Consider the following 262,759-nt stretch of genomic DNA (forward strand, 5'->3'; position numbering starts at 1 on the left):
TGCTGTTATGCATCACAATATAAATATCTGATATGCAGGATATCTGACATTCAACCCCCAAGAAAAGGTTGTTAGAGCCCCCGCCCCACAAGGGGTTGTGACCCACATGTTGAGAACCACTAACAACGGCTTTTAGATTATGAGCAAAGATGGGGGGAAAAGCAGAATTTTAAAGAACTACACTTGATAGGCCACTAAACTGAAGGCAATGGTGAACAATGGAGTCAAAACAAACGACATTCAGGAGTTTGGTGTGTGTGTGTTCTGAAATGATCTGCCTGTGTCTGCCTTTGTTACTGGGACCAGATTGTTCTGACAGACTTTAGTCGGCCTCATTTTTGCCACCCCAAAGTTCTTTGTGGAGAATACTGAGAATGGACAACCCCCAAAATTGTGTGGAATGAGAAATAAAGCTTTCTAAAATGAGGGCGTGTTATGCTCTTGAAGAAAAAAAAAAGCAAGGACATTTAGGGTGAGTATATGAAAAAAAAGGCACCTGCTATTTCTTAGGGTTGTAGGCAGCGAGCAGGACAGAATACAGTAAGGATCTTAGCATAGACCTTGATGTATAGCAATCCTCACTGAATCAAAGTCGTTACTATTAAGATGGTCTAACCTCCATCTAGGCAGTAAGACACAAACTCCTGCCCTGAAGTTAAAAAGAGGAGTCCCAACTTGTGGGGGTTTTAAAAAATAAAAAAGCAAAAGGAAAGAAAAGAACCTCTGAACACTCGAGGAGACAGGCTTAAGTCACTGTCGATACCCAGATGAGTTATAATTGAAGTTAGCAGAGCATAGAAATTTTTGTTTGAGGGTGCCATCACTTGGACATCCTTTCCGAGGAAGGTGTTGATCTGGCTCTGAACATCATTGATGGCTGGAGATCACTTCCATTCCATTCTGTTCAACTCCACAAGTATTTATTGAGCTCCCATTATGTGCAATGAACTGTATTAAGTGCTTTGATAGATTAAAAAATGAATAGATAAGATGGAGCTCCTGACCTTAGGGTATTTTATTATCTCAAAAGAGAGACAAATGTTACAAGGACCAGATACAACCGCAGAGCAGTATATGACAAGTGCCAAAATAGATACAGAACAGGATAACGATTTATATTTTATGTGGTTAACTAGGATTTCCCTGGCAGAAGTAGGATGTGAGTCTTGTCTAATCACAGGTGCACCTAGGACCATGAACATTTCATTTATTTCTGTATTCCCTGTGCTTGGCACAGTCCTTGGTTCGTAATCTCCACAATTAAAAATTAGTTTATAATTGTTTAAACTGTGATAAAACTCTACAAAGTTTTTCCATTTTAACTATTTTAAAGCATAGTCTAGTGACAGAAAGTGCATTCACATTGCTCTTTACTACTGATGTATTGAAAGTTTTTTTTCTTGCAAAGCTGAAAATCTTACCCATTAACGAATATCTCCATATACTCCCTCATTATAGCTCTTGACAATGGCTTTCTGTTTCCTGTCTCCAGGAATTTTCCAGTTCTAGTATTTCATTTTATTGGAATCAAACTTTATTTGTCCTTTCCTTTTTGGTTTATTTCACTTAGTGTAATGTTGATGGGAGAAGTCCTTCTCTCTATATTTTTGTCTTATTGGTTGATAAATAAAGCACTGTTGGCCAATAAGGAAACAAGATAGGTGGGACTAGGAGAGGTGGAGGATTCTGGGAAACAGAAGCACAGTCAGTCACTATGTAGGATTTTTTAAAAGTATTTTATCAGCCGGGCGTTGGTGGCGCACGCCTTTAATCCCAGCACTCGGGAGACAGAGACAGGCGGATCACTCTGAGTTCGAGACCAGCCTGGTCTACTGAGTGAGTTCCAGGACAGGCTCCAAAAACAATACAGAGAAACCCTGTCTCAAAAAACAAAAACAAAACAAAACAAAACAAAAAGTATTTTATCATCTATCCTATCTGTGTGAGTCTAAAGTCTTATATGTAGCTTATCTTTTATCATAACTAAGGAAAACTATATTTTTAAATATCTGTCTTCAACTCCATCAAAGACCACAGAAGGATAATTTATAAACACTAGAATTGACAGAGACATCTCGTTACCTGGACAGTCAACAGAAGTTCCTCTGCAACGCTGGGGCATCCATCTTCAGCTCCTAGGCCACAGTGTGTCTGGCAGACTTCTCAGCAAAGCAGGAAATTTTAAACTGTCCATCTGCACTGGCAGTTTGTCAGTCATTTTTCTATGTCCTGAAGAATGTTTGGCAGACTCTTCCATGAAGCATGAACCCTGTAGGACTGTCCATCTTGTTTTGTAAGTTCAGCAGTCACTTTCCTGTGGGTCCTGCATGTCCAGTTTATACAGCAGTAGTCAAACAGTCCAGGCAAGAGCAGTTTCTTTCTTTTTTTTTGTTTTTTTTTTACGAGACAGGGTTTCTCTGTATTGTTTTGGAGGCTATCAGTCCAGCCCGGCCTCGAACTCACAGAGATCCGCCTGCCTCTGCTTCCTGAGTGCTGGGATTAAAGGCGTGTGCCACCACCACCTGGCAGCAAGAGCAGTTTCTTGTGCAAATGGATAATCTTGCCATGTTGAAAGGAAACTCCATGACAGAGTTTCTTCAATGCCCATCTTCCTCTCAGATGTAATTGGTGTGTCAGGAGTAGTTGTGTCTCACTATCATGAAAAGCCCTAAACCATTTAAAAGCCATATATTCTGTAGGTCTTGGAAAGGTTTGAAGAATAGTATCCATCTAAAATACATCTCTATATATCTAGAAAACCAGACTATAAGTTCTGACTATTATAGATAACTATCTACAATCTGTATTTAATTATACATTTCATTATAAAAGAGCTGTATAAACACAATATCTAAACAAGAGGAGAAATATACATATCACAACATTGATCTTAAATTTGTATCAATAAATGAAAATCCATACCAATACAAAGTATTCATTTCTATACCATTATCTCCCCTTTACCTTTAAAAAGAGATTGACTGTGATCATTAACCATTCATAACCAACCCCATTTAAATGAAAACAAAAATTTATAAACAATATTTGGGAATTTGGGTGTTGTTCATTCCAAACTGCTTCTTGCTGGTTGGGGGCATTGTCCATACCATGGGGATCATGACAAAACACAGAAACCTGGCTAAGTCCTTGTTTTTTGTAGTCTGCAAGGCTACATCATCTCATCTGTTTTAGATGCTGGGTCACCTGGGCCACTGCTTCAGGTTGTCTTGCTTCATCAAACCATAGTAGTCTGGAAGGAATCCACAGCCTTTCATTTTCTGTGGAAACACAAGCAAAAACTCTTTTCCCAAGTAACCTGTCCTTATATTTAAATTTAGAAGTCAAAGCAGTTTTAAAATATATAAATTGGATTAATTCATCAGCATTGATAATCAAGTGTATTTAACAATTATTGTTCCTTCCTTAGTGATTGAACAACTGAGGAACAACACAATAGCATACAGTATCCAGAGTCTCTGTGTATTTTCCATCTTTACATTTTTTTTTTTTGGTTTTTCAAGACAGGGTTTCTCTGTATTGCTTTGAGCCTGTCTTGGAACTTGCTCTGTAGACCAGGCTGGCTTTGAACTCACAGAGATCCGCCTGCCTCTGCCTCCTGAGTACTGGGAATAAAGGTGTGCACCACCAACGCTCGGGTTTTACGTGGCATTTTTATTACTCTATTTATTATTATTACTCTATTTCTTTTCCTTTTTCCTTTTTTTGAGACAGAGCTTCTCTGTGTACTTTGGCTGCCCTTGAACTCCCTCTGTACACCAGGCTGCTCTTGAAATCACTCTGCCTCCCGAGTGCTGGGATTAAAGGCATATGCCACCACACCCATCTAATCTCTTTCTTTGTTTCTTTTTTGTTTTTTGTTTTGTTTGTTTTTTTTTTACCACCATTCTGTTTCTTTTTCTCTCTCAAGTCTATGCATAGTTTAAACAAACTATAAATCTTTTAGAGGTTTTCACTTCATCTGAATCTGACTTTCTTGTAAAAAAAAATTTTTTTGGTGTTTTCAAGGCAGTCCTGGAACTAGCTCTTGTAGACCAGGATGGTCTCGAACTCACAGAGATCTGCCTACCTCTGCCTCCCGAGTGCTGGTATTAAAGGTGCACACCACCTATAAATCTTTATACTTTTCTAGCCACGTGTCTTTTATCTGCTAAACAATATTGTTAAAATGAAAGTGGCAGCTGTGTTAGCCACTGACTTTCCAACTTTGCAGTGTAAGTTTACCGCCAGTACTGGGAGCTGTGCTCACCCTCTTAGTCTATGCCAACATCAAGCAGCATGCTGGCAGCTTGGAGATGTAGTCACTGCCACTGTTAGCTGCTCATACACGCCATTCTTGTTTGATAGTGGGGCCTCTTAGAGAGTCCTGCGGTTTTTGCCACTTATTCTGAGTCAGAAAAGACTCCTCCCTTAAAGGAGTCACGCAAGTCTATGCTTGTCTCTAGCAAAACAGAGCCCACCCGAGAAAAATGCTGCTACCAAGAAGCCCAGCTTGTCTCTGTTCTTTTGTTTCTAAAATCTCCTTTAAGCTTTTGTTAGATTTACGTGGAAATTCTTGCCTCAAGTTGAGAGTGACATAAGTAACATGCATTCTTCCCATCATCCTGTCCCAGAGGTGCATCAGTACCAAATGAACACGCAGGACACTATATTAATTATGAAGCTGTTTGCTATAGTTTCTTATTAGCTAGCTCTGACTTAATTATTAACCCATAACTGCTAATCTGAGTATTTCCACATGGTCTTCTCTTATCAGAGAAAGGGTCCGAACCTCTTACTCCTCTTGCATCCTACATGGTGACTGACTGTGCCACTGTTTCCTAGAATCCTCCATCTCCTAGTCCCACCTGTCTTGTTTCCCTATTGGCCAACAGTGCTTTATTTATCAACCAGTAAGACAAACATATACACAGAAGGACTTCCCGCATCATAATGTCTTAAAGGATTGTCCACATTGTAGCATTTGTCCAAATCTCCTTCCTCTTTAAGGATAGGCTACATTACCTATTTATATACATGCACATGTATATACACACACATTTACACACACATTCTCATTCTGTGTATGTGTGTCTTTCACACACACATACAGAGGGTCTCTCTTACACACACACACACACACACACACTACCTTCTGTTAATAGGTATTTGGGTATATTTCTCTCATCTTTTGGCTACTAGAGATAAGCACATTGCTATTAACTGCTAGAGATATGAAATAGGGTTGATGTGCAAACATCTAATTGGATGAGGTAAGCCCTTTTGTTTGTGGCAGTACTGGAGACCAAACCCAGGGCTTTCTGTAAAATGGTCAAATGCTTTACTGTTGTGCTATACTCCCAGTCTATGACCTAGACATGTTGATAGGTCGAGACGGGGCAGAGAGCAGGCATTTGAAGCTTAGGAAGTAAAGGCAAGGCAGGAATGGATCGCGACGATGCACTGGGTTACTTGCATGAACAAGGTTTGGCAGTATTCTGGCTTAAGATGGAAAGGTCTGAAGCCCTGAGTACCAATGGGAAGACAGATTCCTTCTAAGGTTAGGAGGACTCATTTAAAGTCTGAGATAGATGAATGAGTAACATTACTAACATATATAAATGTAACAAAAACGCAGATATATATATGGTCATAATTCTGGCAGGAGACAAAGTAGGGCAGGGACAGAGGAAATAGTAAAAGGGGGAGGAAGGGTGGGGAGCCATTATAGAGGAACAATCAATGGGATTTGTTGACCAACTGGATGTGGGTGACAGGAAGAGGAAGTCATTGTTAAATCCATGCCTAAGAGCTCAGTGGCATTGTATCCTGGGATGAAGAATGCAGAGCAAAAAGGCAATAAAAACTACAGTCACCATGTGTTGAGTTCATACATGTTACCTCATGTAAGCTGAGAGTATCCCATTATTGAAAATGGGAGAAAACTCGGCTTATAAAGATTGCTATGACCTAATATCTCGTTAGGAGCTAAAATGGAAACTACAGTCTAGGTCTAACTCCAAAGTTCAAACATTGTTTTTAGTCAAACACACTATCTCTTTGTCTTCAAATACATAGGTGATCCATGGAAATTTATTTTAGAAACAGGGAACATAATACTCAAAGCTCAGTAGCAGTCATGATAGTATAGTCCAATCAACAAAGATAAACTCAGATGCCCTTGCAAGACCCAAGGGCTCACTTAGAACAATGTCTGTAGTGGTTTGAATGAAAACGACCCCCATAGGTTCATAGGAGTGGCACTATTAGGAGGTGTGGCCTTGTTGGAGGAAGTGTGTCTCTGGGGGTGGGCTTTGGGGTTTCAGAAACCCAAGTGAAGCTCACTCTTTCTTCTTGCTGCCTGCAAATCAGGATGTAAAACTCTTAGCCACTGCCAGCACCAATTTTGCCTGCATGCTGCCATGCTTCATGCCATGTTGATAATGAACTAAACCTCTGAACTATAAGCCATCCCAAATTAAATGTTTTCCTTTATAAGAGTTTTTGTGGTCATGGTGTCTCTTTACAGCAATAAAAACCCTAACTCAGACAATGTCTTAGTTACTTTTCTTATTGTGACAAAAGTACCTCAATAAAGCAACATAAAGAACATAAAGAAGAAATGAGGTGGCAAGATAGCTCAGTGAATAAAAGTCCTTGTCAGCCTAAACCTGATTGATGGTCAGACTTTGACCCCTAGAACATGAATGAAAGTACAAAAGGAAAACTGATTCCTCTGACCCCTCTTCCCCCTTATACACACCACAGTGCATGCCCTCATCGTATATATCCACAGTAGTAAACAAATAAATACATTCTTAAAATATTTTTTAAAAGGAAGCTGGGTTTACTTTGGCTCACAGTTTGAGAGAATGCAGTCCATCATGGCAGAAATGCATGGTGACAGGAATATGAGGCAGCCGGTCACACTGATTCTACAACCAGGAAGCAGAGAACAGAGAATGCTGGGATCTAACTCGGTTTCTCCTTTTGGTACAGTCTGGGGCACCAGCTCAAGCAACAGTACTGCCCACATTTAAAGTGGCTCTTCCTGCCTTACTTAACCAGGTCTATAAACTTCCTCACGGAAATACCCAGAGATTTATTTCCAAGGTGAATCTAGACTCTGTCAGGATGTCAATCAACAGAAATTACTACAGGGCAATTACAAAAGGTCAGAACTTGGTTCCAGAAGCACATTGTATAAATCAGAGTTCTTCAGAGAGACAGCACCAATAGGAAGGGGGATAGGTGATATGTAGAGGATGCATGGATGGGCAGATGGGTAGACAAGGGAGGGTTATTAAAAAATGAGCACACATGGCTATGAAGAAATTTCATAATAGGCCAATGCTGTGTGGCTCAGTGTGAGAAAAAAACCTCAACACCAGGGCGGTCAGTGGTGTATCAGGGCCTGAGGTGATGGTGTAAGTTTTGGACTGTACAGATCAAAAATCCTGTAATTCTCTTGTCTAAGAGCCAGAGAAGAGTCATGCATCTCATCTCTAGGAGAGAGCTAGAGAGGAATCTTTCTGTCAGTCTGGGTTCCCAGATGCTTGATGGTACTTTACAGCAGAGTTGCCTAGTGTAGATAACTTTGGGTCTTCCAACTCATGATGCCTCTTCTCTGAAAACACCCTCCCAGACACACTCAGAAATAATTCTTTAAAACTCCTTGGGAAAACCCTCAATCCAGTCAGAAAGCTGATTTACACAGCAAACACAGATTCATCAGATGAGAAGGGAAAGAGGGGTTGGGCCTGAGGGACAAGAGAACAGTGGAGCAGCAAATTGGCAGAGATGCTGCGTGAGAAGACAGGTACAAAACAGATTAGTCAGCCTTGCCAAATGATTCCAAGATCTTAAGAAGGAAGTAGACTGTGGCCAGGAGATTTAACATGCAGGATGTTGCTGGGGACTTCCCACAGAAGGAAGCACAAATGTCCATGGCTCGAAAAATGACTAAGAAGTAGGGAAATGAAGAACGCAAGTATGAAGAGTGCTTAAGAATGCGGAGAGTGTGACAGGGAGATGACTCCGTAGGTAAAGGTGCCTGCCATGTAAGCTTGAAGACCGGGGTTCAAACCCCTGAAGCCACTTAAAGGTGGACTAGGAAAGGCAATTCCACAAACTATCATCTGATCTTCATGGACACACTAGTAACAAACAAATGAATACATAAATAACTATTGGGAGGCAGGAGCTTTTCAGAGCACTTGTTGCTCCCGCAAAGAATAAGCACTCTCGTGGCATGGCTTATAAACACCCCAGCTGCAGGGGATCGCATGTCCTCTTCTGATCTCTGGCAGCACTGGGCATGCATGTGGCGCATGTAAGTACATGCAGGGAAAACAGTAGAATAATTAAATCTAAAAAAAAATGTTGTAAGCAAAGAAAAAGGGAGAGCTTATGGTTCAGAGTGTGAAGGGACACAGAAATGAGAAAAGGTTTTCCTGTCTGGCGAAGATTTGGAAAAAGAAAAATGGCTTTCGGCTATGAAGAAAGTTCTAGAGGATGAGAGTCCGGAAATTTTGAGAGGATGAGGACAATTCACAGGTTCCAGAGAGGGTGTCTTAGGGAGAGTTTTTTCCTGATGATACAAACATTGTGACCCAATGCCACTCGGTGAGAAAAGGGCTTATTTCGGCTTTCAACCCTGAGGTCAGAATGTCTTACTGAAAGAAGTTAGGGCAAGAATCCACGGCGGGGACGTGGAGGCAGGCCTGCTGTAGAGGCCATGGGGGAGTGCTGCTTACTGGCTTGCTCAACCAGATTTCTTATAGAATATCAGGCCACCAGTCCAGGGGTGGTTCCATCACAGTGAGCTGGGCCCTTCTACGTTTATCAATCAAGAAAATGCACCACAGTCTTGCCCACGGGCCAAGCTGTTGGTGGCATTTTCTTAATTGAGATTCCCTCCTCTGAAATGACACTTGTGTCAAGTTGACATAAAACTAGTCAGCACAGAGGGCATTTTTAAAGGCAAAGCATGGGTAAGAAATAAGGATATTGTGTCTGTGGAGATAAGGGTTTAGAAGTTATAGAGAAATGTTGGAGGAATTTGATGAGATAGATAGATAGATAGATAGATAGAGAGAGGGGGGGAGCTATCTAGTGAGTGAGGACACCCTCAGATGAAGATTGATTTAGAGCCATAGAGTCTGATAATAAGGGAGTCAACTAGGATCAAAGGGGTAAGTCTTCCAGCTTCACTGACACTTCCTCTGCATTAGTAACTTGTCTGTCTGTAAGGACAGTGATCAGAAGCCAGTATCTCTTTCAGAGCAGTGTGTGTCCACTTCCTGAAACTCTAGAGTTGTCTATAATTGGGCTTTGGTATTTCCCAAATTCCCTGAGTATATTTATGTATGTATTTATTTATTTATTTATTTATTTAAAATTATTATATATAGTGTTCTGCCTGCATTGCCTACGTGCCAGAAGAGGGCACCAGATCCTGTTATAGATGGTTGTGAGCCACTATTGCCTGCTGGGAATTGAACTCAGGACCTCTGGAAGAGCAGCCAGTGCTCTTAACTAACTGCTGAGCCATCTCCCCTGAGTGTTTTTATAGACAATTACACTCCACTAATCTTTGCTGATTTCATCAGTGGAATGCTGAGTTTTATCCATTTTAATTTTTACTGTTAACAAGTTCTAGGGGCTTTACATAGTTAACTCCCTCATCCCTACATATGAACACTAGAAAGAGCTACCTCCTGTGTGTGTGGAGAGGGGGTATGCACATATGATCGTCTGTGTGGGAGTAGATGTGTGTGAAGGTCAGAGGGCAGCCTCAGCCTCCTTTGTTCCCTGGGTGCCATTACCTTGCCCTTTCTTGCTGTTGTGACAGGGTGTCTCTCATCTGACACTTGACAACCAGTCTAGGATGACTGACTAGCAAGTCTCTGAGACCTGCTTGTCTCTGCCTCCCCAGTGCTGGGCTTGCAAGCATGCACCACCACCCCTAGCTTTTTACATGGGTTTTGGGTATTAAATTCTCAAGCTTTATGTGCTCAGACATCCCCCAAGCCCCAAGAACTACTTTCCTGAACAACTTGTCATAGGAAAATATTGAGAAATTCTTAGACTATGGTGAAGTAGTCTAGAATTCCATTCTTTGAGGATGTTAAGCCCATTGAAGACCCTCAGCTTAAAACCTTCCTATTGTTTCCTACTTCTGAAATAGAACCACAGTTAGCAGAATGTAAAGTGGCAGACTGCTTCTGCTTCTTCTCTTACAGTGACACCCCATTCAGTCTTCTACACAATATAGTGATACACACACACACACACACACACACACACAGTGAGGGGGAGAGAGAGAGGTACTGTAGTTACATGATAAAGTCAGCATTTTGTAACTCCAAATACAAGTATTAGCAGCTAGAACCATGGCTCTATTATCTCTCTTAAGAAAGATAATGTGGGAATGTTCTAAACAAATATTTAGTTAAAATTTTGAACAGGCCCAGAGAGTGTAAAGTGTAATACAAGTGCTGAATAAAGATAATATATTCTAAACAACAAGCTCCTTTGAAATGGGACCTATGGATTCCATCATCACTCTGTTTATGCGCTTTTAGCAACTTTCAGGAGTTGTTACCCAGGAATGCTCCCATGGCATGATACTGATAGCCTGGTGAGCAGTGAGAAAGTAACAAGTGAGAGAGTGGAATAATACTAGGTATGATAGTACTTTCAATGGCTTAATCAGTATTTACTGCGCACTCACTAGGGGTTGTGAAGACTTTGTCTTGGCTCACAGTGCCTGGGCTTTCCCTTCTCGACGATAGGCACACCACAGGAACAAACAGACAGAAGCCAGACAAAGACTTCAACAAGTACTTCTCAAGGAAAGACATACACTCAACAGATACGAAAACAAATATTCAATACCACTAGTCATTCGGGAAGTGAAAATAGCTGTTACCGCATGTGTGTTAGGAAGACCATTATCAAAAAGTGAAAGAGAACTTGGAACATATCTTTGCACACCAGGGGAACGTCGCCCTGTAACGTCATTACAGAAAACAGGATGGAGGTGCTAAAAACTACTGAAACTATAACTATTCATGTTCTACCCATGCTACATCTCGGTATATACCAAAGAACTTGAAGACAGTATGCAAAGATTATTACAGTCACTCCTGTGTTTGTTGTAGCACTACTGATAATAGTTGTAGAATCAACTTGTATCCATCCACCGATGAACATGCAAAGAAAACATGACACGTATGCCTTGAAAACTGGGGACTTGTCTCATTTGAGACAATGCCATGACCCAGAAATTAAATTCATTGGGCACAGAGAGATAAATATCAAAGGTTCTTTTAACAGAATCCTGACACAGAAACAGGGTAGAATAGTGATTATCAGAGCCTGAAGTACCTGAGAATGTGGAGATGTGGGCCAAAGGATACAGTGTTTCAGTTAGACACAGGAAGATGTGGATAAAGTATCTGATGGATATGTTAATTAGCTTGTCTCAATCATCCCACATTGATAAACATATTAGAATAACTGTAACTCATTGTGTTCCTTTTTAATTTGTAACAAAAAGCACCAGAGAAAACAACTTAGACTAGGAAGAGTTTGTTTTGGATCACAGTTTCTGAGGGCTCAGCTTTCCTCCTTCATGGGTGTGTGTGACGTCATTGCTCTGGGCCTGAGATTAAAGTAGAAATCAGTGGTAACAAAAGAGGTAGGTCACAGAGACAGAGGGAGGAAGAGCCAGGTATAAGATATGTCCTTCAAAAGCATCTCCTAGTAGCGGACTTATGTCAGTCATTCTACAGCTTCTTCCAGTTCCCCATAGTTCATTCAACTACAATTCCATTGAGGGAATAAATCATTGATCAGGTCAAAGAGAAGCCTCCTGATCTAGTCACTTCCCCAAATCCCTTCCTGTGCACATTGCACAGGACACCAAGCCTTCACCACACATGCTTTCCAGAGATATTTCATTTTAAAGCATAAGGCCTAGTATATATATATTTATGACTTCCTCATAGCTGAGGAACTCTCTACCATTTATTCATTGCAATTAAATACCAAGGACTCCTTGCATTCTTGGATAAAATCCTTACAACACCCTCTAGGGCTTGTATTGTCAACCATTTCATTATACAAATACAGAACAGGGAGCAAAAGAGATGCAGTAGATGGTCCAAACTGCTTGTTTGAGACATGATTCAGCCATGTTGCCTCTGCTATGGCCTCAGACTTGTGATTTTCTTGCCTGCACTTCCTCAGTGCCTTGGGATTACAGACATGTGCCATGGTGACTAGTATCTCCTTTGTCTTCCTCTGACTATGAATGATCTACCATCTGTAATGCTTATCAGCTACATTCATCTCTGGCAGCTCTTGTTTATATGGCTAAATGTGGACTGGCCGTCACCAAGCTCAAGAACTGTCTGTAGTGGCTCCTAGATTGCCTTTCCATTGAGTTCTCAGATGCACTGTTAACTCCTGATCCAATCACTGTGGCCAGGAAGCCAGGGTAAAAGCAAAGTGCATTCTAGAATGAATTGCTAAGGGAATAATTGGGGACTAGTGCCATTGATACATTCTGACATCTGGCTTGTTCTCATTAATATTGCTTATTTCTAAGGCTTTGAAATTTAAGTTTTCTTTTCAAATTTTCTTTTCTATTTTAGTTATTGTTTTTATTTTAGCAGTGTCAGGGATTGGTTGGGTCTTTTGTGTGTCAGGTCAGATAGCTCTACCACTAAGACACTTGAATTTGGCTTTGTTAGTTTTCAGACAGTCTCATATGCAGTCCAGATGGGTCTCATGATCCTCATGTCTCGGTGTGACCCAAGTGCTGGGACATCTAGCATGTTCTCAGAATTTCAGTTACATTTCACTAACACAAGCTTTGTGCTAATAACATATGCAGATGTGTCTGCCACAAGAGCGAGACTCAGGATTGGAGTTAAAGTGCTTGGAAGAGACTTTCAGTGTTGTGTAGAACTCATCTGGAACTCTGGATCGCAATTCCACTCTGAGTTACATAACCGAATGAGGAGGCCATATGCACAAAACAATTGGTAACAGCACACGGTTCTTGATCAAGCAACAGCCTGAGATTAATTCAAAATCAAACATGCAGGGCATGCGCTGAAGCTGTACCTGGAAGCGCTCACGTATGTTGTATCGTAACTTCACTGCAGCCTTCACTCTGAACATACAGTATGTGTACATTGCAATGAGTACGAACCTACACCATGGAATGTCAGAAGAGGCCACCTGGGATATCAAGGCTTAGATTTGAGACTGTTGTTTGAGATGACCTACAGTGTTTTGAAAATACATATGAAACCTTTTGCTCTTAAATAAGCATAATGGTATAACTATAGAAAACAGACTTTTAACATTTCACTATCATCCCTCAGCACATAATGTGGTGACGTTTTGTTTATTTTTCTAACAAATAAAGCTTGCCTGAAGATCAGAGTGCAGAGCTAACCACCCTAGTTAGCCACAAAGGCCAGGCAGTGGTGGTACACACCTTTAATCCCAAGACTCAGGAGACAGAGCCAGACACAGATCTCTGTGAGTTCGAGGCCACCCTGGGCTACACAAAATTCAATCTGTCTAAAAGAGAAACAGCTCACACAAATGTGATCCCAGCATCTGGGATCACACACCTTTAATCCCAGAGCTAGGAAGGTGGAGACAGGAGTGATATGGCTGGGTGGAGACAAGAGAGAGGCAGTCAGAGGATTCATAGAGGATTCTTCTGAGGAGCAGTGCAGTCTGAGGCAGTCAATCTGAGGAGGCAGTCTGAGGAAAGGATTGACAGTTAGGTCTCAGATAGAGGTAAGAGCTAGTGGCTGACTGCTTTGATTCTCTGATCTTTCAGCACTCCCTACTCTCCATTAGCTGACTCTGAGTTTTTATTATTAAGAACAATTAGAATTGGTGCTAAATATTAAGTATCAAATTAGTATAGTTTTGGATTATATTTTGCTAAAATGTTTGATTTTATTTGTTTATTTATTTATTTATTGGTATTTTGAGACAGGGTTTCTCTGTATTGTTTTGGAGGCTGTCCTGGAACTCCCTTTGTATACCAGGATGGCCTCGAACTCAGAGATCTGCCTGCCTCTGCCTCCCGAGTGCTGGGATTAAAGGCGTGCTCCACCAATGCCTGGCAAAATGTTCAATTTTAAAAGTTACTACTTGCATTGCTGACTTGAGTTTTATAAAAAAAATTGTCAAGTAAATTTTGACTTAGAATTAGGACAAATTTTTTAAAAAATCTGTGAAATGGCCCTAAAAGTGTTTCTGCCATTTTTTTTAGTATGTATTTATATGAATGGCATTCTTAGCATTAATGATTTTAAAATTTAAATGTCAATAAACTCTGGAAAATCATGAAGATGTTCTGCAGCCTGAAATATTAAATATTCAGATGGGATTTAATTCTTTATGTACTGATAAACAAACACATCCATTACATTACTATACAAATTTGCTTTCATCCTTATAAAATGTCATAGTTATAATATCAAAGAATTGTTTTAAAGCAAGATTATTTAAATCTGTGATAAATAAATGCTTGGTTTATATACCTGTTTAGTGTATTCAAGGTCCAATAAAAAAATTTGGAGCAAAAACGGGCTGCAAGTGAGAAGTTTTAACAAGTCCTAATTTGAGGCCGGGCATTGGTGGCGCACACCTTTATCCCAGCACTAGGGAGGCAGAGGCTGGGATCTCTGTGAGTTTGTAGCCAGCCTGGTCTACAGAAAGAGTTCCAGGACAGGCTCCAAAGCTACAGAGAGAAACCCTGTCTCAAAAAACAAAAAAACAACAAAACAAAACAAAACAAAACAAAAAGTCCTAATTTGGAGGAAGGTCAGATGGAGCTCTTATAAATACCAACAGTAAGAATCTGGGCCAGAGCCAGGCATTGGTGGTGCACGCCTTTAATCCCAGCACTCAGGAGGCAGAGGCAGGTGGGTCTCTGTGAGTTCGAGCCCAGTCTGGTCCATAGAGCTAGATCCAGGACAGTCTCCAAAATAATATGGAGAAACCCTATCTGGAAAAAAACAACAACAAAAAAGAATCTGGGCCGGGCATTGGTGGCACACGCCTTTAATCCCAGCACTCCAGAGGCAGAGGTAGGCGGATCTCTGTGAGTGGTCTACAAAGAGCTAGCTAGTTCCAGGACAGCCTCCAAAGCCATAGAGAAACCCTATCTCAACTCCCCCCCTCCTAAAAAAAAACCAAAACCAACCAAACAAAAGAATCTGGGTGAAACCAAAGTTGGAGTAATTGTGTACAAAAAGTAATAATCACTCGATCACTCAGTGCATATGTAATAGTAAGACAATACAGTAAAACCCACAATTTTTAGTGTTGTTCACTTAAACAATTTTTCTAGAAATAGTCACCTTTACCATAAGACTGATGACCGATCACACACATTGCAAAATGTGATCCTGAGTTAGGAAAAGCAGTTTGTAACTTCAAAGCAGATCAAATCTAACTAGCCTTAGGGAAACGGAATAAATGACCTTTATCTCATTAGCACAGGCTTAAGCCCAGGGAATGAGCTCCGTGGACACCACTCTGGTACCTGGAAGGTGGATGACTCCTCACACCTGACTTAAATTACTTTCTGGGTACTGTATCATTTGTACTAAAATGTGGCATGTGCCTGTTACAGAGGGAGGGGCAGAGGGACATGCGTTTTAAAGTGGCTCAGAAATCAGTAGGTTTTCATTGTCAAACTAAGGAGTGAATGGAAGCCCCAAAATGTGAGTGGGCCTGCACAGTGGTCCCCAGTGGTGGTGGTGCAGATAGGACAAAAATACAAACCTACAGGACTTCATTCTTGGGCATCTTTACCTGGGGGCTAGGGGCACTGACTCTTGGAGGAGGCCATCCACCACAGGCCTGTGTCCTAAAAGGCAGGACATACTTAATGTTGGGGACAAGCAGTGAAAGTTTCTGACTTGAAGTTCATGCAATGGCAGTTACTGGATGTAAAGTCAGAGGTGTTGAGTGACTGTCACTTGGGAACTCTTGAGAAGCTTCAAAATACCTTTGAAGAGTGAGTGTCATAATTTGTTTAAAATATTTTCCACGTAAAATGACTTTGGCTTCAGCATGTCTAGGAATGGACATGGGGGAGGTATGGATGGACGTTTGCTATTAACAACACTTAGATAAATTACTACTGAAGTAATCCCCTTGTTTGGGACATCTGGGGTAGCCGTAGGCCTACATCTGAAAAATGAGTTTGGTGTTCACATGTTCTGGGATGAGGCAGGGTGGGATGAGCAAGCGGCAGCAGGAGGAGATCAAGTGATGCTGGCCAGAAACATAAAGCCTTCACCAGTTCTCCAACAAATGATCAGTGGAAGGCTGAGGCAGGGCAAAGAGGCTGCTGTTAGTATGTTACCTTTCTGGGGAACTAGTGGGCCAATGTACAGATGACTGTACCACTTATATGAAGAATAAAATTCACATCTAGATTCTAATGGCATTTCTGCCTGTCTGTGGTAATGTCATTCCAGGCTTTTTTGGGGTTGGGGGAGGGGTGTGGGTCTAGCAGTTTTTAAAGTCTTTATTCTTACAGGTCTTTCTATCTCCACTATGTTGGGCCACAACAAATTTATATGAAGTTTCCACGGTGACTTCTGGAGCAGAGATACAATGTATTGTATCAAACTTCAAGCCATCTCCGTTTCTGTTAGCCAACCCTCACCAGGGCAGGTTTCCATATGCAAGGCGTGCCTTCTAAATTCTTGCCTTTAATGGGCCTTCTCTGATTGGTTGTCCTTCATAGATTCATGATAGGCCTTCATTCAGCCTGCATGTCCATCTTTCCTAATTGCTAAGGGCACTGGTCAATTATTCTTGCTACCACGGTATATACTATTTAACATAGTTGCACATAATGTTACTTTTCATCTTAGGACCTTGCAGGAAGGGTGGGTGGGCATAGCAGGAAGCACCTACTATCCCAGTCCTTAGGAAGCTTGATGTAAAGGACTGTTGTGTACCTAAGGCCAGCCTGGATTGCAATATAAGACTTTAAACCCAACCCAAACCAAACCCAAAAACCTAATAAAAAAAAGGACTATTGAATTAATGTCTATTAAAACGTGCACACACACACAATAGAAATATCACCTAAAATTATCTAGAGAACAACAAAAATGGATGGAGTTTTAGAAAGTGGAGTTTGACACTAATTTTGCTTTTCTTGTGGACAAGGTCTTAGGTTAACACAAAATTCTAGGCCTTTCTTTTTCTTGCAGTCTGCCTTTGGCCTTTTCACTTTTGGTTATTCAAGAGTTGGGAAGAAAAGGAAATTCTGGTCTGCTAATGAAGCTGTCCTGCACAGCCTTGAAGCAGATTGAATGCAAAGAGTAAAATCAGTTCTCAGGTCGTGGTCTGAGATTATCAATAGCCCCCACTAATCAGACCTTCCCTCAGGTGGCTGCATGTGCAACCCAGGAGCTTGTTTCACGAACACATTTAAACTCTGCAGGGTTAGTTAGCACCTTTGTCCCAAAGCACATGTCAAGCCATGTACCTCGATTTGGGAGTTGGAGAGCTGGTCTCTACAGTAACAGAAGAAATAGGTGGTGGTCTGTTTCTCCAGGGTAATTTCGCGGGCCTGATGAAAGAATTTAAGAGTTTATTTTCTGAAACTACTTCAAGGAACATTCCTTAAGTGAAAAAAATTCAATCAAGAATAATCTTACTTACATTTTAGGGGCAGCCTTTTTAATATGGAATTTCCTTCTGTGATATATTTAAATTCTAGGCCTTAGGCAACAATAGCAGAGAAAGGCCCCTGTACCCTTCATTAGATGCAAAGCAAACAGAACACGCTGGGGGCGGAGCGTTCCTTTACTTCCCTGCTGCTTTCCCTCTTCCCCCAGAGAAGTGTTAGGCTCGCCTCGCCATCTCAGAAATCACACGTTACTTCTTTTCCCCCTCTTTCCCTTCGCAGCCAACTCTCCTGTTGGCATCAACACATTTATCGCAACTTTAAAGACTTGGAATTATTTTGTCTGCCCCCGAACCTTGTAGGAAAGGGGGAACTGTAAAGTTCCCCAAAGCCTGTATGCAGTCGGTAGGCAGAAAACTGTCAATATCGAAATACAACACCAGCTTGATCCAGATTTGACGCGCTGACAAAGGCAGGGTTTGCTATTTAGGAGAGCTCAGCCATCTTGCCTGAGTACATTAAGCGGGCGATCCCGTCTTATTACCTAGGCACTTTACCAGGGATTTCTAAGTTGAGGTAGAACTCCCAGCGTCCCTTAGAACAGAGGCCTAACCCGCTGGAGCTGTCAATACAGATCCCATTTAGGATGCGGAACGAACGCGCAAGTTTCAGACTTTTATTATGCATTCTTCCAGTCTCGAAAAGGGCAAATTAAACTCCGTGCACGCTTAGAACTTTATTTCTTATTTTTCTTGACCTGTGGCATGTATCCAGCCCCTGGGCAGCAACGGTGTGAGACCAGGGCCCACTCTTTAATGGCTGAATGAACACATTTAACCAGCACATGGTGGATTCGCTGCTCTGAGAATTGCCTTAGAAAAAAAGTAAAGTGCACAAGCAGACAAAGAAATCTATAACCTTCTCAGTCTTTCCCCATTTGTTCGGGCCGTTCTTTGACCCAGCTCGGAAGCAACCGCGACAGGGATCGCGAAGAGATGCACCTGAACCAGTGTCTGCGGGCGGCCGCCTCGGCCGAGCCGCTCAGTCGCTGCTTTCCAGCGGCGAAGGCGCAGCAGCAGTAACAGGGAAGCCAGCGCGAGCCTCCCCGGCGGCGGCGGCGGCGGCACCGGCACCAGCGCAGTTTCCCCTCTCCCCAGCCCTGACTCTACGCGCACATGCGCACTGCGCCCGCAGCCCTGGACCATTTGTCAGGACTACTCGTGAGACGGAGAAAAAAAAAAAGAGAAAATTTGGGGGTAAGAAGCGGTTGATCGGATCTAATCTCTAATTAATCCGCAGCTCGGCCCGTGCCAGAGCCATTCATTGATTTTTTTTCTGGGTGAGGATGAAAGTTGAGAGAGCTAGAGAGGGAAGGAAGCGCACCCTCGTCTTGGGAAAGAGATCAGGGGAGGGGAAGGAGAGAAGGGGTTTCTCCCCCACTTCTCTGCGCCTCTGGGAAAGAGGAGAAAACTTAATCCCGGGGAAAAAAAGTGGGCAAGTGACTCGGAAGCGGCTGGAGGGGGAGTCTGTGGGCATCTCACTCTGAAGTAGTGAGTGCGAGTGCGAAAGAGGAACAAAAGAGAGAGAAAAGAGAAAGGAAAAAATGGGGGGAGGAGAGACTTGTATTTTTTCCTCCTTTTGCGCGCACACGGGGAAGGGTGTGGGGGGCCGTGCGGAAGGGAGCGGGCCGAGGCGGCCGCGTCGGGCCGTCGCCGGCGCGCAGGCGGCGGGATGCGTGTGGGCCCCCTTCCCCGCGCCGCCCCCCCCCCGAGCTTGTCACTTTGGTCGCTTTTTTGACACCGGGCGCGGGGTGGCGGCGGTGGGGGGAGCGCGGCGCCGCGGGGCTGCGTGTCCGGGGCGGCGCTGGGGGGGGGGGGGTTGGAGGGGCGAACGTGGAGGAGCCGCAGCCTCCCCCGGGGAGGGGGAGGCTCCGAACGCGGTCGGGCCCCGAGGCAGGGGGTCTCCGGCTTCGGGAGGGGACCGTGGGCACGATCGCGGTCGCGGCTCGGTGCGGCGGCGGCGGGAGGACGCGAGCCCCGGCGCGCCGCCCCTGCGGCCCCCTCCGCCCGTGTGGCCTTTGTGCCGGGCGCGCACCGGGAGAGCGAGCGAGCGAGCGAGCGAGCAGAGCGCGAGAAGTCCAAGTACGGGAGACCGAGGCAGTGGGAAAAGAGGCCGGGCCACTTTGCTTTCCCGGCTCGGCTGCGGAGAGAGAACGGACTGGTTGAATGTGGCATAGGCGCGTCTCGCCGGCGCGGCCGTGTGTGTGTGTGTGTGTCTGTGTGTACGTGTGTGTGTGTGTGTCGGGGTGTGTGTCTGTGTGTCGGCGTGTGTGTGTGTGTGTGAGAGAGGAGTGTGAGCGCGCGCCGAGAGGCCTCCGCGACTCGCACCGCGCACACGCACCCGCACACGCACGCACACCCGAGCCGCGGCAGGGCCGGCGGCCGAGAGTTTGCGTGTGCTCTCCCGCTCGCCACCTCCCCCGCTCGCCACCGCCGCCGACTGTGGGAGAATTTCCTAGAGATCGCCTCCAATTTCCGCCATTTTGGGAAAGTTGCACGGAAAAAAAAAAAAAAAGAAATAAAGCCTCCGCTTGATTTTTTTTTTCTCCCCCTGCCCGAGGCTGGAAAGTGCTTTTTTTAAGGGAGCGCGGCCGGCGGCGCGGGCCCGACATTGGCGTCCCCGCGGGGAGGAGGGCGCGGGGCCGGGCCGGGCACCCGCGCCGTCGCGGCGGCGTTCTTCTCTGTGCAGCGCCGCCGGTGCGGGCGTGCGAGGCGAGGCGGCGGCTGCGGCGGGGGCCGCGGTGCCTGCAACTTGTTTACGGTCGCCCGCGGCGGCCGAGGCCGGCGAGTCGGGTCCGCCCCGCGCCGCGTGCGTGCGCCCGCCGTTCTGCGCTCATGGGCTGCCGGCTGGTCCCCGCTCGCGTCCTGGGCCCGGCGGGGCCGGCCTCGCGCGGCGGCGGCGGCGGCAGCGGCGGCGGCGGGGCGGGGGGAAGTAGAGGCCGGCGGGGGTGGGGATCGGGAAGCGCAGGAGCGGAGGCATCCGCCGCGCGCCCCGCCAGCCGCCGACCGGAGGAGGAGGCAAAGTTGAGAGAGAGCGCCGGGCCGAGGGGCGCGCTGGCGGAGGGAAAACTTTAATCGCCTCCTGAGGGTGGAAAAAAAAAAAGACAAAAAGGGGGGTGTCTGGGATCCGAACCCCGCAATCGCGGCCCACCGCGCGACCGTGAGAGAAAGTTGACCGGTGGGGCGGCTTGTTCCGCGCCCGGCCCGCGAGAGGCAGAGGTGTCTGTCTGTCCGTCCGTGCTCCGTGATAGCCGGGGTGGGAGATCCAGCCGCACTGCCCGGTCGCGTGGGTCAGGGCTCTTGCCCCACCCTTCCACGGGGACACGAAGGTAAAAGTCGCTTTGGTTTCCCTTCTCTGTCCTCCTGCAGCCACCGCCCAGCTTCCTTTTCCTCCTCTTTCCCCGCTGATTTTTTTTCTTTTTTGGGGGGGGACCCGAAAAACGGAGTCTCTTTCCTTATGCAACTTCCTCGGGCGCCGCCGGTTGCACGGCCCTTCCCCCCGCCTTCTGCATCCTTCGGCCCGCTCCTTTGCCACCTCGGGGCCACCGCCAGAAACATGCATTTGAGATCACCCAGAGTGCCCAGGAGCAAAAATACATTTTTAAAAAAATGTTCTAAGTTAAGGGAAACTGATACGAGATTAAAAACCCGTGTGTGTGTTTGTGTGTGTGTGTGTTGAATTTTTATTTCGATTTTCGTAGATGGTTGGTTGTGATGTCTTTATTGGTGTAGGGAGCCAGGGAGGCTCTGTACTGACCACCTCGGTCGCGTGGATTTTTGCGCAAGTTTTTAGAAAAACACTGACTCGAGTAGAGAGCATTTCTCCGGAAAGTTTCAAGTGCAGCAAAATAGCGAGCCTGCAAAACTGGCCAAGGGGGGCCTCTAGTGGTTAAACGCACCTTTAAGTTGGCGAGGCAGAGAGCAAAGTTTGTCCTTTACTTGTAGCTGCGTAGTCCGTTTGGACGTGGAAGTAATTAGAGGACCTGAGTTAGCAGCCAGATGTGGGGAAGGATGCTGATCAGAAATAGAAAGCTTTGCAAATCAGAGAACGATGAAGTCGGAGTTTTCGGGCCTGTGATTTCCATCCTTCTTTGCTTGCATTAAAAAACAGATCCTTTTATTCTGAGATTTCAGATTGGCATACCCTAAATAAGGAAATTTGTTTTATAATTACTGTCGTCTGTAACTTTCACCGTTTTTTCCCTCTAAGAAGTCGTAGCAGGTAGCTTACTTTGGAATAAGACGTGTGCTTAAAACTTTGCAAAAAGTGAAAAGAAAAAAAAAAACCCTGAAATTTGCTTTTTATATGAGCCGATCGTTTTGTTCTCTGATACATGTGTAATTTCAAGCTAACAAGTTGTTCACTAACCTACATATATACTCGTAAAATAAATAGTACCTTCTCTTGCAAGAATGTAATTTTGATTTATGGAGTAAAAAGTTATTTCGGGGATACTTTGTATAACTTGTGATTTAAAACATTTATGTGGGCAAAAATATATGAGTTATATAACTATTTCCCAGTGTGTTTACTGTAAAGGACCTTGGATTTTAAAGGTAAAAGCCAGAGAAATGTAGTTTGTGTCAAAGCATCCTTGTAACTGCCCCCTGACTATCATACACACAAGAGAGACAAGGTCCACCTGAGTAGCCCAGGCTGGTTGGTGTTGAACTTACATCTTCCTGCCTCAGTGTCCTTAATACTTGGGTAACAGTACCCTTATTTGCTATGAGGAATTTTATTGTGTGCACTTAGACTATGGGGGTGGTGTGAATGATAAAAATTAATTGTGCCTCATGTGGAATTAGTTAATTTTATTTTAACATGCAGCGATGTTGTGTTTGAATTGTAGATTATAGATGTAAAGGCTTTATGAGAGTGTTTTGATTGTTTTTTTCTTTCTTCTTTTCCTCTTTTAAAATCAGTGCTAGATCCGTAAGTGAAGTCTTGGGGGTACACAGCAAGTTGTGAAGGCCACCAGACAGTTCTGCCTTTCACCACCACCTCAAGGTAAGAGCCACTTGTTGCAACAAACCGTTTTTATGTGCTAGCAATGCTGGACACGGCATTTGGAAATCAAGGAGAGTTGTGGGAACTGTTTTGAACATGTGAACAAGTGTGCTTGAAAAGTTAGGAAAAATGAAATTGTTCTAGTGTGTGTTTATGTTTTTGGTGTGGGTACGTGGGGAAGCCAGAGATCAATTTGAGTTATTCCGTGCCTTCCTGTATTGCTCCCCCACCCCCTTGTTTAAACCAGGTTGCTCTCTCTGATCCTGGCGTGCTGATTGGCTGGATTGGCCGGCCAATGAGCTACAGGGCTCCCTAGATTGCTATCCTCCCCTAAGTGCTCAAGTTACAGCTGAGGGTGCTTTTATGGGAGGGCACAGGATCTGAACTCATAGCTGCTTCTTCATGCTTTTGAGACTGTCACTTTATTGGCTGAGGCTTCTCCCCAGCCCCGTGTTTCTCGATATTTTTGAGGGGATGGGGTGGCTGGGCTGTTTTGAGGCAGAGTTCCTTTTTGTAGGCCTGAATATCTTGGAACCCTCTCTGTAGACCCGGCCAGCCTCCCACAAGAGATCTGCCCGCCTCTGTCTTCCAAGGGCTGGGATAAAAGGCCTGTGCCACCAGGGCCAGGCTGTTATTGGATTCTTAATTAGCATTTCAGCACCCCTTTTTCTACTGATTTGATAAAGTGAGAAACCAGAACAAAGCAGCTGTGAATGAACACATACTGTCCATAAACATACAATGGTAGGGAAGAGCTGGGAACTTTATAAATGTCTTTGCAGTTAATTAATTAACATGTAATTAACATTTAAATGTCTCCTATGGATTAAATCCAGGAGGGCCTTACTTCTGCCAGATACCATGTCTTAGGGATAGTGCATAGACTCATGAGTTTTTGAAGACATTCTATGGGGATATGGAGCTGTTGTCCAAGATCTTTTTGCTTTTCTTGGAGGGTGCTGGCTTAACCCTCCAAGTACTCCAACCCTAGTAAATAATCCAGGACCTATCTTTAGGACCAAAGTCTTTTGATGCAGGGGGAACCACAGCTGGGTTAGAATACCTAAGTAGTGCTTTCTGTTATTTATTCCGTTTCTACACCTTAATCTTCCTCTCTCCTTTTCCACTGGCTTTCCTGCCTCCTCTGTCTTAAGTACTAAAGAGTTTGCTAAATCCTCTTTGGCAGAAGCAAAAGGAAATGAAAGTTAACTTTCCTTTTAAATTTTATTTAAATTTTATTATTATTAACCCCCCACCTGTGTGTGTGTGTGTGTGTGTGTGTGTGTGTGTGTGTTGTGCGCACGAGCTTGAGTTCTTGCATGTGCATGTGTGAGTATGCATAATATTACATGTATGGGAGTCAGAGGACAGCCTTGGAGTTATTTCTTCTTTTCCATCTTTATATGGGTTCTGGGGACTGAACTCAGGTTGTCAGGCCTGAGTGACAGTCACCTTTAGCCGCTAAGACATCTCCCTGGCCCAAGCCTTCTTTTTACAAGCAGAGCTAATTATCTTCTGCAGGTCAGGTGTGGATTACAAGTGAAACGGAATAATGACCAGAATACAAGTGATTGTAAACAGTAGTTTATTGTCATTTTCTGTTTGCGGATTGACTTAAGTAGTGCAGTTAGTAGACTTCGTAGATTGGGTTCTTGTACACGTGTGGGTGATCCTGCACAGACAGTGGACAAGAACAGCTATGAGACCACTCAAACAAGAGCACAATTCCAGGGAGAGGAGTACCCCAATTTCCTGGGGTAGTCAGTGTAGTGTGCTGAATTGAAGACAGTGCTTTCTAGCCTTCATCTGAGGAGCCACTGTGGCTGTTGGTAGCAAGCTAGAATGGGGACCAGAAAACTGGACTCTGCCATCTAATATATGGTCTTGTAGGAGTTACTGGGCCTCCTTTAGCCTAGATTTTCCCCTCTGGAAAAGGGAATGTCAACATTGGTCCTTTTTTTGTAAATGAAGTTTCAAATAAAATGCAAGTGTGTGGCGGTCATTTTATCCTGTCACTGTCACCAGTTTGTGAAGAACAAGAGTCAGATTGTATAGGGTACAGTCTGGTGATTCAGTCCCTGGCTTTATTGCGTATACACTTGTCAAAAGTTTCTAGCTGTGTCTTTCTTTTACTCTTTCTTTCTTTCTCTCTCTCTCTCTCTCTCTCTCTCTCTCTCTCTCTCTCTCTCTCTCTCTCTCTCTTTCTTTCTCTTTCCTTTCCTTTCCTTTCCTTTCCTTTCCTTTCCTTTCCTTTCCTTTCCTTTCTGTTTTGCTTTTTGTATTTTGAGGCCGTATCTGTAGCCCTGACACTCTCTATGCAGACCAGACTGACCTGGAACTCACAGAGATCCTCCCACATTTGACTTAGGAGTGTTAGGATTTAAGTCCTGTGGCATCATGCCAGGCCTTGTCTGTATTTTCTTTTTATTTAAATTCCGCTTTATATTTATTTATGTCGTGAACGCCTTACATCCCACCGATCAGAAGGCCAAAGAAGCAGGTAGATATCTGTGAGTTTGAGGACAGTCTGCTATACAGAGCTAGTTCCAGGACAGTCAGGGATACACAGAGAAGCCCCGTGTCAAAAAACCCAGACAAACCAAAAAAGATTTATTCATTCATTACTTTATAAGTGTGTGTGCTTGCCTGCATGTATGTCTGTGTACCACGTTTGTGCTTGGTGACCTCCAAAGTCAGAAGAAGGTGATGGATCCCCTAGGACCGAAGTGGGTGCTGGGAATCCAACTCAGGTCCTCTGCAAGAGCAACAGGTGCTCCTAACCACTGAGCCAACTCTCCAGCTCAGTTGTCTTTAGTTTCTTAGGGGAAAAAAAATATTGGTTCTGAATGGAGGAACAATGCTCCATCATGTTGCTGGTTACAAAGTCCCAAATGAATAAGGGCTGAATGAAGGAAATGCTTCAAATAATGCCTGCTGATGGAAATGGTAGGGTGAAGGAACTATGGGTTGTATGAGGGGAATTTGTTTACTGTAATTAACATTTTGGTGGTGTAGCCTGGAAAAGAGGTTGAGAAAATGGCTAACTGGGGAGGTAGGAATGGGAGTCACTTGGGATGACAGAAATTGATTCCTAAGAATAACTGGTTTTAAGGAAAAGTTCAAATAAGACTCTCCCCAGCTGTTTTTCAGACATCCTTATTGTTGTATTGCTCATTACAGCTAACTCTCTAAAATCTAGATAAAAAAGAGAGGGAGAAATACTATGTTGTTATTTTCATCCTAATTATACTGAACCTGACAAAGCAAATCCTGACATGTTCTGGTTTTATTAGTTTTATTCCATCTCCTTTTTTATAGATTATCCAATCAATATCCTGAGGGTCTAAACACTCAGTAGTGAAGGAGAGGAGATGTACTTGTCCATTTAATTAATCCTGGAGTAATGGTAGTTATTGAGTAAACTCTGTGCTTTTTGTTCTTTTCTAATTTTATGCCTATTGGCATTTTGCCTGCATGCATGTCTGTGTACCACTTGTGCCTAGGGAGATCAGCATACATCTTAGAATCCCCTGGAACTGGAGTTACAGATGCTTGTGAGCCACCATGTGAGTGCTGGGAATAGAACCTGGGTCCTCTGGAAGAGCAGCCAGGGCTTTTAACCACTGAACCATCTCTCCAGTCCATGGTATTTTATTTTTAGGAATCAAAAGATGTCATAGGTAAGATAACCATGATTTATGGTAGATAGATCAGGATAGGGACAGTATAAGAGAAATAACCTTGTATGGTGTGTGACAGTGGAACCCATGGGTTCCCATGCACAGATAGATTATGGAGTCTTCCCCCAAGCAGTGTTTTTGGTTTCTTAACTAGTTGTTACTGTGTTTTAACAGTGTTGAAATCTGAAAGGCTAGGTATTGTTCCGGAGCTCCCAGGATGAGCTCCCAGGATCTTTAGCCCAGGAGGAGAGATAACAGAGAGCTCTGCCAATTGTAACAACTGTTGAAGTCTGTTCTAGTGTATATATAGTAATAGTGTAACAAGTGCACATTGTGCCATAGAAGAGAACACATGCTCTAGGTGTTGGAGAAGCCAGTGAGTCAGGAAACATGACCTTGGGTGCTGACTGATGATGTTGAATGTTATACATACATGCATACATACGTATATATCCCGTTTTTATCAGTCTCCAGAAATGAGTAAGCCACTTTCTAACTAGGGCTGAAGAACATCTTAGCTGTGCTTCTAGTAAAAATGATGGATTTTCTTTGACCCGTGTGTTCACAAGGGGTACTGATGAAGATTTGCTCTACCACTGTTCCTGTTTACTACTGTTGGATGGACTCATATCTCCTCAGGATTTGGGGATTATTAAAATATAGATAAAGATACTGTATTTAAAATCATTGTGTGTTCACATGTGTACAGATTTATATATGATGTCTTGACATTGAAGGGACCTATAGAAGTGGTATTTTTTGTATAGTCTTTAATGTCTGTCTGTCTGTCTGCCTGTCTGTCTGTCTGTCTATCTCTATATTTTGTAAAGTCTTCAATTTCTAGTGGAGTGATTCTCAGGGGTTGTCTTTTTACAGTTTTGAAGATCTCAGTATTATGTGTGGATATGAGTCAGTGATTGTGGCCGTCACGCAGCAGGTAGCCGAAAGGCAGTACCAGGAGTAGATAGCCCTGATGTAGAGTTGAATTTGACATGGGGTTGAGGAAACCCCATTTAGAGAACAGGTAGTTTGGAAGAAGGAAAAGAATGTGTCAAAGAAACTTGGCTGGAGTTGAGTGGTCTTGGAGAGAGAAGTAGATTTGGGGGCCATGGAGATGAATCCATGGGTAAAGGCACCTGTTGCTGAATGAGGTGGCCCCTGAATTTGATCCAATCAAGGAAGAGAACTGACGAAGGCTAACCTCTGATCTCCATAGGAGTGCCATGGCATGTGTGCTTCTAGGTGAGTGAAAAGACATGTGCATGCATTCATGCACACATGCACACACACTGTGAGAGAGAAATACCTGCAATTAAATGAAAAAAGTGGTTTGGAGGTACGAGCTTTGGTGGAAGTTAGAAGAACTGTGTTTACATTGTATGTAATATGGTAAATGCCTTCTCCATATCCATCTTTCCCACATGTACCATAAATGTTTTGTGTTTACTCAGCTCATTTGTGGAGCATCTGTTTTATATAGATCGATACTGGGGAGTAATCACATGATCAGCATTTAGCGTTGAATCAGTGAATGTTATGTCTACAGAGCTGTAGAATGTCAGTCTCATTAGCCTCAGTGTGTTTGTAATCTAGAGAGATAAGCTATACACATATGCCAGTGTACAAAATATGATTGTCAGTGAATGGGGGAGATTAAGTCACAGGTATGCGGTGTACCTCAGGATGTGCTGATACCCATGCTGACCTAGAGATAGATGGAGAGCATGCCCTGTTCAGATTTATTGTGATTCTACCAGTACCTTTCCAACTACTTAACTAGTCCGGAACATTCTGTATTATTACTTCTGCTTGGAGACAGTGTTTCACTGTGTAGCTGAGGTTGGCCTTGAACCCAGAGTACTCCTGTTTCAGCCTCCTACTGTATGAATTCAGTCCTCAGAGACACCTAGTAACTTCTTCAGATTCATTTCCTACTGTATGAAAGGAGGAAGGCCAGAGAAAATGACACTATAGGCTTAGGACTGTTTTGTTACCTTTAAATTTCTGATTTTCAAATAGCAATTCTTTGAATTAGAATAAAATCATATTTCCAGATTAACATTTTTCTCTAGTGTACTGGCTCATACTAAATGAACAATGAGGAAGGATTGGTGGGAAGAAAGTACGTATGCTTTTATCCCAGTCTCTTTCAAGCTGAGAATTGATATTGGGTTGTGCCAAAAGTCCTCTGCCTTGAAATGACACAAAGTATTAGTGAACCAGCGAAAAAGAGCAGAGTGTGGCTCAGTGGCAGATCGTTTGTCTAGCATGTGTGGGACCCCGTCTTCAGTCCTCTTTAGCACAGAAGAAAGTGGAGCCTAAGTTCACTGACAGACTGAAAAGGTGATGAAATTTACTCAACAGTCAGCATTGTAAAAGAATGTCCCTTACATTTCAAGGGACACAGACGCCCCCCCCCCCTCACACGATGCAGGATATCAGGTGGGTGGGATGATGGTGGTGGCAGTGTAGTATCCTAGAATAAAAATGAAAATGCAACCTGGGTTAGAAACCTTTCAGCAACAGTGCTTTAATTACTGGTGCCTTGTATATGTATGGTGAGGGAAGAGAAGAGTCCTTTGCTATCTTCGGGGATTCTGTGTTGCAGTGGCTACACATATCTGCTATGTGAGTTGTTCACATCAAACACGTCTTTAGTGTGGCTTAGAGAGCTGCCATCACATGTGTTGATTACAGGGTAATGGATTGTTCAAGTTTGATGGTGTCCCCTCCCACCACCCCCACCCCCCGATAAGTAGGAACATACCATTATATTGTATATATTTTTCTGGAATCAAACTAGTTCAGTTTCTAGAGTGTTTCCAATAAGGTTCTTTAGCCTGAAAAATCAACTGAGTGTTTTCCCCATCGGTTTCACTATTGACTCCCGGATAATGAATTGGTTGGTTTGCATGCCTAATTGCATGTGAGTGTTAAATAATCTAAATTATTCACCCTGTTGGTATGGTCTTACTTGGTAGATGCAGTTGAGCTGCTCAAACTGGGGATAGGAAGGCTGGCCACAAATGGTTATTGAGATAAGCTTAGAGGCATGACTTCTGTGAGAGAAAGAAAATCTGGTCAAATCTAATTTATTATGTGCAAAGGAGAGATAGAGTGTAAATGCTTCAATTTTAGTTCTGTGTTCTATAAAAACATGAAGCAGACCAAGAAGACGCTGCTTTTAGCATTGAAAAGAATTGTGGAATGAAATAAAAAGAACAAGACACTACTTTTAGCTTCTTTTCTTTTAAATTTAAGTTCATGCATATGTAGCAAAAGCATGGACGTGTCTGTGTCAGGTTCTTGTGCTTTTTCTGGCCCTTGGATCTCTCTAATGGGTGCAGAGTTTCTATTGTTGCCGTTCTAGTGTAGTATGTTGATGAGATGGAGGTGCTCTTAACATTTCTTCTGTGCTCTGAGATGTCTCCCATTCTGTACTCAAAAGCATTTGATGGGAGTTTATTAAATAGGCCGTTGGCTCGTTAATGTCAGTTAATGTGATTTCACTTTCTGTGTACATTTTCTTTTCTTTCTTGAAAGACATTTTCTGTTCCTCCTTTAGAGGAAGTAAATAGGTTAGGCCACAGAATCTCAAACACTTCACCTTCTTACAGGAACAACTAAGGGGCCGGAAGTTGAGATTTTGTAAAGGTTGCCCTTGGTGACTACTGCTTTGCATACAGTCTTCGTGACAGCACAGGCAGCAAGTCACAGAAACACCGTTATGCTACAGATAAGGTTGTTCTCACTACGATATGGCCAGCAGGGCAAGTGGAGAGCAGCAAGGCCTGACCATCCTAATTACAGCATTTATATGTAAAGGCTACGCAGATCTTACCTGACTCTTGTGTTTTCGGTTGCTCAGGACCAGTTGAGGAAAGGAGCCCTATAGCCTCAAGGATTGGTTCTTGATTGTACTAACGTTTCAGTTCTCCCATAATAATAATCTAGAGTTCTGTCAGCTGGCAATATGTGAACCTGGGCCCTCAGGGTAGAACTTATCATCTCTCCACTACAGATCCCAATTCCAATATGTGTGCAACTCAGAGTTCTTATCAGGCCGGGCGAGTAGAATATCAAAGCTGGTGTCTGTCACGCTTGATTTGAAAGGGAAATTTTTCTTTGTAGCAATATGTGTTTGTTGAGAGATGCTTCAAGTGTGAGTTTAGATCTCTCTTATCCTTATTGAATAAGCCCATTTAAGAGGTTTGAATTTAACTTCTTTTGATGTGTTCTCCTACCGCTTAAGCGAGGGGAGGTTCTTGGAGCAGCAGTGCTATGCTTCTGCCAAGCAGTGAACTATGTACTTAGCAGCCGAGTTGTCAGCTGGGCCTTTTCAATGGAGAACATGACATGGATGGATAAGTGAATTTCTTTTCGGTCTCCTCAGTGCTCTCTTCCACTAGTCTGTTGTCTCTCTACTCTCCACCCCCCTTTTTCAGTATTGAGGCTTAAATGTAGGACTTTACATGTACGATGCAAGCAGTATACCTCGGTGCTGCATCCGTAGCTCTCCTTTTTGATCTCTCTGGTGTGTGTGTGTGTGTGTGTGTGTGTGTGTGTGTGTGTGTGTGTGTGTGTGTGTGTCTGTGCGTCTGTGCATAGGTGCACGTGCATATGTTTACTAGAGCGCCGTACCCTTTTATTTGAGACGGGGCCTCATTTGCCTGGAACTTCCAGCAAGTACAGTAGGCATTTAACTAGCCAACAAACCCAAGAGACTCATCTTTCTCTGCCTCTGTCTCATCTTGCTGTGTTTCAACATGTACCACTGTGCTTTTTGATACGAGTTCTGGGGATCTGAACCAAGGTTCCCGCGGTCACAGGGCAGCCCTGCACCAACCGATCCATCTCCCCATCCCCGGTTCACCCAGTTGATGAACGTTATACCTACCACGAGTCTTTCTGAGAGAGTTTAAGAATTAGCAAATCAAGTTCTCCTGCAAAGCCTTCCTGCCTGCAGATGGTCAGGCCGCAGCGTGGGTGTTATAACCAGGGGGCAGATGTCGTCTGCCAGCTCTTCTCTTGGCGTTGTCCCGTGCACTGTGCACATCCCGAGGCTCAGGCAGAGCCTCTCCCCGTAGTCACTGCAGCGCTCTCTGGGAGGGACCCCTCCTTTATCTCTCTTCTCCCTCTATTCTCACCACAGTGCATACAGTGCTGGTGCTTTCTGGTGCCTTTGTACTTGCTCTCTGGAAAGCGGGTCTTATAAGCACTCTTGTTGACACAGAAGAACTTTTAATGTTCCCTTAGCATAAATATTAAAGAAAGGTCAGTGGTGGCTTCATTTGTGGTAAATGTTCAGAAGTTAGGTCTTAATTATGTTCATTTACTTTCAAGATATATATATTTACTATATATATGTGTGTATATATATAGTAAAAGATTTCAGCAAAACTAAGTTACTGATATTTGGGAGACTTTACTAACTTCCACATTCTCTTTGAAATGAAATCTCAAGAATCCTTGAGCTTCTTGTCCAGCCTCTGAACGACTGAATAATTACAGAGGGATTCATAATGCAGTGATATCAGTCTTGGCACAGTTATCCCCTGTCCTGCACTGCTTACAACACTTAGGCTCCCCGGGCTGGGAGCAGCATGGACAGTACAGAATAGATTGTTTTCCTTTCTTCTGGATGACCTTCCACTGTGCAAAGCATCTCAACTTGAATACTGTACTAAAAAGAAGTCCTATGTCCCTGGCAAGTAGATATTCCTATCTGTGATGAGGCGGGGGCTGATGTCCTGCCTAAAGTGGTGCCTGGAGTAAGCTGGAGAAAGATGTTTAATCCCAAGGGTTGTGGCTCCTGAGCCTTTGCTTATCACATTTATTTGATGCATAACTTTCCATTGTGTAAAATAAAAACAGATATTGAGTACTGTCTTGGAAAAAAGAGTGTTTCTTATCACAGTGACCTGGATTTTCTTACTTTTAAAATGGAGGTAATAGTCCTTTCTAGTTTTAAAAGAAAGTTATAGAGATCAAGCTAGCTTGTATTGGTGACATCCTTTAACACGAGTCTCTTTTGCCTCAATGTGTCTGTGTCCCTCTAACATTGTCTGTTAAGTACTTTGCCTGTGTATGAGGGCCCTGTGTCCGTGGTGCTTTGGGGAATGGGACATGTAGAACATCACTGAGACCTAGGAAGGTCTTATAATGCAGGGACCCAATCTTCCTCAGGATCACTTTCTCAAGACAGGACTTACAGGACTGTGGGGCTGGGGCCATTCCCAGGTTTAGACACTACAGATCTCAGCACATGTATGGGACCTGGGAACTAGATCTGAAGATAGCATCCTAGTAGTGCAGTGTAATCTGAAGATAAATAAGCTGTGTCCTATAAACCTACGCTCCATAGTGAGCCATCTGTGGAACTCCATGTACTGTGATTTGGAGCCCAAGGCTGAGTGTCTATGGAGAGAACATTGAGAGAGCACCTTCCACGTGGCTGTGAGACTCCCAGTGTAAGCCTTGCTTCTTCCAAAGGCTGCTAGGGATTTCAGTTAAATGACAAAATCTTTTAACATGCGTAAATGGCTTCCAAAACACAGTTTGGAGGGAGCAGACTGGGCGGGACATATTACCTGGCCTTTAGTCTCTAGTCTTGTTTAAGTACAATCGGACCAGTGCAGTGGCAGTTTGGGTAGTAGTAGGACTGGATGCCAGATTTTCCATCTCCCCTTGACACATTCTTCTTTATCATGGTGGAAGAATTGCTTTGGGAAGCGACCAGTAGTCTTTCCAGAGTGAGAACATGAGGAACTATGAACAATAGAAGTGCCACTTTAAAACACTTTTTATGTGAGAATTTCATATATGGATACTTTATTTACATTATTTCCCTTCTCCTAATTCCTCTCAGATTCCCCACTCCCTCTCAAATTCATGACCTTTTTAAAAATTATTGTTGTTACATACACATAATAGACGCATACACACACATATATGTATAAATATGAATACACATATATACATACAATTTGCTGAGTCCATTCAGTGTTGTTTTTATGTGTATGTTTTTAGCGCTGACTTCTTGGTATTGGTATTGGATAACCAATTAGGAAGCTCGTCCCTGGGGAAGACTGATTCCCCCTCTCTGAGTGTCATTAATTGTCTGTACTTCTACTCTAGGGGTGGGGCCATGTGAGATCTCACCTAACATGTTTCTTTTGCTGTTTTGTGAGTGGATCTTACTATGCAGCCCTATCTATTCTAGAACCTTCGTCAACCAGACTGGCCTTGAACTCACAAAGACCCAGCTGCCTCTGCCTTCCCAGTAAGTGTTAGGATTAAATGCATACACTATCACATCCAGCAAGAATATTGATTTCCATAAGGAAACAAAAGGACTCCTTCACCTAATGATCTTCAGAAAGCACTGGATTCCTGCCTCTGATTGTGGCTTCCTTTCATTGTCCTGTTACTCTTTTACACAATTGTCATTTCGTTTGGTTCCTGGTAATGATTTTTGTGCTCCTGGTTCTCTATATAAGGCATTAAGATATGTTGTCTTCTTACCCAAAGCCTAGAAAGATAAGTCTATCGGCATTAGGCAGTAATATCTCAGGCCTCTCATGTGAGTCACACACCTTGAATCATGTTCTCTGAATTTTAATGTGTTTCTGCTTTGATGTGACGCTTGTCCCATTGTATAACCACTCTGGGCTTGCAACCTTAGCATCCCTGGACCTTAATTTTGAAATTGCATCTGCTAAATGAAAAGCTGTGAAATGCAGCTTCAAAGAAAGCAAGTATAAAATGACTGTGCTCTTTAACCGGTCTCTTGTTTGTTTCTTTGTTTTGTGTTCCTAGGAACTGAATCCAGGGCATCTCTTATTCTAGGCAACCGCTATACTGCTGGACTACATCCCTGCCCTTATCTGTGTTTTTGTTTGCTTGATTATAAAATCTCTTTGTTTGTAGTATGTGTGTGTTCACATCTGTGGTCTCACATGTGTGCAGGTGCATGTGTGTGTGTGTGTGTGTGTGTGTGTGTGTGTGTGTGTGTAGGCTTGCAGTTGACATCAGATGTCTTTCTTAGTCAATCTCAACCTTGTATCTTGTATCTTTTTTTTTATTTTTGGTTTTTCAAGACAGGGTTTCTTTGTGGCTTTGGAGACTGACCTGGAACTAGCTCTTGTAGACTAGGCTGGCCTCGAACCCATAGAGATCTGCCTGCCTCTGCCTCCCGAGTGCTGGGATTAAAGGCGTGAGCCACCACCGCCCGGCTCAACCTTTTTTATCTTAAGATAGGGTCTCTGACTTGAACCCCAGCTTGCTCTGCTATTCTGACTAGCCAGCTTTTTCTGGGGTCACCCTCTTTCCACTTGCTGAGTGTTAGGGTCAGAAGAGGAGTATCATGCCTGCCTGGCATTTACGAGGATGTTGTGAATCTGAACCCTGGGCCTCTCTCTTGGGTGACAAGGCTTTTCCCACTGAGCTGCGTCCCCAGCCCCTGTCTCTGCTCTTTATGAATGCTGACTGGCTTACCATGTTTACCAATATAAGTTTTTAGAAAAACCACTTGGAGCATCAATGGCCAAGCTCCACACCATGCCATCATACCCACGCCACCCTTGTTTGCCCCTTGCATCTGCTGACGCAGACTTCCGGTGGGAGTTGGGCTGCCCTTTTGCTTTGCTCTGAGCCAGCTAGGTTGTGTTCTTTGTCTTCAGAGGACTGTTATCTTCTCTCCATCTCGTTTCTTCCCTTCAGACTCTGCTCCAGGCCCTATAGGAGGAGCTTCTGCTGCTCTCAAGACGCCTCCCTTTTATCTGCTCATGACAGAAAGAGCAAACAAGTGGCTTCAAAGGAGATCACGAAGAGCCCTGCTTGTGTTTAGTCGAAGTGAGATGAGTAGATTCATGACATTTGTGAGGGGTGGATCCCAAGCCAACTTCAATTCTCAAATTGTAAAAAAAAGAAAAAAATTAAAATTGTAGCACCTAAGTTCTGTAAGATCACTAAAGTAGGACCGAACTGATCTCTCCAGACCCTAAGTATTCATCTCACTTGTTGAGTGATCTTTATGGTGTTGAGCACTATCTGAAATAAATTTGCACATCTTTCCTCCTGATTTCCTTTTGGAACGCTTAGTCGCTGTGTTCACACATTGTGTCTGAGTCATTGCGTCTGACATTTCAGTCTTCAATTTATCCGAAAAGTCTATCTTGTGGCCAGGGCCTATGACTTTCATAAACATTTCTATATTCTCTTTATTCTGTCTTTGACACTGGACTCAACTAGCGATTAAGTGTGCTTGTTTGGTTTGTTAAAGTTTTTTGTTTGTTTGTTTGTTTTTTAAAATCATTTTCTTTGCGGTGTTCGCAGCAGTAAGAATATAAGAATAAGCTCTGTGACTAAGAGCTCACCTGGCCCTTGGCCAGGCTTGGCGATGTGCTCCTGCCCTTAAGCTTTATTGCAGAAAAGATTCAGAACTGCATCTCTGAGGAAGGATAGACTAGGAAATGTCACCAGAACTGCAGGTGTTGCTCAGGAATGCTGGGAGCTGTGAGTGCTGGGTCCGGGGATGCATATGGTCCTCATGAAGGAGCAAACCCTATGTGCCTCCTCTCTCCGTCTGTTTTGCACCAATACTTCTCAGTAAGTTACTGTGAGCTTCAGAGGACTTATTCCCCCTCAGTGACTTCTAGATCGTGCTTTCTCTTGTTGATAACAGCAGCAAATATTTTCATGGGAACACATGCCTTCTATAATATATTTTCAAATAAGCATGAAGCAGAAGTTAACATTTATATATTGTATTTACATAATACTTTTTAATGCATTGTTTTAACTTTGATAGATACACAGAGAACAGTCAACATGGCTGTTGTTGGACACAGTTGGATTTTCCAGTTTCTGGACAGATCCTTCTAAAAATAGTTTACGAGCATACACAATGCATGCTTCTTATTTCCTACACAAAGGGTAGCACACCTTTTTTTTGCACTTAGCTTAAAATTAGTCATATTAACCATGCCTTGAATTATTTCTATATTAGAGTAGAGAATTTCCTTGTGCCATTTTATACTGTGGCATAGAATTGTAACACTCTACCCATTGTGAACCCGTGGGCTGTTAAACATTTTATACATAGAGAAGTATCTCATAGGATGATTTTCTAGAAGTAGACTTACAGAGGTGGCTGATAAAGTCTGGGTTATTCGTCCATAGCAGTTTTAACTTACAATGACTGTAAGAGGTCCAGCCCCCTCCAGCCTCATAACATAAAACATTTGTTTTTTACTAATTTGTTTGTTTTGTCCTGGGGGTTTTCTACCACTGAGTTATATCCTTAGCCCCTTAGCATGGGGTTTTTGAATATAAGATACTAACTGGTGACAACATTTGCCTACCCAGAGGTTTGTATGAGGCCTCAGTTTCAATCTCAGTACACATATTCCTCTCAAAACAAACAAATGAGAAAAGAAAAAAATCTGGTTTTATTAGCATCTAAATGGAGTAGTTTTATTTACACGTCGTGGGAAAGGTTAATTAGCCTAGGGATGCCAGATACTTGCTCACATGAGAATCTGAGGTGGTCCATTCAATAGGTAGATGATCTCAAGCGAGGGTCAAGTTGTACAGCTTTGGTTTGGAGACCAGGAAGTGGTAGAGGAAAGAGAAAGACAGGAGGTAATTCTGAGGATAGTGCCACTTGTCATTTAGTTTGCTGTATCACCCTAACGTGGAAGCTTTGTCAGAAAGATTGTACATGAGTGGGAAGAGTTGAAGTGGGTTGAACACACAGGGGGACTTTGGGACTGTAATGTATGGCATCAGTGCCAGCAGTAATAACCCTTTACTTCAGCAAGTGCCATCCATTTCTTAATGAGGCATCCATCCATAGTAATCACTGGACAGGAGTGCTGGGCAACAGTGCCCTTGATTATAGTCATGGCCAGTAGGCCATATAGGCTTTTGGGAATCAAAAACTTCACTGGTATATTTGGTGGCCATCTGAACCCCCATACTGCCCCATCTAACATCATTAGTAGCTGGAAAGCTTGAGAAAGGCATCTTAGCAAGAAAATGCTAGATCTTTCCTGGTTGCACATATCATGGTGCCCCTCTATGGTGCTTCCTTAGGAAACCTCAGCACTGTTTCCCAAGAGATTGGGATGGGCATTCTTATACAGTGAGATGCTGTTTGCGGCTTTATCTTCTCTCTCTCTCTCTCTTTCTCTCTTTCTCTCTCTCTTCTCTCTCTCTCTCTCTCTCTCTCTCTCTCTCTCTGTATGTGTGTGTGTGTGTGTGTGTGTGTGTGTGAGAGAGAGAGAGAGAGAGAGAGAGAGAGAGAGAGAGAGAGAGAGAGCACATATATCTCCCTTGAAGATATAGTTTACCTTATACATAGAATTAGGGAATACTATCAAGTAGTAATTAAAGAAATAAGCAAATCTACAACCTTTCTGGATGCTGAAAAGTGGCATGCACCTCAGGCACAGGAAGGAAAGTCCTTTGTGTATTTGTGTGTCCATGTGCACAGGGAAGAGGAAAACAAAACAGTCTTAGGTGTCAAATCAACAACTTTTGCTAGCAGTGTTGGTTGCCCGCTGTTCTTCATGATTGGTAGGTGGTGGGAAAACACTTAATCTGTTGTAGCTAGTCAGACTTGTAACAAAGTAGCCAGTAGCTTCAAAATTAGGTGATGGGAAAGACAGTGTAGTAAGTGTCTTTGACTACAATAGCTTAGAGAATATATCCCCTGACTTTAGAGTGGAAGGGGTGAATGGAGACAGTATTCACCAGTGCTGATGGGTGGTGAGGGCAGTGTTTACTATGTAATATTGATGTTGTATGAAACAGAAGCACATGCAGGCATTTCATAAGGTGTACAGTGAATATTTACCATGGCTTTCATAGAGTACCAACTTCCAGATTTCTTCTAGCTGCAGACAAGTTGAGTTCTACTGTTGTGGTGTTTGTACTTGCATGGCTTTTAGGTAAGGGAAAACCAAACACCCTGCTTGCTTGCTATTTACCTAGCAAGGGAAAGTGATTAGAAAAACACCATTCTTACATGACTTCAAAGGGAGCCAGTACCATTGCAATCTTAGAACCTTAGTCCATTTCATGAAATCCTGAATTTCAATCTTAGTTCATTTTGTGTTTCATTCATAGTTTAAGTGCAAGTCTGTTCTGGTTAGTTTTTTGTTTGTTTGTTTTGTTTTTGTTTTTAGAGACAGAGTTTCTCTGTATTGCTTTGGATGTTGTCCTGGATCTCCCTCTGTAGACCAGGCTGGCCTCAAACTGACAGAGATCTGCCTTTCTCTGCCTCCCAAGTGCTGGAATTAAAGGCATGTACCACCAACTCCCAGCATGTTCTGGCTAGTTTTATGTCAACCTGACACAAGTTAGGTATCTGAGAAGAGGAACTTCAATTAAGAAATCATATCCAGCTGGGTGGTGGTGGTGCACACCTTTGATCCTAGCACTCAGGATGCAGAGGCAGGTGGCTCTCTATGATTTCAAGTCCTTCTTGGTCTACAGAGTGAGTTTCAGGATAACCAGGGCTACGTAGAGAAAGCTGTCTAGAAAAAAAATTAAAAAAAATTAAAAACAGCAAAAAAAGAAGTCGCTTACATCAGATTGCTGTTAGGACAGTCTGTAGGTCTGTAGGGCATTTTCTTGATTAATGATTGATGTTGGAGGGTCCAGCCCACTGGGAGCAGTATCACCCCTGGGCCTGTGGTCTTAAGTGACATAAGAAAGCAGGCCCTGTAGCCAGAAGCAGGGCTCTTCCATGGCCTCTGCTTCAAGTCCTGCCTACCTTTAGTTCCCTCAGTGATGGAGAGTGACTTGAGAGTTGTAAGATAAAATAAACCCTCTCCCTGAGTTGGTTTTGGTCCCAGTGTTTAATTACTGCAGTAGAAACCCCGAACAGTCTTAATTCATTTAATATTTTCAAACTTTCTCATAATTCTCCCCTGACAGTCATATCCTAGTTCCTTTTCTGAGAATTAAGCCTTAATAGTGGGATCTCGTTCTTGTGATTCACTCTACATACAGCTCCAGATGTCTTCTAGTTGATATTTTATTTAAAGCAAAGGGGAAGAAAGATTATTGGCACATCTGGAAATTCTCAGTGGAAGAAAGTCTCATTCAGAGAAGTACAGTTTTTACATACCATTTAGAAATGCATGTGACATATGTTGAAAGACCACACTTAAAAAGTCTTGAGCCTAGAGTGGTGAAGCAAGCATGGAATCCCAGAATTTGGGAGGCTGAAGCAGAGGGATAAGATCAAGGCCAGTCTGGGCTTCATTGCAAGTTGTGGATAGTGTATTTCATAACAAGATTCTGTCTAAAGAAAAAGCAAAACACCTTGAATTATTTCTTCCAAGCATATGTAAAATCGAGGATGTAGAATGAGTCACCAAAGACTCTGCCCACAGCTGGATGGTTCGTAGCACAGCACCAGTTTTCTTTGGCCATGTACCTCCATTGATTAGTTTAAGACAGATTTCTCCCATGTCTTTTCACCTATCTATTTTAGTTTGCATCACTAAAGTATAAAGAACTCCCCACTAAAAAGAACATACTCCCTGGTGTGGTGGAGTGTACCTGTAATACTAGCACATACGAAGTAGAGACAGGAAGATCATGACTTTGCAGCCTGCATAGTAGCAAGACCCTATCTCAAGAAAAACAAAACAAAACAAACAAACAAAATAAAAGATGGGTCAGAGCTGGCTCAGTGCCACCAAATCTAATGACCTGGGGTCAGCCCTCAGAACCTACATGATGGAAAAAGGGAACTGACTCCCTGCACGTTATTGTCAGACCTCCACACATGCAGTGTGGCATGTGTGCGCCCTGAAAGTATATACACACAATGAGTGAATGAATGAACGAATGAATGAATGTTAAAAAAGAAAAGAAAACAAAAATTCCACCTTTAAAAAAAGGAATACAAGTATTCCTCTGATACTATCAGGTGGTCAGTTGCTCTACATATTTCCTCTTCTGTTCAGTAATGTTTTTAATGATTTAGATTGGACCAGATTTGTGAATTGGTGTCTTGTGGTTGGGTACCTTGCTTTGGTCTAAGTCCCATGTTCAGCCTGTTGGTTATCATTTGGTCTCAAATTTCCTTTATGATTGAAGATTCAAGTAGGTGTTTTTTCTAATATCCTATGCTTATTGATACTGTGTTAAAATAGATTGTTTGATTACTTATTTAAAAATAATGATAGTAAGCTCACTGTATGATAATATATATAAACAAAATTTTTATGAAAGAGCAATAAATATGTAATAATAGTAGTAATAAATATGAGAGAAGTTGGCACAATTTTAGCCTCTGCAAATCTGTCTATTGTCTGGTTTTACAGGAGATAGCTGAACTCTTATAGCAGTTTCAGCCTTTAGTCTATTCCAGTTTGTTGTTTTAGTTGAAGTATATAAAGAAAGTCTGGGTTCGTGTAGATACAAGATTGGAAAAGAGGAATATTTTTGTAGTCTTCCAGTAATAGTGGGAATCCTTGATATCACAGCAAAACTCCAGGAAGGGTAGTTTACCTTAAAGGTGGGTTGTTGTGCAGTTGAAACCTGATCACTGAGATTTCACCCTGTATTAAAATTTATTGGTCTGAGTGTTGGAACCAATCCATCCTGTGGGCTCGGTGTTGTAACATTATACGTTAGTCATTTGGAGACGATTTCTCCAATGAACTATGTAAATCTTCCAAATCTCGTCTTAGCTCATTAAGTATTTTCATCTTCATTCTCATTTCTATTACTCCCTTTCCTTGCCCTTGACAAAGTCTTGGCTCCTTGGATGCTGTCAGGGTCATAGCAGATGCTTCAACTATGTCAAACAAATGTGATCTCTTTCTGAAAAAAAGATCACATCCACGATTATTGTGTTAGTAGGTCAGATATGTAACTGGTAGATTAATATAGATGACAGTGATTAGTAGACTCAACTTCCCTTTTATTATACTACCAAAATAGTATCTTTTAAATACATATTTTATTTAGTAGTTCCCTTATCTTTGGTTCTATGTTCTGAGATTATACTAACTGAGAGCTCAGTTACCTGAGGACAACAGCTGCCCAAAAATATTAAATGGAACGGTCCAGAAACAAACAGTCCATCAGTTTTAAATGTTGTTCTGCGTTATATGAGATCTTAGGCCATGCTACTTCACTCTGCTTAGGAAGGAGTCACCTTTTGGTCCAGCAAATCCATACTATGTATATATACACTACACCTCTCCCCAACTTATGTACCTGGTGATGACTGTCTCAGTTACCAGATTGACTGTCCAGCCTTACAGTGCTTGTATTCAAGTAAACCTCATTTTGCTTAGCATTGATGCCCAACTGCAAGAGCATTGATACTGGTGACTTGAATGTGCCAAGAAGTCATTCATTGTTTAAATAAAAGGTGGAAACTCTCACCTTAATAAAGGAAGAAAATCATGTCACTGACAGTTGTTCTCAACCTTTTACAGTGTCTAATTTATAAGTTAAACTTTACTGTAGGAATGTATGCTTGGGGAAAAACATTGTATGAAACTCAGTAGTGGATTGAGTGCTTCTCCTAGCTCTGGTTGCAGTTTCTAGCACCACAAAGTAAAACAGAAACATAGTATATCAGGGTTTGGAGGGCCTCACGCATGCTAGGCAAGTCCTGTACCAGTGCTCAGCCCCATTAGGGAGACTTTTGAAGCAGTTGTTTTTAGATGGATGAATCAAGAAAATAATGTAATTAAAAGAAATAAGTAATAATGGTCACTAAATCGAATTGACATGCATGTGAAATATTTATTCTCCCTTTTTCCTGCTCCAGATTGAAAAAGTAAATCATGACTGAATCTGCATCTAGCGCAAGTGGTCAAGAGTTTGATGTGTTCAGTGTTATGGACTGGAAGGATGGAGTTGGTACCTTGCCAGGAAGTGACTTAAAGGTAGGTTTTCTTTATCATGTACAAATTGTAAGTTGTGTGTATCTGCATGTGAGCTCATTTACAGTGACTTCCTACATGAAGTAAGAATTCAAACCATTAAATATAGTTATGACTTTATGTGGTCTTCTTCGGTAATTTTGTAAAATAACTTGAAATACTGGTAGTTTGTCTTGTTTTGTCACTTGTGTTAGGGGACAGAAGAATGTTTTTAGAATGTCCTTAGTTTATAAAAATCAATCAGTTAGCTCTGAGGAGGATCATCTATCTGCATGGGCTCTATTATGATATGGTCATATATATGGAAATGACAGTCCTAGAAGGTCTAGCTGTTTTGATATTTTAGGAATGGCTTTGTAGCATTGAGTGGATAACCACATCCCCGGGGTCCTAGTGTTCTTATATGGAAACTGGGTAAAATAATATGAAAATTTGAATCAATAGGAGTATTCACTGCCTTAAAATTATTTATACTATGAATATGAGTTTTTTCAGCCTGTGATCTTATATAGAGGGCACTCTCCATGGGGTACAGTCTACTCACTATAAATGCGCTAGTCCACTGTGTGTACCCACTCTTCGTGAGGCTCGGTCTGTTCGCTGTGTATGTGTAGCCTATCATGTGTCTGCACTCCCCATGGGGTTCAGTGTGTTCACTGTGTATGTAATGTGTAGGCCACCATGTGTCTCCCTTCTTCCTGGAGTTGAGTCTCCTCACTGTACATGTGCTGTCTGCCACTGTCTCTATTCTTCATGGGGTTCTGTCTGCCTTCTATGGATGTGCTGCCTGTCACGTGTCTCCTGCCCCACGGAATCTCCATCAGGACCACGTCTGCTGCTTCACAAAACACAGTTGTGCAAGCTCAAACTGCCCCACTTCTCATTTCTGATTTGGTTTAGCTGTACTCTTATCTCAGGGACCTTGAACCGGTCTGTGACCTTTTAGACTTTGTGTTTGTACTCAGTCATTTAGGTGTTTAAACTTCCTGTCTCTCTAACAGGCTGTCTCTTGGTCTGTCTCTATAATACTTGATGTTCTGTGCTTTCTCAAATAGGAAAATTTTGCTCCTAACTTAGGCTTCTTGAAATCTAATCCTTTTGATGGCTGCTTGACAAATATCTTAGCCAAGTCCCTGCCTTCACTTATCCTCAGGGGCACAATTTAAACATCTGCCTGGCGCTGGAAAAATGTTTGAGATTTTAGTTGGCTTAGGTTTAATTAAGTACAAAGTGGCACTGTATGAGTTTAAGGAAACAAAACCATTGCAGTGAGGTTTTGTTTCTTAAATGGGTACCAACATATAGTCAGAGGTTTTAAATTCTGGTGTTCTTTTATACCATAGGGCAACTATAGTCTAAACTAATGCATGGTATACTCTAAAATAACTAAAAAAAGAAGATTACAAAGGTTCTTAACATCTAGAAATGGAGATTTTGAGGAAGTAGGAGAGCTAATTTCCTCATCTGAACATTACATGTTATATGTCTCTGTGGAAATGGTACATGGTTCTCATAAATATGCACACATACTGTGAGTTCACTTAAAACTTATGAGTTCACTTAAGAAGAAGAAATTTTGTTTTAGTTTTGTGTGATGACAGTTATGGAATAAGTTAATCTTTCTGGGCCAAGATTGTTCTGCAGTAAAATAAATACAAGAACAAATAGGATTTGGATTGCTTTAATAATCTCCAAGTGTCTATCTTCATGAGACATGATGGGCATGGAAGGCTAAATTTTTTTTTAACTGAAAAACAAATAAACAAATTTTCAAGCTCTGATAATGTCGACCATATATTAGCCATGTCAAGTTGTGTAAACTCATGGACTGGAGAGTTAGCTCAGCACTTGAGAGTTACTTTTGCAGGGAACTCTAGTGTGGTTGGGAAGATCACAATGGCCTGGAAGGCCAGTTCCAGGGCATCCAACAGTCTCAACTCCAAGGCTATTTGCACTCACAGCCTTCCAATCCCAGCCACATATACATAATTAATAAGAAATAAGCTTGGGACTGATTATTTAAAAACCTTACATTTTGTAAGCTTTATCTGAAAAAAAAAATGGGAGCTGTTAAGACCCAAAAGATCCACAACTGTGAAAAGGAGTTGTGGATTGAGAAAGATTGTAGACAAGTATTTAGGGTGCACATTTTCTGACTTTGCAATCTATTATGGAAACTGTTCTTTTCTGTTTTTCTTGTGCATTTTCACTATATAATGAATCTTGCATGTCAGAGTACATGATGAAATTTATAACTTTCTTTTAGTTAGCTTTTGGTAACAAAGGGGAGTTTCCATCCCTAAGAAATCTGGATTGCTTTAAAGTTTTCTAAGCAGTGGATTTTAGAAATTAACCTATTATTTTTATTAAGATAATAAGATAATTAAGTCATTTGGAGTATTATAATCAGGGTTATTTGATATGATTTTTATACTCACATAATTACTGGGGTAATTGCCATGTGTCCAATATACTTCATGAGTGGTAGACAGTTTGGTACCTCATTTTAACAAATAATTTGAGGAGCTGGGGCTACGACTTAGTGGAAAAACACAGAATTCAGAGAATGGCCTTTTCTCAAGGAGATGGGTGATAAAGAGGAGAGTGACAAGGCAGGACATAGACATTCTAGCCTCTGTATGGCATGGATGGTTTGTGCACCAGCGTGTGCGTGCATACAACATTCCCATATACCTCTCGCGTCTGTCTGTGTCTCTCACACACAAGCTATATTATTTATAACCCTTTAATATGACATTCATAGCCCATCTGCTGTGTAACAGTTTCCTCTGAGATTTAAATATACCATCCTGCAGGAAATACCCTAAGCAGGAAGGCAAATAACTCAAATAGCTTCAGGAAGTCCCTGAAACTGAACAGATTCGCTAGGGCTCTCCCTGCCAGAATAAGTAGTAAAAACTGAGAGTCCCTTTCCAAGGAGAAGTGTCAGGCTGTAGAGGAAACTCTCAGACAAGCTGAGCTGCAAAAGAACCAGAGAAGGCCACCTGCCTGGAAGAAGCAGAAACCAACAGAGCTCCCTGGAGGAGGTTTGAATCAACAAAGGCACCTAGGAAGGACACCCTCCAAACTGATGAGCTGCCTGCAGGCTGTTTAGTGGACTCCAGGTTCCCAGCTTTGTGACCTGTCACCCGTGCTGGGGTAGGCTTTGGTGACGCAGCTGTCTGAAGTAATTTTTTTGCTTCTGAGAGTAACCCCAATAAAAATTTTTGTTCACCAAGTTGAACTTTGATAGTGTCTGTACTTTGGTCTCTTGTGGGCTCCCTATCTGGAATGAGTAGATGTGTGTATTGTGACTCCCTGGGAAAAGTTTTGTCACACAGCACCATCTCAATTGGCTATATTCTGTAGCATTTCTTACATCAAAATCTTGGTTGTTTAAGAGGTTGAGAAAATAATTTTCTGCTAAACTAAAATGCTAACACTTTGAATAATTAATAAAATTTGCTTCTTCGTGTCATGCTGGGGACTTTACATTACACAGGCTGCTGCTTTTTAATGGTTAGTGTATTTAGAAGTATGTTGAATTTCCTAACAGTTGGTACCTAAGTCTTCCAACTGAAGTTTAGCCAACCGATACAGCCTGGCCTGTCAGGTAGAGGTCAGCTTCCCGTTGTGTGAACAGGTTTAATGTTCTGTGGATTTTGCCACCTTGAAAGAACCTTCCTTTGTGACAGCCTGGTGGTTGCTGGCTAATTACATTGCCATTTTTCTGGTTAAACTTCGAGAGCAATTACCATTGTCCAAGTTTGAGTTCCTGAAGGCTTTTGCTTTTCTGACCCCTACTTTTCTCTGGCCTCATTGCCTTTGACCTCAGTGCCTCTTTGTTTTCTCCTTCTTTCCTATCTTGGGGACATTTTCCTGTCTTGTCACTGGTCTGTTCTGCCCTCTCCACACTGGGCCATAATTCTTTGAAATAAAGTGCAAACATCCTTTTGGGTGCAGAGGTGGGAGAAACAGGAACTTAACCCTCTGAGGGAGCACCTTGCCTGCATTGTATCCCATTCTTTTTTTAAGGCCCTCTGCCTGTCTTTTGTCACTTATTGCTGCTCTGGGGCAGAGGAGACTGCAGTGGTTGAAACTGACTCTCTTAACATTCGTGCACTGCTGTCTAAAGCCAGAGCATGCTCAGATCATCAGACACAAGGAAAACTGCACTCATTTAGAGTAGTGGAGACTTCCTTCAGCAGGAAGGACCAGGGAGCCTTCAAAAGTCAGGTGTCATTTGAGTTGGAAATGCCCTTTGTGAAGACATCTTGGAAGGTGCCTGGGAAGACAGCAGAGCAAAGTTTCCAGAGTCAGGAACACTGCAGCCGCAAAGTGTTCAAAGGACAAGTGCCTGCTGCCAGTCCAGAAAGATTGTGGTCCTTATCCCCGCACTTCTGCCTAAACAAGCTTCAGAACTTTTACAGTTACCTAATTTGTTCTCTTAAAATGCAGATAAATAAGCATGGGAGGATGGGAGGGGGAGGGAGCTGGGATTGGTATGTAAAATAGGATTATTTTTAATTTAAATAAAATTAATTTAAAAAACAAAATGCAAATAAGCTTTAGTAGCACAAAGTCTCCAGGTTAGCTGCAGGAGAGGCGGCTCACCAAGTAGCAGTATAAAGGTACCTGACGGGGCTCCCACACGTCTTTCTCTACCTGAATTTCTAATGGCGGCCGAAACATTTCTTCAGGGAGATTTAGTCCTCTGAGGCAGAAGGAGTTAGTCTCTTAGAGTACCTCAGTAAAACGCAGATGCTCCCCTGAGAGTGATAGCATCTTATCTAGGAAGAATAATTGCTCCTCATCAGAGAGCAAGATCTGCAAACAGCCAGACAGAAGCCAGTTCTAAATGCAGCCCCTCTCTGTAGGGCATGGCTTCGCCTTGTCTCGATTAATGTTTGAAACAATTTAGTGACCAAGCATCTTTGCCCTTAAAATTCATTGGCAATTAGGATTTGGGTTTCAACATCGAGAAGTAATAGAATGGAAATCATCATCTCAATAGTGTCTTTTGGTGGTCTATTATTAAAGAGACTCCAAAAGAGGAAAAGGGGCTTTTGCCCCCAGAAGCAAAAATAAAGAAAAGAGTATACAATTAAAGTGCCTCAGGCCAAGCCAAATAAGCAAAACCTTGCCACCCTGCAGATATCTGAGGCATAATTCTTTTTTTTTTTCTTTTCACTGACCTGGGTAGATTCATAAGTAGAAAAAGCTGCCATGCTAACTTTATGTTTGTCCTGCTTAATGCTTAATGAGTTACTTTTGTGAAGCTTTTAATTTGATATTCTCAGTTGGAGAATAGAACACTTGAGAAGTTTTATATCATGTCAGAGCCATTCATAAAAGCATCGAGGGCCCAGGTGTTCAGCTGGGGAAACACAGGAAGTGCATCGATCTTTTTGGAATTGTGTATGTTGACCTCCAGTTATGTCGGCATACCCATTCTTCCTAGCATGTCTTTTCACTGGGAATGTCATGGAAAATACAAAATCCAAGTTGAGAAGCCACAGGAAAGTGCAATTCCTCCAGCTTTCTTCCGTAGAGTAGGGTTCTCAAAAAGTTCTCTGAGGGTTTTGATTTCTGAGCTGAGTGACTGTAAGAAGGAACAGGTGTGTTCCAAGTTCTGGAGCTTTAGGGTGCCTCTCAAGGTACAGTGAAGTCTCTGAACCCTAGTTCCACAAGTGTGCACAGAACTTTATTTTACCCCTGTTTTGCATGGCAGTGCTTGGTCTCTGGCTTCGGGCTGGTCTTGGTGTCCCAAGGTGACATTGCATGCCTACTTTGTATTTAGACTGTCACTTATGGTAGTTAATGTTAGCAGAGGAAGATGGCCAAGATTAAACGTTTCATTCGGAGAGATGGAACCTTTTCACTTTAAAGGTATTTGAGCCAAACCCTTGCAAGTGTTGGGCCTCCACTCTTCACCCAGAGGTCTGTCCTGATGTCCTCTCTCAGGCATTTATAATGCAGGGTGGTTTCCAGTATAGCAGCCATTACAGTCTTTTCTGTCTACTGTAAATGTCTGGTGCTATTTCTCACGTCTTACATTTGTCAAATAAGCATACATCAGCATGGATAGCAGCAAGTCATGGAGCAGAATTACTCATCGTCAGTGAATCATCATTTGCGCCTATTAAAAAGAAAATCTGAACCGAGAATTGATTTTTGTATCACATTCTTTAATATCATTAAATAATGATCTTAGTAGCTTGTTTTATCTGCTCTTGCCCAGTAGATGGTACTGTCAGCCTTATTTTGAAGAATTGTTAGTTAAGCTCTTTTTTTTTTTTGCCTCTAAGTTTTCTGTTTCTTTTCTTTTTTTTTTTCCAGTTGTTATTTTTAGTGTTGTCCACAAAATAGACTTTTGCCATTTTCTAAACTGACATGGACACTAGGCATGCTACACACATGGCTTATGAATTTGTATTCAGGATATAGGGAGAAAACATGCTCACGTTGCTGAACTATTTCAATTCATTCATTCTGGAAAGTATTTAATAATTTTATATAGCGAGTGTGGAAAATACAACAGAGTGAAAGATCTGAAACATTTATATTGTCTTTCCTGTTTGAGCTTTCTGCCCTTCTTTCTCTGTTAACACCTGTGGATCCTGAGTGCTTTTCTGATTTATGGAAACTAGAAGGAGTGAAGAAAACACTTAGATCTGTGAATTCTTGAATCTGCGAAAGAACAGCATCCCTGGCATAGTACAACAGTGGCGATTAAGTGGGGGGGATATTTTGTTTGTGACCTAACAAATAAAGCTTGCCCGAAGATCAGAGTGCAAAGCTGAACTATTAGTTAGCTATAGAGGTTAGACAGTGGTGGCACACACTTTTAATCCCGGCATATGGGAGACAGAAGCGGATGGATCTCTGTGAGTTCAAGGCCACCCTGGGATACCTGAGATTGAATCTGTCCAAAAGAGAAACAGAGCTCCCTCGAAGGTGATCCCAGCACTTGGTATTGTGGTGGAGACAGGAGTGATATGGCTGAGTGGAGAGAGGAATACAAGGCATGAGGAGACAGGATCTCAGAGGCAGTCTGAGGCAGGTAGTCTGGGGACAGGATCACCCCTTTGGTCTGAGCATTGGTGGAAGTATGAACTCTTTAGTGGTTGGCTGCTTTCTGACCTTTCAGCATTTACCCAGATATCTGACTCCGAGTTTTTATTATTAAGACCTATTAGAACTCGTGCTACAATTAAGTCTTCCACATAAATATGAGCAGGTTGATGCAGAAACCCGCTTTATCTGCAGTTGCCATGAAATGAGAGGAAGCTTGTAGGACCAGGAACGAGAACTCCCTTTCTCTTTAGTGATGAAATAGCATGGTGAATACTTATTCAGTTCTTGCAGCTCTTTCTCCATTACTTCCCAGTTCTTTGGGAAACTGGGACTGAGATTCATGGAGCATTTTTGAGGTTTGTGAAAGAAAAGGGAAGTGGGGCCCTGGGGAGGGGATATCTCATGGTTTATGCATTTTCATCTTGGACTATAAGGAGGAAGGTGACAGGCCATTATGTCCTTCTCGTTGAATTAGGTCAGCTTTAGTGAGATGAATCCATTCCATGGGGGAGAATTCCCCTTTAGTGGCTTTGCTAAATAAACACTAGTATTAGATGAAGAAAAGCCTTAGTAAAAGATGTCTGAGATGGCAAATAAAAGTACGCAGCTGTAATGACACCCACTGCTTTGGCCTATTCTTCCTCAGTCCAAAATTCATAAAATGAAAGGGCTTATGGTTACTAAAAAGCTTACCCAGGATGTGACTACTTAACTCTTTCTTCTTTTTTCTTTTTTCGTTTTTTTGTTTTTTTGAGACTGTGGCTTTGGAGGCTGTCCTGGAACTAGCTCTTGTAGACCAGGCTGGCCTCGAACTCACAGAGATCCGCCTGCCTCTGCTTCCCGAGTGCTGGGATTAAAGAGTGCTGGGATTAAAGGCGTGTGTCACCACCGCCCGGTGACTGTTTAACTCTTTGCGCATAGTTAATTTGCTTAAAGACCCTGTGTCAGTCATGAAATGAATAATGCCCTGAGGAATTTTGTAAATGTCACTTTTTTTTCTCCCATGTTGTTTGCCAGTTTAGGGTGAATGAGTTCGGAGCTTTGGAAGTTATCACAGATGACACTGAGATGGACAGTGTCAAGAAAGCAACTGCCACCACCACTTGGATGGTCCCAACTGCTCAGGAGGGTAAGGCCAGCCCACCCGCGGCTGACTTCTTCTTAATGACTGGTTTAAAATTGGTCTGTCTAAGCTTTTATAGGCGGGCCATACTTTGAAAGCCCTGGATTACTTTTGTCTCATGTCCCTATATAAATTTTTGTAATGGACCAAACAGGAACGAATTTTTACATTTTAAAATAGTTATACACTGTCTTATTTCTAATGCCAGATCTGTAATAGCATGAGGTCAGTTGCCAATTATCAAGTAAATCCAAGTTGCTAATGGCCTACCTAGGTGACTTAGCCAAAATGCCTGGCACTTTTGGTTTTTTGTTTGTTTTTTTTTCTCATCTACTCCGATGGTTGTAACTAACACCTATATGCTGATGACTCCAAAATCTATTATCTCCAGCCCCGACCTCCCCCCCGAGCTCCAGGCCCGTATTTCCACCTGCCTACTGGACATCTCCACCTGGATGTCCCACAGGTACCTCAAACTCCACATGTCTGAAATGCAAGTCACTTTCTTTTTCTTTCTCCCTTCCCCTAAGCCTACTCTTCCCTCCATAACCCATATGTCAGCTGACCGTAGCGCCATTTACCTGGTGCTTAATCCAGAAGTCTAGGGGTCATCCTGCATTTGTTTCTCCCACTCCCTGTTCCCTAATGCTCTTGGTTTTTATTCCCTAAATAAGCCTCAGATCTGGCCTTTCCTGTTGTCACCGCCGCTGCCTTAATCCAGGCCTCTAACTCTCCCTGAAACTATTGCAGAAACCTGTTAAATAATCGATGCTTCTAACTCACCCCTTTCCAATTTATCCTGCACCCTGACGTCAGTGGAACTTGTGTAGACTGCTCACCTGTTACTTGACTAATTTCTCTTTGCCACCCCAGCCAAGCCTTCAAACGTCTGGTGGCCTGCACCCATATCTGCTTGCCTTGTTTACCCACGTTATCCCTTACTCTGTGTGTTGTGCTCTGGTCCCTCGACTAGTACAGACCTACCTGTCATTTTCCCAAATCATCCTATGGCTTCTGCTTCCTTGCCTTTGTTCATGCTGGGTTTTGCATTTGTTTTCATTTTTTTTGTTTGTTTTTGGTTTTTGTCGATCAAATGCCATTTCTTTCTTGGTCTATTTTTCTTCAGCCTTTAAAGCCCTGTTGAGGTGCTGTGTCAGAAAATCCCTGCTGACCTTACCCCTGGTTGAATGAGTCCCTCTTCTTCTGTGGTCCTAGAACTTGCTTGTACTTCTATGACTGCATGCATCCCACATGATTCCAAGTCCTAGGTTTCTTGTATGGCTTCTCTTCTAGACTGTGAGCTGTCTTGGGCGAGGTCTGTACTGACATAATCAGTGTCCAGCATAAATTGGTGCCTAATAAATGTTTGCTGAATGATTCAGGCAGAAGGAAATGGGAGTTCCTAAATGATTTGGGTAATTATGATCCAGGAGATCAATTACATTTAAAAATTACATGTGTTGATTTAGTCAATTAAATAAAAATCACTCATCAAAATGTTATAAACAAGAAGTAACTTAGACAACCTTTTTAGCTTTATCCAAGAGTCACCTATACATTAGATCTGGAATTCAGTAACTAATGAAATTTTTTCATTCTATTTTGAACTCTGAGAAAAGCCAAGGTCTCGAGTGAGTTTTTTGCTTATTCTTTTTGGTGATTTTTGTTGTTGTTGTTGAGATAGACTCTCAATTGGCTAAGCAGGCCTCAAACTCAAAGAAATCCACCTCTATCTTCTTCCTCCCAAAGGGTGGGATTGAAGTTGAAAGCCACCACACTGGCCCTTGGTCTAGATTTTTTTTTTAAACAGAAGTGATTTGACTGATTTCCTGCCAAGCCTAGCCCCATTCCCAACTTTATAGTTCAATCACTGATTCATTCAACAAACATCATTCTTTATCATGTTGCTAACAAAATTAGTAGAAGAGAAAGTCCACATATAGTTTGAAGTACCAGCTGTCAGGGTTTTAATTTCTTCTTCTTTTTCATCTTCTAGTCTTTTCAGAGAAGACTGGGGCATCATTCAGGTTGAAGGATCAATCAAAAGTAGATGGGCTTCAATTTTGTGAGAACTGCTGTCAGTACGGCAATGGAGATGAGTGTCTTTCTGGAGGAAACTATTGCAGCCAGAATTGTGCTCGGCGTGTCAAAGACAAGTATGTTTCTTTCTCTTCCATCTGAGAAATGGTCAGATCTGCAGATCATAGTGTCCTGAGGAAATGGAGGATTAAGTGTGCTGTGGGACATCCATTTCCCTTTTGGACCTGTTTGGTAGGCTTTCCTCTGGTAACACATGACTCTTGACCCCCTTCATTGAATCTAGTGCCTTCTCTAAAATTTCTATCCTAGTAGTGATGTTCTGTCTCTGTAATCAACCACTGTTACCATTAATTTGATTGTTTCCAGTGAAGAGTGCTTAGGTGTTTCTGACCTATGTGCACATTTGAATAGTACTGATATTTATGACAACACACTTGTTTACTTCCACAAGGGAACCAAGGTCCCCTGTGGAAATGTCCATAGTAGATAATGTAATAAGTCCCTGAAGGATGACCTTAGTGGACATATAGTAAATGTTGTGCCACCTCCACATCTGGGGACTATCTAACAAAGTACAGCTTAGGAGCAAAAAGGTGTGTTTCTTGCATATAACATAGGCCAAAATAAATGACTTGACATTTATATCTTTAATTTTTTAAAAATCTTTTATGTCTATTGGTGTTTTGTCTAGTGTGTCTATGCACTACATGCATGCCTCAGAGGCCAAAAGATGACATGAGTTCTTCCTAAAGTTGTAGTTACAGGCACTTGTGAGCTACCATGTGGATTCTGGGAATTGAACCTGTGTCCTCTAGAAGAGCAGCCATTGCTTTTAACCACTAAACCATCTTTCCAGCCCCTTGACTTTTGTGTTTAATATAGAAACTGCTAATTGTTTTGTATTGGCAAAGGGATTCTTTACAAATTTGTAATTGTATTTTTTTTCTACTGGATTTCCAGTCTTAAAATTGCTAGTCCCTTGGTTTCAAATTGCCCTGGAAATATATACCTCTACATAATGGATTCTTTTATTAGGAGAGACAAGTAATTATAAACCCATTAGAACCCATTTTACATACATTGATAGTTCCCTTTTGAAGTTAATAGATAAAATAATTTCTAGTTTTTACCCAGAAAGATCTATGCAACATGATTTTAATCACATTTTAATATGATAATATCTGTGGATTTCTCTTAGTAATTAAATGTTTCCTTTGGGGAGTGATTCTTTTCATCAATAATCAACATGTAGATATTTGATAGGTATTGTTTTCTGTCACTGTTTTGGGCTTATAAACACAACAGAGATCAGAAGGAAGAAAGAGATGGAGGTGAAGACAATGAGGACGAGGATCCTAAGTGTAGCCGGAAGAAAAAACCAAAATTATCTCTGAAAGCTGACTCCAAGGAGGATGCAGAAGACAGAGATGAAGAAATGGTTAGTAGCCTTATGTGTCCATTCAGAGACATGGGCAATCTTCCTGGGGTGTCTCTGGTTACCAGGTCTGTTTTGTAGTCAGTTGCTTGACTTAGTTAATGCTAGTTCAGGGACCATTTATGTCAGAAGGTTCCACACCACTTTATGCCTCTCAATCTTCTCTAAAAATGAGAAGAGTTAAGTAACAGTGTCCCTCCTTCAGTATTCAGAAGTTGGATGTTCTGGAATTTATTACTGGGATGAGAGACAACAATCAAACCTTAAGTTTTATGGATGAATTTCAAATTCTCTTACTAGCAAAATGCCAGTACAATTTTGGTAAATTGCAGATAGATTTCATAAACTATGTGAGTGAATAGAAAATGACATGTAACTACCAAGTGTTTCTAGGGGAAAAATCATTCAAAATGTGTTAATTGAAATGTAACTACTTTAACCCTAAAGTAGGGATTAATAGTTTTACAGGAACAGAATTTTGAGGTCTTGAAGCATTTTACCCAAGGTCAGTTAATGAGCAGTTGTTATCTGCTTGACACTATCCAATGGACTAGGAATATGGACATGAATAAGACATGTTTCTTCATTAAGGTCTTTCTTCATGAAGACATTGTGTTGTGGCTAAGGAGGCATAGTAAACAAGCAAAAAGAATCAAAGAGATACCAGTTTATCCTGAGTGCTACGCTGGCATTTGAAGTAGAGCATTAGGATTGGTTGACTGGTTTAAATTGGGTTTTTGACGGAAGGGCTCCTGAAAAGACAGGAACACTGAGATGTGAACATTAAGGAGCAGTCAGCTGTGTGCATTAAACCCTCTGCACTATACAACTTCTGAGGGAGAAGACCTGAAGGGAGAACAGCGTAGCGCATTTTGTTGGAGGGCACACACACACACAAAAGTCACAGAGGTGTATGGAAGATTAGGGAAGAGGTGGGAGGGGAAGCTGGGGTTGATGTGATTTGGGTCAGGTCAGTGCAATGGTTTCCTGAGTGTAGTGGGAAGACCCTGGGATGCTGTGGTTCGACTTGTTCTTTGCTTGGCCACTTTGCTGTGACCCAAGTAAGTAGGAGTAGAGTCAGGGAAACCACTTAGATATTCCTCAACTCACTAGGATAGAAGATAGAAGTTAGGTGATTCTGTTAGACTTAGGGTTGTGAGGATATGTAAGAAAAGGGGAGAGTAGGGATTCTATGAATGGTAGATTCCTGGATTGAATAGCTACCTGGAATGTGAAGGCAAGCATGGGGAAGAGTAAAGACTCAGGAGGCTTTGGGGTGTGCAGTTTCTTGTGTTTGTTGCTTACACATCTCAAAGTTGTTAGGTAGTCAAACACAGACACATAGAGTCAGAGAAAGGAAGCTAGTGATGGAGGGAAAAATTATTTATCGTGAAAATGACCTTGAGGGATGGAGAGATGGTTGTGAGTAAAGTACTTGCCCTGTGAACATAAGGACCCGAGCTTAGATCTCCAGAACCTTACAAGCAGCTAGGTGCAGTAACACCACTTCTAACCCTAGTGCTGAGGATGTGGGGACGAGTTGATCCCTGAAGCTCACTGGCTTGAAGCCTGGCTTACTTGATGAAGTGTTCCAGTCACTAGGGGAGCCTGTCTCACAGGAAGGTGGAAAGAGCTTGAGGGATGACACCCAGGCTTGTCCTCTGATCTCAGTACCACTTCATGCCACTCACAGCCCTCCTCACCACTCAAAGAAATAACCTTGAAACCTATGGGCTAGAGAGGAGTGGAGGTTGAATGGGTGTAGACATCAGTAGAGAGCCTGCGAAAAGGGCCAATGAGATCTGAGGAACAGCAGGTTGCTGTGCGTGGGGCTAAGATTAGGACATGTTTTAAGGAGGATGGAGCAGGGCATGAACTCTTCCAGAGAGCAGTTGAAAATACTCTTTCCCTGTGACTCAGTTAAAAAGCAACATGATCTCAAGTGGGCCGTATCGCTGCTGTACACGTTAGGAAACAAAGACCAACAGCGGTAGGCTTTTTGACAGACCTCTAAGTTTTCCTTGAGACCAATTTCAAATTGTTCGTTTCTTGCTGTAGGAGAACAAGCAAGATGGAAGGATCCTCAGGGGTTCCCAGAGAGCCAGAAGGAAACGACGCGGGGACTCAACTGTCTTAAAGCAGGGTGAGCTGATGATGTAAAAGCCATGCCGACTGGTGGTCCTGAAAATCCAGTTCAGGAGAACCAGTTTCAGTCTTTATGCTTCTCCGTACCATCACAGAATACTCCACTGAGTTTCTCTCTGGTGCCGTTTCCTCCATAAAAGCAAAGACTTGAGGGAGCAGCTTAGGAAGGAAAGGCTAGTTTTCAGGTTGTTACTGCGCATGTATGGAACACCTTCTTTCATTTACTGGTTTATCCATCAAGATGGTTTTTCCTGCGTCTGCCCTTTGCCCAAACCCCTCTTCTTACTCTTTTCCCAAGAGGTTAGGTTTATTGTGATCTCGCAAAACACAGCCTTCCTGTGTGACCCCCTTTTTTCCTTCCCTTGAGGCCACATCTTACTCTCTTGGGAAAATGTAGTTCTCAGGTCTTCCTCTTTGCTGTTTCGCTGGATAAAGTCTTCCATGGTGTGGACTTCGGGTCATTTCCATATAAACTCCTCTCAGCCTTACTCCACATTGCCCACTGCATCTGCCCTGTCAGGCCTTTGATCAAGGTTAGCTGAGGTCACTCTGACCCGGTACAGCCCAGCTACCAACCTGCCCACTTCGCGCACACTCCTCCCTAAAACACAGGGCTGTGAACCCAGCAACCCAGCATTCCCTATCTGTGCTTGGAGACACTGCTTGCCGCTTCTTCCATTAATCCCGCAGACGGAGTTGTAAATATTTCATTCCACCTATGTCTAGCTCAGAGCAGAACTTCCACATGCCTTCTGATAGCATTTTTGTTTGTTTCTGTGATTAAGGGAAGCGAATTAACTCCCTTAGCTACCCTGCATGAAATGGCCTCGTTCTTGAGCCTTTTTCTTCTTCCCCCCCACGAATGCCGGCACTGATGAAATTCCAGACCCTTGGCTCTCGTAGACCTTGTCCTTCCAGTCATTTGTTCCCCTTGGTGTTCCAGGTTCCTTCCCTTATGACCTGCGCGAGCGCTTTGTGCACCACAGTGGACTCCCGAGAGAGCGCCCAGTGTTGCTGCTTGCCATGCAGTCTCACGCCTATCCTTGTTGCAGCAAGCACGTTACCACATTTAATCCAGACCTTCTGATTTTTATCACGCGCATTTCCACCACGTCAGTGTTTTTCTTCATTTCCAAGATTAGCTGATATCCCCTAAGCACTTAGTACACCGTCCTTTTCTCCTGCTTCAACGTCTAGATGCCCTGGGACCAAGCTATCAGCACACTTAAACATCTTGCTCCTGGAAGATTTTACTCCCTGTAGCTTCTCTGGGCTTCCTGCTGGACTTTTCATGTATTCCAAGTTCTTCCACTTTCTTCTGCCTTCATCAACTGGGTATTTATACCACAGTTCACTTCTCAGTTCTTGTTTTTATGGAAGAGGAACCAGAAAAAGCGAGAAGTGTCAGCCGTGGAACAGGAAGAGCCAGAAAGCAGAATATTTGCGCAAAAGCCATGTCCCGGAATATTTCATTGATTTCTTAGCTTCGGCAAATCCATCATTTGGTTTCCTGTCTTTCAGGTTTGCCTCCTAAAGGCAAGAAAACCTGGTGCTGGGCATCCTACCTAGAGGAGGAGAAAGCTGTGGCAGTGCCTGCGAAGCTGTTCAAAGAGGTATGAGTGCTTCTAGAAGCACTGTGTGTAAAGGCCAAGGAGCAGGAAACTCATTGGAATCCATATCGTCGTTTCCAGTATCGGCCTAGAAAGTGTGGCGGGGACAGTTTCTCAAGTATATTGTTTTTCATGAGAATGTTATATGGAAGGTCCCTCAAAAGGCAGCCATTATTAATTGGCATGTGCACACAGCACACTGCAACACTGTACAGACTTACAGATGTGTATAGCTTCTCTCATCGTTTTCATTCATTTTGCATTATAAGAATACTATTATCGAAACACCAGTAGGTACATTTTATGTCTAATTATGAGAAACTGAAAGTGAGTTACTGAGATTTATATCCTGCTAACAAACATTTAAAATGTTTTACCAAATATATTACTGATAAGACTATTCCTTCATAAGTAATTTAAAATCAGTCTAAAGTGTAGGTAGTGGGTATAGCTCTGCCTGGGGTCTCTTGCCTCTAGACTCAGATAGGATTTGGCAAAGTTTCTCTGTGAAGGGTCATGTTCTGGGTATCTGGAGTCTGCTCCTACAATAGAGCTTGTTATATAATATGCACGAAAGTGGCCATAGATAACATGTGAGTTGTGTTCCAATAAAGCATTATTTACAAAGCTGTGGTGGACAAGGTTTGACACAGACTGTAGTTTGCTGAGCCTTCATTTAAATCACCTAATGTATTGCAAACCTTCCATGGGTATCTTTCTACTTATGAATGAACAAAGGGAAAACAGAGTGAACATTAGAGTGAGTACATCAGCACTGAAAATATTAATGCAAACGTAAGAGTAATTACAACTTATTCTGAGTAATTATTTTCTATAAGTTTGGTCCTGTGTAGAACAGACTTTCACAGTTTTCAAAAGGATTTGTTTTTAATAATGCGTGCGGGTATGTAAGTGGTCGCCTGTAGAAGCCAGAAGAGAACATAAGATCCTCTGGGCTGAAGGTACCGAAGGTTGTGAGCTATCTGATGTGGGTGTTGGGAACCAGACTTGTGTCTGTAAGAAAAGCAAGTGCTCTTAATTACTCTGCTGTTTCTCCATCCCCACCTTCACGTTTTTATAGATTATTTAATAGTAATACATTCATGTCATTTAAAGTTTCAGTAAAAGGCAATAAAGTATGACTCTTGAGTCTTTGCCACCCAGACACCAGATTTATCTCTGCTGAAGGGGCAGTATTGCTAGTGCTTATGTTCCTTCCTTCCTAGAATGTCATCACACAAACAAATACCTCTGGCCCTGTCTAAAAAATACACAGTGGCAATGGCGGTCCATACTTTGTTAGACTTGCTTTTGCATTGTAGAGTTTGGAGATTTTTTTCGTTTTAGGTAAATAATCCCTCCACCTTTCTTTTTATGATAAGCCAGAGTAGTTTAAGCCACATTTATTCCACAAAAGTTTACACTGCTCTCTATTGGTTGACAGGCAGATATAAGTTTTAATTTTGTTTTTCTGGATGGTTCAGTGAATGGTGTTACTCACCTGACATCTTGCATATATACAAATATTTCCATTTGGTAATTAAGTGGAGTCAGATTTTCTGAGAGAAGGCAATTCTGTAGATAGAATGAAATTGCTGCTTTTCATTCCCAGTGGTCCATGCCCCAGTCTGCCTTCAAGGGGCCTTCCAGCACAGAACCATCAAGCTCTTTGGTCTTCATCAGTTTAACAGGAAATATATCTTGTGTGGTTCTGATGGTCAAAGCTGATTGTCTCTTTAAATCTGTCAAAGACATGGGCAATAAGTCATTAGATTTCTTTTTTATGACTTGTTCATAGCCTTTGTGAGTTTTTCATCTTTCATTCATCCATTTCTTTTGGGACTTTTAAGCAGCTGTTAATTAATCTATATGTTTGTGATCATTAATCTGTATGTTTGATGAGAGCCATCTTTGGGATGGTAAGGATGGAACCCAGGGCCCTACTCGTGTTCGGGAAGCACTTAGCCACCGAGGCATATCCCCAGCCCTAAGGACTCTGTAAGAATAGTAACTGTTCACATTTTGAATCAGTCTTAGTGGTTATGTAATGCTGCCATTTTGCTTTGCAGCACCAGTCCTTTCCATACAACAAAAATGGATTCAAAGTCGGAATGAAGCTTGAAGGTGTGGACCCAGAGCATCAGTCTGTGTACTGTGTCCTCACTGTGGCTGAGGTGAGCCTTGCCTTGTATTTGCTTAGAAAATAAAATGATGACTATGGGCCTTAATGATGAGAAAAGAAATGTCCTCAGCTGCATATTTACTTCAGGGAAGGCAGGATGTTTAGTGTTTCGATCATCATGAGATATGTCTTGTTCAACTCATGATTTTTGATTTTTGTCATCCCTGTTTCACAGATGAGGGACATGAGGCCAAAGAGGTCAAGTGATCAGTATAAGGCCACACAGTCTCAAGGTGTTGGACCTAGGGTTTGAAATGATTCCATAGACTTTGCCATACTGTATGTTCCTTGACAAAAGGAACCAAGCAACAAATACACACAGACACACACAGTCTGTCCCTTGTATTGCTGAGAGTACTTTTTACATTTTTTTTCCTCCTGTGGTAGCCTCCTTATTTTTTCCATTGAACTATGGTTATGGATCTTTCAAAACCTTCTCCTTAGAGGAGGAAGGTGTAGGCAGTAGTTTTAGTTATTGTAGTGTCCTTTCAGTGACTGGTTTGTAAGAAGCTAGCTTCCTGCAGAACACAGAGTACAATGACTGTGGGTGGTGACCTCAGTCATTGTAGTATCCTGGAACACACTATGTGCCCAGTGCTGGCTGATTGTCTTGTTGATGGAGTCTTGGGAGGGAGCAGCAGCAGTGCCAGATGTTGTTGAAGATGAGGATCTGGAGACTGGATTGAGTTTGAAGATTCAGTAAATCTAGATTGCTTTTAAAGAGTTTTATCTGTAAAAGAAAGAGCCCCGGGGTTAGGTTGGGGGTCAGAGGTAGTGTGTGTGTGTGTGTGTGTGTGTGTGTGTGTGTGTGTGTGTGTGTGTATTTTAGGGTGTGTATGTGGGGATTTTGGGGGTGGTGTGTGTGTGTGTGTGTGTGTGTGTGTGTTAACTCCTGTGTTTACTTCTTCTTTGTGGTATTGAAGACAAAAGGCAGAGCTTCATATTGCTAAGCAACCATTCTATCACCTAGCCACTGACTCTTGTTTTTTGAAGGTTTATTTTACTTACTGTAGTGTTTTGATTATGGAAGCTGTTTGCTCTTTGTAAAATCATCAGAGTCTAAGAGTTCTAATCTCTGTTCCATCCACCTCATGCCACAACCCACAGAGCATCACCCTTACCAGTGACTGCTGGCTTCTAGTAGACGCCTTCTCTGCACATCAAATTGTATATATCTTTTTTTTCCCCTTTACATGTATTGTTACATTTTGCATAATTTGCATCTTGTTTCTGTCTCACACACACACACACACACACACACACACACACACACACACACACTTTTTTACCATTAGGTCTTATTGAAAGGGTTTTGATGAAAGAGTATCTTGGCAATCTGGGGGCCAAGGAATGCCACAAAAATCACACCACGCAGTGGACCTCATACAAGAGATGTATTAGGGGGTGGAGGACCAAACTGGCTGCCTCTGAGAAGGGATGGAAAACAGACTGCAGCAAACCAGGCTGTGATGGAGGATTGGGGGGTCAGGGTATGCAGCATGCACATAGGGAAAATACACAATACACAGATGGAGACTGGTGGTTGGCGGATAGTGACGACTACTGGGATTTGATGCTGATTGAAGCTGAGGAGAAATCTGGATCTGGAATGTGGGCACTTCTTAGTTGACTAACACTTGTCCCACAGGATTACTTTTGTTCATTTCAACTGCATTCATATTAGTATCAACTGAATGGGTACCTATTTCTCTTATGGAAGGAAGATGGTGAATTTGAAGCCAGCCTGCATAGTGGGATCCTGCCCCCACCCCCCAACATGACCACCTGTGTTTTAGAATGAGCAGCCTTCCATCCTTTCATCTCTGCTTCTTCCTGCTTATGCATGCTCGTGAGAACCAATCCTGGAACTGCTACTCGTGTGTCAGTACAAAGGCTGCCGTCTCCTGTTCTTGTTGAAGCCATTTTGGGTTTATCTAGCTTTCCTTGAGTTTATCAGTTCTTAAATCTCTCAAAAAACGTGTGAGAATTTGTTTACCTAAAACTGAGTAAGAGTTTTGTTTTATTTTCATCTACCCCCTGCCCTGGAGAAGGTACTAGAGCAGGTGGAGCCCTGATGCCTGAGGGCTTTGGGGCTTTACTCCAAGGGACAGTCTCTCCCTGCTTGCACAGGAAGAAGGGGTAAAGACTCAAGTCCGGATCTCAGAGGGCTTGCCTGTTTGAAGCAGCTTGGTAGCTTCTTTGATGCAGGTGTTGAACCATTGTCAAAGAAATGGAGATAAGTGGATTACTGTGAGGAGGGTGAGGCAGGAAAGATTAGCATGAATAATGAGAAAGGAAGCTAGCATTCCATCATAGCTGATTTCTTTAACATTCTTACTGTGTGGAATCTAGCCTCACAGATCCTCCTGCCTCAGTTTCCTGAGGCTTGGGATTGCCACCGGGTAGCTGATTCTCGTGACTGGATCCTTCTTCGTCGAGGTTATTGTGTCCCTCAGATTAACTCAGGGGAAACCATTGCTCCTACAGGAAATGTAGATTTAGGTTCCTGCCAGCCTTTGGTCCGTACATACTTGTCTTTGTTGGATGATTCCTTCTTTATTATATTATTGTATGTTCAAACGGAATTCCCATTCATCATCAAGCACTGCAGTGCACACGTGAATAAAGCCCCCATAACACACACATTTCCTGTGTTAGCGGTGTCATAGCACTCTGGGCGAATGAGCGAGGTCAACAGAAAGGCTGAAGAAATGAAGACATGGTGCTAAACCGTCTATAGGATGCTTACTCATAGGAGGGGAGTCCCACGAAGGCCCTGCCAGTCCCTGCTGGGAACCTGGATCTCGGGTGACCCATATATTGTCGCCATTCTGTATTCCCATCTCGACCTGCACCAAGTATGTTATTTTTGGGTTAGAAATAAGTTTTAACAAGCAAGTGAATTCATAGGTACGAAACTTATGAATAATGAAAATTGACTTCTTTTTTCTTCCCAGAAGTATACACTAGGCTAGGTGTAAGGTACACTCTTGGAATCTTGGGAAGAGGTGGGCTAGAAATTGGAAAGACGAAGGCTTTCTTCCTCGGGTTAGACCTTTAATGTAGGAGTTAAAAGGCATGGCAGTTTCTGGTGGGAACCAGTTCCATAGGAACGCTTGCCTGACACAGGAAAGAAAAGGTGTAAGGCCTCAGAATGGACAGGAGGTATCAGCTGGGGCCCAGGGTCATAGGGAGCGGGGACATGCTACATGTATAGCAACAGAGTGATGCCCAGGGTGAGAGACAGTGTAACCCTGCATGTGGTCAAGGTCCTGGAGGAACAGAGTACAGGAGCCAGCTGTGGAGAATGAAAAGCCTCAAGGCAAGGCAGAGCTTGAGAGCAGTCTCTAGCAGGAAGACAGAAGATGTAGGAGTGCTGTGACCACAAGGGACTAGAGGCGGGAGGTAACCACCGGCTTCACTTGTAGGAGGTGGGCAGAGACAGCTGCTTGCCAGGCAGGGTAGACAAAAAACCTCTGAAATGGTGGAGGTGGGAGTAGTCCTCAGCCAGATCAAATGCCCTAGGGACCCCAGTGTCACCTAGGACTCTAGATTCTGTGAGGAGTGTGCTTAGTTGTAGATTTGTGTATGCTAGTACTGATGTATTTTTTAACCAAAATATAACATAAAAAAATAAATGGGACTTCTTTTTTTGGTGCCTTCCTTTTGTTTTTGTTATTGTTTGTTTTTCGAGACAGAGTTTCTCTGTGTAGCCTTGGCTGTCCTGGAACTCTCTCAATAGACCAGGCTAGCCTCGAACTCAACAGAGATCTGCTTGCTTGAGTGCTGGAATTAAAGGATCACACCCATCTTCTTCCTTTTTATTTCCACTTCCTGGAAGAAATAATTGTCAATATTTTATCATGTTCTTTAAGACTTTAACTATTTATATATATATATATATATATATATATATACATACACATATATATGTGAATTTATGTGTATATCTATGTATGTACGTGTAAATATGTGTATACATGTCCATATATTTTTAGGAGATACACAACATATATATAAGTGCGCACATGTTTTTTTTCACAGACTGTCTCACCTTGTATAATTAGATCTGCTACTTGAGTTTTAACAGGACGTTTTAGAGGCCTTTCCATGACAGTAACTACGGTTTCCTCACTTTCGAGGGGTCACAGTGCTGGCTCTGACTCAGCCTCCAGCTTCTTGTGGAATCCTCACATTTGTCTGGGAAGCACCTTTCTAACATTCCATCTCTTTAACCCCACTAAGAATATGTCATACATGATACTTAGTTATTTTGTGTGTGTGCACACGTGTGTGTGTGTGTGTGTGTGTGTGTGTACGTGTGTACGTGAGTACACGCCTTCATATTTTAACTTATCCAACCTGCTTACTTATTTCAGGTTTGTGGCTATCGGATAAAGCTTCACTTTGATGGATATTCTGATTGCTATGACTTCTGGGTAAATGCAGATGCTCTGGACATCCACCCAGTTGGGTGGTGTGAGAAAACAGGCCATAAACTCCAGCCTCCAAAAGGTATTGCTACTTTTTGTTTCATGCTTTAAATTCAGTAAGATCTTACTTTCTTAGATGCTAAATTCCTAGAAGTTATTCTTTCTGGTAATTAAGTCAAGCTTATTGTTCATAATGTTAAACATTCTTTAAAGCCAAAGAAATGAAAAATCTAATTTAAGAGAATAAATTATCTCCGTGTGCTTGTTTTCATAGATTTAAATCTGAATAATAATCAATAGCTTTTACGTACAGATCTGTCTTATCTGTGTATATGTGTGAATACATACACACATACACGTAGCCTTGAATAAAATTGCTTGAGACACTCATTAGTTTTACTGCTATGCCATGGTATAAAAAAGCTTGAGAAGCCAGCTATGATGACAAATACCTGCAGTCCTAGTGCTAGAGAGGCTGTGGCAGAAGATCATGGGTTAGAAACCAGTCTGGGCTTTACAGTGAGTTCCAGGTCAAAATGGATTACATTAGGTAGACCTTACCTGAGAGACACACACACACACACACACACACACACACACACACACACACACACACACAGAGAGAGAGAGAGAGAGAGAGAGAGAGAGAGAGAGAGAGAGAGAGAGAGAGAGAGAGAGAACCAGTGTGAGTATCTTGAGAAATTATGCCTTGAACCTACAGGTTTTGATATTTTAGATTGCAGAAGAAAATATAGTACTGAAAACTACCATGCATAAATGTTGGACTAATACTAATTACTTTCAGTGCTGGGGATCAAGCTTGGGGTCTCATTCATGTTAAACAAGTGTTTTACACTGGTTTATATCCCTAGCCAAATGGAGTGCTTCACTGTCTGTTTGTTGTGGGGGCACCAGACCTTGAGCAGAGACCCACTTCCCCATCAGCCTGGGAGTAGGCAGTTGTAAGACAATGTTTACTAAAAACAATACAATTCCCCGGGGCAATAAGTTCCTGAAAAGGACTGGCCCACAGGAACTGCCCTGACCTCGACCTTTTCCAAAGACTAACCGCCTCTTCTGACACACCCAAGTCAGTTTCTTGTGTCAGAGCAGAACCAGCCAGGTCAGAGGAGAGAGCAGAAGCTTTTCTGGAGGGAGGCCTTTCTTGGGGAAGTTTTCTTGAGCCTTTTGGGGCCTGCTTAAAGTTTTCTTTACATCGTTGGACGAGTCTCTGTGTTGTCAATCCCCGACACCCTCCGCACATTCTCGGTATTTGTTTGTTTATTGATACTTGAAGCCTTGTCTCAAAATGAACTTAATGTCCTGTCTCCTAAGTGCTGAGATATGCACATACAGCCATGCCTGGTGGAATCCTTTATATTCTAGTCTGCCAGGGTATTTTTTTTAACCTCTTTTATAATTATTAAAAAAAAATCCCCAGAAAGAAAAGATACTATAATTTTTAGGCCATCCCCTATGTATTTACTAATATTTCCTTCTTTTTAACTTTTTTGGCATGTCAAAAATTCAAGCTATCAAATTTTGATACTTTTGTCCCCTCTCCCATCAGTGTTGGGGGTTGGAACTCAGGGCCCTTGCATATGCCAGGTGAGAGCTCCACCACTGAGCTACACCCCAGCCCCCCAGCCCCCAAAATGTTATTTTATAGCAGGCTACAATTTCTGTGCTCTAACTAAAAGTTAAAGACAATATGATGTTTTGAGATAGATAAAAGCCCATTTAGGAACTCACCTCTCAGAAGGCAATGCTGACTGATGAATTGGAAATGTTAGGCAAGGACTCGTCTCTTAATGTAATTTTCCAAAACCCTTTGTGAACCTGGGATCCCCCCCTTTGTTTTTCCTTTGAAGAACTAAAATGATTTATTTTTTTCCCCAACTTCTATTTGTTCATATTAGTCTCTCAAAGTAAATGAGGTGAGGGAAAATGGGGAATGAGGAATGTGATTACTCCAGTTTACTAGTTCTGCTTCTGAGGAGTTGTAGCTGCATGTTGATGGAAGTAGCTTGACAATACAAAACCTACCGGGTTCAAAATACATTTGCTTCCTTATGCCTTGTACATCGGTTATCACATCTACTTAGAATTTAAAATGATAACAAAGTTGGTTGATGCTAAACACAACCTGCATCTCAAATCTATAGCTGTACGTTGTAGGTTAAACTGTATTTATTGAAAAAGACCATTTGGCTGCTTGATGTGAACACGTTTCAGCTGCAGGCAGAGTAGGATGGGGAATGACTTGGTAATGCTCTGTGTGTTTCCTAAGGCTGGCCACATGTGCTTTCCCTCCAGGGTATAAAGAAGAAGAATTTAATTGGCAATCCTACCTTAAGACGTGCAAAGCCCAGGCTGCTCCCAAGTCGTTATTTGAAAATCAGAACATAGTAAGTGTATCCAAAGTGCTTTTCCTTTCCGAAGGAGTGAGTCTATTTTTAGTGTCTCACAGGATAAATCACAAGTGATAACAAGGAACTGTAATAAATTTTATTGCCTTGCTAAGAATTCTCGAATCTTAATTAAACTTTAAAATTAACTTAAATTTTCATGAGTAAATATCTATTTTATAGCCACATTATGGTTGTCTTATTGAATGGTATGACATTGTAATATGAAATCCAGGTGTGGCTTACAATTAAGATGCATAAAAATTAAATCGGCTGGAATATTATACTGTTGCCATCATTTAAGTAGGAGCGCTGTTCAGATGGGAGTCACATAGTGTGGTGGATACAGCCCTGCTTGAGTTTGCAGGCAGGAGTCACCAGGGACTCCACCATGCCTTTATTGCTGCTTATAGCTTTGTTTACCATAGTTTTTGTAGCAAAAGCGAAGGCAGATGTGTACGCATTTTCAGCTTCTTTGCTGTCTCTGATTTTATTCTGTGTTCCTCCAACATACCCGAGAGGGACTTACACATTTACACCTTTCCTTCCCCAAGATGTGGTCTAATTAGAGCAGGGGCAAACAAAATGTCATCCTTATAGCTGACAAGGACTGGATGGGAGGACATATATATATATATATATGACCTTTCACTGCTGACAAATGAGCCTCCTAATTCTGAGCCCTGGTCCCTCAGCAGACAGAGTAGAGCACATGCCTGCAGCTTGGCTCTCTTAATAGTGCAAGCGTCCTCCTCTCCTGGATTCATCCTTTAGGTAGCAGGGATAAGAGGATAGAGGTAGAAGCGTCACCATCAGGATTCCCTTGGAATGGAACAAGTATCAGCACTGGGGGAGCCTTTCCATCCGGGCAGTGGTACCAGACAGCTGGCTTGAGGGTACCAATCTAGTGGAGGAACTATTCTCTGATTTGATTAAACATAACCAAGGTTGAAATAAGAATGAAAGTAGAGAGATAAAATATAGTCAGCCTACTTTACAATCTCTTAATTGGGCAGACAGCTGAATCGCCAGGATGGAAATACTGCCTTGTCAGTATATGTTCTCTGACAAAACATTTCCTCAGAGAAAGGTCAGCTGGCTGGAAACTCAGCAGCCTGCTGTCTCCGCCCCATGACTGTTTCTCTGACTATGACTTACATCATGGTGTCATTAACTACCTTGAACCATCACTCCATTCTGGGCATGGTGAGCACACAACCTAATCTTCAGCCTCTGTTGGTATTTGCGAGGTAATTAAGTTTTCTATTTCTAGATTCTCCACATCAGAATAGTCAGATATTTATGGTCATAAATGCTATATAATCTCAGGGTTCAAATATGTGGTACATTTTCTGCATGTTATGTGTGCTGTCTAATTCACCCAGGACTTGCAGTATTTTCATATATACTTGTGTACATTTTTGTAATCATAACTATATAGTTTTACTTTTCCTTCAGTCTTTTATGGTAAAATGAAAGGTAGCATTTGTTTGTGTAAGGCATTAGACTGGTGCCCATATGCTTGTTTGAAATGAAGGGCTTTTACTGGATGGTAGAAATGACTTCCATTGTTTTGTAGTCAACAGGGTGGATATTCAAGTATCCTACCCTGAGATTAGAATAGTTTTCCGTGGGAGATTGTAAGGGTTGTTTACACATCACTGTCCCTCAAGCACTAACTCAGTGAGCTCCTGTTCTCATTGTGGATCCCAGATGACTGATCATCTGTGGATTTCCTTAAAATACCTAATATTCCTAATGACAATGTGTATCAACAGCCAGCTGCTGTGCTGCAGCTGGGAATAAAAACTGTCTGGAGTAGTAAGCTGAAGCTGTAATAGCTTGAAGCTTTTCATAAGCGATGGTGACCTACTTTCTGTACAGTACTTGAGAGATCTTCTCAGAGGTGGAAGTGAATTTGTGCTGACTCCACATTTTAACTCAATTAAGTGTATCTTTTGTGTAAATAATTTTCATTGTCCAATCTGTAATCAAGGGGAAAAAAAAAGGCCAGGCAATCAGCCATGTGGTGTATAAAACTTGCCTGCCTAGTATACATCCCCTAACTAAGGCATTAAAACACTCACTGAAATTAATTATTTTAAACTCTGTCAGGTTGCCGATGTTTTAGTTCTGAGGCTGGGATAGCTAATTGAATGTAACTGTAGAGCTTCGATTTTTATTGTTGCCCATGAAAAGCAACCCCACTGTGAGGCTGGCATCGCCTTCTTTTATTAGGTGAATATAGCTGTGGAGGCCTGTCCTTGAATTGAAGCAGGGGTACAGACTATGTAGATCACGCTGCAGTGAAGTGTGCTTATCTCTAATTAAATCTGCATGTTTCCATAGACAGTGATCCCATCAGGCTTTCGAGTTGGAATGAAGCTTGAGGCTGTAGACAAAAAGAACCCTTCCTTCATCTGCGTTGCTACGGTAACAGATATGGTGGACAACCGTTTTCTGGTACATTTTGACAACTGGGATGAGAGCTATGACTATTGGTGAGTCAGTTTCCATTAATGTGTGCTTTTGAAAATTTAATGCTTATCTAGGGACAGTGAATACGCAGTTCAAAATAAGGAACGATGTGAAGTTTATAACGAAACAAAAAAAAAAAAACCGACGTCATCTTAGCTCTTGGGAGGTGAGGCAGGAGGATCAGAAGTTCAAGGTCATCCTCTGCTACCTGGGGAGTTTTGAAACGAGCCAGGATTATAAGAGACCCTGTCTTGAAAAAAATAAAAATGATGGGGCTGAAGAGATGGCTCAGTGGTTAGAAGCACACATTGCTCTTCCAAATGAGCTGGGCTGATTTACAGCACCCACATGGCAGGTCATGACCCCCTTTCACTCCAGTTCTAGGGGATTCAATTCCCTCTTGTGGCATTGGTGAGCACTACATATAGTACACAGACATGCACACAGGTAAAATACCCATACACAGGAAAAGAAAAGAAAAATCAAAGTTAAATCAAAGTTCTGCTCCACTTTCTCCTATTTCAGATTTTTAAGCTTTTGCTTATTCCATATTGCATTTATTTCTAATTGACATCCTTCCTGATGACTCAAGATTTGTGTTTGACTTGACTTTATAACGTGAAATTGAAATTTGTGTCCCCGTATCTGCAACGTAGAGCTACATGTGCCAACATAGATTTACCTGTACATCCATGCCCAGGCTCACTTTCCTCCTCCTCCTGTGTGTCTGGTGTAACTTTTTAGGAATTTATTTTAATCAACTTTCCATATTTTTGTACTCAGCTAATTAAACCATTCAGATAGCTGAATATAAATGATACCAATTAAGGAATATTATTTTTAAGCTTTACCACTTTTAGATGTGCTACATGCAATCATAAGAACACCATTCTATGAAATTATGTCATTATAAAATCATTATAATAGAGCGTCTGACTTTTATATGCATGCATGCGATGCTAGGGATGAAACCCAGGTTCTTTTGTATGTTAGGCCAGTGCCCTACATCTGGACCGCAGCCCCGGGCTCAACCATTGCATTTGATTTTATGCCTGATCACTAAAACTGGTTTTCCTGGTGAAGAACATCTCTGAAGTGTGTCTGTCTTAAAAACATGCAAAATAAGAATATTATAAACATGTCAGGTGTTATCAAGTGAATATTAACTTAAACAAATGTTTCATTTTTTCTTCAAAAATGTATCGCATGTATTTGTATTTATTGAGGAGAGTGTGTATGGAGATCACGGGACAACATTTGGGAACTGGTTCTCTCCTTCCACAATGAGAGTCCTAGGAGTTGAGCTCAGGTTGTCAGGATTAGTGACAAGTGCCTTTGCCCATTAAATGTCACCTTTTAATACATATATTCAGTAGACCCATCAATAATTCTCGTGTCTTACTTCAATTGTTTAAGGAGAATCATTGACTTTATGCTTTTTCTTGTGTGGGTATATGTGGAGGCTAGACGTTAAACTCAGCATCTTGCTCTATCACTTTGTTTTGTTTTCTGAAGTAGAGTCTTCCATTGAACTTTAGAGTTTGCTGATTCAGCCAGTCTAGCTAGCCATCCTGCCTGGGGGAATCCCCATCTTGTCTCCTGCGTGCTGGGATTGCTGGCTGGCTGTCACACCCACAGTTCCAAACTCTGGTCTTACTGTCTGAGCAGCAAACATGAGCTATCTCTCTAGCCCGTACCAAAGACGGCCATGCTTGCCCTTTAGTTCAGTTTAGACGAAATGAATCAGTGCTTATTTGTATGACCACATGAGTATCACAGTGATTTTGTTGTTGTTGTCATCATTTTAAATTTTTTGTTTGTTTGCTTTTTGAAACAAGGTCACTTTGTATAGTCCTGGCTATCCTGAAACCTGCTATGTAGATCAGGCTGGCCTCAAACTCACGGAAGCCAACCTGCCTTTGCCTCCCAGTTCTGGGATTAAAGGTTGAGCCACCACGCTCAGCACATCAGAGTGTTTTAAAGCCATAATTACTCCTTTGATATGACATTGCCTCTGTACATGGATTTCTATATACGTAATGACCTTGGGAATCTTTGGAACAAGCATTTTCTCTGATGTCAGGTACTTTGGTGAGCAAACAAAAAGGATGCTGGTTCCTTCTGAGAAAGAGCAAAGTAAAAATCCAGTCTCTTATAACTGATTTTGAACTTTTAAAAGCATAATCTAATGTCCTTATTTTTAGATTAGAATTTCCATTGAGGATTATTTATATTTCTATTGACATGAAATCATATTTCGTTAATTGTCAGAAAAAGAAAGTGTGTTCCCTTTCTTGGTGTGTAGCTAAGGCACATTAAAAATTGCTTAGCTGCCCTGGAATTTCTCCAGTTCTATAGTCTTTGAATTTTGATTTTTTTTCTGCATAAATTACTTTGGTGTGTAGTTGAGATTCCCTTTCCTTTTTCTATCCAAAGTAGTTTTGAGATGAGAGTCTTTACCCAACTTGAATAGGATAGGGACACTCTGTTCCATTTTACACAGAGGGAATGGAAAGCATAAATGTATCTGTCTCCATTGACATACTACATGTTTCGTATTTTCTTCTTTCTAAAGATGAACATGATGAAAATGTGTGCAGGACTGAAGAAAGGAAAACAGTATATGCTAGAAAGAAAATAACTATCTCTGGGTTGTTAGACTTAGAAATAACTTTAAATATCAGAGAATACTGAATGTAGAAACTATTTTAAAGATATAGGAAGGAATGTGAGGACTGTTACAGGGATCCCACCAGAGATAACCCACTTAGAGACATCTTATGGCCAATTGAAAGTCTTTAGTCCAGTCTGCTGGGAGTACACTCAGGGACCCAAGTGTAGCATTGAGTGTTTAGGGCAAGGAGTTTTTGAAGGCAAAAACTGCTTTCTGGTATCTTGCTCCAGAGCTGCAGGGGAGGTTTTGTACAAGCAAGCAGTTAAACAGAAGCTAAGATAAGTGCTTGGCTGAAGGAGGAGGTTTGCACAAGCAGTCAGTTTAACAGAAACCAAGATAAGTTAGCTCAGGCATCTTGACTTCAGGTTCCTAGAATAGAGTTGGGTAATTTTCCATCCAAGAGATCAAATTCTAGTTAAAATTGAAATGGAAACTTTGCATTGTTTTGGTCTGTTACTAGGACCTTGGGAGTCCTGTACAACACCCCCCCCGCCGCCATTCCCCCCACCTCCCCAACCCGCCTGCATTGCATACACAGCCTCTTTTCCTCTTAACTTACTGCTGTCTGATACTGGGCTCCAGGGGCAGAACCTATAATGAGAATAATTACCTCTTCTTTCCCCCTACGTGCTGGGAAATATTTTTCCTTGTAAGCAATGGTATTTTCATGTGACCTTGTCTTTGGGAATTCTGGACAGCATGACAGCAAGACTTAGCATGTTCAGCACAAAGCCCTGAGTGAATAGAACTGCAGTTTTAGCCACTTTGATTTCATTTTGGTGTGGCATGTCAGTGAGTAAGGGCAGAAATCAGCAAGGACTCGATCTGTGGAGAGGAAAGCATCAAATTAGTGAGTCACAAGAAACCTCCTAGTCTTTTCCCGGTTGTTCCTAAGTAAACTGCAGACTTTCTTTAAAAAAAGAAGGTAATTCTCTTTTCAATTTATGATTTGAGAACAATAACAATTTTGCTTCTCCCTAATGTGATATTGATGTATTTGTAACGTGGGTCTTAGAGTGATATCAAAGGTTTTTATTACTGAGTTTAGTTAGAGGTACACTGGGTGTCAGGAGGACATGGAGTGAATGAGACTTAGTCTTGAACTTCAGCTCTGGGGCCTGTGTTCTAGGGTAGGAGAGAAACATGCCCCCAGCCATTGTTAGTTAGTGTTTAATTCTTAAAACCAACTGTTGCTGTCCTCTATGGCATATGGAGTGACGAATTGACTCAACCTCCCTGGAGGGTTCACAGGGAAACACTTCTCAGATGACAAGAGGCTAGAGTTACCCCATAAAATAATGCAATAGGCACATGGTAGGATAGGGAATCCCTGGCGAAGGGGAGAATGTCTGTTTGGCCAGAGGGTAGGGTATGTAGAAGTTAGCGGCTGCTTGTTTAGTAGATTACTTACCTCACACTTTAGTTGCCCCTTGCAAAGGGGTCCAGAATGCCTACTTTATCACTTGCTGCAAGAATTCAAATAAGAGTATTAGGGGTAGACACCAGTTTGCAAATGTTTGAGGAGGTGGCTGCCAGGGACCTTCAGTAGAAAAACTGCTAAAAGCAAAGGAGTTTTGCCCAGGGAGTGTTAAGGGCACCTTCTCAGGTGGGGTTCCTACCTCTATTGAGTATGGTTCCTTGGCTGGAGGAAGGTCTCAGACCACAGTGAAGGGGGGAAATGGAAAAATCTGAGACTAAATAATTGGTCACACTAAACACTTCTCTCTCAGCCTGGAGAAAAGAAACAAAAGTTTGATCCCAGGGTGACTAAATAGCATCACTTTGATCTTTGCCAACTTACTGTGTTATCTAGAGATTCTCAGCAAAAAGCCCATTAATTAACATGTATTAGGGATGGGAGAAAGAGCTAGGTACCTCAGCTATGAAATCTGTGGTTGATTAGTAAAGCAGAGAGTTAACAGATGATGGGCGGCTAGGGCAGTCAGGTCCTGGTTAGTAAAATGCATTGGGATGAGGCAGTGAAGGAGGTTGGTGTCATATCTCACAAAACTGCAGCCATTGTTGCTTAAGAGAGACTTTGATGTTTGCCTTACATAAGCTCCTGGAAATGCTCTTGCTTGGCTCTTTGCCTAGCCTTGCCTACTATGTACATGGTCTTATGTAGTTTGTGACTGTGACATGATAGTACTTACTTGTAATCGCATGGGAGGTGGCGGCAGGAGGATTAGGAGATGAGAGCCATCCTCAACTTCAAAGCAAGTTCAAGGCTGGTCCCAAAACAAATAATCACTGCCAACAAAACAGATTTCTTTCTTTTCAATCCTAGCGGTGAGATACTCACTTAGCCTGTGTGTATTTCTATAACATGACCTTTATGTCTTGCTCACTTTCTAGTTAAATCATAACTAATGAGCTTTTTTTCCCCATGAATTATTTTCTTTGTTTGAGTCTTTCAAAATGTATTAGTCTTGATCCCAATGGATCATAGCAGACTTTGTGATCAAATTTTCACCGAACGTTTTTGAAATGTACTTCCAACATGACATAAATAAAAACATAAGTGGTAGAAATGGTAGAAATAGAGAGGTACAGTGAAAAGTTATTTGCTGTCAGTTCTTTATTATTCCTTTTTGCTGCATTTCTGTCTTTGAACACTAGATAGGTCTAAGATGTGGCAAAAGAAATGAGTTTGGAGCCTTCCAACTTTTGAGTAAAGTGTTGTTTGCTACTAACACAGTAGAAATAAAATAGGTCAGAGTATTTTCTCAATTGAGATGATAACTTTATCTTAAATGGTGAGTTTAATCAATAAATAGTCATGAGTAAGGTCTTATGTAATATTTAGGTAATACATAATATGCTGTAGATTTCCTTAATTGTAATTTATAAGGAAATCTCATAAAACCAAAAGCTAGTGATTTTAATTGCTCTTGCTTTGAAATAATTGCCATGGGTCTGGCAGGTACTTTATAATTGTATATGACTGACAGGGGAATATTTATTTTTTAATGAAGCTATTTATAAATACTTCCTTTTTTCTCCTACAAAGTACTTTTATTATAAAGAGAAAATATAAATTACTAAAACATCATGGTAATCTACTTAGTATACCATAGCAATATTTTAGAGAATAATTATTTCATGTATTGTAATATTACATACTGCCTTATAAATATGTACAATATTTTTGCTTTGCCAATTAGTTATATAATATAATGTAAACTCAAAAGAAAATTGCTTCAGTCCCAATTTAAAAATCAAATTGGTTCAGAGAGGAAAATATGTTGTATCAGAAGTAAGGTGTAAGTTCCTGTTGTATGATATGATTTCTCTGAGCTTCTGTTTAGAAACCTGGGATGAATCAATACTTCCCAACTTAGTTTCTGCTGTAAAGCTTTTGCATTTAATGCAGCACAAGAGTACTAATCTGAGAAAAGCAGGCTTCTGAGGTTTTTAAAATGCAGAGGTCAGTGGAGGGGAATATAGCACAGTCGTTATTCTAAAGAGACCAATAGCCTTTTTTTGTGTCACAAGAGAAGCAGACTAACCAGTCCATAAGGGCTGCTGAAATAGAAACAACTTTCTTAAAGGTACCACACCATCAGTGAAAATCTATATCCAAAATGATTAAGAAAGACTGAGGGTATCCAAATAGCCCTATTAATATAATTATAACAGTACATCATAAGGAGTTGTATATTGGAGAATCTTAAGAAAATAGATGAACTTGATGGTCACCTAGCTTTTATGTGAAGGAGTGTTTCGTCTGCATGTGTCTGTGTATCATGTGCTTGCAAGCTCACTGATGGCAGATGAGAGCATCAGATCCCCCTGGAACTGGTATTCTAGATGTTTGTGAGCTGCCATGTGGGTCCTGGGAATCAAACCCAAGTCCTCTAGAACTTCCTGGCATTCTGCATTCTAGTTTTCCATGGAGAAGGCCCAGTTGGTATTCCAGAATCTCTTGGACACAACAGATCTGGGTATAGAGCGAGACTGGACTCTGGCTCCTGGTGACCTTTAGACCACTATTTCCCAAGCTGAGTTTTCCACAACAGTCAAATTCTCGAAAGTGGAGTATGTTGACATGTTACGTATATCTGGACTCCAGGTCTGGTGTGATGTCTGTTTGTCTGTCTCTCCCATCTCTGTCTCTCTGTCTCTGTCCTTGCCTCTCTCTGTCTCTCTCGCTCTGTCTCTCTGTCTCTGCGTCTCTCTCTCTCTCTCTCTCTCTCTCTCTCTCTCTCTCTCTCTCTCTCTCTCTCTCTCTCTCTCTCTCTCTCTCTCTTTCTCATGTGTATTTGTGTGTGTACGTTTCAGAATACTTGTTTTCCTAACCAGTTTTTAAGAACGATGCTGTGGTGTGCCTGTAAGCCTCTTGTTACTCTCTATTATTTGCTGTAACTACCTTTTAAAGCAGTCTTTGTCTTCTTACTGTATACTTGCCTGGCATCCAGTGCAGGTTGAACCCACTTCCTGCCTACTGTGTCTGTGTCTGACCCTTGGAAATAGCTGGGGACACCACATGCTGACCAATGTGATCTTCCATTTGTGGCTGTCAACATCAGCTGGACCCCCAATCCCTGCCTCCCTCTCCTTGTGTACTCCTCCGGATCCCATTTCCTTCTGGTTGTCTCCTCTCTCAGACTTCTTACTCTCTCTCACTCTGGCCCCTCTCCAAACAGATGTTTCTGGGATGCTAACTGAGATGCAAACAGATGTTAACCGAGGAAGGAAAGCACAGTGAGAAGAGACTCCTTCCCCCTGCACCTCACTGGGCTCCCCTTCCTGATCTCCACCTGGGTGACTAGTGTTATTTGCCGTGCTCCAGAACAGACCACGAAATGTACAACAAAGCCCATTAGTAGAGAGTGGGAAAGGGAGAGGGGGTGGAGACACAGAGAGAGAGAGAGAGAGAGAGAGAGAGAGAGAGAGAGAGAGAGAGAGAGAGAGAGAGAGAGAGAGAGAGAGAGAGAGAGAGAGAGAGGGAGGAGCAGAGCAGAGCGGGTGTGTCTACTTTTAAAGATTTGCTCAGTGCATGCCTATGGGGGCTTAGGTAACCATACCACACATGTGCATAAATTACATGGCCCTGGACAGACTAGGCATTTTACCTGAATGCTGGGCAGACTAGGCATTTTACCTGAATGCTGATGGCCACACGTGCAAGCATCTCCGGAAATGCTAACACCTGGGGTGACTTAAATATTTTACCTGAATGCTGATAGCCACACGTGCAGCCGTGGGTCCCCGGAAATGTTGGAAATGATAACAAGTAGCTCAGCTGCTTGGCGGGGGCCGGGGGCACCCTCTGACTGCCTGTCCTCTCCTGGGCACCAGCACGTCACCCTTTCTGAGTCCTTCTTACCCATGCACACGTGAGGGGTGAGGGAAGAGAAGTGTTTTTGAAAGCCTGACATATCCTCAGCACATGGGATGCCCCCGTCACGGGCTTTGTTCAGCAACTATTTCTTTTTTAACTGACGTTTTTATTTCTTTTTTTTTAATCCAACTTTTATTTTTCAAGTAATTTTAAATTAGAAATTTCCCATATGCACCCTGTTAGATTTCAAACCTGGGACAAATGACTGAGGTGCCTGTTTAGCATATCAAACACTAGCCTCCATGTTCTCCCTGAACTCCTCAGTCCCTGCCCATTACAGGGCACTCAAGGCTGGCATCCCCCACAACCTACCTTAAACTTCTCCAGCCCAGGGGCTGGACTGCCCATCCTGCAGCTTCTTCTCCCTGTATAATTCAACCACTTTTGGTTGCCTTTCCTCTTTTGGGCCTCTTGGATGCTGCACCCCTCTTTCTCCTCCCCCTCCCTCTCCCCCCCTCTCCTCACATGACTCAGGGTCGTGTCCACTCTGGACTCTCCCAGTGTCCCTGCCTCTGACTGTGCTCTCCTGCAGACCTGTAATAAACCTTCTCCACCATACCTACGAGTACTCATTCCTTTCCTTTTTTTAATTTCTTTTTTCCATTCGCCTGGTCCCAAAACCCAGGACCAGTCATGTCCTCTCCTTTCTTATTTCTTTTTCTCGTTCATACCCCACCCCATGTCTATCATTTTTCCAACTTAAGCCAGAAAACAAATCTTTACTTCTGCTCTCTGATGCCTCCCTTCTCTGCATCCATTTGTAACTGAGCTCCTTAGCTGTGCTTTCTGTCTTCGTCGTCTCCTTCCGTTCAGTCTCCGTTTAGTTCTCGCTTTGGTGTGGTACTCTTGTCACTGATACGAGAGACCTTTCTGTTGACAGGCCCCACGCCTAGCCTCGCCTCTCCTTTGATCTGTGGCACCACTGCGTGCAGCTGGTTGCTCCTGTTACTTCACTTACTAGACATCTAACATGGACTTCGCCCCCTTTCTCTCTCTCTGGATTGTCTCGGGTCTGCTCGTGGATTAAGTATCATCTCAAAGGCTGATAACTTCCAAATGGATAGCTTGGGCCCTGATCTTTGTGAGTGAACTCTAGATATGGTTTATTTGACATTCTTTCTTGTTTGTCTAGCACGTGCTTGCTCGGCATGCCAATAGCAGGAGCTTTCTTTCATTCACCACTTGACATGACAGAGCCGTTGCTAGCAGTATTTTCCAGCCAGAAAATGGCAGCTACGTTCTTGTTGCCTATACCTAGAACCTTGGGGTGCCCTGACATCATTTCACTCACCTCCTGTATTAAATGTACTGACACATATTCGTAGTTCTGTTTAGAATGTTCATCTAAACCTGGTCACTCACTGTGGAGATCCAGGCCACTGTGATCGTTTGTGTCACCATCTAACTGGCGATTGCTTCCAGCGTGGATTACTGGCTTACTGTTTGCGTGCTAGTTAAAAATCATCACTTTGAAACATAAATCAGACTAAGCTGCTTTTCTGCCTAACACCCTCCGCAACGTTTTACTTCACTCTTGGTTAAAATCCCTCACTTTGTTATATGTGCTACGTGGCCTTCCATGCTGACATCATCTTGTGTTGTCTGCTCCCTTCAGTCCGTTCTTTCCTCTCCGTGGAACAGAACTGGGGTGCTCCAGAACTTACGGACTTGTTCTCTCCAGCCAGAAGAGTTTCCTTTCTATGTTTGCGGGGCTCACTTCTCTCTTGCGTCACATCCTTCAAGAATTTGCTCAAATACTGCCTCACGAGAGACTAGACTGGCTGCATACAGGAGCATCTTTGGTTCTCAGCCTCTTCCTTTCCTTCATCTGTCTGCTTTCCTTTGTGCCAAGCACAGCTCATCAATTTAATTAGGCCTGTCACAGCTGCAACAGTACCAAACACGGACAAGCCTAAAGTATTTTATTCGCCCGTAACAATTCTGTGATACTTACATCGTACTACCTATTTTAAGTAATCCTGGGGTGATGTAAAGTATACAGAAGGATGCACACACAGAGGATGTAAACATCACACCATTTTATATAAGGTTCCTGAGTACCTCTGAATTGTTATTTTCAGGGGTCCTGGGTTCCAATCCCCTGCAGATACAGAGGACAGCTATCCTTTATTATAAAGGGTAACAGAAATAGCGTGTTGTTACTATTTATATATTTGCTTATTTGCACCGGAGCTTTTGCTAGTCAATGATATCTCGAAGAAGCATCCTACATTCCTGTTATAGGATAAGTCCATTTATACTGTGGGGGGGGCACGTGCGTACGTACACGTGCTTATATTTTATTTATTTTAATTTTTAGGAAGCCCCTGCCACAGGAGGTTCCCACATGCTATTTTAAAGTTCTTTAGTGCTAGTTAGCTTTCCTGTTCTATCACCCGCCTCCCCCTGCCCTGCCCCTGCCCCTCACCCCATTTAATTCTCCTTGTTCCGTTACCCACCTCCCTCTTCACATTACATGTGTTCTGTCTCCCTTGAACACTTCCCTTCCCACAGCCCCTTAAGTTTCCTGGTTTTTGTAAGTACTAGAGCATGCTGGGTGTTTTGATAGTGATCTTGCCCATGAGCCTTAGAGATGCTAAGGTAATTTTAGCTTTCCTTTTACATAGTTTATTTTCTCCAGTGATGCTTGTCAGTGATGCTCTCTTTGTACTTTTTCTGCCTTTGAAGTTGTAGGCTTTAACAATGTTTTTGTTTTTTTTTTCTCATGGGGAAATCAAACTGTAGTGTCAAATCCATATGATGTTTATCTAGCAAAAATACACTGTATGTGTGAAAACTTCATACATATATTTATGTGGAGAATAAAAGCTCCTTTAGCATTTTATCAAATTGGATAGATTGTAATAAACAGAACTCTTGAATGTGTTCATAATTGCTAATTAATTTTGCTCTTAAAATTTTCCAGCAGTATTTGTCTGGCTCTCTAGTAACTCTAGCTTTTTAATTTATGTCATTTGCAGGTGTGAATCATCCAGTCCACACATTCATCCCGTTGGTTGGTGTAAAGAACACAGAAGAACCCTTATTACTCCACCAGGTTTGGATTTATAATGTGTCTATGTTTTTCATATACTTGAAGAGTTGACCACATTGTTCTGTAAAGAGTCAGATCATAGATACTTTAAATTTGGTGTGCCCTGGAGTCCCTGTCATAATTGTTCAGCTCGGTTGAAGCACAAAAGCAGCTGTGGGAAATAAGCAAGCACATAAATGTGAGTGTTGCAGATACACTTTACAAAGCCTTCAGCCAGCTGCAGGCGGAAGCTCGCTGACCCCCAATAGAGCCTCAACTGTATCACATATTGGCTTAGTTTATATCACAACTTAAGATTATCATCTTCTTTGACAACGTTTGTATAAAATATCTCTCTGTCTTCTTTCAACTTGGGATTTATTTTGGGACTTATATTAGTGCACAGCTGCTCAGCTTGGACAGGTAAGAAAAGTAGGCGTGTTCCTGAAGGTGGGACACAGACTCCGTTGTTGTGATCATTTCTAGCAGGTGTGATGTCCATGTTGAAGTGAGAGTTTGTGGCTTTAGACCTTTCTGCTAAGTTTAGAGCTGATGCATTTGCTTTTGTTTCTGTTGCTGTGGCTTCAAGCTCCAACATAGATTTTTGTAGCTTGTGCTAGCTAGTATCTCTGTTCCCTGAAGCTTTGGGGATGGCCGTGGGGATGGGGGTTTAGCTTTCTGCCACTCTCTGTGGAACCTTCTTATTTTGCTCACTTTCTCTTCGACAAGAAACAGTGTAACTGCCAATGAATAGTGTCTTTGTGGTTTTATGTGCTAAAGAATAGGTTTATCAGTGTCATCATAACAAGGACTGTTTCTGAACGTGTCACTGTTGAAAGTGTCATGGTCCCTACAGGTAGGAAAAGGCAGGGTCATCAGCTGCCATGAAGCCCTACTGCTCAGGAGCTGGTGGCTGAGTGGATGCTAGAGTAAAGCAGACCACCGTATCACACAGAGAAAAATGAGACCTGGGTTTCCTGGCAGCGAGTCTGTGGATGGAGCGTGCTGCATATAAGATCAGCCCCGGTTTGCAGCTTCTTGAGATCGCTTCATTCCATTCAAACAGCTGTCTGTGTTTAAGATTCACCCCTGGTCCCTCAACCCAGTGCCAGCCTCAGAATGCCTGATTACTTCTTACAAGGGAATCCCACTCTTGTCACCTGCACACCTGGTCCTTTTTCACTTTCAAACTTTTCTTGTAGGTGGAAGGGAAAAAAGTAGAACCTACTTCCTGACTAATTTCCATAGCTAGTTTGAAGATGAAAGAGACATAAGTAGCAGAGAGTTAAAGCAAAATATTAATAGTCTATGACTCAAACCTGGTGTGGTCTGGAAGGTGTCTTATGCTGGTGGTCACAGAGTTGGCCCTGGCAGCACCACCATCTGCTATGAGGATTCTTGTTGTCACTCAGCTTAATATCAGTTCTGTCACACGCCCTAGCTTGTCATCATCAGAGTCTGGTAAATAAACAGTGAGCCAGTAAATAACAGGTTCCTGATGCTGTCCCTGAGAAGGGGTGTGTGAGGCCCAAACCAAGTCCTCCATCACCTTTCATAGACTTTTGTAATGAAATGGAAGAAAATACCAATGTTGTTTTGTTGTGGTTTTTGACGAGCCTTTAAAAGTACAGAACTGCGTGTGAAAATGTCAGCTATCATTTTGTGTTTTAATGACACAGAACTGTAAACCGAAGATGATACATCGAGTGTCACATAAATTTTTACCACAATTTAAAAAAATTGTAAAAACAGGAATAACAACGAAGAATCCCAGTCAAATTATGAGCCTGATTTACCATGCATGTGTTGGTCTTGTTCCTTACAAAAATGTACTTTTCCCCTGGTTCCTTTCCCTTGGAGGGCTTAGTCTTACCTTTTGTCTGAAAAGAAGGGTCTAAGCGCTCAGTTTCCTTGGACAACTTTTCTGTCACCTTTACTATATATGCTGTCTATCTCCTGACCAGTCTTCCTGGCTACACTGTGTTAATGTATTCTGTAAATATGCCTGTCTTTATCATTCCTTCTTTGAAATTAAAATTCTTGCCTTTTAAAATAATTGAGTATTGAGTGCGTATATATATATATATACATATATATATATACGCACACACACATCAATGAATTTATAAATTGAAATCGAGGTACTGCATATGAAAGAAAATATGAGATACTTGTTTTTCTGAGCCCGGCTTATTTTAATCACATATTCCTAAAATCATCATAATTTTATTCCTCCTTAGCTGAAATTCCACTGTGTATACATGCCACATTTGCTTTATTCATCTGATAATGGGCCTTTAGATTTTTTCTATATTTTGGCTAATATGGGTAGGTTAGCTCTAAACACAATGCATGTAGCTCTGTGGCATCCAGACTTGGACTTCTAGTTTTTAATAATACAGAATTGCACATGCAGTAGGAGTGGCTTCATCTCATGGTAGTTCTACATAATGCTGTGTCGGTGTGTGTTCCCACCAGCAGCGTATAAGGGTACATCTTATTCTCACCAGAGCTTTTTGATATTTGGAGTTAAGGTTTTTACAGGTGTATCTGAGTCTATTCATTTTTATGTGTGTTGAGAGATAACGACCTAGTTTCATTCTTTTATGTTTTGAGAACTTTTATGTCTTTGTTCACCAGGAAAACTGGTTTGTGGTGTGTGTGTGTGTGTGTGTGTGTGTGTGTGTGTGTGTGTGTGCTTATGTGCGTGTCTTTACCAGGTTTAAGTATGAGAGTATGTTGACTTCATGGAGTGAGTTTGGTACTGATGATACAGTTTGAGGAGTGTTAGTGTGCATTCTTCCTTAAAGATTTAGAAGAAATTAGCAATTCGTTCGTTCAGTCTGGGCTTCCTTTGTTGGGAGACTTTGTATTGCCATTTTAGTTGTGTAGTTTGTTGTGTGTTTGTTTGATTACTCACAGCCTCTTCCTTTCATTTAGGTAACTTGTACATATCTTGGATTTTTTTTTCCTAGAGTTCCCCCGCCTTTTTTTGTTTGTTTGTTTGTTTGTTTTGAATATGCACTCAAAGGTTTCCCTAATATTTCTCAGAATTTATTTGTAGTTTGTTTTCATCTCTAATTTTATTATTGTGGCTTTTCATTTTCTCTGGATAGTTCTGCTAAAAAAAAAAATTGTCAATCCGGTTTATTTTTTCAAAGAACCAACTCTTTGCTCGAGTGATTAAATATATTGTTTCTCAGTTTTCTGCTAGGATCTCTATTATATCTTGTTACTTACCACCCTGGAGTTTGGTTTGCTTTTCTCTTTCTAAGAGCTTATGCTCTATCAGGTAATTTATTTGAAATGTTTCTGAATTTTTAAAAAAAGATTTATTTATTTATGTGTGTTGTGTATGAGTGTTCTATCTGCATGTACACCTGCAGGCCAGAAGAGGGCACCAGATCCCATTATAGGTGGTTGTGAGCCACCATGTAGTTGCTGGAAATTGAATTTAGGACCTCTAGAAGGGCAGCCAGTGCTCTTAACCTTTGAACTGTCTCTCCACCCCTCTGGGTTTCTTGATTTTCTTTTTTGTTTATTTGTTTGTTTGTTTGTTTTAGTGTAAACTTCTCGCAGTTGTGAACTTTCCTCTTAGAGCTGCCGTATCTGTATCCTAACAGTTTAAGTAAGCCGTGCTTGTTTTTATTTTAGGAAGTCTTAAATTTTCTTTCCTCCTCTCTTCGGTGACCCCACTGTTCACTCAAGAATATGTTGTACAATTTTCAAGTGTCATTTCTGTGATTTCTCTTGCTGTTGATTTTTAATTTCATTCAATTATGATTTGATAAGATACTAAAATAATTTATATATATGTGTGTGTTGATTGCATACAACTACTTTTATTTTTAGTTTTCTGAATTATATCTTAATACATGTTTGATTTTAAAATGAAATGGAGACAGCCACAGTTTTCACTCTTCACTGTTTTAAAGGTTTATTAGCTCTTTCTGTTTATTGTGTCGTTTTAGAGAATGTTCAGATTGAAGTTAAAATGTACAAAGTTAGGTCATCAAATATGCTGTAAAATGCATGTGTGTATGTGTAGGCTTGCATACTTCCTTTTTAATTACTTTGAAACATCCTCTGGTGGAGAGAGGTGTCAAGACTACTTCCAAACTCATTTGTACTTCACTTAAGCCAGAAGAGACTCATTCAGGTTTGACAACTGTCTCCATATATGCATAAGCATCTTGCACTGAGTCTTCTAGTCCCTAGTTCGATTCTCCTTGACAATTATAGCCTTGGTATGTGTGTGACTTGCAGACTCATCATTTTGTACAGAGTGATGTTATTTAGGTGTGATTGACTTTTCCTTGTGAGTGGACCCAAGTTGTACATTTGTTTGTTTTTCTTTTGTTTTGTTTTTTGAGATGATCTTACCAGGTAGCCATGCTGGACTGGAACTCACTCCATAGACCAGGTTGGTCTCGGGAGTCACAGAGATCCACTTACCTCTGCCTTTTGAATGGTGGGACTTAAGGAAAGTACCTTTATGCCCATTTCCAAGTTGTGCTTGTTTTTCCTTTTTGAGTACTATCACAGTGTTCTCATTGTAATCCACTCAAGGGCAAGGCAAGGCATTTCAGTCTGTCTTTTTACCATGTATTAATCAAGGAGATATTTGCTAGTCTTTTCTACCAATACTTTTTTTCTAGATATTTTTGAGATTTTGTAGTTACCTCTTATCTCATCTGTCTTTGAGTAGTTATGCCATCTGCTAATATTCTGTCTATAACTAATAACTATTGTAAGTTGACAAATTATAATGGCTAATGGTAATTTTTCTTATTCCATCTATTTTTGCACATAATTAATTGAGACTCTTCTGCAAACATTCACCTTTCATTTCCCTGTTATTCATCTAGTTAACTTCTTCAGTAGAACTGTATATTACTAACTTTACCCAAGAGCCTGCTGTTGACTTTCATGGAGATGTTTTGAAGATGTACCCAGAAAGAGCTCCTTTAAGCAGGTCGCTACCTCCTTTTCACACTCTTGTCTCAGTTTCTACAAACAGTATCATATACTCACTTGTCGTGACCCAGCCTGATAGCCATTCTTTCCAGGGATTTGTATAGTGCTATTTAGAAACCTTGATCTGGTTGCTGTTTGCTCACTGCTAGTGAGGTGATGCTGTATCAGGCATCTCAGTGGCTGTAGGAATCTGTAAGCACATACAGAACTTTGTATTCTTTTCTACTTGGGCACCAGCGTGCGCTAGAAACCCTCTCATTGATACCATTGGCCCTGATTCAAACCGCAAACTATTGGCTTCATTTTAGTTTTCTTCTCTTCGTGTTTGTACCTGTTTCTCAGTTGCGTAGAAACCTGAGTCCCTTTGATAACTAATATATTTGCAAATTTTGTAAGTTCTCTTCATGTGGCAAATTTTGCACAGTAATAGGCCACTGTTGTGCTAGTCTAATGGATCTAGGCCTCTAGAGGGAACAGAAGGCAGTGGGGAGGAGGCAGAGGGGTTGTTTTTACACATTTTAAAAAATATTCTCTGATGTAAACTTCTTTATTCGGCCTAATAAAAGGAGCTATCCGAAATATTTCATAAATAATATGTGTAAATCCTATGTATTATTTCACAATTTTAATTAAGCTATTTTGTATAAGCTCATCTGAAAAACCAAGAGTCAGGGTAAATGACCAGAATGGAGCCAGTCATATTGAATAACAGCTCTGGAGGAGAATGTCCGAACCTGCTCATTCTTTCCTGGGCTAGCCTGCTGATGTGTCATGACTTTTATAGGACAGTTTGTTAGTCTCACTCTCATTTTAATGACACCCTCATAGGATTCATGTTTTTCCTTATTTCCTAGGCTATTCACACGTGAAACACTTTTCTTGGGATAAATATTTAGAAGAAACCAATTCCTTACCTGCTCCTGCAAGAGCTTTCAAAGTGGTGAGAGAATTTGCTTTGTACTCTTTCATTTGTGTGTGCTGATGACTCCCGGACCTTTAAGAACTCGGTCATCTGGCTTAGCAATGAGAAGAAGCAAGAAGCCAAAGAACTTTCCAAGCTTTTCTATTTCTAAATGCAAAATTGTTCCTGGTGTATGTGGGTGCACACGTGTTGGGGAGGCAGGCCTGGGAGGGGGGATGCGGAAAAACCTTGAATGGTATCCTCAGATGCTGCCCATCTTGACTTTTGAGACGGGGCGTCTCACTGCCTTGAAACTTAGCAAGTAGGATAGGTTGGCTGGTGTGAGCCACAGAGATCTGCTTGCCTCTACCCCCCCTTCCCCGGGATCACAGGGGTACCACCATGCCCACTTTCCAAATGTGGATTTTCTGGGAGCAAACTTGCAAGGCAAGCGCTTTACCAACTGAACTATCTCCCCAGCTGCTTAAATATGTTACTTTATGGGGAAAATAAATATTAAATAATTTTGTAAGAGTTGGGCACTGGACACATTTATCATCCTGACATTTGAGAGGTGACTAAAGAATCCACAATTCAAGGCCAGGTCAGGCTATGTACAGAGATCCTGTTTCAAATCAAATACTATTCTTCTAAATATGACTCTGTCTTCTGTAGACAATTTTCTTCTTCGATGATACTTTTGTGCAAAAATTGCTAGAGTTTTTAACTGTGGACTTAGTAAGTAAGTACATTTTAAGATACAGATAGAAAGAGCATCATGACTTTTAAAGAGAAAAAAACACAGTGGAAAATTCTACGAACGAAATTCTATGGTTCCACCTGAAGATTGTCCAGGCTTAAGAGTAAGACTGAGGGGTGCCGTATTTGCTCTCTTCTGTACCCTTCCTACATGCAGGCTTTTAAGCTGGATACAGGAGCGGCAACATCAGGCCACATGTCTGCTGTCCTATTTCTCCAGCTTGACCATCAAGAATCCCTGCAGCAATTGTTCTGGCCTTCATGTTATTTCATATAATTTACCAAAGCCATACTGATTATTCACTGTTGTCCTCTGCCCGTGCTTTCTCAGAGACATAATGGTTTCCTCTGAGTGTTAAGCTTTCTTTCCTAGAAGAGCTGTCCCATCTTGTTCAGCTGAATTGCTGGTTTGTTTTAAATTGGCCTCCACCCCTTACCACTTCTAGATTTTTCATCTCAGATACTTTGTTTTTCTCTCTTTTGAAAAACAAATTTCACATTCTGTGCCAACATCGCTCCTGAAAACAGGGTGAACATTCCTAAGGCCTGACAGACATTCTGCAAGAAGTTTGACAAGCCCCAACCCCATAAAGTGACCCAGGACAAGAAGGGCAAGGGTTATTTGTATGCCCAGGGAAAGTGGCGCTATGACAGGCAACAGTGGCTAGGGTGGGCAGACTAAGCCTATTCTCTACAAAAAGGCAAAACTACGAAGAAGGCCTTGCTGAGACTTGAATGTGTTAAACCCAACTACAGACCTAAGAGGATGCTGGCTAGTAAGAGATGCAAGTGTTTTAAACTCGGAGGCGATTGAAGAGAAAGGGCCAAGTGATCCAGTTCTAAGCCAATTTTGTTATGAAGGCAATAAGATGACAAGCTTTTTACTCACCTCAAAAACAAAACAACAACAGAAACATGCCGATTGACTTTACCATTACACCTCAACCCGTAAGGAAAATGTCTAGTCTTCCCTATGGCTGATCAAATAGCTATGGTTCCTTGGCCTCTGCCTGTCCATCTTCTCCTCAGCTAGACAATCAGGATGTCCCTTTCCATGTGTGCTGAGCTGTGTGTTTTGACTAAAAAGTGTCACTCTGTGCTAGTCTAAGAATGGGTAACCTAAACAGTTCAACTGTTGCTTGCTTACTGTTGTCTATCAACCTGCTCTTTCTTAACACATGACATCTTTCTGTTATGATAGAAACCTCCACATGGATTCCAGAAAAAAATGAAGCTTGAAGCTGTGGACAAAAGAAATCCCTTGTTTATCAGAGTAGCAACTGTAGCGGATACAGATGATCACCGGATCAAGGTAAGTGTTCTTGGTCCGGGTGTTTGGTTTTGGCCTTTGTTACTCTGTATCTTAAATGGAAACTTTACTAGACAGTGAACTTAAGCCCAGCAATTAAATTACTAAAACCACAGGAATATACAAAGTGGCTTTGCCACTGCGTCCATTCAAGTGTTTCCTTTAATTTCCCCAAGATATTTCCTCTTTAATTATGAATGACAGCTTCATATTTTTGAATTTGTGTTTGGAGAAAGTAGACATAGCATATTGAGGTAATAGTCTCTTCAGGAGAAAAAAAAATGAGTCTAGCATGCTCCAATAGTACCTGCTTTTTTTTTCCCTCATGACATGAGTAATTTAATTAGGGGCATGAAATATAAACAAGCTTAAGATGGATACAAAGGAAGGAGGACACGAGTAGTGTGACAAAACATCTCATCTCTGGTCCCCAGTAACTAACCATTCATTAATATGGCTTTCTCTGAGGGCTTAGGGATGATCAAAGGAGACCTTTGACTTCTAGAATGGAAGTACCTGCTTTTTAAGAGATTAATTTTTCGTTGACTCCATTAGATATAGTTTATAAAGTGTAAGTAGAGATAAATAACTTTAAAAATAAAATCAGAGTTTTACTGCAATTGGATTAATGGACACCATATACCTCTCTCAAAGTAAGCCAGTGTCTAGAAGATATTGCTGGTTGTGTCCACATATGGTACAGGTATAGTGGTTCGGATGCAATGACCATAGGCCTCATAGGCTTCTGGTTTTACCACTCATTTCTCTCTTTAGCCAGAATCACACCTATCCTACTTTTTCCCTCGGGGCAGCTATTCTGTTAGGAATAACAATGTCTCTAGAAACAAGTCAACATCAGCAGTGAGGTTCTCAGTCTACTGAAGAGACATTTGCAGTCTCTTCAGTGTGGGCAGGTGAGCCGTTATCCCTGTACTGATGAGGCCAAGATCAGGCAGATTTGACAAAGCAGCTTATTCCGTCCCGGAGAGGAATGAACTCTCAGTTCCATGGAGCAGGAATCTTAACTTCAAGCTCATCTTTCAAAATAATAATAAATCATTGTCTGTTTATAATGAGATAATTTATAAGGCAATAATGTTTAAAATAAAACAAAACTGTTATATAAATTGTTGTTTCCGTACAATAGAAACTGTAATGTTAGCAGTTCCTGCTGGCTGCGGTTGAAAGCAAGGGCCAGAATGAATGCACTCGTCTTCTGCTTTGGGGACAGGACATGAAGTAGTGTTGCATCCCTCTTCAGTCACATTGTCTACTGAAGCTATGTGTGACAGTTTGTCTCCAGTTTGTGAAATACCTTTCTATGCACTGGTATTTCTCATTTCAGTTTTCATTGTTGGTTTTTAGACAGGTGGCTTTCCTGGAACTCACTATGTAGACCAGGATGGCCTGGAACTCACAGAAATCCTCCTGCCTCTGCCTTCCGAGTGCTGGGATTAAAGGCGAGCACCAGTACACCAGCTTCTCAGTTCAATTTTAAGTTGCTTTTTTTCTTCCTGTTACTGGACCTCAGGATTTAGATCTTGCCATGTTTTCTTTTCTTTTTTCCCCCTGCTTGCCTGAGTTATTATGAATATACTAGTCTTGTTCATTTCTAAGTCAAGTCTTTTAAAATTACTTTTTTGGTTTTCCTGTAGTCAGTGATCTTTTGTAGTTTTCTTTTTAACAATTCCTAGCTTCTTAGTAGGTTTTTTTTTCAGATGCTATAGTAGTTTCAAAGTATTTTTGACATCAGCTGATAGCCATCTCTTTCTCTTGAACTGTTTTTCCCACAATTCTTCATCTGCCAGGCCCACAGTCTGCATCCCGAGACTCATTTTTACTGACACACTAGGTTGTATTTCATTTTCCTGAAAATTACAAAGTATAGTGGCACATCTTGTTTTACTTGGTGTACTTTTGTCCCACTGAAACATGTCTTTTTGTGTTTTCCTAAAAAAGGGTTTTTCACTCCATGCATTTGAGAAAAATGTCCATCTTCTTGCCTTATATTTGACTGTTAGTGCACTAGGTGAGGGGTTCTAGGGAGGGAGCTTTGATCCTCAGTTCTGCATGTTCTGCTGCATCTCACCCCTGGAGCTTTCAGATACCCAAGGCAGTCTGATTGCATCTCTTGGGCCGTGGGCTTGTTTCTGGAGAACTTGGGGATGGCTGTCCCTGATGGTCTCCAGCTCTGTGATAGCATCTTTCCGTTTGTCAAACTGGTCCTCAAGCCTTCCCACTGTGGAGCTTTCTGCCTTGCAGGCTCTGAGATATCCATCCTATTTTTGCTTTGCTGGCTTCCTAGTCTCTGCTCTCTTGCTGGACGTTGCTGCTCTGACGTTGACCCTCTTGTTTTCTTATGTGTTGCTGATGTCGTAAGATTCTGTTTGCTTAGAACTACCTTCATCTCTTTTTCAAAGTTTGTATTGAATTCTTAATTACAATTGTGCTTTTTTTGTGTGCTTTTCAAGAAACTTTTAAAAATAATATTGAATTTCTGCCTCTTTTAAAAAAAGTATTATTTTATTTCCTGAAGCAATCAATGTTGCTTTCTGTCTGAGGATAACACTGGTAGTTTTCTTCTCTTCCTTGATTATTTTCTTAAATTCTTCTTAAAATATTATTATTTATTTATTTGTATGTGTGCGCGTGCATGTCTGTGTGTGTGTGAGTGTGTGTGCGCGCGCATGCTCACGCACATCTGCACAACTGCCTTTGGAGGCCAGAAGAGGGCATTAGGCCCTTGGAACTGGAGTTAATGGGTAATTGTGAGCCACCGGATACAGATGCTAGGAACTAAAGTCAGGCCCTTTGTGAGAACAGCAGATTCTCTTAACCCTTGAGCCATTGCTCCAGCCGCCACCCAAATGTCTTTATTCACTAGCATGGCCTCTGTTTCCATATTGGTTCTCACATGTCAGGTAGTCCTGGGTGTCTTCACATTAAGACAAAGGTAGCATACTTGAGGTGTTTTTGTGAATATGTTTATATTCTTGTATATATGAATAGGCTTATATTCTCTTGTCTATAGGGGATATCTTCCAAGATCTCTAGTGTATGCCTGCAGCCACACATAAAATTCCATATATATTGTAGCTTTATCTGTACATATGTACATACATACTGTAATAAAGTATAATGTATGCACTAGATATAGAAAAAGTAACAACAACAACTATAGGACAATTATGGCAATATACTACAAAATGTTGTATGAAACAGGTTTCTCTTTTTATCACAACATGGAATTCTCCCTTTGACATTTTTTATACCATAGTTTACCTCAGGAAACTGAGAACACAGGGCAAAATCTTGGGTAAATTATGACTATCATTCTCATTGTTGTTTTGACATTATTTTTGATCAAATGAAAGGAAAGCATTCAAAGCTAACTAACCTTAAATAATGCTTTCTATTTTTTGTATGTGAATAGTAGGTTACTTTATTTCTGATTCATAGTCTGATTCCTGCTAATTGTCTGCTTATTAGCAATCTAATTTGTCTCTGTGAGCTCTATCCCTTCTTTAGTATGGTATCCATGACTTCTTCCAGGAGAAGTAGTCTTTAGAGCTTTAATTCTAGAAAAACTTTATTTGTAGGCTTGAGAGATTACATTATTTCCAGCTCACATACACGTGTATTTATTTTTAAAAATTGCATGCTACTTTTCCTATAAATGATGAGTTACTTTTTAATATCATTTTTGATGAGTCAGACTTTTTTTTTGTTGTTGTTGTTTTTTCAAGACAGGGTTTCTCTGTATTGTTTTGGAGGCTGTCCTGGAACTCACTTTGTAGACCAGGCTGGCCTCAAACTCATAGAGATCCTCCTGCTCTGCCTCCGTAGTGCTGGGATTAAAGGCTTGCACCACCAACGCCCAGCTGATAAGTCAAAGACAATATATTTTAATGTTGATTGCTTTTGCCAAATAACTCTCCGGACTTTATGGTCTATAGGAATTCCCTTTATGTTTCTGCTTCCAGCAGTAGGGCTCAACAAAATGTGCATGTTTTGAGCAGGCTGATGAGAGAATAGTATCTTGTACTTTTAATTTATAAGCTTTACATTGCAAATAAATTGTCTCTTCATATATTTACCATCACTTTATATTTATTTTCTCAATAATGAGCCATTTGTATCTTTACCATCTTTCTGTTGCAGTTTTCATTTTTTCTTTTTGATAGATTGGGGCTTAGTAAGGAGAAAGGGCTTTGTGAACTTGTATAGTGTGTTTGGGGGTCTTTCATCTTGCTTATGGTGAACTTTACCACCTGAAGCTTTAAATTTTTATGTAATTAAATCGATCAGTTTTTTTATGGACTTAGTTTGGTCTCTTGCCATGATTGTATTATTTACTCATGCATTCTCCTAGAATATTTATTGTCTTGTAAAGATTGAAAGAGTTATACACTTCAGAAGACTCTAATTGTCAAACAACCTAAAAGTAAAATATATGAAGTACTAATTATATCCTTTCTGTAAAAGGTGATATATATGTAATATACATGTACATACATATATTACTACGTGTGTATATACAATGCATATATAGTGTATATACACTTAAAATAGGTAGCTGTAACTAGTGACATCACTGCTTTTTACTTTAGTGACCAGTAACAATGTCAACTGTGACCACTTGATGATGTATCTTGAGAGATACTATGTATATTTACAAGAAAGACTATTTGGGAGCTGGAGAGATGGCTCAGTGGTTAAGAGCCCTAGCTGCTCTTCAAGAAGACACAGATTTAATCCCCAACTCCCCAACCCTCTTCATTGAGGTTTACAACTGTTTGCAACTACAGTTCTGGGGGTGGGGGGGGCAACAACCCCTCGATGTCCTCTTCTGGATTTTGTGGTCACCAGACATACACCTGAGGCACAGACACCCATGCAGGCAAAATACCCATACATATAAAATAAAAATAAATAAATCTTTATAAAAGAGGAAGACTATTTTAAAACGGTATAATTCAGGGATGTTTTATACTTTTAAAAAAAAAGAACCTTACTTTATATTTATCTCAAAGGTCTTCCTTTCTGCTCTTCCCGTTTCCCCCTCCCCTGATTTTTAAATCATCTCAGCAGTGTTTGTGTTTCATTTGCTCGATTGAAGATGTTATCCATGGTTCCTAGTTTTCATTTGCTCACAGTGTTTAAGGATATGCATAAGGATATGCATAATAACTGTAGAGCTGCTGCCTCAGATGCATCTTTGGGAAGGCAGTTATTGATATTTAGATAATTTGTTGGTAATTTCAAAATCGTCTTTATTTTAGATTGTGAGTGAAGTATTTTAAATAATTGAAATGGTTTATTGGACATTAAATACACTGTGTAAGTCAAAAGGATTCATGTACCGGATGGGAGTTTTGCTGTAGGAATTCTTATGACTCTGTGTTTCTTCTGTTACCAGGTTCATTTTGATGGCTGGAGTAGTTGCTATGACTACTGGATAGATGCAGACTCTCCAGATATTCACCCTGTAGGCTGGTGTTCCAAAACTGGACACCCACTTCAGGCTCCACTAAGTAAGATACACTTAGATAATCATCATCAACAGTTTCATTTCCTTTAATTATGCGCTTATGTTTTTGTCTCCTCTTTCTCCATCTCTTTCTATTTCTTCTCTTTTGATTGCCACCAACACACACACACACATGCACACACACACGCACACATGCACCCGTGCATACACACACTCACGCTCAGACACAATTATAAAAGAAAAATCCTGTTGTCTAAGTAAGGTATGCTGTTTTGAGTTTTATTTAGAAATAAACATGACATTTTATATTTATATTTAATTTTTAGAAGACAATTTGTCAGACTGTTAAAATTTCAGTATCCTAATAGTGATCTGATACTGTAGCCTTGCAAATGTTATCATTGCCAGAAACTGGGCAAAGTATAAAAGAGGCCAGCCTCTGCTTTGTGATTTACTCTATGTGCAAATTTATAGTTCACTCAATGAAGATTTAAAATCTGTTCTGTAAAAAAAGCATATAACACACACACACACACACAGAGGAGAGAGAGAGAGAGAAAGAGATACCATTATCTGTTTTAAGGAATATGTACCTTGTATGAGAAAACATGGGAAATACATTATACTACAGTCAGTTTTTTAAAATAATTTTTCCCTATACTAAGTGAGTAGATTCATGTGTGCTGTATGCAGACCGAGGGTGCATAGTCATAGGAGTGTATATTTCTAATCAAAGAATGTCTAAAGTAACAAAGTGCAAGTATTAGTTAAATAAACTACGGCGTGTAGTTTGTGTAGGTAACATACTCGTGAAGAATATTAATGTTGTAAAATGTGAAAGACAGGTAGAAAGCCAGGTGAGGCTGTTTCAGATACACCTTTGTGTTGTACCTTTTATGAAGCAGAATGGCAATCCTGAACTTGATATAGCTGTGCATGGAAATGCTGGAGCCGTAGCTAGGAGGGCACTCATCCGCACTGGTGGGTGGTGATGGAGAGTATGAGATGAAGAGCTGCTGATGTTGGTAACTGCTCCTGTGCATTCTAGCCTGGCTGCTTAGTTGGCTCCGGTGGTTCCAACACAGCGTTTATATTTCAGATTATATGATCTTGTGTTTGACATTTTCACGTCGAATATTCTTATGCATTTTTTTTATTTGATAACAGTTCTTTCAGATATCCCTGTCAAGTCAGATTTAAATATCTCTGTTGTCTGACATCTTAAAATAAGGTTGGATCACAATTTGTCATCTCAGTATTAAAGAAATATAAATGTGGTGATAGAATGAACCATGAAGAATTATATATAAAAATAGAGATGTGAAAAAATTTAAAATTTTTACAAGAACTACTTGTTTTTCTATATATAGAGAAAATTGTTCCAGAAATGGAGTATTTTTCCTTTGCCCTATTCTCATCATAGACATTTAAATCTTTAGCTTTCTGCTCTCCTTCTTGTTATATTTATCTTTTTTTACCTGTTCTTTTTATTATTATTATTATTATTATTATTATTATTATTATTATTATTATTATTTTGTAGGTCCTGCAGAATTAATGGAGCCATCAGAAACCGGGGGATGTCCAACTCTCGGCTGCAAGGGGATTGGTCATTTTAAAAAATCGAGGTACCTGGGCACTCAGAGGTATGTGTTTGCCACTACTTACGTGGGGACTTTGGTGCATGGTTATGTGGAGGGTGGCTTTCCACAAAGGTGGGAGATGATTTCCTTCTATAAGAAACAGATGTGGACTGATTTTATATTCAGTTACCATGGAGACTGTAAAAACGAAGGCTACGTCTAAAGCTATCTTCCTGAGAGAACACTCATTCGATGTTTAAAATAGATTTACTTTAGTTATTTGGCATGTTTTGTTTGTTTGGTTGGCTGGTTTTACAGATCCCTGGCTTCTAAAATAGTTACTTATGGTTTACCATTAATGAGATGAGAGAAGGCCTTGTTGAAATTATCTAGCGGAATATGAAATGGCTGGGCAACTTTACAGTTTGACTAAGAAGCTGAGATATTATAGATTGATAGTGGACATCACAAAACAATACAACCAAATACGGATTTAATGCCCAGAAAAGTGATTTTTCCCCCAATATTTTTCTTAATTGTAAGTAACTTTAAAAACAAAAACAAAAATACAATTGAAACTTGATGTTCAGGTGACTTGGGAATCTTCATAGACCTTTAAAAATTACTGAAATAAATTCTCATGATTTAGTGGGATTCCTAAGGGACAAGGCATCACCCATTTGAATATGTATTGAAATGGTAATAATTATCAGTGTGAGTTATAGAAGCATGCTAATTGGATTGATAAAATTATATCTTATGTATCTAGTTTGCATAGGGTTTGAGTCTGGTTCTTTGAAACTATAGGTCAGTGAGATGACTCACTGGGTAAGTGGCAACCTGAGTTCCATCTGGAATCCATATGGTGGAAGGAGAGACAGCTCCTGAAAGTTGTTCCCTAACCTGCACACATGCTATGACCCCCGTGGGCCCTCTCTGTAACGTTAAAAAACATTCAGAAATGTTGTCACCTATTCCTCTTAAGAGAGACTCGAAAATTGGTGTATTGTTTTCCCCTTGGTGCAGTGAAGGCTCCCCATATCTCTGCACCCACAAGTGTTGCTTATCTCCTCCCTCCCGCTTTTTTACATTCGTTATGTTCCAGAAAAAAAGTACACAGACAGGATGGTATTCTGTTTGCAGATACCCGTTTTTAAATCCTTGTACCACTCGTATGTCTGCAAACCAAAGATAGAACATTAAGGCAGCTGGATCACTTTTCAGCTAATAGATCGGTCCAAGTGTAAGATGCAGCTCTTGGGTGTGCAAAACTCGAGCCTTAAATTGAGAAAGTCTTTTGTTCGGTGGTTTCTTTGTGGAGAACAGTTTTTTTCAGTCAGAACATATAACATTTACCAAGCATTCACCTGCATTGTGATAGCGATTGTTCTGTTGCTTAATGGAAGTTAGCTGGCTTTCAGAACGATACTCTAGTAAGGAACTATTCTTTTCCCACAAGCTGTGATGAGCCCAGTGTAGTGTTCCATAGAGGCAATAACTTGTCTTCTCTAGCCACTGATGAGGGGAGTTGAAGGGTCTCGTCTTGACCTTTGTGGTCTCAGCGTCCCTCCGAACACTGCTCCATGACTCGGTCCCACACTGAGGATCTCCCCTCACACTTCATCGTTTTAGGTATAAGATACAAAATTATAATGAAGGTCTCTGGCTCGTCCACATTACTGCTGTAGAGTCCCATGATGTTCATTAGACTAAAGGCAGTTTCCTCAAATTGAAAGAAAAGAACTAAGACATTTTTAAATTGGGTAAATGCTGACATTGTTAGGATACAGTTGGCTTTTTAAAATTTGTACTTAGCTCTGGAATGACATGCACCGTACAGCACTGTGCATACTGAATATCTCTAGATATGAGAATACCACACCATGTGCATGGGTCCAAGTAGGAAAGTTTGTGGCAGCCAAGTCTCTAGTGACAACCACGTCACATCACCCAGCCACTTTTTACCCTTAGTCTCCTCCAACCCAGCTGCTCCCACAGTTTAGTGGTTGTCTTTGGGGAGTTTCTTGATGAATTGGATAGGATAGGTAGTATTGTGCTTGTTACTAGAAGAGGTAAATTATGGGACGATTCAAAGACTAACATGCAGAAAAGTGGAAAGGAAACTTAGAGTAATTGGAACCATGCTAAAGAACTGCTCGTTTTCTTGAAGGAGCGGCAGAGTATAGATTCTGACTGAAAAGACAAGGCTTGACCAAAAACTAGTGATTTTCTTGTGCATGCAGGGCACGGCTACTGGGATCTTTGTTGTGTGGGGTTGGTGGGCAGGGTCTCTGGACAGAAGAATAAGACTGTGGTCCCAGCTGTGCGGTTCACCCTTCCCAGCCTGTGCACAGGTTTTCCGTACTCCTTGTGCAGTCTGTATAATTTACAGTTCTCCGCGCTGTCTTCTTGGCAGGACATTAATCCTTGGCGGGCCCAGCCTGTTTTCCATCTCATCAGTACACTTGTGGATTAGCTTGCTGCGGCGTACATAGTCTCTGAAAGGTTCATTTTACTGGCAATTATTCCTGTCCTTGCTGAGAATGCTGTGCTTAGGAAAACATAATGAGGAAATTATCTTTGGATTAATTTACTGAGAAACTGGATAAATCAAAACATACATTCTTTACATAGATAACAAAGAAAGTTGCTCCTTCAGTAAGGATAGTTTTATGAGCACATAAGCAAAAGATTGTAGTTTGGCTACCATTTGCTTGTGACTCTCCCCGAAGATTACAAATTATGTTTGGTCTAAGAAACATTAGAAGCAGAATATGCATTTGATAACACAGCTTGAGGACGCAGTCTTTCTTTATTATGAAATGCGATTAGAGTTGCATGTGTGGTGTGGTATTCTCATCTCTAGAGATATTCTGTAGCCAGCTTGCTTAACTCTGACTCTCCAGAAGAAAGTGTAAGTACAAGTTACACATTGGCATTCTTTTGTTGTTTCACTCTTGGCTTACTCAGAGGTCTGAGAATGGGGAGAAAAAAAAACCACACCCACTTGAGGTTAAGAGAGCTGAAGTTACATAAAAGTAGATATTCTACATATGTGTTGCCTCCAGAAGTACATCTTTGATACTTACAGTTTGCTCTTTTAGAAATTAAGCAAGAAAATGTTTATTTTTCCCAGTCTCTAGAGAATATTTTTGAAATCCGTGGAGTGTTTTGCAAATTAATAACCACGGATGCACATCTGAAAACTAGTTCTCATTCAGCATCCATCCGCCTAGCTCTCATGTACTGCTGAGTGTCTGCTTTGGGTCAACCGGCTTTGGTGGCTGTACAGAAGAGGGGTCCCACATCTAAGGGGGTAGGTGTGGTGGTACTCAGTAAAGCATTAGCTATTTCCAAATGTAGTAGAGTTCACTCAAATATGTTTTGCATACCACTGTTTATCTTTGCCGACTTTTTTTTCTTTACACAATGGAGGTAAATACCTCGTTGGTAATGGGCTTGACCTGCTCTATCACAGCCACTGTTCTCGGGCTGTGTGTATGGCCACGTGTAATCCTTTCAGCAAGTCTATGAGTTGAGTACCACTTAGAGATGATGAGGAAACGTTGGAATGGTTGAGTGAATGCCCTGGATGGGACACTGATAGAAACAGAACCCACTCCAGCCCAGGATGACCTTTGTGTCTACTGCTCCCATCAGGCCCCTTTGCAGAACAGTCACCTGATACAGCCTGTCCTGTATGCTTGTCAGTATTGTGTGTGAGAACAGCACACACTTAAACTGGATGCTTAAACTGGTTGTGTTGCCTAGTTGTTTGAATATGGATAGTTACAACTAAGAGGGTTTTTTGTATGGCGGTGGGTAGCAGAGGACAAGGTAGCCCTTTTATTTACAAACAACCTCCTGAGAGGCTCTGGAAGCAAATATTTGTCAAATGGTTGGTGTGCAATAATTTGCTAATATTTGTGCCATAATAAAGTCTTTTTAGGGAAGGCTCTCATAGGGTTTGTGCTGTTCTTTCCTGAAAGGATTGTATTTGGATGAATGACTGGAGGGGAAAAAGAGTAAAGGAAGGCAGGGGGTAGGGAAGGAAGGAGGGAGGGAAAGAGGGAAATGAGCATGAGAGAAAACGAACACTCATGATGGAACGCAAACATACTGTAATGAATCAAACCTTAATAAAATTTAGTTGCTAAAAACAATACATGAGAAACTAGACATTTTCAATTGAGGCCAATGGGAATCTGCTCTTTCCTTAGACGTTAACAAAGCCTGATGTGTTTTCAAAGTTTATGTAGAGTTTTAAAAGTTACTAAGTTGAAAATGCAGCCACATTGGGTGACTCACAACTGCCTATAACTGCAGCTCTGAGGGAGCTCGTGCCTCTAGTCTCTGTATGCACCTGTACTCACAAGTACACACACACACACACACACACACACACGCGCGCATTAAGAATAAATCTTTAAGAACTTATCTTTACATTAATACAACAGAAGAAACATTGAACTCAGTGGTTGTGATAGTGATACAAACCTTGCGTCTTTTGTTCCTTTAAACAACAGGCATGGAAGTGATCTCAAGTCCTTGAAAGCATGCTTAATTATGAGTTTCACTGTAATTCCTACCCCAAGGGCTAGATAATAGGAGACAAGATAAGGAAAAACTTAAATCTGTAGCTTGGCTTGCCTTGAAAGGCAGCAGGTAAGCCTTAGGATCTTGAAACAGTATTTCACTTTTCCTCTGCCAGTGTCTTCACTTATAAAATGTAGGTGATGATGGCATCCATAGGAGTGGTGTGATGGAAGAATCAATTTATGTAAAGGACTTGGAGCCCTGCACAGAGAAAGTTGCAGCACGTATTGCTGTGTGCTTTGTAAGAGGTGGGCAGCCACAGCTCTTAGATGCTTTCAGATCTATGTCGTTACCATGGATTAGGAAAAGGAAATTCTTCCATGATACAAGTTAATATTTACTCATATTGGGTAGCAATTAAACAAGAACCAGGTTTTATGATGGAACTCCACCAAGAACGTGTGGCAGTCTATAAGTCCTCTTTGAAGCCTCATTTTTGGTGTCTGTCAAATGAGCACTCTGGGAGCTGCCTCCATGTTAGTGCGGATGAATGCTAGACAAGGACATTGCTCGCCTGGGTAAGGCATGTTCACTTTTGTTGGCATCATCATTTTGAAATGAAAACTTGGCCTCAGAAACTGTGATGCTCATCACTGTGCATGGATGAGGTGACAGAGCTCTTTGCCGGGCCCGTTGGTTCTCCTGAAACATTTCTTACTCTGCCATTGCTGTGGTGCTCCGTTACATTCTGTCCTATCCCCTTTAGTCTTCACCTCCAACTGCAGGAGCTAGCTGGCATTCCACTCCACCCTGTGCAGGTGTAAGAGTGAAGGTTTCTCAGGGTTCGAAGGAAGAGAGAGACTTCATGAACATCTGTGGTTGACCATCACATGGATCCCTTGGTAGGGCAGACTGCCTCACTCATTAGGGAATTTCTTCAGAAGGACGGGATTTTTTTTCTCATTCAACTGAGAGGTTGAAAGAGCTAGGGCAATCTGTTTTGAAAAGAAATAACCAAAGAAACAAAAAACAGGCATGTAGACAGCAGGCTCCCGACCAGCATCTTGCCTTTCTCTGAACTATCCCCAAGTTTTCCAGTTAGTCAACAATAAAAGCAAAGAGCTGTTTCCATAGAGCTTGAATACAGTCGTTTGCTTTGTAACTGCTATTTCACTGGGGACCTTCACCATCCAAAATTCCTGCATGGCTTCCCATTGTTTAAAGCTGGTGGTGTGTTCTTCAATCCCGATCCCATCCAAAGTAAATACACACACTGTAGTTCACTGCTTGTTAAGCCAGGGGCTTAAGGGTTGAGTGAAGTTCAACTATACGTTGCTGCTGGATTAGCACAATACTGTTTGTCAAAAGAAACCAAAACACTATCTTTGGATTTTTCCTTTATCGCCCCCAAATTGAAGTGCATAAATCCAATAAAAAATATGCACTAGAAAGGATGGCATCAGAGATGACTGAGATCTGAGGCTGGACCAACGTGATTCCTTGGTCAGATCAGAGACTGGAGAGCTTGGGAGGAGCTGGTTATATATAATTTTTGATGTCTGTAGGAAGATGGTATGTTGTGAGGTGATCCTCAGACATCTGAATAGGACTTCAGTGGACATTCGTACCCTGGTTGAGCCGCAGCTTGCCGTTAAGGAAAGTGTTGTACCTTAAGATAGCCAGGTGGCAACTCAGTGCATTTGGGTAGCTGAAGACCCAAACACTCCCACAATGCTGCCGTCTGGGCTTTCTGTCTTGGGGAATGGATCACAGGTTGGTGAGGCTTTGTGTCTGTAGTTTCCATGAAACTGAGGAATGTGTCAGAACCCCAAGGTAGTGGACAGGCTAAGAGGGGCACGCGTGTGCTGTCCCCTACAACCTCATCCCATGCAGATAGTTTCTAAGGGGATATGTTGTTCTAGGTCCTGCATGCTGCCCACACCTAGCTGTCTGCCTTCCAGCTTAGCTGCTAGTTGCCTCATTCAAAGTCTCTGTTCACGTTAGGCAGAACCAGTTTTGGAAATTTGTTCCCATGAACACTTGATAAGTTCGGGTATCCCAAGCAGGACCCCATGCAGAGTGTTTGAATGGGTGATGTGGTTAGATTTCCCTTCATAGAGTGACTGACTGAAGTAGTACTCCTGTTATGAGTACTCCTGTTATGAGTACTCCTGTTATGAGACTCATTTTGCTGAGCTGTTTCATTGCTGTGTGACCTCAGGCAAGCAGCACTTTTATTTAGATGCCTAATAATAATCTTTCCATAATTATTGTCTTTGCTCCAAATTCACTTCCCACTAATCACTTAGGGGGGAGGGCAGGAGGAAGGGTGTCTCTTTTGCCTCATGTTCTTTAAACTGCAAACCAACAAGCCATTCTGGATCCCTATAGATCAAAACTGTCTCTTGATCTGCGGGGCATCGTGGGACACTAAGAGATTTTGACAGTCCCCTAACCTTCCCTGCATTTCCATCCCACACATCCAAATCAATTCCTATCACATCCCATGTTTAGAGTTTTCCCAGAGGCCTCACACTGAACCCCAAATAAAACTGGAACTGCTGACTGTGGCCTAGTTGTCATGCATGGTACCTCTCCTGCATCTCCTGCTTCCTGTCATCTCAACGTCTCACCATCCTAGCCTCATTGTCCCTCACATGTGTTGTGTTGCTTTCTCCTAAGTGTGGGGAAGTAGACATGAGCAACTTTGTCCTGACCTTTAGGGAAGCCCTTCCTCACCGCCCGTCAGAGCATCTTCATGTCCTCCCTGGTGCTACATTCTTTTACTTTCTGTATAGAAGCCATTCCAGTGTAAAGTTATGTAACTTCTTTGTGTGATTAGGCATTGCCCATTTTCTCCTGATTAGCGGTTCTCAGTCTTTGGCCTCGGCCCTTTGGGGGTGTCAAATGACCCTTTTACAGGAGTCCCCAAACCATCAGAAAACAGATATTTACATTAAGATTCATAACAGTAGCAAAGTTTCAGTTATGAAGTAGCAATGAAAATAAGAAACTGAGAAACTGTATTAAAGGGTCACAGTGTTAGGAAGGTTGAGACCACTGCCCTAGACTGTCACTCACTGAGGCCAGAATTTTCACCTCCGCACTTTTTTATTCACAATACCTAGAAAGGTGGTTAACACAATACATACTTATTGATAAATACTTGCTGACATTGAGAAAATTAAAGACTGAAGTTGCTTAATCATTTTAAAACCTATTGCATCATATGAAATGCCTTTTTATAGGGGGTTGGAAATATTAAAGCAGTGTGTATAGGCACAGCACATTGCTTAATATACCATATGAGCTCCATAAAGGATGCTGTCAATTGTGTTTTGGGTATATTTTAGTTGTTGTTGGACAGATGTTATATAAATGTATGACAGTGTCTTACTACTTTTGCTTAAAGTACAGGTGTAGAGCAGCATGTGCCTACTAAAGTTTGCATTTTTGCTTACACAATATCTGAGATGAACTTTATGTCACTCCTAGAGTTACCAGGGAGCATTTCAGGTGGCTCTCTTCTTTCCCCAGGAGAGTGTCTCTGCTTCTCTTGGTACAAAATACATATGCACTGTTTAAAAAAGTTCCCTTGGGTGATTGTTAATATTCTTACTATCATAGAAAATAAGGAAAAGAACACACAAGGCACTAATATAAGGTATCTAGTGTCCAAATGGTTTCCAGACTTAAGAAGGCCTCTCAAAGCAGAGGGGTAAGATGTGCAGCCAACTGGAGAACTTGGTGTATAGTGGAACCCAGATGTTTTAGAGATTGGAATGCTAAGGCCCAGGCCAGGCATCTGCTAGCTAATGCCAAGTTAATACCCAGTGACCTCAGAGAACACCCTCTAAGGGCAGATAGGAAAGGTTGGCCTGTGGCCCCTTTTCATACCAGGGTTAGAATTGGCCCCAAAGCATTTCTGTGTTCTCTAGGAAACCAGCTGTAACTATATTCCAAGAGATACTAGTGTTCCTTCGGGACATTGAAAGTTACTAAATGTTATAGGAGAAATTAAATGGTTATGAATGTCTCAAGTGTGGGTATTTTTTGTGGCTGATTATTCCCAGACATATGCATAGGCCTTACCTATAAAAAGTACCAAAGGAATACTCTGACTGTTGCTCAGTCTAGAGGCTGCAGCAGAATGCTCCTGGTTCAGGTATGTTCACTGGTGGAATGAACTTAAATTATCTGTAAAGAGATATTTTATGGCTATATGTCTAGTCACACATTTACACACACGCATATATAACATATTTGGTCCAATTTTGGAATCTTATTATTCACTAGCCTACAATTTTAATTGTGGAATTATGATCTAATGGGAGTGTACTTTTCTCTTCTTTTGATCTGTTAGTGGTGCCAACTGCCCCTACTCAGAAATCAACTTGAATAAAGACCGCATTTTTCCAGACCGGCTAAGTGGTGAGATGCCTCCATCTAGTCCATCATTTCCAAGAAGTAAAAGGACAGACACAAGTGAAAGCTCATCGTCTCCTGAAACCAGGTACTTAAAGTGATGATGCTTACATTGTCCAGAAGCACTCTCATTGAACAGGTTGTCGTCTTGCATGCTTTACGTTTTGTGGCAATGTTTTCCTGTGGATTGTTAGAAATGCACGCGATTTTGCCAGGTTGGTGTGAACTCCCAGAATCCTAACCCTGGGGAGGTAGAGACAGGAGAAGCACTACATAGTTTAAGGCCAACCTAACCTACACCAGACCTTGCCTCAAAAACAGAACAAAGAAGGACTTCATTTACTGTAAAACAATAATGGGTATCCGTTCTTGGAAAGGCCCTATTATCTATCCTAACGTATGTGACCAAGAGGTCAAAGAGTCTTCCATCTCCCTAACACCCTTAAGTCTTTAACTGAGCATGGCTGTGATGACATGCACCAAGCCACTGCAAGGCTAATGCAGGAGAATTGCTTAGTTCAAGATCAGTCTGAGCAACACAGTGTGATTTCTTGACAAATAAATACATATGTAAACCAATTCAGTGCTGAGGAGAGTGTGACTCAAGGCTGGAAGCTGTGTCTAGAGGAAGCTCTACATTTTCCCTGGTGTGTTTCCCTCTTGTAAGAAAACTGTGAAGCTGTTAAAAAAGCAAAAAACAACAACAAAAACCCCTCGGCATTACGTTTTAAATCCTGTGTGTGCGTTATACTAATTTCAGTGTGTCTTCTTGATATTGAGGGAAATGATCTACTTCAGGCTGGGGTTATTCAGGGATTAATGGTAGGAGAATGTGCTCCTTGAGGTAGAGACAGGACTTGATCCTTCTTGGAAACCCTGAAGCCTTGTCTGGAGAGTTCAGAGTTTTTCTTAATTTGGCATGTCTGTTGCTGTGATGAAACATCATAGACCCAAATCAACTTGGGGGCAAAGAGGTAAATTTATTTCAGTTTTCATTTCCACCACATACTTTGTCACTGAGGGAAATCAAGGCAGGAACTCTAAACAGGGCAAGACCTGGCAGTCAGGGGCTGGTGCAGAGACCATCAGAGAATGAGGAATGATGCTTATTGGCTTGCTCCCAGGACCATCAGCCCATGGGGTGGCAACACTCACAGAGAGCTGGCCCCTCCCACACCAGTTATCATTCAAGAAAATGTACCACAGGATTGTCCACAGGCAAATCTGATGGGGCATTTTCTCCATTGAGGTTCCCCTTTCCCCAAATGACTTACTTGTGTCATAAAACTAGTCAACAGAAGAATTTAAACTGTTCAAGAGCCTTTCTGCTTTAATTGCATCTTCTCAATTGTCCCTTTCTGCATCAGCATTGACCAAAGTCTTGGTTTTAGTATGTAAGGCATGAGAAAGAGATACAAGGTATTCTTCATAACTAGTTGTATAGGATTCCTTATTTCTTCCTAGATGACCAAGAAAAAGCACATCAGTTCCATTTTGAACAATCAAAAACATACAAAGGGGTTATAGGTTAATAATGATTGAGGTATGGAGAGATGATTCAGTGTGAGTGCATGCCATGCTGCCCAAGCATGAATAACTGAGTTTGGAGCTCTGGCACTCATGTAAAAGCCAGGCACCAGTACTGGTTTAACGTCAGTGGCTAGGAGGTGGTGACAGGTAGATCCTGTGTGCTCCCTGCCAGCCAGTCTAGCAGAAATGGCTAACTCCAAGTTCAATGAGGCCCTATCTCAAAACTAAAAAAGTGATCGGGGAGCCGATGTCTGGCTTTCACAAGTGTACACATTTCCCAAACACACACACACACACACACACACACACACACACACACACTACTGCTACCACACACATACACACAGTTTTTTTTTTTTAAGGTAATGAGAATTATGAACTTTCTGCTTAATTAAAACTTTAATTCTTTGGCATGTAAGTGTAGTAAGTAATCTCATACTCATTCATGGCTTATACTATCCCTGGCAGGGAAATTTAAAAAAAGAAAATTTTCTAAAAATAAATATACAAGAATATTTTACAAAACAGATTTAGTATTAATTTATTGGTGTCCTACCTGGGCTTATAGGAAGATAGTTGTTGTTCTAGATATTTTCTCTCTGCCCTGAAAATCCTGCTAGCTATTGGCCAATCGGCTTTTTATTTAAACAATGAGAGCAACAAGGATTATTTCACAGCATTTATTGAATGGTATTTTTTATGAGAGTTTCTGAAAGAGGAATAGGTTCCTTGTTTATTTGTTTCTTTAATAGGCCTGGTTAAACATATCTTATCTAAAACTCTTGGGATCAGAAGGTTTCCAATTTGGGATTTTTAAAAATGTTATAGTTGCCTAAACTTTACAAGTTGAGCATTCCTAATCTGAAATGCTCAGAAAAAAGAAAAAAAAACACTTGAGAAATTTTTGCTTTGGGCACATTTTAGATTTAAGGAATAGAAATATTCAACTCCAAAATATTTTTTAAAGAAAGAAATATTCAAGGCATATTTCCTTCATTTCCTAAGAGTAAGGGCTGCATGGAAGAGATTGTTCAAATGAGATGATTTTCACAGTGTCTACATTCTCTTTCCTTCCTATGACCATTGCTCTCCTCACATGTTCAGCCAGTTTTCTGTGTATCAGTTTTTAACGTGTTAAAATTTAGCTGCCATTCTGTGCTTCTTAGATCATTTGCACTCCAGAGGCAAGCTGTGAGATGGAGTGGTTGCAAGTGTCTTATTTGGGAGGTGAAGAAGGCCTCGGTAGGGGACAGGAAGTAAAGGGAAGGCGATCAGAAACAGCTTACCGGTCACACCAGTTACTGCTGCAGGCAGCACGGTACAGACCTGTTGGGAATATCCTGTGTAGAGTGTAGACCACGCATTTCAGAGCCTGTCTTGGGTAGGGGCAGGGGAATAGAACTATTCACACACCCGTTTCCTTCTGAGTCCTCCAGATGAAGCAGCTGAGCATCAGGCCTGCATGTACCGAAGAAGCAGCTGGGATGTGCGCAGGCTGTGGGCTGATAGTTGCTACTGTGCCGTCTCCGTACCCATTTACCTGTCCCAGATAGTCCCCAAGTGAGTGATGTGCTGGTATGGCTTTTGGTTCAGGGGTTAATCTAACAGGCAAGGTCAATGAATAGTGCAAGTCATGTGTCTGTCCTTTCCTGCCTCAGCACTATTTTACAAGTCACCTACCTGACTTACGCCTATGGGCGATCGGTAACTCTATAGCATCAGAGCCCAAACTGCTGCACATCAGATGCCCTGTGTGTCCTTAAAGTTTAGGCTTGGGACCTGCACCAACCCACCAGAATCTTCTAGGCTAGGGCCTTGAAGTTTGAATCTTAAAAGTTCTTCTGATACTAAATACTCCCCTTAAAACTATCAGTGACCTCCTGATACTTGTCATTGAGACCTTAGTTCCCAATGCAGCTCAAATAGAGTCCCACATTCCCTCTAACTCTGCCAGACTTTTCCCTCAAGCAAATACTTCAGACATCTTTCTCTTTGCTCCTTCAAGTCATCATCCTGACCTCCAAGAAGCTTTTGCTGACTCAAGCCTATGGGTCAGGCCATTATGTGTTTCCATATCTCCTTATACAACATTTGAAAAGACTTCCTCAGAGTCTTTGTGCTTTGCTTTGTAAGCTCTGTCATAGTAGAGGCCATGTCTATCTTCCTTTTCCTCAGCATGGAATATACTTGGCATCCCTAGGACGTAAACATTTCAAGTCAAGAATCCTTTTTCAAAGGAGAAATGCCAGGCATATGACCTGAGAGACAATCCTTATGTATTTTTTTTTCTCTTTACTTACTTAAAAGTCCTCCATTTTCAACTTTGTAAGATTACCACATCAGAAGTTCAAGAAGCCCTTACTAAGTGATGGTGTAGAGTCTCCGAATACATATCCACACTCTTGTCAATTAGGATGAGACTTTCTTATCTGTTAGTTACCTTCTTGGCCTACATGGATTAGTAAAGATACTACATGAACATCAATGTTTATTTGGCAAACCAAGGAAAGAGGTAAACCTGCCTGCTAGTGATGAGAGAAAAAGGTACAGGGACTGCATCCTAGAGATTTTTATACCTGTGTTCAGAGTAGCCTCATCTTCTTGTTGGATTCTGGATGCTTGAACCCATTTTCTTTTAGAGACTGGACAAATGGGTGTGACAAATCCCTAGAGCATTGTAGGTAGGAATGGGAGTATTCATGGAGTCCTTTTCCATCTACACCCTCATCGCATCTACCACAAGTTTAGTGAGCATCTGCTGGGTCAAGCACTTGCGGTGAGGTGAGGTCCCCACTTTGCACAGGGCAGCTCATCACTACCCTCTCATTGCCCCTGGCTGTAAGATTGCAGCTCTTCCTGGGGACTGATACTTACGTCTCCACACGTCTGCCGCTGAGTAAGAGAATATGTGTGTGTTTTAATAAAACTTGGGTCTGGAACTTTGGTTTGCATGGTATCATTTAGGATGCTTATGCAACATGTGGCTTTTGACTCACGAGATGGGAGGTATTACATCCCAGGAGTCCCTCTGCTTGACAAACACTTCCAGGTGACAGGAGTAAGTGGTCTGTGTTAGACTTTGGGGATGACTGTTCCTTGTAAGCACCATTGGAAGGGAACAGAAGGTATCCTCTCATATACTCTTATCCTCATCAAGTCTGTTTGCATCTAAATTAGACACTATCTCTATTAAAGAATCACTTAGTATTTTAAGCCCCACACTGTCTAAACCTGTGTAGATTTAACCACAGAAGCATAGTAAAGCATCTTTAAAATGCCTAGCAATTACTTGTATTACCTTGTAAGGCAAGTGCCCACTGCTAAACTTAATTTAATGAAACAATTCAGTCTGTGCAGTTCATTATAGGCTCTTAAAATGCCTTTTCAGTTGTAGGACCAGTGCTTCTATTCTGAGGATGACATAGCACTTGGAATAAGAATTGCTGCCATCAATCTGATTTAGTTTTTCACATGAACTCAATTCTGCCAGTCATAGCAAGATCCCATCTATACCCTATTAATCAGATGGGGAAGTGAGCTAACATAAAGTATGATGGTGTGTGTGTGTGTGTGTGTGTGTGTGTGTGTGTGTGTGTGTGTGTTGCAAAATGATCACACCAAGCAGAGTAGAGTTAATTAAAGCCAAACTCATAAATGATTACACAAGTCTTGGGGAGCTCGGGTTTTCTGGTCCTGGAGGCCTGCTGTACTCTAGAGTCATCTCTCTGAGCATGCATTTCCCAGCTTCCAGAGTCTCCCTCCTCCTGTCAGTGGGCTTCCAGATACACTTTAGGAGCTGTGCAAGTGTTCAGGTCTCCCAGCTCTTGGGGATCTGAGTCTGGCCTGTGTAGCTGCTGTGTGTACCAGGGAGAAGCTCTGTTTGAGTTAAAACACTCACTTCTCTGGCACCAACCGTTGTGACACCAAGGCAACCATGGAAAGTATAAGAAAAAGAGGAGTGTCATTGCTAGATGCTGTGAAGTTGTTGGAGCAATATTGAAACAGATCTTATTTTGTCTCTTGAATATTACTAATTCCTACTCAAGAGCCTTCTTCCGTTTGGAACAAAAAAGAAGGGGCACCTGTTGAGTTTTCCACAGCAGGCCAGCACTGGGGGCTCAGTCTCCCCGTGAGAGTGCACCTTCCTGAGTAGAACGTCTGTTTCATGGGGTGGGGGAATTAATTGGTGGGTGCTTTTTTTCTGGAGGCTTTTTTTGGGGGGTATCTTGATAATACCCATTAGATGCACTTACTATGTTCCTTTTATTATACTCCCTTGATGACATGTGTTCATTTGCTAAATTATAATTTTATAGGATTATCAGTCCGAGTGCTTTAATTTTAGTCATTAGAGAATGAGCCTCTTCTCAGTCTTGCTTATGGAGCCATGCTTAATTAAAACTCTCACTAAGCTGTTACCAAAGGAACTTAACTTTAAAAATCCCTTGTTCCAGTGTGGGCCCATAGGCATAAGAAGACACTGTTTCAGCCCGCACCTGTTCTGAGTCACTTTGAAGGGACACTCTCCTTGTCCTGAGGCTTGTCAGGTGTCTACATTTGTAGAAGACAAGTTGGGGGCAGGTCAAGATTCTTGACCTTTGGCATTTTACCAATGAATGACCTCAGCTCAGAAAATTTTTAAAAAGTGCTAGTGAGTCACGCCTTTAATCCCAGCACTCGGGAGGCAGAGGCAGGTGGATCTCTGTGAGTTTGAAGCCAGCCTGGTATACAGAGTGAGTTCCAGGACAGTCTCCAAATCCATACAGAGAAACCCTGTGTCAAAAACAAAACGAAACAAAAACAAACAGAAACAACAGCAAAAAATGCTAGTGAGTCATGCAAAGAGGTGATTTTTGGCATTCAAAAAAGTGATCCCTATAGTTTTTAATGTGCTTCACCAATAGGTATGTCTCTATCTACATTTTATGCCTTCCTGCCTCTTCCCATGCTGGATTCAGAGAAGTGACTAAAATGAACACATCCCTGAATGGAGACAAAATAACTTACTGTTTAGTATTTTCTCAATGCCACTCTCAGTAGACTGGGGCTGGCTTGCACTGGTTAGAAATTGTTTTTAAGTCCAGCGTCAACCCACTGGAGGAAATGAGCTGTGTGCCTTGGAGTGTCACCTGTATGTATTCCTAGACACTCGCTCTTCCCAGGTTGTTTCCTTAATATTTACCACAGGCATAATTCGAGGAAGAGAGTAAGATGCTCAGAATGTGACACATAATTACAGAGAAAGAGATGGCTGACTCACAAAAAATTCTGCCTCTACAGCAAAGCAGCTTCTACAGTCTTAATTAAAGCCACCAAGCGGGTTGTCTTGAGTAAGCTTTTGCTGTGGTTGTATTCAGTTTAAACTAAAGAAATGTTGTAATAAAACAGTACTTGGAAATTCTAAAATCCCAAGAGAACTTGTGCAGTCTGGTCTCTCTTCCGGCTTCTTTCTATGCTTCCTGTTCCACCCTTGGTGCTGGAGACGATGGGCTACCTTCCCAGCCTGTCTTTATTGTTTGTTTCTAAACTATGCCAGCCCTGGAACTCACTATGTCAGCCAGGCTGACTCATAGAGATACTCTTGCCTCTGCCTCCCAATTAAAGACCACAATCCAGGCAGGGGAGGAGGAGAGGGACAGGGAATGGGATTGACATGTAAAGCAAGCTTGTTTTTAATTTAAATTAAAAAAAATACTGATGAAGAAAAGAAAGAAAGAAAAAAGATCACAATCATCCCATCATCTTGTCTTGGTTTTAGCCCATACAGCTAGTCAAGACCTGGCTTAGAACCCAGGCTGTCTAGCTGTCTGGCTATGGAAACCATTACTCTAAAGTCTGCTATTGTATTTGAAGAAAGCAGCTCAGTAAACAGATCATTTATCCCAACATAGAAAGAAATGGTAACTAGAAAAGGGTGCCATAGGTCAGGTTCCCACTTGTGTGCCTGGCCCTGTGCTGAGTACTTCTAAGTGTTTCATTCTGTCTTCAAATCATCACGGTAGGATTGATTATCCCTATTCTGTCAATGTTGCAACTGAGGATTTGCTAAGTTAAGTAACTTGCTGCTAATGTCTATGCAAACCTAGTTAGTAGTAGAGCCAAATGTGAAGTAGGTAGGTCTGCTTCCCACTTGTAACCACAACTTATGCTTCCTTGAGATTGCTGACACAAGTGAGTAATGATCAAAGCGACCCAGTCAAGAAGTTTCTGTGCCGAGCGACATTGTAATACTAAAGTACAGCATAAAATATATGTTATTATCTGTCAGAAGCTTATCTTGTACTTGACTACAGAAAATAGTGTATTACACAGAATTTTCAAATTGTAGTATGATCACATTTGTGGGTCCCTGGACTACCACTGGAGGACGGGCATGACATAGCCCTTGGTCCCTCTTTCCCTGCCTTGGTCAGTCCACAGTCTCTACCTGTCTCTGAGCTAGTGTGCCAGGCATTCCTTACCCCCCCCCCGCCTTCATCTGCCCACGGTGTGCCACAGGAGTGTGCAGAAAGACCTTTCAGCTAAGAAAGCAGAGTCTACGGCCATACCACCCTGAACGCGCCCAATCTCGTCTGATCTCGGAAGCTAAGCTGGGTCGGCCTGGTTAGTACTTGGATGGGAGAAAGCTGAAATTCTAGAAAGGAGGATTTCATCTCTGTGCACAGGAAGAAACCTATAGAGTAGCAGCAATTTGGATAAGGAAATTTCTGACTTCACAGAGGAGAGGAATCATAGTTCCCCAATTAAGAAAACTTTTTTTTAATTTTAAATAAAATATAAGATAATTAAGAACATGTAGGCAGATTCTACATTTCCAGATTTCTCAGGGAAGGGCAATTTGAGATTAAGTGTGTGACTCGGTAGCATACCCTCTACAATCCTGGAACAGGGCGTACACTTTATTTTTGGAGAAACCCCATGTAAACATTATAGAGAATTGGTTCTAACTATAGGTTCTTGGTGTCAAGAAGACTTAGTTTTATACTTGTTCCTATAATCATGGACTTGATGTTTTTATGTTTCGATGAATAGAATACCAGACCTTGCATGAGGGAGTGCTATAGAATATTCAACCTGCCAACGAGTCGACCCATGTTTGCCTTGCAGTGTGTCCTTAGGAATGTTGACGGGCCCTGTCCTTGTGTCTGAATGGGCTGTTAGCATCTGGTCACCTCCATGGTTCTATTTACCCATGTGCTTCGTGGCGCCTGTTCTAATAGACTGGCCGTTGGCTCCTTCACCTCTCACTCTAAAGGAAACAGCTTGTGAAACAGGAGAGAGCCTGTCATATATCGAGCACTGAACAACCGATCGATCATGTTTCCATAAAGACAAACAGTAATAACATTTTGCTTTTCTTTTGGAATACATTTTGGCAGGTGGGGTATAAAGCAACTTTTTGGCTCCAAAATGTTATTTTCCTTTTCTACATTTCAAGACACAAATAGTTGACATTGTTTTTGGACATAGATCACAAAGGAATTTTTCTTATATTTAAGTCCTTGTGTGTGTGTGTGTGTGTGTGTGTGTGTGTGTGTGTGTGTGTGTGTGTGTGTGTGTGTGTGCTTGCTTTGAGACAGGGTTTCTCTGTAGCCCTGGCTGTCCTGGAACTTGCTCTGTAAACCAAGCTGGCCCCAGAAATCCACCTGCCTCTACCTCCTGAGTTCTAGAATTAAAGGTGTATACATCTTAACACAATTTACTTAGAAGAGTTATTATGCTTTATTAAAATCACAACAGGATAACTTTAATTATGAGTGGATATTTCTGATCATGAAAACACAGAGAAGTTCAAGACTTAACTTTTGCCTCTTGTCTCACTTTTCAAAAAAAAAAAATCAATCAGTTACTCATTTAACTTCCTAGCAAAGACATATGAACTAGTTGAGAATTAATTTTCTTTGACTCCGAGTACTAATTTTAAATTATTTCACAAGAATGTGTGTTTTTTCTAATGATATTAATATAGCTACCAACAAACTACTTTTTTTTCATTAGTCACAATATTAGGATAGAGTTTGTAGACACAAATAATGTTATTTCTGGCTTAGTGCAAACAAATCTAGAAATTTGTCAGTCAATTTAGCATGTAGCAAGTTGATTTTGACATACTGTAATTAGAAAGTATGACTTCATTGGGTCTTTTGTTTTGTGGGTGTTTTATTTTGGTTTTACTAAATTTGGTGGTCCTAGGGATTATGGTACTTGCATGTGCCAGTCAAGGTCCCCCCTCACCCCCACCCCAACCCCCTGGCCAAAGCTGTATTCACGTGGAGTTTTTGTGTGTTGTTTTGTTTGTCTTTTAATTGGGGGCTAGGGTCTCACTAAGTGGGCCCAGGCTGGCTTTGAACCTACTCTATGATATAAACCTCCTGTCTTGGCCTCCTGAGTAACTAGGATTACAGGCCTATGTAGTCAGGGTTGGCTATTATACTGTTTCTATGGAGAAAACAGGATTTTTCTAACAAATGTCGTTTGTCAGCCATCAGTTCTCGAATGTGGAGGAGACCTCTAGCTGTTGAATTGGCACTGCACTAGACTAAACAAGTTCAGGATGCTCTGAAGGGATGTGGGTTCCTCAAAGTCCTCATTCTGAGTCCTCTGGATCTCTTGGGGGAAATCTTTGCATTGCATAATAGTTGCCTCCTGGTTTTCAAGAAGGTGCTCATCTTCGCCAGTTACAAGGTGTTTTACTAAAGAAACGAAGCTGGAAGCTCAGGTTCAAACAGGAGTTCATATGCACTTTTGACAATGCCATTTCTAAGATGTAGAGAATATTTATTGCCTGCTTCTTAGAGTTTCATTGTATCACTACCTCATGATTTCGATGAGAGTACATGCCTTTGGAATTAAAAGTAAGAATGTTAAATGAATGTGTTTAATTGTATTGCTTTGCTCTTGAACCTTAAGAATACAGCCTGGGCCAGACTATCATAAACATTGAAGAATATGCCTTAGTAAGGCCGTCAGGGTGGAACACAGTAGATTGAAAAATGTTAAGTCCCATACATTTCTATTTTTTAAAAATGTATCACTTTGGGGCTGGAGAGATGGCTCAGAGGTTAAGAGCACTGACTGCTCTTCTAGAGGTCCTGAGTTCAGTTCCCAGCAACCACATGGTGGCTCACAACCGTCTACAATTCAATCTGGTGCCCTCTTCTGGTATGTAGGCAGAACACTGTATATGTAATAAATAAATAAATCTTTAAAAAAATAAGTGTATCACTTTATTTTAAAGAACCACTATTTGTCCTTAACCTCGAAGTCAGAGTTCTAAATGCAAGTTTTGATAAATTGTTTCCATTTTAGACTATCCAAGGCCTGTTTATTTCAGAATTAATCCACTCCTGCTCAAAAAAAAGGTGAATTTGCTTCAGTGGAATTGACCTGGTCAAGGAAGGAAAAGCTTTCCAGAGATGGGATGTATGCCGGTGCGCCTGTCTCAGCGTCAGCCATGGGTCTGTGGGGTAGTGAGAGATTTGATAGCATGGTGCAAACTTTAGAAAACTTCTGGTTCTTTGAGTCCTACCAAACAGTGCAAGTGTTATTACTCCTGACGGAATATTCCAAGCTGTAGTTAGAGTTTCTAGTAACCACATCTTCCAGAGAAGTTCATCTTCAGAGCATTCTTACCATTAAAAATCTTTCTGACTAGCAGCCACCGAGTGATCAGGAAGAAAGGGAGCACTTCTGGATGTCATTGGTGTTAGCTGCTTCATGGTGGAATTTCATCCTTTAGCATTTAGTGGTACCACCCATCCATCATTAAGAAAACACAGTTGCTAAGATGCAGTTCTGAAATGCTTTAAAATTCTTCTGTTATAAAATACTGAAACAGCTATTTTTTTCTCAGGGAACATCGTGCTGGTGACGTCAAAGAAGATTCTGCAGAGAAAAGAGAAAATGAAGTGAGGACATCAGCTGAAGCCAAAGGTAGCCATAGTGTTATCACGTCATCATTGGTTATTACCATAAACATTCAGGAACCCAAAAACTCCACTGTAGCCCAGGGATGTGGTCCCACGGCACAGGAGTGCCTAGAATGCGTAAGATAATAGGTTTGATTCTCAGCGCCACAAAATGAGTGAAAGTAAATAGAAACAACTGGAAAAAGCCAATCATGGTGTACTGAAGATAAACTTGGTTTGTTTTTTTCTCTCATGGAAAGCAAGAGACGTCTGTTGCTTGGTTCACAGATTCATCCGCAGCCTGTGTTCATAGTATTCTTTCATGCATTGGTACAGCATCGGATGTAAGGTTTGGAAGACATTCTCATTGGTTCTCGCCACACATTTTCCTTAGTATTGCTAGCTTCACTCGCCTCAAATGTGGTTTGAAATCTAACCAGAATATCGTCCTTGTGTAAAAGTATTGAACAAGTGTTTGCTAGAGTAAGTCATTCTTCTTCCATCTTTGTTTCAAAGATGATAGTGAGGGCATAATGACCCTTAGTCATCATATAAATTGAAATTATAATTTGCTTATAGCTGGTTAATTATTGTTTATTTTTCTTATAAGAAAATGCTAGCCTGGCTATCACTGTGTTGTTTGTTCCTGTAGACTTTCCTTCTCATATGTGTTTTCTGGGTTAGATAATTTTAGGGTTGAGGAATGGAAACTAATGACTGCCTGTAATGAGAGCCTGATTATTATAGGACAGTAATTAATGATTACATTGAAAACTGTGTACAAGGTGATGTTCAGCATGGTTTATGGAAGAACAGTAATTAATGATTACATTGTAATCTGTTTACAGGGTGATGTTCAGCATGGTTTATAGTGCTTGCTGTAGCACTAGGTACAGATCTTACCATTGACCAGGCAGTCTCTCCTTTCCTATGTACCCCGGCATGGCTTTGACCATGATGTTGAGGCCTCTGAGTGCTTCTGTTCCTTGCCCGTCCAGAAGAATGATGTGGTAGTATATGTCCATAAGCTTGCAAGGAAGATTAAGGGAATAACAGTATTCCTTGCGTATCATGTGGCTATCCCATAGTAAGCCCCACATGAGTGTTTGATTGACATTGTTACTTATAATTTATAAAGGTATTTTATTAATTTATAAAGAGATGGTTTTGTCATCATAGCCATTTGGACTTCTAGAAAGAATTCGGCTTTTCTTTGGAAGCCACTGGTTCATCAGAAGTCAGGAACAGGTCTTCCATTCAGGCCTCAGCTTACATGTACTCTCTGTCGGTGCCTCACGTGCTCTTGTGTAACCCTGGTGTAGTCCGAGTATACCTCATGGCAATATGTTAGTAGCTTTCCTGGGGCTTATAAAGATCCCAGACTCTACTGTCCGTGAGTCTACGCTCTTCAGAATATTTTATAGGATTTTTTTTTATCAGCGGTCTGATGGTGGTTGTTTCCTTTTGGAATCGGTTTTCACTCCAGAGAAAGTTCATGTGTATTTTGTGAAGAACCCATGCTTCTTCCATTTGGGCCTCAGCAGAATCCCTTCAGGGTGAGGCCTGAAGGTCAGGTATGGCACAATCCTTGCTGGGGCCCGCCCACTCTCCGGGCTACAGTATTCATTCCCAGCCTGTTCCTTGGTGATGGAGCAACCGTACCAGGCTCGCCTAGCCTTCTGCCTCTGGGGGTAGAGAAATTGTGCCAGGGTAACACTCACTGAAGGAGCCTGAAATGCAGCCACAGAAGGCTTCCTTCTAGTATCAGTAGGATTTAGGTCTATTTTGTTTGGAGTCTTGGGACAAACTGATTGTTTAAAAAACAAAAAAGGAATTTCTTCCTAAAAAACAAAACAAACCTCAGGTCTTTCCAGTCGATCCAGAACAGTCTGTTTAATCATGATCTCTTTTTCTGAACTTGACCTTGGGAAACTGACTGTAATTTTCCTTTTTTCCTATCTCCTATCTCCTTTACTCTTTTCCACCATTGTGGGAAAGCCTACACAGTGGAGATTCTGTAAACTGGCCTTTGTCTGGCATCCTTATGTCCTGGGGATAGTACAGCTCTTTGTTTTCTCTACAAGCATTCTCTCTGGTAGGATACCCCTGTGCAAAATCTGAATGCTGTTTAGTAACATCTGAGATTTTCATGGGGAAATTGAGCATCTTTTTTGCCTCTGCAACAGTTGAATTGGTTATTTGGATTTTTAACATTGAAATTACCCTCAGATATTTTTCAGTGCCTGAATGTCAGTAATCTGGAAGTCAGTTGTATCTCTCTGTTCTTGGTGATTTAAATCCATTTGTTTTATGAAACATTTTTTGTTCACGCCTTTTCCATTTATTCATCAGTTTTTAACAGGCATATCCCATTTCTTCTGCCTTTCTTCCTTTCTCATTAAAAACCTCTTTTTGTAGACTCCTGCAATATCAGCCTAATGGATTATTGACTTATCTTCACTTTTACCACTTTGAATCTAAAAGACTGTTGATTATTTTCATTCCTTTCAAGATAGAAGTAATTTCTACCACTTACCGAGCACTGTATGTTAGGGTAAGCATCGAGAAAAGAAGTGCTCATACAGTTCTCCCAGTAGTTGTTAAATTGACTCCACGGGGATGATAGAGCAGAGGTCTAGATGGTGTTTACCAGAATTCAGCACACGCCATCTTGGTCAGGACTCTGTTGTTCAAGGGTCTGGGGTGACAGCCTTCGCTTTTCTAATCTCTGTGGTTTTTGTGTGATGTGGCTGTACATCCTCCCGGTGTTACAGATAGCAACATCGTAGCATCGTTTGACACTATAGCGACAAGAGACACTTGGAGATACTTGCTTCACTTTTGTCACTGTCTCAACAAAAGCAGATTTTTTTTTTTTTTTAGCAAATCAAGTAAAGTGTGTTAGCAAAGACTTTGGTCATATTGTTTTGATCAGTTTCACTTTAGGAAATTTTAAACTATGGGAAACTCCTTGAAAGTGTTGTTTTTCATTCTGGTAGATGGAGTAAAAAGAGGGCGGTAGGGAACAGAGTCTTGGTGAGATACAAGTGGCAGAAAGTGCCTTCCGAATTGAATGCCTGTGCTTTCTGAAGCACGCTGTACGCTGCAAGCCTCTCCTCCCTCTCACCTGGTGCCGGTCATTGCCACCAAGGTCTGCTTGCATTTATTCTAGTGTGCGTTACATGTTCGGTAAAACCTTGGAGCCACGTCCTGTGCTCTTAAAGGAATCAAATACTCACCCATGTGAAGATGCTGTCTCCCATTTGGATGAGAGTCATAGGGGGGAATGTATTTTATGGTTGATAGATACCACAGTTCCCTCCTTGTTTAGAAATAACACTGCTGTCCAACCTCAGTGATACAGAAGAAACCGCTAAAGGGAGGAGTGTCTGAACGGAAAGACACAGAGTCACTAGGAGTTCTGTGCTGAGGCACAATCTAGAGCACTCAAGAACACAATGATAGTTGTCAATAATGTGTGTAAACCGAACTTTATTTACCATGGCAAACATCAGTAAACTATACTTACTCAATGAGTATGATATTGAAAGTACAAAACCTTTGTCTATGTCCACCCTGACATCATTATCTACTGGGATGCCTGGCACGTGGGGCTGTCCTGCTTCCTTTCAGATACAGATCTTTTTTTTTTTCTTTCTTTTCCCGTTGACCAGTTGTTCGGGAAGAGCCTACCCCTACTACACAGCACGCTCAGCAGGTACAGCAGGCTCAGCAGGTACAGCAAGTACAGCAGCCTCAGCCTGCCCAGCAGCCTCTGCAGGTACAGCCGCCTCAGCAGACTCCCAAGGCTCAGCAGACCCAGCAGCCTCTGCAGGCCCAGCCTCCTCAACAGCTTCAGCAGGCTCAACCGACTCCACAGACACAGCAGGCCCAGCAGCCTCAACAGACTCCCCAAACTCAGCAGGCCCAGCAGGCCCAGCAGGGGCAGCAGCCTCAGCAGACTCCTCAGGCCCAGCAGGCACAGCAGGGGCAGCAGGCTCAGAGGCGGTCAGCTGTCTTTCTCTCCTTTAAGCCCCCAATTCCGTGCCTGCCCCTGCGTTGGGAGCAGCAAAGCAAGCTTCTTCCGACTGTTGCTGGAATCCCAGCCAGTAGAGTTTCCAAATGGAGCACAGATGAGGTATGTTTGCTCTTGTTACTCTATTTTGTTATCACATTTTGCCTGCAGTGCAAGGATATTGGCATCATGAGTGATAAATACATTGACTGGGTAATGTCTTGTCTTTCAGAGAAATAAGAGAAAATTTGTTTTGAGGGAACTACATAAGCTATATGTTTCAAATATTTTTGAATCTGCAGCATTTGGATCCCAACTTCTTCTTGTTTTTTATTAAAAACTTGGAATATCGATATTACTTTTGACAGGTGTCAGAATTCATTCAGAGCTTGCCTGGGTGTGAAGAACACGGAAAGGTGTTTAAGGATGAAGTAAGTATTCCTCCATATTGCAATAACGCTTCTTAATGGTATCAGATCCAGGTGATGCATCAGTGGAGATGTGCGTTAAATTAGCAGTCCAGAAGAGATGAGTGCTCTCTATCAAAGTAGACAGCTGGTGTGTAGTTGCATTGCAAGCAGTCTTGACTGCTTGAATAAAATGTCTTACAGAGGATGAGGTCCAAAGGAAAGCTGTACAAAGCATTTCACAAGCAGGCACAGTAGCACTAGCGCACTATGAAACGCCCCACAATACTTAGTAGCATGTTCTTAAATAGATTATGGCACAGAAATAAATCAAAGCAAGAAATTAGCAGTGCTTTAATACGGGGGGAATTTTTTTCATTACTTTCATTTCATATATCATCCTAACAGTATCAATACTGAGTCCATTTGTTGCTCAGAATAAAGACTACTGTTATAGCCAGGAGCAGTCTTACCTATGTCTCAGTAATATGTGTAAGAAAAGGGATTCATTATCATCTACCTTGAGATTATCTTTTTTTAAAGTATTTATTTGTTTCAAATTAGTATCCAAAGTAAGAGGTTTCCTTATGGCGTTTCCACATACACTTGTTTTGGCTAATGCCTTCTCATACATGCGTGCCCCCATCTCCATATTCACCCTGACCTGGTCCCATTCAGCCCCCAGAATTCCTCATTCAGCTCTCATGTCACATGTAGTCCGTCACCCTTCCCATCCTGCCTCCTTAATACTTCTTCAAATTAGAAGCCAGGACTGTATATGAGAAAGAATACAGTATTCAACTTGGAGTCTGATTACTTGACTTAATATAGTATTTCCAGACCCAACTATTTTTTCCTACAAATTCCATACTTTTATTTTTCTCTGTTGGCTGAATAATAGTCCATCATGTATATGTCCAACATTTTTATTTTCCATTCAACTATTGGTGGACATATAGACTGATTGCATTCCCTTGCTATTGTGAATAGAGCAGCAATAAACATGGATTTGTGAGTATGTGGAGTCCTTTTATCTACGAAGGAGTCTTATAGTGATTATATTTTGTCTGTGAGAAACTTCTACACTGATTTCCAGTATGGCTGCACCAGTTTTCACTCTTGTCAGCAGTGAATAAGGGTTCCTCTTTCCCCACATCATCTCCAATATTTGTTTTCTTGATGACAGAGTGTGTGCAGAAGTCAATGAGCAACATGAGGCAGTCAGTCCTCTTTTTCATGTGGGTTCCAGGAATGAAACCCATGTTGTCATCGTCAGGCTTTGTCCAGTGAGTCATTTCAACAACCCCTTGTCTATATTTAGTAGAATGAGGAAAATGTTTAAAAAACAAAAGCAGCTACATACTTATATAAGACTGTAATTAGTTAATTCCAGGGAATTCAGGGTTGTAGGAACTTTCGAAGGCTACCATGACAAAACACAGCTTAGTCACTTAAAATAGTAGAACTGCATTGTCTGACAATTGTGGAGGCAAGACTAGAAATCAGGCCTTCTAATGTCTGTTCCAGCCCCTCCTGCAGCTTATAGATAATTCTCTCTCTCTGGCTGTCTCTGTGTCCAAATTTACCTGTTTTAAAGACCAAAAAACTTTTACCTTGTAGACACTAGTCCTCCTGGACCAGCAGCCCACCTGGCCCATGTGACCAGTTACTACTTATAGTTGCAATGACTCCATTCCGAAACAAGCTCACATCTGAGCAACTAGGGTTTAGAAGTTAAACAGAATTTGTAAAGGAGGGGCTGGAAAGATGGTTCAGTGGTTAGCAGCACTGTTCTTCCAGAGGACATAGGCTTCATTTCCAGCACCCACATGGAGGCTCACAACTGTCTATAACTCCAGTCCCAGAGGATCAGATATCATCTCCTTCCTTCACAGGTAATGCACACGTGTGGTGCACAGTCATACATGCAGGCAAAACACCAATGCACATAAAATAAAAATGAAGAAAACATTTCTTAAATAATTTGCAGCTGGGCATGTGGTGTACACCTTTAGCCCCAGCTTTCCAGAGGCAGAGGCTGGTGGATCTCTGTGAGTTCAAGGCCAGCCTAGCTACATAATGAGTTCCAAGACAACCAGGCTATGAAGAGAAACCTTGTCTCAAAACAAAACAAACGAAAAAGAATTTTCAGAAGATACAGTTTAACCCCCATCAAGGTATTCACTGTGGTCAAAGCTTCTAATTATTCTGAGACAGAAGACACATTGTCTTTCTCTTTGTTGTTGTTGTTCAAAATGGGGAACTTTAAGAAGAAATTAATATATCTTAAGACCATCTAATTCCTTAAAGGCTGAAATATGTATGTATGTATGTATGTATGTATGTATGTATATGTTCGTGTGTGTGTGTGTGTGTGTGTTCTGTCACATTTGTCACCCTACTAAACCAGATAATCATTTTCATGTGAGTGTACTGTTCTGGAATTCAGCTTTTCATCTCAAAAGGAGCCCAGGAAAAAGAGAATTTATACAATTACCCCAATAGTAGAAGACACAGCCTGTAGTCCGTGATGTTTAACATTGGCCTTACATCCTTCCACACATGCTGTTTCTTGTTTCTCTTCTGCTTATGGAGGCTAACTATGGCCATGGCCAACAAAAATACTCTGTGTTCCTTCATGGTAAAAGGCTAAATCTGTTAGGTGTTTCAGACCGTTTTACTTTGTTGGGTGTGTGATTTTTTTTTTTAAGTTAGACCCATAGATGGGGAATATTGTGTTCATGATCTCTGGTGTATGTCTTCTTAGAATTGCTATGAAGTCAGCTAATAATACAGCATGTAGCTTTGGATAGCCCCACAACAATGCATCTAGTTAACCTGTATTCTTCTGTTTCTGTTTTGTCCTCCCTTTATTTCAGCAAATTGATGGAGAAGCATTTTTACTCATGACCCAGACAGACATTGTGAAAATTATGAGCATTAAGCTGGGCCCAGCTCTCAAAATTTTCAATTCTATCCTGATGTTTAAAGCGGCGGAGAAGAATTCCCACAATGAACTGTGAAGACGGTGGATTCGGGTACCATCAGCTTCCGCTTTAATGCTCATCACGTTTATTCAAAGCACAAGGACGATTCTAGCTCCTGACTGAGCAGTCTCCAGGACTCCCGAGACGAGCGCTACGGGATTCCATCCGTCCCTCCAGACGGCACATACATCCTTAGGAAACGCCTGGGCTTCTCACCAGCTGCTGTCCAGCAACCGTCATCTTTCAGTTCTGCTCACTGAGCTAAACTTACCTTTGTAAATCTTTTGGAAGTGGGAGGAGGGTGGGGAGACGGGGGCTTCATTATTTATGGATGGGGGGGCAAAATAAGAACTTTCGGCATTTTGTAAACATTGTTGGATTCTCTTTCATGTACACTTTCTTCTTTTCGATACTTTCAGAAACCTTTTTATATAACTGAATTTCAACCTAAACCAAATCCGTTGAAACCTGGCTGAGGTTAGCCTGGGACTAGTGTCAGTCGTGTTCGCCCTGTGCCATATTTGGAATCGCAGCATTAGCCAAGCGTAACTTTGCGAGTCACGATATTGCCTGTGTGTCATCCTTTGTTGGGACTGAAGAACTGTAAATACTACCTTTCTTTGAATCCATGTTTTTACTTTTGCACGCATAATGAATTGTTCAACAAATTACTTTTCACCAGCATCTGTATGTTATTACCAAAAAAAAATGTATATAAAAGAACAGAATTGAGAAATAAAATATATAAACCTGTTTAGGTTTGAATGAAGTAGTGTATCTGGGCGGAATCAGTTGTGTACATCATGGTGCCCATGTGATTACCGCCGTGGGTATAGGAGGATTATGCGGTTACATTCCAGGGGATGTTGATCGGGAGCTTGGTTTAGGAGATTATTGTGTGCATCTCTGTAAATGACTTGGAAGTAACTGGTGCTTCACAGAAAAGGACTCTTTCTGTTGATGGAAACACTAATCGTTCAAGAGATCCCTTCAGTCTCACAGGTCCTCCAGGCCCAGGGGATTTCCTCAGAGTGAGCTGAGAAGCAGGGCGTGGACGTTACTGCACAGACCTTTGTGACTGAAACAACAGCAGACCCCGAAATTCTCCACGCTCACGAGTAGAGGAAGTGCTTCCCGAAGCCATTATTTGGAGCCTCCAATGTGGAAAGATTCCTTTTCCTATGAAATATTTTGCCTTGATTTTTAAAGCATCTGGATGCACTTTAAATGAAAGCCCTGGGTTATTTATAAATTCATAGCTGGCAGTGTTTCTTTTGTAAGCATGCACTTCTAGGGGAAAGGTAAATTATTTTGTCAGTCTTTTGATGTACTTTCTAATTCCAAGATTAGACATTTGTTCAAGGACTGCTTTAAAAATAGGAAGTTTAGTAGCATGCTGTCGGAACTCTGGGGGGAGTCCCACCTCTTTCCATAAAACTCTTTAATGTTTTTCTGATGTAGAACTTCCTTTGATGTGCCATAGTAGGAGTTTATTATCAGTCCTTTGCATTTGTCATGATTCAAGGTAAAACAGGGTCCGTGACATCTGCAGTGTCCAATTCATTTCTTTGCATGAATTTGCTAAATAAGCTTTTTATTGTTATTTTTTCCCTTTTCTGTTGTGTTCAGTATTTGTACATTAACTTGCACTTGTTACATGTGATATGAATGAAATAAAATCTTAATTACAGATTCTTTTTATGTATGTATGATTTTTAAGGGGGTAATTAAATAGGAGATGTAGGGAAAAACAGGAATAATATCATATCTAAGAAAAGTTATCTTAGAACACCTATCTGGCATTTACAAGACCCTGGCTTGATCTGCTCCACAACAAAACAATAACAAATAAACAACATTAAAGATACCATAGGCCTGGGGTCTGCCTCGAAGCTAAAGTGCTTGTTACAACAGCATGAGGACCTGAGTTTGGATCCCCAGCACCCATGTAGAAACCAGGCACATCTGTAACCCAGTACTGTAGAAGCAAAGGCAAGTGGATCCCTGAAGCTCATTGGTCAGGAAGCCTAGCTGAATTTATGAGCTCCAAGTTTAGTTAAAGGCGATGCCTCAAAAAACCATAGGTAGGGCTGGAGAGATGGCTCAGCCGTTAAAGGCTAGGCTCACAACCAAAAATATAAAAACCATAGGTAGTAAGGCTAGAGAAGTAGGCAGATAGTTAAGAGTACTTGGATCTCAGCCATCTACAACTCCAGTTCCAAGGGATCCAACCCTGTCATCTGTCCTCCACAGGCATTAGGCACATACATGGTGTACAGACTTACATGCAGCAAACACCCATATTTGTTTTTTGTTTTGTTTTTTAATTAAAATAAAAAGAGGAAATGGGGTGAGGAGAGTGTGATATGGAATGACAAAGGAATATAGATGACCCACTGGCCCACACAGACAGGCATGAATAAATACACACACCACAAAGGAAAAGTGTGTGGTAGAGGGACAGCATAGCAATTTAAGGACAACAGACAAAACAGAACAACAACAACAAAAAACTTCAAAAAAAATCACATTTTTAGCCCAAGTAGTTTTCATCCACACGGAGAATTTTTTTTTCCTTTATAACTTAAGTGTATGCTATAATGAAGGAGATTTTTAAATCTTATTAAAGATTTTGCTCAAGGCTACACAAAACAATAACAAAAGATTTCTCTCCGAAGCAGAATGGTGTTCTGTTGGAGGAAAAGCTAAGTGAGCATTGGACATTCTTGGGTGGCATAGGACTCATTGTGATCAACCATATGATCTTTTCGCTGTCCCATCACTGCAATATGGGCTAGGTGCACCTCTTTTTATAACATTAAAGTTCAAGATGTTTTCCAATCAGTGTTCTAACCAAAGAGACTGAAGAGGCAGTTTCATGGATTTCCAAGTCATCACACTGAGTTAAATTCAGGGTCAGACTTAACTGGGAGGATTTTGCCTCATAATGTCTTTTAAAAACTGACACTCCTGAACGTGTAACCTTGGCCATAGAATACCTATGAACTCAGATCAAATTCAAAGCTTTTAAGTAGTATTTTATTACCAAACATAACAGAGAGCTTAAGTATCTAAGTTTAGGACAGAAGCATCAAAAATTCACTGACACATGGGAGGGCAACGGCATGGGGAAATGGATATATGAGTGCTTCTAAAAAAAAAAAAACACTGACATTTGAGACAACATTTTTTTCCAATCCCTACCTCTAAGGCAACCCCTAAATCAATCTGCAGTTGTTTATGAAGCTTTGGCCACCCTGGAGGTCAATTTGGATAGTCTTAAGTGATGGGAGGTTGAGATCTGATTTCCTTTTCTCTCAAAGATAGAAAACAGGGATTCTGCACATCAAAGATCAATGTCTCCAGGAAGTTGAAAGTTTGGGACAGTCTTCTCGGACACTCAATCCCAAACACATGGAAAGCAGCCACCAAAGCAGCCAGGGCTGTGACACAGTCATCCACCTTGGTGAGCTTCTCTTTGTCCAGATACAGAGAAAACTCACAGCCATTGATGTGGAAAGGGTTTTTAACTCCCAACACTGGGGTGGATGCATGTACCTAAAAAAAGAGGAATGACGTCACTACCCATTGATACGTCAAACAGCTAAATGATAAAGCAGCCTGAACGTCACACAATATTACAGTAAATGAGCGAGTTACAATGTAGCCTAATAGCAATATGAAATGACTTGAATGACCTTATACTCTAGTTATACCAAGGTATAAAGTGAATGTCCATAAACATACTTCGTACCTTCTCATTCACAACGACAAAAAGGCTGGGATCGTCCCCAAAAACACCTGGGAGGAGTAAACAGGTGGCAGTCATCTTCATATCTGTCAGAGTAAGCATGTCTGAGTAAAAGAAATGGGCTTTGGCAAATTGTAAGAAAAGCTATCATGAAGATGTGGGCTTTGCTCTGTATTAGATTATTGCTACCTTCTAGTGTGAAAAGCAAATCTCCTCAAGTGAGTACTTCACAACCATTTTTTTGCATGTGTATGTGTGGTCGGTGTCCATATGTGTATGTGTCTTTACATACATGTGGGTGTCATGCAAATGCATGTGGGTACCCAGAGGAGACACCCAGTGTCCTCCTCCGCTTATTTACTGAAGCAGGGTCTCCTGCTGTACCTAGCGCTTGCACATTCACTAAGTCCTGCCAGCCAACTTCCCTCGGAAGCCTGTCTCTGCCTCCCAAGTACTAGGATTGCAGATGGCAGCATACCTTCCCGGCTTTTACATGGGTTCTGGGGTCCAGATCTCCAGCCCTCATGCTTGCACAGCAAACACTTTGATCATCTCCCCACCCCTCACAACCATTTTTTTTTTTTTTTGGTTTTTTGAGACAGGGTTTCTCTGTATTGTTTTGGAGGCTATCGGTCCAGCCCAGCCTCGAACTCACAGAGATCCGCCTGCCTCTGCCTCCTGAGTGCTGGGATTAAAGGCGTGCGCCACCACCGCCCAGCGTCCCTCACAACCATTTTAACAAAGAGTTTTCTAATGAAAATTTCCAAACTTCAGCTTTACCCTCTAGGTCATGACCAACTGAGGCCAAAGTTCTGGGCTGTGCCCATTCGCCAGGATCATTTACTGTGTTTGGCCTTGTGGTGTGTCTTGTAAGATTAAAGGGTACTAGTGCTCATAGTATAACTTTGTAGTATTGAGTGTGTACTTTTTCTAACTCAGGCTTTTTCTCTCTCTATTTGAAAAACTGTTTTCCATCTCACTTATTGCAACAAAACACTTCTGTCTGTAGTTGCAGAAATGGCTGAGACCACCCCCCATCCCTGGGCTTTACTGACTCTTGAGCACTCCTTCATCTGAATAGTGTTTCATCTTCTCTTGCAGTGCAGTATTGATTGGATTGTCCACCACTGAAAAGGCAGTCAGTATATTTTCCGAGTAGGATTCCAGAATATGCTTTGTTTTCTTATAAATATCTGTTTTTGTAAGAAGTTGGACTTCTCGAAACATCTGAGAGAAGAAAGAAATACATATGTCAGGCCACATGAAAAGGTTACTAGTATTCAGAATATAAGGGAGTGGATATCTCATTAACATTGTATTAAGTGCTCACAGATGACTCGGAATATATACCTGAAGTGCTCACAAATGACTCGGAATATATACCTGAGTTTTTGGTAGCTTTGTGTACTGGAAGCAGGACAAGGAGGGAAAAAATGCAAGTCTGAAGTGGACAGTAAAACAAAGCATGGATATAGAATTAAAACTTTGGAGCCTGGCGTGGTAGCACATGCCTTTAATCCCAGCACTCCGGAGGCAGAGGCAAGTGGATCTCTGAGGTTGAGGCCAACCTGGTCTACAGAGCAACTCCAGGACAGCCAGGACTGGCTATTTGGGTCACAGGAGTAGAATTCTAGGCACATGTCCTTATATAAACCACATTGCTACAGTTATAGTTCATTTTTCTTAACTTGACATAAATCTAGACATAGCAGGGAAGAGAGAATCTCAATTGAGAAATGGCCTCTATTAGAGTGGACAGTGGGGGATGTTTGTGGGCATCTTCTTAATTGCTAATTAATGTAGGAGGGCCTAGGTGGTACCTGCCTGGGCTTCATAAGAAAGGCAAACCAGGAAAGCAAGCTAGTAAGCAGTGTTCCACCATGGTTTCTGCTTTGCTTCCTGCCTCCAGGTCCCTGCCTTGGCTTTTCCTGATGATGGACTATGTAACCCATTAGTCAAATAAACTGAATTGTGTTATCACAGCAACAGAAACCAAGCTAGGACAGTTATGTTTCATTAGCATCCCCAAAGAGGAAAACAGGAACACTACTCTTGAAAAATGCCCTATCTTAGGACTCTAAGGGAGTGTTTTAGAGACCATAGAGTTGAGCTCCGAATTAAAGCAAAAACCAACGGAAACCTCTTGACTCCAAACTACTTTTCCCTACCATTCCCAGAATATTTTAAATTTGGACTCCCAGAGAATTGCACCCCTACTTCCACTCTTCCTATGTTGACAGAATGAAGCCATCAGACCCCTAGTTATCTACACCAATATGAATTAATTTAGTCACCACTGTCCCCTAAAATTGCAGCATTTAACATTACCCATGGGGCCTCACAATTCCTTAGATATTTTGGTAAATCATGAATTGACCAAGGATTACATCTGAAAGTTAAGTCATTCGAAGCTGGAACTCATATCCTCATCAAGGGACCATGGCTCGTGTGAGTCAACTCTCAGTGAAGCTAGTCCTTAGGAAAGGGCTCACACCAGGCAGGTGGGAAAGCAATTATTAAGAAGAACGAATCTGCCAGGTCCCTGGGCCCAGAGCCTCAGGTTTTGTCTTTGGTTTTGTTTGGTTTTTGCTTTTGTTTGTGTTTTTTCTTCATTTTGAGATAATTTCAGATTGATATTAAAGTTCAAATAAGTAGAGCTTACAGATGCCCTTCATGAAGACCCACTTGACAATAAGCTGTAGACATGATGCTTCTTAATTTTCCTATGGGTACTTCCTAAGTACTAAGGCAATTAAAATATTGGGCAATCTAATTTGTCGTCTCATTCAGACTTGCCAGTAGTTTCAAACACATTCTTTCTAGATCCAGAGTCACCTGTGAGATGTAAAAACCATGGCTCAATCCAGGTCTCTTGCCTGGAATCACTGCTGGATTTCAGTTTTGAAAAGTGGTCCACGCTGTGTAGACCTTGCCTCCCTGTTTGTGTGATGCTTTCCCAGGGCTTATGCATGTTGGGTAATAAATGCTTATGTTTCGGGAGCACTGAATGGGAATTTGTCCCTATATTGAAGATACTAACTTTTATCACTTGATTAAGTTGGGATCTACCAGCTTTATACTTCTCAGTGTCTGAATTATGTTGACTTTTATGAGAAGATATATTGAGAATAACCGTCTTTTATATGGATTTTTGACACAAGGTTTTGCTGGGGCGCCTATGGAGCCCAGAATAACTTGGAACTCACTCTGTAGCCCCAACCTGCTTCTGGCCTCTCAAGTGCACAGGGATTATAGACAAGTCCCAGAACACCTGGCTAGTTCATTAACTTTACCAGATTTAATAGACATTGATGCAAATATCACTGTGTTCACTGCCAAGTGGCATTTGGCTTATCTGTCTTTTCTAAATTTGTTAGTCAGTACTCTACTTACCATGGGATAGAATTTTCTCTTCCTCTATATTTATTTACTTATTTGCAATACAACATACTAATAAATTCCTATTCCACTCAAAGGGTTACAAATATGATCCTCAGAATATTTATATAATTTTATGTTTTCTAGATTTTGCCAGTAGAGGATATGTCCTCTTGACATAGTCTAGTTGGTGAACATTTCCTTGTGGCATTTTACAATATTTAAGGTTTATCATAATAAATATATATACCTATATAATATGTATACATATATATATATATACATAGTGTGTGTGTGTGTATGTGTGTGTGTGTGTTTCTTAGCCACAATGTCCCTCAAAATGTGTGGTTCTTTCTATTGGAAAAGTGCCATTTGGAAACTAACATTTCAACCCCCAAAATGTGCCTCTTCCTACAGAAATGTTACTGCTGTGGCCTTTCTCATAGAACAATGTTGAAGAATATGTTCTATATACTGTGAATGGTGTTAGAATCAAAATGAAGGGACTTATTTCAAACACTAGCAAAAGAGAAGCTAAGAGGTCAGGCAGGAGGATTTCACACAGAGGTATGCCTGATCAAAGGGCTGTCACCAAAACCTCTGTCACCACTGTAAGCATGCACAAAGGCCACCCCAATCTTGTACACACAAAAAAGACTTCAGCAAGGATGCTTGGCCAGCTGCCTGTTTAACCTTGATAGTGACCTTATAGCCAAGGATTATCGTTTCAAAAACAGTTTATATAATCTTCCTTATTTTGAGTTTTAGATCCTGAGTTTTCCTCCTTGATTCTGCCAGAGCCAATAAACTCGCACTGTGGTTTCCATTTGCAAATGCAGTATCCACTGAGTATCTCCCATTTGCCATTTAGGTAACGAGGTAGAGAAACATAAAAGCAAATGTGTGAACATGTGTCTAAATAGACTCGACTATACTGATCCATTGAGCTCTAGCATAGTTCACAGGGCTTTCTCTAGCCTTTCTCTTTCTGTGCTTCTAACTCGGCAGTAGTAACCCCTGCCAGTGTCCTCAATGCAGACACAGTCACCAAACTCCCAACAAATAACAGGTGGAAACGCCTTTCTCCACAACTTAAATCATTTTGCCTTTGTTATGTAATGGAAAATTTCTGTTGGTCGTCTTCATGTCTTCTCTTGCTTTGATTTTCACTATGCTGTTAGACCTACCCCGTGAAGTACTCACTTTGAATGATGTGTTTTTCAATTCTAAATGTCAGTCCTCTTTTTCCTTCTATTTTTTTATTCATTGTGTCTGCTGAGATTTCCCACAGACATGACAGATCGGGTTCACTGGCCCTGCTATGTTTCCCATCACACTGAAGCGACTGACTTGTCAGCCTTTGGAAGACTGGGCTAGAGGTAGGACAAGTCAAATGGCTCTAAGAGCTGGGTGGGGATAAGGCTCAGCAGAGCTGGCGAAATTCCAAACTGGTGTCCGCTCTACTGTGCTGGTTTTTCCAGAGCCAGGGATCATGAGTCCTGAAGTCCAGCCCCGCATCCAGAGCAACACTGCTGGCTGCACAGTTGTCACCTGGCAATCCACCAGCAGGGAGTTTGCATCAACTGGTTTTCCTTTACAGGGTGCTAATTTTTTGTTTGTTTTTCGAGACAGGCTTTCTCTGTATTGCCTGCCTCTGCCTCCCGAGTGCTGGGATTAAAGGCGTGCACCACCAACGCCCCAAGTAAATTTTGAACTGTCAATTAAGAACTTGTTGTTCCTCCTGCCAGACTTCATCATTTGTTTGGGCAAGTTTGTTTTGGGTTTTGCCCCTGACTGGGAAAAACGAAGCCTAAGGGTGATTCTTACTCACAAAGCATAGACTTCCGGGTGCCACGTGACTGTGGGAGAGCTTCCCACCACACCAGCCCCAAGTTCTTAACAACACTTCAAGCTTTCTGTATCAGCCCTCAGGCATGCAGCAACCTCACTTTTCAAGGGACCCCCAGCTCTCAGTGAGCTTCTTCCCGTGTCCCATCCCCCCCCAACCCCCAACCCTGCTTCTTCCAGAATCCTGTCAAGCAAACAACAGCTGTCCATCCTTCCCAAACTCCAGGTTCTTCCTGCTGGGCTGAGTGAGACCACTAAGTGCTGCCCGACTCCTGCGCCCGCTCGGTGCAGCCCATCTCATATCTCGCGGTAGCTCTGCACAGCAAGTGCCTCTCTTACCGAGGATCGAGTCCACGGGGCCTAGAGCTAAGGCCTGCAAACAACTGCCTCATCTATTTTGGTTCCTCAGCTCTGTCCGTGCTGGCGATGGAAAGTTCAGGTCAGTAAGTACACCAATAGAACAAATGCAAAACTCAGGTTCTTTACAAACATTTTCCCACGCTCTATTAGCTTTGTTCTTAGGTGTTTTCGCGAAGTTACGGGTTTGCTTTGGAGTCAAGGTCTCACTCTGTTGCCCAACTTGGCCTTAAACTCCCTGTCATTAAAGGCTCTTCCGGCTTCAGCTTCTGATTGGCTGGGACAACAGTTTCATTCGGCAGAACCCACTTTCACCTAACTAAGGGACGGTTGCTGAGACTGCTTCACCGGAGGAGAAAAGTCACAGCACCTCATCGCCTCTAGAAACTTCAAGTTTTTCATTTTTTTTTTCTCCTCCCTCCTAACTCCCTGTGACTTGACATTATAGAAGACAAAGAAAACTGTTACTTGGGAAGTGTTCTGAATATACCATCTTTACTGTCCAAATGTGTGCAAAATGGAGTTATTTCATGTGACAAAATACCCTAACAGTAGAGACACCTCGCCCCCACCCCCATAGTGTGCCCTACAGGGAACTCTCATCCTAAAGACAGCAGCGCTGGTTATCCTGAAGGGGCTTCCGGCAGTTCCGACTGGCTCTACAGTCCTGCTCACACTCTACTGGGACTCACACCCACTGTATTGCCAGGCTGTCTGACCACTGCTCCAAGGAAAGAGGGAGAAAAACAAATGTGACACCAAGACCAGAGACTGTTCTAGTGAGTAGCTTACCTGGTAAGGGCACTTCAGGAAAGGAAACATCTTAAGAATGTCCTTGAGAGGTGTTCGGCAGCCAATCATCTTTCTTCTGATTTCCAAAGTCTGACTCATCCTCCTGTCAATTTCTCTCCAGTCCTTGTCTGTTTTCATGTACTCTCGCTGGAACCAGTGAATATGTTCATTCACCTCCGAATCTAAATAAACAGATTCTTCCTGCCAAACATTTTCAAAGTGTCCATTAGTCTCATGTTTCAAAGCAGTTAAATACTTCATGGAAACTTGGCTCTCTGAGAGACTGTCATCTCACTCTTTAGGATGTATCCCTAAGGTGTGTATTGCTGAGTGTCATTTCACTTGGCCTGGAACATGGTTAGCCAAGGGAGAGTCCATTATGAAAGCAAATTAGGTAGTTTCATACAGTGGAATTATAGTCTATGCTTTTTTTTAAAGGATTGTATTTGTTTCTATTTATGCGAGTGTGTCTGTCTGTATGTGCGCCATGTTGTACTGGCAGTTGAGCTGTTCAGAAAGGATGCTGAAGTTGAACCCAGGTTCTTGGCAATAGCATCAAGTGCTGTGCACTTCTGAGTCATCTTTCCAGTCACCTGTGGCCTTGACAAATTTTAAAGAGCTGTATAAATTCCTACTTATCTGGTTACATGCAATCGGGTTATCCAGAAAATTCGCACTTTTATCGCAGTGTTATTTCTATGCATTTAATTCTTGGAAGACAAGAAAGGGTTTTAAGTAACGTTTTGTTATTTTTCTCTTTTTTTGTGCCTCTGTATGTGTGTGTGTATGCGCGCGCGCACGCGTGTATAGGGGTACATGAACGTGGATGTCAGAGGTTGACGTTAGGTATCTTCCTTGATCAATGTCCATAATCTTATTATTATTATTATTATTATTATTATTATTATTATTATTATTATTATTGAGGAGGGTTCTTACTGAATTGAACTGGCTGACTGGAAGGCCCAGGGATCCTCTAGTCTTTACCTCCGCATCAGTGAACTAGAGTTACAGACTCATGCCACCATATCCATGTGAGCGCGGAACACTGAACTCAGATCCACATTTATTTGATAAACACTTTACCCACTGAGAAGTCTACCCAGATCTTTCTTTTTTTTTTCTTAGGTGCCTGTTTTATAGGTGCCAAGCATGCCAAGCCACCAAAATTCAAACTAACAACTTTTTTGTGACAATAAATCATCAGTGTGGCAGTCTTATTCATTATACACTGGGTGGGTTGGGAGTAGCTACAGAATATCTCATGTACCCTTGTTTAAAATAATTCTAAGGCAGTCAGTTTTGAGAACGCAGAGAGAAACCTTTCTGTAAAAAAATCATTTTGAAGAACACAGCTGACTATGTCTGAATGAAAATTAATTGGCAGTCTAGCTCACCAGGATGCAAGCAGATGTTACCTGTAAGCGAAGAAGTCAATAATAAGCAACTAGAGACAAACGCTAGGGAAATTTCATGTCCATCCCACTGTCTGTAAGCTTAGGATATAGAGCAAGTGAATTCCTAGAAAAATACAGTTCATCACAACAGCTTACAAATAAATTTCTTCAATCTTACATAAAATTCCTTAGAAGATAGAAATCTTTCCACAAACAAAAAGTAGGGATTTTAGACTTAAAATCTACTTGACATTTGAAGCTGAGTGCTCTAAATTTATGCAAAATTTGCCAGAGAATTAAGAAAAAAGGAGAATGCCTCCAGCCATTCTGCAATGTCTCTCTGATGTTACCTTTGAATATGAAAGAACAGTGTAAAAAAGGGGAATTCAGATCCCACTAGTGAAAGAGGTTGAAATACTAGGGACCAGGAAGACTAATGGGCTTATCACTGGAATGCAGCATTCATTTGACATTGCAAGAGAACTGTGGAGCTAAAGAGAAATGTGATTGATTTCCCACTTTATCATGCTGAAATCCCAGTTTGGGAGCCACTATTATAGAAGGGTTTGAAATATCAAAAAGAAATGTAAGAAATGTAATGTATTAAAAGTTCCATTATTTACTTGACCTGTCCAAATATACATGAACATTATATAGTGCATGAGCCGGTTTGAGATGAAAAACAGGATCATTGAAATAATGTTGAAGAGTATCTCATATTGCTCCATATCTATTTATGATTTACGGAAAAACATTCATCAAAGTAAAACAATGAATTTTTTAAACTATAGTTATTAAACAACAACAACAAAAAAGCCCCACAAGCTAACATCATTTTTGAATGGTGAAATTTTAGAAAAGACTCCCCTTAAAATCAGAGACATATGAAATATGCTGTAGTATATTCTTACACAGCTGTCCGCTGAGACAGGTACCAGTGGGGTGGCTCAGTGGGTAAAGGCACCCGCCAGCAAGTTTAACAATCTGAGTTCAATCCCAGAATCCACATACTAGAAGGAGAAAATCAAGTCCCACAAGTTGTATTAACACAGAGACATACACACACCACACTTGCACTAATAAAACAATTTAAAATTCAAGCATAAGACTCTTCTGAAAAAGAATGAGGGAGTGATGGGAAAGTATCCAGATGTTTCACAGCTGTGCAACACGAGAATGCTGCTATTATTGCGGGGGTAGCTGGCTAGAGCAGTGGAGGACAACACAGATTTTTGGGCACAGAACCAGAGAAGCAGCAGAGGTGTACCACAGGCCCTTGTGGAAGAGAAGGGACATTTTACAAAAGCAGGCAGAGTTATTTTGCTGGCAAACAAAAAAGAATCCTCCATGGTTTAAGGACTTTAATGTTAAAGGCAAAACTATGTTTAAAAACTAAGGGAAACAGAAGGACATTTTTATCATTTCAGGGTGGGAAAAGATTTCCCAAAGGCATTAAATCAAAAGAGAAATGACTGATAACAATAACTGTATTAAAATGACAACTTTGTCTGTTACAACACAAGCAGGAATAAATTTAACAGGAAGGGCGCATATGTATGATTCTTGTAAATAAGGAAAAAGGGTCACAGAAAAAAATGGCCTAAAACACAAACAGGAATTTTATGGAGAAGTGAATGTGAACCATTTATAGATACGTGAAGATATGATCAATTCATTATATCAGGACCAACAAAACACCAATTTATATCCAGTAGTTTTGAGTGTGAAAGAGATTCAGTAAGTGTTGCTCAGGGAGTCAAATGTCTACAATCTTTTACAAAAACAATTTAGCTCTGTCTTGCGAAGTTGCATATTTGCATAATCTCTAAACCAGCAGTTCCATGCTAAGCAAAAGTCTTTGGCAAAAGCTCCCACAGAGGAACCAATAATGGGGGAAGTCCTGTACATTTGTTAATAAAGCACTGTTGGCCAATAGGAATCTAGATAGGAGGGACTAGGAGTCCAGGAGGATTCTGGGAAGGAGAAACACAGGAGAGTCGACATGTGACGCCACGGGGTAGGAGCCAGGAACTATTCTCCGGTAAGAGACATACTTAGATTAACAATTATGGGGTAATTACTTAAAGCAGAGCTAGCCAGTAAGAGACAAGCAAGGCCAACAGCTTCATAATTAATATAGCATCCTGTGTGTTTATTTGGGGACTACAATGCGGCAGAGCCCAGGCGACTGGCGGGTGATAAACCAAAGCGGCTAGCAAAGAAAAAGCTTCTCTCAAAGAAAAAGCTTCTAGTAACAAACCAAGGTCCTAACAGCCAAAACCAGACTCAAGTCAGACAACAGTGGACAGGAGAGCAGCCAGATATGGCAGGGTTCCCTGTCACATTAGGTTACCAAGCCCTGGAAAAATAAATGTTCCATTGAACTTAACACTCTGATTGGATCCCAAAGCCATTACAGCAGGTGGAAAACAGGAAGTTATCCAAGTCAAAAATATTCATGACTCTACATCTCAAAAATAAGCCACATAGTAACAATAGATTCATTGGGAACACATGACAAAACAAAAATCATTGTCTTAAAAAGCTGGTGAATGATGATATAAAATTCCAAGGCAGTTACTTCCAGATGCCATGGTATTAGCAAGGTGAGTGTTGGGGCCGGGTGAGGAAAGGAAAACTCAAGCTTATGTAACAGTATCAGCAGTGATCAATTTGTAAGCTAAATGTCACTCCTGGTGTCCATTTTGTTCATAAATAATTTCTATGCCACATACCACACATCATTTTGTATTATCCCAAATGCGTAGAAAGTATCTCTTAACAAATATGTCATATTTGTTTAAAAAATAAAGGTGAATCTAAATTTGGGTTATAGAAACAGCTTGCCACCATTGAAATATGAGATTTTGTTGTTGCTGAAATTGACATTTATAAACTACAATATGCATGATGTACTTTCCCTTTATGCTATCCCTTACCCGTTATGATGCTAAAATATCTAGGCAGCTACTATTTGATCTACTAATAGGATTAGCAACTTTTAGGGTCTGTGTTCCAGACTGAGTGTATTTACTTATTAGAAGAGTGCATCAGAATTTTAACTTCTCAATATTCTTGCCCTTTGAATAGCTTATCTGTTACTAGATGTATTATTAATGACCTTTATGTTGTCAGAGCTTGAAGGAATTTAGAAATTCCGTGGTCCCGATCTCTCTTCTTAGGAATGAGCACACTGAGATCCTTACAAACAAAGTAACTTCAAACACAGAAACAGCCAGAGGAAAGTGGATGCTTCTGCCGGTGTAGACCTGCTTCTCTTCTTTCCAAGGTACATTCCCTAGCTTTGAACACAGGGCAGAGGGCACTTGGGAATCAGCCCATCTGATTCTTACAGAACTGCTCTTGATGTGTCTTTTATAAGGAAAATGTGGGATGTGCTCTCCCAAGAACAGAGGCAAAGGGAAGAGGAAGGAAGGAAGGCCGAAGGCTGAAGACACCACTCCTGCCCCTTGAAACCAAAAAGGACACTACAGGACAGTGACCTCAAAGGAATCGTCATCATTTGATAAGAAAGTAAATTCCGAAGGGCGGTGGTGGTGCACGCCTTTCATCCCAGCACTCGGGAGGCAGAGGCAGGTGGATCTCTGTGAGTTCCAGACCAGCCTGGTCTTCAAGAGCTTGCTCCTGGACAGCCTCCAAAGCCAAAGAGAAACCCTGTCTCAAAAAAACAAAAACAAAAAAAAAAGTGAATTCCTCTTGGATTCAGACACAGTAGCTCTTCCTTTACCACACTGATAGTGGTGGAGCTGTCTCTACAACCCCTAGAGATTCAGCTGTAACGTCAGAGTCTAAGCTGATGTCTGGAACAGAAAGGAGAAGATAAATATATCCAAATTAGATGTCAGCAGATGACTGAGCCTGGTTTTGAAAAGGAAGATATAGGATGCTTAAAAATGTAGTTAAACAGTTTCTTCTTCCAAGAGGTGGATAAACTCAAGTTGCATTTTACTAAACATAATTTTTAGACTCTGCAGTCTGAATAATCCTCCAAAGAAAGTGTCTTGTTATAAGCCCAGTGTGGAGGTGCACATCTGTCATCCCACCATTTGGCAAGTAGAGGCAGGAGGATGGGAGTTTAAGGTCATCTTTGGCTACAGAATCAGCTCAGAGCTAACCTGGGCTACCTGACAGTCAGCATCAAAAACAAAGGGGGGCTGGAGAGATGGCTCAGCAGTTAAGAGGTGCTCTTTCAGAGGACCTGCATTGGATTCCTAGCATCCATATAGTGACTCATAGTCCTGAGTAACTTCAATACCTGTTTATCCAATGCCCTCTTCTGGACACCAAGGGCACCAGGCATGCATATGGTATGTGGATAAAGAAGCAGGCAAAAGACACATACAATTTTTCAAAACTTCAACCATGTTTCCTAAAAATGTTCATTGTCCTTTAGTATACTGTCAAAAATCTAGTGACACTATATGAAATGAAGTCTGCTTCTATGGCGTTCTCTATTTTTAGTGTCACTCTCTTATGCTCTATTTTTTCCAAGGTTAAATGGACTTGAGAGACCCAACATGGTAGGCAGTAGGCATCAGCTTCAATGTGGCTAGTTCATTTGAAGGGCAGACTGGTAATACTAGATTTCAAACATTTCATATACAAGGACAGACTGTAGAATGTATCATTGCTTTTCATCACAATTGCCCATTGAAATGATAATATAGTGACCATAATTGGTTCAGTAAAAGATACTACTAACACCAATTCCATCTGCTTCTTTTTACTTTCATAATGTGGTTGCCAGAAAGTTAGAAATTACCTGTGTGGTTCATATTATATTTCTGTTGAAGAGTGCCATGTTGGAAACTGGGGTTTATGCCTACCAAATTCCAGTTGTGCCTGTTTTTAATTTCATTGCCTGTAAGTAGAATTTGGGGATGATGTTTTCCCTATGGGTTGTGATCAGCCTCTGGGCTAGCATGCAGGCCTGCCTCTCAGGCGATCAGCAAGCAGTTTGTTCCATAAGTCTTGCCCAGTGTTTCTGAGTATTCAACTGGCTTGTAAAGCTTCCCAGCATTAGGAAATTAGGTGCCCACTGATGGCAATAGTTGCATTCTATCTGGAATGCAGTTAACTGTCAACATTTTTCTTCATTCTCTGCTGTCTAGTTTGGTTTTGGACCAAGAGAGGAACATCTGTGGAAACGGATATAAAAATAATGAGTATTTATGCAATTAATCACCGTGTGTCAGCTGCAGTATAAAACAAATAGCAATGCCCTGAGAAACAGCCAAGGGGACTTTAAGGATTCCTGGGCAGGCTTTGGCACAACTTGAAGCCCATTTTATTTCTGGGCCAAACAAAGTAACACAAAACTTCACTTTACAACTTTAAACCCAGGAGGTGTGTACATTCTGAATAAATAGGAAAATGCTTTAAAGACAGAGCTGAATGGTAAATGTAGTGTTGGTAATTTAACAAGTGATAATTAGTTAGCTTTCCTCATTTATTTAGCAAATACTTGGAAAGCTTTGGGATACAAGGGCACCATTAAAAACATCTATTAAATTCCTTTGTTACTATCCTACATATCATGTAAGTTACACCCCCCCAAAAAAAGAGTCCAAATGCCCAAGTTTCACATCCCAGTGGGGCAAATGTTCATTTTATTCCTTCCATGTTTCACCCTCTGAGTAGTGTCCTTAAAGTTAAGGTCACAATGGAAACAATCTATCTCTAGACTGAAGACTGAGAAGGATTTCCAAATATTTTAGGAAGGGAAATAAAAAGTGGATGTGTTTATATGAAGTGAAATGATTTTTCCACTTTTTAAGCAGTTTTATTACAGCATGTGGCAATGCTTCTTACAGATCTCCCTCGCTGGCTACAGAACAAAGACACAGACTCTGAGACCCATGGGGAGGAAGGCAAGGACCAGCCAGATCCTCAGGGACATCCATAACCCCAGGAGCATGACAGGGGACAGAAAAGTCACAGAGAAGAAAAGCTGAAGCCTGGAGTCCCCAGAGCCGCCCAGGCTAGGCATGGTTATTGGCACGAGTGTCATCCGATAATGGACCAAGAACACCACTGACCACAACAGAGCTGTAACTTCAAGGGAGAAGAAAGTACGTGATATTCAAACAGTATTCAACTGTTTCTCATGTTTTCTTTCTATTATTCTTTTTCTTTATGGGAATTGAACCCAGGGACTTACACATACTAAGCAAGCACCCCGTCCCAGAAAAAAAGAAGTATTGAGAATTTACATATTTCAAAGGATATGTTTAGAGGGCTGGATAGATGGCTCCAAAGTTAAGAAGATGGGCCACTCTTACAGAGGCCCAAAGTTGGATTCTCAGCACACATGCCAGGTGGCTCACAAGCTCCAGGGAATCAGACACTTCTGTTGTCCCTGACACACACACACACACACACACACACACACACACACACACACACACACACACTCACTTAAAATAATAAAGCTGGGCATTATTTAATCACAGGCTCAAGTGGCAAAGGCAGGCAGATCTCTTTGAATTTAAGGTCAACTTAGTCTACACAGCAAGTTTTATGACAGCCCAGGTTACATAGTAAGATCTTCTCTCAATAAAATAAACACTTCTTTTAAAAGTATGTTTATATCCCAATGGTTTGTTGGGGTGTTTAGAAGAGGCCCAGGGGGGTCTCCATGTGATCCTTTTGGTAAAGTAACACCTGAAAAAGAGTAAGCATCAGTCTGTGATACTGTGTGGGACTCCAAGATTTAGTGTTCCTGTATACACCAGATCCCTTCTCCCCCTTTCTGGATGAGAGTAACACGAACAGAACACTTCCCGGTAGCCTTCCCCATTCTGCCACAGCACCTTGCCTTCAAAGGAGCAAGACAGTATTGATCATGGTGTTCCTGGGATTGGCCAGTGTTTACAAGCTGCTCCTGGCCCAGGGCTCCTACTTTGATGCAGCACCCCTCTCCTAGTCTGTAATTTTTTGTAGTATGAGGAAGTCACATGCTACAAAGTAGTCCAGGGGTGAGTCCAGTAGGAGATCATTAGTCCTTCCCCTCATTCTGAAGTATTTAATCAGCCACTGACAATAAAAAAATGCATTTACACTAAGCATGGGTGACAAACATTCAGTAACCAACGTTAAGAAGCAAATGTAATGAGGGATGGCATGAGACCAAAAGAATAACAGAGAGAACAGAAAACATCAGCAACTTACACAGTTACTAGAGTTAAATGATCTGTTTTGAGAATCCATAGCACTCTATTTATTTATTGTCTTAGTTGGGGTTTCTATTGCAAGTTGGGAAGGAAAGGGTTTATTTGGCTTACACTTCCAGAGAATTGTTCATCACTGAAGGAAGTTAAGACAGGGAAGGAAACTGAAGGCAGGGTCTGATACAGAGGCCATGGAGACATACTGCTTACTGCTTTGCTCTCTCATTTTCTCATAGAACCCAGGACCACCAGCCCAGAGATGGAATGATCCACAATATGCTGGGCCCTCATCATAAATCGCTAATTAAGAAAATGCCTTATAGCTGGATCTTAGGGAAGCATATTCCCAATTGAGGTTCCTTCCTTTCAGATAACTCCAGTGTGTGTCTAGTTGACATAAGACTAGCCAACATATTCAGCAAGAAACATACAGTAAAGTTTTTGTATATTTTAAAATATGAGTGAGCAAGAGTGACACAGGTCATCAGGCCAAGTACAGACTATACACGATTGGTGTCCTTTGTCCAATCCCCTTAACCCACATGAAGATGGAAGGAAATAACTGACTTCTCAAAGTCATCCTCCGGCTTCCACACATACACCATGGAATGCACATCAACACATACAGCATACGTACACACCAATAATATATTAATTTTAAAAAATAAAGGAAACCTAGTGTTCAATGCATAGAACTACAAATTATTTGGTTCTGGATTATCCAGACACATTCACTGACTCACAGCAGGTTACCACGACCCTGTTCTCAGCCTTTCTCCTGTTTTAATTTATTTCTTTTGACACTGAAAGTCAAATGCTTAGGAAGTAGTAGAAATTAGCTACTGCACTGACTGCAAGACCAGGCAAGCACCAAAAGGTCTGGAGATTGGAAAGGCATTTTAAAAAATGACAAAAATACTCAGCTTCTTGAGGGATTGGACTAGAGATGCGGCCTAGAGCCTCATGGGCAAGTTATCCTTAAAATATAGTAGAAGTGTTGGTGGAGCAGTCAGAGGCACCCCAGCACACATGCGCAGATAGGGCAATAGCATTGCTACTGCTTTGGGCACTGTAGCCAAAAAGCATAGTTGGTATAGAGCTAACCCAAGAGACTGCAGAAGGTAAAGATTAGGAACAAAAGATGCAGCCCTTTTCAGAGACACACAAGTGACTTTGATTATCTATGGATGCTACATGATAGGACTAAGAAACCTGTCTTTGTTCCTTGAAATGTTTCCCATTCTTGTGTCATATTATCAAAGGAAAAAAAAAGAGCAGGAAATAAAGCCTCAAATCAATCCCTTCTCCTCCCGCATCTCTTCCTCTAAGGGGCCGATCCCTCTTCCTTGCCTTGGGATGCATGGGCAGCCTCTTGCTTCTTGCCTGCCCCAACATTTTGCATCTCTACAGCAAATGATATAGATTTATTTTTTCTATCGTGTGTAAATATTGTACCAGTCAAGGAACTTTTTAAATATGAGAATTCCCCAACGGTATCTAAGCCCAAACATCTTTGATGTTCAAACCTTAAGAAAGCTATCAGAAGGTCAAGATGGAAATTGAAAGTAATTTAGGCAGTCAGTATGAGGCACTAAATGCCTTGAGATAAATCCAACGTATTAAGATTCTGCTAACCCCCACAGTTGCATCCAAAAATTTTTATCACCATAGGAGCTAAAATATATAGAGAGAAATACATGGATTCTGTGCTCCATCCTTCAAAAGCTTATGACTTTATAGAACACAAAATCATAAGCAGAGAGGCTATAGAGTTTGAGGAATAGTGATTTACAGCTACATTTATAAGGGGGTGATAAGTAAAAACTTCTAATGGGATTTCTTTCCCAGGAAAAATGTCTCCTCAGATGTAAACAATGACCAACCACCTTTTTAGCTTAGATGGCAGGAAGGTAAAAATCTCTGTTTAATTACAAAATAAAGCTGAGCCCCCCAAAACTGGATCCCCTCTTCTTTTTTAAGCAACAACCCTGTGTAGGCCTTAGAGGGTTCCATCCTATAATGTAGGCACTATTGGAGGTCTGGAAGAGGAGACCCACACAGACTCTAGCTCTGAACAGTTCTATTGCTCTTTGACAAGGGATGCACAATGTACAAAAAGGACGCCAAGATGTTATATGAATGGAAGAAAAACTTCAAGTGTAGACTGGGCCTCTCAGTGTGATCTCAGATCCCATGGAGATATTAAGGTTTAATTCAGGTGATGATTGCTATTTATTCAGTTTTGTCGCTCATTAGTTCCAAAGTATTTCAGTGTGACATGAACCATGAAAAGAAGAAAAATGGAACTGAACTTTTTAGACTCACTTTCAAAGTCACAAAAATCTGCTTTCTGGAAGGAAATTGACTTATGGCCAATTCTTATGTGGTAGTGTCCTTGAGGTTAAAATTTCCATCCTAGAGAAACACGCTCAATGTAAAAAGGGGAAGTAAAACAACAGATTATTTTAAAACAGAATGTTTACAGAGAAGTGAAACAACAGGATTTTTCTAAGGAGAGATGAAATATTCCGCATTGCACAGATGCGCATTAAAACTGAAAGCAAATAACTTAAAATAGATGCAGGAAGTTCCTGAAACTGATCAGATTCACTAGGTTCCTCCCTCCTCAGGAGTATGAGACCAGTAAGGACTGCCCAGAGACACTCACAGACAGGCTTAGCTGCTTGGGAGAAAGAGAGACCACCTGTGCTGCCCAGAAGACTCTCAGGCAAGCTGAGCTACTGCGAGGAGGCTCAAACCAAAAGAACCACAAATAATCCACTGAGATACCTGCAAGTTGTACAATAAGCTCCAGGTTTCCAGCTTGGTAAGCTGTCATCCATGCTGCTGTTGGCTTTGGTAATACAACTGACTTTGAGTGATTTCTGCTTCTGTAAAGAACCCCTCACCAATACCTCTGTAAGTATAGCCAATAAAACTCATTGGTTCACCAAGTTAGACTTTGGTGATATCTGTACTTGCTCTGTCACCAGTTTCCCATGTGGGGTGAAATGTTTGCTCGCATCTCCCCGGGAATAGTGTAATGCAGCAATAACACAACATAGTTCTCTTCCAGAGTAGCCTATTAAGAACATGTGAAACGTTTTAAAACACATGCGACTATCTCATCATGATGTCAGTTTTATTTTCTATCTTTTTGAAGTCAATACCTCACTCTATAACTCACACCAAGCTAGAACTTTCTGTCTTTCTACCTGGACCCCCAAGTGCTGGGATTGCAAATGTGTGCTTCTATAGCTACTGTGGTTTTAGTTCATATCTGGAATTGTGAAAGCAAAGTTTCTAAAAAAAAATATTGCCTCACTAAATTCAGGGTACCATTCAATGGTCTTGTCATTTTGTCAGAGAAGAAGAATAATAGTGTCTTAACTGACTTAGCATATGAAAGTCTCATTTACAGTTGCAATAAGATATTTAGGCAATACAACTCTGTCTGAAATTTTGCATGGTGCATGATGCTGGAATGAATGGTTTACAAAACATGCTAAACTGGAGCTCATAGAAAAAACTAAAAAACTGACATGATAAAATAGTTTATTAATAATAAACAAATATACCAGATTTAAAAAGCAGAAGTATTTACATCATGACCATTCTATAATATAAATGTGTAAAGAATTAAGATTTATGATATTCCTGTAGACTAAAGTGAAAAATATATGTAATTGGGAGGACAAGAGATTCAGCCTCTATGTTTGATAATTTGGTCAGCATTCCAGAGAAGCTAGCAATTAAACACTGAAACAGAGGTACGTTTTTCTGAGGACATCTGGGACTCTGAGGCAGTTAAAGGACATATGTTAAGACTCACAAGGCCTCCCCTTGGTAGAGGAGCAATCTCTAGGCTTTGCCTGCCCTCAGTTTGATGCTACTCACAGTGAGGGATTGGAAGCTACCTGGGCCAGCAGAGGAGGGAAGCCAGTATGAAGTTCTGTAGCCATGCTTATGGATAGCTGCCTCCCTACAGCCTTGGGACTGGAGGCTGACTTCTGCAATGCGAATATTAAAATGTTCCTAGATCTAGGAGTACAGTTCAGCAGAAGAACGTTTGCCTAGCATGCACAAGGCCCTGGGTTCAGTCTCCAGGGCTCAAATTAGTGAATAAATTAATGTTAAGAATCCTACTTTCAAGTCAGGCAGTAGTGGCACACTCCTTTGATCCCAGCACTCAGGAGGCAGAGGCAGGCAAATCTCTGTGAGTTCAATGCTAGCCTGGTCTACAAACATAGTTCCAGGACAGCCAAGGCTACATAAAGAAGCCCTGCCTCAAAAAACAACAAGAATCCAACGTTCTTTAGTAATATGAACATCACAACATGAGCCGCAAGTAGGTGAGATAGTTCGGGCCTATGACCCTGGCATTTGGGAAGGGAAGACAGGAGGATCAGCCATTCAAGGTCGACTTTGGCTACATAAGGAATTTGAAACAAGTTTGAGCTCCATGAGACATTCCAAAGACTAAGAGGAGAAGAGAATATGCAATGCATTATAGAATGAAAAGAAGAGAATGATTCCGGAAACCAGAGCTCAAGGATTTTTCCAGTTTCCTCAAAGGCTATAAAGAAAATTGGTCATGAAGCATTTAACAACATCTTGGTCTCCAAATGTTTACTGCCACCCTCTTTAAGAAACATGTCAGCCATGCAAACCGTCAATTTTATTGGTAACTTTTTAAAGGTATCTCACTTGTTTTAATGCTACCATATATTGTCACATCATTAATCAGCCACAAATATTTAGGATTGTTTAGAATTCAGGCTTACTTTTATCTGCACAATTTTAACTTCATCAGATCCTATGTCAGCAAGAGACTTCCTTGTCTGGCCTCTTCGATGTCCAAATTTACACTTATTTCTCAGGACTTGTTCATCATCTTCTATGGGTCTTCGAACATATTTAAAGCGATCTTTGAGGGCTCGTTTCCATAAAAACTGTGTAAAATAACAAAGCAGGCCGATCAATCCTCTAGGAGTTTTGCATAGTCCTATAGAACAATACAATTTTTGTATGTCATCCTTAGGGTTGAAATTATTTTCATTTTATATTAATAGAAACCATGAATCTATCCTTAGATTTATCCTGACAAAAAATTTATGACATTACTGTTCAAATTATAATCACCCAATTACAGCTAATGAAGCAAACAAGAAAATCCAAACAAACAAATCTACTTTATTTCCTTATGAGCAAATGGAAACACTGAGAAAACATTAGTCAAAGATCTGGCATTTAGCTCTTGCCATCCCTGATTTCATGACTCACATTCCAGCATTCCTTGATCTTCAGATCTATAGCCTAGGTTGGGAAGATTCAGATTCCAATACTAAATCTAATATGTTCTAACCAAGTAACATTCAATATGTGACCCCTGAGTCTAGGTTCTTCAGCTACCAAATGGAACAGCATGGTCTTTCCTGCCTAATGCTCTGTGTGTGTCCTTATGCATGCATGTATGCAGGTGCCTATGCAGAGGTGTATCACATGTGCACATATGCATATGAAAGCCAGGGGTCAATATTGGGTGTCATTTTTTTTTCAGGAGCCACCCTCCTTGGTCTCTCACTGGCCTGGGGTTTAATGACTAGGCTGGACTGGCTGGCAGGCTAGCTTCAGGGACCTGCTCATCTCCACTTTCCCAGCACTGGGATCATAAGCATGTGTGTAACACCACACTTTTGTGTGAATGTTGGCTATCAAGGTTGGCAAGCACTTTCCAGACTGAGCTGAGAGAGAGAGAGAGAGAGAGAGAGAGAGAGAGAGAGAGAGAGAGAGAGAGAGAAAGAACATGAATACCAAACTTGTCAACATAGACAGGGGAAAGACCACAATGCTTCAGTGCTACACAAACAAGGATAGGCAACTAAGAAATGCTGAGATTGGGAGAAATAGTCTTCCCTAGGAAAGAGCATACGGATTCATTATCTAATACCAAATGGTCATCCCTGAAAACATACCCAAAGCATACAGGTTATATGTCATATATCTGAATATATATGAATGTAACAATTACTGAAAAAAGTCATGAATTTGAAAGAGTGAGAAGGGTATATGAAAAGGTTTGGAGGGAGGAAAGACAAAAGATAAATGAAATAATTATATTATGATCTTAAGACAAAAGAAAACATTAAGAAAATAAAAGACAAAACAGCAGATCCGGAGTGGAAAATGCAAAGGTCTTATTTCAAATGGACCGAGATGAACAGGATCGTGGGGTCACACATTCACTTACAAAGCCACAGCCGTCTTCATCCAGGAAAGGGTGGGCCTGCAGCAGGGCGTTGACCACATCATTGTACTGCTGGGTGGTGGGGTACCTGTCCACAACAGATGAGATGGGGGTCGTTTCCATCAGCCCCCAATTAAGGTGAGTTTAAAGAACATACAGCTTTCTTCTAAATGTTCTCTTGCTGGTCTCTCTCTCTCTCTCTCTCTCTCTCTCTCTCTCTCTCTCTCTCTCTCTCTCTGTGTGTGTGTGGTGTGTGTTGCGTGTGTGTGTATGTGTGTGTGTGTGTATGTGCGCATGCGCAAGCGTGCGCAGGTATGGAGGCCTGCACAGTCAACCTTGTTTGTTGAGACAGAGTCTCTTGTTGTGAACTGGGCCCACTGATTGATTAGACAAGGCTGACTGGCCAGTGCGTACCAGGCACCCACCTATGTAGTACGTCCTCTCCCCCATGCAGAGAAACAATCTCAAGCATGTGCTGTCATGTCTATATTTTTATATGGGTGTTGGGGACTGTGCAGTGAGCACTTACCCAACTGAGTCAATGACCACATGACCTCTTCTCAATCTGCCTATGAAATTTTTATTCATTGTGTCATCCATAAGACAAGGAGACTTGGTTCTACACAAATTCTACTCTCCTTTGAGCACAGATCACGTTCTCACTGTTTCTACTCACAGCGAGCCTTCCAGGTACTTAGTCATATCTGCCTGGAGAAACTCGATGATCCTTATCCTCATGCTGTGATCAGGGCACTTCTGCTCCGCCAGCATGCACTTGACGTCGTAGGGAAACTCCGGTAAGACATAGGACTTAGCCCATTGTGATGCTTTATACCTCGCTAGAACGTGCTTCGCATGTCTTCTGTGGGTTAAAAACACCAAGAGTGAAATTCTGTATTAAATCTACATGTAATATATTAATTCTCTATATTCTGAAAACCTTGGGTATAAGCCACTTCCTGACACCTAAATATACCATATACACATAATCACATGGGTTTCAGAATTAAGCTCGATGTTGGAAAATATCACTCCATATGTCTTGAAGAGTCAAGTTGTAATGCATATCTCAAAATTGAATGAAATATTTAATAGACAGAAATGATAAACTGCAATTCCGCCAAGCAAGCAAAGCCACAATAAGTCAGTTTTATTACCCAGTTAAGAAAAATTTTCTCATCTACTCTGCTGCTGTTTGTAGCAAAATACAAGACGCTCCTGGCTTGGTCCTTGGCTATTGCACCAAGGGAAACCTGATCGCTACACTAAAATAAGACTCGGTGTTCTTATTCCAGTGACACAACTCTTGATTCTATGGAAGGTGACAAGAAACTATAACTTCACAAAGTCTGCAGGCTGCCAAATGGATTGTGTGGATGGCTGGCCAAAACCTTCTAAACATACATTTACTAAAGTTAAGTGGCTGTACAATTGAAGTTGGTGGATTTTATGGCAAGTAAGTTAAGCATCGATAAGATTGTTTATAAAATTGAGCTTCAGAACCACAATGAAACCTTAGATAAGAGGCCTGTCCTTATGTATACGCAAAGAAGGCTTCAAAGTAACACTTAGAAACCACCGTTAATCAACAACAGTAGGTAGCTGTCAACCTAGCTCACTAACAGGACCGAGTAGGCTGGAAGTGACGGGACTGTGGTGAGCCAACTACAAGACAACAGAAACATTTCTTAATGTAGCCGAAGTAGGTTAATCCTGAGCATGGTTGAGCTTAGTTGTTCAAATGAAACTCAGATGCGTTTTTAAAAGCCGAGCTTCCCTTAGCATTGGAAGTCACCCTTTATCGGAATGCGTGTGCTATCATGGAAGGTGGGGACTTGGAAAGCAGAAGGCACCTTTATTTCTTTTTGTGGTTAGCTCCTTCCCGTATCCCCCCTTCAGCATTCACTGTAGCCAATAAGCGCACCAATAGTTTCATACTGGACTCAATACAGCAGCAGGCAACTCTCAAACATAAATTTCTACCTCAGCTCAAACTGTTTTCCAGTATGTTTCTCTCTCATTTTCTTCATCCTCTCAGCTAACATGGACGGGGAGACTCCCATGCCAGCTGCCCTTATGCCACTCCCATTTCCTTGGGGACTTTGATTCTTCCACAGCCAGATTCATTCCCATTAATCACAGAGACTGAGGGTAGAAGGTGAAAAGACAAATTTCGAGGACTAGGCTTTATGCTACCCCAGAGACTTAGAAAGGTGATGTAAGGCGGGTCAGTGTTAACTGGGCTTCAGTGTAGTTCAGTGCCCATTTCTTTTCCTCCAGTGAATTTTTAAGTAGCAAGGTCAGTCACAAACTCTCTGTGGCCTTCTAAGATTGCTTTCACTCGTCTCGTTCCATCAACAGATAAGTTCAATATTCCAGTAGTATAGAAGAGAAGAGAACCTAGCTCAATTTCTGCCTTTTTGTGGTGAGCTCCTTCACATATCCCCCCTTCAGCCTGCACTGTAGCCATGGTGAGAAGTGTGGCGACAATAAGCACACCAATAATTTTGTCTGTATATTTCTTATGCTCTACATTATAGTAGGGAACTATAAGGCATGAGATTATTCTACCAAATATTATGAATGCATTATGACCCATATAGGATCCATTGAAGATAATAGTCTACCATGCTCCAAGTAAACGTATTAGGCAAATCAGAGGCATCAAACATTCCTTTTTGTTTTTTGATTGCTAGATTATACATTTTCTTTTTTTAAATTTTTTTAATTTTTAAATTTAAATTAGAAACAAGGTTGCTTCACATGTCAATCCCAGGTCCCTCTCCCTTTCCCGCCCCTCCTCCCACACCCTCCCACCAAACCCCCCCAGTACCCCCTCATTTCCCAGGGAGGATGAGGCCCTCCATGGGGTGGCCATAGTCTGTCATTTCATCCAGGGCAAGGCCTAGACCCTCCCCCAAGAGTCCAGGATGAGAGCGCATCTCTCATTGTGGGTTGGGCACCCAAGTCCATTTGTGTGCCAGGGATAAATACTGATCTACTACCCAAGGCCCAATAGATTACCTAGGCCTCCTCACTGACACCCACATTCAGGGGGTCTTGATCAGTCCCATGCTGGATTCCCAGCCATCAGTCTGGGCTTCAAGAGCTAACCCTTGTCAGGTTCTTTACATTCGAACAATGTAAAATATTTTTGAAGTGACTATGATCTAAGCAATGCAAGTCAATACAAGTTAAAATAAATATTATGAAAACAAAATAACTCCCAAAAGTTAACAAATACATTGTAATTGGGAAGCAGATAACTGCAGCCACAGCTGTTTCCCATCCATAAAATTATATTTGCATTGTACTAAAAAGATCTGTACTGTGGTCTGAAAATTATTCCCTGTACTTTCAGCAAGCTAGAGTTTAGCATAGCACCAACAGGTTGCCCTAAACCAAGTACAGGAGTCAGAGGACTCCCAAGTTAAACGGATACTAATATTTCATTTCTCACTTTTAAGTCAGGGCTCTTTGACAAGCTTGCTGCCACAAACATGGCTCCGTTTTCATTCCTGGGTATAAAATAAACCCTCAAGCCATTTAAAATATGTTAATGTGGCCCCAGTCTGAGAATATACTGCTAAGTTCCTAAAGTGATAAAAATATATATTTACAATAAAGGGAACAATTTGACAAATGACAGTATCATTATTACAATTTCAAACTTGTTTCAGATTCTGACAAATGATAATTATATATATTTATGAGATTAAAGTGATACTGTGGTTTACCTATGGTATATTTATACAATGTGGAATTATTGAATCAAACAGATTAACCTATCCATCTTCCCCAGTTCTCATCAGTAATTTTATCATGCTCAGTGAAACACTGCATTTTTAAATTGTGCACTATTTTTTTTAATGATGAGATGGGACTTCTCATTGAATTTCTAACTTTGCCTAAATCTAATAAGAATGAAAAATCATTCATCTCTTTCCAAGAGCATACTGACTATAATTTAACGGGGTTCACATTGGGTATTAATGCTATTTCTGTGACGAACAGGTCCAGTGGAGTATCAGCCTGCTTAGGAAAACCCTTTACAGAAAATGCTGTTGAACATCTTCAGGTAGCTGTTACAAGACGGCAGGAACTTTTTCTTTACATAGTGTAGATACCATTGATTTTTCTTAAAAGAATGAGAAAAGTGAATGGAAAGAATTTGGATCCAACTCCCCATTTAAACTCCAAACGATGCCTCTAAGCACTCCCATCACACCTTTCTTTAAATTCTTTTGTCTTAATATCTCTCCGTCATTGTCTTGGTAATGCTTCTGTCATTCAGTCTCCCTACTTTTTTTTTGAAGGTTTATTTTTATTTATGTGTATTTATTTTATTTATGCCGCGTGTGTGGGTACCCAAAGAGGCCATAAGAAGGTTTCAGGTTCTCTAGAGCTGGAATTGTCCACAACTTGTAAGTTGAGAACTGCTCAAAGGAGGAATTGGGAACCTAACTTGGGTACTCAGGAAAAGCAGCAAGTGCTGAGCCATTTCTCCATCTTCCCGTATTCCCTTTCCCATGCTCTACACCATATTGCCAACAATTTCCTTCTATTTCCATCCCATTCAACATATCTGAAATCATTTATCATCTTAAAAAAAACTAGATTCTCATTAATGCGCTCTGATGGGGGGATGTCCTTCTGTATATATGTTTCTTTTTTTGGTTGATGAATGAAACACTGATTGGCTGATTGGACAGGCGGGAAGTATAGGCAGGGCTAGGAGATGAGGGGAAATCTGGGAAATGTTGGCAGAGGTAGTCGCCATGAAAGCCTGGGAAGAGAGCGCCAGGCATTCTCTGGTAATTCAAGACCATGTGGAAACACATAGATTAATAGAAATGGGTTAATAATTAAGACAGAGCTAGCCAATAAGAAGCTCAAGCCACCAGTCAACTGTTTTATAACTAATATAGTGTCCATGTATTTCTTTGGGACTGAAGTGGTGGCAGGACCCAGCCAGGCTAAACAACCTCTCGTTACAGCTCCCCTCCTCCCCAGATTCCATATTGAGCCCCTAACCTGTATGTGATATGACTGTGTTTGAGGACAGGCTCTGTGAAGGTAATTTGATTTAGATGAGGTCGGGGGGGGGGGTTAGCTGAGACTTAGCACCCTTTTATAAAGAGATACCAGAAGTGCACCTTCTTTCTCACAGTCCTGTGAGGATGTAGAAAGAAGGTGGTTTTCTTAGTTAAGGTGACTACTGCTGTGATGAAATGCTAGGGAAAGCAAACTAGGGAAGAAAGGTCTGTTTCGCTTACACATCCAGAATCAGGGACCACTGATGAGGGAAGCCAGGGCAGAAACTCAAAGCAGACAGGAACCTGGAGGCAGAGCTGATACAGAGGCTATGGAAGAATGCTGCTTGCTGGCTTGCTCCGCATGGCTTGTTCAGCCTGCTTTCTTATAGAACCCAGATCCACCAGCCCAGGAGTGGCACCACCAAAAATGGGCTGGGTCTTCCAACATCAGTCACTAATTAAGAAAATGCCCTAAAGACTTGTCTCCCAATAACCTGATCTTTTAGAGGCATTTTCTCAAGTGAGTTTCCCTTCTCTCAGATGACTATAGCTCTGTGTCAAGTCGACATAAAACTAGCAAGGACAGAAGCCATCTGCAGGGAAGGAGATTTTATCAAAGAATAAACTGGTCACTACTGTGATCTTAATTTGAGACTCTAAAATCAGAATATAAATATGTACTGTGCAAGCTCCTCTGCCTGTGTTAACTGTTGTGGCTAACCCTGTAGCTGATTTCCTGGTGGCTTTTACCATGTGTCTTCCTCTTAGCAAGTTGAGCCTTAACGTTTATTCCTCATCCTCGGGTGTCATGAAAATTTCCTACATTATATCCCTTATACTGTCTCCCAGAAAGAGATGAGCACAGTGAAGCAGATGTTGCTTCCTGTTGCATCATCAGTGCTTCCAACAATACCTGGCATGCAACAAGTGATCACTCAGGCAACATTAGCATGTTGGAGGTATGAATGAAGATTTAACACTGACTTAGGTCGGCAGTCTTTAGATAAGTATTTCCTATCAAAGAATTGTAGGATTCCTCATAGTCTCTATTTCTATGATTGTACACTGAGTGTTTCTCTCCAAGGAACAGGGCTAGTCTTTCATGCATCTCAAACACAGACCTTTGGGTAGGAGAGCCTGCAGATCCACTAACATCCTGTTGTTCCACTGACCTGGGATTCAGTAGCTAAATATGGCAATGTATCATCTGTGTGCTCTCTTGCAGTGATAATGATGCCTGTCTGTTGAGACTGCAAGCTTCTCTCCACCTCTCCTTGTTCTGTTTTCTATCATAACTCTCAACGCGTGGGCCAGACCTTCTAGGACAGGAATGTTCCCTCTTCTGGCCTAGAGCCTGAGTCTTGGGAGGGGATAACTACCCCAAACATTCTGGCATAAGCCTTTATTTTCTACCTGGGAGTGATGGGGGATGTCCTTCTGTGTATATGTTTGTCTGATTGGTATAAATAAAGCACTGTTAGCCAATAGGGAAGCAAGATAGGAGAGAATTCTGGGAAATGTAGTCAAGAGTGGAAGGTTGCCATGTGATCCTGGGGAAGAGAGAACACGTCAGGATGCAATCCTCAGAAAGTTAAGTCCTTATAAAAATATATAATAGTAGTCATGAGTTAATACTTAAGACAGAACTAGCCAATGAGAAGCCCTGGATATTGGCCAACAGCACTGTAACTAATAGAGTCTCTGTGTATTATTTGGGGTTGATGCGGCACTGGGACCAGCCTGGTGGGAAGAATGCTCGTTACATGGGACCACCTTTGAGTTGAGATCAGAATAATTTGAATCTCACTGGACTTCCATGTTTGCCATAATACAAATGATTGTTAAAATTTATGTATGCCAACTGTGTGACAGGTCCTAAGAACTTTTCATATATTAAGCCACCATTCCATTCATTTACAGATGAGAAATAAGTCCCACTCAGGCTAGAGAACTTGTTACTTAGTTGGTAAATAACAAATCCGGGCTCCAAAACTAAGCTCTTAACTATTTGCTTGTCCCTGGTCCCCAACCTTATCATCTCTGCCCTCTCAGGCTTGACATGCTCATCTAATACTTACATTTACCTCTTTTTCTCAGCTCATCTGCTTTGTAGAGCTGTGTGTGAACCCCTAGCTATAGGAGAGGGTCCCAAGACCTCCCATCTAATCACAAGATTCTCCTACAAGACTCTTTCATTCTCTAATCTGGTCATATAGATTTGACTCAATTATGAATAACCATAGAAAAATGTGTAAAATACTTGTTTCCTTATATAGTGAATATTTGTTAATACAACAAAGGTATGATTAGTCTCTGATAATCACCTCCCATGGTTCCTGGCCAACAGAACAAGGGACACAAGCATATAGGAACTGGGAATGCTATCACAAGGCTGGGACCTAGCTCACAAGGCTGGGACCTAGCACAGTGGCGGAGTGCTCAGCTATCATGTACAGGCCCCTGATTTTATTCACCAGCAGCATCAGGAAGACTCACTGCGTATCTGATCAGAACCTGTTCTAAACCACTCTAACTGGGCTGCCACACTTTAATTACTAAGCCTTCCCTTTATTACAGTCTGTAATAGACTACCACAGTTGTGTTGCTGTCTCTTTTCTGAAATACCAATGTGAAAATGACTGTGACTAATACATCAGAAATGCTGAGGATCCACTGATATTTGCTTCAGAGAGCAGTGGCAGGAAAAGCTCATTGTACACCATCTCACAGCAGGAGCCAGACCACGAGAAAAGTCATTAAAGTAAATACACATGAAACCATGACTAATGTATAATTATGCATCAAGGCAGGAGTAAGGTAGGGTACATGGACTTAAAAGTAAAGCATCTTTAAAATGGCATGTAGGAAACCTTGGTTTATCTGTTTTCTTGCCTTACTGGGCACTAAAAGAGAAATGAAGAGTTTTTAAGTACGTAGACTGAAAAAAAAAAAAAAGAACACAGAATTCCACTACAGAAGAAGCCCTCCTCAAGTACATGATAATGTCACCTAATAAATCCAGAAAGCCATTTAAACCACTCAGTAACAAGCACAGAATCACCTGTCACCCAAGAAAACTGTTGCTCTAGAGTGCCATGGTATTTTGTATCCTGGGATACACATCTTTTGACTGCAGCCAAAGACTTTTCCAGATACTTTGACCACAACTGAAGTCATGTGAGTGTTCAGTCTCTAGAGACTCTTTTTCCTTTTTATCTGCAAATAGTCTACATGGAAAGCTTGAGCCCCCATCAGGAAACATGGGAGAAAATAGCCCAAATAACCACAACTACCTCTGTGTGACCTGGTGACAAGTATCAGGTGCTTAGATGTGTCTCCTACTAAGTCCTCAAGGGCATCAGGTGGTGTTTTCCTTCCAAATAGTTACAGAAATGACTTGGGGGAGGCAAGGGGAAGGGGATGGAGCCCCCTAAACCAGCACTTTCTCTGTGGCCCATTCCCACCTCTTGAAAACAGTTGCCTTCATGAAAATCTAGTGGGCAACACCTTCAAATTTATTGCCTGCTATGAGTGAATGGGAAATAAGTCCCAAAGCTGTGCTTATAAGATCACCACATTTGATATCGACTGCCTTAAAAGGTCTAAAAAGAAATTGCTGCTATTCAAACATATATCCTGTCTCCCAAAAGTACATTGTCTTTCTTTGGTTCACATTCATCAGCTCAGTTTTGGAAGTCTGATTGGATTTTGAGGTGCCACGGAGGCTGAGGTAAATTCAGTCTATAAAATAAAAAGATGTGGTCATTGTCTCTGAGGTGGTTATAGTCTGAGGAGGGAATAGACTTTAATAAGCCAAGGTTTTTGTTCCTTTTTGTAAGCAGAAAAAGAATTACAAAGAAGATACTGTTTATAGAAGTGCTGAACCTGGATGGTCTGGATGTCACAGGAGGCTGCCTAAATAGTTCTAAACGATGGGCAGGTTCTAGATAGGCAGCCAGGTGAGGGGACCACACAGCCTAACACAAAAGACACACAAGAGGCCCTTGATATATAACTATCAAATGGATAGACTAGTAGAGGGGCAGAAGAAAAATATTGAGGATGCCTTTAGTTATTTTAGTTCACATGGCTGGATGGTGTTGTCACTGAGATAGAACATGAAATGATGCGATCTCTATCCTTCTCCAATCTATAGGACCATGCAGGGTCTCTGAGTTTCCCTTCCCCAGATACATGAATGAAGCAGTAAAGAATGGCTGGGCCAGTTGGCATTAGAGAGCTGAGCTATTATCAGAGAGAATTTCTATGGAGCTGATGCAGAGTGAGTCAGTATAGAGGGAGCAGAGCATCTGTCATTAGCAGGATACTGCATCCTCCTAAGGAAAAGCAGAGGAAGGAGGAGGGCAGGGAAGCATAAATGAAGGAAGCGGTCCAGAACCAGGCCCTTGGGGCCAGAGAAACTTACGGATTCTGCCCCAGATATTCTGAGTTGCTTTTCTTACAATAAGCCTATTTTGTCTTTAGTGTTCATGGACTTTTGTTTCTTACACTCCCATGTATGTGAAGGTAGGAGAGATTGACTCATATAATACACACATACATATGCATGTATACACATATATGTATAATTTGAGCTTCTTTTCTAGATGGATGGTAATAGGTGATCTAGTATAGAAGCCCACAGCTTAGGAGATACTTCGAGGTGAACAGCTATGGGCATATGTTGCTCTGGTTTCTAAGCCTTTCCCTTTCTCTCGGCTTCTAAAGCAGTCTTGTGATTTCTTCCATTTGGTAGGTGCGATGAAGAATGGTAAATGCGAGGATCATTATTCCTGTTTGACAACAGCGTATCGGAGACAGTGGTAAGAAGCTGGGTCCCACCGGCACTAATACTGGCCCCCATATCCCTCCTCCCACATCTGTAGTTGCAGTAGCAGCACTAGCAGCTTCTGAAAGGGCATCTGGAAATTCCCAGCTCACTCTGCGTACCTGGAGCCGCAGCAAAGGAAAGCTTCAGGAATCAAACAGCACCGTGGGCAGAAAGGCGGGAGTGAAGCTGCCCTGAAAATGGACTTGCATTTTCTAAACCGTGCTTTGAACCGAGAGGACACAAGGAACTGATTTTCCGCCTAGTCTTTCCCTTTCATCTTCCCAAGCTATAGTATACCCAGACTTTTGTTTTATTTTGAGACAGGGTTTCACTAAGTTGCCCAGGGTGATCTTGAATTTCTGATCTTCCTGCTTCAGCCTCCTAAGTAGCTGCTACTAATTACAAGCCTGTGCCACCAAGCACAGCTCTCCCTTCCATCTTCTAGCTCACCATCCTCCAGAGGAGCCATGGAATAAATGCAGCTGCACTGTAAGACAGATGCTATCAGGAAACTGTCTCGAAATACTTTGACTTCTCCAACTCTCAGTTTTATCCATTTATCAAAAGAGAAAGCAATATGGACGGTGCCAGGGAGAGACTAAATCAGATGATAATGTAAAGGGGTTGTAAACACACAGATAGACACACACACACACACACACACACTCACACAGAACCATAGTCCTAATTGGTTGTTACGGGCATTTCCTCTGTACCTGAATAGTGGTTCACTCTTCAGGGACTCTTACCATGCTTGGTGGATGCCTGGATGACCTGAAATGTTTCATTCTGTAGGGACTCCTTACCATACATAGTGGATGCATAGACCACCTGGGCTGGGTGGCTATAAGAGGTTGCAGGAGGATGATGAGTCATCTCTTATCTGCTACCCCCTCATCAGTTTTGTCTGAGCACTGGGTTCCTACATATGGTTCTCTAGGTCCACAGGTTTTTTTGCCCCTTTGAGTCAATGGAACCCATACACTGAAATATCACCAGGAAATTTGACAAACTGCTTATGCGACCAGTACCTCCTTCTGGAATAGTCAAGTTAAAACAGTCTCCAAAATTCAAGACAAAACCAAAGATATTTATTCATTTCAAGTTCTACAGGGACATTATCTACAAATTACCCTGGATAGATCATCATGGAAGAACATAGTTTTCCCCATCTAAGAATAAACACTTGAAAGAAATGTATAGCATCATGAAAACACCTTTGTCAATTCAACCTTGATATTTTATCCAGTGTCTCCATCACTTGATAAAATCTTACCTTCTAGGACAATGAAACGCTTTGAATTACAGCGTATTTAAACACATGAAATCTCATAAAAAATAAAGACAAACATAATTTGACTTTAAAAATGCTATAAAGTTGGTGTCTCACCTCTGTTTCAATACTCTTTGGTCAATGAGTCCGTTATCGAGGTTTTCAGCTGGATGCAAGGATGTCTGGTCCCCATAGCTGGTGGGACTGGAGTTCTCTTCATGCCTATAGTAAAGCAGAAGAGCTGTGTGACCGTCATGGGGTGTTAAATAGAAGCAATGACCACGGATCTCACCGGGTTTGAAGGGGAAGGCTCAGCCCATCTTTATCCTTATCTGAACTCACATGAGTCTCATGGCTAAGAACATTAATTGCAAAGAAGACCCCATGCATCAGTTCACACAGTGACTTCTCTATGCAGTGGTCTGATGCCGGTTCATCCTACTACCTTCATCAGCCTGGCAGTGTGTGTGTGTGTGTGTGTGTGTGTGTGTGTGTGTGTGTGTGTGTGTGTGTGCGCGCACCAGAAATCAATCAACCTCAGGTGCCGTTTCTCAGGAGCCTTCCACAGTGCTTTATTGTGAACTGGGACTAGCTGGTTACTCTAGGCTGGCTAGACAGTGAGCCCCAGGTACCTTTCTCCACTTCCTCAGTGCTAGGCTTGCAATTGTGTGCTACTACACCTGCCTGTTCGCATGGGCACTGTGCAGTGCACTTGTGTCTTCATGCTTACACAGCAAACACTCTACATCCAAGCCATTTCCTCAACTCCCAGACTGGCATGTTTTTAAATGGCGTTGAAATAAGACTTTCCTTTATGAAGTGATGGCCATAGCAGAGTCTGTCTTTCTCAGTTAACATTTGTACAGTAAAAACAAGAGCTTAACGGTGTCAGGTCTCTCCTTGACTCCCTACTATTTTCAAGGGAAGTTTCTTATTATCCTAAAATGTTTTTGTCTTAGAACTATACTCCGCCACTTTCAAGTGAGGAAACCCAGAAGACCAGAATAGAAGGAAACTTGCTCACGGCCATAGGCTACACAATAGTAGTGACAGAATCTATACTATTTCCTCCAATTCCCGTTCAATGATTTCTCTACCAGATCCAATGAAAACAACAATCAAAAAGCATCTGTAAGCCACACATTCCTGTTATCTGTGTAGCTCTGAATAGGATGTGTCCTGTTCAGATTTCTTCTGCGAAATAGTATACCAGGCAACCACTGAATGGAATTTTATTCAACTTAAAACCTACTTGCTCTCTCTGAACTAACTCCATTATAGACTGTTAAGAATGGGCCAAAAGAACCATTTATTCTATATTTCACTTTACAGTTCAATAGGCTCAAACTAAAAGTAGTAAAAAGCCAAATAAATCTCAAGGTTAGGTGAGTAGCAAATAGAGCAGGGATCTGAAATCACATTTAGTTGCATAACTGTAGGGTGACATCAAGTTTCCTGTCATATTAAGCATTTTCTACAAATGCTTGATTCCATGGCATATATTCATATCTGCTTATTATTATCCTCTGAAGCATACTCTTTAAGTAAAATTTGCTTTGCAAATATAACCAACAGGCAACTTGTGATTTCACACAAGAATTCTTTCACCTAAACACAAGACAACACAAATCCTTAAAGGAAGTTTGGAACTTGCTGCATAGATCAATAAACTCACATTCATAACTCTCTGGTCTACCAGTATGCCCAGGCTTATCTACAGTTGAAAGGAGCATTCATAACCTGGTTAAGAAAGCTTCATAATTAGTAACAGAGGACTATGCTGGTCTGGTAAAGCAATCAAAGATTTGCCCCGAGATTATGGTGTCTCATAGTGTGGCTTCAAGTAGCGAGGAGTGTGATCACTTTCTCAACGTGCAGATGAAAAAACAACATCTCCAACCCCAAATCAATCCAAGTCAGTGGTAAAAGCAGGGCTGAAGTCCCAGGCTGTTGGCAGTCCCACCCGCACCAGAGCAGTACAAGTGGATTTATAGGCTGCCAGTTTTCTTCTGAGCTGTGCCCAAGGAAAGATCAAGATTCCAGTCAACAAGGAGGGACTTCCAGCTCAATACTAGCCACCCCAAAATGCCAAAGTGCAGGGAAATGACATTGCAATGTCTTTGAAGTCCCCCCCGACTTTTTGCTAGAGTAGATTAAAAGATTACAATGGGAACTTCACAAAAAGTCACAGATGCAAGACCATGCCACAACCATATTTGGAAAAAATCCTCCAAAAAAGTCACTTGCAAGAATTTCCAGTCTGACCTCATTTATACTTATTGTTATTATTGTTTTAAAAGACAACATCTAGCGTTGTAGCCCAGATCAGCCTCAAACTCACAATAATCCTTCTGCCTCAGCCTCTCAAGTATTGGAGCAACCATGCCCTACTCTTCAGTACAACGTAAGACTAGCCCTTCATGGCTACCTGTTCTAAATATCTAAATAGTCAGGAATCAAATTACTTAAGCCAAGTCTTTCTAATGTTAGATTGCTTATCAAGAAAAAGAGAAATAGTTGTAATTACAGGGCTAATTTCAGGAAAGGTAAAAATAAAATGATGCCATTATATATCACATCTTAATTTTTTTAAATGAATGGTGAATGGTCAACAGCAAATATTTAACCTTAAAAGTCTTGACAAGTCTTAAATATGGAAATATTAAACCAGAGTGCCTGAAAGCATAGTGAGGTGAAACGAAAATTTTAATTGATGAATTTTGTTAACATCCCTTTAGATCGAAAAATCAGATGTAAAAACAAACAAAGCCACCCTCCAACCTTAGAGACTTTATCTGACACCATGAATTTTCTACACGATCTCCCAGCATCCTGTCACAGTGTTCCAGATTTTATGGTTAACTCTCCAAGATTCATGAAACTCAATTGTGGCAAAGGAGTTAGCAAATTCTATTGTGAAGGTCCTAGAGAAGAGAGTATAAATTACTTAGCACAGAGAGACCTAGGCAAATAAACCCACATTTGAACACACAGCTTGGGGCAAGGCAAAGGAGTCGGTCACAGATCCGGGTGGTAGTCCAGTTACAGCAGCTCATCTCCTTTCCACACCAGCATGTGCATTTTTTACTGTTGGCTCTGCATCAGCTCGTGCAGGAACCTTTTGCCTTCAGGATTGCCCTGACAACCGCAGTCAGTGTTGAAAGAACAGTGGAAAGAAAAACAACCAATCCTGACACAATTCCTCCTAAGAGTGAGTCAAATATTAGAAATACCGTGCACACCATCTAGCTGAAAATTGACCCCAGTTGTGAAAGAGCTTTGATTATTTGCCACAAGGCGAGAGCCATGCAGAAACAGCGGACAAAAGCCAAGCCTGTCCATCCGTGTACTCACTCAGGGGCAGCTTGAGCCAGGGTCAACAGGGATGTCTCTCTAGGGCCTCCAGTGGGCTTTGGCCATTCATTGCTCTGCTTGTATTTCCTAATGAAGTCCATTAGAACAGCCTGGTGTCCAATTTTCTTTACTAGTTGCTGTATCATCCGATCATTAAGAGCCAGGAGTGCGGCTCCGCTGACTTCTTCCTCTGGGAAAAAGAACATTAGCTTTCATACAACTTCCCGGTAAAGCATGGACATAGAAAAAAGATAGAACTACTAGAAATACTTAAAGGCTCCTCTAAGCCTGTGGTGGCAGTTACAGGATGATCTGTCATAGCTCTGATATTGCATAGTTCAAACTTGATGTCTGTTGCTAAGAAATTACCAGAACACAGAGTCCCGATAAAAACTTTCTGTTTACACATTAACACCCATCCCTAGGACAGTTTTAATAGCCAAAAGAAATAGAAGGTCTCTGGCTGTTTCTATAATACCTCCTAGTTGATGTTTAATACTGGCACATCCCACACTGTATAAAACACACATGATTATGTAAGGCAAAAGAAACACATAAGGTCTGTAGCAAGTATAACTCCCAAGAGTTTGCAATCACCTAGGAATGGTATTCTCTTCAGAGCATGCTAGCTATGCTGGAAACTGCCCCAGTCCATAGGAAAGAGATGGAGTTCTTCATCCGAACAACTGCTTTTCCACAACAGGCAGACACGAGCAACAAAAGCAGCTTTCCCAACAGAGGGCACCTGCACAACTGTATGGTTCAAGTAAAATTCACTGAAAGAATAAACAACTCACCTTGAAACCTGGGGACCAGCTCACCTAAGTTTTTCTCCACCAGCCACTTGCAGACCTGCTCAACTGACCAAGTTTCCATTGCCGGATTCTTGTCAATACACCTGTAGAAAGAAAGGTGAGGATAGCCTGCCTTCCTTCCTTCCTTCCTTCCTTCCTTCCTTCCTTCCTTCCTTTCTTCCTTCCTTTCTTCCTTGATTTTTTTTTAAATAGTCACCTCTCTACTCGGCTACACTCCTTTCAATACTTAGTTTTTTTTTACAATGTACACTTAAAAGTTGCTAATAAAGCAAATACTGGCTTTAAAGGTGGATTTTCTCCTATTGCCTAGTCTCATTTCTTCACCTTCTCCTACTTTATTTCTACAGGCATCCCTCAGTTTAACTAACAGACAGCCCAGCGCACACAATGGCACCCAATCCTGTACCATTAACACCCAGGTTTCTTCACAAAGAACAGAAAGGTGTGAAATCATCAGGAAGTGGTTGACATTTACAGAGGGGTGGGCAAGGGAGAAAGGGAGGATGGATCAGATAGAAGCCTGACTGAGAGCGATGAGTAAACCACCATGGCTTAACCCCTTGCTGCTCCCGGCTAAGAGAAGGTGCTGCCCGTCACTCTGGCAGTGTAGGTTAGCAGAAGTCAGCGGCAGCTTTCTCCGCAGAAGGTGACTTCAAGTATCATTCTCCCATCTTTCCAGTGTCCCTCTCACATATTCTATTACATTCTCAAATGGTACCAAACACTATTATGACTGGTAAGACAGCCAGTGTAATGTTTTCAGGCAGTTGGGCTTGTTTAGTATTAAAAACAACTGAAACGCTAATGTCAAAGCGAAGGAGGCAAGCACAGACTTTGTAAGGTACATTCTTCAGTACTCACCACTTGACATGCCGCCAACCTGCCCTCCCAACTTTCGTAATTTTCCCATTTCCTCAAGGAAGGGTCTTTCCTGCCTTTATAATTCAACCCGGGGATTTCTAAGAATTGATAGAAGCAAAAAAAAAATTAAAATCCTAAAATACTCTAACCTTTCACCAAAGTTGACTTTTATTACAGATGATTTATCATTTCCCTGTATGATATTATTTTGTAAAGATACAGAGAAAAGGTCCCCTTGGTTGGTGGCATTGGAACAATAGGGAAAGATAAAAATATGTATTAGTTTATGTGTTTAAATTTTATTTGGGAAGTTTTAAAAATAAACGTTATTGCTTGTGTGTGTTTTCAAGTAAGTTATAGTTACCAGCATCAGACTAAGAATTGAAGAAAAAAAGATGTCCCCTTCTTGCAGGACAGTTTGACAATAACAAACTTCAAAAGCAATTTCCTAGAAAACAAAAAAAACTTCAAAGTAATGGACGGGGCCACAAACTCTAAGTGTCTACAAACACCAGCTGGAAAAACTGAAAACAAGGGTTAAATAAAGAAGGACACCTTTTGAATTTCAACAGTGGATCTAATTTGCTTCAACAAACAGTAGCCACAGAACTCCTCCCCCAGGCTAAGCAGCAATCGCGGGGTGTGAAAAGTCATTATTTGCAAGACTCTGGTGTAAATTAAAAATCACACCTCTCTGTCACACTTCTGGCTTCCTTGCAAAGAGTAAGGGTTAGAAAAAATAGAAAAGTAAGAAGAGAGAGAGGGAGAGAGGGAGAGGGAGAGGGAGAGAGAGAGAGAGAGAGGGAGAGAGAGAGAGAGAGAGAGAGAGAGAGAGAGAGAGAGAGAGAGAGAGAGAGAGAGAGAGAGAGAGAGAGAGAGAGAGAGAGAGAGGAAAGCAATCTCTAAACACCAAGATTAGATAGTATGCAGAGCAGGAGGTCCTGCCCTGCAGCCAGCCATGGCCAGGAGAAAGGAAAGAAAAGCAGCACTTGGAAGCACAGGTTTTTAGTTGGTGGGGGCTTACTCTAATCCTGCTTCTGGTAAAAACACAACAATTGTTGAATAATGAATTTGGACAAACATAAGAAAATAAAAACTGGTATTTTTCCAGTTTTTTTCTGGATATGAAGTAACATGTTATTGTTGCCTACTGATTTAACAGTACCACATTAGAAAAAGCACTACATCCAATAAGGAAAAAAGATGTATCAAGGAGCTTTAGGTTAAGTTTCTGAAATCTTGAAATTACATCAAAAGGGGAGGGTGAGTACTGTTTCTAAATACTCACATGACGCAATAAAAGAAACAGTCAGTACCATGTGTGAGCACACTCGTCAGCAACTCTAATTCGATAAAGTTTTGCTTCCATGAAGTAAATTTGTACTAAATATTAGAGGGACTGGTCCATCTAATTAAAGGCACAAAGAGGTAAGATTTGAGGTAAAGCAGCCTACCTAGGAGGGAATTGTACTTAATAAATCTGCTAAACTCCAAGGAAGCTAACAGGGTAGACTGCTGTGAGCATGATTTAGAATGTGCAATATAACACAGAAGTATTAACCACAAAGGAAAGGGTTTTTTGTATTTTAATAAAATATTAAAAGATTTTGCCTTTTCTGTCTCCGTTTTTCGTCTTCCTGCAGTCTAAAAGCTGAGACAAGAAGATTTCTAGGAGCTTGGCTGACAGCATGTGTCCTCATCTGGAATAGTCCCCTCATCCTACCCTGCAATGAGTGTCTAACTTTATGGACAGAGCAAAACAAGCACTGGAACGGAAGTATCCCAGGCCACAGCTGTCATACAGTCCAGTGTCTAGGCTGCTGTGTTGAGTAGCAGTCTTGGTGGCATTTGAGGTGACAGCACCATGGACCAACATCATCCTACCCATCACTCGGCAGGATGGACTGGAAACTGGAACATATAGTCAACTAGAATACCTTTCCTATTTCAGTTATCAACATGTGTGCTGCAGATAGCCCAGATCAGGGTGAGTGGATACACAAAGATCTCTCCAGAAAAATAAGATGCAGATTAACAGAGAAACAGAGAAAGGTGGGGTCAGTGGGGGTAGGGAACAATGCAGGAAAACACCAGGCTGCTGAACGCTCCCTTAGTGCCTGGGAAATGAAAAAAAATCTTGATCTGGAATGTGACGATAGATGCAATTTAAACAGGGGAGGAGCTGGGGAAGATGTGGTCCTGTAAGAAGACTTCTGGAATGGCAGCCACATGGTGGACAGTCTCATTTGGAGTTCTGAGCTGTTTGCAGATAGGCTCGGGCTTGTGAGTGTCGTTGATTGAGAGAGGCTTCCATGGTTTCAAAGGATTATTCAGGCAGCCAAGTCAGAAAACTGCAGGAAAGGATTCGTTCTTGAAGTAAAAGTCGCATGCGCTACAAGAGTTTGATTTTCCCTGGCATTAACACAAGTATCCCTTTCCAGTCACTTTTGAAAGTGTAGATTTTTTAAAGCCTATTATAGGAATAATATTTAATTTTCTCCCATTAATTTTTGCCAGAAAAAAAAATCAACAACTACAAAGCTAGCAGACACCAAGTGAGTAAAACACATACACTCACTGAGGCTGCCCATAAGGCATAGGAACTGGCCGATTTGTACACGTAAGAATGCAATTGGAGTCAGTGAGCTAACTCAGCAGAGATTCATATGTATAGTTTCCACAGGATACTGGGCTAAGTTACCAGCCCCTACTCAAAAAGAGCTTATGATACCTCAGCTGTATGATTAGAATTTTTGACTGTCTTGACTCTGTCTTTGATCCTTCTCTCCAGCAGATCTTTCACTGACTCAGATTCCAGAGACAAATTTTACCACTTGCATGAATCTGACGAAGAGGAGAAAGGAAACACCTGATTTCATTTATTAATTATTGTATGTGTACCTGTGTGTATTGTGGGGGGTGGCGAGCACACATCACCGTGTGTCGTGGAGGTCACAGGGTGACTTTGTGAAGTTTCTCTCCTTCCACATTTACGTGGGTTCCAGGGATTGAACTCAGGTTTTCAGGCTCGCCCTTACATTTTATACTCTCACATTTACCGAGAAACAATCTGGGAGGTTTAATTGAAATAATGAATGAGAGCAGCCCTGAGTAGAGTCTCCAGTCTTTCATGAGTTTTCAGTCACAAATATGTGGTTCACTTGGCCTTTCAGTCAAACTTGTTTCATTCCTGTTTCTGGTCACGGTATGGTCAAAGCTCAGGGATCAGAAGAAGAGTAAATAAATCTTCCCGACTCTGGGACTTAACTTCAAGCTGTTATTCATAGCTGTCAGTTCTTTCAAAATTCACAGATAAATTCCAAATAAAATTAATATGTTTTACTTTCTAGTGGTGTTTATTTGGGGGAAAAAGAGGCTGAAATGCTTCAAAGAACGACATTAACTTCTGGATGATAAAACATATCCTATAATTAAAATAAAGATACAAGTCATGGAAATCAACAAAAGGGAGCTGTATTCAAGTACTGGAAGCAGAGTGGGAAAAGGGAAACGGAATTCCACAACTGCGAGGGTTAAGACCATTGTTCAAAATCAGTGTTGAGAGAAGGCATTAATCAACAAGTTTTTTTAGACAATACTCATATCACCTGTTAAGCAAATAAGTTACTTACATGAATTAAGTGTTTAAATGGAAAATTAATTAAACTGACTTAAAATATGATTACATAAAATGAAAGGTGGATGTATTTCACAAAAAGTGTATACGAGTTCTTAAAACAAACAAGATATGAAAATGCCCATAGTTAAAAATAATACGTAATTTATGAGCTAAATTTTAAATCTGAAATGTCTCATGTTATTTGTAATAAAGATAAGTAGTTTCCACCTTGATTTATTTCTTTTGAAAATAAGCTCAGCAAGAGTTCAGGTCCTGAGTGTGTCCTGCATTGTCAGGGGAGTAGAGATTGGTAGTGCTTTTCTGTCATGTTACTTCCATTGTATGGGTAAAAAAAAATCCCGAAACATTCAGGGACAATTCATGTAAGATTCTACAGCTTGTGAAAGAAAATGTGACTTTGAATTCTAATATAACCAATAAAAAAACCTATCAATATTCCCCCAAAAGCTTTCAAAATGTCTCCACCCAGAGACATGCAGTTAACATTTCTTAACATTATATAAACAAAAAAGAACACAAGGCCATGCGCCATAGCAACAGTTAGAACAGCATGTGAATTAGCCAGTGAATGGAATCTTATGCAAGTCTGAAGGACATTGGGAAGACACAACCTGGAGAAACAGTTGTGAAGTATAGTTCAATGACAATACATCTAAAATATCACGACCTAATCTTGTGAAAAGAATAAAGTGAAGGTATCATTACATCACTCTGTGCTCTGCTACTATTGTCCTGTGGTAGACTCTTGCGGTCAAATTGTTTTATCTTGGGTGTCAAGTTCCATCCACGGCTGCAGTAATACTCAGAGCAGGGGTTCTCAACCTGTGGGTCTCGACCCCTTTGAGAGTGAATGACTCTTTCATAGGGGTATTGGAAAACACTGATATTTATATTATGATTCATAACAGTAACAAAATTATATTTATGAAGTAGCAATGAAAATAATTTTATAGTTTGGGGGTCACAATAACATGAGGAACTGTATTAATGGGGTCTCAGCACTAGGAAGGTTGAGAACCACTGACTTAGTGTCTCAGGGCAGTACCTGTTTCTCCAGATCAGGGTTCAGTTCGTTTTCCTGAATTTCTTGTGTGGGAGTGTGCAGAGGTTGTCTCTTGCAGTGGGGAGATGTGCTACTGAGGGGTGTGAACTTGCTGACCCATGCTGCAATCCCTGCTGAATTAAGAACTTTATGTTAAAAATGTATTTTGTAGCTCATCTCAAATGAGTCACCTGTGGGTTGTTCATGAAAACATTGACTGTTGACTCCTAATCCCTTTTGCCAAAATATTGTGGTTTGGTTGGATTGGGGTGAGCCCTGTAAGAGTCCGTAGGGTTTTGAAAACCTAGGTGTGTAAAGTGTACATAGGAACCTGATTATAAAGCTGTCTTTCTCTGTGGTAAATGTATATAAAACATGAAATTGCTGTTCTAACCCTCAGTTTTAATCACTCTGCAAGCATCATCACTGTCCAGTTTTCAAACTTGGTCATCAAAAACTCTACTCATTGGCTGTAGCTTCCAATCCCCGGCCTTTGGTGGCAAGTATTGTATTTTCTGCTCCCATGAAATTTTAATTTGAAATTTTTGGACAATTTTGTTCATGCATGTACATTTCTAACCCCCATCATCCTCTTTCACATGATTCTGAAACCCTTCTTACAACAAGACCCGTCCTAATTTTTTTTTGACCCTCTGAGTTTAATCATGATTGCTTGCAGGAGGAGAGGTTTACTTACTGGAACATGGGCAACTGATCAGTGGCTACAGTACTTAAGGCAATGATACCCTTTTTCCTTGAACCCACTAAAACATAATAAGGATAGGGCCTCATGAATCCCTCTTCCCTTCCATGTGGGATGAAACAGTGGTGGAATAAATTTTGTGCAGGTTTTGTGTGGGTAAGCATAACTACAGTAAGTTCATGATTGAATTTGACTATTGTAGAGTTTGATACAACTAGAATCATACATCTGTCATTGTGTGTTTAGCTTCTCTCTTTTTATTTTTTGAGATAGTTTCTGCCCTAGTCACTGTTCTGTGGTTGTGAAGAGACACTGTGACGAAAGCAACTTTTATAAAAGAAATCATTTAATTGGGGCTTGCTTACAGTTTCAGAGGTTTAGTCCGTGATCATCATGGCAGGGAACACAAGGGAGACTGGGCATTGCATGGGTTTTTGAAATCTCAAAGCACACCCTCAGTGACACACTTCCTCCAACAAGGACACATTTCCTAACCTTTTAATCCTTCCAAATGGTGCTATTTCCTGGTGACTAAGTATTCAAAGATTTGAGGCCATAAGGGCCATTCTTATTAAAACTATCACAGTGTCTTATATAGCCCAGGCTGACACCAAACCCACTCCATAGCCTTGCTGTTTTGAATCTCCTGCCTGCACCCTCCCAGTTGTGTGATTATAGATCACACTGCCATGCTTGGCTTATGTGGTGCTGAGAACTGGTCCCAAGGCATCACATTGACTAGAGAAGCACTTTACCAACTGAGCAATGTTCACAGCCCTAGTTACTTCACTTAGAATAATCTCCAGAAGCTTCATCTATGTTGTCAAGTATATGGAATCGCCTTTCTTACAAGGACTGTCTAATAACCTATCACAAAGATCTAGCATGCTTTATCTGCTACTTAGGAAGGACACATTTGGGTTGGGTACCCTTTTTGTGTACAGTGCTGCTACAGATATCATGCAAGTATCAATTCAAGTCCCTGCTTTAGAAATCTGATTTTGTGTATTTTTAGTTTCAGCTTTTTTGAAACAGGCTCTCACTTGTTAGCCCAGGCTGTCCTGGATTTCACTCCACAACACAGGCTTAGCTTGAATTTGCAGCAATCCTCCTGCCTGGTCTTTTGAATGCAGGGATTAAAGGCTGAGCCAGCACAGCTGTCTTCATAATCTGATTTTAAGGCTAGAGAACTCAGACTAATCACTGGTACACTCTATTTGTTGCAGTATCAGCAGCATAAGGGAAGTCATGTGGATGATCTGGTAAAATCCTTCCACTTCCTAAATGAAGAAAGAATTTCCAGAGTGGGAAGTGTCTCTACACATAGCCAGTAAAGTAAAAATACATTTAAAAACATTTGGGTGTATATGTATAGTATGTGTGTGTTTGTACACATACTCATACAGTTGTGCTTATGTATGTATGCATTTACTTTTGCACCTCTGCTGCTTCCCTCCTTATTTATTTACCTTTTAAATTTGTTCATGAGATGGCATCTGTCACTGAAGGCAGAGCTCACTATTGTGTGTGGACTTACTGGCTAAAAAGGAGTCTATATTCCTCTACTGCTGCGCCTTCCGTTGCTGGAGCCATAGGTGTTTACTACCACACCTGACTTTTATGTGGGTATAGGGCACTGAACTGAGGACAAATGATTGTACAGTGAATTTTTAGCCCACTGAGCCCGAGATAAACATTTACTACGCTGGTAAAGCAAATAAAATGAGTTGTATTTAATGATAACGCGCAATAAAGCCTTCTCAGAGCAATAAAAGCCAGAGGCTCTAATGGTATGACAGCCCTGTCTGCTCATCTTTATGACTGTGTGCTGAGTACTTCAACACACCACAGGCTGGTAATGGATATTGCTCAGTGATAAAATACTGTAACAAAAATTTACTTATGGGAAGAAGGGGTTTGTTTGGCTTTTGCTTCCAGGTAGCCATCTAGAACTGAGGGTAGTCAGGAAAGAAACTCAAACAGGAACCTGAAGCAGCAACCATGGAAGAATGCTGTTTACCCGCTTGTTCACTGACTGATGCTCAGTTAACATCCTTAGATACCCAAGGCCCAGTTGCCTAGGGAATGGCATCGCCCACGGTGGGTTTAGCGCTCCCATATCAATGATCAATCAAGATAATTTCTTACAGGTGGAGGAAATTTTTCAATTGAGGTTCCCTCTTCCTGACAATAAAAACTAATGAAGACAGATACTGAGTTAAGCAGAGATGTGCAGAATTGCTGTATGACTGTGCTATGACGAAAAATTCTATTGTTGTCATATGCACTGGCGCAGATATCTATGTGATCCCAGAGGTGCCCAAACCTAGCAAACCAGGTAAAGTGTGAGGACTCCCTCCAATCTGCTTTATTGTACCTACAACGCTGTGCATGACCACAAGGGCTCACTCTGTAGAAATCCACTGCCTCAGAGTTCCTCAGGGTGTTGGGTGAGAAAGGGAAGAAGGAGGTTCCCAAGGAGAGTCTGAGGTCAGGGAGGCTTCCCTGGGCACCTCCAATCTGGGACCGTATAGAGAGCTGGACTCTACTTGTATCTGAGGTCAGGGAGGCTTCCCTGGGCACCTCCAATCTGGGACTGTATAGAGAACTGGACTCTACTTGTATCTGCAGTTCCAGACCCTTCCAGATTTCTAGAGACCTCAAGCAATCTATCACTTAGACCATCATGCTCTGTTTTTTCCATATATACTATGAAGAGGAAAATTTGAAAAGGACAGAGCTAGGCTGGAAAATGGAGCTTAGGAACACAGAAAGGGATGGGCATATGGTAGTTGGAGTCATACCTCTAGGTGTATGTCCCTCTCCAGGGAACCACAAAAACTAAACAAGTATCCATCTTCCATGCCAGCTGCTAAGTAGGTCATAGGCCTATTGGGAAAAGCTCTCCTGATGATACTAGTGTGAGCTGGAGTCCAGAACTGTGGGCCAGAGAGAGTATGGACATTCAAAAACAGACTTTGCTATGGAAATGCCTCACTAGATATATTTAGTCAACACAGGAGTGGCTCCTGTGGCCTTTGGGTAGGCAACATGAGCACTAACACTACAAGAAGGCTTTATTCTGTGTGTCTGGGTCATTGTGGTCACACTCCTCCCCATTGTCCTCTCTCTCTAGAATAGACTCTGGGCTTATTTCTCCCGGGGATCAAAGTCATAACATAGAAAGTAGAAATGATTATGGATACTTCTGATGTTTCTAAGCAAAACCCAGAGCCCTAAGAGATGTTTAAGTATTTGTTCATCCCAGAGAATATCGTGACTGGGAAGACCTTTGACAAAGGAGCACCTTGGCCTCCTTGTAGAGCTTCAAAGGAGGGAGCATTCCTGAACTGGAGTCTGCACAGGTCTGGGGTCCTGGAGACCTTTGGTTAAGTTTCTTGTGCCTTAGGCTAAGGGTTGATGGGGTCCCACTATTAAGATACATGGGCTCCAGCCCCTAGCCAAGAAGCTATCTGTAACTGACACCCACTTGTAAAGGAAAAAAGTTAATTGTCTTCAGTGGATTCTCACTGAGTATATTAAACACATTTAGGGTAGGTCCCATGCCCAGCAGTAGATAGCCAAGACAGAATGAACTCAATGGTATTTTATAGACTTTTTGTTTCATATTGTATTTGTATTTTTGCCTTATTGATCTTTTGATTGAATATTTTGTGGGTTTTTTATATGTGAGTTTCTTGGGTGATTCTTTTTTAAAGAGGAGAAAGAAGGACATAGAGTTGGGGGTGGGGAGGTGGAAAGGAACTGGGAAGAGTTGGGGGAAAGGAAAATGATATCTTAAATTTTTTTTAAAAGAAAAGCTTCATGTGCTTAAACATGGCCCACATGTAGTAGTGAGGTTCCGTAAAGACAGTGGGTATTGTGACTGAACACCATGTGCCTGAAAACTGAAAGCCAGATTGCCCCTTGACTACTATCCCCATGCCAAGTTCATGACATAGTGACAGGGAGTAAGATGAGGGAAATCCAAGTGAAGTGAAGCTCCTTATTTTTCTCATTACTTGGGTCAAACAGACTCTGAACTTCATACTAAATCACTGTGATATGATAAAAGATTTATGACTTGCACTTTTACGTTATTGGGCTGATATTTATTCCTGTGTGCTGACACTTCTTTAAAAATTAAGTCATAAAAGTGTTAGGAGAGAGTGGAGGTGACACAGTAGGAGCTAGGTCCACTATAAGGTTATGTTTTGCTTCTAGGATGACGTTCATCATGTAGAAATAAAATCGGTTATAGATCTGTGACTTCTCCATTAAGCTGTGTTCTTCCAGGACAAGTACTGTTTGTTATACGACAATTGGATTCTCAGTCATTACAGCTATGCACTTGGCTCCTAAGAAGCCATCAGCAGATGATCTACTACTGGTGGACTGCATAGAGAGGAGCTAGAAGAGGAAGCTCAGAGCAGAAAGTCAGCAGCCAGTGTCACCATTAATGGCTATCAAGTGTCTAATTGCAGACTCTGGAATGCGGGCGAGCTTTACACCTGGGGAAATCTTTGTCTAGTCACAGTTTGTAAGATAGTCAAGTAGGATCAGTTGTTTGCAGTATATTGTGATGTGTGGTATTCCGTCTTTGTTGTCTAGTATAAGTTATACGGAACAATGCTGGTGGTCAAATCACTGAAGAAAAAATGCAGATTTATTTCCACAGACTTTTATAAGATGTCCTGTACTTTAATTTGACTATTTTGAACCCTTCAGAAGAAAGTGTTCTATTGGGACTAGAATGTGTGTGTGTGTGTGTGTGTGTGTGTGTGTGTGTGTGTGTGTGTGTGCCAGAAGTCAACTCAGGTTTTCAAAGATAGATCTTTCTTTCTCTGGCAAGGTTGGCTTTCTCAAATAAAGCTAAGTTGACTGGCCCAGGGATCCAGTGATCTGTGCTTAGCTAGCCTGGAACAATAAGTATCCCATGCCAACCTTTCTGGGGAGAAGGTCAGGGGTTCGGGTCCTCATGTTTCCAAGGCAAGTACTTTATTGACTGAGCTATTTTCTAGATCGTATGCTGGAACTCCTTCACTCAACATATTTGCATCACAACCTTATGAGTTTTATACCACAACTTTAAGAGTTACATGATACAAGTAGTGATCAGGCTGGGGCCACCTCAGAACAGCTAAAACAAAGAGAATTTGTTATACTATTCGGATCATGCTCAGGAGGTGACTGGCTGATGCACTTTGGGGGAAGCTAGCTTTTGTCACCTCGTGAACACACAGTCATAGGACTTGTCTTGTTTAACTCAGGCAAGAGGTGTCCTTAATAAATGTTTGTCGAATAAATATTGTGATGTGTGGTCTTCTATCTTACTTGAAGAAGTGTTACTAACATCTGTGGTCAAGGGAAAGAAGTAAAAGTTGGGTGTCAACACACAGAGCTATTACACAAAGTAGCTGACTGCTGGAAACATTTGAAGCATAGTAAATTGAATCCAGGGAAAGCTCTTCACTGTCTTCTCCATCAATTCAGTCTTTGGTTAGGTCTCATTCAATAGTATTAAACAATGGTTTAATAACGGAACAAAGATCTCAACGACCTTACAAGTGTTGAATATGAATGTATGCATTTTTCTTCTATTTCTACCTATTGGAATAACATTATTGCTCTAGAAAATGTTGAAAATATGTAAGATGTAGGGAAACATATTTAAGCCCCACAACATATATATCTTAGTAAAATTAATTAAAGACTACAGTGTATAGTTATATTTGTATTTTTCTTGGGTCGCTGTTCTTCACAGCAAAAAATAAGGCAAAGAAGTGATTGAGGAATGACATCCTAACAACCTCTATCATTTGCACATGACCACACAGGCATATGCATACACACATGCTCACATGTATACCACAGATACATACATAATATTAGCAATAAATAAATAAATGATATGGTGACCACCTGCTCATAAATAACTCATATATGGTTCACCTATTGTGAAGGTAAAAATAATAATTTATTTGTTTTCAGTGTTCCACAGAATGATCCTATGTGGTTGTATAAACTGAACTACCAAAGTGGAGCCTTATGAGGAATGAAAGTGTTCCCTGGATGTAGTGTTGTCCAGCTATGTAGCCCATGACCACAAGTGGTTGCTGAACACTTCAAATGTGGGTAACATAACTAAGACATTTTCTCTCTTTTTTTTTGAGACAGGGTTTCTCCGTATTGCTTTGGAGCCTGTCCTGGAACTTGCTCTGTAGACCAGGCTGGCCTCGAACTCACAGAAGTCTGCTTGTCTCTTCCTCCTGAGTGCTGGGATTAAAGGCGTGTGCCACCAATTCCAAGCAAGGTTCAATATTCTTATCTATGAGAAAGAAAACTACTAACATGACTTGTCTCACAGGACTGTGGTAATGCCCCAGATCAATTATCAACGGCGTTTAGCGTGCACTGATGTTTTAGTTGGCTGTGTATTTTAGCAAGGATGGGGAGTGAAAGGGGTGACTGGTGACTTGGTGCACTCTGGTATTGAAATACTCAAAGAGCACTGAAGCATACAATCAGTGTCAGAGTTGTTGTTGTTCTTTTTACTTTTTTCAAGACAGGGTATCTCTGTGGCTTTGGAGACTGTCCTGGAATTCACTCAGTAGACCAGGCTGGTCTCGAACTCACAGAGATCTGTCTGCCTCTGCCTCCCAAGTGCTAGGATTAAAGGCATGCACCACCCACGCCCGGCTCAGAGTTGGTTTTTAAATAAATATTTGTGTGTGCCCATGCATGAGGGGGCTAGGTGACAACCCCACGTAGGTGTTGTCTTCAAGAATGCATCCACATCCTTTGAGGCATGCTCACTCATTGGCCTACAGCCCATCAATTAGAATAGACTACATGGGCAGTGAACTCTGTCCTCTGCTAAAATTACCATGCTACTATTCAGGCTTCTAATGTGTGTGTTGGGGATTTCACTCAGGTATTTAGTTGCTTGCAAAGCATGTGCTTAAATAACTGAGCCATAACTTTAGTCCCTAGAGTGTTTCTGAGTTCTCCTTAGGTAGGTATTCTTGACTGGATCACAGAAAAACTACTTCTGTCACCAGGGAAACCACAAGGGCTTACTTAGTACCTATCATCCAGGGACAAAGGGGAGCCAAATTCTCTGTGGCCCAGATGGCAACTGCATGCATCAGGCCCATGCATTCTTCAATCATTGGGTCAGTAGGGCATATTGTGTGTACTCAGCATCCTCATTCTTCCTGCCCTCTCTGAATGCTTTGGTTCCAAAAGTCAAGAAGGAAACACAAAGAGAACCATATCAAGCATGACAGAGCATAAGTACAGAACACCAGAAATTTCCTCAAATGATAGTCTTGCCATACTACATTTTGCTGAGCTAACACAGATGCAGGACAAGGATGGGCCTGTGTGAAAGAATCTTCTTTAAATTCCAAACCTAATTTTCACCATGTATCTAAGAGAAAACAAGCAGACAAGTGAGGGGCAAAATGAAGAATCAATATCATTGCTATCCCTGATTTTTTCGAAAGACACAAACACCTACAACCAATATCCATTTGCTGCTAAAATCCAAGTGGGTCCGTGTACAGTAAACAAGGCAATTTTGCCTTCATTTAACAACCAGGATTCACCTGTTCTACAAAGGTGAGGAACCATGACAACAAAGGAATTATTCTGAGTCAGTTCTTGCCAAGGACAGCGATCACCCAGGTTGACTGGGAGTTTTGATTGGCCTTGTGAATGCTGCTAGCAGAGAGAAATGGTCCTTAAGTAGATCTGTCATTTTGATACAAAGTCCTTGAAATTTTGGCAACCCTAGCCCTCTGTCTTGATTGCTTATGATCAAGCAGGATTTAAATTCAGAGCTAAAAATGGAAAGGGTTCGATTTAAATTTCAGATTAACATTGTCCTCCCAGCAATCTACCGGAATGGCGAATGAAAAGCAAATGAGGCCATCAAGGTCCCACATTGAATAGAAAAATAAATGTCAGGTTTCTGGTTGAATTTCTACTCAACAGCTATGTCTTCTGAAGGAACTTTGAAAATCAAGATTGGCTAGAAGGTGAGGTTTGACCTTGGGTGTATGCTGAGAGATTTTGAAACTTAAAAAAAGTAAACCATAGGACTTCTTCGTATGTCACCACAGAAGCTAATTTGCTCAATGTAAGATGAACCCAGGGTTCGCCATGCATATGTAAATTTAATTTTATACATTTATTTATAGACCATTAATCTCTAATATAAGCTAATTGCTTTTATAGTAAGGTGCATTATTGTCTTTGACAATGTAGAGTTGGGCCAATGAGATGGCTTAGCAGTTAAAGACACACTTAGTAAAGGGAGAGAACTCTTTCCCACAGGTCGTTCTTTGGCCCCCACATGAGTCCCATGGCAAGCTTCTGTCCATTCACATATGCACACAATAAATAAGTGTAAAAAAAAAGATACAAATAAGCCGGGCATTGCTAGCACACACCTTTAATTCCAGCACTGAGGAGGCAGAGGCAAGCAGATCTCTGTGAGTTCGACACCAGCCTGGTCTACAAGAGCTAGTTACAGGACAGCCTCCAAAGCCACAGAGAACCCTGTCTCGAACCCCCCCCCCCAAGATACAAATAAAATTCAAGGATTTTAGGTGCTGTTATACCTCAGTAGCAGAGCACTTGCCTAGAATGCATGACACTGTATTCCATCTCTAATACTAACCATCATCATCACCATCATCGCCACCAAGGCAATAATGAGTAGGATTTGTGGATATCTTTCTATATTCCTTAAAGCACAAATGCTATTCCAAGTCTTTATAATTTTCTTCCATGATTGTTCAATAGTTTTTGTTAAGGGAGGGTAACTAAAATTTTTTTATTCACTTATCATGTAAAATATATTTATTTCCTTAATTATATTTCTATATAAATATAGACATGACCCTTGCTGTGAATTAGATGTGCATTGCCCCTCCAGCATGCATATTGAAATGTCATTTCTCACCATGGCAGTATTGCAAGCTAGAGTCTTTATGAGATATGCCAAGAGGGCTGACACTTCTCTACCGAAGTGAGACCTGACTTCCACAGCTCCACATTGGTCCTGAGGAAGGTTCTTGGAGGACAAAGCCATCCTTTATATTTTTGTCTCTTCTGAACATACCTTTCTGCTTTCTGCCACAAGATAAAGCAGCTTGAAGTTCTCACCACAAATCTCCTGTGTGTCTAGATTCCTAGTTCCCAGGACTACGAGAGGAAATCCACCTCAATTCTTCATGAATCCCCCAGTCAGAATATTGTTATCTCAATAGAAAATGGGTCATGCTATCCCTTAAAATATCTGAATGCCTGAAAAGAAACATTTGTTAAGAGTGTAATTGTGTGAATTTTGACTCATTGGCAGGATTGGATTACACTCCTTGCTTATTAACTGCATTGGTTCATTTCCCATTATTGTAACACATAATGAGATAATCAACGTTAAAGCAGAAGGTTTGTCCTTTAGGCCATCAGCTCAAAAAAACTACACAGAGACTTATTAACTATGAAAGCTTAGCCTTAGCTTAGGCTTGTTCCTAACCAGTTCTTACAATTTAAATTAACCCATATCTTTTAATCTACAATCTTTGACCTGGTTGGGTTACTCTGTACTCATCCTACTTCAATACAGGAAGCGGATTTTGTAGGGTAGGCAGGAGGGTGCAGTCTTTAAGCAGATGCTCACCACTGTTCTCGATAATTGGGGATGAGATGCCCTTTGCCCTTGGCAGCTGACTGTTGAGGTGGAGAAGTAAGGCAGTGGCATTCCTGACAAACTCACATCACAAGGTTTCTGAGGACTGCTGAGTTTAGGTTTCTATTAACTCCCTAAGAATCCTTTTGTTTATACCCACTAAGAATCTGGCCTGGGTTGGGCCTGGGCTATCATCTTAGGACATTGTCAGCCACACTACCATTTTGGGCTCCCTTTGTAACCTAAAGTCCTCTGGACTTCACAGATGTATACACACACAGCGAAAATAAATAAAACAACCCAGATAGAAATGAAGGAAAGTTTTTGTTCCCATTCTGCTCCATCTGGCTAATTTCCTCTCCTCACAGGCAATCATTTTATTCTACCACTGTATGATAAAACCAGCGTTTCCTGTTTTGTTGACAGTAAGAAGCCACATGTACAGCCACTACTGCTTTATGAAGAGTAAGGTACAGAAATACACCCTTCTCCGAGCACAGAGCATCCTTAGTCTTTGTTACAGCTGAGAGATGCATTGTGTGAGTAGAGGTTCATGAACCAGGGCCTGGGGGCCACAAGGGTTGTTTCCAAACTGTGTGGGGCAGGAGAAGTTTAACTCAGGGTCTCATGCACCACAAGAAATAATTCTACTCACTACATCCCCAGGCTTCTTTTCATATCTATCTATCTATCTATCTATCTATCTATCTATCTATCTATCTATCTATCTATCTATCTACCTACCTACCTATCTATCTATCTATCTATCTATCTATCTATCTATCTATCTATCTATCTATCTACCTACCTACCTATCTATCCATCCCTATATTTATATGTTAAGACAAGGCCTTACTAATTTTCTCAGACTGGTCAAGAATAAACTCTTTAAACTAGATAGTCCTTGAACTTGTGATATGTTTTCTCCAGCCTTCCAAGACATGGTATTACAGTTGTGTATTGCCAGACCCAACTCTAGACTCCATTTCTTCTTCTCCTCCCTGCCATCCTTCCTCCCATCCTCCCTCCTTCCCTCCATTCCTCCTTCTTTCCATCCCTTTTCTTACTGCTTTGAAACAGGATCTCAAGTAACCTGGACTGCACTCACACTTGCTTTATAGAACAGAATGACCCTGTTCTCCTTAACTTCTGGTCCTACCCCCTGAGTGCTAGGTTACAGGTACATGCCTTACTCACAAGAACAATGCATCATATAGGTATAGGTCACTTATTTCAAATAGGGGAATTTGTAAAATGAATTCCACAGAACTCAACTGCTTAGATCAAAATTAAATCTATTAGTCATTTTGGCAGACATTTTGGAAGAATCCTCTAAATCGACTTCTACAAGTTTTTAATCTATTTATTTTTTTATTACTATCAGAATTATGGGAAAGTAACTTATCACCGTCATTCATCTTGCCACTGGAGGTTTTCAAACTTTGGGATTAGAGGATTTTTTACGAAACATAGCTTTCAAAGAATTGTTTCGCTGCTATAAAGTCAATCATGTGCTCCTGTAGACAAGGTCTGTTTCTATTTGTTCTTACATAAAATCACACAGCTCCATTTGTTCATGTGATTATTTCCAACATCAAAGATACTTCTTTAAGAGTAACTTCTAAAGAGTTCTAAGTGTTATACAATAAACCATGCATTCAAAAATGCACAAATGAATATCCATGGATATTTGTGCCTGTATCTCCATGGCGTCTTCACCATCACCATAATATACATTCATTCCCTGTATTGCTACTGAATCTCCATGACAAACCTGGCCCAGGAAGGAAGGTGATTGTCCTGAAGCAGGAGCAAGAACAGTGCTTGGAGGAAGGAAGGTGATTGTCCTGAAGCAGGAGTAAGAACAGTGCTTGGAGGTTTGTCCTGCCATGCACAGAACCTCTCCCCAGCAGGTATCTATTGGGGACCCACAGGTGCCTCCATGTTCACTCACCGTTAGGGGAGGGATTAGAAACTAGCTTGTCTTTAAAAGGCAATCATCACACACTTTTATAAACTGTTTGAAATGAAAGTGAACTTTAAGAGAACGTGGAGAGATGATAGCTCCTTGAATTAAAAACACAAATTTCTACTTTGGATTTATCATCAGCACACAGAAACAATTTTCTTTTTTAGCTTAAGGAGCCCTGCTGGAAAAGGCATACACACAGGTATATTTCCATGTACACGGCTCTACCAGCAGCACTGTGTCAGCCGCTATAAAACGCAGCTTCATACAAGCTGTATTACTTGCCTATGTATGTCTCACATTACTTTCTGGCAGAACTAACCCACACTGTATACAGTGTTCTGTGCTGTCTACAAACCAATTCCAAGTTTTTATTTGACTTTCCACTGTGCTCAAACATGCGGTGAATGCTGAATTTAATATTGTCTTCTTTAACGATGCAATTTTTCTTTTGAATTTCTGTTCATTGATCTGAAATCTGAAATCTAGACCTTTAAATACAAGATCTGTGCCGGACTGAAAAAAGATGTCAGTAGACAAAAAAAAAAAAAAAAGATAGGGAAGATTTTCTACCTGGCCTTGAGTTTGCAAAACTGCTCCTAAAACTGTTAAAGCTATGGGGTTTGGAGGCTTGAAACAAACAAAGACTTTGGAATTGAAAGTGAATATGTTACTTCCTCAGAAGCAAAGCTATTACTTCTTGATGCCTGAAAACATTTGAAATACAGAGGCAGATATGGATGGCTATATACTGTTTTTTCAGTTCACATTTAAGAACATCCATACTTGATAAGAATAACACTTACTGAGGAGTGTTTTCTGTGTCCTAAGTCCTGTGCAAAGTTATTTACAGGCATATGACAGTTAGTAATCTAGGTGGTGGTATGACTGTGTTCATTTTATAGTTGCGCTGTAGTGACATAGCCAACTTCAGACCCAACAAATAAATCTGATAGGAACACAGAGGTCAAACTTACAGTTTGATTATCTAAATAAGTACTACATTAAACAATAAACTTCAAAAATACCAAACTTTTATGTGTAAATTATTTATGATTTTTAAAAATTGCAAACCACTTTTAGTTGTGTTGCTTCTGGTTTTGTTGTAGCCTTTTTTGCTTGTTCCTTTTTTTTTTTTTTTGCTTTTTTTACATTGTTCATGTATCTGTATGCACATTTTTACATGTACAGGCTCATGTGCATGGGTGTGACTACACGTGTGTGCGTGTTCATGCAGAGGCTCAAGGTGGATGTCAGGAACCATACTGAATCATTCTTCTATTTTACTCAAGAAGGTTGGATCTCTCAGTCAAAGCCAAAGCTCACCAAAGTGGCTATTCTCAGTAGCCCAGGCTAGACTCATATTTATTGTATAGAGAATAAAGAAAGCTTTTTCTAGGGATATGCTGTCTCTGTCTATCAAGGCTGGAGTTGTAGGGAGTTCATCATGTTCACCTGAAATTCCCACGGGTTTCTGGAAATCTGTGCCCTGGTCTAAATATGTCTCATTGCTTTAGGGGCATGCTCATTAACCACAAATCCTCAACCTCTGTTTGTTGTTTGTTGTTTGTTTTTGAGACAGGGTTGCATATAGCCCAGGCTAGCCTCAAGCTTACTGTTAAGTTGAAGACAACTCTGGATTCCTGTTCCTCCTGCTTGTATCTCCCAAGTGTTGGCATTATAGTTACACACCACCAAACTTTTTAGTTTTAACAGTCACGTTGTAGGACTTTCAATTAAGTATACTGGAATATTCGAGCATGTGAATCTCTGTAAAACAATCTTGTTATTTTTCTTATAACAGCCTTAATCCACAAATAAAAGTTAGACCTCAGGTCACCCTCTCTACCTTTGGCTAAGAGAAAATATCTTTCAGAGTTAATAATTGAGTTATTACTGCTTGTAATATCATGAAGTGAGTGTCTAGGTTACGTTTCCATTTCTTGAGATTAAGACATTGGTATATTGCTTGAACAGTCAATAATTTTAGTCCATTGCCTCTTATATATGTTGGTTACATTTTATGGTTTTTCTTTTCATTGCAGTATTATTATTGAAAGACTTTCTTTGTGTGCACCTTATGCAAAAACAAACAAAAACCTGCACCAAGAAAGATTAGCCTTTTTATTGCATTGCACCAAGTCAAATGTTTCTTGGTTTCAGCTAGCCCTGATAATAGAAAAAAGGCCTTCAAACAATATTTTAAAACATTACGTAATTCAATAAAACATCTCCGGCAGAGGCATTTCTTGTCCAAATAAAATCTATAGCAAATATAGATTTGATTTATACTAGTGAAGAAGATGAAGAAGCCCAAGAAGCATTGAGTCCCCCTATTTTAGGGGAGATCACTGTCCAGGCTGAAGGTAGGAGAAAGAGAAAGAACAGTGAGTTCCTTGGTCGGTTATCTCAGGTCAGTCGCTGGAAGATACAAGTCAGTCCACGCCACTTCGCGGAGGGAGAACTACACCCTCACACTGTGGGACGGAAAAGGGGGGAATTTTACTACGAGCCTCTCTTTCTGCGCAGACCTGAGAAAAACATGGCATACCACTAGACACACTCAGGGCAGGTGGCCTGGATGACACCCTAGTTGGGACCAGAGCGTTTCTCATTAATCAAGTGGAGAAGAATGAGAGGAGGGAGTGGAAGGACAGATGACATGGGATTGTGGACAATGTAAAAGAAATGTACTCTCTTTTCTATCAACAGGTTAAATAGGACAAAACTCCATTAAAAAACCGAAAAGACACAATGAGACAGAAATTAAAAATCCTCCAGGATCAGAACTTCTTGAAATCAAAATACGTACTCAAGGTTGCACTCGGTGCTCATAATTGCACCCTTCTTATCAACCGTGCCCCTTCAAATTAGCCGGGCATGCAAGAAGATGAAGTTGAGCTCTGACCACTTGGTGTGAGGTGCAGAACTTCCTTTGCATTAGGAATAAAAATCCAGCGGGACTCCTACTAAGTGTGCCTGCCTTCTTGCACACTAATTGTAACTAAGTGCACTATGGCAGAACAGCATCTTAGCCTTGTTGAAATTCTTTGAATTTTGTGGTCTTTTTCTGGAGATCCACACACCTCATTCTAATAACAGAGACAGCTGGTGTCTTATAAATAGCTTGCAAATCCTTTCTCTATTAAGTTGCTTTTGCCCTAATGCAATAAAAAGGCACAACACAGAAGAAACCTGTCACTCTCCTGGCTTGTGACTTGTGTCCTTTGGCTCTGAAGAACAGAAAGGGAACTTGCTCCTTGCATGATCTCTTTCTGCCCTTGGCTTTGGAAGTCGCCCCTTCCCCATCAAAGCATTTTGGTTAGCCCATACTATAGAAAACTGTAGAAGTTTTCTAGTGCCATGGAGTACCTTTGCTATTGACCCCACCTTGACGAAGCGTGTGAGATCTCTTTTGGGCTGGATGTCCTGCCCAATGCCGAAGTTCTTAGGCCTTTTCTCAGACAAAGGATTCACCACCTTTTCATTACCACATCCGTATGCGCCTCTAGCCATACCCTAGTGGCTAGCGGCGCAGTCCTAATGTCTCTTCCTACACCACCTTATATAACAAGCAACAAAAAAACAGTGTCTCAAAATGCCTTAATAAAATATCCACAGGATCCAAGAGTGCCATAGGGAGTAAGGCTGAATGCTCAGAGTTGGTAAAATACCAGAGGTGATTAATGTAACAAACCAAGATGAAGAAAATCAATCAATCAATTAACTTTAAAATTCTATCAGTTAAAAAATCCCTATTATTTAAAATTATTGTACCATATCAATGACAAATGTCCCTAAGTTATTTATGGAGAATTCATAGTAACCAGTCATAGCAGATGAATGTGTTCCTTGGTATTCATCCCCAGTGCAGTTGTGTTGGGGAGCTGTTGAGATTACAATGACTCTTCCCTGGTGAGTGGATTAATCCTGATAGAAGGGCTTGGCAGGGTCCATTCGATTTCTCCTGTCCTTCTCCCAGGTGAGGATACAGTTTGCTCCTTTCTTGCTCTTCTGTCTTTTGCTATGTAGAGATGTACCAAGACAGGGGCACACTGATGCCTTGACCTAGTCTTTACCACTTCCAGAACTGTGAGGATGCGTTTCTACTCTTTATAGGTTTCCAAGTCTCAGCTGTTCTCTTACAGCCACACAAAATGGACCAAGTCGACCCACATGTGATTCTGCCTTCCTTGCTTGGGCTGCATTGGTCACATCAGCTCAGGGTTGTAGGGGTGAGCCCACAATATTGTCCACGCCCACAGGGGCGTGGACAGGGGAAGGGCACAGGTGAGGATAAAAGGAAAAGCAGAAGGAAAAGGACTCTCTCTTGGAAGCCTGCCATCCTTCTGATCTTCCAAGCTTGAGTGTAAGTGCTTTCTCCTGTTACTAAAAATATTTGTTTCCACATTGCGTTGATTCCACTTACATAGTGTCTTGAGGCATGCTTCTCTTCTGGGCGTTTATCCTTGGAAGACTGTCTGCTATGAAGCTCCACACTCGCTTTGGTAGAAATTGGAACAGGAAGCAGAGCTTAGGGACAGCTGCAGCTCATCTGTTCTGTCGTCTCCCTAAGATCCTGTTCCACTATTGCAAACTTCCATTTAATTCTGCTTTCTACCCCAAAGATTTTAGCAAATTTAGCTGTTGACTTAATAGCCTCTGTGTCCAAAACTATATCAGCTAAAACCTTACTAATGACACATAAGAAGCTGTTAAATTGTTGAAAATCAATTCTTAATATGAAAACAACTTTTATTTACTTATTTATTTATTTTATTTTTTGACAGGGTTCCATGTAACCTAGGCTGGCCTTAGGTTATTGGGTTTGTTATGTAGCTGAGCATGACCTGAACCTCTGATTCTCCTGCCTCTACCTCCTGGGATTACAGGTCCCACACCACCAGGCTCTGTATGATGAGATATTGGAGGTCGGAACTAGAACTCAGTCAACCAGCTGAACTCCATCCAAGGCTCTGAACATTGTTTCTTATAGTTGGAATAAGGACCATCCTTAAGAAATGAAATGGGCGTTATTTTTCTTCCCCCTACATTTTCAATAATAAACATATTTATAACTTTTCAAATGAGATCTGCAGAGCAAAATACTTTTATTTTTGGAAAATTGATACAGACTTTGATCAAATTGAGTTATACAATGTGCCTCTGAAAATATAGTCAAAACTCAGCTTTCACTCCTTCCCAGCAGCCCCAGCTGCAGCAGCAAATAGACCAGAAGCTTTCCTGAAAAGTGGAAATATTAGCCATATGATTTTTCGGCTCCTTCCATTAATACAAATTTTCTACACAACTGCATCCAAAGAAGAAAAATTTCCCTGTAACATTGGGGCCTCACTTCTATCTCTAGCTTTATTTATCATCTACCATGCACCAAGCACTCTTCTACCGTTCTACAAGGCAGAAAACACATTGACCACTTTTCTAATAAGGGATAAGATAATACACAGTTCAGGCTCCGAGGGCCAGATAGTGCCTGTTTCAACTACCCAGCACAACTGCTGTATACGGAAGCCTCCTTAGACAGTATGTTTGTAAATAGATGTGGATGTATTTAAATAAAACTTTACTTATAAAAACAGGCATTTGGCCAGATTTGATCTATTCATGCTATAACTTGTAACTCCTTAACCATATAGGCAAAGTTCCTTTTCTGATACAGTCTGTTTTTAGGAGAGAGAAAAGAAGAGCCACTCCTAAGTGAGTAAATGTGGTTTGAGCAGCGGTGAAAGCTGAAAGAAAAGTGAAATAGGTAATGTGATTGACTGATGTGAAAATGAGCTTCATGTTTTTCAGGTTAGCAGCAAACGCCTCTCTGAATAACAGGAGGAGGTGGCCACATAAAGTTTGGGAAGAGCAGACTGCAGGCTGAGCATCTAGGAGTGACTCATCTGAGGCATCCAGGGCTTCTCTACTTAAGACAGATGCTTAGGATGGAAGAGATCCACTACCAGGGGTGATGGAAGAAAGGAGTTCTTAACTCTGCTCCTTCAGCTCAGAAGACATGGTTAGCCTTGCGGTCAGCTGTATTCTTATTAGCTGGGGTGTCAGGGACTATTTGACACAGTGTATGATGCAAAGACATCTGTCCATTGCTCTTCATCTGGTTTTTCACAACAGAGGTAAAGTTGTTCGACACATCTCAGAATCTTTTTGTTTCATGGCTTCCCCATGTAAAGGCACAGACTCTTGCGAGTCGTGTCTGTGCCAGAACCTCTACTTTGATGTCCTAGTGACATTGTTGGGAAGATAGAGTGGGATTTTAAAGACCTACTTTCTCCCCTTCTTAAAGCATCCCATCTGAGGGCTCTGTTCTCTGCTATGTCTCTTCTGGACCCATCAGGCATTGCTGAGTCCTTCAGATATCTTTGAAGTAGATAGCACCTGTGCCCCTCCAAACCCTACTTCCTCAGGTGTGACCCCTCCTTCCTTAAGAAAAGATAAAAGACAAGGCCGAGATGAGGAGACCATCCAAACAGACAGATGTACACGTGTCAGAAGCTCCTCCTCGTTGGCTACTTTTCTATTGCTATGATCAAACACCGCAAGTAAAAGCAACTTATGTAAGGAAGGGAATATTCTGGCTTTGGCTAGTGGCTCCAGAGGGTAAGAGTTCATCATGGCGTGGAGACATGTTGGCAAGCAGCAGGCTTGAAGACAGGAACAAAGCAGGGAGAGTGAACTTGAAGGAGAGGAAGGCTGTGCGTTCTCAAGGCCCACCTCCAGAGACATGCTTTCTCTAGCAAGACTGAGCACCCTAAGTCTCCCCAAATACCATCAAAACTGGGGAACAGATGTCTGTCACTATGGGGGCATGTCTTGTTTAAATCACCACAGCCTTTCTGGAAGATGGAGAGTTTACCTACTTTTCCAGGTTAAGAAACTGGCTCAGTATGGCTTCTCGTGTAACTACTTAGGACAGACCTCTGATTTGACTGAAATTTCATAAAATTCCAGAATCTTTAAAGTTCAGAAATGCTCAAGTAGTAGCTGTTTTTAGTGCTTTTAGAAACCTAAGATACAAAGAATCGTAATTTCACCATGAGTCCAATTGTTGGAGAGAACAAGGCCTTCAGGAACTGTGACACATATGTATATGTGTACCCATGGATGTACACATGCACCTGTATAGCACAAGTCTGCCATTGGGGTATAAGAAAAGGCTTTTATCTCCTGGTATTTAAATGTTGATTTCTCATATAATTTCATGAATGTCTACTTTCTGAAACGTGGTTTTTGAAATTGTTTGTGATACTGGGTAAAAAGCGTAAGTAACCATTAAATTCTCATTAGATAAATGACTAATAAAATTTTAATTTGTTTGCACATGCACAATAAAGGAAAAATTTCATATAATGCTTCCTTTCCTGTGTGAATAAGATTGGTAAACTTGCTCCTAGTAAGTTAGAAGTGTATTCTAATTGGAGTGCATAATTTAGTTTTATTGGATGATTGGATGCAGAGGAAAATATATCATGTCTTTGACAGAGATGAATAAAACTTCTCTCCTTTTGAAATGTAATTTACAGCTTCACTAACCTTGTAAGACAAGCCATTATCGAGTATAAGTAATTTACATACTTATCAGGAAGCCTTTTCCATTAGGATGGGACATAATGTAATAGCTGAGAGTGGGCACAGAAGTCATAGTGACGGGGTTTGATCCCTACTTCCTCATCTACTGTCCGTGCTATCTCTGGCAAAGTACTTAAGGGTTCTGTGTTTTTCCACCTATAAGATAGTACAGTAGAGTGCACATCAGGAGGAGTCATTGCAGTACACCTTCGTGAGACCACGTTATAGAACCGTGTGGAACAAAGCTGTGGAATGGCCCTTGGCACCTGAACCCCAAGTAAATGTCAACTATGTTCACTACTGGGATGTAGTCTCAATTGTTTACTTGATATAAAGTAGAATCATGTGGGAAACGAGTCTCAAGGGGAGACTGTCTGTTGCCACGGGCCTGTAGGCATATCTGTGGAGGACTTGTTTGTTTTAACTGATGTGGGAAAACCACCTTAAGTGTGCATGGCTCCTTCTGGTAGCAGCCCAGATGAATGAGACTTGGCCGGAAGGCTTGGCTTTTCTGATCACCTGGCTTCCATTCTCACTGGTGAGTTCATCGACTCTGTTGTTGCTACTGCTGATTCGTTTGTTGATGTTAGATTCTTCAGGCTTCCAGAATAGATGAAGACCAGCAGTTCTCCAGGAATCCTCCCAGGCCTTTGACCCAAACTGGAAATGCTGAGTGCAAAGCCTTATGGACTAAGCAACCACTGGATTCTGTGCTTCTGCTGTGAAACAGCCTTGTTGGACTATTCTAACTATCATGTAAACCAGTCTAATAAATACCCTTCTAATATATACTCATTCTATCAGTTTTGTTCCTCTAGAGAACCCAGACTGATACAACTTACAAGGCATGTTTTGAGGCATCACTGGTGGAAAGAATGCTTTTCTCAAATGATTGGGAATTAATGACATGGCTACAATGCTCTGACATATTGCTGGGCTATGTAAATTCCCATTCAGAATGAACACTTCATAGCACTTCCCTAATCTATTAGAATTCAGGATATTTTGATCACAAACTCATGACAGCTCAGAGAAGTTTCAGCTGAAACTTCACCATTTCTGTGACAATAACAATAAAGATTGTGTGGAAAGTGTGAGGTTGGCTTGATGGTTATGAGACATATCTTTTGCCAGAGAATAAGCAGAAAATAGATCAAGATCAAAAGTGTCTAGAACAGTATACAAAGACGATTATTATGAAAAAGGAGCAAGCAAGGCCATTTTAATCTCCCACCTGGACACTCCTTCACAAGTTCCAACTGACAGCATTTTCAGAACTCACATTTTCCCAGAGACCACATACCTCTAATAAAGAGTGAGAGGAAATGCTTCACACGACTTCTCTGTGCGCACTCTCCATTCACACTCAGCACATTGGAGCCACTCGGGAGGAAGGTCACTCTCAACTACCAGGAGGAAGGTGCTCCTGCACTCTGTGTCTGTTACAGGAAATCACTCTCCACGGGTACATTGGTGACCACACGTCAGGAAGGAAAGGTTTTTGTTAGACTTAAGATTCTCAGTCTTCTTTGGCACAGGATCACGAGGGAGGCGCAACACAAAAAATGAAGCTCTTGGACCATGTGTAGTGTGCTAAGTGTAGATAGAGGGAAAGAAAAAAGTTATGTGAGGAGCCAGATGGGAGAAGACACTTGAATTTTATTCCAATCTTCCTGACATCTAGAGGTGAAGAGAAAATGTTAGCTGAGACATTTTTCTTTCTTTATGAGGCAAATCACTTGTTTTTGTTTTCCTTATTCACATGAATGTTGATGAAGTAAGAAGTGAGAGTACTGCAATGGAAACTTCTGAATTCGTCATTACTTGTGTAGCAAAGCCAGTGCTAAGACAAGTAGACAATGAAGTTGGTGGGCAACTCCCAGCAACTCCGTAGTCATTTTCCCAGGATCAAAGTTCCTGGTGACAAGAAACAAAAGCCAGTTTTAGCAGAGTCAGCAGAAAGAGTTTATTTCAAAAGTGTATTCAGCAGGCCACAGAAACATTGCTAGTCCTAGAGAACTGAGACTAAGAATAAGCTTCAAGAAAATATTTTTAATAAAATGATTTACATTTGAAACTATATAAACACATCCCAAAATTATAAAATAGAACAAAATCTTGAGATATTGTACTATATTCATAGATTGATCCCTCACCCAACTGTTATCAGACAGGCTTCACCCAACAACTGATGGAAACAGATGCAGACACCCACAGTAAAACATTAGGTGGAACTCAGGGAATCCTGTAGAAGAGGGAGAGGAAGGATTGTAAGAGCCAGAGGGGTTAAGGACACCAAAAGAAAACTCACAGAATCACTTACCTGGGCTCATAGAGGCTCACAGAGATTGAACCAACAACCAGGGAGCCCACCTGGGACTGACCTAAGCACTCTGCATATATGTTGTGTAGCTTGGTCCTCTTGTGGGACTCCCAACAGTGGAAGCAGGGGGCTGTCTCTGACTTCATTGCCTGCTTTTGGAACCCTTTCTTCCTACTGGGTTGCCTACTCCAGCATTAATAGGAGAGGAGGTGCCTAGTCTCATTGCAACTTGGTATTCCATGACTGGCTGATATCCATGGAGGCTTGCCCTTTTCTGAAGAAAAATGGAAGAGGGGATGGTAGGGGGAGGCTGGGAGGACAGGAGGGAGGGGAAACTTCAGTTAGGATGTAAAAACAAACAAACAAAACAAAAAACCAAAGCAACAACGATAAAATCTTTGAAAGCCTCTTATAAAAACTGACAGTAAAAGGAAATAAAAGTTGGAGGCATAGTTACAGATACAGGGGATTACCTGGCTTTAAATATACTCCTTTGACACTGCATTACTATCGGATAAGTTCAGCAAACATAAAGAACAGGAAAAGCAAGAGGAGATGATAACTTTTTCTCAGCAATTATATCTGATAGCTGTATGGTGGGGACATTGTTTATTTTTGAGATGACTGTGAATTAAATGGATAATAACGTTGATGTAAGAAAATGGGAAGTTAGTTGCAAAAAGAGTTGACAAATGTTAGACTTGGAATTCTGGTACAAGCCCTCTGCTTGTAATTTTTCATTGGAAATACTATTGCAAATTCATGGCTTACTTTACACATATTATGTTAACCATTTCAAAGGCAAAGGGCCAAGAGCACTTCTAGAATTTCTATATTCTATCTCCAAGGGAGTTATGTCTCCTTGGAGAGATGACTGATGACTTGGCCTAAGGCAAGAAGTAGATGAAGTGAACCTGGGATGTTATTATTTGAGAAATTGAAAGAATTATTACAGGTCATTGTTGTCATGCCCCAAGAACTCAAGAACCAACCTGAAAAGGTTTTCAGTGAACAAAGATGGTGCAAGTTAAGCATCAATACGGATAATACCTGTAACAGACTGAAACCAAGAATTTAAAACTTAACCACAGGACCAACAATGGAAGATACTAAGTGGTCAGTTTTTAGCGTTGGTTTGACATGACCTAGAATTATTTGGGAAGAGGGAACCTCAACTGAAGAATTGATCAGATTAGATTGGTCTGAGGCCATGCCTGTGAGAGACTGTCTTGATTGATGATTGACATGGGAGAGCCCACCATCGGTAAGTGAGTGTGGGCTGGGTAAGAAAGCCAGATGAGCACAAGCCAGTGAGCAAGCCTCTGAGCAGCATCCCCCTATGGTTCCTGCTTATCCTCCTGCCCTAAAGTCCCTCGAGAAAGGACTATGACCCGGACATGTAAATTAGAATAAACTCTTTTCTTCCCTGAGTTGCTTTTGGTTGTGGTGATTAGCAAACTAGAAAAACAACCATAACTTTTAAAACTGGTCAATAAGAACAGCATGGTATTCATCCTGCCTTAGTGTTTTGGAGGCTCCAGAATGGTACTAGGGTCTTCTCCATTCTTGCCAAATGGAAACATATCAGGTAACAATGGTCATAGTATGTATTGGAACAAGCAAATGATTATGCCTTGAATCCAAGCACTGAAGAGAACAAGTACAGGCTTTTCATAACAACCCTCTTGGGAAAACCAGGTCCCACCAGACCTACAGTGTGATAGTATACCCAACAATCCAAAGAACCCCCAGAAAGATCCACCTGGGAAAGTTTCTATCACAGCAGGACCCTCCTGGGCCACAAAATCGAAGTCAAATCTTCATCATTTTCTTGTCTCTTATTAGTTCTTGACCAATACATCCATTGTAGTGTGAGACAGGTGCACCTTGGCTATTTATCTCTGGAAAACATTCTTCTGTCTTTACTGTTTCTCTCATGACTATTGCTGTTACAGCTATTGAGTCATATCTGTTGTGCAATGTACCTTGCAGCATTTTGTACTGCTCTTCGCTGTGTTAAATTGTTGGCAATATTTCAACCTTGCTGGTGTTAGTATCCATACACATGGCTTCTTTTAATAACATTCATCTCATATAATCCCCCCAACTCATATATTTTTTATCACTCTGTTTTGAACTGCTTTGCATAATTTCATCTCAAGTATTTTCTTTTTTATGATCAAAGCTGAAAAGTTCAAAGTGTTTGATTTTGTTCCTTTACTAGCAAAAAGTTATAGACTGCAACCACCGTCAGACATGAACTGCAGCTAGTGGCCCTCATAAGCGACCACTTAATGTCTTCTTTGAAGCCAGGGCTCAAGAAACAGTTTGCTCTTGCTCTGTCCCTTCAGCACCTTACCCTCTCATCTCGTATTTCACCAGCACCCCTGAGAGCTGCAAAATATGCAGAAAGAAAACTGTCTTAAAGACTTTAGGAACCTAGGAACAAGGGAAGGTATTTGGTGACTGAGAAATTAAAAGGAAGTGCAGCTGCTTGTTGCCACAGTGGGGCATGCCAAGCTGTTTCCACACCTTTCTGTGCCATCCTTGGCCTCTTCATTACTTAGTTCCTGGAGGGGCCTCAGTGTGCAAAGAAATGGAAGGAAGATACACAGTGACAGTGTCGCACACTGGGGAGATTCACAGATTCACACTGACCCAGACAGTAGGCAGAAATCAGCAGTAATAAACCAGCTTCCCCTTGGGGACAGGGAAGGAAGGGAGAGAAAGCTTTGGAGAAATGACCCCAGCTCCATTTATATGCTGCTTGGCTTAGGCTCCTCCAAAAACCTTAATAACAAACCCTACCCAAGAAATTTTAAATTGATATCAGCTGGCTAGCAGGGCTAAATTTGATTAAAACCAGCCCTCAGGGCTGGAGATATCATCTAAGTTTGGCTCACAGAACATACTTTATGAGGCTCAATAACAGTTTTTAAAAACAGGATAAGATTGGGAACTTTGGAAAAGGAGACAAAAGAAAACTTCTCTTAAGCTAATGGTGCATAAACCCGCCCTTCCTGAATAGCTCTTCCCTTCTGGGACAGTTCACAGAACACAGCGGGGATATGGACTTTGGAGTTACTGGGGCTGAGATGAGGGTCAGCTTTCCCAGGAGATGAAGGCCAAGAGGTGGACTTCAGCTCTTTTTTTGATCCATACAAGTTTCATGTTGCTCACGCTGTGTGTGCATCTTCCATTGCAATTATCTTCTCTAGTACCGGCAGTTTTTCTGTTATATTTGTTCTCATTTTCCCTTGAATACACCCAGAGCTGAATTTCTGAAAAACAGTGGTGTTTGGAGCCTCACAGGAGAGGTGCTTTCACTGTTGGCAGCTCAGCATCTTGAGCACCGGCAGGAGTTTGAGACTAAGGTATCTATTCAGACAGCTTCTCCTGCTCAGATATTTATCAACAAACACACATGGAAAACATATTAGTGATCTTTGAGATTTAAATGTTTTATTATTATTATGTGGGTCTGGGTGTTTTCCATGTATGTATGATTCCATGTGTGTGTACCTGCGGAGGCCAGAAGAGTGGGCCAGATCCCCGGAACTGGAATTACAGATGGTTGTGACCTGCTGCCATGTGGGTTCTGTGACTTGAACTCAGGTCCTCTGTAAGACCAGTGCTCTTAACCACTGATCCATTTCTCCAGCCCCTGTTTTTAATATATTCTTATGAAATTAGGGCTGCACCAAACAAGAGAGGAAATCAGCAGAAGAGTTATATTTGAGCATGATTACATCATAAGTTCAAAAGACATATGATGATCTATATTGGTTTCTTGAAGTTATCAGTCTAGAAACCACATGAGTTTTGGGACATAGAGACCATGGAGGAATTTTGCTAGGAGAAGTGTCTTATAACATCAAATTCACTCATTCAAGTGTGTAGTACACTGCTTTTTTGCACATGTAGAATTAGGAAGCATAAGTTTAATTTTAAAACATTTGCATTATTCATGCACATACAATATGAAAACTTCTTAAAATTAAAAAATAAAATATTTGCATTATTTAAAAATGCCATCAAACAAACAAACAAACAAAAAAACCAGAAACTATGTGTCTGTGAACAGTCTTTCCCTCTTTCTCTTTCCCCATAACCTCATCATCTCTCCAAGAAACAACCAATCTACCTTCTTTCTCTTTGGACTTACATATTCCAGAAAAGCCGTACAATTGATACAGGATACATCACTCTTTGTTCCAGGCTTCTTGACCTTAGCTTAATGTTTTCAAGATCCATCCACACTGTAGCATGAGTCAGTACTTCAATCTTTTCTATGATCACACAAGGCCCTGTTTGCTTTATACACAGCTACCGCTTGACAGACATTTAAGTTGTTTCTTCTTTTTGGTCACTGTGAAACAATGCTACTATAAACACACATGAGTTTTTAATGTAGATAAGTTTTCACTCATTTTGGACATATAATCAGATTGGGAACAGTGTAGTAACATGATAACTCTGTGTTTAACCTTTTGAGGAAATGTCAAACAGCTCTCTAAAGCAGCTGAGACATTTTTCATTGCCAGCAGCGTAGATATGGGCTCCGGTTTCTCAACATTTTTGTCAACACTTGCTGATGTCCATCCTTTCGGTTAAGGACATGGTGAGTGCACAGTGGAATCCTATTCTACTTTTGATTTGTGTTTTCTCTATGATCACAATGTTAAGAATCATTTCGGGCACCTCTTCTTTGGAGGTATGTCTAGTCAATCATTTTGTCTACCTTCAAATTAGATTACTTATCGTTTTACACATTACTTATAAAGTCTGAATTCTAGACTCAGCTTTCTTGGCAGTGTTCTTTGAAATCCAAGTATTTTTCATTTTGATGAAATCCAAAGAAATACTTTTCTTCCTTTGGTTACATGTTTGAGATGTGGTAACAAAGACAACAGTTGTGTAGCACAACTAGACTACTATCTTCATTGAAGATGGGATTTGGCGTGACTTTCTTATGTCTTTAATTTTAAGCTTTATTTCTCCTAGTTTTCTTATTCTCTAGCTAAAGTCTTGCCCTATCATCCTTGGAAGAACTACTTTGATTAAAATTATGTGCAGAAAGGTTGTGTAGAAAAAGGTTTTCGGTTGCTATCCTAGGCAAGCTAGAGTTTGGGGTTTCTTGTGTATGTGTCTCCCTTCATAAAATGGGTGAAGGCAGATTAATCAATATGAAGGCTCTCCCTCTGCCTGGAATCAGACTCCTTCCTGAAATCATGGCTGTGTGTATGAATTTGCAATCTTGCCTTATTCTCCATGCCTCACAGTCAGAAAGACTTGGTGCTGCTCTTGCCAGTAACTCTGAATTTAGGTTTGGAAGGGCAGAAAACAGGGTCTCACTTTCTCCCTGACCTGTGCTGGCCTAACCTCATAGAGATCTGCCTGACTCTGCCTTCCAAATGCTGGGATTCAAGGTGTGCAGCACCACACATGGCCAGCTTCTAATCTTTTGTAGCTGTTGGTGACCTTTTTAGCAGAAGTAAAGGCCCTTTTCCTTTCTCTATTCGTCTATTGAAATAATGGACTGTAGCAAGTAGCATTTCTCAGTTGTCTTATGCTAAGGGAAGGGAAAGGAGCCGGTGGAGGAACTCACTGTCTCCCGGCAAGAGATTTCATAGTTCTGACACCTTTCCAGACCACTTTGCAGGGCAGAGTCAGCATCCAGCCAGATAATGGTGGGTCAGTGTTGGATGGCACTAAACACAACCAGGACTGCTTGGCCATGCCTAGTTCTTACCATTTATTTAAACCTAAATCTCAAGTCAGTACTTGGAAGATGGACTTGGGGGTTGCCCCTGGACCCCATGTGTTTCTTTGACCATCGAGGCCACTTTAAACAAACCTCCTTTCTCTGTTTTCCACTATCGCACCTCTTTAACTGGCACCCTTAGGACCAGTGTCTGATCTTAGCTTAGGGCTGGGACCCACGTTTGGATCCTGAAAATTCTGCTAACACTTCCATCTTTAAGAAACATCACTCTGGGGACTGGGGATGGCTCAGGGGACAAAGCTCTTGCTCTGTAAATCTGAGGACTGCAGTTTGGTTGGCTAGAATTCACATAAAAGCTTTCCTGAGAGTGGCTGTCTGGAATCCCACCACTCAGAAGTCAGACACACAGGAACCCCAGGGTGAGCTGGCTAGCTAGAGTAGACACTGAGGTCAGTCGATAGACCTTGCTTCGGTAAAGTGGAAAATGAGCAAGGGCGACATTCATGTGAACATGCATACATAACACACACACACACACACACACACACTTGCTGAAATAAAAAAAGTTGCAATTCTCTTTTTCTTTTTTTATTGAAGTTCTGGTGTCTGTTTATTCCTTAGCCGCATCTCTGTGGTCTTCTACCTACTCTTCTCATGATCCTTGTTCAAATCCAGCTGCAGTCAGCAGCCTTTGCAGTTATTTAGGGCCTGGAAGTGTTGACTTCTCCCAGTTTTATTTAAAAAATATGGTTTGGGCTGGGGCTGCAGTTCAGTGGTAGATCATGTTCGCATTAAGTAGACAGACCAGGCTCGATCTTTAGCACCATAAGAAAGGAGAATGTGGTTTCTTTTGTTACCCGCTTGCTTTTATGTTCTGAGATGATTCCCAGAAGAAAGGGGAGTGTACAAGATGCTTGTAACCGTTCCCATATTTAACAAATACTTTGAAGTCATTAGTCTCCTTTAACTGCAAGCTACAGGAAGCTCGCTGGTTCTCACAAGCCAGTATTTATTTCTCTGCAAGTATTAAACATCCACAATGTATTTGTTCCCTTGGTACAATGTGGTTTTGGATTTCTAGTAGGAATATTTCATTGCACTTTGATAAAGCACTTATCAACATTACTTTAATGGCATTTTTCTATATAGTAACTTGCCCTTTGATGTATAGCAGTATATGAAATCATTAGCCCTAGAAATCATGAAATATGTGAGGATGAACCTGCACAGAATAAGGAAACATCTAAAAGTGTGGTCCTGCTAGTCTCATGCTAGTAAGAGCTATTTTAATTCAATAAAATGCAATAATGGGTATCATATACTGAATGTGCTATAGATCAAGCCTTCTACACACAAGGCTTGTATATATCTCTTTTATGGCAGTTTTAAAATTTGCACATTATTTGTTCTTTTCATGCATGAGCCAAGCACACATCAGAAGACCAGCCTCAGCTAACACTGCTCATCTGTGGTGAAGCCAAGCTTCTGTTAACTCTGTGGGTACCTGTGCCCAGCAATGTCGTTTTCTCATACCTGATGACAGGGAATTCCTCCCACTGTCAGCATAAAGTCCATCTCTTTCTGCCCAGCTCGTGTGAGAGGGCCTGGGAGCATGACCTTCTCTAGTGGAGAAGATTAAGGGGAGGCTGCTGGGGCATTTCTAGAAAAGGTTTTGCCTAAGACTAAACAACAACAATGTGCTACCTGATGGGAAGAAATAATTCCTCATCACCCAACATGTGTGCACCTCTAGGATGGAAGCAGCCAGCTTCTAATCGTGAGAATAGGCAGATGCACCGAGAAGATAAGTCAAAAGTGGACAGAGAGGAATGGATTCTTGGTTTCATCCATGGACTTCTTAAGCACCGAATCCCAGACTTCTCACACTTTGGCACCATTTAGGTATGAGATCCTCACAACGGGGTCTCCTGCAGCTGAAACCTATGGCACTGTAGTATGGGACACTCTTCATTCTGGACTGTTTAGAGGCTCTAAATGTTTCACTCTCAGGTCACTCTCTGTAACAGCACAACAGAGCCTTTCAAGATCAGGGAAAGCTCTGCCCTTGATCTTGACTGAGCTTTCCGTTTGTCTGGGTTTCTTTTTGAGTGCCCAGCCATTATTATTCTCTGCAGGCTCTCTTCTTGGAAAGAAATCCCCTTGCTCACAAAATGCTCTAGCTCATTCTGCTGCAGGTCGCTCCACCTCTAAGTTAGTGGTGCCTTGGTCCCCAGTGTGTCTGCTCACGATTGCCAGTTTCATCTGTATGCGTTTCTCCCCTGGTGTTCCTGGAAACAGATGTTGTCCAAGCTCTTTCCCCCACTAACATAAATGCAACAGGACTGCAATAAAAACACAACACATTTGCTGGTTTCAAATTGTTTTAAACAGCAAAACCAGATGTCCCAGCTGATCCAGATTCCATTAAATAGATGAGTTCAATTTTCTATCATTATGTAAGGCATTTACACTTACGAAATGGCATGGAATGGAGGTATTTCAGAAATACTCGAAAATTAGCATCTCACATTCTTTTAGAAGTAACTACTCTGTAAAGTAATCGAGTCTTTTCGTGGGTGCTTAGGGTTCACTTGTATTAGTAATGTCATTCTACCTGGAAGTAGGGTTTTCTAAGAGGTGATCAAGGTTAAATAAAACACTGGGGTAGGACCCCAATTTGATGGAGTGGTAGAGTGAGAAGAATGGGAAGATTCCCCCCTCTTTCTCTACCATATGAGAACACAAGAAAGCAGAAATCCTCAAACTAGGAAGACTGTCCTCATCCAAAACTAGACTGTCACCAACTTGACCTTCAAACTTTAGAACTGTGAGAAAAAGAATCTGCAGGTTTTAAGCTACCTAGTCTCTAGTATTTTGTTCTGGCTTCAATGAAGACAGTCCCTATGTCTATGTTTTGTTTTGTTTTGTTTTTCTTTTAGTTTCATGACTGCATTGACCTGTTTAAAGGGTATATGTATAGTAGAGAAATTAGATGCCTCAAGTAGTTTTCACTCATTGAATTTTAGAATAAATGAGAGCAGTTTAACTGCTGATTAAGAAAGATAATAAGTCCTAATTTGTAATTACCTGTTCTTTATGACTGCTGTCTCCATTTCTTAATACCAGCTTGACTCCCCGTTACTATCTGGAATCATCCTTACCTAATCTACTCAAAATATTATCAAAGTCTTGAGTTTTAATGTTTTTTGTGTTTATTGAAACTACACACAAAAATGTGTGTATTTTATATTGCAAATATAAAATAGTTTCCTAAAGTAAGGAGAAATAAATTGGTTAAGGTTGTCTAAAGAATAGAACCAATGTTGTATGTAGTCACCATGGGGACTTGGGGACTTGAACTCATGTCCTCACACTTACTGGCAAGTGCTCTGAGCCATGTCATCAGACTTGAGTTGACTATCTTAACAATTCTCAAGCAAGTGATTCATGAATGCTAGCCCATAGTTCGTCCTGGGCCTTTATTAACCTGAAACAATCTCTTTTTTTACTTCTAAAAGACATTTATTTTTTAATTATTTTCAACTGTGTGTGTTTGTGTGGGTCTGCGTGGGATGTGCATGAGAATGCTAATGTGGGTTCAAGGGAGGCCATCGGTGTCAGATCTTCCTGGAGCTGGAGTTACAGTGGGTTGTGAGCTGCCTGACATGAGTGCATGGAACTGAACTCAGTTCTTCAAGAGCAGTACCTACTACAACCACTAAGTCAGGGTCTTTCTATTCAATTTGGCAATCTCTTCTAAGGATATTAGGTAAGAAGCAAATAAGCAAGAATCTGTTTACGTAGTTAAAACTAAGTGAAACTGTGTTCATTTGCAAACACAAAACATATTCTCTAAAAATCAGTTTCAGAGATTCCCTTCCCCAAACATTTTCACATTTTCCATCTGATGGGATAGATACACCAACACAAAGACCTATCTTTTCATTGTAATCGCTAAAAGTATTCCTTTGTGTGGTTAGCCATTTACTAGTGGATCTAGCAATATCATCAGGATCCATCCTGTTGCTATATTAAGACGAGATTTAGTAAGGATTCATGGGCACATTTCTCTAAGTATAGATATGAATGGATCTTTTTAGCATTCCCACAAGTGGCCCTTCTGGGTCCAGGGAAACAAATTTTTAAAATACTGGTACATAGTGACAAAATGACCTTTTTTCCCCCCAAGCCAAATTTCTAGGAGGGTGGAGAAAATTCAGCCAGTAAAGTGCTTGCCTTGAAAGCATAGGGATGGGAAGTTGATTCCCAGAATCCCTCGTGGTTAAAGGTAACAAGTCTCTACATGGTATTCACAATGCTAAGGAGGTGGAAGTAGGCAGATCCCCAGGGTAAGCATACTTGGTGAGCTTTGAAACAAATAAATACAAATCAATACACCCACACCCATGAACACACACACACACACACACACACACACACACACACACACACACACACACACACACAGAACAAACCATATTGCTTTCAAAAAACTTTGTAACTGTTTTGGTAGTGTTCTGTATGCATTCCTGCTTCCCTTCAATCTCCCTACAAAGCACTATCCAACAAGCCACTTACAAACTTGATTTGATTACTGTCTTTTCTCTTTGATTTTTAAAGTCTGTAAGTGACTTTTCTCACTGTGACTTTTTGCTCTTCCCATCCTTTGCCCATTTCCTATTGAAAACTTTGTTTCTGTGTTTTCCTGGTTTTCTGGCCCTCTAGACACAGAGAACCACCTTTAGTCTGTCCCATGTGCTACAAGTATTGTCACAGATTTTGCAGTTGAGTGGTGGCATCCTTTATGATTATTTTCCCTTCTGCAGAATTCTCAACTTTCTACATAGACAAAATTTTTATTTACTCCTTTCTTGGTGGTTTATTGAGTTTTGTGATTGTCCTTAGAATGTCTTATCCTTTCTAAGGTCATAAATAATTCTATTGTCCTGCTATGCTTAAAGTTTTGATCACCTGTAATTTATTCCCCTTTGAAGAATAAGGGAAAAGGGCAGTTATATTTGCTTTTTAAATTGATGACCATTATCTCATCTTTTTCTATGTTTTGAAATGCCACCCTTTTCATGTACTCAATACCTTTGTGCAAATAAAGATTTACCAATATACACTGAATAGATTAAATTAGGGCATAGTTAAGATCAACTATTTTCTTCATATTCTTTTAAAGTTGGCAGCTAGATTGGGGCGGTCACAATACAGACTGATTTGGTTTAAATTATTTCATTTGTAAGTTGTATCTTTATAGTGCCCAGAGTGGCTTCAGGAATAGATCCACTGATTCTAATTTATGCAAACAATAAATAAATAGATAGAAATCCTGAAAAATATTCCCATAAACTATAGGAAGACAGTTAGCTGATGAAGAGAAAATAGTCTTTAGCTGATAATAAAATATTGCCAAGTTTCATGAAAAAGACTGATTCCCATGCAAGATGAGAATAATTTTTGTTTCTTTAGTTGACATAAAGAATTGGGTCTCCACTTCTAATTATGGCTATTCATCTGTGGTTGATTAAAATATTAGAATGAGGGAAATTCATGCAAAAGCATACAGTCTGGTAGGTGAGAGAGAGAACATTGTCCTGCTTGGTTGTTTTTTTTTTTGTCACCTTGACACAAGCTATAGTTATCTGGGAGGAGGGCGTCTCAATTGAGAAAATTTCTCCATCAGATCAGTCTATATAGGGAAGTCCACGTGGCATTTTCTTGGTTATTGATTAAAGTGAGATGGTTCAGCCCACTGCGGACAGTGCCAGATACGGGCTGGGTGGGTGATCTTGGACTGGATAAAAAGCAAACTCGAAAAGCCTAGAGAGCAAGCCTGTATGCAGCTTTCTTCCACTCTTCCTCCTCTGCTCCTGCTTGAGTTCCTACCATGAATTCCCTCAGTGATGAACTGTGATCCAGACTCTAAGTCAAACTCTTTTCCTTCCAAGCTGCTTTTGGTCAGGGTGTTTACCACAAGAGCAGAAGCATCCTCGTCCTTAGCTTTTGTTTTTAGCCTGGTGGTGGTGGTATACATCTTTAATCCCAGCACTTGAGAGGCTAAGGCAGGAGGACCTCTGTGAGTTCAAGACCAGCCTGCTCTACAAGAGCTAACTCCAGAACAGGACCCAAAGCCACGCAGGGAAACTCTGTCTCAAAGGAAAGAAAGAGAGAAAGAAAGAAAGAAAGAAAGAAGAAAGAGAGAAAGAAGAAAGGAAGAAAGAAGAAAGAAAGAGAAGGAAAGAAAGTCCATTTACCCATTCTTGAAGCAAGACAAAAAAATAATTATTTTTAAATACCCATTTTCCTCTTTAAAGAGTAGCCCACTTTTACCCACATCATTATGCATTTCTCATGCATGTGGACACTGTCTTCTATAACTGCCAAGCCATGACTCTGTAGAACAAAACCCACAAATGCATTGGTAATGTAAGGTAACAGCATACAATCAAATGCAATTGTCCAAGAAAGTTCTTACTTTGTATACCCTATTTGCTTAAATCCAAATTCATCCAAGTTTTACTCATTGCTAGGTTTTTCATGTCTTATAATTTTATTGATATTTACTTTATATAAAAAGCATATATTTAGTGTCTGTACTTTGTTGTGTTTCTGGCATCAAACCCACAACATTATTCATGCTGAGAACATGCTCTATCAATGAACTACATGCCCAGGCTTAATGTGTGCAATTTGATGAATTTGTACATATGCATGTACATGTGATACCAACACTATAGTCATGTTAATTTAGTTTCTACCTAAGTTTCTTGTATTGTGTCTCCACGCACACGCATGCGTGTGCATGTGTGCTTATGTGTGTGTTAAGAACATAACATGAGCCGGGCGGTGGTGGCTCACGCCTTTAATCCCAGCACTCGGGAGGCAGAGGCAGGCGGATCTCTGTGAGTTCGAGGCCGGGCTGGACCGATAGCCTCCAAAACAATACAGAGAAACTCTGTCTCGTAAAAACCAAAAAAAAAAAAAAAAAAGAACATATCATGAAATATAATTTCTTAACCACTCTTTTATTTTCAAAATGTTTTATTAGTTGTTGGCCCTCTGTTGTGCAATATATCTCTAGAATTTGCTTAACTTGCACAACTGAAACTTTGTACTCACTTAACAAAAACTCATTAAACAACCTCCTTGTTTATTCACCTCTGCATCTCCTTGCTTGATTTGCAATGCATTGTTTTTCACTAGCTGTTTCTGCTTTTTGAACTCATTGCTCAGCCTATCAGCAATCTTCCTTTCCTTTTCCTGTTTACAGAAGCAGGTCTTTCACAGATCCAGTCAGTCTCCTTGTGAATTATTCCTCTTTGTGAGAACTTTCAGATGCAGGTCTTTCTTGTGCTCCCCGGACTCTCATTCATATCCCTGGTCAAGGTGATGGAATGAACCTCACACCTCCGCCTCCTCCTCTTCCTCCCCATACCTCCCTCCCCATACCTCCTCGGTTCCTTTCAGCCACTCATCTCCTAGCCCTATTATCCATTCTCAGTCTAGCCTTTGACATCAGCCTATAGTTTGAGTTCCTTTCCAGTTTCCTTGTGCCTAATAAAGCTTTCACATCTAGTATTGTTCCTCCGATTCAAATGTAGTGCATCCCAAATTTATTTCTGTGCCTATATAGCAATATTTCGTGTTCATATTTTGGCAAAATTGGTAGATTGTAGCTACCTGGAACATCGTATGGCAGATTCCAAACTGACTGGACTATGATTATTTTAGATTGTATCTCCAGCTCTCCAGTTCTGTTTCCTTTCTTTGCTCTCGGTATTAAAACTCAGCAATCATTTCTACAGTCATCAAGGGTCTGACAGTTATAATACATGCAGTATATAATTCAGTATAACTGCTCACATAAAAATGGGCCATAACATAAAAACACAGCAGGAACCAGTCCGTGCACAAAAGGAGATCACTTCATGTTTGTTTGATTTTACTGCATCAAATCATTTCACTTTTAGTTAAATTTCAGGGCCCACTGACATGCACTACTGTAGATATTTAATTAGGGTTAGGTATGTACTGCCTATTTAATTGGGATTAGGCACGTCCTGCTGCATTTTCCAAAAGAAAATGAAAACTCAGCAACAACATCCACTTCCTGAAACATCACCAGTTGGAGCTCATCATTTGGTATAAAGTGGGTTTTGCTTTAAAATTGGAAGACTACATCTTCATGCTGTTTCTCCCCTTGGAGTAGGAATAGAGTGATAAACACCCGCTGGGCATCTAGAGGTTTGCCAGACTCCTTTTACAAGGCAAATGGAGAATGAAGCCAGCCCAGATTGCTTCTTCTGGCAGGAACACTGCGGCTGTGCTCCCACGTGACAGACCTATCTCTGTAGCCACAGAGACATAGCTATACCTCAGTGAGAAATTACCTCTCACAAGTCAAATCATGTGATGCATTATTTATATATTGTTCATTTGCCCCCTTTTTATTGTCGACTGTGTTTTAGAATGGATTTGCCGTCATGTTAATAGATCAGGGAGCCAATCAGAAAGGCAATTAACTGTAAGCAGTGGGTATGTGTGCATGTTGTGTGAATAGTGGATGCAGGCAGTTCTAAAAGCTGTATCGTTACTAATAAAGCACACCACAACAGCACCAAGTTCCTTTACTTATATTTTTTCATGTTACCCATTTATATTGGCTCTCTACATCTTGCTGATCTGGGTTTCTTGGTTCCATACTAGTCAGCATGGGCCATAATTTATCACGTCTATTGAACTTCACACTTTCTGTACATTCTCTCCTGGTTGATGCTCCCTTTGGTGTTTACATCTTTGGTATTAGGTATCCTGGGCACACTTGTGAGCATCGGGACCCTGCTCTGCTCTGACATTGTCTGCCCCCTGTGGTCCTTTATGGTCTGGAGAATCACACATGTGGCTCAGTGCAATGATGCCTTCCTGCATCTGCTCTCCGTATTGGTATTCCACAGAGGAAATCTAATTGTGTCACCTTTTCTATTGGAAACCCTCCAGGGATTCTTAATTGTCTTTAGGATAAAACACTTGTTTCTTTGCATGGAATTAAAATGGATTTCCATGATCCAGTCTTTGACTTTGGCCACTCGTTCATGGCCAGTTTAGGTTCCTGTAGAGCAGGCCTTCTCACAGAACCCAAACAACTGATGCTCCGTTAGGTCCTGAAGGATTTGTATGCAGAGTGTCATCTGCCTAGTTCAGGACTCAGTTCCTCATGAGAATGCTCTTTGACACGTAGGTATTGCTTCCCATACTTACATTCATACAGGTATGAATCACACATGAGTACATGAACACACACACACACACACACACATACACACACACACACACACACTCAAGTTTGGTCTTGTTATTTATCTTCAAGTTGATTTCCACAACTAGGTAAAACTTTCCAGTGTTAAAGAGATAGACCAGTCTTAAAGAGAGATAGGCTGGGCTCATTCCTGTACTCCTGTAATCCTAGCATTTGGGCATCTGAGGCAAGAGGATTGCCATGAGTTTGTGGATGGATTGGACTAGAGAGTTAGATATTGTCTCAAAAACAAAGCCAAACCAAAATGACCCACCACAAAGGAAAGACGATAGATAGAAGATAAAGTCAAGTATAAAATTTTATGCCTATAGCCATCAAAGGATAGATACCATACAGACATAGAGATTGACTGAACATTTGGTTGATGCTAAAATGTTTTAAATATAGGTGTGATAATTGATATTGACTGGCAAACTGATAAGATTTAGAGTCACCATGGAAACAGACCACTGCATGTCTCTAAGGAATTTTCTAAGTTAGGTTAGGTTAATTGAGGGGGAAAGAACTACTCTTAATGCAGGTAACACCTTTCCATAGCCTTGTGTCCCAGCCTGAATAAGGGAAGAAGGGAGCTGAGCTCCGCTACTCCTTGCTGCCTCCTTCCTAACTGTGGACACCGTGTGACAAGCGGACTCAAGCTCCTGCTGCATGACTCTGCGCGCTGAGGGACTGTGCTGCTTCACACTGTGAGTCAACAAACCTCTTCCTTCCGTGAGCTGTTTTTGTTCACAGCAACGAGGGGTCCAACGGACACAATATGCACACGTAAATTCATACTTAAATATGTGACTGCTTTAAGATATGTGTCTTTCTGTTTGGGCTGAGCAGAAAAGAAGGGTTGGGGATGATTCTCGCGGCAGTGAAGTGTTGGAGACTGCGAGCAACCATGGCTGTCTTGGAATGTTCTTGGTTCTGATAGTCTGCTCATCTACAAGGTGACAGTTTAGTATCCTCAATAGCTGCTTCTAGACCTTTGTAGTCAGAAGAGGAGGCTGAATTGAGAACAAAATAAATAGGGAAACCTCAAAATACAAAGCCTAGGGAAATACTCACACAAAAGGACTGCAAATGAAATTGACAGCCACCCACTGGCACAGGGAGAAGACAGATGAGTCCAAGTGTAACTGAAAGTGAAGGTAATTATTTTTTGAGATTGCAAATCCCCAGCCCATGTTTCATGTGGCTCAGGGTTACAAAACGGAAATAAAATTCAGTCTTCTTACAAAGCCTGGATTCCTAATAGAAGTTTGAGAAAAAGTGGACCCACCAGGGTAATACTCACCAGGCTTGCTGAAAAGCAAACATAAGACCGCTTCAGAGAAGCATACCCTCAGTCTAATCTCAGCTGCTGGAATATTCTAGGCAAGCATAGAAAACAGTCCTGCCCCAAACAGACAAAGCATAATGCCTGAAACTAGTTGAAATTATAAGAAGCAATAGGATGCTGTTTAAAAAAATGGCACAGTTGAAAAATAATCAAGATTGAGAGATGACTCAAAGGGTGTCACTGAGAAAGTGCAAAGACCTGAGTTCAAATCCCTGGAGCCCATGTAGAAGCTGGAAGCAAAAGTGAGAGTGTCTATAATCCCAGAACTCTTTTTTATTTATGTATATTTTTATTTAAATTAAAAACAATATTATTTTATATATCAATCCCAGTTCCATCTCTCTTCCATCCTCCCATGCCCCTCACTGACCCCCATCCCATCCCTCTTCTGGTCCTTAAAAAGGGTGACGCCTTCTATGGGCAATCATCAAAGTCTGTCACATCATTTACGGCAGGGCTTAGGCCCTCCCCCATGTGTCTAGGTTGAGAGAGTATCTCTCTATGCATAATGGGCTCCTAATGTTCACTCATACACTAGGAATAAATATTGCTCCACTACCAGACTGCCCAGGTCTCCTAACTGACACCCATGTTCAGGGGGCCTGGTTCTGTCCTATGCTGGTTTCTGAGCTGTCAGTCTGGGGTCCATGAGCTCCCCTTTGTTCATGTCAGCTGTTTCTGTGGGTTTCACTAGTCTGGTCTTGAACTCCTTTGCTCATCAATCCTCCCTCTCTACAACTGGATTCCAGGAATTCGGCACAGTGCTTAGCTGTGAGTCTCTGTGTCTGCTTTCATCAGCTACTGGATGAAGGCTCTAGTTGGAGCGGGACAGTGACAGGAGAACCCCCAGTGATAGAAGGACAGCTAACCCAATGAATGCAACATACAAACAACAAGAGATGGTGTCTCGAACAAGGTTAAAGACAGTTGCTCGCACCCAAAGTTGTCCTCTCACCACCACAAGTGATTCAATGGCATGTATGTACTTGAGTCGCACACACATGCTCTCCCTCCCTCCTTCCCCCTCTCCCCCCTCTCCCTTCCCCTCTCAAAAAGAATATTAACTAGATTTTGTTAAAATGAAAGGCAAACGGATGCCCTAAAAGAGGACAAGCTCTAACTAAATAAAGACTAGTGAATAGAAAGGTGGAGAAGATTTCCCAGAATACACCATGGAGAAAAGAAATTCTAAAAAACACAAAGAACAAATTAAAAGCCAGAAAGAGAGTGCCAAACAGTGGAAATTTGAGAAGTAGGCAGTTGAGAGGAAAGGAGAAAAACCATATTGGTTAAGATATTGAATGAGGGTGCCAAAAATTGGTAAAATAGGGAAATCCCTAAAGAAATATTAGGAGCCACATGAAGGCTAATAAAATGTCACCTGTAAAACTGAAGGATGCAGTTTCAGAACCCTAAAGAGAAGACAATAAGGTCTTGAGGGCAGTTGAAATGAAAGGTAGGTTGTCTTAAAGATGAACTCTGCTGGTGCTTACCCAAAAGCTAGCATGTAACTTAGAAGACAGTTCTCCTGTCTGTCTGCAAAGTCCTAAGGAAAATGAACCGAGTCTTAAATATGTGCTTCAAACTAACATTTGCAAAAGGGGATTAAGAAACACATTTTTACACATAAACACTCTAAGGACTGCATCAAGAGGAGTAGTCTGAAGGTGGAGACTGGACTCAGATGTGCAAACCTGTGGGACAATGCAAAACACATCTTAACTAGGACAACTGCAATTGCTACTAGCTTGGGAAATTAAACAGATACAATAAAACTGGTCCATAATATCTAATAAGGAAAGAAGGTAATGACTATCTAGAAGGTTAGAATTACTACTTTTAGGTTCTGCTTCAACACACAGGCTAAGAATTTCAACATAATCATTTATGTAATAGAACTTGATTGTGTAAATACACAAATAACCAGAAGAACTGACCCATAAAGTCTCAACAACACAGTTGCCAAAACATAAGCTGAACAACGATGATGCCTATACATGTGCCAAACTGGACAGGGGAAAATGATGATACACATGCCAAAGTGGACAGGGGAAATGATGACACACATGCCAAAGTGAACAGGGGAAATGATGACACACATGACAAAGTGGACAGGGGAAATGATGACACACATGACAAAGTGGACAGGGGAAATGATGACACACATGCCAAAGTGGACAGGGGAATGACACACATGCCAAAGTGGACAGGGGAAATGATGACACACATGCCAAAGTGGACAGGGGAAATGATGACACACATGCCAAAGTGGACAGGGGAAATGATGACACACATGCCAAAGTGGACAGGGGAAATGATGACACACATGCCAAAGTGGACAGGGAAATTACACACATGCCAAAGTGAACAGGGAAATGACACACATGCCAAAGTGAACAGGGAAATGACACACATGCCAAAGTGGACAGGGGAAATGACACACATGACAGAGTGGACAGGGGAAATGACACACATGACAGAGTGGACAGGGGAAATGACACACATGACAGAGTGGACAGGGGAAATGACACACATGACAAAGTGGACAGGGGAAATGACACACATGACAAAGTGGACAGGGGAAAGCTCTTGATGCCTCAGCCTCTACAGGTAACTAAGGACTGCTGAGAGCAGGAGAGGTGGTCTCCCTTAAGATTAACCAATACCAAATAGTCATCCTCGAAAAGAAACATAAAATGTGACATTATACAGACTTAGCAGGTTACATACATACATACATACATACATACATACATACATACACACATACATACACATGTAACAACTGTTAATTGTAAAAAGAAGTCATGAATTTTAAAGAGAGCAAGGAGGTTTATATGGGAGAAATGATGCAAGTATAACTTCAAAAAAGAGAAGAGAGAGAGAGAGAGAGAGGAAGAAGGATATGTTTGTAAAACTTAGCATAGGACAAGATAAAAGTATTTTAAATACAAAAGAGAGAGATAAAGAGTAACAGTGAGTGAGCAAGAGAATGAGAGAAAGCAAGAGACAGCAAGAGAAACCAAGACTTGATAACCAAATACAGACATGGAGTGCAGAGAGATTTGTGCTGGCAGTAGAAACAGTTCTTAAGTCATGATGATGTATAAATGTCAAGTAGAACACACACACACACACACACACACACACACACACACCCCACAGTTCAGAGTCCTTGGAACCTTACAGAAATTACATGTAGCATTAGAAAGAGAAAGTGGGAAGGACAAGATGCCTGAGTCAGTAAATTGCTTGTCACACAAGCCTGTGGACCGGAGTTCAGATCCCTAGCACCCAAATAGAAGCTGGGTATGAAAGTGCATTCTATAACCCCAGTGCTGGAAGCAGGGGTGGCACCCCCTAGAGCTCACTGGCCAGCCAGTCTAGTTGAATTGACTCTAGGCTTATTGAGAGATACTTTCTCAAAAAGTGAGCTGGGGATTTACTGAGGAATTTACCTGCCATCCTTTGGCCTACACACACACACATACACACACAGTGGGAGGGAGAAAAAAAAACAAACAAAAACCTGAAAATGGAGCGAAACAGACTCACAGGCGAAACACACTGAAGTCCTCCAGTGTTCACTCTCTCTGCTTCCCGCCTTGAGTGTTGTCATGAGACCACACAATGCCCACATCTATAGCAGTCAGTTTGGAGCCAGGAGAGTACATTTGCGGAAGAAAAACTGTGTGGAGGATGGAGGTTAGAAGCAGAAAAGAGCTTGTCATTGGCGAGTCACTTCATTCATGAGACACTGGCCAGAATTTTGTTATAACGGATGGGTATCTATCCTATAAAGTCACTTATAAAGGCATTTTCTTTTATGTGAAACCTAAATCATTTTCTGTCCCAGTGACAACTTAAAAAATGGCCATCTATTTTCCAGATAAAGGATGGTTGGTCCCAGATGAATGTATCTGTTATTCACTGGAGTTGCTAAAGTGACCAAAGCCAACTTTCCAACTTTCCAATAATTTACATGTATTAACTTGCAGCCTTTTGGGCTGAGATCAAGTGTGATGACACATTGACACTTAAGGCCATGAGAAATAGCAAGGCCTTGAAGATGTTTAATGACATGTGTGAGATCTTAAAGGCAATACTTTAGAAATCTGAATTTTGTGTCTAATGAAAATGGTGGAGTACCTCGGTTGCCTGTACCTGTCCTTATAACAGAATTTATTTTATTTGAACCTTAAAGCAAATCATTAAGGTAGGTATCGACCTTATTTTATGGGTGAAAAAAATTGAGGCTCACGTAATTGATTTTCTCAGGGTAAGACAGGGCAAGATTGGAACTGGTCTTGTTTAACTGGAAGCCAGGTTCTTACAACAGAGCCTCTCATTTGTCTTCATCTTCTGTATCTACACAGGGTGATCTGAGCCTGCCAAGAGGGGCAGCAGGTGTCAAGGAGGAAAGCAGTAAGGAGGAAAAAGGACACAGTGTAAGAAGGAGAACCGGATGGGTGAGAAGGCAGCCATTCCGAAAAGGGCGAGACAGTGATTCTCGGAACGTGTCGGGTGGTGACTCATCAAAGGGAGTAAGTGTGTTGCTCAGATATCTTTCCTTTTTAAAAAGGTAAAATTAATTCTACAAAGAAAATAATATTAAACTGATCCAGGAATTAATATATATCTATTTCCTTCAAATGGTTTTGCTTTTATTAAAAATAGGTTTCTCAGTCAGGAGTTGGTGGCTCACGCCTTTAATTCCAGCACTCGGGAGGCAGAGGCAGACAGATCTCGAGGGCCAGCCTGGTCTACAGAGCGAGTGCCAGGATAGGCTCCAAAGCCACACAGAGAAACCCTGTCTAGAAAAAAAACAGATTTCTCCCCTCACATTATACATTTTTATTATGTTTTATCCTCCCTCTACTCTTCTTGGTTTCTCCTCACCCCATCTAACCCCACCTGTGGGAACACCAGACCTTGAGCAGAGACCCACTTCCCCTTCTGCCTGGGAGTAGGCAGCTGTAAGACAATGTTTAGTAAAAACATGTTTACTAAAAACGATACAATAAGTTCCTGGAAAAGGCCTTCCCACGGAAACCGCCCTGACCTCGACCTTGTCCAAAGACTAACCGCACCTTCAAAAACCCACACACATCCACCTCTGGTGTCAGAGAGCAGAACCAGCCAGGGGAGAGGAGAGAGCAGAAGCTTCTCTGGTGGAAGCTTTTCTTAGGAGGTTTTCTTGAACCTTTTTGGAGCCTGTTTAAAGTTTTCTTTATATCGTTGAACGAGTCTCTGTGTTGTCAATCCCCGACACCCTCCGCACATTCTCGGACACAGGCCGCGCAGCAGACGTGACACCCACCCCCATTCTGTCTCTCATTAGAAAACAAATGAGCATCTAAGGTATATAGTGAAATAAAATTTAAAAAGTGTAATAAGATAAAACAAAAACTGTGACATCGGACTAGGACAAAACAAACAAGCAAAAGGAAAAGAAGCTAAGAAAAGGCACAAGACACAGATATAGATGCAGAGAGCCACTCATTCACACTCTCAGAAATCCCATACGAACACTAACCTGGAAGCTGTAACCTACATGCCAAGGACTTGTAGGGTAAAAAAGTAAAATAAAGATGAGATGAAATTAAAGTTAAAAACTGTAGGCGAAACCCTGACATACATGAGACAAGGACCCTCCAAAGATGTGGTTAAGTTAGTTTTCTGTCAGCTGTCTACTGCTGGCCATGCAGCCTGCCCTTAAGAATAGTTTGTTTCTCCATTGAGCTACACTTGGAGTAAACAATTTTCATTTGCTAGTGGTTATCCTGGATTAGGGTGGAGACCATGTGTCCACCTGTCCTTTTAGCTCCGGGACCCCATCTGGTGCAGACCTGTAAAGGCCCTGTGCACACTACCCCAGTCTCTGTGAGCTCCTATGTGCATTAACCATGTTGGTTTAGGGGGGACTTGTTTTCTTGGTGTCTTCACTTTCTTCCTCCTCTTCTACAGGATTCCCTGAGAGTGTTCCAAGGTCTCTCACTCTCTGCATAATTTTTGACTGCAAAGAGGGATCTCTCTGCATTTGGCCCAATCTGATACAGGAGGGTGCTTTTCTGATGATGGCTGAGCAAGACACTGGTCTATGAGTATAGAAGAATATGATTAGGAGTCATTTTATGGCTACTTTTACATTTTATTTACCTTAGAACAGCAGTATTTGGTTTTCTAGGTTCCTGGGCTATCTAGTCTCAGGGTTTTGGCCAAAAAGCAGCATTGAGTATGGGTTCCATCTGAGGGTGTGGCTCTTAACTCAAATCAGGTTGGTTACTTTTACAAGCTTTATGCCACCAGTGCACTAGCAAATCCCTCAGGCAGGACACCATTGTAGATTAAAGGGCTTGGAGCTGGGTTGGTGTTTACTTTTCATTTAGTAGCCTGCAGAGTACTTTACTCTACCAAAGACATAAGAACACAGGGGTGAAGGCTCTATGAAGGCATCAGCCCCATTTCTCTTTGTTCAGTGAGTTGTATGGGTGTTGCCTTCAGCAATGGAGTCTTGTAGAGTGTGACTTGGTCAATAGCCTGGGTTGTTCAGAGGTTCCCACGGGATCCCTTTAGACAAAAACTCAATTAGATGTAATCCAATCCTGGTACTGGAAGATTTATTTGCTGACAAGAGGTGTCCAGTTGGGACTCTATCTCCCCCATTTATTTGATGATTTCATTTAGATCGCCTTCATATGTGTATATAATTTAGGATGTTTCTATTGTATTAGGTTTCCATACTGTCTCTTTAAAGGCTATTAATTTTAGCTGTCTCTTCCCATGTGCCCTCCCTCATCTCTCTAACCTCTTCCCCTCTCCACTCAAACTTCCCATTTCAGCCTCCTCATTTATCCATTACAATCTGTTCTATTTCCCTATCATTGGGAGATCTGTCACCCCCCTCCAATCCCTTACTATATACCTAACCTCTGTGGTTCTGTGGCTTGTAGCTTAGTTATTTATCATTGATCTAACAATTAACATTCACATCTAAGTGAATACATATCATATTTGTCTTTCTGGGTCTGGGTTACCTCATTCAGGAAGATTTTTTTCCCTAGTTCCATCCATTTACCTGAAAATTTCATGATTTCACTTTTAAAATGGCTAAATAGTATTCAACTGCACAAATGTACCATATTTTCTTTATCCATTCACTTGTTTAGGGACATCTAGGTTATCTCCAATTTCTGGCTATTATGAATAGCGCAGCGATAATCATGGTTGGGCAAGCGTCTCTGTGGTAGCATGAAGCATCTTTTTGGTATATGCCCAAGAGTGGCATAACTGGATCTTGAAGTACGTTGATTCCCATCTTCCCAAGGAACTGCTACAATGGTTTCCATAGCAGCAGCATGAGTTTGTAGTCCTACCAACAATGGGTACCCCATATCCTCACCAGCATGAGCTGTCATTTGTTTTATTGATCATAGCCATTCTGACAGGTGTAAGATGAAATATCAAAGTAGTTATGATTTGCATTCCCTGATGGCTAAGGATGTTGAATGTTTCTTTAAGTGTTTCTCAGTCACTTCAATTTCTTCTTTTGAGACTTCTCTTTTTAGTTCTGTTGGGTTATTTGTTTTCTTTACATCAATTAAAAATTCCTTATATATTTTGGATGTTAGCTCTCTATCAGATCTCTTTTCCTAAAAAAGCAGTTGGTATTAATGATGGGCTTATTGATCAACCTGGCAGACATAGAGGTGGTTCATATGATCAACTGGACGAAGAGAGTGCCAGGTAGCTTAAAATGGATGGCTAACTGGCACAGTTAGGTATGATTGAGAGCGGTTTGAACAGTCATTGGAAACAAAATTAGACTAGTAGTCTGCACACACTCACCTCGTAGAAGCTCAGTTAGATAAGCACTGCAAACCAGATTTAGCTGAAATGTTCAAATGGCTGCAGGTGTCTTAGGAGGAGACTAATTTTATTTACTGATTAGAAGGAATGATCAGATCATGAACTCGTGTGTTTCTGCTTCATTCCTCACATCCCGGATGGCACGCTCTAAGTTGCTATTTGAAGTTTCACAGCCGCTCACTCTTTTTGTTCTTTCTGCATCTCTATTTCAAGGCTCAGGAGGATCTCATCGTGGCTTCCTCCCTTTATAAACTTATATTTTCTTCCCCATATTGCTATATCCCAAGTCCCCCACTGTTTTGGAAGGAGAAATATTTGCTTTTCATAGTCCCCATAGTGTCTAGCTTGCCTTCCCTCATCTATCCTCTTCTTAATCCATTTAACAAGCAGAAATTGAAGAAGTCAAATAACTATAAAAATAGGAAGCAAAAAAGAAACTAAGGTGGCAATTTAGGGAGGATTTGAAATTTGTATTTTTTTAATTTGGTAGCTTTTGACTGATTGAGAATCCACTAAGTATAATACACAAAGGAAAGAAACTGCAAAGGGGCAAGTACGAGTTCTAGAAGGTACAGCAGAAAGCAATGATGGGTATATTAAGTCATAGTGTCTTCAGCTACAGAAGTCAATAGTTCTGCAATGGTCTGCTAGTGTGATAAAATACTGAGTTAAATAAAATTAAAAAAGAGGGACAGTCTCAGTATGTAACCTACTTTGGCCTTATAGATTTGTGCCCCTATGCCTGGCTTCTTATACTGTTATGGGGTGGATTATTGCATATAATGTTGAGAAGCCTAGTTAGGAACTTCCAAAGAAAGTAGACGAGAATGCAGAGAAGCAGAACGAATAGGCTCTCTACATCTGTCATCTGAGTCTAAGAGTTTATCATAGATCTATTTGTCTACTTACTTATCACCATTTGTTTATTTGTTATATATAATCTATATATCATCTCTGTCTATATATCATATGATATGTATATGTATATCATCCACAGATATACCGTTGACTGATCTATCACTATCTATCTACAGATCTGTTTATAGATCTATTCATTTATTGATCCATCCACCCATAGATCTAGCCATCCATCTACCTTTCCATGGCTCTGTCTACATAACTATCTACCTATTATCTATGTGGAGAGAGTTAGTTTCAGGAGTTTGCTTACATGGTTGTGGAGGCTGATATGTTTGAAATCTGAAGGTCAGGATAGTGGCAGGCTGGATTTAGGCAGGATTCAACATTGTAGCCTTCCTCCAAAGGCAGCCTGAAAGTGTATACTTGTTCTTCATGTGACTATCCTCTTTTAAAACCTTCAACAGATTGGATGAGGTCCACCCACATAATACATTCCCTCAGTTCCAGTGAATTAGATGGTAATTGTACCTAAAATAGACCTTCACTGCAACACTGATATTGATATTTGACCAAACAAATGAATATCATAGCCTAACCAAGTAGAGCAAAAAGTTTATTCACCTCTTGCATGAAAGCCAAGAACCAGGTGAAAGTCTGACTTTGGGCAGAGGAAGATCAGATGTGAAGGGGAAAGTGAGGTTGGGTGTTGATGCAGGTGATGACCTCGCCGAGCGATAGGAAATGGCTGAGGACTGAATGACAGTAGATATATTGGCTATGATTGCAATGTTGGGAGAAACTTTATCTTCATTAACGAATGCTCACTGCATAGCCATTTCACATCATCTCAGATGGCATCTCTCAAAGTGTTTACACAACCTTTCTCTGGTAAATGACCATGTACCCTGCTGTAATATCCTTTTCAGTCATGTTAACTGTGACATGCTTTGAGGGGAGCCTTGCTAACGTTCACCTTGAATGCAACATTTCACATATAAGAAAAGATAAAATTCTGCATGGTACGCAGGCCACACGGTGAATCAACTTAGGGTGAAGAATGTTATTGCTGAGATCGATTCCAATGCTAGACATATTTAAAAAGTGATAACTGTACACTCACTGCTGCATGGCCTGAGAATCACACACCACTATGTCACCATTTGAAGGACTGGCTTGCAGAGTGTGTATCACGTTCTCATATGTATCTGAATGAACAGATATAAAGTTTGGTTTCTTGATCCTTTTCTACAGATCTGTCTATTTGCATGTTATACTAACCCCCAGAAAGTGGCTAGGAGGTTGTATTTGTCTACAGCTTTAATTCATTTTTATTCTTCTCCTCTGAATTATCGGGCAAGGAGTATATGTCCATTTAAGGAATAATAAGATTTAACAGATTCTTCAGAAATGTGGCCATAAGGCCTAGGTAGGTGACAGGCCACTTAAATCCCTGAAGAAGTGGAGTATGTTTGCACCTGCCAAATATAAAACTTGTTCCAGAAGGCCTGGTATCTTACACCTATGTTTTGGTTCAGGGTTTATTACTAGACCATATGATATGGACTTAATCCATTGGTGCTGCTTTAATTTCCTTTAACTTAAAAGTGTTTGTGATGCTTATTTTACCTAGGGCACAGGACTGAAAAGAGGATTAAATAAAATAATGTTATGCAATATAATCTCTAGATTATACAAATGCACATGTATTAGCCACAGTTATACACAGAAATGGAACAAATAGGGTAGCATAGGACTCTCTCTCTCCTCTCCTCTTCTCTCTCTGTCTCTCTCTCTCCTCTCCTCTTCTTTCTCTCTCTCTCTCTCTCTCTCTCTCTCTCTCTCTCTCTCAGAGAGGTTTACTTTGATGAATTGTCTCATATAGTTATGAGATAGTCTGCAATCTACACAACAGGCTGTCAGCCAGGAAATTCAAGGAAGTGTTGAAGTTGTATGTGGAGTTCCACACTGCAGTGTAGAAATTTGAACAGAGCTTCTGGAGGGAACCCCAATCTTTGCTTGCAAGGCCTTCAACTGACCTATGAGACCTACATACAGTAAGGGAAGGGGGAATGGAAACTTAATGGCTTAAATCACAATCCCATCTTTTAAAAAAACACATTTGCAACTACACACAGACTAGTTTTTGACCAAACAATGAGCACACTGACGGTGCAGTTGCCTAGTCAGGTCTATAAAATAACTCTTACAATACAGCATGAGGATTAATATTTGGACTTTTGAGTTAAGCCGCTTGGATTTAACCCTACCTCTGCCCTTGGGGAGCAAAGAGCCCCTCAGTAAGAACTGAACCCTCTCTGTGATTCAGCTTCCTCATCTGTTAGATAATATACACATAGAGTTCAGAATAAGGTGGAGAAGAGTAAGTGTGCAGTAAAAATGACTATCATTAGACCCATGAAGGACTATTCCTATTACTTTGATTTATAGTGGTGTGTGTGTGGATATGCATGCTCTTGTGTGGAGGTCAGAGGACAACTTGCACGAGTCAATTCTTCCTTGCACTGTGTGAGTCCTTAGGACCAAACTCAGGTCATAAAAAGTGTAGACAATTGACCTTGTTAAGATGGTAGTTGACCCTCACTCCTCGGGCTCCTGGTTTATGTTATAGCTTGACAAAGAACTTAAAAGTGAGCCATCTGTCAGTTACAGGGCCACGCTGACTTCCAGGCAGTATCTTGGTGGTAGATGTGTAATATCATGCAGCGTTTTTCATTAAGTCTTTGTTATAATCTCAGAAGGTTGTAGTTTATTTCCCTGCATCTGAGAATGTCAGCATTATTTAAAAGCAATTGTTGATCAGTGATTTTTATTAATACTCTAGTGATTTTATCACTTCAGACTTTCACTGATTTTTTTCCTCTCAGAATTACTTGATCAACTGTGGGTTTTCCTTTGGGCACATAATTGCACATTTAATAAGTTCCCAATTCCATTAGCATAACTGCATGTGGGAGAATCTGTGGGTTCTTAGTGTCTACACATTAGATCTCTTTAGATGAGAATTAATTTGGCTCAGAAAATGGAAATATGAATAAAAAACAGGAATTAAAAGTTATAAAGGTTAAGTGACCTATATCATTAAAGCTAATCTAATGCTTACTGTTTTCAAGACAAAATTTGAACATGAGTTTGCTAAATCATAAATGAATAAGAGGCCAATGTCATTTGTATTAACTACTGGGGAGACTCACAGTGAGTAGACTCTGACTTGGGTTGAGGGTTCCATTTCACATTTAGAAACTTAATTTTGTTGGCTATTCCTATGATTTAGTTTTGAAGCAGAACTCTTATCAAACTCAGAAATGATTGCAGAATATCTTAGAATATTCACTCATTAATTTTCTCTGGAGTTTCTTTCTATTAAAAGATTAATCTAAGTTTCAACTCTTCTCCTATCAAGAAGCCTTGAAAGAATTGGGAGGTATTTAAAATATGTTTAGAAGACCCACAATTTGGATAATGGGAACAAAAGTAATGTATTAACTTTTCAGTCACAGGTTCATATTTTTAAAGTAATTGCTTGCTTTGAACAATTCTTTTTCTTCTTAATTTCAATTTGGATTACCCAAAGGATGGAATAAATTTGCATACTGGACTGTGAAGGGCTTTAAGTATTCTTTGTAACTGAAAAATCTCTTCAGAGTCTTGAAAAAGCCTTTTAACATAGTATTTAGACGACTGTAAAGTTATCTTTTAACAGTCACTTCATATGTATTTTTAAATCTACTCTGCTTCTAGTTAATAATGTTTATCTTTATAAAGCTGTTTAGTCTCTTCAAAAAGGAGAATTAACATTTGAGTATCAAGGTAATACCTTGTTATCCATTCTTTAATATTGTTTGGTATTCAACTGAAGATGAAGATGATATAAATCATTACTATCACAAAAGTACTAACATTTCTAATTTTAAAGATTAACTTTGGTGTTTGCAATGAGTTACTTATTTGACTTTTTTGTGACAAAAGTGATCAAAATTATTCAATACCCTGATTCTGGTTATGTAGAAAATTGTATAAAGTATGCTGAATGTCACCAACTTTTCCTCCTAGAGCAAATTTCCCTTCCAATAGCCAATAACCAAAGTCCAACCACCTGTCTGGAACATCTGCAGGTAAGTAATCCCTAGTTATAGACTGTCCTATGTTTATTATTTTTATGCATGAAGAATGCTTAATTTTACACAAATTATTCTGATGATTTCATATCAAAACTGTGCCATCAAATGTTTTTGGCATCAATTAACATAACACCTGAAGTAAGCTGAACTATTAAAAATCTGTCTGGCTCACATCAAGAAGCTGTAGAAGTAAAACATAATCTTATGACAAAACAGCATTGCTTGGTATCCTTACAAAAACAGATTAGTTCTCGATGCTTTGAGAGTTGAGAAGTCCAAGTTGGAGATGCCCCAGACCAAGTATCTGGGTGCTTTCTCAATGGTTCCCTGGGAGTTAGAAGATTGGGGAGACTCTCTGGGATCTCAGATCTCTGTCACAAGGGCAATTACACCATCACAAGGTTCTGCTCTCTTTTCCTAATCATCTTCCAAAGGATCACTTTCCAGTGCAAGCACATGTAGGCTGAGCTTTCAACTTACAAAACAGAGAGAATGTCATGCAGAGAAAGGGCATGACCAATCCCATGTATCAAGATGTGTGTTATACCTACACTGTAAGCCAGAGAACGCTCTTTCTCTTCGCATTCACAGGGCAGATCGGTGAATATGGTACTGATGGTCCATAGACTTTTGGGTAGAAATACCTATAAGCCATCTGGAAATGGTGCTTTCTTTTCCTAAGATCTCAGACTCATAATTTGAGCTCTGGCTCACTGCTGTGGGCTCCATTTCCACGGTGGAACAACAGTTGTGACTCCTTTTTGTGTTGTTGGGGAAAGGGAATAGATGCTGCCTACAGTATTTCTGATAACAGAACTGTTCTTACTTGTCATTTCCTAGTAAGTTGTCTGAACATGTTGTATTACATTATTTCTAGGAGATAGGAGCAAATATCTACTCACTCCAGATAAGAAGATGATGACAGACTGAAGTATGGATACCACGAAAGGTCCAATTCACTGAACAGAGGAGGTTTATTGAGGTTGCTGATAGGAAAATGGATAAGAGGTTACTTACAGGAGCAGAAATGACCTAAAGACAGCCATGTCACCAAAGCCTACCACAGCACAGGTGCACAGGTGACAGCTCACAAAAACTGGGAACCTGAAACACACTGCACAGTCTGCAGGCAGCTCAACAGGTTGAAGAGTGACGTTTCCAAGTGACTCAAGTTGATCTGAACCTTTTCCAGGCAGTTGATCTGGTCTTTCAGTTGGGACTCTTGTAAGCTGCTTGGCCTGCTTCCTTTTCTCCTCTAATGGCTATTGCATTTTGTTTTGTTGTATTTCTTGGTCTGCTTCCTTTTCTCCTCTAATGGCTATTGTATTTTGTTTTATTGTATTTTTTTGTGTTTTTGGACACACGCTAATGTATCTGAAATATCCCATGGTGTTTATGAATTCACAGATCAAATTTTATAAACGTGGTCAAAATAATAGAAAAGGAAGAATTTGGAAAAGTTCAAGAAATCATTTATGGGGTGATGGGAGCTACGCATAGGGCTGCCTTCAGCAGCCCAAGATCCGCATAGGACCACACTAAGAAGTCCCCATTGTTGGTTTAAAACTCTGCTATACTGACATTCTGAAAATCTCCCCTCTGTCTGTCTTTCTGTATTTCTCTGTGTCACCATCCGTCTGTCTGTCTGCCTGTCTCTCTCTCTCTCTCTCTCTCTCTCTCTCTCTCTCTCTCTCTCTCTCTCTCTGTGTCTGTCTATCTTTCTCTGACTTCCCCTCACTGTCTGTCTGTCTGTCTCTCTGTGTGTCTTTCTCTGTCTTTCCCTTCCTCACTGCCTGTCTGTCTCTGTCTTTCTGTCTGTTCTGTCTGCTGTCTGTGTGTGTGTGTGTGTGTACACATCCGCAATATGTTTGTGTCATTTGTGCTGAATAGAGAAAGGTGTCAGGTGCTTGGATGCACTGTTTCCTCATTCTGACCCTCATTCGCTTGAAGCTGGGGCTCCTTCTGAGCCTAGAGATAGGCTGGATGCCAGCAATTCCTCAACAGTCCTCCTGTCTCTGCCCAGGGCCCCCGGTTCCAGGATAACAGATGGGTGCACTGCCCTGCCTGACTCTTTTTGTGGTTGCTATGATTGGGCAACTAGTGCTCTTACCCATGGAGTCTTTTCTGTAGCCTTTTAAAAATCTTTAATAAAGGTCTTCATACTTTTATCTTGTTCTTATCTTTATAAATTAAGTAGTTGGTTTCATTTTGATCATGGGGGGTAGATTTGGAGTTTTCTTTCTATTCCCCATCTTTTCTTTCTTTGTTTTTCATTACTAGAATGTGTTCATTAACTGGAAAGGTAAATACTCTCCAAAGATTTTATTAAAATATCAGTCAAATATTCTTTAAGAGAGGAATTAGCATATCGACTAAGGAGATCCAGGTTTTCAATTTAATAAAGGTGAAGAGGATTTAATATTTCTAGGTAGACTGCCCTGCACAATGTGAGAAATAAAGAGAATATACTTTTGAAAGTTGAGTAACTATGATCCTTTGTTCATTTTTTAGGGTTTTATTACAAAATTAATTTGTAGATAGTATCTTAATGATTATGTCTGCAAGTTAGCTTTTCTTTTTAAAAGATTTGATTACACTAGGTAATGAGACAATGCTTATTTAATTTAATCATCCAAGTCAGTATTCTATATAAGTATATTGATTTTGGCCTGAAAGGGTTTAGCACCTGCCATGGTTAAGGCAGTTATTACAGAATGAGGACCTGCAAGAAGTTAGTTGTTAAGACCCATATTTTTCATATCTTTTAACATAAATGTACGCAGCTAAAGGGTTCTTGAAAATAAAGTTTCTAAAGGCAAAATTACCTATGATGTATTCCCAGTAGGTTTTGCCCATTCTCTACTTTACATTGGTCTCTGATCAAGCACAGTTTTGTTTGAATTTCCTTTGTTCTGTTGCGCTTCTTTACTTCAGATCTGTATTAGTCCTGGTACTCAAGAAACTGGAGTGAATGACAACCCAGGTCCCAGAGTATTAAAATATCTCTTCTAAGGAAGGGAAGATGATCTCAGGATTTTGAGTGTGCTGAATCCCTGGGAGGTTCGAGAGGCCCTGATCAATGTAACTTTAATTTCCTTGATCTGGCAAATTCACAAATATTCCATGTTCATTACTATGTGTCATATGTGGGGAAAAACTGATTTTTGAGCTAACCTAGGAGATCCACTTCGGCAAAATTCCAAGACCCACTTTTGATAATGCCCCATTAGACCTCATAATGAGTACAGGTGAAATAAACTGGGAGGCTTCTAGGTAGATTCTAGGTAACTAGTTTAGACTCTGAAACAAGGGACTTGCAAAATTTCCTCGAACACAAAGTTGTCCTTGATACACAAGAAAATAAATATGTTCAAATGATATTTTCACCTAACTGAGGGTAAATAGGTCTCAACTACTTGGGCAAGCAGGTTAAGTGCCTACCTACCTTTCACGCGAGAAATACCAACATTAGTATTAGAATAGCAGACATTTACTGAAACAATGAGTTCGTACTTTTCAACTTTTAAAAATTAAAATTTATATGTATGAATGCATTGCCTGCATATATGGCTGTGTACAATTTGTGTGGCTGGTGCCTACAGGAAACAGAAGGCCTGAGATTCCCTGTAACCATAATTATAGACTGTCGTGAGCTAGCAAGTAGGTACTGGAAAAGAACTCAAGTCCCCTAGAAGAGTCTACAGTGTTCTTAATCTCTGAGACATCTATCCAGCCCCAAGTTTGTACTATTATTCTTTGTGTTATAATCCTTAATCTTCATGAAATGCATTCAATTATTATTCATGTTTTCCTGATAAAAACTCAGAGACTTTGACTAAGTTTAGAGTGTTAATAATTGGCAAATGAATACTCTTACTTGATCCTTTATGCTAAGACTTTGCTTCTACTTCAGTGCCTTCTCACCCTATTGCAGTGGTTCTCAGCATGTGGGTCACAACACCTTAAGGAAACCTCAGTCTCCAAAAATATTTACATTATGACTCATAACAGTAGCAAAATACAGTTATGAAGTAGCAGCAAAAAGTAGCACCACAACATGAGGAACTGTATTAAAGGGTCATAGATAGCATCAGGAAGGTTGAGAACCACAGCCTTCTCCAAGTTCACTGAATGGGGACTGGAGGACCTAGGAAATTCAATCAAAAAATGGAAGAATTCAATTTGACATCTTCTGGAAAGGCAGACAATATTTCTTTTGGTGTGAGAATCTAGAATATAAGAGATATGAACTTAATTGTTAAACTTTAAATTCAGCATCCGAACCCACCTTCACTCCAGGTAGGAAAGAAGGAAGGAAGGAAGGAAGGAAGGAAGGAAGGAAGGAAGGAAGGAAAACTTAAAATGATAATTATTGATGTTGAATTTATTTTTGTTTTTGTACATATTGGACAACTAATAACTCAAAGTTATTAAGAAGCCCAACAGGCATAGCTATGATGGGAAGTACCTAAGTCACAGCTCTTGCCAGACTCCAAGCAGAAGAGTTGAAGAATTGCAAGAAACCTGAACATCATCAAGAAGGAAAAGCCTCCTGGCACCTAGCCCATGGCAAGCAAGAGACAGGAGGGATTTGGTACCCATCTCCTGTGGATGTTGTATTGTCCTTGACAGTTCATTGCCAAGTCTGAGCCAGCGGGAGAAAAAACTCCCCACAGAACACTTTCTTAATTGGATATTTCAACTCTCCCACTTTTCTCCTGGTTCAGGAAGCAATCACATAACAGTATCAGAGGAAAGAAAGAAAATTTGGTCCAATTTACAAAATTGCAGGTAATTCTCTTGTTCAATTAGGGCAATGCCTGTTGTTCAGTATAGTCTCTTGTCCTAAATTCAGCCTTCAAATGGGCCTTAGATACGTAGACAAATAAGGGTGGCACCCTCAAGGTTTCTGTATTCTTATATTAAGGATGATCTCAGAATAATCCAATAAATCCTTCCATTTCATCATTTTTAATTGTTTCAAAGAATGTAAGTCATCACCATGACGACTGCCTCCATATCTGATGGGTACCATAGCACCTGTAACATGAGTGTAATATCAACGATACCCACATCACCTTTTGAGAACATTTTATTTGTAGTTCATTTCAGGATCTTTATGGGAAGAATTATTATTCACAGAAATATTTTATGTGTTTTATTTCATCATTAGCTAAAGGCATGATTTTTCTTTCCAATGTTATTTTCTTTGTCTTCTAACAATGTCTTTTGGGTAATCACAATATTTAAATCCTTTTTATTAAAAAAGGGCAAAGTACAGTATACTACATCATTACAAAAATTGCAATATTCTGTGCACATATAAGGTTCTATTTAGGAGCTAGGAAGCACAATTTCCTGGACTCTGTAGGTTGTATATTCTATTTTGGTGCTGTAATTCTTTTCCTGGCAATGTTTAATATACTTCTATTGGATCCAAAAAGACCATAAATGTGCTCTACATAGATAATGTAGCATCTGAGAATTCCTATGCCCTACAATTGTGGATTGTATATCTCAGATGCTTGAGGATCTGAGCTATTCTGCAAGAACAACAATTGGAAGACTCATTGAAAATGCATATTTATTAATTCTAATGTCATTTTCTCCACTTCCTTGGCTAGCTTGGTACTCCAACATAAGACATTCAGTAGCCAAAGAAATATATTGGATTCATCAGACTTAGATATATACAAAGCAAGCTAAAATTCTCTGAAAATTAAGAAGCACTATGTTGGTGCTAATTCCCCTCTGAGGCACTATCTAGATGGGCCTTGGCTATGGAATTACAGGCCAAGGGATGCTGCGAAGGGGTGAATTAGAAAGGTGAAGTTGAACCAGGCACATTCTGTGCACCTCTTATCCTCTTCCTTCGCACAGCATCTTTAATATGGCCAGAATTGTAACTTCTGAGGACTGGGAAGTTACTTGACAACCATATGAAATTTACAGAAGATACTCTTTAGGAGTAGTGATCCAGGATCATTGCAAGGGTATGTGCCCTTCCAAAAGATCGGGAGATGGCACCTGTCCAAAGTCCTTCCCCAGATGCTGCTGTGCCCAGTCTGTATTGCCTATCCACAAAGCAGTGTCCAGAAACTTCCCAAGGAAAGATGGGGAAGGCTCTTTTACAGGAGCTAGATGGTCTACAGCTACTTTCCCAGTTGATGGAAATGTAGAGAAAGGAGAACATCTGAAGTGTTGAAAAGAAAACTTACGGGACTGTCTTTTTTTTTTCAGTCTCTGTCTTGAACCACCTTTCATCCCAGAATCAATCATAAGAGGGAATTTTTTGATGAATATACCTTTCCTACTTGAGGTCTAGGTGTGGTCCTAGATTGGCTCACTTGACCCAGTTCATAGTGCATCTAAGCCTAGGTTTTCTTTTCTTCCGTAGTGGAGATTCAATTTTAACAAAAAAATAATTCAGTCTTTGGTCAGGGAAAATGATGAGTGATTATATGTCAGATATGAGAGAAGCCATATAATTTTCTTTTTCTTGGTTAGCTTATTATTCATCTCCTTATTTAAGATTCCCACTTCTCTGCCATCTGTATATTTGAATATGGCATTAAGTATAGGGGCCTGGAGAGGTAACTCGGTGCATATGGAGGTTTCTGTACTGCCCCGTCCCACAGCCGTTTAGTCCCAAATAAACATACAGAGGCTTATAGTAATTATAAGCTGCTTGACTCAGGCTTCTTGTTGGCTAGCTCTCTATTAATTATTAACTCACTTCTATTAATCTGTGTATCTCCATATGGTCTTGGCCTACTTGTGATGCCCAAGCCTCTTGCTTTCTTAGCAACTACATGGCATCTCTGTCTTGCTATTCCCTGCATTTTCCTTCCCAGCATTCTCCTAGTCTGGCAGCCCTGGCTATATTTCCTGCCGGCTAGATTCTGCCTGTCTATAGGCTGAAACAGCTTTATTCATCAACCAATAAGAGAAACATACAGTCACAGGGTACAGAAGGACATCCCCCATCAACTCAGAGGGTAGGGACACTGACTGCTCTTCCAGAGGACTCTGGTTCAAGTCACAACACACAACTGTCTGCTCACAACTGTCTGCAACTCCAGTTCCAGGTGATTTGACATCCTCACACAGACACACATGTAAGAAAAATACCAATGCACATTAAAAAATAAAAAATAATTATCAACAAAATAAAGAATAGGAAACAACTTGTCTCAATTAAGTAAAGCCTCAAAACAATAGGTATCAAATCCTGAAATGAAAATAGAATCAACTTCATACAAAAAAACTTGCTGAGAAAATATTTGAGAATTGAGTGAACACTAAACAAAACAAAAAAAAGAAAAAGATTGATTGCTTTTATTTTATGGATGTGTGTCTATGTGTATAAAATGCATGTAGGTGCCCACAAAGCCTAAAAGGGGGCTCTGGATCCCTATGAACTGGAGTCACAGGTGGTTGGGAACTACTTGATGTGGGAGCTGAGAACTCAGGTTCTCTGCAAGAGCAGCAAATGCTCTTCATTTCTGATCTTATCTCTTAAGTCCCCTGAGTTCACAGTTTGGAACTTACTCCACCTTCTAACATAAGGGTCAAGGGCAACAAGTTGGAGGAGTAGGGTCTCCTATCTTCCTTTAAGGAGAGAGAAGTGGTAACTGGCTTCCAGCCCAGCTTAGTAAAAAACGGGGCCCCCAGAGAGAGGAAGGCTGGGTGCTTGAGTCAAGGCTACAGACACTGGATTGTCCTGTGCAGAACAGAGATGACTGCACCAAGATACTTCGGTGAGTTCAAAGTTTGTCAAGAAAAGGATTCATAAGAGCTTTCCATGTCCAGAGCACAGTCACATTGACAGACAAGAAAGAAGAGCCAAAGTGGAGTGTATTGGACTAGATTTGTCTTATCCTTTCAGAATGTAGAATGGGTCACGTATCCTCTTGGATGAACCACCACAGCATTAGGTACCAGAGGAATCATGGCAATTAGAACTAGCTCCATTTTCCACTAGAGAGTGGTGTGAATGCTACAAGCAAATCCTCTCTGAGAAGAGAAACCTGCCAGAAACATCCATCACACCCAGAGCACATGTTCCCTCTCCCACACTCCAAACCTGGGGGAGGATGAGACATAGTTAACAAAGATGGGACAAATAACGTTTTCTTCACGGGGATTGTAACAGAACTGGGAGAATATATCTTTTTACAAATAAACACAGCACTGTTGATTGATACATTGTCAGACACATTCAATATACAAGTTGAGACTTCATACTCAACTTGTCAAACATTTATCAAAAGCAGAAAACAATATCCATTAAAGAACTTGTATAGCAACATTGGGGAAAGGATGAGAGAAACTAGTTCTTATCTTTTACAGTTTTTTCCAGTCAGAGATGGAATCTTGCCTTGTTCTATCTACCTGTGTCCAGGAACAATTCTGCTCTGAGAAGGAGATTGTGAGGGAATTTTATACCATTTACATGGAACTCAGAATCAAGCTATTCTTTTGCAATGTTGGCCAGATTTTGAGATTTCTATTCTGGATCTGTGTCCTGTTTTTGAAACACACCTTATCTTGTCAAACACTTTAATTGTAAGAAGATAAAAGGGGGGAAGAGACCATAAGAGTGAGGTTTACTTTGGCAAAGAAAACTTTTAGGTAGAAGATAGCATTGCAGACTAAAGATTATTAAGAATCTCCTCTCTCCATTTGCTCAAAGAGAAGGAAGTGACACATAGAAACAGCCTTGGCAGTGGACAGTGTTGGTTTTAATGAAAATGTAATCTAACCAGTCAACCGTTGTGATTGACTGAAGCACAAATGCTGTGATTGAGACTCACTTGTATTATTAGGCCAGGTCACAATGTGTTTACATGTCAAGACTGGATACAATTTAATATGCAGTGAGACTGGTTTTATCTAAACTTTATCACTCAAGGAGGGACAGGTTTGGGGGCAAATTTTTGGGTGAGATATTTTGTTGAGGCATACTGCTCCTTTTTAAAGAGTAAGGCATGAGCAGATGATATGAAACTCAAGGAGAGATTTAGCATATGGAGAAGGCTTGAAGCAAGGTCAGCTTCTCATGGCACCAACAGCTCTCGGTAGCTGTAAGGTGTTTCTCCTGGGTGGCAGTCTCTTTAGAGCATCTCCTCCCAGACTGTAGCTGCATCACAATTACCTGGGAAACCTGCTAAATCCCACAGAGCTGAGCCTCATCCCCAAATCTGTCAATTTGGTCCATCTGGGGAGGGAGAGCGTCCTGTTCTACAAGTTCCCAGGTGATGCTGAGGGTTTTGGTGTGAGGATCACATGTGGAGCACCCTTGTTTTGATGTAACATCCCTGACACCCATTTACACACAGTTTTGCTATATCGCTCAGGAGCAGCCTCAAATGTGTGATCTTCTTCCCTCTGCCTCCAAATCAGTTGGATTGGAGATAAGTGTCACTCCAGCAGGTTAGCACAGGAACTCTTCACCTTGGTGCGACCAGCATTATATGAACGGTAGTTTTCTGTTGTGTGGGGCTGGTCCAGGCATTTGTAGAATTCTTAGCATCATCATTTTATCTGTCTGTTAGACACCAATAATAACCATTCCTTAATGTGGACACATTTTCCTGGACTGAAAACCCCTGACTTCCTTGGGACTTCTCTTTCTAGAAAGTAAAAAAAATACAGCTGTGAGTAATCTAGCAGGGGGAGAGGGTTGACAGTCTTATCTTCCACTTGGTGCACTCTACTTAATTGCTTCATTTTCTGTATTGCCTTTCACCAGTGCCATCTGGCTCTCTAGTTCCAGCTGTAAATCACTCTTCAGACTTTCCTGGGGAGGAGATCTGCAGGTCTAACAGACCATCACTCGGACCCGCAGCATATACTCCAGTCTGCAGCCCTGCCATGGGTACTTTCAGGGGTATCCATGGTCCTTAAGCATTCTTTCTGAGCATTAGAAGAGCTGAAGCAGTTTCCTCTTGGCCAGCTCACAGTCCTCTCTCATCTGCTAAATCAGTGACTATGCTCCCATCAGCTTTCCCAAGTCCAAAGCCTTGTTGACATCTCCTATCCACTGTTATCTACCCTGTGATTCTCATTGTGTTTGAAGATGGAGGTCTTCTCCACACTCATTTTCATTTCAGAATGGCACAAAGGCACACCAGCAAACACATGTGTTTAGTCTGCTGTGGGTAGCCAGAATTACCAGATGCTCCTTTGAAATTGGGTTCTGGTATGAGGGACGACACAAAAGGCAAAAGTGGATGAGTTGGGGAGACGCTTATAATGGTCTTGATTAAAGATAAAGGCTAGAGAAACAAAGGGACACAGCACATTCTTTTCATATTTCTTTCTTTCAAAAGCCCCAAACTGTTATCATCTGTTCAGCAAAGCAACACTCGGGCTGAAAACAGAGCCTGGGAGAGATTTTGAAATAAAAGACTCACGCCCAAAACAGATATGCTTGAGTGAGCAAGACAGGATGCATTAAAAACCCTTTGCAAATTTCAGTAGTTACCCATGCTGTTTTTTTCTCTTAAGAGTATGAAGATTATAGGTATTAACTTGACTCAGAAAACCAAAGGTATATATTCTGGGTTTTTTTGTTTTGTTTTGTTTTGAGACAGGGTTTCTCTGTATTGCTTTGGAGGCTGTCCTGGAACTCGCTCTGTAGACCAGAGCTGGCCTCGAACTCACAGAGATCCACCTGCCTCTGCCTCCCGAGTGCTGGGACTAAAGGTGTGCGCCACCAATGCCCAGCTCAAAGGTATATATTCCTACAGTCGGACTTGCTAAAAAATAACACCGGCATTAGTTTGAATAGCTTAAAATGAGTTAACCCATCAGAATATTTGGCTATTTTTTGTTGTTATTAATATTCCCACCAACAGAACCTCTGGATGTTTCTCTCTAATATTATCCCTTTGCCCTGAGATCCCACATCCTGGATGTGTTCTTGAGGTACCAAATTCATTTAGGTCTAACTCCTGTTGTTGATAAAGCCCAACTGCTGACTCGAGGAGATCAGGTAGGATTTAGATATAGGAAGGACTCAGGATATTGAATTTGAATTCCAAAATTAATGGAGTGACAGGTGGAAATTCTTCACAGATTTAGATCCAGAGAAATTGCGATGTCCCTTGGGGGAGGATTCAACTCTCCCCCAAGAAGGGGAACTTATAAAAATATCCTAGCTGAAATGAATTAAATGTCATATGAATGGAATTTTGCCCAAATATTTAACTGTTTTTTTTTTTTTGCTTTCTAGGAGTAAATATACCCTAAGAGCTACACAAATAGAAAATGTGAGAAAGGAACAGAAGGTCAGAGTCACCACCTTAGAATGTCAGAATTATAGAATGTGAATTTAAACACAATGCACCAAATTCCTATGTGGGGTAGAGTGGCCATGAAAACTTGGATGGAGGATGGATGTGTGGGAATAATTTTCCATCAAAGATGGTTGGATATAATGATCCTCCCACTGGATCAGACATTCAGAAACCAAATTATGTGACCCCAGAGAAAAGTAACTTGGCCTTTTTGAAATTATAATTTCAAATCTGTAAAATGATGTTAGTATGTCTTTTTTGACTCTCAAGAGATACATGAGAATTTGCTGAGATAATGTGTAAAATGTAAATTTGTCTTGTTACAGGAATTTAAGTAGTTGGGAACAATCACATCAGTGAAAACCAGAGCTGGTAATGTCCTGAGAGGGTACTTAATTGTTAGAGTCATTTATGAAGAATTTGTGGTGATTTTGATTATATTTGTCTGTATGTTTTAAAATTTTGCAGCTTAAAAACTACAAAATAATTGGGGAGTGATTTAAAATTATTCCTGAACAGTGATTCACCATATAATGATAGTTTTCTTAGATATATGATACAATTTTATTCCTTAATGAGTAACTTCCTAAGGCAGGATCCCCTTCAGGCCCTGGGGAGTTTGAGACTTGCCCATGGCAGTTGTGAAAGTGTGTGTTATGCTAAGGGGCAATTCTTGGGGGGAGGAGTTGTATCCTTCATTGTGTTGTCAAGGGATTAAAATAGTGGGACTTGAGGAGGAAAGGAAGGAAATACAAAACCCAAGAGAATAGGAAGAGGAGGGAGGGTACACGTAGAGGAAAGTGTCCTGTTGGTGACATGTTCTTCCAGAAGGGCCGAGGATGTGTCTTTATATGGGGTACAAAGGGAGCATGACTGAAAGCATTCACAACTTCAACTCTTCAGGGCTGAACTGTGTCTGCATGCCGAGGTAACAGCTTCCAGTCTCAATGTCACCACACCTCACACAAACCCGTTCTGTGGCCCTCTCAGGAAACATGTGCTCCAAATGCGTGCTGTGTTAAGATATGCACACTGGGGGCAGATTTGGTGAATCATAATTGCAGTTTTAATGAAGACAAGTTGTACCTTTACTGTGTATTACATGACAAATCCAGGGAATTCTGAATAATCATAATAGGCTCAATAAATATTTCTAAAGGGCTCCACATTAGTATATTTCATAGGTCAGGTTTTGATGTCAAGTGAGTTACGAAAAAACGTGTGGTTTTCATAGCTTCTAGGACAATGCAATTGCAGATAAAAGGCTGGGGAACTGTATCGCTAGCACTTCAGATTATACATGAGAAAATGGATTCAGGGATTAATCAACAGTTCTTCTTTATACTGCCGAAATCAAAAAAGCAGATTTTACAGCTGGGCTATCTGACCCCTGGGTTATGGTAATTTTGGAATTCCACACAGATGGACTAAGGAGAAATCCCAGAAGACACCATTTGGTTTCTATTTCACAGCTACCACCAACTATCTACCTTACTGTTACTATGAGTTATCCCTTCCCCTAGCAACCATGAGCAACAAACTAGGAGGTGAGTGGGTGGGAGAAGGAAGAGGGTGGCAGAGCCCAACACTTTCCTAGAATCCTGAAATGCCAGTGAGAAGAAGGATGGTCTCCAGATTGACGATGAACAGAGGGCTCTCTGTGAGCATGTCTCCAATAACGGGGCTGGCGGGGGGGGGGGGTGGGAGCTGCGGGAGGTGAGCTCACTGAGCATGTGCAAAGTCAGATGAGTAATTGTTATGTGCAAGGCAGGACCCTGAGAATGGATAGGACTAGAGGGAACATACCTCAGCATAGTGAAAGCTATATATGACAAACTCACAGCAAACATCACCCTAAATGGAGAGAAACCTGAAGCAATCCCAGGTTTAGAATAGAAACAGCTGGAGCATCTGGATAATGGATGAATAGGGTGTGAGACAATGACATGAAGACAATGAGTTCTCAACAACAAAGATAAATCTTGAAATAATCATGCTAATTGTCATCTATCTGCAAGTATGTTTCCATTTATAGAAAATTCAAACTGGTCTAATTAATAGAAATCAGATCAGTATCTGACCTCCAGTATCTCAACTTTGGTTTCTGTACCCCGCCTTTGCTCTCTGGACTCCAGAAAGCTGGCCTCCTCACTTTTCGCCACACACAGAGAGAATGAGCTCTAGGAATGGCAACCAAGGTAGTTATCAATCTTATTATAGGGGGGAGGGCATCAAAGGCAGCCTCTCCACCACTGCCTAGATTCTTTTTAAAATAATAATAATTTTTTTATTTAGGTTAGAAACAATCTTGTTTCACATGTCAATCCCAGCTCCCTCTCCTTCCCCTCCTCCCCCGCCCTCCCCACCAGGTCCTCCAGTCCCCTACCTAACCTACACTCTGATCCCCAGGGAAGGTGAGGCCCTCCATGGTGGATCTCCAATGACTGTCATTTCATCTAGGGTAGCGCCTAGGCCCTCCCCCAAGAGTCCCAGCTGAGAGCGCATCCCATATTGTGGCATGGGCACTCAAAGTCTATTTGTACGCCAAGGATAAATACTACCCAAGGCCCCATAGATTACCTAGGCCTCCTCACTGGCACCCACATTCAGGGGGTCTGGGTCAGCCATCAATCTGGGGTCCAAGAGCTCCCCCCTTGTTCAGGTCAGCTGTTTCTGTGGGTTAAACCAGTGCAGTCTTAACTCCTTTGTCCATCAGTTCTCTTTCTGACACCGGATCCCAGGAGTTCAGTTCAGTGTTTGTCTGTGGGTATCTGTCTCTGCTTTCATCGGTCTCTGGATGAAGGTTCTGTTTCCTAGACTCTCCACCACTGCCTTGATTCTTAATTGGGGTCATCCCTGTGGATCCCCTAACATTTCCCCTGTGCCAGACCTCTCTCCAAACTTACACTGGCTCCCTTTATCAAGGCATCTTGATGGTCATCTGCAAAAGGCCACTGGTGACAATAAAATAAGAAATGATTGCTGTGTTAAGCAGGTAAATTCACAAGTAACCACCGCCCCCCCTTCAACAATAGTTAAGAATACATGGAAGGTGTGGGTTCCATGGCTTGATTTTGTGAACCGACCAGAAACTTCACGGTCACCCATGATATCATCTCTGTGATAAAATGAGCTGTGTATTCCAAGTAACCAAACCAGAACCAGATGTGCAAGCTTGGAGTGTTTGAATAGAATTTCTGTCCGTTGCTGAAGCCGCTGCTAGGGACCACTAGGTGGCAGTGTGGTCGCGATTTGCCGGAGAACTGAAGATGGAAGTGTTGAATCTCCAGCGACTGATTTTCCGTTTGACATTTAGAAGTTTACAATAGAAAATGTTCGTGAAATAATAGATGGGAAGTCAAACAGCGAGAGTCATGAGAGCAGCTATTGACATAAAGTAGACCTGTTTTACAAGCAGTTACAATGGAGCATTTTATGAAAAGTCAAAACATCAAATAATGTCTGCTGTTCATCATCAATGTAGTAATGTGCTAAAATGATTATCCCTACAAGTGTATGCTAGACATTCTGTAACACAGGCCAGGGAGAGAATACGCTTCGGTACCTCTTCCTCAAACCTTACCAGAGTCAGGCTTTACGAGGCCTCCGTTGGGGTTTTTTAGACCCCTCTTCTTCTTCTTCTTCTTCTTCTTCTTCTTCTTCTTCTTCTTCTTCTTCTTCTTCTTCTTCTTCTTCTTCTTCTTCTTCTTCTTCTTCTTCTTCTTCTTCTTCTTCTTCTTCTTCTTCTTCTTCTTCTTCTTCTCCTTCTCCTTCTCCTTCTCCTCCTCCTCCTCCTCCTCCTCCTCCTCCTCCTCCTCCTCCTCCTCCTCCTCCTCCTCCTCCTCCTCCTCCTCCTCCTCCTCCTCCTCCTCTTCCTCCTCCTCCTCCTGTTTAGGAACAAACTTGCTTTACATGTCAATCCCATTTCCCTCTCCCTCCCCTCCTCCCCTGCTCCCCACAAACCCCCTATCCCATCCCCTTTCTGCTCCCTAGAAATGGTGAGGCCTTCCATGGGGGGTCATCAAAGTCTGTCACACCATTTGGAGCAGGGCCTAGGCCCTCCCCTGAGTGTCTAGGCTGAGAGAGTGTCCCTCTATGTGGAAAGGGCCTCCAAAATTCATTAGCATACTAGGGATAAATACTGATCTACTACCAGAGGCCCCATAGACTGCACAGTCCTCCTAACTGATTGATAACCACGTTCAGGGGGTCTGGATCAGTCCTATGCTGGTTTCCTAGATATCAGTCTGGTGTCCATGAGCTCCCCGTTGTTCAGGCCAGCTGTTTCTGTGGGTTTCTCCAGGTCTGGTCTTGACCCTTTGCTCATCACTCCTCCCTCTCTGCAACTGGATTCCAAGATTTTGGCTGAACCCTCTTTTTATTGACTGATATGCATTCTTTACTAGGGTGTGGTGTTTTCTTTTTAAATGCTATTATTATTATTTTGCTGAGAAACGTCTCCTAGAACTATATTGCTTATTTGAATTTGTCTGAACTTCTATACAAGGACAGACACACTGACATTTGCCTTGTAGGTTTTCCTGGCTTCTTTCTGGGATGATTACTCAGCAGTTGGATGATGCAATCCCGGCTAAGTTCACTGAACCTCTCTCAACTTCATTTTTGCTGTCAGTAAAACAGGATAACAAAGTCAATCCTGCAGAGTATTGCAGTATTTAAAGGAGATCTCAGCTGTTGTCATTAAGTGCCATGTATCATATTAAGAGTTAGTTTTCCAACCAGATTGTGAGAGGAAGGGAAGAAAGTGCGTATTCTGGTCCCCTTCATGTATGCCTTCAAGTGTTAGATAGGCAGCTTATACACAATAATATTTAAATCAAGCGTGAATGAGTGAAGGATTAAGACATGAGGGAGCAAATGAGATGCACAAGGACTGAGTTAATAAATGTGCTCTGGCATTCAGTGTCCTGGAACATTTTTATTAACACGTCAATTTTGCATGACTTAAATATAGAAACATTATAATAGTAATAAATAAATTCTTATAAATAAATAAAAATTCAAAATATGTCAACATGTAGATACAGCAAATATTGTTAAGAACTAGGATAATTGTTTAGAATAATTAGTTGAATCCTAAAATGCCCATTTGGGGGGGTAGACACATTTAACCACAAGTACGTTTTTGAGACCATTAGGCAACCCTCTCATTTTCAGACTAGAACTCCAGACCTTTAAATTCAGAGCTCCCCACACTCCCTAAATAGAGTTCCACTTGATTTGGCAAAAATCTGTAAATATGAGGTTTTTGCTAATTCTGCTTTGGATTCCTGTTAAGAAATGTGTGTAGAAACTAAGCCTTGGTGACTCGGTAGAAGTAGCATGGAGGACAGTGACCACTCAAGGCCAGGAAGCAAAGGGATCAGGATGAAGAAAAGGAAACCAGATAGCCAGTGCAGAAATACAGCCAGGTAAAGTAAGTGCCAGTGTTCTGGGGCTTCCTGGAGTGAGCATAGCTAACAGCAATTTACCTTAAAGGGAGATGTTTGGAGCTTTTCATTAAAGAAATGATAGGTGTAAGAAGATAAAAACACTAAGTGCCCTGATATAATCATACAACATATGTCTCTATCAATTTATCACAGTGTACCACAAAAATGCACAATAAAATGTCTAAAGATTAATTAATTAATTAACTAACTAACTTAGTATTTTTTTTTTTACTTTGTTATGTTCTCTCTTTTGGTGGGGTCTGCAGGCTTGAGGGGACTTAGGAGGTGTGTGGAATTGGGATGCATGATGTGAAACTCCCAAAGCATCAATAAAGAGGTTAAATTGAAAAAAACAAAAAAGAGAAGCTTTGATAGTAGCAGGGCATACTCTCTAACCTGATGCAGATAATGACCCCTTTGGGTTTTTTTTTTTTTGGGTGAAGTTTATTTAAAAATAACACGCTTTGTTTTCAGGGATTTCTATTTGGTATTTGGCAGTCAGCTGGGGCTTGCTCTTTCCTGGAGACTACCATTTCCCCCACACTCCCAGCATTCCTTAGTCCCCTGTAGTTCTTCCTGTGGTGTTGAGCTCTCCTGGGCTCAGTCCCTCTCCCTTTGCCCCCCGCCCACTTTAGCATGTCTACAGTATATCTGTTGTTGCTGTCCTTGTTTAACTTGTGCTTAGGTAGTCACGTTGGTGAAACTTCATGGGCATAGCCTCTGATATTCCTAAGAGACAGAGTCTCACAGCAAACCTAGTCCTCTGGCTCTTACAGTAGTCTTTCCGCATTGTCTTCTGATGTGGTCCCTGAACTTCAGGTGTAGTGGCTGTTGTGTAGGACCATCAGGTGGAACTGGGCTCCACAACCCTGCATTTTGCTTGCCTGTGGTTTTTTGTCATGGTCTGTTTCTGTTTCAAAGAGAAGGTTCCTTGATGAGGTGTGAAGACTATACTTATCTGTGAGTGTAAGGACAAGTATTTAAGGTGTAGTTAGGGATTATGCTGGTTTATTAAAGTGGTGTCTGTAGGTTCTTCTTCCAAGATCCATGATGACACTGGTCCTGGATATCTGCCACGTTTCCAGTACTAGACATGATTTTCCTCATGCTGTGTGTGTGTGTGGCATCTGAGATTCAATTACAGAGCTGTTGATTACTACCAAGGTGTGTGTGCCAAGAATGTACCCTTAGGTTATCATTTGATGTTGCTTGTTGTTGTGGTTCATAGCTGGGTAGGACTGTTGGTTGCTTTCTTCAGGTACTATGAAAGCTAGGTCTTAGGAAAGGCTTTTCATTCTGTTCTAGCTCAGGGGCCTCTATCTCTATCTGAAGTGTATGGTGCCTTTAGCAATAGGGTCTTACAAGTAACATTATACAGACTGAGCAGGTTGTATTTATGTATTTAGGACTATATATAAGTGTGTGTGTATGTGTAACAACAATTAATGAAAAAAGAGGCCTTGAATTTGGAAGAGAGCAGGGAGTGGTATATGTAGGGTTTGGAGGGAAGAAAGGGGAGGGAGAAATAATGTAATTTTAATCCCAAAAATAAAATAATGAAAAAATAACATGCAATACAGGTAACAGACATACACACATTCACATACAGTATTTGAGTCTGACTTGTCAGAACAGACTATATGCAGATCCCACAGATAGTCTTGCACCATATAATTATATTTTAAAGGTCAGCGAGAGATCACACACATGATATCACTAACTTAGTATTTTATGAATTTGCACCACATGCATGCAGGTACCTGAGTGGGCTAGAAGAGAGCATCAGATCCCCTGGAAATAGTGATGTAGATGGTTATTAGCCACCTGATGTGGGTGCTTGGAACCAAAGCTCTGTTCTCTGCAAGAGTAACAAGTGTTCTTAACCATAAAGCTACCTCTTCCATTCCTAAAATTTCAAGAAAAAATATTTATTTTTTTATTTTGTGGAATTTTCAACATAAGTACCATATTTGCGAAATGTCCTCTTCTCCCTCCAACTACTCCTGTGTCCTCCCCTTCAAGTTCATGACATTTTTTCTATAATTAGTATTGTTACATTCACACTCATAAACATACATATTCTACTGACTCCATTTACTGTGGTTCAAATGTGCATGTGTTTAAGGGCTAACCACTTGGGACTGTATAGCCTCTCAGAGAATAAGAGGGCATTCATGCCTGGTACCTGGTCAACTGCCTGTGGCCAGACAGGTTGTGGATCCTAGGGGAGAACCTACTACTACCATTTCCCTGAGCCAGTGTAATTTCTAACTGTGTGCTCAATACTCAAACCTATTGCCAACAATCAGGGAAGTTCTCACCCCCCCCCCACCATCAAAGAAGCTTCTAGTTGCAACAGATGGAGACCATTCCAGAGGCCCATAAGTAGTCAAAACACAGAGAACAAGTGACTGTGGGGTGCTCAGACCCCAGCTTATCTTTTATAACACAAGCTGGGTGCTTGAGGTTCAGGGACCATCATAAAGAAAGAGTGGAAAGATTGTAAGATCCAGAGGTCCAGGATGTCTGCTGCAAGATAGTATCACCTGGACATGACAGGGAAGTTGCATCCCTGAAACGATTTTAGCAAACAATTTGATTGCCTAAGCAAGACCTACATAAGGTTACCACCGGTGGACACTCCAGTACAGATGGGGGAATTTCACAAGGTGCCACCTCTAGATGAATGACTGCTGAGAGAGGGAGAATGTTTTCTCTAGAGGAGGCCCCTAAAAATAACTTTGAATTTAAAAATATATGTGGTGAAAATTTTGCAAGTCTAGACTGCCGCATGGTTGTATCAATTTCTATGACGTATAATTATTTTTGAACAATCTGTTTTATGGTTAATTATAAGATTTTATCCTTAGTCTCCTTCCAAACTGTGCAACATTTCCTGGATCATTAATACCAATATTCTGTGCGCTTTCTCCTCTCTTTGAAATTGTTTCTTGCTCCTTTAGAAAAGCTGGTTAATAGTCTGATTGTCCAGAAAATTAGGCTCAGAGAAAAATTAAACAACCTATTACATAAGTCAAGTAAATTCTTAACTTCAAAAGATCTAAATACCACCCTTTAAGGGAGCTGGAGTTGAGACTGGAGGGAAGACTCAGAGGTTAAAAGTGCGCACCTCTTGTCTTAGGGCTTCAATTGCTGTGAAGAGACACCATGACCACAGCAACTTTTACAAAGGAAAATGTTTATTTTGGCTGGCTTACAGTTTCAGAGATTTAGTCCATTATCATCGTGGTGAGAAACATAGTGGCGTGCAGGCAGACATGGTCTGGAGAAGGAGCTCTACATCTTGATCTGAAGCAAAAGGAAGTGAACTATGACACTGAGCGTAGCTTGAGCATACGAGACCTCAAAGCCCACTCCCATAGCAACACGCTTACTCCAACAAGGCCACACCTCCACACCTCCTACCAGTGCTACCGCCTTTGGGATCCATTTTCTTTCAAACCACCACACTGCTCTTGCAGAGGATCCAGGTTCAGTTCCCAGTACACATGTAAGGCAGCTCACAACTGCCTATAATTCCATTCTAGGGGATGCAATGACCTCTTCTGCTTCCACAGGTACTACACTCATGTTCAAACACCCTCCCACACATATACGCATACTTTAAAGTAATAGAAATGAATGTTAAAAACAAAAAATCTGGAGTTAAAACAAGAAAGTAGTTTTTGAAAAAAATCAGAGTGGGAAAATTTTAATACGTGCACAGAACTTGCCAGGGTGACGTCACCTAATGGTCTAGAACAAACCCCCACTCATTGAATGTGGGTGTCCAGGTTCCAGGAGAGGGAGCAGGCTTCTTCTTGTTCCTTTTGCTATATTAGGCCTCAGCTGATTGGACCTTGCTAATCCACACTGATGAAGCCATCTTTGCTCAGTTCACTGATTCAAATGTCATGCTCTCTGGAAATACTATTACAGACACAGCCAAATTTGATGTGTGACCAGCTTCCTACCAGAGAGCCAAAATCCACCATTAGATGCATGGCTTATGATTGCTTTGCGGTTTTTTAAAACATATAATCCATTGTCAAAATTCTTAAGTGCTGTGATTTAAGTACTTCAAGTCCAATTTGTCCATAACTGAAGTTGTCACTGCTCCCTCCTTCCTCTGTAGTGACTACAGAGAATGGACCATGCCTACCCAGAAGTCTAGCCAGAAGCCTGCAAGTAGACCTGTGCTAATTTCATATTCTCACTTTCCACATCTGTGAGAATCTGACCTTTCGCTCTGCCTCCTGTGTGTTCTGCCTACTTGATTTTCAAGTGCCCCCCAAGAAGGTGAATCCTCTGTAGACTTTGAAGCCAGTTCTGTCCCTAAGGCTCAGTAAACATCTGAGAAATGGATGGATCGTGGGTACTTAGCTCATGGGTCTCCCTTACACTTTTGTTATGGCGATATTAACTTTAACATGCACCATCTCTCACTGCATTAGCTCCAAATTGGGTTTTCTGACCTTGCTCATTGTCTCACTCGCCAGGTTTATATTTGGTCTCGCTTTTCATTACCCTTTCCTTCTGCATTATGCTCAAATAGTATTGAGCTGACTCTACCTCCTGGCATTCACACTAATTGTTTCTTACCTATATGGCTTTACTCATGATATTTCCTTCCTCGATTTTCTTCATTCGCAAACCACTACTCATCCTCACTCCTTGGCTCACATGACACAGTTTCCAGTAATTCTTTTCCAAAGACTCAAATTGTGTTCAATGGCTCACTCTTTGGCACTTTTGTCCCATAGGTATCTCTCTAACTGCCTCCCCTGTGTTTTATTCTACCTTGATGTTTATCTATCTGCCTTTCCCGCTAAGTTCCTGAGTAGGAACTGTTTTTCAAACACTGCAGCAATCCCAGTGGACACAGCAAGTCTGTAAATGTTCGCACTTTCTTCATTTTAGGGAATGAATAAACATTATAGAAATTTAACATTTCTTCTGATATAGATGCATCTACTCTACCAAGAGCCATTGACTATAAATATTGTGTGCTCTTCCTCTCCAGGAGTGGTTGCTAATGAACCCCATAGAAGGTAACATAAATGTCTACTTACCCCACGAGTCACATGACCACAGGTACTGCCCTGATGAATCTAGAAGAAATACTTCAGTGACTACAATAGTTAACAGTAATATCTAAATTTAGAAATTGTGATTTTTCTTGATTTTAGTAACTCATGCCTATATGTATTAATTAGGTATTTCTGCTACAACTCATCGCACATCTCCTCTTCGCAAATGAAACAATTTGACTTTAAATGGGGTGCTGCTCACCAGTCTGTGCTTCAGAAACTGTGAGCTGAGTGACCCTTAGTTCCTGGGATGCACACTCATTTCTTCAGGGGGATCTGCAGCTCACAGAACACTAAGTTTATTTGGACAGACAAACATAAGTCAAGGGCTTTCACTAGGAAAAATAAGCACAGGCTTAAGATTTCATTATCCCTATCATACAGACCTGTCAACATAAGAAAGTCATTTAAAATCAGAGGATGAAGTTGATCTTAAAAGAAAATCACTAGAAAAGAGCCAGCTCCACTCTCCAGTTCCAGAACTATATTAATTACATTTAATTTATATTAAACATCAAATTCATAGCTTTTAAAAGACATTCATTTCCTCCAGGAAGTCAGGACTTTGGAACTTGAACTTTGGATCGAAAGAGATGAAGTTCTATATTTAGGAACCAGAACATTGCAAATTAATGGAAATAAACTAGAGGAGTCTTTTAATAATATTGAACCAGTGAAATAGCATGAAAATGTATTAAAATAACAATTGGCTAAATGACCAACCTGGTATGAGGCCTAGTGCAGACTTTTCAAGTTGTAGGTGATATTTATAATGCATATGGAATTGATTGTATAATAACCACCAGGCTGGAGGCTATGTGTCTGGAACTTTGCTGCCTATCAAGCCCTTTCTAGACTCTTCCTTGAATCAGCCAGAGTTTATAAGGAAGACATTGTTGTCATGTTCATGTTATGATACACAACACGCACATATGGAAGGAAAGAAGAAATCAAGGAAGATGTAAATGAAAAGTAATTAATAGGCAATAGCTCAGTTAACAGTGAAAAGCAATGAGATCATCGTGGGTCCCTAGAAATTGACTAAAGATAAGCCTGCCCAGAAAGCCCTGGCGTCTAATGTGCTCTGTCTTACCCTTGTCTCAGCACTTCTGTTTTTATACTCACTCTCCAAGTCTGCTGTGGAAACATGCGTTTAGAATACACCTGTTGCACCATGATACAGATCTGACGCACGTCCCTCAAGGAAACCTCTACGGGAGTTGACTAGTTCTCTTTCATACAGCTGCCTACTGTGTAGGGGACCCATGCCCTGATTTTATTCATGTCACAGCATTTGCACGACCTTGTGCTATGTTTGCTGGCATCAAACAGACAGACAGCTTTAGCCATACAATCACCGGGTCCTTGCCACCCCTGGCTTCCTAGTAAGCTAAACTCGGTCTTCAACCTAGGCCAGGTCCAGAATCTGTCTCACACTGCCTTTCCCTCCTTTCTCTTAGGATTAAGATGCTCCTGCAACAGTGCTGGTGGCGGCAGGAAACAGGGATGCCTGGGCCTCACACATAAGAGTAGACTTTCTGTTTTTGGTTGTGAGCCTAGCCTTTAATGGCTGAACCATCTCTCCAGCCTGAGAGTAGTCTTTCTAGATACTCTCACTAGCCACAGATGAAGGTGACATTCCCAAACTATCACGGACAATTTTCCATGGAACCAACTCCTCTTTGCTACTGCTCCTGTCAGCCCACTACGGCGCTGAGCTGGCATCACAGGTGCTGTAGGACCAAGCTCCCTTCAGTAATTGCCATACCTCAACTGCCAGAATGTCTTTCATTTGTTCCAGTCATCCAAATAGAAACCTTGTTTTCTAGGATTCTATTCAGGGCATTGACCTGATTTGTCAACTTGAGGGGATTGTCAGAATAAAACATGGAAAAGTCACTGGGGATCTGAAGTGAGAAGATAAGGAGAAATCCAGGCCAGAAAATAAATAAACATAAGGATACGAGTATGACGGAAATGTGGTAGGCATACAAGATAAGCCTGAGAGTGTCAGAGGTTATTATGATTAATCTAGTTAGCTGAGGAAGATTTAGAAACACACCTCTGAGTATGTGTGGGAGGACATTTCTAGAAAGCTTCAATTGAGTAGGGAAGACCCGCCCTGAATGAGGTCACGACCTAGGATTCTAAACTGAGTTCAAAGGGGAAGGCAGAATGAACTCTAGCATCCACATAGCTCTGCTTCCCGGTTTATAAAGATGACGTGTCCTGCTCCCTCACCTCCCTCACTCTCCTGCTGCCATGCCTTCCCCACCATGAACGACTGTATCCTAAAACTGTAAGCCAAAATAAGCCCGCCCTTCCTTAGGTCGTTTTGGCTCTGTGTTTTGTCACGGCAATGGAACAGTAACTATTACAGAGACTGTAACTAATACGGTAACTAAAAAGACCTCGACTTTATGTAGGTTTAGGAGAGGAAGAGGGTCCAGACTATAGTTCCCATTCATCTATGCATCTATCTATAGATGGATCAGTGATCTAATTATTTTGATTGCTGTTAACTCATTTCTGCGTTCTGTTTTAGTTTGTCGGGCCATGATTCACTTATCTTCCTAGATGGCAGCTGCTATCATTATCATTGCTTTGTTTCCAATGGCTAAATATAGATATTAGCAGCATTACACAGGACTGGGTAGGAATTGCTTCTGCTGTTTACACTTGCTTCCATTGTGAAACTACTTTCTTCTGGGGATGTGGCGATATCAGCCTGACATCTTTGCTATCTACTTTCGAGTAAAGAACACCCAGCATGAAGTCCTGAAGGGAAGTAGGATGAAGTTAAAAAAAAATGAACCAGAGGAAAATGTTCTGGTGACTGTAATAAGTGCAGAAAAGCTGAATAATTGCAGGGCAGCAACCTGAAAGTTAGGTTCTCCCAGGAGAAAACAGGATGTTATCTCCATTTGAGGTACATTCCAGAGACATGCTTGCAAGTGGAAAACAATATTGGGGTTGTAGAGATGGCTCAGTAGTTAAGCATGCATGCTGCTCTTCCGGAGGACTTGAGTTTGATTCCCAGCACTGGTGTCAGTTAACTCACAACTCTATAATTCCAGCTCCTGGGTCTCCAACACCTGTCTGTGGTACCTTCACTCATGCATACACACACACACACACACACACACTCTCTCTCTCTCTCTCTCTCTCTCTCTCTCTCTCTCTTTCTCTCTCTGTCTCTGTCTCCGTACACATACACACAATTAAAGATAATGAAAGTAAATCTGAAAACACAAAACTGATTTTTTTTTGGTTTTTCGAGACAGGGTTTCTCTGTATTGTTTGGAAGGCTGTCCTGGAATTCGCTCTGTAGACCAGGCTGGCCTCGAAACATAACTGATTTTTTTAAAGATACATTGGGGTGCTGGGAAGACAGTCTGCCCACATCTCACTTATTTTTTTACTCTTTGCTCTTTATTCTCTGGGGCTCCAAATAAACACATGGAGACTTATTATTGCTTCTAAATGTCAAGCTTTAGTTTGACTTATTTCTAGCCAGCTTTTGTTAACTTAAATTATCCCACCTACCTTTTGCCTCTTGGCTTTAATCTTTTGCTATCCTATATACCTTTCTTTACTTCTTGCTCTGTGACTGCTGTGTAGCTGGGTAACTGGCCCCTGGTGTCCTGTCCGATTCTTCTTTTCTCTATTTAAATTGGTACCCCATTTTAGTTGGATTATTTGGTAGTTTGGTTTCTAGTTTCTTGAGTTCTTTGTATATTTTGGGTCAGTCCTCTGTCAGATGTGGGGTTGGTGAAGATCTTTTCCCATTCTGTAGGGAGCCATTTTGTCTTGTTATCAATGTTCTTTGCTTTACAGAAGCTTCTCAGTTTCAGGAGGTCCCATTTATTAATTGTTGCTCTCTCCTGGTGCTCTATTTAGGAAGTAGTCTCCTGTGCCTATGTGTTCAAATGTATTTCCCACTTTCTTTTCTATGAGGTTTAGTGTGGATGGATTTATATTGAGGTCTTTGATCCATTTGGACTTGAGTTTTGTGCATGGTGATAGATATGGATCTACTTACATTCTTTTACATGTTGACAGTCAGTTAGACCAGCACCATTTGTTGAATGTATTTTCCTTTTTCTGTTTTATATTTTTAGCTTCTTTGTCAAAAATTAGGTGTTCATAGGTATGTTGGTTGATATCAGGGTCTTCAATTCAATTCCTTTGGTCTACCTGTCTATTTTTGCGCCAATACCAAGCTGTTTTCATTGCTATAGCTCTATAGTACAGCTTGAAGTCAGGGATGGTGATCCCTCCTGAACTTCCTTTGTTGTACACGGTTGTTTTGGATATCCTGGGTCTTTATTTTTCCATAAAGGTTGAGAATTGTCCTTTCAAGGTCTGTGAAGAATTGTGCTTGGATTTTGATAGGGATTGCATTGAATCTGTAGAGAGTTTCTGGTAAGATTGCCATTTTTACTATGTTGATCCTACCAATCCAAGAGCATGCGAGATCTTTCTATTTTCTTGTATCTTCTTTAATTTCTTTCTTGAAAGACTTAGAGTTCTTGTCATACAGGTGTTTCGTTTGTTTGGTTAGAGTTACCCAAAGGTATTTTAAGTTATTTGTGGCTATTGTAAAGGATGATGCTTTTCTGTTCAGTCTGTTTGTCATCTGTATATAGGAGGACTACTACATCTGTATCCTGCCACATTACTGAAGGTGTTTATTTTTATTTTATGTGCATTGGTATTTTGCCTGCATGTATGTCCTCTTAAGGGTGTTGGACCCCTGGAATTTGAGTTAGAGACCATCGTGAGCTGGGAATTGAATGTGGGTCCTTTGGAAGTGAAGTCAGCGGTCTTAACTGTAGAGCTATTTCTCCAGTTCCCCTAACTGCAATTTAAATATTTATCCTTATATCAATAGATAAGTGTAGTCTCACCTGTCAATCAAAAAAGTTTCCCTTCTGCAGCAAATGGATACCATTACAGAAATAAATCCGCAACTGGTCAAAATGCAGTGGACAACTGACAATGGGATGCCAAGACACAATTGGCAATATACAACACACTCAAGGCTCAGGGAACATCATTAAAGAAGGGACAGAAATATAAGAGAAAGGGGACCAGGACACCTGCTGCTAGACAGCATCTTCTATATGTGACAGGAAAGATGTACCCATGCAATCTCAGCACTGTGGTCACCTACACAAGATTTGCACAAAGGCAATACCAACTGACACAGCAACATGGATGGAGGAAATCTCACAAGGTCCCACACCTAGATGAAGAGCTACATGCAATCAATGGCTACTGACAGAGAGAGGACCTGTTTTCTTCAGAGAAAACCTCCCAATATGTTATCCAGCCCATAGTCATCAGCTGTAAACACACATACATATGAGCAACACTAAATGGATTCAGCAGATTGTACTGGTATATATGCAAGCATGCGTGTGTGTGCACGCACGTGTGCACATATGTGTATAAAGGGAGAAATATCTAGAGTCCTAAGGTATAACTCAGTGTTCTCTTAGAGAAAGAAAGCAAATCCTCTGGGGTTTTGTATTGATGTTTACTAAGACTGTGACCAGCATTTTTCCAGAAGTTTTACCATTCAAAATATTTCACTATAATATTTAATTCACAAAAAGGAGACTTATGCACATGTTGGGGAGTCTATATAATAAAGAAAGACTCATGTTTTCACTATCTAAATCAAGATCTAGAATTCAGAACTATATCACAAACACAGCCTTTCCAGTAAGGTTATGAAATATATTTTGTAAACTGGGAATGGATCAATGGTACTGTACATCATAACCTTTTTCTGTTTGCTTGCCTCTCAAATGACTACTAGCAATTAGATTTTTTAAAAAAGACTTGAGGCTATTAACAATTCTACTGGAAGCTGAGTCTAATGTCACATAGAATTTTGAGTAGTTCATTTTTAATCCGTTTAAAATTACATCTTGAAGAGGGGAGTGGGCTTGGAGAGATTATAAACAGAAGAAAGGGGTTTCAATAAAGCTTCCATATGCCCTACACACAGGCTTGAGTCATAGCCAGTATTATGCAGCAGGTGTGACTCAGTCTGCAAACTGGTAGCAGGAAATAGCACATATTTTTATTATTTGAAATCAGTATCGGGCCTACTTTAAGTTCCTGCTCTGAGACAAGCTTGGTCATGCTGCATAGCATCAGGGAAGTGTTTGTGGTGCTGGCACACAGAGGAGGGAGCAATGTATCTCTAGTTCATAATACTCTCCTTCCCCAGGATTTTTTTATTCCCCTCTAGTGGCAACCCCCTTTCACTAGCCATCTTGAATCTATATAGGTAGGTAAGAGTTGTATGCCATTTACTGATAATAAATTCTGAGACATTTATTTTACAACAATTCTTTGACCCACTAGAGAGCCTTACCATTTATTAAAGATGAGAACAAATTTATATATCAGTGACATGGGTGTGCTTGTTCTTTTGTACATAAAATCCTGGGGATGGATAGATGGATCAGTGGCTAAGAGCACTTGCTGCTCTTCCAGAAGTCTTGGGTTCAATTCTCAGCACCTACATGGCAGGCCACAACTGTCTGTAACTCTAGTTCCAGGGTTTCTGACACTGTCACACCAGTGTGCATAAAATAAAGTTAGATAAATTATTTACAGAAAGAAATAATTAAATCCTAGCTGAGAATTTGATGTTGCGGGACATGGAGCATCATCATATTAGAGCAGTCTGATATCTGGATTTTGTAACCTTTTAGAGTTACCCAAAATTTTTCCAACCCCAATTCAATTGTATAATTTCATATGAGGTCACAGTACACATTTTAAGAAGCTGCGTTCTGTGGTGTTTCTTCAAGCTTGTGTCAGTATTTTCTTGTCAGGTCAAGGCCCAGGATCTTTCCTAAGGCTATGATGTCTGTGTTTGGTATCCAGTCTCTGCAATCTCAGAGGAACAGCTAGACTCCTTCACATGTGACCATGTCTCTGAGGTGAGCTACATTCAGGGTACCACATGAAGAACACCATCCTTTTCTTTCTCTGGGGAAAGTTCTCCCCTCATCCTCCATTAACTCCACGGACACTAATTTCTGATCACCTCATAGAATGTTGATGAGTTTAGAGCTTCACAAACACCTTCTGCTTTCTATTTCACCTTAATGTCTGAGGAAGTGGAACTCTACTGGGCAGTTGGGAGGGGGAGGAAATAGCACAATTAAACAGACTTCTCTCTCAGGGAATGTCAAATATTTCTGTATAAGGCACAAGTATGTTACTAAACATAATTTAAGATAATAGCTAATATTTTATTGTTAGTTCACTAAGTTCATTTTAAAAAGTCATCTTTTTTCATTGATTCTGGGAATTTTACATCATTCATCTCAATTCCTTTTGCCCTCCAATCCCTTCATGTCCACCCCAAACCCCTGCAGCATCACCCCTCCCCAATGGAAATCATAATAAAAATATAATTAAAAATAAAAAAGAAAATTCTTTAGAACTTAAAGAAAGGGAAGAATGGACGAAGAAGCAAGGAGGGAAAGCAAGGGAAAAAGAAAGGGAGGGAGGATCGGAATTTATAGGACCTTGGGTTTTGATGTTGCTGTGTCAATTCCCATTTTAAAAAACATGATACCCCATTTAGTTCATCTACTTTATTCCATAGGCCAAATTCCAGACACAGCACAGGGTGGTAGAAAACACAAAGGCTTTGGAATTGGCAGAACTAAGTTTTCTAATTCCTTGACATACCAGTTCTACAGTCCTGGGCAACTTAGCTTCTGAGTTTCTGAATATTCAGAGTCCTTGGGGGAGGTTTATCAGTGCCACGCACACATGGAATCTCACTCAGAGACAGGAGCATGGAAGACATTCAACCATGTGGTTTCTTCCTCCTTGCTCCAAAGCACACGTGCAGTGTGGAGCAGACTCTGAACACAGTGCAGGCTCTGCTCCTACTGCAGCCATTTGCATATTGTTCATCAGCGTGATCTTCTAAGCAAGGCAATGAAATGTGAACAGGCACAGCATGTTTGCAGTAGACAAATTTGCTGCCCACAGGATAGGAAGCATGCTACAAGAATTGTGATTTATCAAATCATCCTTTTCATTTAAAATATTTATAACATTTACGAAAACACTTCCCATCATCAAAGATCAGTGTGTCCGAGCTGCAGGGGTTGGGGCAATGCCGGATATCAACACAGGGTTGGAGTCTCAGCTGCTGATTTTCTCAAGTTGGCTTGCATGGTCCCAAAGATGGGCCAAGTGGTCAGCAGGCAGTTAATTAGTCAATTTGTCATGCTTCAGAGAGAGAGAGAGAAAAGGATGCCAAGTTTGTGGATTTCTCTCTCTTGCACACACATACATCTACAAAAGAGAAAACTGTGTGAAGAAAGCCAAGACCAGCTCTCATGCCAAACAGCCAACTTGTCAATGTGTGTAAATGGACACAAGGGAAAATCCATTCAGAAATGGGATGGTAAAACCAAGCCAAGCACCACCAAAGATACCACTACATCTGGAATCTTCCTGTGTCCTGGAGCAGTGTACTCATCTGTGCTACACAATCTGGCAGATCAGATTCAGAGTTATTCACTCATTTACCCACTGGGCCAGCATTAACAGTGCTAGATTTTGCATATACAAACATTATTAAGTGTATATCTGTGTCAACAGATTATTGTGCATTGGCTATTAAAACAAAAGATAACATGTATTACTTCAGTGTACTGAGTACTTTGCATGGATTATGTCTTTAATTATCAAAAAACCACTTGATATTCTTTAATATCCCTGCTTTCAGATGATGAAAACAAGAATCTAATTCCTAGGCTGACACAATGGCAGAGCAGGGATTTGGATCTAATTTTAACATCTATTTTGTGTGTGTGTGCCTGTGTATGTGTGTGTGTGTGTGTCTGTATGTGTGTGTCTGTGTCTGTGTAAAGGCAGAGGCATATGCTACTATGCATGTGTGGAGGTCAGAAGAAAACCTGGGGGAGTAGATTCTCTCCCTCCTCAATTTGGGTTCCAATAATAAACCCAGGTTAAGCTTTGGTAGCAGGCACAATAAACACTGTACCATCTCACCATACCCTGGATATCTGAGTATGTCTTTGAACATGTTATAACACTATCTTCAATGGCTCCCACTGGTGTATGGAAATGTCTATAAGATATTTTCATTCTTAAAAAATAGAAAGAATATGAATTTTAGTAATTGAGAATTTGTTGGTAGAGGGAAATAAGTTTTTTTTTGTTTTTTTGAGACAGGGTTTCTCTGTATTGTTGAAAATAAGATTTTTGACAAATCTTTTGAGATATTTGCCATATGTGAAACAGGCCCCTTGTAGTGACTTCTATTCAGAAGTATTCAGACATGCAAACATTGTTCCTATATGCAGCCAAGGCCTTATGGAACACCTATTAGAACTTACTTGTTTTCCATCTGGGAACGTGCTCATCAATCCTCCTGCAGTAGGTGGTACTCCAGAGGGGCTCCACAATGCAGAAGGACTGACTGTCAAGGTAGCAATCTCATTATCAAAAACGCTGGTCACTGTGAAATGAGAGCAGCACCTGAAGAGTCACCTACTGATGCTGGTGGCACCCGCTGTCATGGTTCTTCCCATCTGTGTGGCAGACAGGAGCTATTCTCAGATGTTTCAGAAAACAGAAGGGAAAGATAAACTGTTGGTCCTGAGCTTCTAGGTGATGACAATAGACTTCTTCACACAATGCAGGAATATGGATGTTAAAGTACTCCTCTTCAAACCCTATGGTGTGAGCTGTGAACTCTGCACCTCACTAGACAACCCTGTGAGGACCGGGCACAGGCTTCCAGCCACCTCACATGTGCAATGAAACCTGGATTCACAGCATTCCACCTGTGTTGTCATGACTCAGTTATAATGTCCTCAGTGTGGAGGAGAGCTGTTCTCACCATCAAAGACAGCAAGAATAGCCCAAGACAACATGAGCTGGATGAGCTGGGAGGTATTGATTTCCAGTGTCAGAAGTATTCCCTGCTTGCCCAGTGCACAAACATGCATGGGTGTGGGTACAGTTTCTCCCTCTTTTGTTCTGTATTCTATTTATCCTTTGTAATTCCTTAATTTAGAACCTAACATTTATAAGAAATAAGTCTACAGCAGGTGGCTGCGGGAGGAGGAAATAATCCAATAATCTAGATAACTGGATAGCAATCCTGACAAGAAGCTAGCTTTGAGACTTCTCAACCCACACACTTTGCATTCATTTCTGGATCTAGCTCTCTCGGTTTGCGTGTCCAAGTAGAGTCTTCTAATATAGTACCTCAGGAGAATCAGTATTATGAAAGATTCCTGCAGGGTTCACTCAATAATATGCCAAGGGGTTAATGCTATGTTCCTTTGGTCCTATGGAAGGTAGGGACCATGGCTTACATTTCGTCTGTAATGTAGAGGTGGCTACAAGATGTGTGTTTAAACTAAGGTGACTGCAGGACTTCTAGTGGCTCTGAGAGAGAATTGTTTTCCTTGTCTTTCATCATGGAAGCCAAACACAGAGTATCTTTAGGTTTCTGACTGAGTCTCTGCCTCCCTATTCTGCCTGCGCATTCTGGTGGGCCCACTGGGATACTCCAGAAATCGTCTCCCCTCAGAATGAGAAAATCAGCAACCTTAACTTCATCTAAAACATCAATTTGCTCTGCCATACACTAATATATTATTTCCTGAGAGCTGGGGGGTATGGACATCTCTGGGGAAGCATTATTCTGATTATTATAAATGCTAATTGACTAATCAAAAAATAAGCATGGCTAGGCTAAGATCAGCATATCTCCTTATATTTTCATATTGTAATTCTACAAAAATACCTCTTAGAAACTCTAAAATGAAGCAAAATAGAGCTTATCTAATTGGACATTCTAATTATAGTCTTGCTTATGTCAGTTGAAGGCTCTTTTCTCTCACAAACTCCTTAGGGTGAAGTTTTCTGCTGTTGGAGGCTGTGAGAGGTAATGTGATGGCAACTGTAGGCTGTCTTGAGTGCTTCGGTCTCTTGAACATCATTTGTGCTTGTGTGATTTCTCCAGTGCAGCCAGAACATGCCACTTGGCATGAAATCCACCTGGGAACAAAATGTGAGGCTAGAGACATTAAATGGTTTCCAGTATTCGTGGGGCATATGAAGTTTTAGGTACCTTGACATGACTGAGAGTTTTCACAGCAGAGTCTAAAGCATTCAACTGGTGACATTGATATATTGTTGGAGTTTATTGTAAAGAAAGAAAGAAGAAAGAGTAAGGGAGAAAGGAATGGAGGGACAGAGGGTTTTTATATTTTAATGATAACAATATTATGTTTTAACATAGACTATCACATACATTGATTTTTTAGCTAGTTGATAGTTACACAATGCAAAATGGTCACACTTTAATGAGTCAGAATAAAGATACATAGGAATACCTAGTTATTATTGTTGTGTGTTTTTTAAAATTCATCTTTAGTTTGTCTGCCAATTTCTTTCATGAGAACATACTGAACAGGTTTATTGAACAAAATATGCAATAAAATCAGGCCTCAAAAGTAAAGGAAGTGTGTGAGGATTAGTTGAAGTTTGCTTTCATCGAAACACATATAATTTCAAGTCATATAAAAGTATCTGAGAATATTCTGGGTTTGTGACAGCCATGGAATGATCAGTAGGGATGTAGCTGTAGTGAGGCTCCATCAGCGGGAAGTAACTCCTGGTTGCTGGTGCATGAGGAGTGCGTGGTGTCCTAAAGTCAGTGCCTGATGTACAACACTCTTGAGTGGACGTTTGCTCTGATAGTGTAGCAGGTTGCTAAACACATAGTGGCACTGACTTTGGGAGTCTTTCTAGAAACAAATGTCTGAACGACAATCTTAGGCTATGCCTTCTCTGTTTACTTCGACCAGATTCCTCAAGTCTAGAATATGGAATCATGTGTTTTTCACATCCAAACACATTTATAAATTTAGCTCCATAAAGTTCAAATATTTATAAACTATTCTTATAATTCCATCTATGATCCAACCTTGGTAAGACAGAACTGAATTACTTCCAAGCAAAAATATGGCCATGTCTCTTGACCTTAGCATCAGTTATTGTCTTGGCTGTTGGATAATGTGACTGTAGGCATACAAATAAATGGATGGTCCAAAGACAGGCATCCAGCTGTCATTGAACCATCCATAAACATGGGGAAAATGCGAAGATGGCTGCATCTGTATTTTTAAGATAAGGCAATGTCACTGTCAGTGGATTCTCAAAGGACCTTGTGTCTAATAAATAACAGAATGGTTCAGGCTGAAGGAGTTAGAACTTTTTCCTTTCCTTTTAATAAGACTTTGCTTACAAACTTCAAGAGCAAATTGTTTTGGAATCATAATGAGCTATTTTATCTATCATGCATAAACTGAGAAGCAGCTGTTTAGAAATTTAATGTAAAAACATAAAATGTAATTGCTAAGCAACCTGTGCATGAGACATCATATTTTTGACTTGTTTTCGTGAATTTAGTTATTATAATTAAAGTTAATCTTTTAATCCTAATTTTTGTGGCTATGCAAATAATGGCATACATATTTTTCAAGCAATTTGATGTCTTTAATAATATAAACACAATCATCTAGTCAGGCTTTTATAATATGGATAATAAATACCTGTACTCTCATGAAAAAGCAATAGTCTATTATCAAAAGAAAAATAATTCTCAAATCCAGTATTAGTTACCTAGCAAACGTCAAATGTAACTCAACATTTTAGTCAACCTTAAGAGTTCTTGACATACAATAAGGTGATAAATAGCTTTGTTGGATTGCAACAAGTCTTATGAAATTGTAAAACACATCATAAAATGAGAAAGGAAGGGAAACTGTGGTTGTTTGCACAAGAATGGCTGCCACAGGTTCATAGATCTGGATGCTTGGTCCCCAGTTGGTGGGAAGGATTAGCAGGTGTGAACTTGCTGGAGGAGATGTGTCACTAGGGATGGGCTCTGAGTTGTCAAAAGTCCTTTGCTATTCTAGTTAGTTGTCTCTATGTCTCATGATTGTGAATCAGATGTAAGCTCTCATCTATTGCTCCAGTGCTATGCCTGCCGGCCAGCCTACCATTGTACTCCTTGCCATATTGATCATTGACCCTAACTGTCTAAAACCACAAGCCTCCAGATTAAACTGCTTTGGTCATGGTGTCTTGTTATAGCAATAGAAAAGCAACTGAGAGAGAAATTATTATTAACCACGCTTTAGTGGGAAATGTAGATTTCAAACTTTGAACATCTGGTCTACCTTAGATATATGGGAGTTGGGGGCTTGATTCATTTCTTTTAGCAGAGAACTTTTCTAAAACGAGTACATGGAAAATTCTGAAAGAAGATAGAATTTCAGAAATGAAAATGGAGTTTAATAATTTCTAGAATTACTATAATGACTTTTGTGTACTGCTGGTGAGGGTGTCCCTCATCTGGGAGCTGGGGAGGAGAAGAGTTGCTGCAGACAGAATAGAATGGGGTCTGTGTCGTGGAATGAGAGCGCTCCAGCCTAAGACAGCCCTTAGACAAAATTATGAATAAGATTGATTTGGAGGGGATAGAGACACAGAGAATGGGCACCCCAGAGAGACAGCAGAGTTTGGCATTCCTTAGAACCCTTCGGTAATTGGTACATGATACGTGGCAGGCCCTTGGCATCTGTTCATTGAATGAGTAAATGAACAAATACCTCAAACTACCCTTCCCTCAGTGGTGAGGTGAGAAATTGTCAGCATTACCTCAAATGATAAGAAATAGAGTAGGTTTCCTGACTTTCCATATGAGCACAGGGAGCTCAGGAGGAAAAAAAATAAACAAAAGTCAAAATAAAGACCTGGAAACTCCCCAGCACTCAGAATTTCCAGAAAGTGCTGGGAAGACAGTCCTGTTAGGAGTACAAGGGGGTTTAAAGAAGGCTAGAAATGTAAAAGCATAGCATGTTTTTGTAAAGCTGAGTGTTTGGATTTTTTACCTTATCTTATTACAATAGGCATCATTGAAAATTTCAAGCAAGACAATGATTTGATTAAAAATTAATGGAGCTGATTTATGTAGGGAAGAAGGAGCAACTTGAGTCTAAAAAATATATTAATGAGTAAGGATCTTAAGGCTTTATGAGTAAATGCCCACTAAAGTGATTTCAGCAGCTTTCTTTCTTTCTTTTTTTTTTTTTATCAAAACCCAAGTGTGAGTCACACATTGAATGTTTTTATCTCTACCCAAAGTCTTGTTGATGATTAATCCCCCATGCCTCAGGCTTGGAGGCTGAGCCTCGTGGTTGGTGTTTGGGTCAATAGGGTCTGTCCTCAGGAATAGATCAATGCTATTATAATGGGCCTGGTGAGGGGAATTTGCTTTGTTTTCCAGCTCCCCAATTCCCTTCACATAGTAGAATGTTCCTTGACAGGTGCTGGTGCCCTGATCTCAAACTTGCCAGCCTCTGTAATTGTGAATAAATTTCTGCTCATAAAAAAGAATTGCTTGGCTTCATCTTGTGGATCATACGCAGGTTGGAACCATGATGAGAAAGTTGCTGATATCACTTTATCGGCCTCTTCTTCACAAGGACTTGGCAGAACAAAATGGATGAAAATAACTTTAAACTTTAGGGTTTGGAATCATCTGCATCTTATGAGGTTCTGTAGTATAAATTAAGCCAGACCTCTGCCCTTAGTGACTACCAATCCTCATATTCATTACAACTTTCTACCAATCAGCACTCCAGAGACCCACGTCAGTGGTTTGTATGCTACCCTCCCTGTGGGCTCAGGCATTTTAACACTTGGTCCCCAGGTTGTAATGCGGGGGAGGTACAGTCGTGCTGGAGGGAGTGTGTCACTGGAGGCTTTGAGAGTTCAAAGTCTTGCTCTACCTCTGGTTTTCTCTCTACTCTTTGACTGTAATATATTTTCAGGTTTTCTAAACTTTTATTATTTCCTATCATAAGGATTGAACCTAGGACATCATAGGGCTGTACTGGAGAGCTGTATCTCAAATCCTTTTTAAAAATGAAAGGTCTCATTAAGCTAGCCAGGCTGACCTTCAACTCATTCTACAGCCAAGAAGGTCCTGGACTTAAAATCTTTCTGTTTGGCTTCCCTCATAGTAGAGATCATAGACCCAGGCCACCAGACTCTGATTAACAGTTTTGAACATAACATTGAAGCAAGTTGAAGCATTCAGCCATGTTTTATGGTCGATGAGTAAAGTGCCAACATCCAGGAGTAGATCCTTGGTTGCTATCCTTTCACCTTTGAAAGGCTCTGCTCACTGTCCATGGGAAAGGCCAGTAGCCTATTCCAAGGCCATCTTTCCCTTCTGCTTTATCTGAACTGCCTGTGATGGAGGATCTTGTGGTAGAGAAAGAGGAATCAGAATGATAAGGGCCAGAAGAGTGCAGCTTTTGCAAATATTTAATGTACTTATACAATCATCAATAAAGCTGAAGATGCAGCCCCTACTTGGCTCTGGGTATTTTTTTTCTGTCCAGGAGGATTGCCAAGCCTGGAGAGGAAACCCAACATTGAACACATATGATTTTGTCTATTAATTTTTCTATTTCTGTAGCTGGAAATGAATTTCCAGAAATACAAATCCCAATTTCCATCTTTATAATAGGAAATAAAGACTCAACTCTAAATGACATGGTTTGGACTCATTGATTTGCCATCACGCAGCGAGGCTTCAGCTGAGATTTCCTGAGCTGTTTTTAATTTAAATGCTTGTCCTTTGACACAGAGTTTTCAACAGCTTCCAAGGCAATCCTCAAATGCACGGACTCAGGCAACTTTACTGCCTCAGCCTCTACAGCAGTTGGGACAACAGCCATACATCGATGCATCCAGTCTTCTGCCCTTTCTTTAATTTGTATTTTTGTAATGTTTATTATATTTGTTAGAAAATTTATATTGGCCATCTTAAGTGTCTTTTAGTTATTTATATGGCAGCTATATTTTTGGGAGAAAAAGGGATTAAGGGGAGAATGGAAGCTGAGGTTCAGAGAGGTCAGAATAACTAGCCTGGAACCCTGCTGTCACCAAAGCATAAAATCAGCATGTTCCTGCCACAGGTTGCCAACTACCTCTCAGACACCAGTTCTCTTTGAAAGTGAGGCACGCCAAAGCCACACTTACCTAATAATTGATGGGGATCCACCTTCAAAGACTTTGGCCTCCTCAGCAATCATTCAGATGCATGTGACTTCCAAGACGAACTGTACTTTGCACTCCACAGTCTGTGAAGGTGACGGTGCTCAAGGCTGTGCATTGCCAAGCATGATGCAACCTATGCTAGTGACACCTGCGGATAAGCATAAAGGACATTTATAATTCTTCCTCATCACAGTTCTCCTTGTTGCTCAGGTGTCTCTACAGCACTGAAATGACACATGTTCTTCTCTAAAGGAGAGAGTTGTGGCTTCTCGACATAGTTAATACTAGAAAATATCATGTTTTAAAAATGCTAAGCCGAGATTCTGCATGCAGCTCAGGATCCACCCAATGAGACAAAGGGCATGTAGCAGGCATGGGGACAGAAGAAAGAGCAGTGTGAGTCAGAGGAGCAAGGAAAGAAGAGCAGGGTCAACAGTGTATGAGAGAAAACAGAAGAATCTCACCCTGGTGACATTTACAGAAACGTCTCAAAGGAGGCACAGGACAGCATGAAATGGTGACTATTAGGAGGAAGAAAGAATGATTAATGTCAATTAAAACTCAGTCGCATTTGTCTTTTAAATCCCAAAGGATTGTTTGTCTATTTTGTTTTTGCTTCTAGGCTCTCTGAAAGAATTCTAGTTTCCTCTGCTTTGTTTTCCTTCTTCCCTTCACATTTCCCATTTTCTCCTCATAGATAAGATTGTAATTTACCTATTTTAAGTTCTCCATTGGTTGTTCATTTTAGTAACAATGGACATTTTAGTTAGCCAGGCACCAGATTCTTCCTTTTGCCTCACCTCTTACCAGGGACTATCTCTGCCATTGGCTTAACCAATCTCACCCTCTAGTTAATCCCAACCATGCCCTGATGACCTCTATTGCACCATGCCACCACAGGTCCCACAGATAAAGAATGAAACCTCCGAAACCATGAGTAAACATATTTCTCCTCTTGAGGAAATTTGTCACAAAAATGGAACGCTAATACATACTATCTTTGGGAACTGGCTATGACAGGAATACAATGGTTTACTACAAGTCAAGGATAGGTGTGGGAAAGCCTTCATGATTCCGAGAAGACCTGCCCCACTTATTTGCCATTCTGGGACTATCCTGCTGCAGATCTTTCTTTGGACTCTGCCTTATTCCACTCACAGGCTGGCCTTTGTATTACCCCCCACCCCAATGACATTCATTGTCTAGCCCAACACCCAATTGTCCCTTTCTTCACATCATTTATCACTTGCAGATGTATTATATATGTGCTCACGTCTGAGGGCCGAGCTGTGAAAAGCAGAGGTGACTGTCCTAGGACCTAGCAGCAGAAACGCATGTAATGTGGACTAGGGGAACAGAGAGCTACTGTCACAAGGCTATAGTTTCTGATCTTCCCACAGATGGTGGCAGAGGCCTCAGTAATATTCTTGGTTTTCTTCTTTTATCCATGAAGGGTAGCCATTATATTCTTAATGCTTTGTCCTTCTCTGGATTTAGTAGCTAAATGGATGAGGTGCAGCTCATCCGTTGCAGCCATAGGGAAGAAATAAGAAAAACAATCCAGAATTCACTGACTTATGATAAACTGTTCACATTTCACATGCTTTCAACCCAAGTGATTCATCTTGGGGACGGATGAGCTTTCCATCCTTCAAATGATTAACAGACACTTTTGATCAAGCCTTTCTGTACTGAAAAAAGTGGACTTTCATCTTTGTAGCTACAATTGTTTTGAAGGCCTAGATCAAACCTTCAGATGCGCTTTCAGAGTTCCTCGGACAGTTTCTGTTTTAGCTATAGATAGGCACATGATTTTTAAAATTGTATGATAAGCTATGTCTTTAATTAAGAAAATCTTCCTTCAATCATACAATAAGATCCCCGAGACTGGAGTTCATCTGACATCCATTTTTAGGTTGCATAAGCCCATGGAAAAACATTTTTTTCCCATTAGGACCATTTCTCCAAAGACGACACATGTTAACTTTACATTACTCAGGCAACATACCTGGAAGTACTCAACTAAAAGGGCGTGTTTATTTTGATTTGATTTCTGAAGTTGCAACCATAGTCCAGGTCTCAGTGCTTTTGGTCCATGGACAGCATGTCAAGAGCTTGGCACAAAAAAAAGCTCTGTTCAGCTCACAGTGACCAGGAAATGAAAGAAAGAAACGGAAAAGGCCAGGATCCTAATATCCCCTTCAAAGTATATCCTCAAAGATTTAACTTCCATGAAACTTGGCCTTCTCAGTGTATCACCAAGCCTTTAACCATAGCCTTTAGGATACACTTATGCAAACCAGAGTAGAACATTTTTTTGTATAAAGTAGTATGGAGTAAGATGAAAGAGAAGTATTATTGTGCTAGTTTGCATAAATATTATATATTAGATTCCAGGAAATCTCCAATTTAAAAAAATGTCATTTACATGTTAAAAAGGTAATTTCAAAAATATTTCTTTATCTATGTGTGTGAATGTTTACATGTACATTCACCCTCTCTTGGGCATGGGAGTGTGCATAGACACATGTGTGCTCATGTATGTGGAGGCCAGAAGACTCCTTCTCTATAACTTTCTGTTCATTTGAAACAAGGACTCAAACTGACCAGAGGCTCTTGTTGTCTAGACCAGAATGCAGCAAAGCCCAACAATCTGGGAACTGCGGTCACACCTTGCTTATTATGTGAGTGCTCAAATCTGATCTCTGGTCTTTCTGGTCCCCACAACTGCGCAGCAGACACTCATAGCCACTGTGCTGTCTCTCCAGCCCCTACAATGAGAATTCCAGATACTTTCCTGAGAATTGATCCCTCAGTAAGGGAAATGCATGCTTATATATATATATATATATATATATATATATATATGTCACGGTGTCTAAGCATTGTGAAAATAGCCTTGTCACGAGCATGTTTGGATAAAATTTGTGAAAGCATATGCCTCATTTTTCCCCCTTGAATGTTAGTTATGTGCAATAATGAAGGAGGAGACAAAAGACAATTGAGAACTAGGCATTATCTTATCAATAGAGAGGGAAATATTAATTTATTTCTAATACTGGTTAACTAGGGTTAATTTTTCTAATGTCAATAACTTTCCCTTTTACATCTGCTCACTTAAAAACTGTAGGTTGCATCACTTCCACTGCTGTCTTTCCCGCTGTTCCTGGGGGCAGACAGGACTTTTCCTGTCTCCCTCTTCTCTCTGTCCTCTCTGTCTCTGTGCCTTTTTACCTCTTTTCTCTTTCCTTCCCCCTCCCTCTCCTTTCTAATAAAACTTCTCACTTATAAAAAAATTGTAGGTTGCTAATCAAATTTACTTTTCTCTTGCCACAGAGGCATGACATAACTATTCAAAGCAGAATACTTTTGAAAATTAAACAATCATCACTTTGCCTTTTCACACATCTTGACCTCAATTTTTCTCTCTTGTCACCAAAAGAAATAAATGCTTTCCCTTGGAGCCCTCAGGGCAAGCCCAGGAAAGCAGGTAGGCTAACTGCAGGTGTTCTCCTCCAATTGCAATCCCCCAGTCTCACCCTCACCTCAGCAGCAGACCACCTGCTGCAGCCTCCATCCCTTCCCGCCATCTCCAATGGATCGCACAGATCTTTGCCTCCAACCTTCCTTCCCCCCATTCATCGCTATATGCTGGCACTCAACTCCAGCAGGCATTCCCTAGGAGCCCTTAGGCCACTCCAGCTAGGGAAGCAGGTAGCCTAATTGAGGAACCTCACCTCTCCTTCCTCTCCTCTAAATCTAATCCCTCTGTCTGACCTCCAACTCTGTAGCAGACATGGTCTCCCCGCCTCCCCGACCCCATCTCCAGAGAAGCATAAGACCTTCTCCTCCAACCTTCCTTGCTACTTACCCTGTTATCCCAGCCCCAAACACTAACAGGCATTCCATGGGAACCCCCCAAACCAAGCCTACCACAGAAGCAAGTAGACCAGCAAAGCAGATAGGGGAGCTGCAGATCTTCATTTTTCTTCCTAACCCCAGTCTCACCCTGTAAGAGATGACTTGTGGCTTCTCCTCACTCTCCATCCCAATTCCTGGGAACTAGGAAGGTTCTTGTGGAACACCCTGCCTTCCACCCTCCTGTGAACTTCCCTTACATCCCCCACCCCCAGTCTATCCCCATTCCTAAGTGCCAGGTTCCAAGTAACTAGAAATGTATTGTACCCCAAACCCTCAGTGGCCACATTTAGCAATATTCCA

At 41.1% G+C, this 262,759-nt stretch overlaps 2 protein-coding genes across 10 annotated transcripts; one reads left to right on the forward strand and one right to left on the reverse strand.

Annotated features, from left to right (window-relative positions):
- Positions 1-18,849: 18,849 nt before the first annotated feature.
- Positions 18,850-124,869, forward strand: L3mbtl3 (L3MBTL histone methyl-lysine binding protein 3). 9 transcript variants are annotated; one of them, XM_040728149.1, is made up of 24 exons: positions 18,850-18,951; positions 22,681-22,765; positions 35,167-35,298; positions 42,254-42,371; positions 50,463-50,574; positions 50,960-51,034; positions 52,565-52,724; positions 53,914-54,046; positions 56,102-56,186; positions 57,710-57,801; positions 59,868-59,972; positions 64,360-64,495; positions 66,730-66,821; positions 69,171-69,322; positions 80,299-80,375; positions 86,183-86,268; positions 88,190-88,300; positions 93,717-93,831; positions 95,332-95,434; positions 104,271-104,420; positions 115,716-115,795; positions 119,445-119,908; positions 120,154-120,216; positions 123,072-124,869. In XM_040728149.1, the coding sequence occupies exons 4-24, from the start codon at positions 42,270-42,272 to the stop codon at positions 123,213-123,215; spliced, it is 2,637 nt and encodes an 878-aa protein (XP_040584083.1). In that variant the 5' UTR covers positions 18,850-18,951; positions 22,681-22,765; positions 35,167-35,298; positions 42,254-42,269; the 3' UTR covers positions 123,216-124,869. The 9 variants fall into 9 exon arrangements, with proteins under 9 accessions (XP_040584083.1, XP_012965702.1, XP_040584084.1 ...); XM_040728150.1 differs by lacking the exon at positions 18,850-18,951 and adding an exon at positions 19,708-19,836; XM_040728148.1 differs by lacking the exon at positions 18,850-18,951 and adding an exon at positions 20,945-21,083.
- Positions 124,870-126,196: 1,327 nt separating this feature from the next.
- Positions 126,197-163,840, reverse strand: Samd3 (sterile alpha motif domain containing 3). Its single transcript, XM_005065792.3, has 10 exons — positions 163,431-163,840; positions 162,634-162,823; positions 159,397-159,501; positions 148,816-149,001; positions 148,143-148,227; positions 146,677-146,844; positions 133,306-133,506; positions 127,986-128,157; positions 126,934-127,016; positions 126,197-126,737 (listed from the first exon to the last, which is right to left on the reverse strand). The coding sequence occupies exons 1-10, from the start codon at positions 163,507-163,509 to the stop codon at positions 126,459-126,461; spliced, it is 1,548 nt and encodes a 515-aa protein (XP_005065849.1). The 5' UTR covers positions 163,510-163,840; the 3' UTR covers positions 126,197-126,458.
- Between the last annotated feature and the right edge of the window lie 98,919 nt (positions 163,841-262,759).

The sequence above is a fragment of the Mesocricetus auratus genome, unplaced genomic scaffold, assembly GCF_017639785.1.
Source record: "Mesocricetus auratus isolate SY011 unplaced genomic scaffold, BCM_Maur_2.0 Super-Scaffold_100018, whole genome shotgun sequence".
Classification (NCBI taxonomy): Eukaryota; Metazoa; Chordata; class Mammalia; order Rodentia; family Cricetidae; genus Mesocricetus; species Mesocricetus auratus.

Bases quoted from the DNA above. Each gene is read 5' to 3' on its own strand.
- L3mbtl3 (XM_040728149.1), top strand. From the start codon at position 42,270: ATGACTGAATCTGCATCTAGCGCAAGTGGTCAAGAGTTTGATGTGTTC. The intron at 93,832-95,331 runs GTAAGATACACT...ATTATTTTGTAG, and splicing joins CCCACTTCAGGCTCCACTAA to GTCCTGCAGAATTAATGGAG. The intron at 115,796-119,444 runs GTAGCCATAGTG...CCCGTTGACCAG, and splicing joins GACATCAGCTGAAGCCAAAG to TTGTTCGGGAAGAGCCTACC.
- Samd3 (XM_005065792.3), bottom strand. From the start codon at position 163,509: ATGGAAACTTGGTCAGTTGAGCAGGTCTGCAAGTGGCTGGTGGAGAAA. The intron at 148,228-148,815 runs GTGAGTAGAAAC...TGTTGTGGACAG, and splicing joins AAGTACCTGGAAGGCTCGCT to GTACCCCACCACCCAGCAGT. The intron at 133,507-146,676 runs GTAAGCCTGAAT...AATGTTTGGCAG, and splicing joins TTAAAATTGTGCAGATAAAA to GAAGAATCTGTTTATTTAGA.